The sequence below is a fragment of the Schistocerca serialis genome, chromosome 6 (genome assembly GCF_023864345.2).
Source record: "Schistocerca serialis cubense isolate TAMUIC-IGC-003099 chromosome 6, iqSchSeri2.2, whole genome shotgun sequence".
Lineage (NCBI taxonomy): Eukaryota > Metazoa > Arthropoda > Insecta > Orthoptera > Acrididae > Schistocerca > Schistocerca serialis.
The window spans coordinates 212,330,413-212,582,600 of NC_064643.1; the positions used below are offsets into that span (position 1 = coordinate 212,330,413).

General features: G+C 38.6%; 2 protein-coding genes across 3 annotated transcripts in view; one reads left to right on the forward strand and one right to left on the reverse strand.

Annotated features, from left to right (window-relative positions):
- Positions 1 to 8,253, forward strand: part of LOC126485152 (uncharacterized) — a 10,970-nt gene extending 2,717 nt beyond the window's left edge. The window contains exons 2-3 of the mRNA XM_050108820.1: positions 7,604 to 7,748; positions 7,830 to 8,253. Coding sequence (XP_049964777.1) covers positions 7,604 to 7,748; positions 7,830 to 7,966 — 282 coding nt within the window. The 3' untranslated portion in view covers positions 7,967 to 8,253. The remainder of the gene's footprint in view (positions 1 to 7,603; positions 7,749 to 7,829) is intronic.
- Positions 8,254 to 9,813: 1,560 nt separating this feature from the next.
- Positions 9,814 to 160,441, reverse strand: LOC126485150 (CWF19-like protein 1). 2 transcript variants are annotated; one of them, XM_050108817.1, is made up of 12 exons: positions 160,244 to 160,439; positions 152,679 to 152,839; positions 121,644 to 121,745; positions 92,002 to 92,222; positions 72,517 to 72,629; positions 66,742 to 66,955; positions 47,910 to 48,030; positions 47,752 to 47,819; positions 47,547 to 47,664; positions 27,936 to 28,078; positions 19,912 to 20,072; positions 9,814 to 10,026 (listed from the first exon to the last, which is right to left on the reverse strand). In XM_050108817.1, exons 1-12 carry the CDS (start codon positions 160,261 to 160,263, stop codon positions 9,888 to 9,890), a joined length of 1,581 nt encoding a protein of 526 aa, XP_049964774.1. In that variant the 5' UTR covers positions 160,264 to 160,439; the 3' UTR covers positions 9,814 to 9,887. The 2 variants fall into 2 exon arrangements, with proteins under 2 accessions (XP_049964774.1, XP_049964775.1); XM_050108818.1 differs by lacking the exon at positions 19,912 to 20,072 and having other exon boundaries at positions 160,244 to 160,441.
- Positions 160,442 to 252,188: the final 91,747 nt, after the last annotated feature.

The window sequence follows — 252,188 nt, forward strand, 5'->3', positions numbered from 1 at the left end:
TTTGATTCCTGGTGGGGTCAGGTATTTTCCCTGCCTCGAGATGACCGGGTGGTGTTGTGTTGTCTTCATCATCATCATTCATCCCCATTACAGTCGGAGGAAGGCAGTGGCAAACCACCTCCGCTAGGACCTTGCCTATTCGGCGGTGTGGATCTCTCGCATCATTCCCTACGCTCCTCGGAGTATGGGACCTCATCATCATCAAAGATGAGATCAGCACTGAAGGGGGAAATGTGATGTAAATTCACACTCTTCTAACTGTGACTGCTTGATATTTCATCAAAGATGCCATACTAATATAAATTCTAAGCCACAAAACAAATATGCTGACTATCAGCAAACAGGCACACCATTAGTAAACATTCAGAACGTTCACAAAACAAGCACAAGTTTCAGCTTAATGCTGGATTTTGGCAGTAAATAATTCAGCCATTGTTAAAAACAATGTTTGCCATCAAGGTACTCAAAACCACATGTCCAGATTGTAGGAACTGCAATTGTAAAATTTGTGCTGCACGAAGTGGCCGTGCGGTTTGATGCGCCATGTCACGGATTGTGCGCCCCCTCCCACTGAATGTTTGAGTCCTTCCTCAGGTACGGATGTGTGTTTTGTTCTTAGCGTAAATTAGTTCAAGTAGTAAGTCTAGGGGCCGATGACCTCGGCAGTTTGGTCCCATAGGAATTCATACATTTTGTAAATTTTGTGAGGGTTTAGTAATCAAGGTTAATGTGTTATTAGAAGTAAACCCCTATTCCTTAGACTAATGCTATGTTTGGTTTCTTTGTCACCATAATCATTTATATGAGAGGTTTCTTTGGCCCAGTACAATGAAAATAACCATTACTTCAAAAAACAGCTATCTGGCACAGTGTACCAGCAACTTGGTACTAGTTAGCCACAGATTTCAAAAAAGTAAATCGTTGACCAGCATATGCTGAGAACCCTCTAACACACTGAAAGTGCTGTTTGAATTCCTCTCGACTAGAAAACTGTATTTGTGAAATTATTAAAGGGGCATCATGGAATTCCTTTTTAATTGTAAAAATAAAACTAAAAATCAATTGTATAGAAGTAGGTCCAGTTGATGATGGTATAACACTGTTCAATCAGTGAAGCTTAAAATCTGAGTCATGTGGCTGGCCAGTGCATCAGTGTATTAAAAGAGTGAGGTGCTGGAGTGACTATGGCACTGGGCTCATATTCAGGAGTGGGATTCAAATTTTGCTCTGGCCTTCCAGAGTTACATTTCTATACTTTAAGACAATATTATGAAAAGCAGAGACTGCTCCACACCATACAGCAGAGATGTTAAGTCGCAGACAGGCACAATGAAAACACTACTAATCATGTAAGCTTTCGGCCAGAAGGCCTTCTTCTGAAATAGACAACATACACACACACATTCACACAAACACAGTGGTCATGTTCGTGTCAGCTGCATCTGCGTGAATGTGTGTGTGGTGTCTGTTTCAGAAGAAGGCCTTCTGGCTGAAAGCTTATGTGTTTAACAGTCTTTTTATTGTGTCTGTCTGTGACTCAGCATGTGTGCTAAATGGTGAGTAGCAATCTATCCTTCTCATAATATCATCATTATTCCGTCCTGGATTTTCCATTGTTTGAATTCTATACTTTACTTAGAAAGGTTAAGATGTCTCTGAACAGGTCACAGTGGTTTTCTTTCCCCACCCTTGCCCAGTTTGAGCTCCATCTCAGCAGGATATTGTATCCCAATCTTCCTTCCTTGGTCTGTTAATGACTGCACAATAATTTTATACTTATCTTATTGGATGTTCACGCACAGAATAGTGATTAGAGATTTAATTAAGTTCCTTTGAAAAGAACATGATGTAGAGCATCTCAGATGTACAGTTTTTTGTGCAGTCTTGGTTAGCAATAGTTTTTTCTTTTTTTAAAATAGTGGGAACTCTTTTTGTGGAGGTATTGAGAAATACTATGTAACCAGTCAGCTTTGACCAGTGATGGTTTCATACAATCATGTATTTCAACAAAGTATCGAAACCCCTTACGAATTTGGACGAGGAGGAGGAGGAGAAGGTTAGTGTTTAATGTCCAGTTGACAATGGGGCCATTAGAGATGGAGCACAAGCTCAGATTAGGAAAGGTTGTCCTTTCACGGGAACAATCCCAGCATTTGCGTGGAGTGATTTAGGGAAATCATGGAAAGCCTAAATCTGGATGGTCGGACGCAGGTTTGGACCATTGTATTCCCAAATTCGAGTCCAGTGTGACATGACTGCTATCTTGCTCGGTATTTCGGAATTTGGACATTACCTTAAAATATCAGATCAAATTGAGAAAGTAGAATATAAAGATAACTATGGAATACACAATTTATATAAAAGAGTATTGTCAAGCACATTCATTGGCTTCTCTCAATTGAAACAAACTAAGATTGTACAACCTGTCATTGGGATGTGTTATGTTTCAATTTGTTGCTGTAAATGTCAAAAATACCTAGGGGGAGGGAGCGTGGCAGCTTTGTATTTTTGACATACTTGTTGGCATCACCTTCCTACATAACCCTGACCTGGGGCAGTCCTACAGATCAGTCTGTCACAACACCTGTACAAAAGTTCATTGGTGATGTCAATAGTCAAAGCAGAAGGGGAATACACCCCTTTTGTTACTGTGTTGCAATTATAATTGCTTTTTACACTTTGAGGACGACAGGGGATTGATAGAGATGCGTGGATTTGGAATGACACCGTCAAAGACACGGTACACACAAAGAAACGATTGTATCATGAGTCTTACTGATAAAACACCAGAGCGATGGAATACGTACAGAACAGCCCAAAGAGATGCAAAACAGGCTGTAGCAGCAACCAAATCCTCACGTTATGATGATCTATATGCAAAATTTGACACGTGTGAAGGAGAGCGGGACTTATATCGACTCACTAAAGCAAGACATTGCAATTCATATGATGTTCATCAGTTCTACGGAGTCATTGATGAGACCGGTAATCTGCTAGTTGACTGGAAGAAGGCCAAAGAACGATGGTGCAGCTACTTCAAGAAGATCTCAACAGAAGGGTTCCCCCATCGACCAATATCCATTGGCCATGCTGTTGAAGGGCCCGTAAGAGAATTTGCAGTCGCAGAGGTAAAGACTGCTTTGAGCAAAATGAAGCCTGGGAAAGCCACTGGCCCAGATGTCCTTCCAGCAGTTATGGTGTTCCCATCATTGGAAGGTAGCCAAATGGACGGTTTGCACCTTAATTTGAAGAAAACAGAGTACATGACATCAGACAGACATGAAATTGGAACCATCATGATTAATGGTGAAGATCTGACTCATGTGAGTAAGTTTAAATATCTTGGTTCCACGATCACCGTTGATGGCCGACTCACTGAAGAGGTCAACACCAGAACTCAGGCAGCCTGGATGAGGTGGCGAACAACAACCGGAGTCACTTGCAACCGGAGGAGGAAAGATAATTTAAAATCAAAACTCTATCGCACTGTCATCCGACCAGTTGCCTTGTATAGTTGTGAGTGCTGGCTGACTACAGTTGAGACAGAACGCCGCCTAAGCATAATGGAAACGAAGATGCTAAGGTGGACAGCGGGCCTCACTAAGTTAGATCACGTTTCTAATGCCAGCATTAGGGAACAGTTTGGTGTTGCACTGATCCAAGACAAGATGCATGAGAGTCGTCTTCAATGGTTTGGGGATGTTTTACAGGCCGGTGAAGACTCTATTGCCAAGGCGGATTACACACTTGAAATCGTCGGCAGTAGAACCAAGGGACAACCTAAGCAATGTTGGGCTCATACAATTCATAAAGACCTTAAATGCATGAACATTCACCCAGATGCAGCCCATGATAGAGTGAAATGGAGACAACGGACCCATGTAGCGGACCCCACAGGCACGCGGGACAAACGCTGAAGGAAAAGAAGTAGTACACTTTGAGCTAATGTAGCTGTGATGACATTTGAATAAAAATAAAAAAAGGACTGTGTGATGTTCTGTACCATTTATTTTTTTTACTTTCTTGACTTTCTTTTTCAGAAGGTAGTTCTAAAACTTATTTTATATATAGAGCCTATTTTGGAGGTGTGACTGTTTTACACTCATAAAGTTAGAAGTAGACTTGAGTCACAATCAAGGTTTTGAGTAAAAACCATGATGCTTATTGTGCTTTAAAAGCCCATCTTCAAGTGCTTACCATAGTATTTTATTACTTGTACATGGCATTTCCCACTGGTCCTGCTACAGCAGTAAAGCTCAGTTTGGTGATGAAATAGTTCTGACTAAAATAAATATGTTTATTGGAAAAATCCCAAGAAAACATTTCAGTCGAAAATCCTAGTGTAATGTAAAAGCTGAAGTGTAGATCAGGGCCAGCAGCAGTAATGGCAGCATTCCTCTACTGTTTATTGGTTGGCAACATGTCAGTTTCACATACCCAATGGGATGATACCAATGAGAGGCGAGGAAATGAGCAATGAATTTCTAGGATTGAAATAGATACAGTTCAGTTATTCAGTGTTGTCACAAATATTGGACTGTGGTTTTTTTTTTTTTTCCCCAAATATGTCCTGAATTTGGTTGAGACCTGATAGCAAAGCTCTTACAGCAATAGTGAAAAATTTGTGACAAACAAGGTTATAAATTTCATTGCTGTGCATGTGCAGTGGTAAAATTTATAATTTGGTTTGTCACAAATGTTCAGCTGCTTTTATTTTCCAAATATGTCACAATTTCCAAGACTGCAATTAGGTTGGGACCCAAGAGCACTGTTTAAACTTATAATCTTTGTTGTCATGAATATGTGACACTCTTTCTATGTATGTCACACATTGCAAGGTTGTGGTGAGATTGGAATGTGACAGTTTGGTTGTGACTTGGCAAAGCCAACAAATGTGAAAGCTAAAATATCTGGTTGTGATGACACTGATCTGTAGCTTAGCCAGAGGCCTAGGTTAGGCTGGAATATGATGGTTTTACTTGCAAAAGTTAAATTTAATATTTTATTCATCCTCAGTAACCGCAGTTGTACATATCGAAATAATCAGCAATTAGTTGCATAAAAGAAATTTACTTTCTTAACTGGTTTCGGGCACTTAGTGCCCTTCTTCAGAAGGTTACACCTATCACAATACTTGCGAATGTCGTCAGAAAGATGCATACAGCAAAATGCCATGGTACTAAAAAAATACCGGAGTAATAAGATATCAGTTATTATTGCTCTTGTTTTCTTTTACCGTGGCACTTTGCTGTATGCATTTTATTGTTGACACTCACAAGTAAGGCAATAGGTATAACTTCCTGAAGGAGGACACCAAGTGCCTGAAACTGGTTAAGAAATTAAATTTCTTTTATGCAACTGGTTGCTGATTACTTTGATATAAAAATTAAATTAATAATGTTTGTTGTAACATACATTGTTTCTTCCAAATATGTGAAGAATAACAAGTTTGCAGTTGGTTGAGAACAAAAAGCAAAGCTAAAATTAAATTAATAATCTTGGTTCTAAAAATATTTGCATATTTCTTCTGAATGTGTTAAGATTTTGAAGGCTGTGATTACTGATGTGAAAATGTGACTATATTCCTTTGAAACATGTAGTCTGTCAGCTGCTCTCTAATTGGGTGCCTAGACCCAGTAGCTGACACCCTTTTTCTTTCCCATCATACCTTACAGTGAGCACTGACAACACTGTTGCATGAAACAGGTAAGTAAGCCAGATCTAGACTTTTACAGAATGTAAATAATTTAGGAGTCAGGTAACAACTCAATAATAGAGGCATTGAGTCATCGGAAAGGGGGGAGGGGGAGGTGAACGAAGAAGACTGGGATCATCTAGACCACAAACCCTCGTCTACCCTATCCTCCCTATCCTCATTCCCCCATAGCCTCAACACCTACTCTCCCATTCTCTTCACCTAGTCATCCTGCGTCCAATATGCCACCTTCCTGGATACTGACACCCACCTCTAATGTCTCAACACACACCTGTGTCCATATCAAGCTCACTATCAACAGTACCTGCATTTTGGTAGCTGCCATACCTGACACACCAAAAAGTCACCCCCATATAGTTGGGCCAGCCATGGACAATGCATTTGCAGTGATAAGAATTACGTTGCCCAATATGCTGCACTACCCCCTAAACCTAGTCTGCAGACATAATTTCTACACCATACCCTCACACACTCCTAACCCTCAGACCACCCTCAAAAATGAGCTGTGAAGGAGCACCCTCATCACAGCCCAATATCAGCATGGACAGAAACAATTCCAGGGCTAGGGCTTCAACTATCTACCATCTTGCCTGGAAATGAGGAACATCTTACTCACAATCTTTCTCACTCACTCCCAAAATTGTATTCTGCCTCCAAACCAATCTATGCAATATCCTGGTTCATCTTAATGCCACATTCACTTCCAGCCCCATGCCACATGGGTCTGTGGAAGATGCAAATGTAAGATGTGATCAATACACACACCCAGACACATTTACTCCAATCCCTCGCAGGCTTATTCTACCCCATCAGAGGATCTCTGCACAGCATTTATGTGGAAATGACCACCAACAGGCTGTTCGCCTAAATGAATTCATCACAAGTTTGTTCGGCAGTTGTGTGTCGACAGAAAAGCTCACCCATTTCCAATGGCAGCTGCTACAAGAAAGGCATTCTCACACAAAGGTTAATTTTATAATTTTGAAAAAGTATATTAGAAGGAAATTCGAGCAACTTGTTACTTCTTCCTACATGTCTGTTGTGAAATAGCCACGATGGTAAAATAAGGTAAATTAAAGCTTATACAGATGCTTACTGATGGTAATTCTTCCCAAGTATCATACACAAATGGAAGAGAAAATGGGAAATGATGCATGTTAGTAGCCTCTTTCACACAATAAAGTTGTGAATTACAGATGTATATCAGCAACAACACACCTGGTTTGTGAGATATATTTCAAGTTTGTAATACCTAAAACTTGTCAGGTTGAGTTGTAGGGAGCCAATAGTGAGGCAAGAGGAAAATTTAATTTATTAGTGTAATTGCAGCACTATGGATCTGAAGAATCACTTTAACCTCTGAAAACTAATTTTATGTTAAATCTTTTTCACACAATAGTGGTTCTCACCAGCTGAATTTTCTGTATTATGCAATTATTTATTTACACAGTGACTGTATTGCTGATAATAGTTTTGATGTGTTGATGTAGAAATGCATTAGGTTAACATTTCTTCATTAAAGGGAATTGCAATAACATAACTTGTGGCAAAAGCAAGTTTATTTTGAAAGAAGAAATAAGACCATTGGGACATGCAGATCAGAACCACAGAATAACAACCTTGGAATATTAGCACAGTATGCCATAAAAAGTAACATTTCAAAATAAGAAGCAATAGAGAATTACAATCCAACTAAAGTTCTTTTGACATAATCATTTTGTGCAGCTATTTTTTACGGTAATATTACACTAGTACTGATGATGATTTTACTTTTACCTAACAATGAAATATTCTTCAATACATGTAGACTCATGTCCAAATTGAGCATAAAGAATGCTGATATACATATCTTAAAAGGTTTACCACTGAAACAAAAAAATTTTGCAGGTATCTGGAAGTAGATGCTACTGTGTTGGTAGCAAACCAGCTTCTCCCAAGCAACCAAGTGGAACTGGAAGTAAAGTACCACCAAGTATAACATCAGTAGATGTTCCTGGTTTAAGTGCAGCAGTTTACCAAGTACCTTCAGGAGGTATACACAAAACAATAATCACAGATTTAGTATGTTCATGAAATGAAGCTTAAAAATTGAAAAGTCTCTTTTTTTTTCTAGGAGTAGGACCTGGGGCATCCAAAGACGGCGAATATAAAAATCCTGAATATTACTCATACCACAATACCTCATATTTTGAAGCTGAAATTGAAATGTTGAAATACCGTATACCTCAACCGTCAAGCCTTTCAAAATAAATGTGACACAATAATTTAGCAAATACAAAGACAACTGAGATGAAAGAGAATTGCTAGTGTCAGTTAAGTGATTTATGCTTTAATAGCTGCATGCATTCTCTCCAGTTATTTCTAAAACAAAAACTAGGTGAATACAAAATGTCTTAAGCTGTGGAGTTGCTCATTGCTGAAGATGAATGAACTTCATCTTAGATAAAACAATGAGACTACAATTATTACATAGTTTTACCTGATATGTTGTATATAAAAATAATGGAGCTTAATTGTAATAAAGTTCTGAGCTACCATTTCTTTTTGTTCTTCAAATTATTGGGCAATGTGCTTATCTGTCTACCTTTCAGTTCCTGCTAACTCTCATATATCTTTTTCTTTCTTTTTTTACATGACATTTGTTTGTTTGATTTCTCCCATTAGGAATGCTTGCTAATTGAATCTTACACAATAGCCTAAGTATATATGTGGGAACGACCACCAACAAACTGTCCATTCACATGAATGGACACAGGCAGACAGTGTTTTTTGGTAATGAGGATCACCCTGTGGCTACACATGCATTGGTGCACGGCCAGCACATCTTGGCACACTGTTACACCGTCCGGGTTATGTGGATACTTCCCACTGACACCAACCTACCAGAACTCCGGAGATGGGAACTTGCCCTTCAATATATACTCTCTGGCCTCAACCTTAGCTAATTTCAAGTTGCCGCCCCTCGTTCATCATTTGTCACTCAACATCTTTGCCTCTGTACTTCCGCCTCAACTGACATCTCTGCCCAAACTATTTGCCTTTACATATGTCTGCTTGTGTGTGTGTGTGTGTGTGTGTGTGTGTGTGTGTGTGTGTACCTGTCCCTTTTTCCCCCTAAGGTAAGTCTTTCCGCTCCCGGGATTGGAATGACTCTCCCTTAAAACCCACATCCTTTCGTCTTTCCCTTTCCTTCCCTCTTTCCTGATGAAGCAACCGTGGGTTGCGAAAGCTTGATATTTGTGTGTAGAATAATGTTGTTGTCGCAGACAGGCACAACAAACTGACTGCTAAAGAAGTGAGCTTTCGGCCAAAAGGCCTTCTTCTAAAGTGTGCGCACACCCATGCCCCCCCCCCCCCCCCGCCCCCCACACACACAAACACACACACACACACACACACACGGTTGCGTGTGAGTTGAGTTCACCTCTTTTTGTGAAAAAAGTCTATGTAGTACTTTGCTAAGATAGGTCTACATTAAATTATTAGTACAGAGTTACCACACTGACAAAAACTGAAACCATATATATATATATATATATATATATAACTGTTGCTTTGGCACTTAGCCATAGAGATTTGAGTGTAAACTCAGGTTCTTCCTAAGTAGAAATTTTGCAAGTCACTCTCAAAATAGTAACAGTGGGAAAATACAACATTTCTTGGAAAATAATAATATCTGTTGGATGTAAATAGTATGAAAATGCCAGGTGTGCCTGGCAAAATCTGGTTGGAAAACATCCGATTTACTTAAATGCAGTTTTGTGTTAAATATTCCATTCTTCTGATAGCAGCTGGATTGTGTTTCTTACTTTGCTTCTCACATAGTCCATCAGCAAATAATTTGTTTATTGTTGTATATTGCACACTAGCGTATACATAGGCTTCGAGTGATACAACATATAACAATGGAAGTTTTGTTTCATTATTGTTTAACTCCTTGTGATAATGTTAAAATATTTTGACATTAGTTAGTAAAATGGAGGATAAACTTTCACTTTTACAAGTTTTATTGGGATCATGGTATTTTTATAACAAACGGGGATATTGAGTGGTAAGTAGGCACTTCTCTTCTATACCAAATAAAGTTCATTTTGTACTTTCAGTTCTTATAAACTTAATTATTTATTCAAACAATAAAAATTTTCTTGAAATGTTCATTATAAAATTATGTTTAAACAGTAAAATCAAATGGCTGAAAAGAGGCCCTAAAAGTTTTCGTCAATTCGGTTTCTTCTTCCTTAGAAACTTTACAGTCTCTCCAATCTGCTCGATCCACCATATTCAGTACTGACTCACTGGCCAGAACATCTCTGGAACACCAAAACCAATGATTTAATACCACATGGTATGACCGCATAGTGTGAATTTATTATATATGATTGAAAAATAATAAACTGAACAAGCAATAACAGTATATAATGACTCTGCACTACAGTTATAATCAGGTGTCAATTTACGGAAAAATTCCTTAAACTATGAATAAAATCCTCCAAAAATTGTTCCTGGCTGATAAGTAGAGGATAATTTTCCCTAATCCAAAAGAAGCTTTTGGAGTTTACTCCCTTTGGAAAAAAAAGGAAACCATAGTTATGCTAATATCTACAGTGAAATGGGAGGATTGGGGGTGTCACTAAACTGGCAATGCTACAAGCAACAAAAAATATAGTCAATGACAAAAAAAACACACACACACACACACACACACACACACACACACACACACACACACACAGAGAGAGAGAGAGAGAGAGAGAGAGAGAGAGAGAGAGAGAGAGAGAGAGAATTTGAAAGTGGGCTGTTCATTTCTTTTACTGCAAGACAGGTGGCTGCACTCTTTTGGAGTCATTTGTCCACGATAAAAATTTGGTCTGGTAAAACAAAACAAGACTGATAATTTTCATGACTAGATTCATTAAATTAATACTTCCTGTAGCGTAATCTACAGCCACTGTGGAAAGGAGTGGAGTTATGAATACTAAACAAACAGTTACATGTCTGTTGATATACGTGGTGTGATCAAACAGTAATGAGGATTTTTCTTAAAGAATCTTTATTTATTCAACATCACCATTTTCCAATATGGAAGTACTTCTGTAATTCACTTTTCGTTATGGTGTTCAGCTCCTTCAGTGATTCTGTTTTTATCTCATCAATGGTCACAAAATTACATCCTCTCATGGTTCTCTTCAGCTTCAGGAATAGAAAGGAGTCATGTCGAGTGCGATGCGGTAGTGAGGCAACGTAATTGTTTTGTCTTTTGCCAAAAAATTATGAACAAGCACTGAGCTTTAAGCGGAAGCATTATCATGATGCAATTTTCACAAGTGGTTTTGCCACAATTCTGGTTGTTTTTGGTATTGGCTCTTAAGGCAATTTCCACTGGGATGATTGGGCATTGGTTTTGAAGTCGTACCCATATATCCATGTTTCGTCACCTGTTATAACCTTCTTTAGAAGTTGTAGATCGTCAACTTCATTCAGGATTCCTGAACAATGTCTACCAACATCCATCGTTTTTTGTCAAAATTCAAAAATTTTGGAACAAACTTTGCTGCTTCACTTTTCATGCCCAAAATGTGAAAAAATTGCTTGGCATGAGCACGAGATATGGTGACATTATTAGCAACCTTTCTGATAGTGATTCAGCAATTTTACAGAACCATTTTCTTTACTTCTTCCACATTGTTGTCAGTAACTGATGTGCCGGGACATCCACAGTGGTCGTCTTTTTCAACATCTTCTCAACCCTCTATGGAAACATTTATACCACTTGTAAACTCTTGTCTCACTCACAGTGGATTCGCCGACAGCCACAGAAAACACTTCAAATGCTGTGCTGTATTTTATTCCATTTTTTACGAAAAATTTAATGCAAACTCTTTAATCCATATTTTTCAGAAATAACTGTCAACAATAAACTAAATATTGAAAACAGCTGAAAATGCAAACATACATTGTGAACATGTGTACGAACAAGATAACTTTTTTTTTTTTTTTTTTTTTTTGAAAGTCAGATGTATACTTGAATGACCATATTTTCAGTTGATCTACTGTAACATATTAAGTTAATATGAAAACAAGCTTCTTTACAAAAATCAAGACGGAACAATGCCCAATTTGGATGGTGTTGTGGAACAAACTACTTTCATTGTTTTGCACTGAACAAGGTTGTATCTGCTCTTCCAATGCATCAGAATATGCTTTTTCTTCATTTGAAATTTAGTATCAGGAATCATAAACACTGACTTCAGTGTGGAGGCTGAAGTAAAAGGAAAAATAAATTGCATATGTGAACAAACGTTTTTTGCTATATGATCAATAAACAATGCGAGACAGTGGTTAATTCAGCTCGTAATGAAAGGAATGAAATTTTTTGTACATAAAAGGTAATAATAGTACAATGATTTTACCTTTACATCTAACACATACAAAGCTGAAGCCCAAACATGTAGCTACCACAATTGAAGCCATAAAGCAGGAAGGCAATTCAGTTCTTGCCACATGCCTTACTGTGCTTTGCAGAGTATAGACACAAACAAAAATAATTTTATCTTCAAAATGGTTCAAATGGCTCTGAGCACTATGGGACTTAACATCAGAGGTAATCAGTCCCCTTGAACTTGGAACTACTTAAACCTAACTAACCTAAGGACAACACACACATCCATGCCCGAGGCAGGATTCAAACCTGTGACCGTAGCAGTCGCGCACCTAGAACTGCTCGGCCACCACGGCTGTCAATTTTATCTTCCAATGTGACAGTGGTACTGAGTGTACTCCACAAATGCTGTAATTTGGTTCCTGCACAACACTCTAAAATAACAGAAGTCACTCAACACTCTTGATTGAAAAACAGTAGAAGCCTGATATACCATGGATTACACAGTTGTGTGTTCACAGTGTTCAGCTGCCACTAATCACATTAGAGCTATTTTCCAGTGACATTCAGCATTGGGCTCATTTATTGGAACAGTTCAAATCCTCTACTGATTCAGTCCAAACTTGGCAACTCTCGACAAACATCTATTTTTTAGACAAGGGTGGGGAGCCTAACAGTTCACATGTGTAACGATTTAGCAATGTGAGAGAGGCACCTGTGTGCAACTGAAATTTCACACTTTTCTCACAAATAAGCAAGTGAACAAAAAGTTTGTTGACTGACGTATCACTGACGAAACTGCACGCTTGCTAGTTGCAGATTGGAATATACTGCATTAATCACATGGGCCTTGTGATAATAGTTTTGTGAGTAGGCCGAATTCTTATGTCTGTTCTGTTACAAACACACAGATTGCAGATGTCCCTTCCTACCACAAGCATAACACCAAGCTTGTCGGGAGGGGCAGTCTTGGCATTTGTGCCATGTACAACAGCAAGGGCAAGACTTAATTCTGTTTGCCTGTGTAGCCACCTGTTTAGCGAACTGCTTAGGCGGTGTGGAAGGTTGTTTGACCGGTGTGGCTAGCATACACCGCCTGTGCAGAATGGGGTGATCACAACTAAGGGACTCAACCCAACAAATAACTGACTGCTAAAGTGTATGAGCCGACAAGGCACCGGAATCATACTGATCAAGTATTTGCACTATCTGCTGAAATGATGGATCAGATTGTTTCAAAATTTGTTCTCTGATTTTGACATCAGGCACATTGTATACAATCGCATCATGCAACATAACATCTGAATATAAAGCACCACAAGCACATTTGAATTTGTATTTCTTGGTCATACCCTGCAAATCTGTTACCCACTCACGATAAGTTTGTTCTGACCGTTTTTTGCAATTGAAAAACTGATACCTAGCTTCTACCACATTCACTTGTTGATCATAATAGTTAGTTAACAAAGCAATTACTCATTCGTATGACAGTTCACTCTGAGTGGTGTTAGGATGTAACTTCTGGATAAGTTTGAACACTGCACTTCCTACCATTATCTGCATGAGTTGTGTGGCATCTAATGCTTGGGGCTGCAGTGCCTGAGCAGGGGGCGGGGATCATGTTGGAAGACACAAATGCAACAAATAGACAAAAAGATGTACAAAGAAATGTTCTGCAATGCCCACTTCAAAACACTGATCAGCTAAAAGGAAAAGAAACTGTTAAAGCAATATGCGCCCCTGCAAAGGAAAGACAAGAGAAGATTAAGGCACCAGCTACAAATAACATTAGTAGTTTTATTTCTAGAAAACAAATTGACAATACTTAACTTTGGAGATTTACTAGTAGTAGTCACAAATGAGGGGTGACTTGCAATATAATTTAGAGCCCTTGATATGTGATTGTTCAGGCAACTTTCCATGTGTCACTGATAACTAATGTCCATGAACTGGTGCCAATCTGAGTGGCCAAGGCTAGCAGGAGTGGTGCTTAAGTTCGCTTCTTCCAGGTGTCGCTCTTGGTGCAGCGCGGTCCAATTCTGCGCACCATTAGCTGCCATTTCCTCACTGCCTTCTCTGCTCTTGCATTCCGCATCTTCGTTCCAGCACTTGTGGTTATGCCAGAACACTGTACATCCTGACTAACGGTGTACATCCTAACTGATTGAACGTAGAGGGCTGCTGTAGGTAGTACATTATTAGGTAGTCTGCAAATTTCCCCACAAGTCTTTTGCACTGTCAGGACCCCACCTATCTCTTCTAACAAGAACTCCATCTGTTTCAGGATGTACTCTCTTTGCTTATAATGGACAAGACATTTCCGTTCTCGGAACGTACTTTGCCTGCTAAGTATCGCTCACATATGTGGACAGTGACTTTACAGAGCTACAATCATGCGAGTGTGAGAACATATTTGGTCTTGATTCTTTTGATTTGTTTGGCTTTAATATTCAGGGCAATGTGCTGTCAGTGTCTGCATTCAATGCAAAGGACAGTGTAGCTAGCTTGGTAGAATAATACCCAGAACCCTTTTCTGAAGGTGTAGGTAAAGCTAACAATTTTGTTGCACATATTACATTGAAAGACAATGCTTAGCCAAAATTTTGCCGGGCCAGAACTGTTCCCATTGCATTACGAGACAAAGTTGCTGCTGAACTTAATGAACTGCAAGATAATGGGAGTAATTGCTCTCTTATCAGCTAGTCAATGGGCAAGTCCACTGTTTTTGCTCCCCAAACCTTCAGGTTGCATCCGCCTCTGTGTTACCTTTAAGTCTACAGTCAATCCACAAACTGTCATTGCTACTTAGGTGCTAGACGCTACTTTTCAAAAATTGATTTGCACAACACGTATTTTCAAACACCGCTCGATGAAGACTCTCAAAAAGTGTGTGTACTGAATACTCATTTGGGCTTGTTTAAAAATTTGCATTTGCCTTTTGACAGCACTTCCGTACCCGCCATCTTCCAACAGTATTTGGAACAGCTGACTGCACTAGTGCCAAACTGTTCAAACTATTTGGACGGTATTGTAGTAGCAGGTTGTACACCTGGCGAACATATTGCAAATTTACATGCTTTATTTCATGTTTTATCTGAGGCAAGACTAAAGTACAGACTGGACAAGTGAATTTTTTTAGACCTGAGTTGCAGTATCTTGGTCATGTCATAAACAGTGAAGGTGTACATCCTCTTCAGTCACATTTGTTTGCCATACAAGACTTGCCAGTTCCTCGCAATATCACAGAATTGCAGTCAGTTTTAGGGAAAATGAACTATTATATTCGGTTTATACCAAATGCTGCATCGCTTGCGTCACAAGAATGTCCTCTTTGTTTGGACAGATGAGTGCTAAGTAGCTTTTCAAAAACTTCAAGATGCATTGCTCAGTGATCGATGCTTAGTTCACTTTGATCCTGACAAACCAGTTGTATTGCAAGTTGATATTTCCTCCTACAGAATCGGAGCAGTGCTTCTGCACAGAATTGGCGATAAAGACAGACATATTGCTTTCACATCAAAAGTTTTGTCCAAAGCTCAGTGTAACGATTCACAAATTGAAAAAGAGGCTTTGGCTATTGTGTATGGTGTCACCAAATTTCACCACTATTTGTATAGCAGAAAATTCTACTTAGTAACAGATCACAGGCCTTTGCACTCCTTGTTTCATTGGACAAAACCAGTTCCTGTACGAACTGCTCAAAAATTGCAAAGGTGGACTTTGTTGCTGTCTCAATACCATTACGAGGTTGTGTATCATCCGACAGCTCAGCATGGTAATGTGGACACACTTCCACACCATCCGATTGGCCCTGATACAGACTTTGATGCTTCTGCTGCATATTGTTCTGAACTGCTTCAGTCTTTTCTGTTGAACTATAGGAAAATGCACAGGCCATGTACACTGATCCAGGTTTGAACACTTTGCTCAATTATATTCACACATCCTGGCCTCATTGAATCGCATAAAGAACACTGTAGTGTGTTGATACTTTGCACGTCAGCATAGCCTTGCTGTACAGAAAGGTGTAATTCTTGTTGAGAATGATAGTTTCCAATCATGTGTGTTGATCCCTAATCCTTTGCAAAAAGAAGTGTTGTAGTTACTTCACCAAGAACATTGGGGGATTGTTTGTTTGAAACAGTGCGTTGACACTGTACTTGGCAGGGTATGGACGCCGAAATAGAACAGATGTGCCACAGTGTCACGCATGTGCGGAAAATCAGTCTGCTCTGCCACAAAAGTTCTCTGCTTGGTCTTATCGCCATGGCAACGTGTGCACATAGACTTTGCGGGACCCTTTTGGAACGCTCGCTGGTTAATTGTGATTGACTCATATAACAAGTTTTCATTTGCTGGGCCATTGATCTTGATGATGTCATGTAGCACAGTTCAGGTGTTATCATTGATTTTTTGCGCAGAAGGTTTACCTGCAGTAATAGTGTCCGACAACGGGCCTCAGTCAACGTCACATGAATTTCAAACATTCTGTGAAAACAATGGCATACTGCATCTAACTAGTGCACCATTCCATCCACCATCAAATGGTGAAGCGAATGTTTAGTCAGAACATTCAAGCAGCAGATGGCCAAATTTTGCTCTGCACACAGCAGGGATCAAGCATTGCAACTGTTTCTCACCTCATATCGTTCGCACCCATGAGATGCACCATTGCTGGCACAACTGCTTCACAGCCACTGCCATAACACACTGCTCCACCCTCCTCAGCATCTGGCGCCGCATGATATTGTCTTTTGCAGGGTTTTTAGCAGCAGCAGACAGTGGGTACAAGGCAAGATCATCTGTTGACTTGGTGCTTGCATTATCTTCTTTCAGGTCCAGAAGGTTTTGCAGCGCCGCCATCAAAATCAACTTCACTTATGTCACATACACGATGGTATTTCAGTCTCTCTTCCCTCAGATTCATGGGTCAAGAGGGCAGCGTGGCCACAGCAGTCGCCAGAGGGTGTCATCACACCGCGCGACGACCTCATGAAGATGGAGCCACAAGTGGACCACGCTGTTGCTAAGCACACTGCCCAACACGACATCCTTCATTCCATATGGATCCTTCTCACCAACACCATCTTTTCTGAATTGCGCAGGGGGAACTCTCCCTACGTTCCATAACCCTGGACTCAAACCTAAACACTAGTCATTGTCCTCACCCATCCAGCCCCTTCCCTGTTCCCCTTCCAGCACTACACAGCCCTCACTCGACCAATATACCTAGTCTTTTTACTTCTCTCCTTTTCCACTACCCCCCATCCCCACCTCAGCCCTGCCCACCGTCTAACCTCCCGACTGTGTCTAGCTGCCCTACCCTCTCTCCACTTCGTCCCTGCGCATTCCCCAGCAGCACTTCTCTGTCCCTATCCTCCTCCTCCTCCTCCTTCTACTACTACTACCACCACACATGTACGTGTGTGTGTGTGTGTGTGTGTGTGTGTGTGTGTGTGTGTGTAGTATATTTTTGACAAAGGCCTTGTTGGCCAGTAGATTATTTGCGACAGTTTTTCCGTTGTGCCTATCTGCAACTCACCACCTCTGCTATATGGTGAGTAGCTACTTTCCTTTTCATCATATTGTTACATTCCATTCTGGATTTTCCATTGTTTGATTTTTGTCTAACAACAAAATGCTATGTTGTACTGTTAAAATTTGAATTGTTGGAAGTTCCTATGGGACCAAACTGCTGAGGTCATCAGTCTGTGTCCGCAACTCGTGGGCCCGCATCTCGTGGTCGTGCGGTAGCGTTCTCGCTTCCCACGCCCGGGTTCCCGGGTTCGATTCCCGGCGGGGTCAGGGATTTTCTCTGCCTCGTGATGGCTGGGTGTTGTGTGATGTCCTTAGGTTAGTTAGGTTTAAGTAGTTCTAAGTTCTAGGGGACTGATGACCATAGATGTTGAGTCCCATAGTGCTCAGAGCCATTTTGAACCATCAGTCTGTAGGCTTACACACTACTTAATTAAATGTAAACTAACTTACACTAAGGACAACACACACATCTATACCTGAGGGAGGACTGAAATCCCCATGGGGGGGGGCAGGGGAGCCGCATGAACTGTGGCAAGGCACCTCAGACCACGCGGCTATCCCGCACGGCTATGTTTTACTGTTCATCTGTCGGCTATGTTTTACTGTTCATCTGTGCTGTGACTAGAGCCAATTACCTACATACAGCCCACAATGCAACAACGAATCAATTTTTGTTGGCACTACAAAGATTTATGGTCATTCCACATACTACCTACAGCATAAAACGTCCAAAAATTTTATGCAACTGACAAAGGGATAACAGAACCACAGATGGTCATCTCTGCTGATGACCAAAAGACGTGTCCAAAAAGTACTTGGGCACTTCAGCGCAGAAAAGGAAGCCACCATCAACGTGAAGCCAATCTCCCACACTGAAGACAAAGTGTTCTCTTTCTCACTTTCCCATTAGAAACTATTATTGTAATAAATATCTATGTAATCATTTGAAATAATGAGTCACTTTCTGGTTCAAGAACTACAAATCAAGACTCTCAACATTGCCAACAGGACCTGAGCCACCTATCGTAACAGACATGATGAGAGAATTCAGATTTTATCGGAAAACAGCACAAGATTTCTGGAGCAAAGAGTATCTCATGCTATTGTGTGATTTCCAAGCCAAATTCCTAAATGGAAAAACTGGTGAAGATTCAAGTCTGAGACACTGCCCTTCACCAAGATGAAGTCCTCTTATGGGACATGTGGCAAAAGGAAAGAGATGCACAGCCATCCTTGGCATTACTGATGGAAGACCTCTCATTAGGCCAGCCCAGCTGGTTGTACCCCTAGAGATAGACCAGCATGGGGAGGATGTGGGAGATTGCCAAATGTAATCACAGATTTTTTTCTATATCTGTGCATTTATAGGTAAAGGCATTATGTAACTTCTATGTTCTGTAATTTCTGTGTAAATAAAGTTGTATGTTGATTGATGTTAAATAACTTTCTAATTGCTCCTATATGTACGGCAGAGATTTAGAAATCAAAATTTAAACTGAAAAAGATTTCCACGGGCAGATACTGACTCTGAGCATAATTTATTGATTATGAACTGTAGAATGACACTGAAGAAACTGCAAAAAGCTAGAAGATTAATGAGACACAACTTGGATAAACTGAAAGAACGAGAGGTCACTGAGAGTTTTATGGTGAACATTAGGCAGCAATAGATGGAAATAGAAATACAACAGAAAATTTTATGTACTATAGCTTTTGTGCTGATTGCATCTGAATGGCTGTGTGCATGTATAATATTTCAGTGTATTCCATGCCCCCCCCCCCCCCCCCCCCCCCCCCTTTTTCACTTCTAGTGGTTCCATGGTCTTTTATTCCAATGTGTACCATTGTTAATTGCTAGTGTCTTGTGTTTTAGTGCCCTTTTTATTAAAAAGAAAAAAGTGTTATAATTTGATTACAGTCCATCCAGCAGGAGACAAATGGTTAGCTTTGAGGGAGAAAATAGTGAAGGCTACAAAGAATCAAATAAGCAAAAAGACAAGGACTACTAGGAATCAAGAGATAACACAGCACATATTGAACTAACTAACAAAAGCATAAAATATAAAAAATGAAGTAGGCAAAAGGGGATACAGATACGTAAAAATGTGAAATTGATAGAAAGTGCAAAATGCTAAGTAGGTATGATTAGAGGCTGCAAAAGCACACATTAATATGGAAATTATAAGATGCTGCCTGTAGGAAAATACAAATAAAAGAACGTCTTTATTAATGTTAAAGTTATTTACTGTATAAACAGGATACTTTTATTCATAATTACCTTCCAAATTGCAATGGGAAGTTTTTCTTGATTCTGTGGAAAAGTTTTTCACCAGAAGGCAATTCAGCATAAAAGTATGGAGTCCCTGGAGGTGCTATCTGATCTAATTTTGCATGTTCTGGAAGTTCATCCAGTTGTATTCCTTCACCCTCGGCATAATCCTAAAAAGTAATTAAATGCAGTGTTATAGCTAAATGTCTTACACAACTATGAGGCTGACCTTTCATTCTGTATCACTTTTTGTTTATATAAAATGAACTGTCTTTGTAACATTCACGTTAGAAACTATTATTACCATAAATAACAATGTAATTATTTGAAGCAATGAGCCACATTCTGGTTCAAGAACTATAAATCAATCTGTGCATGTTGGTGTTGTTCCTTTATTATCCACTATATTTCTTAATAACATCTGAGACACAGTTCAAAACAAAAGTCACGTTAAAGTCGGAAGAAGTGGCAATAATGAAAACTACGAGTTGCAGGAATTTCATTAACATAACATACTGATCTGCCATTTCATGGTACATGATACATCTCGCCCAGGTTTCTGTCTTCATAAGAAATTGTTCCTAATTGTTTTTCTCTTTAGTATTTGAAGACGATACGTTTGACACGTGTGTGTGTGTGTGTGTGTGTGTGTGTGTGTGTGTGTTTACTGAGTATGTAAACTGATCTTTGAGTTTGATAGAGATGTTTGCTATTAACACTAAAATTTGACAGAAGGGAGGTAGGAATGGAAACTACCTGCATCTGTGATAAGATTTATGGGTTCGAAGTCCACAACTACATCCCTCTATAACTGGATGCGTATGTCAGCTCAAAAGCCACAGGTAAGCATGGGTGTAGCTCCTCCGTTAGGGCTTTGTCCAGTAAAGACCTATGGTGTTTAAACCAGTCTTTCATTTGTGGACAGGTTTAATTTTAATGTTTCCCATTTTGGAAGTTAAAGAAACATATATGGAAAAATAAATTTTCAGAGACTGATTTGTCAAAAGAAAGGACACATCATGTCTCATTTTCAAGAGACACAGTTCATAACAGGATAAAATCCAAACAGATAAATGTTGCTAATAAATCTCCAATGAAGGGAGTAATTTACACTTTGGAAGAAAGAGGCAGATAAGTGGTCGATTAAGAAGGAAAAAACTTCAGTTGCTGAGAAATAATGGATTGTGTGAAAAGGGTAGTACTCACAAGAATTCAGAAACTACGTATAACTTGAAGTATTGGAGAGGGATGAAATAAAAGCTAACTGGAGAGAGCGAACAAAAATGCAGACCAGAATGAAATTGGAAAAACTGCAACACAATGAATTTGTAGACAGAGATGAATGTTAAAAGGAGGGCTAATAAGAATGGCTGGTGTTTACTCAGACACACAAGGGATTCCCTTGCTGATTACCATCCAAAGTGTAAAGTAATAACTGGTGAATAGTATGAAAGTGTTCTGCACCAATATAAAATACATACCCACAACAGCGAAAAGAAAATAGTTTGGTGTGAAAACATCCATCTTATTAATCAGTTTGAGCATCCTAAGATTCCCATCCATTTATTATGTGGTTGGAAAATGTTACAACTATAGATGGATATATTACTGCCAGGCGAGAAACTTTTCCTCGCCCAGAATTGTGCTAAAATGCAGAAAAACAGTGGACAGAGTTGTGGTAGGTAAGAGGTATTTCCCTGTGCTCTCACAAAGTAAAGTCATTAATACTGCAATAATATATCCTTTTGTTAGTATCATACAGCTGGAATGCACACTGATGCCCATTCTAAGCCTCCTATTAAAGACTGCACTTTCTATACATGTGATTAATGGTTTACTGTATATACGTATCTGGTAGGTTAAAGATAAATTGTATCTCTCAGTCACAAACAACTTTGGTGATCATTCAGCATATTTAAAGGTTTAATAACCTGTTAAGTTACTTGTATAACCAATTGCTTATAACTGGAACAGTTCCTAATTAGCTGAAACATGTTGAAGTTAAGCCTACACAAAAGAAAGAGGGTAAAGAAATTCTGTCAAATTTACATCGAATTTCACTTTTGAAGCAAACTAAAAAATCACAGAAAAAATTATATTAAGTTGTGCCCTAGTCCACAGCTTGTGGTCTTGCGGTAGTGTTCTCACTTCCTGCGCACGGGGTCCCAGGTTCGATTCCCGACGGGGTTAGGGATTTTTCCTGCCTTGAGATGACTGGGTGTCCACTAGGACCTTGCTTAGTACAGTAGTGTGGATCTCCCGCATCGTCCCCTACACTCCTTGGAGTATGGGACCTCATCATCATCATCATCATCATCATCATCAAGTGGTGCCCTAATCATCTAACCTCAATTAATATGTATTCCCAGTCACAGTTAGAGTTACAATATTCTGATGGTATTTGCACTTACAGCAAGCCTGCCAGTGTAAGTCCCTTGAATCTGGGGAGGTAAATCAAGAATTTTGTCCAACTGTAAGAGCTTCTCTGCACACGTGCAATTCTTGGTTGTGGCTTGGCGATATCAACATACTTTCCGTGTAAGGAGCACAAAGATAAGATAATAAAAATTAGGGCTCATATAGAAGCATATAGACAGTCATTTTTCCCTCACTCTATTTTTGATTGGAACAGGAAAGGAAATGACTAGTGGTGGTACAAGACACTCTATGCCATGCACAATATGGTGGCTAGCAGAGTATGTATGTAGATGTAGATGTACACCAGTAGTATCTTGCAGCTGTGGCTACCGCACCACCTGCAGATATTGAACAGTTGCATTATTCAATAATATCTGAGATAGACATTTGCAAGAGATCTGTCAGAAAGCCTAAAAAAAGTCATAGGTGTTTCATTTATCAAACACTAAATTACAGGTCTTGTTATTTTCTGAGATTTGTCAAAACTCAGAATGTTACAGTGTCATGGAAAATACTGCAAAATAGTTCAAGTTATCTCTCACTTAAGAAGGAAAAAAGTATCATAACTTAAGCTATTAGTAGTTATTTGACTAGGAAGAATTATGTGTGCTGTTCCTGTGGCCCCATATTGCTGCCATTGTGTCTCCTTGTGTTCATCAGTGCACACACAAATGGTTCAAATGGCTCTGAGCACTATGGGACTTAACATCTGAGGTCATCAGTCCCCTAGACTTAGAACTACTTAAACCTAACTAACCTAAGGACATCACACACATCCATGCCCGAGGCAGGATTCGAACCTGCAACCGTAGCAGTCGCACGGTTCTGGACTGAAGCGCCTAGAACCGGTCGGCCACAGTGCACACACAAAATGGAAAGACAATTTGCTAGCTTTTGGAATAAATCCTTTGTCAAGCTAGAGTAAAAACACGCACACGCACGCACACACACACACACACACACACACACACACACACACACACACACACACACACACTTGTCCCTACATTGTGCCAGCTGGACACACAATGCTGGGATTGCATTTTGACAGGTGGACTAGGGGTCACGTGAAGATTGTGTTGGGTGGTGTGGGTGGAGGAACAGGGAGATGGGAGACAGGAAGAGTGGGTGAGGTGAGTAGTTAGTGGCTCAGAAGGAAGCAGCTGGTTTCCTGGTTAGGAATGTGGGAGGGAGGTGTGGCAGGGACATGCGCTAGGCAGCTGAAGCACAAGTACTGTAAGTGGTGGGGTGTGGATTACAATGAAGGACACAATGAAGACGAGGGGATGACAGAACAAACAAAGGGGAAACTGTTGGCTGGAGCATGTGAGGACAGTGGGTTAAAGGAGGTTGAGGGCAGGAGGGTTACGGAAGTGAAGGATGTGTTGCAATAATATCTCCCGCCTGTGCAGTTCAGAAATGCTGGTGGAGGAGGGAAGAAATCAGGATACACTGGGCTATGAAGCAACCATTGAAATCAAACATGTTGAGTTCTGCTGCATGTTGTGCACCTGGATGGTTAACTTTGTTCTGGAACACAGTTGGGCAGCAGTCATTCATTTTGGTAGACGGCTAGTTGATTGTCACACTGACATAAAAAAGCTGTGCAGTAATTGCAGCAGGGTTGGTACATGACATGGCTGCTTTCACAGGGACCCTGCCTCTGATGCAGTAGGATACCTCTGATGGAGTAGGATAAGCCCTTGACAGAACTGGAGTAGGAAGTGATGGGTGGATGTATTGGGCAGTTTTGCACCTGGGTCTTCCACAGGGAAGTGGTCCATCTGGCAAGGTGTTGGGTGTGGGAAAGGCATAAGAATGGACCACGATCTCGTGTAGGTTGGGTGGGTAATGAAATACCACTTTAGGAGGGTGGGAAGGATTTTGGGTAGCGTGTCCTTCATTTATAGCCAAAATGGTAGATAATCGAAGTCCTGGCGAAAGATATGTTTCAGTTGTTCCAGTCCAGGGTGACAAAATGGGCACTCATTTGTAGCTATGGTGCAGATTTGTTCATATACTCCTCCTTTGGGGGGAATGTATACAAACAAATCCATGGCTCAGCTTTGCACACTTGCATGGCATCCTCGTATGCCAACCTTTTTATCAGTCATCAAGAGGAAAACATTCCTAGCCTCCCAAAAGAACAAACCCCTTATCTAGGTCAAGTTCACTGAGACATCTTCATCATCTGGAATCATGCCTGCAAAACCTCAACACCTTCTCTCCCACCCACTTCCCCACCTCACCTGGTCCTCTTCAACCCAACGTGCCATCATCACAGATGTTGACCTCTGTCTCTCCGATGGGTCCATCCCCACATCTGTCCACATTAAACCAACTACCTGCCAACAGAATCTGATTTCTACAGCTCTAACACAAAAAATCACTCCCATACAGCCTGGCGTGTCTGCAGTCACGAGAACTCCCTTTACCGGTATACTGATGGTCTCATGAGGGCCTTCACAGACAGGCACTACGCCACAAACCTATTCCACATTCAGGTGACCATATCCTCTCACACCCCTAATCCTACAACAACCCATAAGAATCAACTACAAAGGAGCACCACCCTCATCATCCAATCTCATCCTGGACCGGAACAAGTGAAGAATATTCTTCACCACGACTTCCATTATCTACCATACAGCCCAGAAATGAAGGACACACAACCCAAGATACTTCCCACTCACCTAAAGTGATATTCCATCACCCACCCAATCTACAAAAGACCCTAGTCCATCACTATGCCGCTCCCACTCCCAACCCCTTTCCGGAGAGTCATACACCTGTGGAAGACCCAATCCACCCAACCAGCACTTCCTACTCTAGTCCGTCATATGCTCATCCTACCCCATCAAAGTCAGTGCCACCTGTAAAAGCAGCCATGTCATATTAAACAGGGACAGGAAAATTTCACAAAAATAATGAACAAAAAACAATGCATAACTTGTGGTTTTTACAAAAATAACAAGAAATTGGCAATTTTTATGAGATATCACAAAATCTGTAATTTTTTTGTATAATCTTGAAATGACAGCTCATTTCTTGCTTAGTGAGCTTTGATGTGAGGGTAAAAATAGCATTGAAATTGGAAGAAAAAGGCTAATAACAATACAGAGTTTGACAAAAAAAGCAACAATGAAACTGGCAAAAAATTAGCACTGAATTTCATCACAGTTGGCAGAACATAACATCAGAGTGCAAAACATAGCACCAAATTTAGCAAAAAACAACACTGACCTTGGCAAAAAAACACCAAAATTGGAAACAACAACACTGTACTCTCCAAAATTCCACAGAATTTTGCAGAAAAATAACACATAATTCAATAAAAAGATAACACCAAATTTGGTAAACATATAACATTGAATTTGACAAAAAAAAATTGTGGATGTGATAAAAAACACAGAATTTGACAAAAAACATAGAATTTGGCAAAAAATAACATGGATTTTGGAAAAAAGCACTGAGCTTAGCAAAAAGATGACACTGATTTTGGCAAAAAAATTACACTGAATTTGACAAAAAGCAACACAGACTTTGGCAAGAAAAGGACACCAAATCTGGCAAAAAATATAAAGCTTAAATTGGTGAAAAAATGACACCGAACTTGGCAAAAAATAACACAGAGTTTGGCTAAAAGACTGCACCAATTTTGGCAAAAAAACAACTAATATGGCAAAAAACACAGACTCTGTCAAAATATGATGACAAATGTGGCAAAAAAAGCAAGAATTTTGCAAAAGATAACACCAAATTCGTCAAAAAATAACACTGACTTTGGCAAAACAAACACAGAATTTGGCCATAAAATAAAACGATTTTTTCCTGTCCCTACATATAGCAACTCTGCTACAATCACTGCACAGCTTTTTAGAACGGCCACCACAAAACTGTTGCCAAGAACACAGTTGACCACCCAGTGGCACAACATGCAGCTGAACACATGTTCAATTTCAATGACTGCTTCAAACCTGGGCCATCTGGAGTCTTTCCACCACCAAAAACATTTCTGAATTATGCAGATGGGAGTTATGCTTGCAAGACATCCTTCCTTCCATAATCCTCCTGGCCTCAATATAAGTTAACCCACTTCCCCACACCCTCCACCTAACAATTTCCCCTTCCTATATCCTGTCACCCTCTCCCAATCCATGTCATCTTCATGGTGCGCCACACAGACACTCAAATGTGCTCTCTTGTGGTCATAGCGGGACTAATTATTGATACTGAATTACTGAAAACAGCTGACTGAGGTGGGGAGGGGGTAGGGAAGGATGCAAAGAGTGCATAAAGGGAAAGGGGCAGGTCTTTGGACAAATGACACTGCAGCCACACAACAAGACAAATGGTACGAAGGTGGTTGTGCAGCTGCAAAGTCATCTATCCAAAGACCTGACTCTTTCTCGCTGCCCCCTCTTTGCTTCCTTCTCTACCCCCTCCCCATCTCCATAAGTGTGGGTAACTGCTTTCAATAATCGAGTATCAATAATCAGTCATGCCAAGACTGCAGGACTGCATATTTGGGTTTCTGTGTGGTTCTTTTTGTACTTTTGCTAGAAAAAGAGCAACAGCTCTAAAACTAGTGTGAATCTAGTTTTCTGTTCCTGTGTTCCATGCATCGGTTTCCATGCATCGGTCTGCTACAGGTCATTATAAATGTAATAGCTACTTTCTAATCTACTACCATTCTTTGGTATAAGGAGCAGTCAAAAGAAAACAGGGAAGATAATCACTGTAACTTTTGACACATGTGTCCCCCTGTGAGGCAAGAAGGTCAATCCCTTCATGGAAAAATGTTTGTGGTTTGACTATGGAACCGTGATTATACACACACGAGCATTTTTTCGTCTGGAGCAAATCAATGGCCACAAATGCCTTCCTTCAGGACTCCAAATTCCTTCAGGACTCCAAAAATTTATAAACTGCATGGGGAGATTTGATGCCAAGGTTATTTTGACTATGCTGCAGAAGTTTTGCTGGGAAGCCCTTACATATTTTCTATACAGTCTTGGCCTCTCGCCACGCAATTTACGTATTTTTGGAGCCCGGAAGAGAGACATTCGTGGCTATTGATTTGCTATGGACAAAGATGTGCACCCCTGGATACTATCCACAGGCAACCAGAAACATTTTTCCATGCAGGCATTGAGTGTCTTGTGTCACAGTGGGATAAATGTGCTAACAGTTATGGTTTACTTTTGAAATGATAAACAGTTTACTTACTGTTTTTCCATCTGTCTTGCTTTCATTTCACTGTCCCTTATATTATACATTTTGATCAAATATTTTCTATGAATGACGGGTGTAAGGCACAATGTAGTGGGCAGGTATTTCACAACTAAGAAAATGAAAACAGATGTGAGGATCTTTCTAATATAAGAAATGAATGTTACATGCATTGAAAGGATGCGACAGTGACATTGTGGTTACTGTTTACATATTTTTACAAGCATAACAGCATACTGTGCTATAAACTCAGTGTCAGAGTGGAAATTTTGAGATATCATGAGAGTTTCAAAGCATAATCTCTAATGTCTTGGTTACTTATGAATCAACATTATGCAAATTATAAGTTTAAAAATGATTGCCATGCTTCAGGTATCACTTACCTGAAATATGTCCTTAAGCATATTAACCACACGCAAATTTACTGGCACAACTTGAACTTGCAGATGTGAAGTCTTGTAATTTCTTTCAAAGAAGACAGGAGCTTTCTGTCTTTTATTGAAATATTTCTTTATTGCTGATTTAAACATGGTAAAATTGAGGAAAATAAAACAGAAAGAAAAGCAAACAAAAACATTTTAAGTGCATTGTGCATATGCTTGCATGTGCACATGCATGCTCCTGTTCGCCTGTCCACTCACACATCGACCCACCCCCTGCCCCACATATACATATTTATAAAATTTATAATAATCATAAAGTGATATTTATCAAAAATTCTATGTATTGAATCTAATGTTCATTCACCTAGTACAACAAAGAAAAGAATTTAAAAAAACAGGACTACTGCATTTAGATCTCGGATCATGTGAGACCATTTATTATTTACTTATTTATGGATTGCTCTTTCTACATATGATATGCATGCTAGAAACTACTGGACACCATGTTTCATTAGAATTTTTTTCATCCACAGTAGATTAAGACAATTTTTGTTATTTTATGCCTAATTTTTGCATGGCCTCAAACCCTATTAACTGTTGCCCAGATTTCCATGGAGAGAAAGTTATGTAAAAGAGGAAGAAGGGTAGAGGAGAAGAGATAGATAAGACTGAAGTTGGGTGATTGGGGGAGGGAGATTAGAATGTTAATCCCTTGGCTCATAAAGCGTCCTTCACTAGTTGTGATTGTGATGCTCTCCATTGTCTAGCACTTCAGACACAGATAACATGCTGTATTTCCTATCTCTAGAGGTAGGATACATAATGTAAACACTATCACCGGAATGTTCACCAAGTGGAAAATTCTGGCATTCTTCAGCAACTCAAGATTGAGATTCCCTACACATCATCAAAGTAACATGCTATCTTAACCATGTGCCACCATTACTGGAGCATAGCTAGAGATGTCAGCTGTATTTCCTTGCACTTTCTCCTCTGTAAACAGGTGTTCTGTCCCACAGTCCTCTTTGTTATAGATCACATTTTTTTTCTCCCTGAAGATTTGAATACTTTTTCCTGGATTGTGTATCTACTAGGTAATCCAAGGAAGCGCATGCTTCTTCATTCGAAGTAATTTTGTATACATTACGATCTCATAAATTAATTTTCTCTTCATTGACTGTGATGCTTTGATTGAGGCACTGCATCACTCTGTGTTCAGCTGTTACAATTCCTTCACAAACAACTCTATTGTTGCTCCTTTTATTGAATCTACAAAGTTAATCCAGATATGGTTGGTGAATCACCATTTTAAAAGGACTTTTGGACATTTCTTGATGTTTGATAGAATACAATACATTGTTTTTCATATAGTGCGACTATCCCACAGGCATGTGTTTCGAGCTTTCATGTTAGTGATTAGTTAAACATTTATTCATTAGCTTTACTTATTTTACCTTTTGATTATCAATATTTTGCATACTTGCTTGTCTGGAACTTAATTGGGTACATTTCACAAATCTCTAACAATGCCATTCAGTTGGCACCAGAGATCAATAAAGATCCATTGCATCATTCAAAGGATTTGGGTAGGTCTCATCTTCTGAAGTATGACCATCCATACACTTATACCGAAAGTGATCACAGACATAAAAAAGAGTGATATTTTAAAAGATGCCATGCTAATCTGTAATTTTATGCTGCAACGATGCATACGCTTAAGAATTGTGAGCTTTTGAGATACAACTGATGGAAGTTGTCCTTACAGCCAGATACATTTCAAAGACCGGTTTCTCTCTTTCTCACTAAATAAAACACACAAGAACAAGCTACACATAAAATGTGAAATCTGATAAATTAGAATCGGCAGAGCAGGGAGCTGATGAGATCAAAAAGAGAATGAGGGCTAAAAAATGAGGAGATAATAAACAATAGTAACAGACGTAATGAAGAAGATGTAGCAAAGAAAGAAAAGATACAGATAGTTATCATTTATATATGTAAGAAAGAGAAAGGAAAGGGAAAATATAAATGGTAAACTATGGCAATGACGACAAGGGTGTAGGAACTCAAAAATGAAAGCAATAATGATAGTAAAGAACAAATGTTAAGGGTTTGTTGTAACAATGATGGCATGATCATTTGAGATGGAGATCATACTTGGATTGGTCGGACATGGGGCAGGAAATTGGCTGTGGAAGGAATTATACACACTTTCAACCATAATCACCAAGGAAAACTTATATCATGATGGCGTGGATGGGAATTCGAATCTTGAGCCTCCTGGATGGTTGGGGCAACAACTATAAAACTTATGTGGGGCACAAATAGAGCATTAATGGCTGCAAGGAAAACAACAAATTACATTATAATGTAGAATTTTGTAGATGAAAAAGGTAAAGACATTCATGACAGACTTAAGCAATTGAACTGTGAAAAAATTTCTACATCTTTGTTTTAAATTAACTTGGTCTAACACCAGACTCACAATCTGCTTGACTCAAAAAGCTCCCTGTTGATGAATTCTCAAATAAGAATCAAACAACAGACTTCAGATATTCAAATTATTTTGTTTCAACGTACAAATGTCTATCCCACATTGATTTCCACAAAATCTATCAATCTATGGCAACTGAGCTCACAGCACAAATGCAATTTACAATATCAAAGTCTTACAATGAAATACAAATCCAACTGAGAAAATCTGCAGTTATAGTGTGGACCTAATTCACTGAAATATCATTCAACAAAGGAAACATAAGAAAGTTTTAAAAAACTCCATTAGTCAACACTGACCAACATAATGATACAAGTAAGTCTCCATTTCTTGGCAATATCATTGAGACAATATTAATTTTTATGCGAACAATAAAAGCTAAAGGTTGGAATATCAACAATACAAAGGAAAGGTAGATTGCTACTCACCATAAAGATGACATGCCGAGTTGCAGACAGGCACAACAAAATGACAACGAAAGCTATATGTGGGTCTTTTCATTGTGCCTGTCTGTAACTTAGCACATCACCTTTATGGTGAGTAGCAGTCTATCTTTTCTTTATTTTGTTAATTTTTATAAACATTGTTGTTGCATGATAAGAAGCATGTTCTTTATGGCAGCCAACACATGTGCTCATGAATAGATGGGACTCCGTGAATACCTAACATACAATGGTATCCAGTTATGATAAATATTTGGTGGAGAGCAAACAACCCTTGCAATATGTTTACACAGTTAGTTCAACATTGTATACTGATACATGGAAATAAAACAAAAGTTGTGCCTGAAAGAATATGCATTAATGCTTGCCCGTATGAGAACTGAGTGAAACGTGTAGTAACTTCTTTAGGGAACATAAACTTACATATTTATGTGAATGTAATGACTTCAGCCAATTTTGATGTATATATTGTGCCATAGCAAAATTGTCTCAGATAAACTCTTTTGGGACTGCTATTTTGGATAGTGCAATTTTACTGCAACATATGCACAATTCACAGTCCATTGTTGATGAGGTGTCTCTAGTGATTGTCAAACTCTAACTTAGATTTTTTTATTGTTAAAAGAAATTCCTGTAACTGATATACTGTCTTATCTCTCAACTGTAGCCGATGTTCGTCAATCACAGCTGAACCCATGTAGCAAACACATCAAATTACGAAAGAGTTTTCAGGTTAATTGTTTTTGTTCACATTATATAGGTAATAAATGAACATGCAATGCAGTATGAAGAAGGAATAAAGAAAAGCATCTTTGATTTTTTTAAATCTGTAGTTACTGAAACAAAATTTACTTCTGCACATTAAGAGATATTCACATTTGCTAGTACTAGGAAAAGAAAGAACCCACAGAATAAAAATTATAAAATATATAATAAATTAGAAATCATGGTCTTTCATTTTAGTGGTGATAATATATAAATTTTAGAGTAATCAGAAGAGGAATCCTGCTTCATGAACTTGAATGAAATAAGTAATGAGTACTTTCTATGTTGAGAGCTGAAAAACACTGAATGCATTTATTGGTATGAAAAGATAATGATGCTGATGCTGCTGCTGCTGATGATGATGGGTATGATGATGATGGTGAGGTGGTGGTGGTGGTGGTGAAGAGGAGCCCTGCTTCATGAACTTGAATGAAATAAATAATGAGTATTATCTCTGTGGAGAGCTGAAAAAACACAATGAATTTATCAGTATGAAAAGAAGATGTGATGATGATGATGATGATGATGATGATGATGATGATTGCGGATGCAGGGCACTCAACATCATGGTCATTGGCACCATGATATAATGCATTAAAATCTGCCTCTCCTCCCCAGCCCAACAGTTCATGAAATTTCAGAACTTGTGTAACAGTGGCATCAGTGCTACCAGTGAGGATGGTGGGCAGATCTCCAGCCAAACCGAGAGCTGACATGATGTCAGTATATAACACAAAACACTGCAAAAATACGCTGAACCGAAAGTGGCACACCACAAACTTCACAGAGTGATGGATCCTCCTACTGGAGGATAAAACCATTTGTTAAAGGACTATGCTCTATGTGCAGTCTGATGAGTAGCACTTCCTGCTATCAGTGAGGTTGTCATGAACCCCACCATGCCTGAGTGGTCATCTTGAATTCGTTTTCCATCAACCCCAGCAATTCAGTTTCCCACTGACACATGATTTGTCGGTCAGAAATGAGATGACAGTGTGCAAGAGGATGGCACATGGACATACAACACCATCCCAAAATGCTTCTTTGTCAGCTATTTCGTTTCCTTGCATCCTGATGTGCAGTGCCCAAGTGCCCAGCAAAAGATCACCCCATTGCCACATGGTTGGAGCCACTGTAAGAAGTCATGCATGGACTGAATCAAATGGTCTACTGGACGCATTCGGTGGACTGCTAGTAGTGCACTGAGCAAGTCAGAACAGAAGAGAACTGTGGTGTCACCGCCAGACACCACACTTGCTAGGTGGTAGCCTTTAGATCGGCCGCGGTCCGTAAGTATACGTCGGACCCGCGTGTTGCCACTATCAGTGACTGCAGACCAAGCGCCGCTACACGGCAGGTCTAGAGAGACTTCCTAGCACTCACCCCAGTTGTACAACCGACTTTGCTAGCGATGGTTCACTGACAAAATACGCTCTCATTTGCCGAGACGATAGTTTAGCATAGCCTTCAGCTACGTCATTTGCTACGACCCAGCAAGGCACCATTATCAGTTACTATTGATATTGATTCATGTACCGTCAAGACCGACGTTCTTCATTAATGGATTAAAGTTAAGTATTCCACCAGCTACGTCCGTTTTTCTAAATTCTAACTTCCTTGTCCTGTTCCAGACCTCACGCCAGCCTGCGTGAGCTAAAACGCGTGCCTTTCGGCCTCCTCTAGTAACACGGTGTTGGCTCTCCTGCCAACCAAAACATTGGCGATGAGGCAATTCCACGTTCTTATCGATAATGCCCTGATTTACTTGTGTAATGGCTTCGCCACAATCTCCAGATGTACTGTCCGAATTTTATCGCTTACAGAATCAGCAGACGCAGGCCTTACTGGATGCCCTTGGACAGCTCCTCCAGGGTCAACGGGCAATGCAAAACGATGCGGCAGCCGCCGCTCCACCGCTAATGCAGCCACAACACGCTGTTGCACCAACTTTTCGACCTTTTGATGCTGCACTGGAAAGCTGGACGGAGTGGTCACGCCAATTTGGATTCCATCTCGCCGCCTACAGAATTCATGGTAACGATTCTGCATTAGATGCATATTTCAAAGAATCAGTCAATGTAGTTGCAAAAAGGTATACCTTCTTTCGTACAAAACGTACGGCAGGTCAAACTAATCGGGAGTGGGTTGCAACCTTGCAGGGCCTTACTAGGGATTGTGCTTTTGAGTGTCAATGAGGACTCCCTTATTCAGATACTATGGTACATGATGCAATTGCACAGATGTACTGTCCGAATTTTATCGCTTACAGAATCAGCAGACGCAGGCCTTACTGGATGCCCTTGGACAGCTCCTCCAGGGTCAACGGGCAATGCAAAACGATGTTCGTATAAGGGAACAGATTTTGAAACTAGTCAATCCCTCCCTTCAACAAGTGATGGACATATTGGATCAGCAGGACACACTTGACTTTGCTCAGGAATCATTTGAAACTTCACCAGCCGTGTGTCAGGTTAACCGGCCCGCCGGGCGAGCTGCATGGAGCAGTAAACAGCCCTCACGCCCGGCCGCGCCGCTGCCGCCAGGCTCTCAGCCACGCGTGCCGCGCATGCAAGTAAATGCAGTGCTAAAATCATGCCCACGGTGTGCTACTAGACATTTGCGTGAGAATTGCCCATCACGCCAGGCTATTTGCTTTTTCTGTAATAAAAAAGGACATGTTCAGAGTGTTTGCCAGGAAAAGCTCAGATCGGAAACTCACATCCATTCCAGGCCCTTTGCTTCGCGCCGAATTCGAACCAAGGATACTCAGGCTCGTGAAACTTCGCCCATGGAAATTCATGTAGTTCATTCCACTCCGCTCAGTGCCATTCTCTCTAACAGTGACTGTGTTCGTCCCACAAATAGTGTGCGTCGACATCGCCGGAAATCTCGTCAAGTCACAAGTGATTATGTACCAGTGTTAGTTCACGTTGCACGAGACAGTCGCTCTTGTCGTCAGCAGAACAATAAACTTTTTGTAGACTTGGACATTAACGGCAAAGTGATACCATTCCAGCTCGATACCGGAGCTGCAGTTTCACTGATCAATCACGACACTTACAAACTGCTGGGCACACCTCCGTTGCGTGCCGCAAATGTTACACTAACTAGCTATTCAGGTCAAAAGATCCCTGTGTTAGGACAGTGCAGCATTCTTGCAACATACAAAGGACAAACAAAACTTGTGTCATTTTACGTCCTTCGTTCTTCTTCTGCAGTGAACTTGTTTGGTTTCGATTCATTTCAGTTGTTTAACTTGTCTATAGTAAATCAGGTACTATCAGTGAACCAGACTGTGCCTTCAGACAGTGTTTCTCGTCTATGTGAAGAATTTGAAGACATTTTTGCACTGGGCCTTGGTTGCACTACGAACTATAAAGCACATTTGGAACTGAAAGTCAACACGAAACCGAAATTTTTCAGAGCACGCAATGTTCCCCACGCACTGCGTGATGAGGTCGCAAAAACATTACACAATTTGGAATCACAAGGTGTAATTGAACGTGTGCAGGCTTCTCTCTGAGCATCACCCTTAGTAATTTTGCCAAAACCTTCCGGAAAATTGAGACTTTGTGTGGACGTCAAGGCAACAGTGAATCCACAACTAGTGATTGCAACTTTTCCTTTACCCCGCCTAGAAGATCTTTTTGACAAACTGTGCCCGGGTAAATATTTTACGAAGTTGGACCTAGCAGATGCGTACTTGCAAATACCGGTGGACGAAGAATCCCAGCACGTTTTGGTGGTTAACATGCATCTTGGTTTGTATCGGTTCAAACGACCGTTATTCGGGTGTGCATCCGCCCCTGCATTGTTTCAGCAATATCTCCAAACTGTTTGTGCATCGGTCCCTACTGCAGCAAACTATCTGGACGATATTGTGATCTCCGGAAAGATGGAAGAAGAACATTTGGCCAATCTCAGAATATTATTTCAGGTCTTGCGACAAAATGGTCTTTGCTTGCGAAAGGACAAATGTGTGTTTTTTGCTCGTGACTTGCCCTACCTGGGACATGTCCTCAATGCCCAAGGCATACATCCTAGTCCCGAGCACCTCCGTGCCATACAAGACTTGCCTTCACCGCAGAATTTGAAGCAGCTACAGAGTGTGCTGGGAAAAATCAACCATTATCATAAATATGTGCCGCAAGCCTCTTCCATTTCAGTTCCGCTTCATCGCTTACGCCGTAACGGTGTTCCGTTTGTCTGGACGACGGAATGCAAACGCGCCTTTCGCCAGTTGAAATCGGCGTTGCTTTCCAATACTTGCCTTACGCCATTCGATCCCCAGAAGCCCCTTTTGTTGATGGTGGATGCATCGGATTTTGGGATCTATGCTGTGCTTGCGCACAAAGATGGATCGCACGATCGCCCTATTGCCTTTGCGTTCAAATTGCTCTCATCTGCGCAAAGAAATTATTCACAGATCGAGAAAGCAGCATTGGCTCTTGTATTTGCTGTTACAAAGTTTCATGATTTCTTGTATGGTTGTCACTTTACCATAATCACAGACCACAAACCTTTGACATCGCTTTCTCATCCGACCAAGCCTGTACCTCCACGTACAGCGCAGAAATTCATTCGCTGGTCTATTTTCCTCTCGCAGTACCACTACGATATCTTGTATCGGTCCACTGCTAAGCACGGAAAGGCCGATGCGTTGTCCCGTTTGCCTGTTGCTGAGGATAGAGCATTCGATTCCTCCGAACTTGCTTGCATGTTCATTGATGCGGCAACCAATGAAGTGGTCGAATTGTTTCCGACTGATTTTCGTCGTGTAGCTACTGCCACAGCTGCCAACCCTGTCCTTGCTACCATTATGCATTTTGTTGCTACGCAATGGCCCTTGTCAAAGTCATGGATCGGGGATCCGTTGGTTCGCCGATTTTTTGCTCACAAGGAGAGACTTTTTGTTCGATGTGGTGTTTTGCTGTTGCGTTCTGATAATGATCAGTCCAGGGTCGTGGTTCCACGTTCGTTACAGTCCTCTGTCTTACAGCTTCTCCACCAAGGACATTGGGGTATAGTAAGAATGAAACAACTTGCTCATCAGCACTGTACTTGGTTCGGAATCAATGCCGCAATTACGAATATGTGCTCTTCTTGCATGGCGTGTGCCGAACAACAATCAGCCCCACTGCGGAAATTCTTTGCATGGCCAAAAGCCACTTCCCCTTGGCAACGCTTACACATTGATTTTGCTGGTCCATTCTGGAATGCTCGATGGTTGGTTGTGGTAGATTCATTCAGTAATTTTCCTTTTGTTGTCCGGATGTCTTCCACGACGTCATCTGCCACCATCCAAGCGTTATCTGCTATCTTTTGCATTGAAGGTCTTCCACAGACTATTGTTTCTGACAATGGCCCCCAATTCATGTCCGCAGAATTTCAGTCATTCTGCACGGCCAATGGTATTCAACATGACGTCCGCGCCGTTTTCGCCACAGTCAAACAGTGCCGCTGAACGATTGGTCAGGACTTTCAAGTCACAGATGTTGAAGTTAAAAGAATCGCATTCTCGGGAGGACGCGTTATTGCTCTTTTTGTCCTCATATCGCTCTCCGCCCTGAGATGTTCGCTCGCCGGCTGAGTTGCTCCACGGTCGCCCTCATCGAACCTTGATGTCTTTGCTACATCCGCCGCATCAGGTTCCTGTTCAGCAGCACACACCTGCTTTTGCCCCAGGCGACGTTGTCTACTATCGCCACTATCGAGGTTCACGGCGTTGGCTCGAAGGGCGCATTCTTCGCTGCCTCGGATGCGCTATGTATCTGGTTTTGGGGGCCTCTGGTGAGGTGCGCCGGCATCTCAACCAGCTGCGCCTCTGTCATTGCATGGGATCTGTGGGATCTGCCGCTCGCCGTCTGCTTTCAGCGACGGTGGCGTCCGGTCTGTTACAGATGATGCCTTCCATTTTGCCCCATGCTGCCCCATGCCGACGCGCCGCCGCCGCCTGTTCTCCCGCCGGCGACGTCCGCAGTGGACACGTCGCTGCAACTGCCGGGTGCCTCCCTAGGTCACGCGCTGCCGATCGCTTCACATGACTAGTTGTCCTCCGCAATGGAACTCTTGCCCGCTCCGGACCATCTGTCGTCTTCGCCCGTCGGGTGCCCAAACCGGTTGGAGGTCGACCCTTCGGCCCCTCCTGTCTCTCTGCGGGCGCATACACCGCATGTTGGCGTGCACCCTGGGGCAGGTTTTCCGCCGTTTCCTAGCTCCCCGCGGTCCGAATGGCAGGGTGCGGGTGGCACAGCCTTGCCTGTTGTTAGGCTCCCCACCTCGTCGCATACGTCACCATGGGGTCCTCCCCACGGTGGGCGGAAGTCTTATGCCACAACCGTACGCCGATTTGCGGGGGAGGAATGTGGTGTCACCGCCAGACACCACACTTGCTAGGTGGTAGCCTTTAAATCGGCCGCAGTCCATTAGTATACGTCGGATCCGCGTGTTGCCACCATCAGTGATTGCAGACCGAGCGCCGCCACACGGCAGGTCTAGAGAGACTTCCTAGCACTCGCCCCAGTTGTACAACCGACTTTGCTAGCGATGGTTCACTGACAAAAAACGCTCTCATTTGCCGAGACGATAGTTTAGCATAGCCTTCAGGTACGTCATTTGCTACGACCTAGCAAGGCGCCATTATCAGTTACTATTGATATTGATTCATGTACCGTCACGACCGACGTTCTTCATTAATGGATTAAAGTTAAGTATTCCACTAGCTACGTCCATTTTTCTAAATTCTAATTTCCTTGTCCTGTTCTAGACCTCATGCCAGCCTGCGTGAGCTAAAACGCGTGGCTTTCGGTTTCCTCTAGTAACACGGTGTTGGCTCTCCTGCCAACCAAAACAAGAACCTTGTACTGTGATGCCTGTGAATCCACTCCTATGGTTTCATAATGCTATGTAACTCTGCATTATAATTTGTAAATTGTTCTAAACACCCAACCAGGGAAAACAGCTGAATGACCAAAGCCATTGTCTTCTGGGAGCAATCTGTATAAACAACGATAAAGCTGTGGTTCATACTTAAATTGAAAGGCTACAGAGTTGTAAAAACATAATCTGGAGTATAACTTTTCTTGTACTGTGTCAAGCTTAAAATCACTTCTGGCCTTTGAAAATGCCAAGGCAGCAATTTGATCTATCCCTGGCTGTGCATTCGGAGGTCTCATATATCCAGATCCTTGAAACCGTCAGTAGCACATGACCCAAATGGCTTGGTTGCTTGTAGCTGATTGCTGAACAGCTGCTCAAAGTTGGGTTGGACCATTGCATTGAATGCCAATGACTGATGGTATGCGAAGATTTTCAGGCCCTGTTGAGCCAGAAGGAGGTGCCACCAAATACAGAGTGGTAGTTTACCAGCCTCTGCCAGAGATTTTGAAAAGGGCAGGCCCAAAAAGCTGTATTCTATATCCAAATGCCTCGTGGTGGACAGCCTCCAGCATCTTGAGATAGGAAATATGGGCTGATCCATAAGCCACATTGCTGTAATCTAACCGTGGTCTGACAAATGCTTTATAATACTGCAGGAGGTGGTACTGCCAGTCCTCCACACTTTTCCATTAAGGCATTTCAAAATATTCAACAATTTGAAGCTCTTTGGTCACAGGTTTTTCAGGTGTGGGACAATGGTTAATTCTGATTCAATAGTACATCCAAAAAGGGCACACTGTCCTTAAAATGTAAAATATTGCCCCCATTGTGAGCTCTGGTTGGTTAAAACTTCGGCAAGCATGGTTAAAATTGGCGCACATACTTGTCGCTTCCTGGTGGCCAGCTGTAGCTGTCTGATTGTTGTCGTAACATTGGAGAAAGATTAGAAGATTGCAGAGTCATCTACAAACATGGAGCTCCTGACTACGGAGGAGACACCACTGATAGAGACTGCTAACAACGTGACACAGAGTACACTGTCTTGGGGGACCCCATTCTCCTGAACATAGCAAACAGACAAGGCATCACCAATGCGATGTAAGAAGCACTGTTCCTGGAGGGAGGTTTGGATAAGAAATGGCAGACATCTACACAGTCCTGAGTATGAAAAGAGAAAGTCGCCTCTAACCACTGTAATGTAACAACCTTGGGTTACATGTAGGAGTGCACAATACATAGTTTTTAGTGTCTTACTTGATACATTGTATTGAGCATTGCGTTATATTATGACTATATTTCACATTTATTATTTATTACCTAACATTATTTGGAACAATTGAAGATTATATGGGTACTAATGTTAAATACACCAAGCTGTTCGCAAAAATGTCAGATTTAAAAGAGTAATAACTCAATTTGAACACAGTTATCTTTTGTGTGAAGTTATGAGCTAGGAATTTTCTGAAACTATACTTGGTGTTTCCCCCCTCCCCCCCAACACTTTTTAGTAAAGTATACCATAATGTACAAAGTAACCTGTCACATGAAAAAAAATGTGACTTTAAAGTTAGAGCATATATAAATGTGAGTAATCAAAGTTATCAAGTTATTTTGTAGAAATTTACATTTTTTTGAAGTAACTTTTTAAAAATCATATTTACCAAAATTTAACATTGGAAGACTATGAATTTTACGAAACTATTGATGGAAAATTGTTCTTGTTTTCTGCTGAGTGTACTATCACACAAAATACAATTTTGTATAAGGTGTTATCCAGTGTAAATATTACAAAACATTAATTATAACAACACTGTAAGTATCATGTATTGTCAAGATAATAAATACGTGACAGCAGCTGCAACCATGAGGATGGCAAAGGGCAGTACTGTTTAGGGATAGAAGAGTTCCATGGACCACGGCCATACAACTCGAAAGAATTCTCAGCAGCTGAAATATCCGGTTGTGAAAGCCTTCATTGTATGAGCAGTACTGTTTGGTTGTGAGTGCATTCAAGTCAGTTGTCAGTCAGTGCAGTTCTGCTCAGTTGTCAGTTGGAATGAATAACTGAAGAAAATTTATCAATAGCTGTGTTGAGTCTTTCCATTTCAAAAAGTTACCCAGTGAGAATTGCAAAAGAATTCAGTATTATCCAAAATAGTAATGAAGATGGGATATCAGCAGCAATAAATAAATAAATGAATAATAATATGAACCACAATGAACATCACCCTTAAACTGTTCAAGTTAAGTACTGTTTTCTGCTTTAGAACTTCTGCAATTAGCAATATTCTTCAATTAGTTAGGAAAATGCAGTCTCTATTTAGAACTGTGCAATATGTTTTTACAATTTATTTGACAGCATTATTTTAGAGATTATTTCAAAATATAATAGTAAACTGTTGAGATATGAAATTACTTGGGAAGGTGAACTGGTGACCCAGTTGCAGTGGGAACTACATACATCCACATTCCACTTCAGAGTACACCATGATGTTACCTCACAGTTTGAGGATGCAATGTGATCACGCAACAGGATTTCAGAATCTACCCTTTGTGGGTAGCCATGAAAAGTTGGTTGTCAATGTCATTAATTTTATTTATACTGAGAATGAGAAAGGTGAGACATTGCCGGGACAGAAAAGGCAAATGAAGGTGCAAGCAAATATTGACACACAAAAGTTAGATAAGTCAATGGTATGCAGATTACAGATGAAGGCAGAGAATGCTGAGTTTTGGAGTATTGTGAACAAAAACTTCACAGCTTTTGTCGTACAGAACTGGACTTCCATACTAGCACAGAAACTCCGAGGGGGGGGGGGGAGGGGGGGGGGGGGGGAAAAAAAAGGTTATTATTATTTGTACGATTTCAGACCAATTGCTCAGGAATTAGGTTTGCATGGTACAGCACCAATAGGAAAAAAAAAACATTTTCTTGCAAAATTTTGTCAGTGGAAGAAAGATGAGTAGGTTGGTCCTCCTTAATTAATACCATAAGTTTGACATTTCTCTCTCAATTTTTTTTAAAAGTTTTTGTCCATTTTTGTATTGTAGTCTGAATTTTCCTATTATAGACATGGAGAGAAAGTGATCAAGTAACAAAACTAAACATTCACAACAATTAAATGTTGCCTGGCACTTTGTTTGACAATAATCTTCACACACTGTCACGTCATCTACATCTGCCATTCACACTTAATAAGTGCCTGGCAGTATTTTGCAACATTTACTCTCAGGGTAATGTGTATGAGTCAGTGGTTTGTCTAATACGCCAGAAGTCACATTAATTACACTTCTTCACTTTTTCATAAAAAGAAATCTAATATACACTGAGGTGACAAAAGTCATGGGACAGCAATATGCACATATACAGATGACGATATTATCGAGTACACACAGAGAAGGGCAGTGCATTGGTGGAGCTGTCATTTGTACTCAGGTGATCCATGTTAACAGGTTTCTGATGTGATTATGGCCGCATGATGCGAATTAACAAACTTTGAATATGGAATGGTAGTTGGTGTTAGGCACATGGGACATTCCATTTTGGAAATCGTTACAGAATTCAGTATTTCAAGATCCACAGTGTTGAGAGTGTGCCAAGAACACCAAATTTCAGGCATTACCTCTCACCGCATACAACGCAGTGGCTGACGGCCTGCACTTAATGACCAAGAGCAGTAGCACTTGAGTAATGTTGTCTGTACTAAGAGACAAGCAACACTGTGTGAAATAACTGCTGACATCGATGTGGAACCTACAACAAAAATATTCATTAGGACAGTGCACCAAAGTTTTGCGTTAATGGGTTATGGCAGCAGATGACCGACATGAGTGCCTTTGCTCATAGCACATCACCTGCCACACCTCTTCTCGGTCGTGACTATATTGGTTGGACCCTAGACAAATGGAAAACCATGACCTGGTCACGTGGGTCCTGATTTTAGTTAGTAAGAGTTGATGGTACGGTTTGAATGTGGCGCAGACCCCATGAACCACAGACCGAAGTTGTTAACAACTGCAAGCTGATGGTGGCTCCATAATGGTGAGGGCTATGTTTATGTGGAATGGACTGGATCCTCTGGTCCAACTGGACCGATCACTGACTAGAAAACGTTATGTTCAATTATCTGGGAGACTATTTGCAGTCATTCATGGACTTTATATTCCTAAACAATCATGGAATTTTTATGGATGACAATGCGCCATGTCACCAGGCCACAAGTGTTTGAAATTGGTCTGATGAACATTCTGGACAGTGCAAGCAAATGATTTGGGCACCCAGACTGCCCAACATGAATCCCATCGAACATTTATGGGAGGTAACCGAGATGTTGTTTCCTGCACAAAATGCCGCACTGACAACACTTTTGCAATTATGGATGGCTACTATAGAGGCAATGGCACAAATTTATGCAGTGGACTTACGACGACTTGTTGAGTCAATGCCACATTGAGTTCCTGCACTGCGCCAGGCAAGAGGTGGTCTGACATTATATTAGGAGTCCCATGACTTTTTTCTTCTGTAAGTATGTTATACCATCCACTCATAATGACTTGTTTATTCTGGCACTCTTTAAAATCAAATCCCATACAGTTTAGGTTTAGAACTGTACTATTCTATGTAATGCTGCTCACCCAGAATTACTGATTCTGTGTTTGAACCATAATCAAGGTATTTGAGTATGTTACCTTTCTTTTAAAATTATTCACTGGTCGGCACTAGTTTAGTCGCATGCCTAGGGAGCTTGATTGTTGTTGTAAGCTTCCAACAACCATCCAGCATAGCATTAACCTTATGCTGTTTGAAATCTTTGGAACATTGTTGACTGTTGGGTGTCCTTCTACCCATGTTTAAAAAGGAAGAAGGAAAACAAAATTCCTGTTAAGTAGGTCAAGTTAGAGCAATTGTTTGGTTAAGTTAATTTCTGCCTTCCTCATAAATACTAGTTGCGCAGAAAAGGGAGCAGTTCATGTTGTATTCTTTGTAGGATCAATGTGACTGACTTGACTGAAGTTACTTTTGGCAAAATAATGCATACAGAACATGATTAATTTATTACAGAGACAAGTTAAATGAGATAATCTTTTGATGCCTCTTGACTTGCTAGACTAGTTGGCTCAGAATACTATGCAAATATAACCCAAATTGTTCTAGAGGGAACACTGCTCTGAACATTGTTTGATAGTATGTTTAGTTATCTCTTGCAGCCTGAGTAATAATATTTTGCCTTTGTATTTCTTCACTGTGTGGGGACCACATATTTTTACTTGATCCCATTGGTGGAGCATGCTAAATGGAAGTATAACTTGCTAACAGTTCTGCCAAAGATAACTTATTTTGATGTACATTGCCTGCTTCAGTGGGAATTTCAATTTCAGATATTGTGTGCATACCACTTTTGGGGGGATGTTAAAGTACATTAAGATATAAGTAAACTGACTTAGTGCTCTGTGCAACAAAGAAAATTCAAGTTACATTTTCTGATACATTGTGAAGCATTTATTAATGTGGAAGAGAGATTGTTTTCTTGCAGGAATTATTTTGAATAATCCTTGTAATTTGTTAAAGCCACTATGTTACTATCACTGTGGTCCAGTTTACAAATTGAGCCTCTGGGGGTTTCTTGGAACTGAGATTAATTTTGTTAACTGTATACTTGCTTCTGTTCAGTGTAGTGTCTTTGGATTTTGACCTTAACTGTTTTCTTATGTTCATATTGGTTGCCCTCCACTGGCACTTTTCAGTTACAAATTGTGTGGTTGTTTGAATAAATTAACTACAGTTTATTAAACTGAATATTTATTGTTATTGTGATCTAGCACCTTGCCATTCCCAACACAATGCACCTCCTATCACCACACGAGGCTGGTGGACCTCCTTCCAGACTATCCACCACAGAAGAAGTTAAAGTGTCATTGAAAATCACACCTAGGACCTCACCATTACTAACCAGAAATGCTAACCACTAGACCATATGGTAAATTTGCTTTTATTGCTGTGACATTAGCTTTTACTGTTGAGCCATTAGAAGACTAGAAATGCTGTGTACCACAGCAAAAGTGTGTGATGACTACTGGAGGACAGACAGTGGGTGAAATGTGGAGACTGAAAAATGTAATAAGATAAGTTGGTATAGATTTGAACAAAGAGTCAGCATTCTCATCTGTGACTGAAACAGCTGGCAGCAAATCAACAGACACAGCTGTGTAAAATAGCAACATCAATGGGGAAGATATTTTTACAAATACTGCCAGCAAAGTACTGTGAGCACCGAAGGTGAGCCATATTATACATACTGTTTCTGTTCTTCTTCTAAATGGAAACTTCATTCAAAGGTGTGTGCAGACCTATAGCGTGTAATAGTACTCCACATGTAAGGGAAGTGGAATGTATTCTACTGCTTTCTCTGCTTCTTGGTGTAATCACATAGTACTGTCATCTGGTCACTTTGCCGATTAATACATGAACAATAATAGTAAAAACAACAAAAATAATAATTATATTACATAATTATTAGAAAGTATGACATTTAAACAAATTTTTCTATTAACTATCCCACATCTTTTATATCTGGTAAGAACTGATTTTTTTCCTTCTTGTGTTTATACCACAGAATGTAAATTTCTTTATTACTGGGAACAAGTTCATGCCACATAAAGCCCATTAGATTAATTTAGAAGAAATAAGTATACTGTATTTTACAGACTATAAGACGCTATGGACTCGAAGATGCACCGTATTTCTATGATTTTTTAAAAATAATTTTACTATTTTTATTATTAGATGGGGAATCCAGATTATAAAAGACTTCTTTGTTTATAAAATCAAACTGATCTTTAAAATCCCTGAAAAAATGTAATCTGAACTACTTTCTTCTTCTTCTTCTTCCTCCTCCTCCTCCTCCTCTTCATCATCATCGTTGTTCTCTTCATCTATAACATGGTCTTCACTGTCATTGAGAATGTTACTTATGCCACACTTTCTGAACGATTTAACAAAAATGCTTTTTCTCATTCTAGACCATGACTGTTTTATCCACTGACACACTTGTTTGGTTCTAGGTTATTTTAAAGCTCCCTTGGGTATGAATTCATGCTGGGTTTCATCCATCACCCATATGTTCCATTCCACTCTCATATACACTTTAAACAGCTTATTTATCAAGACATCAAGAGGCTGTAATTGTGAAGTCAGTTCTCCTGGAATAACAGCAAGCTCTGTATTTCCCTGTCTCACAGAATTTTTCAAATGACTACTAAACTGATCAAGCACAAGAAGAGAACTCTTCTTCAATAAAGCACCTTTCCTACTCTTCCACACTCTGTTAATCCACAATTTCATACCAGCCTCGTCCATCCAACCCTTGTCACGTACTTGACCAACAATCCCTGGCAATATTTCAGAAAGTTTTGGCATTGTTTTGCTCTTGAAAATTGTTGTGTCATCTAATGTGGGAGTCAGCACAGACACAAACAAGGAAGAAGAAAAATTGCTACGCCCACTGGCATGAATCCAAGTAGATCTGTACATAACACTTGAAGATAAATTGGACACTTTTTTTTCTAAAAATAAAAGAAACTTAACTTTCTGTGCCTCCTACATGCAAGTACTTTACTCACTATTTCTACTCAGAGAACACTGGCTAAGCAAAGTCTTCCTACTCAGTACTGATGCTCTCAAAGTCTGAAACCAAATAGGGGCCAACCAGCAATGGGTGGCTGGTTAAATCAGTGTTGACAGAGGGTGCTGAACTCTGTCTTCCTGGAGTTGTGGTACTACCCACTCTTTCCACTGGCACACATCTCAATGCCTTCTTGATGCTGTTTCGCATAGCTGCACTGTTCGGTGTGCAGTTGATGCTTTAGGACTGCACAAAAATGATCATTGGATTACATTTAGTACTGTCAGCACAACATGAACTGACAACAATACAGTGCATTTTTTCATGTCCACTTGTGTTTATAGTTGACTTTTAGCACCTTTCATGGCAACAATTCTGTTACTCGGCACGTCAAATGTCAGAGAAGTATCGTCCATATTCGCTATTTGGCTTAGTTCCATAACAGTTTTCTTTTGATGCTGAATAATAAAGCAATACAGAAAAAAATTTTCTCTTCATAATCTCGTGGCATTTTCTGAGATATTTTGGTTTTGGTTCACATGCTAAGGCCAAGACGCTTCATAAAGGTGTGTTAAGTTCCAACTGTAGCACTAGCTTACAAGCATGAATTTGAATCATTTTTGTATTAATTTCCGCACCATTTTGACAGTGTCCGTGAATCCATTTCAGTAGGTCACCACCTAGTTATGGCCATCTTGCATTCAGTCCTCTATTTGCACATTTAGTCTTCCTCATTTTTTTCAGTTCTTCTTTACTAGCCCACCAATTGTGAATGATTTTTTCTGTTGGTGGAGGGCCAAAATGCTGCTCAGCTGCTGTTTACGTGCTCTTCCGCATATGCTATTACTTTCAATTTATAGCCTGCATCATTTGAATACCTTTAATTTTTTTCCATTGCAAAACTAGCTACTAACAAAAATATTGCATTGTTACCAATAACACAAATCACTTTCAATTCAAGTTCACTGACACTGTACTCTACAATAACGCACCATAGGCTACATAGTGTTCTGGTTTTGTGATGGCAGGTTGGGAGGGAAACAGTGTTACAGAGCTTGTGAATCCTCACAACTCACGTTTTTCTCATCAGTGCACTGCTGTTGCCAGTTGAATCCAACATTGGCAGAGAGAGAGAGAGAGAGAGAGAGAGAGAGAGAGAGAGAGAGAGAGAGAGCATTGAATATATGGCCGTTTTTAAGAATGGTGGGAGTTTTAAATCAAACATTGGAAATTTTTACATTATTTCAAGTATAAGGCACAAATGAATTCTGGAAACAATTTTTGCAATAAAAAAAAGTGTGTCTTATAGGCCATAAAATACGGTATTACTAATTCAGTGAGATACGTTACACATTTATTAGAAAATTAACATTGTTCACAACAAGAGGAATGTGATGATGAAAAGGATACTTCTTAATTTCCTTTGCCACAGATTCCGGCAAGCTTGCAAGAGACTGATGATGGCCAATTGGAAGAATCAACAGGTGATCAGCAACAAGACCTCCTTTGGCCAATGCCAGATAAGCCTGAAAAGAATTAACATCAACACACTGCACTAAACTCTATTAAAACTAACTGTGTACAAACAATAACTATGGTTAGGGCTTGATTACCTCTGTGCCAATACTAATCACAAGATGTTTCTCAACTTCTGGACTGGCTAAGCAAAACCAGCAAGTACCTGTAATAACATGAGTGTGTAATCATAGAATTTATTTGTCATAGTTTCACAAACTACTGCCCTAAACTACCACCACAATTAACAACATACCTTGATCAAAGACAGGAGGTTGTTTTCGTTCTGGTCCCCCATCACTACCTCTTGACTTTCTCTTCCGGCTGCCATGATCTTCTGGCGCATCCATGTCGAAAAAGTACTGGTTTGACTTCTCCTGTGAGACAAAATCCAAATATTAAATTATGAAAAATAATTATAAATGTCATGTATAAATGCAGCTCCCTTTCTTTCCTGCTCAGTGTTTCAGATATGTACAAACATATAGACAATTTGCTTTCCACAGGGGCATACCCTTAGCAAGATTCCAATGCAACTCTACTAAATCTTTGAATTCTGATTAGTGATAACTGCAGTAATGGCATGTAATACCACTTTGTTGCTACTACCACTTCAAGAAGCACTGGGACTGCCAGTTTGAAAGTAGGAACTTCACTGGACATGAAAATTGCAGAAAAGACAAAACTCCTCCTCTAATTAAAATTAAGAAGCAATTTTCTATCACCATGGCAGACAATACTTGGTGTGACACTGTTGCAACTCTGGATTTTAAATGACAGATAGTAACTTAAATCAGACTATAAACTGACACAGTTTGTATTACTGCAGAATGCCAGACTATTCAGCAATTAGTCTGTAAAAGTCATCAATACAACTGGGTCGGGTCTGTTAGTAGGTTAATTAGTTACTCGCCTACTGTTAACACACCATGAGTATCACTATGTTGAAAGTGGTGTCAATAAGTTCCAGATTCAAAATCTCTCCAGACATTCCATGTCTACCAACTCACATCATCAGTGAATGATATTCTGTTTTTAGAACAACACACATATTCTTATATATTATAATACTTATTGATGAATTCTTCTGTGAAGCTGGAGAAGTTGCCACAAAATTATAGTAACTTGGCCCTTCTGTGCGTGGGTGGTCAAAGATTTTTATACTTAACTTAATTTTTCCTTTATGTGTCACTTCTTTCTACTCCATGCTAAAGCTGAGTAGTAAATACTACAATTCACCTACATTATATTTAAACATAAACAATTAGAACTACATTTTATTAATGTCTATTGTTTGAAGGAACACTTCATACTATTCATTACATATAATGTAAATAGATAGATAAAAAATATACTCACCAAGCAGCATCAGAAGAACACACACACACAGGAAAAGGTTAAACTTATGCAAGCTTTTGGAGCCAGTGGCTCCTTTTTCCAGGAGAAGAAGTCAAGGAGAAGGAAGAGGGGATAAGGAAGAGGACTGGAGAGGCTTAGAAAAAGTGGTACAGTTCAGAAAAGTCACCCAGAACCCCAAGTCGGGGGAGACTTACCAGACAGATGAGAAGGAAAGACTGATTGTTGGGGAGTCCATCAGACGAGATTTGAAAACTATAGAGCTTAAAAGAAGACAATGGTAATATGCAGGCCAGAGATTACTACAAAATATTGTGCATGAGTTAATAAGAGTGAACAGCTAAGTGCATTGTATTTAACAGAATTGGGAGGGCAATGGCAAAAAATAGGCAGGTCAGAAAATTTATAAAATAAGAGTGAAGAAATGAGTAGCTACTGTGAAGAAATGCTGAGATGTGAGGAATTAACATAAATTAAGGCCAGGTATGTGGCAAAAACCACGGACACACTGTAGCACTAGTTCCCACATGTGGAGTTCTGAGAAACTGGTGTCTGGGGGAAGAATCCAGATATTGCATGTGGTAAAATAGGCACCAAGGTCACGACTGTTATGTTGCAGAGTATTCTCTGCAACAGGATATTGTCTGTTTTCGATCTACACCCTCCGAATATGACTATTCACCTGACTGATAACTGTGCGGTAGTCATGCCGATGTAAAAGGCCGAACAATGTTTGCATAACAGCTGGTATATGATATGTGTTGTTTCACAGGTGGCTCTCCCTTTGATAGTACATGTTTTGCCACTTGCAGGGCTGGTAGGAGGGTGCATAGGGCAAGTCTTGCAGTGGGGTTAGTCACATGGGTAGAAGCCATGGTGTGGGGAGATGGGTGCAGAAGGAGCATAGGGTCTGACAAGAATATTGCAGAGATTGGGAGGGTGATGAAAAGCTATTCTAGGTATGGTGGGCAAAACCTCAGATAGAATGGATCTCGTTTCAGGGCATGATTTTAGTAAGTCGGACTTTTACATCGGCGTGACTTCCATCTAGCTACAGTCTGGATGAATGGGCATAGGCATCATTGGTTGCAATGCAATCTTTGGCATCACTCACACACTTGCCCTAACTTTATGGAAAAAAAACAAAACAAAAAAAAAAACACCACTTGTTATGGCCTCCACTTTGATAAGAATGTTGTATTTCACCTGCTAGATAGTTACTGGCAGCAGACACACACACATTCTCTCCCACACGCCGCCCTCCATTTTCCAGAAATAGATCACATGCTGATAAATAAGGCAATAATAGCAACAATATGATGAATGATCTCTCTTCTGATAGAGATCTGCATTTCCTATCCATCACCTTCAAACAAGCCTTTGACAGCATAAACCAGCAAGAACTATACAGAGTACTGGAAGAAGTTGGTATAATGCTAAACTAATAAGACTAACCAGAATGACAATGACAGAGACAAGAGCAAAAGTAAAGGTCCTTAGCAGAACACGTGAAAGCTTTGATTTTAATAAAGGCATGAAGCAAGGTGATAGTCTATCCACTGTCCTATTCAATATAGCCCTGAATATTTTAGTAAATAAAATCAACAAAAGAGGGAACATATTTATGAAAACTAGCCAGATATGTGCATACACTGATGACATTGCTATGGTTCAAATGGCTGTGAGCACTATGGGACTTAACTTCTGAGGTCATCAGTCCCCTAGAACTTACAACTACTTAAACCTAACTAACCTAAGGACATCACACACATCCATGCCCGAGGCAGGATTCGAACCTGTGACCGTAGCGGTCGCGCGGTTACAGACTGTAGCGCCTAGAACCGCTCGGCCACCCCGGCCAGCTGACACTGCTATAGTAGGAAGAAATATCAGTACAATCCAAGAAACATACCAGGCAATAGACACAGAAGCCTTAAAAATTGGCCTCACAGTAAATGAAAACAAAACAAAATACATGGTAATGTCACAATCTGACACCAGAAGAAGCCATAAAGACTTAAAACATCAATGGGAAATTCTTCAAAGGAGTGTCCTCTTTTATCTACTTGGGAGCCCTAATAATAAATGATAACAGTATTGGTAAAGCTATAAGGGAAAGAATACAAGTAGGAAACATGGCTTACTTTGCAAATATGCAGCTTTTCAAAAATAGCTTTGTTACAAGAAAAACAAAACTGCTAATATATAACTCACTAGTCCACTCAATAATCACATATGGATCAGAGGTATGGACATTGACAGAACATGACAAAAATGCACTAAGAAGATTTGAGCAGAAAATACTATGCAAAATCTATGATCAAATAAGGGAGGAAGAAGGTTGGAGAATACACTACAATGCCGAATTACAAGTGTTATTCCAAGGTAGGATCATAATAAAATTTGTAAAATCATGGCAAACATGATGGCTATAACACATGGAGAGAATGGCAAAGGATAGAATTCCAAACAAAATGATGAAAGGTGTGATCCATTCAGCTAGGTGAAAAGGGAGACCTAGAGACGATGTAATACTGGATCTAACCGGTATGGGAGTCCAGGGGTGGAAAAGAGCAGCAAACAAGTGAGAAATGTGAAGGAAAATCTTTGAAGAAGCTAAGGCTCACCAAGGGCTGTAGTGATACTGAAGAAGAAGAACAACATTATGTTATAAAAAATTGACTTTTTTTGTTGTTACATTCATTACATATATAACATTTTTGTAAATGATGCTCGTCATGTGTCCATCATTGGTTGCAAAGCAATCTTTGGCATGATTGCGGGCACTTGATCACACACACACACACACACACACACACACACACACGCACACACGCACGCACACTAACTTTTTGAAGAAAACACTTGTTATGGCCTCCAGTTTGATACGAATGTTGTGTTTCACCTACTGGATAGTTATTGGCAACAGGCACACACTTTGGATACCAACATTCCCCTCTTCCCCCTTCACCTTTTCCAGAAATAGATCACATGCTGATAAATAAAGCAAAAATAGCAACAATACGATGAATGATCTCCTGTGACTGTGACAGCATTGCTTGCATCATCCTCAAAAGCTACAAAGAATATGGTCCACAGAAATTGAAAATGTGCCTTTCAGACTTCACGAAACAGTTCAGAAAATTGACTTGTTTGTTTATTATCTCCAGAAGCTGTGGGCAGAAATTTCAACATGCCTCCAGATCTCTGTTAGTAACTGTTGCAAAAGTTGCATCTTTTGGGGAAAGAACTTACTATCCAGATGCAACACCTATCATACACCTCTGTCTAACACGTACATGACTTGTTGCTCTGCACATAGCCATATGGTGCACAACAATAACACAATAGAGTGCTATCAAATAGACACTCTTCAAGCCTTGGTGTAACACTGAGTTTTGACCTGCTGTTACCTACATGGCACTCACAGTCTGAAACCAATTTCTGCTTTCACCACTAAACCTTCAGAGTCAGACCCATCCACTGCTAGTTCCATCAACTGTCACACAGACCATTGATACAAGGACAACTTTTTTGTTTTTAAATGTTTATTACATGTTTCATTTTGTGCTGCGCATATTAACTGTTGTAGAGATTATGCCCTGTGATCACAATGCAAAGCGTACAAGCCAGGTACCTCGTGCAGCAACAAACATTCTGTCGTAGGAGGTCTGTTTCCTGCTACCTCATATGTTGGGCACTTGACTTGTTTCTGTGAATACAACACTTGCGAAAGCTGAAGAACTAATCAAGTTTGACTTTGCTACTTACTACTACAGTGTTACCTGGGATGCAGAACAAGTAGCTGATCAGGTGACTTATCGCTCAGCAGATTCTATTGTTCTAAACTACCTGACCAACATCATATCCCCTTCTATGCCACAACTTGTTCATTTTGTTGCTAAAGCAAATGATACCTACTTACAATGCAGTTACTGTATCTGAAAAACATTTCCACTGCATCATCATTCACTCAAAAGTTATCTATAATGATGCGGTATCTGAAAATAAACTACACTAAATTCAATCAGATCTTGATAAGATTTCAAAAGTGGCACAAAGACTAGCAACTTGCTTTAAATATTCAAAAACGTAAAATTGTGCATTTCACAAAATGAAAAGAAAATTATTCCATCACTAAAATATCAATGAGTCATAATTGGAATTGGTCAATTTGTACAATTACCGAAGTGTAACGATGTGTAGGGGTATGAAATGAAACAATCACATAAGTAAAGCAAGTGACAGATTTGGTTCTAGTGAAGAAGGAACATTTGGGTACCACCACTTATGTGTCAGTTGTGCAGTGAGCTGGGTTTACTGCTGCACCCACACACTATTTCCGTATGTAGTCTAGGAGGACGAGAATTCATAAAGTACACATTTGCTGTAAACACATTTATTCTACATGATAAAGCACATGAAAACTTGTCAAAATAAATTCTGATTACATTGTCTAGTAGCTGGTGATAACAGTAATGGTGTCACACCGTATCTTCGCTCGAACATTGTTCTGCGGGGTATACACTCCTCAGAGATGTGTGCTTTGGCCAATTGCGTGACCATAGGAGAACCTCTTCATGATTGCAGGGTGCTGTGTATTTCACGGAAGCGATGAAGCAAAAGTGCAAACAAATATAGAGCACCAAACAAACGTCTGTAAGTGTTGTTAAGCTCGACCCATGTGGTCTGCAGATAGCAACTGAAAAATGTGTGTGTATTGTATGGTGACCCAGCTCGCACTGCTGTTGCATTTTGCCTGTGCAACTCTAGGAATACAATGTACTACAACCTCCTACTTACTGCTCATTTAGGGATCACAAAGAGAAGATTAGACTAATTCCAGCACACAAAGGGTCATTTAAGCACTCATTCTTATGCACTCCATAAGTGAATGGAATGGGGAGAAACTCCAAGAACTCGAAGTACCCTTTGCCATGCCCTTCACAGTCATTTGCAGAGTATATGTGCAGACAAACATGTAGATCCTGACTAGCATGTAAGCTGTTCTGTGAAGCGAGTAAACAATTACTGCTGCTAAAGCAGACAGATACTGTTTTTAAGTGCACAACTAAACATCAGCTTCTAGTAAACCATGACCAATAATTTTGTGAACAGTTCTATCAAAAATATACACTAACAAAATGCTCGGATTTTCTCCTAAATCATTTCTATACATAAGGATTGGCAAAGGCCCTATAACACTACCTTGGGGAATGCCAGAAATCACTTCTCTTTTACTTGATGACTTTCTATCAATTACTACGAACTGTGACATCTCTAACAGGAAATCACTAATCCAGTCACATAACTGAGACAATAGTCCATAAGAACACAATTTCACTACAAGTCGCTTGTGTGGTACACTGTCAAAAGCCTTCTGGAACCCTAGTTACATAGAATCCATTTGAAAGCACTTGCCAATAACACTCACCATTTTGTGTGTGTAAAGAGCTAGCTGTGTTTCACAATGTTGACTATGTGTCAATTGATTGTTCTCATCTACGTAATTCATAATGTTTGAACACAATATATGCTCCAAAACCCTGATGCATATCGACGTTAATGATATGGGCCTGTAATTTAGTGGATTACTCCTACTACCTTTCTTGAATATTGGCGTGACTTGAGCAACTTTCCCGTCTTTGGGTGCGGATCTTTCATCAAGCGGGCAGTTGAACACGATTGCATGATTGTTAAGTATGGAACAATTGCATCAGCATACTCTGAAAGGTCTATAGTCCGGAAAGGAAGACTTGATTTTAATAAGTGATTCAAGTTGCTTCACTACCCTGGGGATATCTACTTCTAAGTTACTCATGTTAGCAGCTGTTCTTGACTCGAATTCTGGAATATTTACTCTATCTTCTTTGGTGAAGGAATTTCAGTAGGCTGTGTTAAATAATTCTGCTTTGGGAGCACTTTCATTGATAATATTTCCATTTCTATTGCAAAGAGAAGGCACTGATTGTGCCTTGCTGCTAGCAAACTTTATATATGACCAGAATCTCTTTGGATTTTGTGTCAACTTTTGAGACAAAGTTTCGTTGTGGAAACTATTAAAGCATTTCACATTTAAATCCATGTTATATCTCGATCTTAGATTGCCAATCTTCGGGATTTTGGGTTTATTTAATTTTGGCATGCTTTTTTCGTTGTTTCTGCAACATTGTTGTGACCTGTTTTGTGTACCATGTGGGATCAGCTCAGTCTTTTGTTAATTATTTCGGATAAATATCTCAACTGCTCTCGATATTATTTCTTTGAATTTAAGACACACCTGGTCTACACTTTCATTGTTAATTTGGAAGGAGCGGAGATTGCCTCTCAGGAAGCGAATTTTTATCTGCTTTTCTAAATAGGTATATTTTTCGCTTAGTTTTGGAGGATTTGGGGTGACAATATTCAATCTTGCTATGACAACCCTGTGTTTAATAATCCCAGCATTCACTTTGAAGCTCATTATTATAAGGGTGGTTTGAAAAGTTCTCGAAATGGAATAGGAAAAAAGTACATACATCACTGAAACTATTTTTATTTTTCAATGTAGTCTCCTTGTAGATTAATACACCTGGTCCAATGATGTTCCCGCGCCTTGATCCCATATGAAAAATGAGTTTCCTCCAGGCCTGCAAAACAGTTGTCTACTCCGGCTATCAATTCTTCATTTGAAGTGAATCTTCATCAACCAAGAAAAATTTTAGTGTTGGGAAGAGACGGAAGTCTGACGAAGACATATCAGGTGAATAAGGTGGGTGTGGCAACAATTCATACCTCAGTTCATGTAATTTTGCCATGGTGATGGCACCTGTGTGCGGGTGCGCATTGTCTTGATGAGAGATGACTTACTTCCTTGCTAAACCTGGCCTTTTTTCACGTATCTTTTGTTGCAATTTTTCCAGGAGGTTAGCATAGTATTCTCCAGTAATTGTTTGCCCAGTGGTGAGATAATCTACAAAAAGAATCCCCTTCATATCCTAGAACACTGATGCCATGACCTTTCCTGCCAAAGAAATTGTCTTTGCATTCTCTAGTGGAGGAGAATCAGCATGTTTCCACTGCTTTGAGTGTTGTTTTGTCTCTGGGGTATAGTAGTGCACCCAAGTTTCATCTATGATCACAAACTGATGCAAAACATCTTATTCATTTCTCCTAAAACAGGCCGAAAATTGTTTCTATATGTCCATTCTCATGCGTTTTTGATCCAGCATCAAGAGTCGTGGCACCCATCTTGCAGATAATTCTTTCATTTCCAGTTCTTCGATTCAAATGTGATACACCCTTTCACATGACATCTGGCAAGCATGAGAAATTTCATGCACTTTCAATCAGCGATCCTCCATGACCATTTTGTGCACTTTTGCAATAATTTCTGGAGTAGTGACACATCTTGGCCGACCACTGCATGGACCATCATCTAAGCTCTCCCAACCAAATTTAAATTGATTTGTCTACTTGGTTCAAATGGCTCTAAGCACTATGGGACTTAATATGTGAGGTCATCAGTACCCTAGACTTAGAACTACTTAAACCTAACTAACCTAAGGACATCACACACATCCATGCCCAAGGCAGGATTCGAACCTGTGACTGTAGCAGCAGCGCAGTTCCGGATTGAAGCGCCTAGAACCACTTGGCCACAGCGGCCGGTGTGTCCACTTGGCAAAAGTTGAATATTAAAGTGCAGAGTCCCCCAGTTTATTCTGGAAATTGGCATGAATGTCCTTTGCTTTCATACTTTTCTTTACGAAGTACTTAATCACTGCTTGGATCTCGATTTTTTCCATCTTCGCAAATCACTACACGGGAACAACAACAGAGCCATGTCATCGTCACAGCTCTCTTCCAAGAACACTGACGTGGCATGTGTTTATAGGCAAAAGTTCAATGAATATAACTTGAACAACTCATTGCGCTAGCACTGACCTCTCGTGGTGATTCTGAGAACTTTTCAAACCACCCTCGTAGCTCAGGATTATTTGTTGCAAGTTCAAGTATGTTTTCACGACCATTTACCATTTGCATGGGTTCATGAACCAAATGCTCGAAATAATTTTCAGAGAATCCACCCAGGACAATTTCAGATGATGTTTTTTGCATACCTCCATATTTAAACATGTATTTTCACCAACATATCGAGGATAAATTAAAGTTACCACCAACTATAATTGTATGAGTTGAGTATGTGTTTGAAATGAAACTCAAATTTTCTTTGAACCTTTCAGCAACTGTATCATCTGAGTTGGGAGGTCAGTAAAAGGATTCAATTATTATTTTATTTCAGTTGCCAAGAATGACCTCTGCGCATACTATCTCACAGGAACTGTCTACATCAGTTTCTCTACAAGATAAACCACTTCTAATAGCAACAAAGGTGCCACCACCCACTGTGTTTAGCCTATCCTTTCAGAATATGATTAAGTGCTTCACAAAAATTTCGGTTGAACTTATCTCCAGCTTTAGCCAGCTTTCAGGCCTATAATGATTTCATCAGTGCTTTCTATTAGTGCTTGGAGCTCCAGTACTTTCCCAACACAGCTACAACAATTTACAAATGTTATACTGATGGTTCCAGTATCTATGTTCTTCCTGTTTTCACCCTGCTCCCTTTGAGACTGAGGGCTTTTTTGCGTTCCCAGAGGCCATCTAACCTAAAAAAATGGCCAATCACTGCCACACGGCCCCTGCTATCTGTGTAGCCACCTCCTGAATGTAGTGGTCTCCTGACCTATTCAGTAGAACCTGGACCCCAACCACCCTATGGTGCAAGTCGAGGAATCTGCAGCCTACACAATCTGTGCCTCTGTTTCAGAACCTCCACTCAGCTCTGTACCAGAAGTCCAAAATCGATCCTGTCAACCATGCTGCAAATGGTGAGCTCTGCTTTCATCTCGCAAGCCAGACTGGCAGCCTTTACAACTTCTGTTACCTGCTCGAAACTAGAGAGAATCTCTTCCAATCCAAAGCAACACACATCATTGGTAGTGACGTAAGCCGCCACTCACGGTTGGCTGCACCATGAGCTCCTCAGGCATCCAGAAGAAACCGTTCCATGTCTGGAATGATTCTACTCAGTATGCACACTGAGTGCACATTGGCTTTCTTCCATTCCTTGGCAATGATGTCCCTAAGGGATCCCGTAACGCACCTAACACTGGAGCTCCCAACTACCAATAATCCAATCCTCTGTGACTGCCCAGATCTTGCAGGCAGAGACATTTCCTCTGCAACAGGACAAGCCACTAAATATGGTTGACTGGCAGTGTCAGTTACAGACAACACCTGTAACCTATTTGTCAGACTACCCAGGAAGGCCTTAGGTGTGGCCCCTCGAAAGTCTTTCTCTGCCTGCCATGCCCTAAGGTGACATCCCACTCGACCACAGGTGAGGGCTCAACCTCAGAGTAGTAACTGGGCTGGCCACCGGCGCAGACAGAAGAGCAGATTCAGACATGCTGGATGTCTGTGGGAACCCCACAAACGATCCACAACAGTGATGCACATCCACTGCAGCTTCAAGTTGTGTAACCAAATCCATCACAGCTTGGAGCTGAGAGAGAAGTGACACCAACTCGGCTCACATCCACACACAGCAATCACAGTCCCCATCCGTTATAAAGATTGTGGAAAACTACACAACACAGACAAACAAGGCCTATCGACACGCGCTAGAGAACTCTACTGTAGACAACGGAGGAAAATGCATGAACTTTGTGTAAAAATTAGATTAACATGCACAGATTCAAAAACTGAACTACCGAAGCACTCAGGTGAGATCAAATAATTCGTCCCTGATTAGGATCTTGTAAATACAACAAAATCAGTTTACTTTCCGATGCTACAAAAAATGCAAGAACTGTGTCTATTAAATATTAAATTAACATGCAAAAACTCAAGAAACTTAACTGCCAAAGCATACAGATGAAACTATACAATTTGCTCCTGGTTACGAACTCGTAAAATGTCACAAAATCGATTAGTTCCCTGTTGCTGCATCTATCTACGCTGGCTGCTGCTGCTGCCTGACTACTTTCCTTCCTAGTGAAGAACTGCCCCAAGAAATTATACAATGAAATGTTATTAAGCGTTCATCAGCCAAATGAGCAAATTATTTTACATTTTTCTCTCCAAAATCTACTTTTACCAGAGAGATGCTTCAATTCAGCCCTTGTAGATCAGTCTGGTGTGGCAGTTGAAGATAGAAAAACTAAAGCCAAAGTTTTAAATTTCACATTAAAGAAATCGTTCACACTGGAGAATCATGCAAACATGCCATCATTTGACCATTTGGCAAACTGCCATATGGACGACATAGTAATGAGCATCCTTGGAAGAGAGAGACAATAGAAAGATCTGAAAGCAAATAAATCAACAGGTCCGGATGGAATCCCAATTTGGTTTTAAAAAGAGTATTCTATGGCACTGGCGACTTAGCTAGTCTGCATTTATCACAAATCTCTCCCCCAACACAAAGTCCTGAGTGACTAGAAAAAAGCACAGGTGACTCGATTGTATAAGAAGGGTAAAAGAACGAACCCACAAAATTAAAGACCAATATCCCTCACTTTGGTTTGCTGCAGAATCCTTTAACTTTTTCTCAGTTTGAATATAATAAACTTTCTTGAGACTGAGAAGCTTATATCCATGAATCAGCATGGTTTTAGAAAGCATCGCTCATGCAAAACTTAACTTGCCCTTTTCTCATGATATACTGCAAAGTATGGATGAAAGGCAACAGGCAGATTCCACATTTTTAAATTTCCAGAAAGCATTTGACACAGTGCCCCACTGCAGGCTGTTAATGAAGGTACAAGCGTGAGGAAAAAGTTAACAGTTCTGCGAGTGGCTCGAAGACTTTTTAATAAATAGAACCCAGTATGTTGTCCTCAATGGCAAGTGTTCACCAGAGTCAAGGGTATCATCTTCTAGTGCCCGGGGAAGCATGATAGGACCACCGTTGTTCTCTGTATACATAAATGATTTGGCAGACATGGTAGGCAGCAATCTGCGGTTGTTTGCTGATGATGCTGTGTGGTATGGTAAGGTGTCGAAGTTGATTGACTGTAGGAAGATACAAGATGACTTAGACAAAATTTCTAGTTGGTGTGATGAATGACAGTTAGCTATAAATGTGGAAAAATGTAAGTTAACGTGGATGAGTAGAAAGAACAAACCTGTAACATTCGGATACAGTATTACTAGTGTCCTGATTGGCGCAGTCAAGTCATTTAAATATCTGGGCGTAACACTACAAAGTGTTAGGGAATGAGCATGTGAGAGCTGTAGTAGGGAAGGAGAATGGTTGACTTCAGTTTATTTAGAGGGTTTTAGGAAAGAGTGGTTCACCTGTAAAGGAGACCGCATATAGGATGCTGGTGCAACCTATTCTTGAGTTCTGCTCGAGTGTTTGGGATCTATACCTGGGCAGACTGATGGAAGACATCAAAGAAATTCAGAGGCAGGCTGCTATAACTGTTACTGGTAGGTAAGAACAACATGTAATTGTTACAAAGATGCTTCGGGAACTCCAATGGGAATCCCTGGATGGAAGGCGATGTTGTTTTCAAGAAGCACTATTGAGAAAATTTAAAGAACCACCATTTGAAGCTGCCTGCACATGATTCTACTGCCGCTAACATACATTGTTCCTAAGGACCAAAAAAATAAGGTACAAGAAATTAGAGCTCATTTGGAGGCATACAGATAGTTGTTTTTCCCTTGCTCTATTTGTGAGTGCAACAGAAAAGGAAACAATTAGTAGTGGTACAGGGTACCCTCTGATATACACCACACCATGGCTTGGAGAGTATCTATGTAGATGGAGATGAAAATGTAGATGTAGTCATTTAAGAAGACCAACAATTTGAAACGTTGAGTTTTTATTGCTATACCCACTCAAACATTTTGTAAACACATATATTAAAATGGTACTTTAGGCATATCTTAATAAAGATCATCATAAAGTATAAGGAATTTCTTTAATTTATGAAGATACAATTGATAGCATGAATGGTAGCAGCAATAAAAATGTTTGACTTTATTTTAGATATTTACAATAAAAGATTCTGTCTTTGGCGGCTAAAATATGTAAATGATTACTGAGATGATGGATGAAGAGAATGAGGAATACAGAAATTAAAAGTTTTACATCATACCAACACTCAGCTGATCATGGGAAGATGTGAAGTAACCAAGCTTTGTCTCTATTACCTAAGATCAATAAATGTTAGTGTCAGCAATTTACATCATGATGGCCAGATACGAATCTGAAATCATCTACAGCCAAATACAAATCCAGAGCCCAAACAGTTCAATACAATAAAACTCTGAAAAAGAGTCAGAAGTCACAAATTAAGAGCAACTGATCCAGTTTGCTTTTCTGACTGAGGCATGTTGCTTTTCTGACTGAGACATGAGGTACTATCATTGACAATAGTTAGAGCATCTTGGTAATTACCTGAATGATTGATAGTGCCATACATCTAATAAAATGAAATAATGGTAAAACGTTACTCAATTGAAAACCATGAAGGTGGCTTGACAATTTTTCAATAACAAAACTGCATCTAAACACTTCACTCTTCCTGAACAAAATTTCCAAGTATTTTCTTTTTGTAGTACTCTATTCACAAGAGATTTCATTAATGTTAGTTTTATCAAAACCTTTAGACTTTCTCCAGTATCAGCTACTATCATTAGAAACTCTTTATGTTTTCTACCATTCTACTTCTGCTGAATAATGAGACTGGATATCTTCTGTCTTCTGGGAATACGTCTTACATTTCTTCTATTATAAAGTTTCCAACTATGTCACATTATAATAGGAAAATTATAAATCCTTGTCTTACACCATGCACGTACGCACGCGCGCGCGCGCGCTGTTGTGTCAGGTGGAGTCAGTAGAGGAAGAAAGAGGCTGGAAGCACGATGGAAGGGGTTGGGAGGGTTGAGGGCAGGTAGCTAGCAGCTCAGAGGGAGACAGAAGGTGAGCAGGCTAGGAACACAGGAGGAAGTGTGGCAGGTACATGGAGCTAGGCGCGTGGCACACAGGTACTGGAGCTGGTGACATGAGGTACACGAGGAAGATAACATGGAAGTATGGACTGGGAGAGGGTGACAGGAGAGAGGAAGGGGAAACTGGTGGGTAGAGGGTGTGGATATAGCAAGTTAGCAGAAATTGGGGCTAGGATGATTGCAGGGGTGAAAGGTGTGTCGCAAGGATAACTCCCATCTATGTAGTTCAGAAAATCTGGTGCTCGGAAGGAGGATACATATGGTATGGATTGTGAAGTAGTCATTGAACTCAAGTATGCTGTGCTCAGCACTGTGTTGTGCAACTTGGTGGTCAACTCTGTTCTTGGCCACAATTTGGTGGTGGCCATCCATTCTGGTGGGCAGCTGGTTGGTGGTCACGTCCACATAGTGGACTGTGCAGTGATTGCAGCAGATCTGGTATATGACAGGGCTGCTTTGAGACTTGGATCTGCCTTCGATGGGATAGGGTAAGCCTGTGACAAGACTGGAGTATGATGTGCTGGGTGGACGAATCAGGCAGGTCTTGCACCTGGGTGTTCCACAAGGATGGACAAGGGTGATGGATATGTTTAGTGGGAACAGAATATAACTTTCAGAGGGGTGGGAAAGGTTGGATATGCCCCCATTTCTGGCCTTGATGACAGATAATCAAAGCTCTGATGAAGGATATGGTTCAGTTGTTCCATTCCAGGGTTATATTGGGTGATGAGTGGGTGCCTCCCCTACAGCTGATTCTTGAGGGTGGTGGGAGGATTGGAGTGTGTAAGGATATGGCACAGAAGATCTGTTTGTAGGCCAGGTTTGGGGGCAGTACCTACCTGTGAAGGTCTTTGTGATAACTTCAGAATACTGGGCAAGGGAATTCTCATCACTGCAGATAAACCACCCATGGGTAGCTATGCTGTATGGGAGCACCCCCCTCGTCACCACATACCATCCTGGACTGGAGCAACTGAATCATATCCTTCACCAGGGCTTTAAATAAAGATCATCACATCTGAGAATGATGGACATCCTACCCTAGACCCTTTTAACCCCTCCTAAAGTGATATTATGACACCCAACCAACCTGATCCACCCTTATGCCATTCCCAATCACAACCTCTTGCCACAAGGGTTATACTCTTGTGGAACACTCAGGTGTGAACGCTGCCCAATTCACCCACCCCAGCATATCCTATTCCAGTCTTGCTACAGCTTATCCTATACAATCAGTGTCAGGGTCACCTGTCAAAGCAAACTTTGCTCCTACACCTTCTTCACCTCCTTTAATGGATTTCGTCAGTTCTATTGAGGACACTATTAGACCTCTTTCAAAGTATTCTGCAGAGGAAATTCGATGGGAATCATGTCGTACCTTGCTGAAATGTGCACCGCAAAGGAGCAACATCTCTGCAGCGGAAAGAGCTGCACTTCGCAACCCCCGTGAAGATATTGGTACAGTCGTACTCTATGCTGATAAGGGTAATGCTATGGTCCTTCTGACATGGGAAGCATACAATGAGAAGATATATAGTCAACTAAGTGATTCTATGTACCACAAAGTCAATAAGGACCCAATGAGCCGTATATCCAGAAAACCTGCTACTCTTTTGAACAATAGTTCTTTACCTAAATACATGGATCAAGTAACAAAAAAAAAGGATGATAAAACTGAAAAACTTCAAAAAGAGTCAAGCAAGGACATTTTTAAAGTTTTAATGTTGGCAGTCATCAGCCTTTGTGGTTTTATGGAGGTATATTTCCAGCTGTTCTAACAGAACATTTGAAATCTGATATAACTGTTTTATGAACAATAATGGTGAAAATAATTACTATAAGACTTGAAGAGGTTAACACTGGTAGAGGAAGGAGTCAGACACATGGGTAAACATTTATTCAATAGCCTGCCTGAGCATATGAAATGACTTATAGACAATGTGGAGTTAAGGAACCAATTACAGAACTTTGTTTTGGGCAACTCCTTGGATTTCAATGAAACATATCTTCACTGGCACTCTTAAAATTAAATTTTTAGGTGGTGAAATGTCTGCACCACTGTAGACACATCCTGTTTCTCTCACCTCCCCACTGAAGAAACTATTATTTCTGAAAGCCAAGTACTGTCTCTTTTACTTTTATATGTGCCTGTTGGCAATACTAATGTTTACCATTCTCAAGATAACTACTATCCAGGAATTCTATCCTGTAATTTTATAGTTTTCTGGAGAGTATTTTCCTTTTGGTACAATTTTTAGATTGTTTTACAGTAAAAATCAGCACTGTACTACAACAATATTTAATAATGTTGGGCTGTACTTAAATAAAATGTACATCTTTGAAATCTTTCCTCACTCTCTGCAGGATACAGGGAATATAACTATTGTAATATAATTCATAAAAAATAAATACTGTTAAAACAACAATACTAAAAACAAAAGGGTAATGTCTATTCTTCAGTTTCCAGAACAGAAATGAATGGAATGAAGCTAAGATAAACTGAAATTAAAAAACAACTTTGATTCTAGTTTTCTTTTTCTTTTTATCTTTCATAAGCGGAAAGAGCTGCTCTTCGCAACCCCCATGAAGATATTGGTACAGTCGTACTCTATGCTGATAAGGGTAATGCTATGGTCCTTCTGACATGGGAAGCATACAATGAGAAGATATATAGTCAACTAAGTGATTCTATGTACTACAAAGTCAATAAGGACCCAATGAGCCGTATATCCAGAAAACCTGCTACTCTTTTGAACAATAGTTCTTTACCTAAAAACATTATCGAGAGGCTGAGACCACACACTGCTGTTCCACCAAGACTGTATGGGCTGCCGAAGATTCACAAGGATGGCATTCCACTATGATTGATAGTGACTAATACTGGTGCTTCTACTTATTCGATTGCAAAACATCTGACCTCCTTGCTCAAGCCGTATGTGGGTAAGTGCTGCCACCATATATGTAATTCCAAGGATTTTATCAATCATTTGAAGACTGTTAAACTGAGCAACTCGGATTTACTAGTTAGCATCAATGTGGTCACACTTTCCACCAAAGTGTCTTTATTTGACTCACTACATCTTATTGGTAACTTGCTCAGTGATGATTTGATGGCTTTGTTCGAACATACTCTCTCCTCAACTTACTTTTTATTTAATAACGAATTTTTTGAACAAACTGATGGTGTCACAATGGGGAGTCCCTTGTCCCCTGTGGTGGCCAATCTTTTTGTGGAAGGCTCTGAGGAGAAAGCTCTTGAGTCTGCCACCTTTAAGCCTATGGTCTTTTGGCTTTACGTAGGTGATACTTTCATTGTATGACCTCATGGCAGACAAGAACTGGAAAAACTCCTTTGTCATTTAAACTCTTTACATGAGAACATCAAGTTTACTATGGGGATTGAAAAATATGGGACTTTACCCTTTTAAGATGTGTTAGTCGCCATAAGAATGATGGGTCTTTGGGACATACGGTGTACAGAAAACTCAAACATTGCAGATCTATATATTCAGGTGTCCAGCTGCCATCACCCTGCACAAACCACTGGTGAGTACTTTAATTCATCAGGCGCATGTAATATCGGATGCTGATAGCCTTCACGAAGAATTAGTGCATCTGGAGAAGGTTTTTAAAGAGAATGGCTGTACTTCATATCAAATATGGAAGGCCATGCACAGTTATAATAATAAGAAGCAACGTTCTGAGGAGACTGATTACTATAAATCAACTGCGTTCCTTCCATTTGCTGGCAACGCATCTTCTAAAATAGGCAGATTGCTTAGGAAGAATAACGTCAATGTCATCTTCCATCCACCAGCAAAGATCAAAACCTTAGTTGGATCCATTAAAGATGATTGACAATTGAGGAAGGCGAGTGTTTATAAAATTCCCTGTGAGTGTGGCTTGGCATATATAGGTCAGACTACACGAACGGTCCAGGAACGCTGTGTACAACACGAAAGACATCCCCGATCTGCGGCAACCCTTAAAATCAGCAGCAGCAGAACACTGCATTTCCATGGGACGTTCAATGGAATACAATAACATCAAAATTTTAGCACCAGTTTCCAGCTTCTGGGACTCTGTAATCAAAGAATCCGTGGAAATACGTCTTGCTGACAATTTAATGAATTGTGATAACGGCTTTCAGCTGGATAAAAACTGGAATCCAATTATTAACATTAGGCGGTCACAGTGGAATCTGCAAGCTCAGTCGATACCCAGTGATTAGACTGCTTTTACTTCACCACTGAGGGCAGCACACACTACTTGGCTGCCTCGCGCATGTCACCTACTAATGCATATGCTGTAAACTGCCAGTACGTTTCGCATGTGCGGAATTCGCTATAAACACCATGACTGCATCAGGTCTCTTCAGTACTTCGTCTGCACACCTGAGGATGGCCGGAAATCTCGGGGCAAAAATATCGTGGCAGAATGTTGATGGGATCCGACTGCAAACCCGAAAATTACTGGAATAATGTAAGTGTTCAGGCATATGTGTTTGTTTTTGTGTGTATATTTTACTCTAGCTCATCAAAGGTATTCTTCCAAAAGCTAACAAAGTTTTCATTCTCCTTTGTGTGTACCTGTTGATGACTCAACGCTTATGCTATTTGATGAATGGTTTCCATAAATCCTAAATTATTTTCATTCTGCCATAGCTTTTCTTACTAGAATTATGACATAGACTACATATTTACAAAGATGCCACTTACTTCTTTATTCTGCATGATGTTTGGTAACAGCATACTTCCACTGTAAGGGCACTCAGTCTGGTCAGTTGTCTGTTGATACAACTCCATTGCTCTCATTTTTTCAATGGGATCAATACTCAGTGCATATAACCATTTCTCTTTTTGTCTGTTTCCAACTCTGGCTAAGGCAATAAATCTTGTAGTGTGTGTAATATCACCAGAAGAACTATGATTTCTGGAACAAATTTTACACTTGTACATGTCTGAGAACTACACTATGAAATACTATCAGTATAAAATCACCAAATGCCATCAACATATTTATGACACAGCCTCCTGTCAGTAAAAAAATGTGACAAACATAATAAAATGTTCATAAATCATGGGACAGAATAGCTGGCCAGTGCTTACCAACAGGAGGTAAAATGTGTAGCACAGCTGATAGACACATATAAAACTAAAGGTGACACACTTCCTAGCTTTCTGATCTAGAAGTTTCTTCCTCAGGGAGGAGAGAAGGGTAGACTGAGGATGCTTAAGGTCACTCATACCCAAGATGACAGGGATCCGCCAGTAGTAGACATGAGGGTAGGTAAAGATGCAGAGGGAGGCATCAAAGAGAGTATGAGGTCAAAGATACTACATTAGTAAGTAATGCTGGATTAGGTCTCTCTGATGTCTGTCCCTCACTTCTGCCTACCCTCATCTCCACTGTGCCTTGAAATCTTTGCCAATCTTTGACACCTGAAGAGGGTTGTGTGAACATGAAGCTGAATTTGGAACAAGAGGTCTTTTAGGTAGGTGTTGGCATCCAGTGACTTGATAGTTCATTTAAAAAAAAGATGTTCATTTCACTTGGGACCTGTGGAAGGTACATTAGCTTATTTGTTTTAGTTGTAAATATTTGTTGTGTGTTATTGTTTTTCTGACATGTTCTACATCCTGGAGGACCTCCCCACTACAGATCCATTGGAACGGAAGTAAATCTAATCTAATATAATCTGTGAGTGGCATGGTGTATTTCCAAGCTAAGAGCATTGAACACATCCAGGTCCAAGAGACAGATGGCTCCAGGAGTGTCAATGATCAAAATCCTGGCTGTGAAGGTGGTTGAACGGTACTGAACTTGGACTGTAAATTGGCCGTTGACTTAAATGATCCCACTACTGTATCTATGCAGTGGAGTGTCAAAAGGCTGAAAGGAACGGGACCCCACATGATAATAAGACTGCCAATTTGTGATTGTCACGGAGGACCCCATGTCGTCTGTCTGCAGCTCGATGGGTACATTGAGTGGGAAAGCGCAGATTGCACATCCAACCTTCAGCGCTATGTCTGGATTTAACACAACAGATGCCTTTAGTGTGCTGGTAGTGGCACTGGTGTCTATGGTGGCTTGAAACTCTGGTTGCAGGAAGGAAATTGTTGAGAGTAGTGCCTGGCCACTGAGATTTTGCCTGAGTTTTGTGAATCCGGCCTGAGCAGGGGCATGACTTGGAATGAGAGTGGTGAACTGCTCAGGTGGCAAACACTCTTGGTGGGTCCTGCAAGGTTGCTGACGATCTGAGAGACTGCTCAACAGCTCTGATAATGGGCAGACTTGTTTCTGTAGAAGGATCCTTCAATTTAAGGAGATCTGTGTGAGACCAGGGGCAGGCGAGATTCATGCAGCGAGTCAAGGAAGCCACAACGGATTGCTTACACTAAAGATCACTACACCAGAAATGGCAGTCATGAGACAAACCCAGGAGGCGGGTGATCCATCTGCAATAACACTTTCCATTAAGTTTATGACAGCTAATAAAATTAAAAAATTGGACAACAACCTGTCATAGTGCCAAGCGTGGGGTTCCATTTCACAGGTTTCATCCTGCTGGAAGCAATGGACAGTAAGTGCACTTGACAGTAGAAGAACAAATGCCAAAACATAGTCTACCTGGATTCGAGCACATGTGTGACATTGACTTGGAAAAAAATACCTTATCGTCAACTGACATGTCCACTGAAGGCAACACAGGAGAAATACTCAGGTAGAAAATAAATACGAAGTTTTTCATGACACACAAACTATCTTCTCTGACGAGAGAATAATAATAATGCCTGAACACTGCTGGCTTGAAAATGTCACAGTAAACTGAAAGTTCCACAATACAGTGTCCATACACTAATCACCACAACCAAAGTCTAGACGGGATGTGCAAAATTTAAATCCTGATAGGATGAGCAAAAGTTAAAGTCCTGAAAGGACAAGCAAAAGTTAAAGTCCTGAAGGGATGCACAAAAGTTTAAATCTAGCATATTGTCAATGAAAGACAAAGACAGATAGTACAAAGTCCAATAGCTGGTCATGGTGTTGGAGGCCACGTCTCTTTGGTGTAGAGGCCACAAATGGTGTAGGTCCGTAACTGAAAGCTCCTGGAGGTGAAAGTTGACATGGCTAGCATCATCATCATATCAGTGGCTCCAAAGTAAGATACTGATTGTGGGGAAAAATTTTGCAAATGGCACCTGGCCTAGGAAACTCACTGGGAGTCAACTGCTCAAGCATAACCCAGTTGCCAGCCTAAATAATGCCCAGGTGGCAGGATATTGCAGGTACTACTTTTGCTCATGCAGTCTGCAGAGAGGAAAAGATCTGCGGGGTCAGTGATCTCTGGTAGCACTTTGGTTACTGCCTGGTGGTCAGGTGGAGTGTGGACATCTCTTGCCCGTTGTCTGAAGAGCTGTCCCCTGTGTGGGCCGTGCCCACATAACCCTTCTGTGCTGTTGGTTGCTGGCTGAGTAAGCGCAAGGGCTCGGCACAGAATGTCACACTCATGTACAAGAATAGTAGCAGAAATGATCCAGAAAACATACCATTCCATTACTTTGGCACCCATTTGTTGTAGAATAGTACAACATACTCTGAGATCAAATGTGAGAAGGTACCTTGAACAAAATTATCTGCTCCACGCCAACCAGCATGGATTCTGGAAGCATCAGTCAGGCAACCATCAAATCGCACTTTACTCAAAGTATGGTCATATGTGGTTTCAAATGAGACTTGTGACTGGATTGAGAATTTCTTGGTAGGGAGTACACAATATTTGATCTTGGATAGAGTCATCAATAGATGTAGAATCAGTTCATATGTGCTCAAGGGAAGTGTGTTGGGATGCTTGCTGTTCTTGTTATATATTAATGACCTGGCAGTCATTGTAAACAGTAACTTCAGATTTTTGTAGATGATGCAGTTATCTACAATTAAGAACTATCTGAGAAAATCTGCGCAAATATTCACTGACAGGAAGTATGAATAATAATGCTTTTAGTCACAATTTTTTCGTGTTTTATTGAATCACATGATGCATTTTCGATCCTGTGAGTCCATCATCAGATGCAGATTATTTTAAAATACTATTTACATCTGCTCTTGAGTGAAGGTGATGCGAAATGTATGTTCCTCTTGTGAAAAGGTTAGATGTTAATTTTGAAATACATGGATCAAGTAACAAAAAAAGGATGATAAAACTGAAAAACTTCAAAAAGAGTCAAGCAAGGACATTTTTAAAGTTTTAATGTTGGCAGTCATCAGCCTTTGTGGTTTTATGGAGGTATATTTCCAGCTGTTCTAACAGAACATTTGAAATCTGATATAACTGTTTTATGAACAATAATGGTGAAAATAATTACTATAAGACTTGAAGAGGTTAACACTGGTAGAGGAAGGAGTCAGACACATGGGTAAACATTTATTCAATAGCCTGCCTGAGCATATGAAATGACTTATAGACAATGTGGAGTTAAGGAACCAATTACAGAACTTTGTTTTGGGCAACTCCTTGGATTTCAATGAAACATATCTTCACTGGCACTCTTAAAATTAAATTTTTAGGTGGTGAAATGTCTGCACCACTGTAGACACATCCTGTTCCTCTCACCTCCCCACTGAAGGAACTATTATTTCTGAAAGCCAAGTACTGTCTCTTTTACTTTTATATGTGCCTGTTGGCAATACTAATGTTTACCATTCTCAAGATAACTACTATCCAGGAATTCTATCCCGTAATTTTATAGTTTTCTGGAGAGTATTTTCCTTTTGGTACAATTTTTAGATTGTTTTACAGTAAAAATCAGCACTGTACTACAACAATATTTAATAATGTTGGGCTGTACTTAAATAAAATGTACATCTTTGAAATCTTTCCTCACTCTCTGCAGGATACAGGGAATATAACTATTGTAATATAATTCATAAAAAATAAATACTGTTAAAACAACAATACTAAAAACAAAAGGGTAATGTCTATTCTTCAGTTTCCAGAACAGAAATGAATGGAATGAAGCTAAGATAAACTGAAATTAAAAAACAACTTTGATTCTAGTTTTCTTTTTCTTTTTATCTTTCATCGGGGGAAACAAAAGACAAAGGAAACAGATATGGGATCTTCTTCCCAACAGTCATCTGCCTTATCCTTGATACGCTATTTTGCATTATATTATATTATTTGCCCTTTTAGTTTTTCCCTGCTACTGCTGCTTCTGGTGCCCAAATAACTAGTTTTTTATGCTGTACTAGATGTACCACTAATCTTTATCTTCTTCCAGCAAAATACTTTGATCCCTCCCCTGTAATTTTCTTTGGCTTGCTTCATTGCTTTTTCGATATGCTAGTTAAACAAAATTGGCAATACACTGCAGCCTTACCTCACAGCCTTACTAACTTGAACATTTCTTTCTAGAACTTTTGCTTTTATTACTTCAATCTTGTTCTAGTAGATTACTTATATTTCACCTCAGGATTCTGAATACATTATTATGCCTTATAGTGCTCCAGAACTCCTTTTGGTTCCACAAATGCTATGAAGGTATGCTTATTTGTATTTATTCTTTCCTCCATATCAAGCATTGGACCAGATTTGCTCCTGTTGCATCTTTCGTTTATTGAAGCTAGACCGATTACTCATTACCCCAATATCCCTTCAATTTTAATTTATATTCTTAAATACAATAAAAAATGCACAGCTTTATTACCTATCTGGTCATGCCTTTCTTGGTAGTGTGATGATAAATCTTTTCTGTACCTGTGAATGTAAGTTTCTGGTTTCAGGAGTCCTGAGGACCAGATCAAATAACCTGTTTTCTATAAGTCACATTGATATTTCTAAGTCTGAAAATATCTTGTCACCTCAAGCTAATTTATTTGAGCTAAGATCTTTCAATGCTCTGTCCAACGCTGACCACATTACTGGATCACCCATCAACCTTCTCCACTTTTCTCCTGCTTCTCCTTTCCATGTCCTTCTCTTCTTCTATGACACTTTGGGGCAGATCTTCTCCATTATACAGACCTCAATACACTCTTGCCACATATTTGCCCTTTATTATGCGTGTAACAGACATTTCTCACCTTCTCCATGTACATCACTTTTCTGTGCAACCATCCTCTTTCTGGATTTCTATTAATGTCCCTTCCATTTTACCTGACTCAACCAATATTATTTGGTTTATCAGCATTCCCTAAAAATTCATTTATAATGTAATTATATTTTAATTATTTTATTATGTTTCTTTTATCTTCATCCTGTTTCTTTCCACGTTCCCCTTATGGCAGAAGCTTCTAGCAACCAGAGACTCAACTGTGTATATTTGTGTTTCTGTACTTGTACTGGCAACACATAAGTAGATGCTCCTCTTCTACCACAAACACTGATAACATTCATTTCTGACCTTCATTTTGACATTTATTGTAAGTAGAATTTCAAGTTTGTGAATTCTGATTTCATTACAGAAGACAATGAGTGCAGTTACACAAACCTGTATGGTCTTCTTTCATAATATTGTTCATCAGCAGGACAGAAATGATAACGGGGCTTCAACTGTACTGCTAACCATGAAAGTAAATGTGATTCTTTGGAAATCTTCACAGTCTGTAAAAAAATCATAGTGCATCTGTATTTTAATAAGCCTTGTATTATGCAACCAGCTTACAACAAATGGTGAGGTAATTTAACGGTTACCAAATGCATTTTGTATGTAAGCTGTCAGATCCTTGTTCAGTCAAATAAGTATTAAACAGATGAGAAAGTTGGTAATTCAGTTTTTTATCCAATGACTGATTTGCTTCAACTAATTTTCAACACAATTAAATAGTGTTATTTCATTAATACTGTTATTTTACATTACAAGAATTCATTGCAAATAAGTTAATAATCACTGTACAGCTAGCGCCACATGTGAATTACAATAACATCCCATGTAACCATGAGGTGGGTTCACTGTCCCAAAAGAACACGGAACACGTGAAATGATTAAAAAAAGTTTCCTGTTTTGTTTGAAGTGTTTATCACAAGTTGTGAATTGCAATTCATAAAATCAGGAGCATGGATAGTTCTCTGTAAGCATTATCATTTTAAATGGCAATAATAATATCTAGACTAATAAGTATACTATATATTGAGAAAACTGTCACTCCTGTTCCCATGTGACTCTCTTGATTCAGGTGTTCTAATATTTTAAGTGTATCCTTGGGTAGTTTCTTCTGTAATTACACTTAGTTATGAAAAAGTGATTAATCTCTAGTGAGCTTAAGTGGATGACCAAAGAAGAAAAGAATAGCTGGGAAGAACAGGAAAGTGCAGAAGATAAACTGACAAATTGTAGATAGATGAATGATAAAATAAAGCACAAACTAAAGACAACAATGAGAGAGTATGAATTTTCCTGTGTCTTGTACATCATATGTAGTATTAAAATGTCATTTCATAAGATGAAATTGTTATACTGGGTTGGAAAAAACAAAAGGCTTGTGCACATCATATTTTATGGACTATAAGACACACTTTCTTCTTTGAAAAATTTCTTCCAAAATTCAGGAGTGTCTTATACTCGAAATTAATATAAAAATGTCCAGTGTTTGATTTAAAATTCCCATCAGTCTTAAAAATGGCCATATATTCAATGTTGCAGGAAACCTATCTCAAACCAGCAACATTGGATTCAACTGGCAGCAGCAGTGCATTGATGCAACAAATATGAGTCGTGGGGATTCACAAGCTTGCTAACATGTTTCCCTCCCGCCCTGCCATCACAAACCCAGAAAGCTATGTAGCCCACAATGCGTTATTGCAGTCTATGGTGCCAGTGAACTTGAATTGAAAGTGATTTGTGTTATTGGTAACAGTATGATATTTTTGTTAGTAGCTAGTTTTGTAATGGAAAACAATTGAAGGTATTCATATGATGCGGGCTGTAAATTGAAAGTAATAGCAAATGCAGAAGAGCATGGAAACAGCAGCTGAGTGACATTTTGGCCCTCCATCTACAGGTAAAAAACCATTCGCAAATGGCAGGCTAGTAAAGAAGAACTGAAAAAAAAATGAGAAAGACTAAATGTGCAAATAGAGGATAGAATGGAAACTAGCCAAAACCAGAAGGTGACAATTTTCAGGGATTTTAAAGGTGAGTTCAGTTTTATAAACTAAGAATTTTTTTATTCTGTATTTTCAGTCTAATAATAAAAATGGCAAACGGTTATTTTTTTAAAAAAGTTGCTTAAACATTAAGGTGCATCTTATAGCCCATTGTGTCTTATGGTTCATAAAATACAATATGTATCTGATAAAAATACCTGAGGAGTACGACAGGAAAAGTCACCTGTGAAAAAACAGTGTTGACATTACACACATCAAAAAAAGTTTAGCATCACCCCAGTTCCCAGAACTCCTGAAGATGGACCTTGACTGTGGATATTGTATTGCAGACTAAACCTGCCCAAAGATGAAAACAACCATGCATGAGCAGTGCCTATTAGACGGAAAGGGTCCGACAGCCGATCAGTTCCAGTCATTCCACCAGGAAGAAGGCACACAGCTCATGTTGTCTGTAGTTCAACCATGCCTAGATGATCAGTACCACAGTTCAATTGCGTCCGCATACTTACTTTGTGCCAGGAAGGGCTCTCAACAAGGGAACTGTCCAGGTGTTTCAGACTGAACCAGAGCAATGTTGTTCAGGCATGGAGGAGATACATAGAGACAGGAACTGTCGATGGCATGCCTTGTTCAGGCCGCTCAAGGGCTACCACCACAGTGGAGGACTGCTACCTACGGATTATGGCTCGGAGAAACACTGACGGCAATGCCACCATGTTGAATAATGATTTTCGTGCAGCCACAGGATGTTGTGTTATGACTCAAACTGAGCGCAATAGGCTGCATGATGCGTAACTTCACTCCTGACGTCCATGGCAAGGTCCATCTTTGCAACCACAACACCATGCAGTGTGGTACAGATGCGCCCAACAACACGCCGAATGGGCCGCTCAGGATTAGCATCACATTCTCTTCACCGATGAGTGGCGCATATGCCTTCAACCAGACAATCGTCGGAGACATGTTTGGAGGCAACCCAGTCAGGCTGAATGCCCTAGACACACTGTCCAGCGAGTGCAGCAAGGTGGAGGTTTCCTGCTGTTTTGGGGTGGCATTATGTGGGGTCAACGTACACCGCTGGTGGGCATGGAAGGTGCTGTAATGGCTGTACCATACGTGAATGCCATCCTCCGACCGACAGTGCAACCATATCAGCAGCATATGGGTGAGGCATTCATCTCCATGGACAAAAATTCATGCCCCCATCATGCACATCTTGTGAGTGACTTCCTTCAGGATAACGACATCACTTGACTAGAGTGGCCAGCATGTTCTCCAGACATGAATCCTATCGAACGTGCCTGGGATAGATTGAATTCTTAAATAAAGTATTTCGTCACTGCTGCAGTTCGCGAAGGTTCCACACCATTTCTTTATGAAACATCACAAATGCTGACAACATACAAGAAAATTCTTACTGCAACGATGTGACCAACCAACCTCTCTGAAGGATCTACGCCGAATTGCCATTGAGGAGTGGGGCAATCTGGACCAACAGTGCCTTGATGAACTTGTGGATAGCATGCCACGATGAATAAAGTCATGCATCAATGCAAGAGGACGTGCTACCGGGTATTAGAGGTACCGGTGTGTACAGCGATCTGGACCACCACCTCTGAGGATTTCGCTGTATGGTGGTACAACATGCAATGTGTGGTTTTTATGAGCAATAAAAAGGGCGGAAATGATGTTTATGTTGATCTCTATTCCAATTTTCTGTACAGGTTCTGGAACTCTCGGAACTGAGGTGATGCAAAACTTTTTTTGATGTGTGTATTAATCTGCATTCAAATTTAAAATTTTACTTTGTTAACAAAACCTGACATGAAAGCTTTTACAATGTTACATCAAGCATACAGTGGAGCATATTACACATTTAACCATTTTTCTGTGGTTTGAGCAGTTTGAGGAGGATATGTTTCTACTTGAAAACAAATTAGCACAGGCACTTTCACTACCAAAGTGAAATAAATCAGAATCAACGAAACTGCTGCCAGTGTACAAGAAGATAACTGGCATTGAACACACACGAAACGAAGGTCAGCAGTAGTGTGTTTGCGATTTTGCCATATCACTTGCACATGGCACAAGTCTTGTGTGATGTGTGCTACAAGTAAAAATGCTGAACGTGAGCTGGTATATCAGAGGTCTGCTGGAAGTTTTAAGGGCAATTCACACTGGCCGTGATGGTACCATCACGTCAAAGTGTATTCCCATTGTCCGTCACAAGTCAATTCATGTCAAGTGGTCTCAATTTGCATGGCTGTCCGTAACTGTTTTTTCGTGGGAATTGCGAGCTTGGCAAGATGATTTGCAACTGCTTTTACATGTGAAGTGCAGTTTACAGGTACAGTTTGTATATTACAGAAGGAAGATAGAAGTGCAAAACAACACAAAAAGAATGTAGGTCCCAAAAATTTCATTACGTGGTACAGAAGGGGAACTTCACATAGTATACAAGGAGCTCAAGAAAGAGGAATCTGCATTTAATAAATATTTTAGAAAGTTGAAGCACCTGTTGTTTCTTTTTTTTTTTTTTTTTTACATCAAACAGCAGCCAGAATTACTATAAAAAACACAGTGATATGAGATGCCATCAAATACCACAAAAATTGGTTTGTGTAAGGTTAAATTTAGGGCTGCCAGTGCAGAGCAAATTTTTATGCAACAGTCATACCTCCCAGAATACCTTTCCCTTCAAGATTTATAGGGCTCTTTTTTACATACTGTATTTGGGTTTTAATAGTTCAAGTGCCTTATTTGTATTGGGATTAGCTAGTGAAACCACTGGTGCTTGAAAATCTGTTTCACACACATTCCAGAGAGCTGCTTAACAATACATAAGTCTGTCATGAACACATATTTAAACAAACAACTCTAATACATTTTTTTATGTATATTCTTAAATAAAGTATTTTGTCACTGCTGCAGTTCCTGAAGGCTCCACACCATTTCTTTACAAAACATCAAAAATGCTGACAACACACAAAAAAATTCTCACTAATGGATCTGATTCTACCCACAGTACCTTTTTTACGTGAAGTTACGGCTGCATTGCATTGTAAAATATTGAGTAGGGTACTGGTATGTATAAAAATGAACTTAATAAATGTAGTAAGAGGGCGAGTAATTTAGTACACTCATGTCATACAATTCAGACTGCTACCTCACTGTTTCAATTAATCATTCATCATTTGTTATACAGTTATAAATTTTGACAAGAGAAATAATGAAAAAATTTATGACAAATAATGAACAACAAACAACTGATATCAACCACAAAAACCATGGTGAAATGAAAGATGGAGAGATGCACATAGCCGTGCATTGGTTGGAAATGAGCTTCGGAGTCATGTGATAAACAACGAACAGGTGATATCAGCCATCAAAACTTTCTTCCCATATACACATATGGAAGCAAAATCTAAAATTCACAACTTGGTCTGTTTGGAAGTTAATGACAGTTGCTTCTTTTGACTGCTGTCGAATGAAATGTCAACATAACAGACACTTATGCATACTGATAACCTTTCCACATTGTGATTAAGTGTTGAGGATCCTACAGAGCACATATACCAAAAATGTCCTTGATGGCATCCATCTGACTATTGCTTTCACCATGATGGTATCATCATTTCAGCAACAATGTTAGCAAACACAAGACCTACTCATATGTTAATCTCTGAGTGGTTATTAAAAATAAGCAAATGCTTATAGCTTCATGGCGCCTGCATTGTAGGAAAGGTGACTCTGAAGGTTGCATTGTGTCCATCAGCAATCTGATGTGTTCAGCAGTGTGTAAGTAGCAAGCAACTGAAATGGATGGTGTTATTGCATCTCCTGCCAGTTGTGAGCTACATTCTGTCACTTGCTCCCTCAAGCAGAAGGAGTCAATGCCATTGAGATTCATCATCGATTGTGCCGTGAGTATGGGGTTCGGATTATAAGTCATGGTGTAATGAGAACAAGGTGTGAAAAATTCAAGTGGTCGAGGAAGATACTCAGATATAACTGATGAACTTAAGCAACAAGTAGACAAAATTGTACAAGTGAGACATCAGTTCACAAATTCCGAACTTTCTGAAGACCTGTCTCAGATTTCAAGGACAGTCCTCTTTAACACTGTCACAAACAAGTTAGGTTACCATAGGTTTTGTGCAAGGTGGGTACCAAGATTTCAAACCAATGTTCAGTAAACTGAAAGAATGGGTTAGGTCTTTACATTCCTTCAGTGCTATCAAAATCAGGACTGGGGCAAGGCATGGGAGCAGAATGTGAACTCTGAAACTAAGGAACAGTCCAAACAGTGGATGCTTGCTTCTCTATCTGATGCACAAATACAGTAATCCAACTTTCACAGGATCACCATTTGTAGATTCCATGTTTATTCATATATACAAGATTTTTGGACATACTATGTGAGCATAAAATGTGCTATATGATTCAGTAACTGATTAATGGCACCAACATACACCTGCATTTTTCACTTCTGTCACCTCTGGCAATGACGAGTTTCTCCATGGTTAAGACTCTACATTAAATTGTAGTTCCCATATAAATGGCTGGATAAAACTGTGCAGAGGTTGGAGGAAGCCAATGGCACACCACCTATAACATGACTGCATCTACTAAAGCCTCTCAATATAGGCAGACTAACGTACTGTGTATAGAAAGGTGGCAAGACTCATTACTGTATAATTATATGATTGCTGACCAGTTACAAGAAACTCTTAACTGTAAAGTATTGGGTGTGCTATGGACAGACCATCATGTTGTAGCAGTTACAGACACTGCCTGGCGACATAAAGATCACTCGTTTGATCTCCACTTCTGCAATTATTTATCATTTAAGGTTTGTATTTCTGGAAGGTTCTTCGACCTGATTATTTGTGGGATATCGAAATTTCCTAGAACATTCTACAGGCTGGTGCAGTTAAAAGGAGCCTGCCTCCCCTTTGAATGTGAACACAATATTTTGACTTCGGAAATAGGGTAAACAGCTACAAAAATGGGCAGTTTTATGCAATAATTGATTGTTCGCACTCTTCTGTCAGCATTTCAGTTTATTTCATAAGTGAAGTTACATGTTTCTCTTTGTGGTCTGTAAAATTATTTTCTTGATAGAAAATAGAATTGACACAGTGGAAGCATATGTGAAAACAGGTTCGATTAAGGAAACACATGAAATTTTCAAGGTCAAGTATCCAGACAGAGGACTAGCAGAAAGAGGGCAATACTGTCTGTATTAAAATTGGCACACCTATGGATCAGTCCAAAATGTATGGCAATGAAGAATTTCTTCAGTTCACATACCAGAAGTTGTTGCAGACATTTGCTGAAGAATTATTCAGAGCCCAAAGAAGTCTTCACATAAATTGGTCCAACAGGGGCAAGTAAGTAAGAGAAGTTGCCACTGGATATTGAAAAGTCTTAATTTGAAGTTATATCATGTGACAGTCCTGCAGCAATTACGGGAGGATGACAGTCAGAAATGTGTAGATTACTGCATGTGGCTTTTGAATAACATCAATGATGGTTTGTTAGATTCTTTCCATTACATCATGACTGATGAAGCATGGTTTCATGTATCCATTCATGTGAATTCACATAACACAAGGTACTGGGCAACAAACAACCCTGACACTGTGTGTCAACAACCACTCCTTGATGAAAAAATCGGTGTAAAAGGAACATGCATCATTGGACCAATATTTTTTGACACTACCCTCAACACAGTTGCATGTACGGAAATTTTTTATACTTTTGTTTTCAACACACTGAATATGTAAGACAAGACTATTTCTTCCAGCAAAATGGGACAACGTGCCACACATCTTAGGTATCCCTGGAATGAGTCCATGTCTTCACTGAGGAACGAACTGGCAGAAAACATTTATGGTCACCACATTCGCCAGATCTAACAACACATGATTTTTATTTTCCTGTGGGGACACTTGAAGAGCAAAGTCTAGGAAAGAAATCCATATACTCTATGAAACAAATCCATGTACAGTACAGGAACTGAAGACAACATCAGCTGTGAAGTTGCCACCATCCATATCCAAACTTTACTCAGGGTGTATCTGAATATATTTAAGACATTCACAGCTGTGTATTGATGATGCAGGGGGAGGGAGGGGGGGTCACCTTCAACACCTTCCATAAATTATTTTTCACAGTACTTTTAATTGTGAATCAATGGTAAGTCCATTTCAGCTCTTCGTTTCTGCAATTTCACTGCATTTCCTTTATGCTTACATTAGCTACTTTTATCTGCATCACCCTGTATATGTATAGTAGGAGTGCACTCTGCAAAGGGGACAGTTCAGCTCCATCTGTACTTCTGTGCCTGCTGAATAAATGTGTTTTCATTATGAAGCATTACTTATTGTTGACAACCCTGCTACTGTAACTGATTATGTTCTGGATTCTTCATAATAGTATTGAGGAGTATATATCCAAAGTGGAATGATTACATAAAACTAGTTGTAGGAAAGGCAGATGTCATGATTGAGAGTCACAGAAAGAATCCTAAGAACATTTAATTCATCTATGAAAGAAGTAGTTTACAACACCCTTGTTTGGCCAGTTTCTTAGTAGAGTCTGGTACCCTTTACCAGGGAGAACTAATACAGGAGATAGAGAACATACAAAGAAGAGTCACTTCATCATGCATCAGGAGTACTGCATGACGAAAGGCAGGGAGCAAACTACGACATTTAGGGAATGCTGTGGATTTGACAGTGTCCAGATGTCACCTGGTACTCAACTGCAGAGTAGCTGTAAAGTATGTAATCAAGTAATCTGCAGCAAAGTTGTCATTTCTTCTGAACAGCTAACGACACAGCTCATAAGGTGTCACTCTCCATTGGTGACACATCAGGAGGCTATTAAGTTGAATATCTACATTTCTGTCTGTATTGCTGTAGTCAATTCTTAAGGCAGTAATATTAGGATGGGTAGGACGTGCACGGGCTGTGTGCGAACAAAGGAGGAGCTGGCTGCAGTTTGTGAACAGCTGAATTGCTTTTGGCTAAGGTCAGTTGTCTTTAGGTTGCTGCCTCGGGGCATAGAGGTAGCAGAGAAACTGACATCACTTAAGACACCCCAGGTGTCACTCATTTTGCCCACGGACTCTGTGCCAAGGCACCTCTTAGTGTACCCAATGTGGTGGATCTGCCCTCATAGCAGGATGAGAGGCATCTGGTAAAGCTTTCAAGTTGCTCGAGTGAGAGGGCCAATGTGGAGATTTTAATACCTACTCCGAACTTTTCTTTTGTTTCCTTTACTGCTTGCTCAATATACAGATTGAATAGCATCAGGGAGAGGCTACAACCCTATCTCACTCCCTTCCCAACCACTGCTTCCCTTTCATGTCCCTCAACTCTTATAGCTGCCATCTGCTTTCGGTACAAATTATAAATAGCTTTTCGCTCCCTGTATTTTACCCCTGCCACCTTCAGAATTTGAAAGAGAGTATTCCAGTCAACATTGTCAAAAGCTTTCTCTAAGTCTACAAGTCTTGTCTTGCCTGCTCACTGTGTGAGTGGACAGGTGGTCATTTCCTCAGCTGGGTCTAAGCAGGCATATGAGGGCAGGGGTTTGCCAGTTATCTGGGGCTCCAACATTAGATGCGTTCTGTAGCCCCTTAGAGAAACAGAATTCAGTGCCAGAAAGGAAGCCAATGTGCATTCAGTCTGACTGAGATGTGGAGGAGGCCTTGCCTGCAGCTATTGACACCTGTCACTTGGATTCTGAGGCCATCCTCAATTCATGCAGGCACAGATGGTGAAGGCTGCTGGCCTCACACATAGGGTGAAAGCAGCTTGAGTGGGGTCTTTGGTTTGGAGCCAAGTGGAGGGTCTCAATCAAAGGCTTGATCGGCTCTGTGGCGGTCTGGCTGCAGATTTCTTGACCTGCATTATCGGGTGGGGAATTGTAGGAATCCTGTTGATGGGTCAGGTATGCACTACAAAAAGGAAGCAGCTCCTCAGGCAGCAGAGTACTTGCGGAACGCGCAAGGGCTTTTTTAGGCTAGGCAGTAGTTTGAGGTATTCTGATGTACACTCGCCAGACAACAAGCAATTAGTGAAATCAGACTGCATTCAAAGAAATAACACTTCGAGTATCAAAATTTTATCATTAAATTGTTGAAGTATTCATAACTCCAGCCCCAGGAGTAGACAACATTCCATTAGAACTACTGACAGCCTTGGCAGAGCCAGTCCTGACAAAACTCTACCATCTGGTGAGCCAAGATGTATGAGACAGGAGAAATACCCACAGACTTAAAGAAGAATATAATAATTCCAATCCCAAAGAAAGCAGGTGTTGACAGATGTGAAAATTACCGAACTATCAGTTTAATAAGTCACAGCTGCAAAATACTAACGCGAATTCTTTACAGACGAATGGAAAAACTGGTAGAAGCCGACGTCGGGGAAGATCAGTTTGGATTCCGTAGAAGTGTTGGAACACGTGAGGCAATACTGACCCTACGACTTATCTTAGAAGAAAGATTAAGGAAAGGCAAACCTACGTTTCTAGCATTTGTAGGCATAGAGAAAGCTTTTGACAATGTTGACTGGAATACTCTCTTTCAAATTCTGAAGGTGGCAGGGGTAAAATACAGGGAACGAAAGGCTATTTACAATTTGTACACAAACCAGATGGCAGTTATAAGAGTTGAGGGACATGAAAGGGAAGCAGTGGTTGGGAAGGGAGTGAGACAGGGTTGTAGCCTCTCCCCGATGTTATTAAATCTGTATATTGAGCAAGCAGTAAAGGAAACAAAAGAAAAGTTCGGAGTAGGTATTAAAATCCATGGAGAAGAAATAAAAACTTTGAGGTTTGCCGATGACATTGTAATTCTGTCAGAGACAGCAAAGGACTTGGAAGAGCAGTTGAACAGAATGCACAGTGTCTTGAAAGGAGGGTATAAAATGAACATCAACAAAAGCAAAACGATGATAATGGAATGTAGTCGAATTAAATTGTGTGATGCTGAGGGAATTAGATTAGGAAATGAAACACTTAAAGTAGTAAAGGAGTTTTGCTATTTGGGGAGCAAAATAACTGATGATGGTCGAAGTAGAGAGGATATAAAATGTAGACTGCCTATGGCAAGGAAAGCGTTTCTGACGAAGAGGAATTTGTTAACATCGAGTATTGATTTAAGTGTCAGGAAGTCGTTTCTGAAAGTATTTACGTGGAGTGTAGCCATGTATGGAAATGAAACATGGACGATAAATAGTTTAGACAAGAAGAGAATAGAAGCTATAACTAATGAGGAGATATTGAATAGAATTGGAGAGAAGAGAAGTTTGTGGCACAACTTGACTAGAAGAAGGGATCGGTTGGTAGGACATGTTCTAAGGCATCAAGAGATCACCAATTTAGTACTGGAGGGTAGCGTGGAGGGTAAAAATCGTAGAGGGAGACCAAAAGATGAATACACTAAACAGATTCAGAAGGATGTAGGTTGCAGTAGGTACTGGGAGATGAAGAAGCTTCCACAGGATAGAGTAGCAAGGAGAGCTGCATCAAACCAGTCTCTGGAATGAAAACCACACACACACACACACACACACACACACACACACACACACACACATATTCTATCTACTTCGACCATTATCAGTTATTTTGCTCCTCAAATAGCAAAACTCATCTACTACTTTAAGTGTATCATTTCCTAACCTAATTCCCTCACAGTCACCTGATTAAATTTGACTATATTCTATTATCCTCATTTTGCTTTTGTTGATGTTCATCTTATGTCCTCCTTTCAAGACACTGCTCATACCATTCACCTGCTCTTCCAGGTCCTTTGCTGTCTCTGACAGAATTACAATGTCAACGGCAAACTTCAAACTCCAAATTTTTCTCTTGTATCCTTCACTGTTTCTTCAACCTGTCTCACTCCTATTCCCAGCCACTACTTCCCTTTCATGTCCCTCGACTCTGATAACTGCCATCTGGTTTCTGGACAAATTGTAAATAGCCTTTTGGTCCCTGTATTTAACCCCTGCCACCTTCAGAATTTGAAAGAGAGTATTACAGTCAAGATAGTCAAAAAATACCTACTTGATCATCTACTGCCTTCACTATTTCATCTCTCAAAGCTACTCATTCTTTTTCTACTTTATTTCTTTCCCCCATTCTTGTCAATTGTTCCCTAATGCTCTCTCTGAAAACCTCTATGACCTCTGGTTCTTTCAGTTTATCCAGGTCCCATCTCCTTAAAAATTCCCACATTTTTGCAGTTTCTTCAGTTTTAATCTACAGTTCATAACTAATAGATTGTGGTCAGAATCCACATCAGCCCCTGGAAATGTCTTACGATTTAAAACCTGGTTCCTAAATCCCTGTCTTACCATTATATAATTGATCTGAAACCTTCCAGTGCCTCCAGGCATCTTCCACATATACAACCTTCTCTCATGATCCTTAATCCAAGTGTTAGCTATGATTAAGTTATGCTCTGTGCAAAATTCTACCAGGCAACTTCCTCTTTCATTCCTTACTCCCATTCCATATTCACCTACTACTTTTCCTTCTCTTATTTTTCCTACTATCGAATACCAGTCCCCCATGACTATTACATTTTCATTTCCCTTCACTATCTAAATAATTTCTTTAACCTCATCATACATTTCTTCAATCTGTTCATCATCTGCAGAGCTAGTTGGAATATAAACTTGTTCTACTGTGTTAGGCATGGGCTTTTTGTCTATCTTGACTAGAATAATGCATTCACTATGCTGTTCGTAGTAGCTTAGCCGAACTACTATTTTTTTTATTCATTATTAAACCTATTCCTGCATCACCCCTATTTGATTTTGTAATTATAACCCTGTATTCACCCAACCTGAAGTATTGTTCCTCCTGCCACCAAACTTCACTAATTCCCACTATATCTAATTTTAACCTATCCATCACCCTTTTCAAATTTTCTAACCTTCCTGCCCGATTAAGGGATCTGACATTCCACACTCCAATCTGCAGAATGCCAGTTTTGTTTATGCGATTGCGGTATGTTGGGACACTCGGTCTACAGGAAGAAGACGCACACGGATGTATATCTCAATGCTTGGAGCTGCCACCATCCAGCACAACGTAACTCAGTTTTGAACACCTCGGTACAAAAAGCAAGGTCAATCTGTGTCAGCAAGAGTTTGCCGCATAAGTTAGCACATCTGTGGGAAACCTTTCATAAGAATGGCTACACCAAGACACAAATAAGACATGCCTTGCTTGCAGACAAGAGGTGAGAGGAGAAACCAGAAGACGAAGCAAAACATGTGGTGTTTCTGCCGTTTGCTGGACCACCAACAGTCAAGATCGCATGAATATTGAAGAAGCACGAAATAACGACCATCTTTCGCACACCAAAAAAATTCAAAGATATTCTTGGCTCGACCAAAGACCAGCTGGGGTTGCAGATGCCGTGCATTTACAGTATTGAGTGTGAATGTGGGATGGAATATATCGGGCAGACACAACGATGTACCTCCCAGCGCTGTACTGAACACATCAGAAACATACGACTAGGGCAGACAAACAAGTCCGCAGTAGCAGAACATAGCATTATCGAGGGACACACCTTTGAATTCAGGAAAAGGAAGAAGCTGCGCAGCGCCGATGGTTTCTGGGACTGGATCTTCAAAGAGGCAGTGGAGCTACGTCTGCACAACAATTTAGTAAACAGGGATAGTGGTTTTCAGCTCAGTGCAGCGTGGAATCCCACAATTGACAAAATACGTCAGGAACGTTCCGATCTGAAGGCAGCGGCATCTGCAGACATAACCACTGGGTCTCGATGCCGGGCCGCACCGCAGCTGCCCCCACCACTACCAACATGGTACCTCCTTCCAGAGGAATGTGACTGGCCAGCCTACAGTAGCGGACGACGACCAAGCAGCTATATAGATATGCAGAACACAGCATTCCGACACTTCGCCAGAAGATAATGGGTATGAAACTCATTGAAACTTTGCGACAAGATGACGCCACCACTCGGCTGATAACCCGTGAAGAATTCATCAGGCAGTTTTGTTTCTCCTGATAACCACGTCCTCCTGAGTAGTCCCCGTCAGGAGATCTGAATGGGGGACTATTTTACCTCTGGAATATTTTACCCAAGAGGATACCATCATCATTTAACCATACAGTAAAGCTGCATGACCTCTGGAAAAATTACAGCTGTAGTTTTCCCCTTGCTTTAAGCCGTTCGCAGTACCAGCACAACAATGCCACTTCAGTTAATGTTACAAGGCCAGATCAATCAGTCATCCAGACTGTTGCTCCTGCAACTACTGAAAAGGCTGCTGCCACTCTTCAGGAACCACACGTTTGTCTGGCTTCTTAACAGATACCCCTCCTTTGTGGTTGCACCTACGGTACGGCTATCTGTGTCACTGAGGCAAACAAGCCTCCCCACAAACGGCACGGTCCATGGTTCATGGGGGTGGTCATGGAACATATGTACAGGGCTATTACAAATGATTGAAGCGATTTAATAAATTCACTGTAGCTCCATTCATTGACATATGGTCACGACACACTACAGATACGTAGAAAAAGTTTTGTTCGGCTGAAGCCGCACTTCAGGTTTCTGCCGCCAGAGCGCTCGAGAGCGCAGTGAGACAAAATGGCGACAGGAGCCGAGAAAGCGTATATCGTGCTTGAAATGCACTCACATCAGTTAGTCATAACAGTGCAACGACACTTCAAGACGAAGTTCAACAAAGATCCACCAACTGCTAACTCCATTCGGCGATGGTATGCGCAGTTTAAAGCTTCTGGATGCCTCTGTAAGGGGAAATCAACGGGTCGGCCTGCAGTGAGCGAAGAAACGGTTGAACGCGTGCGGGCAAGTTTCACGCGTAGCCCGCGGAAGTCGGCGAATAAAGCAAGCAGGGAGCTAAACGTACCACAGCCGACGGTTTGGAAAATCTTACGGAAAAGGCTAAAGCAGAAGCCTTACCGTTTACAATTGCCACAAGCCCTGACACCCAATGACAAAGTCAAACGCTTTGAATTTTTGGCGCGGTTGCAACAGCTCATGGAAGAGGATGCATTCAGTGCAAAACTTGTTTTCAGTGATGAACTAACATTTTTTCTTAATGGTGAAGTGAACAGACACTATGTGCGAATCTGGGCGGTAGAGAATCCTCACACATTCGTGCAGCAAATTCGCAATTCACCAAAAGTTAACGTGTTTTGTGCAATCTCACAGTTTAAAGTTTACGGCCCCTTTTTCTTCTGCGAAAAAAACGTTACAGGACATGTGTATCTGGACATGCTGGAAAATTGGCTCACGCCACAACTGGAGACTGACAGCGCTGACTTCATCTTTCAACAGGATGGTGCTCCACCGCACTTCCATCATGATGTTCGGCATTTCTTAAACAGGAGATTGGAAAACCAATGGATCGGTCGTGGTGGAGATCATGATCAGCAATTCATGTCATGGCCTCCACGCTCTCCCGACTTAACCCCATGCAATTTCTTTCTCTGGGGTTATGTGAAAGATTCAGTGTTTAAACCTTCCTCTACCAGGAAACGTGCCAGAACTGCGAGCTCGCGTCAACGATGCTTTCGAATTCATTGATGGGGATATGCTGTGCCGAGTGTGGGAGGAACTTGATTATCGGTTTGATGTCTGCCGAATCACTAAAGGGGCACATACTAAACATTTGTGAATGCCTAAAAAAACTTTTTGAGTTTTTGTATGTGTGTGCAAAGCATTGTGAAAATATCTCAAATAATAAAGTTATTGTAGAGCTGTGAAATCGCTTCAATCATTTGTAATAACCCTGTATATCAAAATGACTGATTAGACACCAAAGGAGGGGGAGAGTTCATTGCAATGGACAGAAATAGGTTGAGTTTGAGTGTGACTGTGAAGTTATCTAGTTACATGTAACGGGTCTAGATAAAACCAAGTAAATTGTTGCATATTTTTACTGGCACCCAATACTGCTGTGACAGCTTTATAGTCATTCAAAGAAATTCTACGCTCAATAACACAGAAATACCCAGATCACCCCATATTAGTTGCAGGTGACTTTAACCTATGGATTCATTGCAGGGGGTACAGAGAACACAGTCTTTGGAAGTACTTTTGAGCATGTTTTCCGAAAACCGTCCTGAGCAGCTACTTTGACAGCCACATGCAGTACAAACATTTCACACTTTGTAGCTACAAACTGTTCTGGCCTTATCGATGGAATCAGTATAGAGATAGGGATTTGTGACCATGATGTCATCATAGCAACCATGGTTGCTAAAGTTCATAAATCTATCAAGAAGACTAGGAGTATATTTCAGCTAGAAAGAGCAGATAAGCAGTTGTTACTGATCCACTCATGCAGTGAATTGACATCATTTAGTTCCAAAAGGATGGACTTAGAGGAATTACAGTCAAATTTTAAATGGATTGTAAATTGAGCTCTGGAGAAATATGTGCTGCGTAAGTCAATTAAGGATGGTAAAGACCTACCTTAGTTTAATAAAGAAATTCAGAAAATGCTGAGGAAGCAAAGGCCGTTGCACTCTTGCTATGAAAGAGAACACGCAAATTACATCAGAAAAAAGTTAATAGAAACTCGAGCTTCTGTAAAAAGACTGACGTGCAAAGTAACTATAACCACCATACATTAGCAAAAGAACTTGCAGAGAACGTGAGAAAATTCTGGTCCAAATTAAAATCACTAAGCATGTCTAAGGCTTGTATGCAGTGACTTGTTGACCTGTCTGGTGTGGCAGTAGGAGATAGCAAAGGAAAGCAGAAGTTTTAAGTTTCGCATTTAGGAAATTGTTCACACAGGAGAAGACATACATACTGTTGTTCAACTATCAAACACACTCTGTATGGATAACATGGTAATAAGCACCCCTGGCGTAGAGAAACAAACGAAAGAGTTGAAACCAAATAATTTGCCAAGTTGTGATGGAATCCCAATTTGGTTTTACAAAGAGTACTGTATGATATTAGCCCCTTACTTAACCTGCATTTCTTACAAATCTTTCATCCAGTGTAAAGTCCCCAGTGACTCAAAAAAAGTGCAGGTGACTTCTGTATATAAGAAAGGTAAAAGAACAGACCCACAAAATTACAGACCAATATCCTTTACATCAAGTATCCTTTCTTTCAGGAGTGCTAACTCTGCAAGGTTTGCAGGAGAGCTTCTGTAAAGTTTGGAAGGTAGGAGACAAGATACTGGCAGAAGTAAAGCTGTGAGTACCGGGCGTGAGTCGTGCTTCGGTAGCTCAGATGGTAGAGCACTTGCCCGCGAAAGGCAAACGTCCCGAGTTCGAGTCTCGGTCGGGCACACAGTTTTAATCTGCCGGGAAGTTTCATAGCAGCGCACACTCCGCTGCAGAGTGAAAATCTCATTCCGGATCCTTTACATCGGTTTGCTACAGAATTCTTAAACACATTCTCAGTTTGAAAATAATAAATTTCCATGAGACAGAAGAGCTCCTGTTCTTGAATGAGCATGGTTCTAGAACACATCACTCCTGCGAAACTCAGCTGGCCGTTTTCTCATTTGCTATTCTCCGAACTGTAGATGAAGGGCAACAGGCTGATTCCATTGATTTCCAGAAAGTATTGGACATCGTGCCCCACTAGACACTCTAACAAAGGTATTACCATACGGAACAGGTTCCCAGTATGTGGGTGGTTTGAAGACTTCTTAAGTAACAGAACCCAGTATATTGTCCTCAATAATGAGGGTTAATCAGAGACAAGGGTATCATCAGGAGACTCCCAGGGAAGTGGGATAGAGCCATTCTTATTTTCTATGTACATAAAAGGTCTGATGGACAGGGTGAGCAGCAATCTGTAGGTGTTTGCTGATAATGCTGTGGCGTACGGGAAGGCGCTGAAGATGAGTGACTAGAGGATGATACAAAATATCTTGGATAAACTTTCTAGTTATTGTGATGAATGGTAAATAGCTCTAAATGTAGAAAAATGTAAGTTAGTGCATATGATTATGAAAGACAATACTGTAATGCTTAAATACAGCATCAGCAGTGTACTGCTTGACACACCCACATTGATTAAACATCTTAACGTAATATTCCAAAGTGATATGAAATTGAATGAATGCATAAGAATGGTAGCAGAGAAGATTATTGGTCAACTTCAATTTATTGGGAGAATTTTAGGAAAGTATGGTTCATCTGCATAGGCCCTGCAGGTAGGACACTAGTGTGATCCAATCCTCAGTACTGTTCAAGTGTTTGGAATCTGCATGAGGTCAGTTTACAGGAAGACATCAAAGCAATTCATAGGCAGGCTCCTAGATTTGTTACCGATTGGTTCAAACAATAGGCAAGTATTGTCGAGATGCTTTGGGAACTGAAATAGGAATCCCTGGAGGGAAGGTGGAGTTCTTTTCAAGGAACACTACTGAGAAAATTTAGAGAACCGGCATTTAATGCTTACTACAGAATGACCAGATCACCTCATTCATCTGATACGGAGTTTATACCTTGACCAAGAAGCCACGGTGAGAACTATGTATGGAACAACGAAATGGACAAAGATTCAGAAAGCGGTCCGGCAAGGCTGCATACTGTCACCGTACTTATTCAATCTGTATGCAGAACATGTCATGAGGAATGCGAGGCTAGATGAAGGAGAAACAGGAATTAAAATAGCTGTAATAAATGTAAACAACCTCAGGTACGCGGATGATACGATCCTGTTGGCAGAAAGTGAAGAAGAATAGAGAACACTCTTATTGAAGGAGAAAGACGAAAGTGAAAAGGCCGGTCTTATGCTGAATGTGAAGAGAATGAAAATTATGGCAACTACACCTACCAATTCATGGGATATAGCAGGAGAAACCATGGAGGTAGTGACCACATTCAGTTATCTCGGTTCCCAGATCTCTGCTGACGGCGACTGCAGATATGAAATCCGGAGACGCCTGTTGCTTGGTAGACAGGCGATGTCAAACCTTGACAAGGTTATAAGGTCCAGAGATATAACACTAGCAACAAAGATCCATATTGTGAGGGCTATGGTCTTTCCAGCTGTGATGTATGAATGTGAGACCTGGACCATTAGAAAGGCTGAACGGCGAAGAATTGACTCCTTCGAATTGTGGTGTTGGAGGAAACTTCTTAGAGTTCCATGGACTGCAAAGAGAACCAACAGATCAATATTGGAGCAAATTAAACCAGATTTCTCCCTGGAAGGTCTAATGTTAAAACAAAAGCTGACATGCTTTGGACACACAATGCGAAGGCATGCCTCGCTGGAAAAAACATTAATGCTGGGGAAGACTGAAGGAACTAGAAGAAGAGGACGTCAGAGGATGAGATGGATCGATAGCATCACAGAAGCAATGTGTTCCAACCTGGATGGTCTACGGGAGAAAGTGCAAGACAGGAAAAAGTGGCATGATTTGGTTCATGGGGTCACGAAGAGTCGGAACCGACTAAACGAATAGAGAGAGAGAGAGAGAGAGAGAGAGAGAGAGACAGAATGGTTCTATTTCTGCTGACATACATTTCACATATGGACCAAAAAAAAAAAGATAAGAGAAATTAGAGCTCTTATGGACACATGTACACATTGGTTTTTCCCTTGCTCTATTTTTGAGTGGAACAGAAAAGGAAATGACTAGGAATAGCACAGGGTACCTTCTGCCCTGTACTGTATGTTAGCTTGGAGAGTATGTATGTAGATGTTTTAATATTTGTGGATCAAACACAAAGGAAATATTTATCAATAAACTTAGAGTTGTTTTATGTAGAAATTGTAACAGCAAATATGGTCTTAGACTTGAATTATTTATTATTAGTTTTCAGTATTAAAGTGGCACATATTTATTTTTAAGCTTACCTTGTCTTGACCGAACCGAGTCACATCTTTCGGCCATGACGATGTTGCTAAAATGTCAATTCCTCTGAAACTTGGCTTTCCTCGAAGGCACACATCTCGAACTGAAGTTACATCAGCTTTTGTAAAATTATAACCTCTTGGTTTCTCATCTGTTTCTGCTTCAGTACCACCCACATAAGCTAGCTTCAGGCCTGACATTGCACTAAAGAGACCACGTCTACCTGAAAGCGATTCAGTATAGTGTTGTAATTATTATAATGGTAGGTTGTTCTGCAATAATTGTTAATTTGGGGGCGAAAAATAATTGACATAATATCAACAACATGGAAAGGATAGGTTGCTATTCATCACATGAAGGAAGCACTGAGTTGCAGACAAGAACAATGAGGAAGAATATTAGAAATATTTAAGCTTTTAGGCGAAGTTCTTCCTCAGAAGTAAATTACCACATACTGTATGAGATTATATTTTGAGGATGGACTTTGTCTGAGAGCCTTAATATTTGTAGTGTTGTTTCTCGTTTCTCATGTCCATCCTGAACATAAAGTCAGATATATAGTATGGACTATTGTTTTCCAGTTTGTAGGATAATAGAAGTATTTGCCAACAACAATAAAAATCATATTCAGAACCATTATGCAAACGCACAGTATTCTCAGTGGGTGCAAGGCTGCAGCTGCGGTACGAATACTGGAATCACCTCATAAATAAATAAACAAGCACATTATAGTCTAAACCTAGAGTACTGATGTCTTAGCAACATAAACATGGACAAAGTCTTGAATCACTCTACATCATTTCAACAGTATAGGAAAAGATAGATTGTTATTTGCTTTAAAGTAGACAGGTTAAGTTGCAGACAGGCACCATTAAAAGACATTTACATAAAGCTTTCATCAGTGAAAGAGACACGCACCATTCATACATGCAAGCAAGCACACCTCATGCACACATGACCGCCAGCTCCAGCATCTTGGGCGGGAAGGAATTCTGGACCGAGATGCTGGAGTTGGCGGTCATGTGTGCATGAGGCGTGCTTGCTTGTGTGTATGATGATGTGTGTCTCTTTCACCGATGAAGGCTGTGGCTGGAAGCTTTATGTAAGTGTCTTTTACCTGTGCCTGTCTGCATCTTAATGCATCTTCTTTACATAAGCAGCAATCTGTCTTTTCCTACATTGTTGATATTCCTACCTTGAGTTTTTATGTTATTTCACCAATTCAAGACATTGTAGCTAGTTTTCTCCTGCTCAGGCATGTGTTAAGTGCAGACCTCCGGCCAAATGTGGCTTCAAACCAATAAACATGGAATATTACTTTGTCAGGGTGTATACGCGGGGAAGGAAAAAAAATTCCCGGATTTTTCCCGCATTTCTCGGTTATAAAATACACTTTCTCCCGGGTGAAAACACATTTTTTCCATGTTAAGTGACAATATATTTTCCCTCAAAACTTATCAATCCTTTGAATGGTTATGGTTTTATACATGGGTGTAGAATTACCCAGCACTTTAGAAAGCAAAACTTAGGGAAAAGAACACGTTTTGGAAATATCTTTGATGTGCAGCAACATGTACACTGCATACATTTGTATTATGAAAGTATACATTACTGCATGTTACTTTCCAAATCATTGAAATCTAGATTGCGATGCACTTTTGTAAGCCAGTCATAGCTCATGTCACATGATCTCGCCAGCTGATGACAGCGGATATTCAGAACATTGGACACGTGACGTAGTCAGCTAACAGCAACATCACTATTATTAAGTAGCACAAACACACAAACAGGCAAAGTTAATAGTTTAAATTAATATACATAGTGTTGTTACAAGAAAAGCAAAGCTTTCACATATAAAATTGGTCTCTAAGGTTAATAAGCTGCAAGAGAAGCTAAGCTTTCGCATATAATGTTGATCTTTTTTGCGTTTGTTACACTTTAAGATATATCACACAAATGTGTCAGTAAAATTTTTAATAATGACATAAATGTCTGATCTTCAGGGTTCGAAATTCTTCTAAATGGCTCATCATCAAAGAGTTGATTTTTAAATGAGGGTCAAACGCTCCTTGATTTAAGAAATTCATGGTACATTCTCGCACATAGTTCAACTTATGTAAAAGGATATTTACATTGAAAGTAACACTTTTCAAACCACCATTCGCAATATTTTCTCAAGACCTGTTAGAAATAGGTTCATTTCAGCAGTTGCCAGAGAGCGCAGATAACAGGCGACACCGCGCTTGTGCAGCTACCATGACATAGGAAGCCCGTATGTATGTACGTGTAAAACATTAAAAGATCATACATTATGTCATAAAAGAAACAAGATATCAGAGGACACTGCAAGAGCATTGGAATTTCGTGAGCCATACTAAAATGTGCACATTTAAAGTGCATACTTAAAGAGCACATTCGTATGTCCAGATTCCCAACGAAGTAGACCTCGACCTGATATTAAGCTTTTCAGTGTGGTTTCCAGGATGTAAGTTTTTTTGGAGCATCAGTTCTGTATTATATCATGTTTGGTTCTTCATTGTGGCATAATGCCATACATGCTAGGAGATGAAAATGTGCACTTGAAATGCAGCAAACAGTTGAAACTAGCCAGTACTGTGGAATTAAACATTTAGTTTCAAATACATTGACTGTCGCTGTGGAAAAGGTTAATAAAAGTCAAATTTCTTTAGCAAACAGACAAAAATAACTTCAGTGTTGTTCAAATGTGTGTGAAAACCTAAGGGACCAAACTGCAGAGGTCATCAGTCCCTAGAATTACACACTACTTAAACTAACTTAATCTAACTTATGCTAAGAACAACACACACACCCATGTCCGAGGGAGGACTCAAATCTCTGGTGGGAGGGGCCACGCAATTAGTGACACAGCGCAACTTCAGTGTTCTGCAAGGCGATTAATGCTTGACTGTCAGAAAGGTGGAAATAAAATAAAATCTGAAACTAATAACATATTTTAGCCTTCCGTAATTATGTGAATGTATTTTAATTCACTTCATAGCTCCCGGCCACAGATATGCGTTTTGCTTTCATTTGACATGAGAGTAAAAGAAGGGGAAACAGCAAAATCACTAAATGTAAACACAGGTCACGTGGAGACTACCCACTATAACTCAGACTGCTCTGCACATCAGCCCCAGATCTACGATATTTGTGAAACGGGTCAATACTAAAAAAAAAATCAAATTTTCAAAAATATGTTCATCTTGTAGCGCACATCTTTCTGAAAAGTCTGAAACATAAAACATATGTGTTCGAGGAAATGTAAGTCATGTTATTTGGTCTAAATGTTCCAAACCAAAGTGCAGTGCCATGCCTCTTCATATAGCATTCTTCTATAGCATGTTACTGTATTTCGCTCTGTGGAACTGAAAAGTGTAGATTTTGTAATGGATGCCATCAAACCCACACAGGACAGTGGAAATTGAAATGTCCTGTACCGCCTCTCCTGCTCCTAGTTGGCCCATTTGACAGCCTGCCCCTCTTTTCGTCAAAAAAAAACTTGCAATTAATAGCGAATAGGATGATTTGTAATCGGGAGAACAAGAACTCTTCAGAAAATTTGCACTCTTTATTGTCTATTAGCTAATAACTTGCTGTTTTGTGTGACATAAAATTAAATATAGGATACATAAAACCAATAACAACAAGAGACAAGCAAGAAATTACACATTTCTTCAATCATTAGCTCCTAACATTTTTTTCTCTCTAATCTTGCTACAGCTTTACATGGCGTGCTTTCCTTTCAGTGAAAGAATCTATTACCTCATCAAAGTTCAAATTCAAAATAGTTCAAATGGCTCTGAGCACTATGTGACTTAACATCTGAGGTCATCAGTCCCCTAGAACTTAGAACTACTTAAACCTAACTAACCTAAGGGCATCACACACATCCATGCCCGAGGCAGGATTCGAATCTGCGACTGTAGCAGTCGTATGGTTCTGGACTGAAGCGCCTAGAACCGTTCGGCCACCGCAGCCGGTTCGTCAAATGTTTTGCTACATGAAAAATCGAAATGTTGTTATCTAATACTGAAAAAGCTGTTAATACAAATAATACCCAAGACTGGTGTGGTTTCTTGATATGATTACATCTATTCTGTCACTGTCTGCTAGATAAAACAAAATAGGCCTTTCTAATAATGCCAAAATTTTGTAACACACACCAAATAAACGAGACTGTTTTGGCACAAATGGTCATTTTTATAACACGACAGACAGACAGTACCAATATCAAATGCCTATAAGGACAACTACAAGCAAAAAGCTTTATGTTAGGAAATAGTTTCACATTTCATTCGTATGCACCAGTTTCTCAAGCATGAAATAGAAAAGTAGTAATACAAAATTGTTATATAAATTTGGAATTGTCTTATTTTTCCATAATTTGCGTGATGTCCCCATTTCTTCTCCTTCCTTGTTCTAAAAAACAATCTTGTCATCAAGAATTCTTTAGCTATTCCTGCCATTGTCAAAATTCGTTCGTCGATTAACTTCACAAACCCTGCCAGAATCACAGGTTTAGTTATTCCGCGATTATTCTACGGTTAGGCATTGTCACATATTCATACAATACATTTTCTGAGTTACTTTCAGAATAGAACTTAAGCGGCTGCTAGCCGGGGAGTGTACAACTAGTTCTTACTAGTACAGGATCTGGCCAAAAATTTTCTGTCAAAATTTCATTTTCATCGATACACCGAGAAGATAATACGTAATCTTTGTCACCTGTTATTGTTGTTAGTCATTTATTTCCATTTTGGTAGTCTGAATCTATGGATTTCGCTAGTAATTATAACAACGCTAAACATTTGCAAACCCAATCAACCACATAATCAGACAGCGATTGGCGTACAATTGTTCGGCTTTACTCCGCTCAGCTCGTATAGCCCCGTCCCCTTTTGTCTGCGGAAAGTTTATTTCTAGATGCAACAAGGATTCTCCTGACAGAGACATCACGTACACTATGCACGCATTCAATAATCAACTTATGATTCATTCAGAAATCAACTTAAAATGTGTTAAAAAATGTTCAAAAACCTACAGGGATGCGATCAAAATTATATGAATAATCATTAGACCAATGCGTGCTGGATGCTAGGCACTTTGTGAGACAAGTTTTATCCCTCAAGAATATGAATTTGGCGCCCCCTTTTCCCACTAGCATCTAGCTACTTGCTGCGACCGCTTGCACAGCCCAAAAGCCGCATTCCTGTAGCAAGAAGCAGGTAAATCTACTACTGAAATGCGACTCAACTGCGCATGCGCATGAGCCCACTCGTAACTGCTAAAATGAATCTAATGTAAACAGTTGTGTCTTCACACTCATCAGAGGCAATTTGTTGTTATGAAGCATTGTATAGTCTTCCTAAAGCCTTTGTCACAGTTTGCTATTAGCAGACGCTTGCATGAGCACTGTTGTGTCGCTGTTGCATATGGCACATTTCCCTTGCAATTTAAGTTATTTTAGTTTTTTTCCCTTGTTCATGTTTTATTGTTGAAGTATTATTCTGCAGGAAGCGGATACAGTAATATCCTTTGGTAGAGTATTGGTTCTTGCCAGTCAAAATTACAAAAATTTGACTGAAAACTAAAACAATGAAAAATTCCCAAAATTCTAAAAAATTCCCGGGTTTTTCCTGGTTTTCTCCCAGGTGAAAAAATTCCCAGGTTTTTCCCGGTTGTCCTGGGTCATAACTGGGTCTAACTTCCATCACAACAAAATCATAGTTGAAACAGTATTCCAACTGACAATTGGGTGCATGTGATGTATTGTAGGGATTAATAGGGTAAAAGAATAATCTTATGTCATCCATGCTGGACTGTTGTAAGAAACTGTGACTTTATGACAGTAAAAATTCAAATAAAACAATTCTCTGCATCAGTCACTCTCTTTATTTCATCCAACAAATGATGAAATAAAAAGAGTGACTGAAACATGTAATTGTTTTATTTGAACTTTAATTGTTGAAGAATAAACTTAGTACATATACAATAGTATTAGAACAAAATAAGAAAACTGTGATGAGGTTTAAGCCCTTAAGGCCGCTTCCATCACTGAAGCACAGGAGCTAAATGAATTCACATGGGATAATGTATTGTCAACAATGGGCAATCTTGTCTTCATGCCTTGAACCACTGTCACGTTAATCAGAACAATACACGAACAGAAGATACCACTGCAGGACTAGATGTAGACAAAGACAGTGAATTAGCAGAAAATCATTTGAATGAAAGTCCAAAGAAACCAGTTGGTCTGATTGCGAGTAAGAGTAACGAATCCACACTGTGTTAAAAATGGCACTGAAAACTGACAAGAAAGGTAAATGTTTCATTGTAAGAAATATTTCTGAACTTAGTGTATGGAGCATATAAGACTGCAGTAGTAAGTGAAGGGGAAGCTAACAATTTAGTTAGTTTGGCAACAAATGTAGACATTGACAGTGGAGGGAACGTCGGCAACTCTGGTAGTAATAATTTACACTACCCATGGCTCATAAATGAGTCCAGAAACAACAAATTGAAGAATAATAAGGATTAATGATACAGGGAACTGATCAATTTCCCACAAATCCAGAAAAGAAGAGTGTCGTCCATTTATTGTGTATGATGAGGTACAACACACACACACTAAGCATAACAAAAGTCTAGTATAAAATGTCCTCTGTTATCACATGCACACACCTGTTGTCAGTCACTGAGTGTTGTCTCCACTACAAACTTGTTGCGACAGAGGTTAGACAGAGGCTATACAAAGTAGTAGCTTGTGTTCATTGACTTCTTCAGCACACACTCGACAGAAGAGCTGAAGTTGATACCTGTCTGAGTGGGAGAAAACAAGCTAAAATGTCAAATTGGTAAAATAGTATAGAGCAATTCAAGACATTGTTCTTTTTTATGTTGCTAAGACAGCACTCCTTTACGTTCAAGTGATACCGTTCTTGTTTATTTAATTATGAAAATCTGAATTTGATGCAGCAGAGACTTCCAGCAGTTGTACAATTTATAAATCGGGGTGTGCTGTAGACCCTGTGTACAGAATGACATACTGTGCCATAAATGTCTTTGATACGGATATGCCCAGAGACGGTTTCACAGTGGTGTACAATGTGCAAAATGTGCCAGTCTGAACAAAATAATGAATGCAATTTGGAGGAAATTAGTCAAAAATGATTCACTGCTGAGACCCCTATATGACAATGGACAAAAATTGCATTGAATTTCTACGGTAGAAGTATATTAACTACAATACAGCATATTATAAAGTGAACATGAAACAGGCGTTACTGCCAATAAGTAGTGTAGCCTGCACATGACATGCTGCAACCCTTCCCCCAGCTTTCATTGCTTCCACCTCTTTACCACTGCAACATGGTTTGTCAGAAACACTCGCCAACATCCTGCCTGGAAACTGGTGAGTGGCCTCAATGTTGCCAGTGTATTGTATTATCGTACACCAGTACAGAGCGCGCAACCCCAGCTCACCATGGTGTCGCTGGTCTGCTCATTGGCTGCATAGTAAACATTGATCTGGCAGGCTCCAAGATATGATTAGCCCAGCAACAGTCACCACAAACCAACAGAAGAACAGCAGGTTAGACAGAGCCAGTGACTACAAATGGCAATTGTAGTGCCCTGTAACCTGTACTATAATGTTCCTGTCCCTACTTCCCAAACTGTACAGAACCCATTCCCACCAACTGTCATTTGTTAGTGCAAGTCTTAGTCACAGTTTAAGTCAAATGTGTATGTCCATCATTAATATGGCTCAGTCAAACACAATCCCAAAGGACTTGAAAAATTATATTGTGAGGGTGATTGAGGAATATTTTGTTAATCTGCTACAAATCAATCAATCAATCAATCAACCAACCAATGGTCTATATTTCCTAAAGTAAGATTTCAAGTAGCATTACACAAGTACTTTCTTTGGTGACTCATGAATCCAATTGCAAAGCCCACCTAGTGTCCACATGTGGGCAAGTGTATACCACACCAAAAGAGTGGTTCATCAGAGGTGCTTCTCTGTGCACTAGTTTTGTAGCTAAATTGCAGAGCTAGGTGCTGTTGTGGAACTTGCTGCCGTCCTTGATGAGTTTCATCCATCTGCTGTGGTCTCCAGTGAGCTCCTCCCACTTGTCACAGCCAATATTAAATGTTTTCATATCATGCTTGGCACAATCTATCAAGCATAAAGCAGGTCTTCTAGGAGGTCTCTTGGCATATGCTATCTCATTAAGCAGTGTGCATCAGGAAAGGTGGGCATGGTCCATATGATGTAAGTGTCCTAACCACCACAGGTGACGTTCCTCAGGAGTGGCGGTGCTAGTAGATTCACAGCATTCAGGACCATTTCATTTGTCACATGATTCCTCCATGTTATGCCTAGAATGTTTTGTAAACACTGCAGATAAAAGGGGTTGTGATTATGGTCTTTGACATATGACATCCAGGTCTCAGCACCATACAAGATGGTCATCAGCAAGCATGCTTGATAGATGAGCATTTCTGCGGTCACCGAAAGGTGTTTGTCATCCCATACTCTTGTGCAAAGCTTCCCAAAAGTGTCTGCTGCTTTGTCAGTTCTTGTATTTACTTCGTCATCTAGAGAAAGACCTTCTGACACTAGCAAAACGAGGTAGCAGAATTTGTCGACTACATTTGACAAGGAGCCATTTAATCTAATGGCATAATCAGAGTCTTCTTTACATTCACAGACATCGAGAAGTGTTTGCATGCAGCAGAAAATTTCCCCACAAACAACAATGGGTAGTAATCAATGGGACAGAGTTATGTTTTAGAACATATTCTAAGCTTATGCTAACAGGTAGAGTCAGAACTATGTTTGAAAATCATAAAATTCATTCAATGTGGTGGCAGAGACAAGGTTGTGGAGGGAAGAGAAATTCTACGTGTCACAAAATGATCTGTACAGATAAACATGACAGATTTGGGGAGGTTGCTATTTTATCAAAGATGGTGTGCCATTTGCTTTTAGATAATGAAAATAAACCCTGTGAAATATGTGCTATTGGAACATGAGTAAGGAACAACGAGATGTCTGTTGCTACAGCATACTGAGACCCAAGTGCTGCTAGAAGCAGACATGCTTGCCACTCTCTTTAGTGTAGGATTCCACATCCAGTAGTTATCATGGGTGATTTCAGTGGGTATAATATGGAATGAGGAAGTTTTACAATTGACAGGGAGATGCACTCCTGCTTGGTGCAGAAGATGAAAACAACTTGATAATTCTAAATGATGGCTCCCCCACTAGAACATAAAGATTATGCAAAGCTCAATCTGCAGTAGATATGGTTCTAGCATCTATTCAACTTGCCACCTTGACATATCGGAGGCTCTGCAATACTACGGAGGTTAGGATCACTTTCCAACATATCTCCAGTATGACAATGGCAAGAACCATTATCGAAATTATAGTTCACGCATTGGGAATATTAAGAGAGGTAATTAGGAAAAATATTACGAAGCGGCAGATGCAGAAATATCTTCACATATTGAATCTGGAGGAAGGTTTCAAAGTTTTATCTGCACTTTATATACTAGTTTAACAAACAGTGGAACTTGCGTGAAAACAGCTCATTGGCAGCACACAAAATTTTTAATCTGCTGATCAGGGTTCAATATCAGTTTATGGCAAAAGAATTTTTCTTTCTTTAGTTATAATCAGAAGAATTTTTAAATAAAATGAATAACCATAACTATCATAAATGAAAACATTACTGATTATTTTTATAGTTGGTGATGACTTCAATTTATCCTCGACATGTTGGCAAAAACATATGTTTACATCCACAGGTAGACATAAAACATCATCCAAAATTGTGCTAAATGCTTTCTCTGAAAATTATTTTGAGCAGTAGTTCATGAGCCCAGTTGAATAGTAAACAGTTGTGAAAACACACTTGACCTCTTAGCAACAAATAATCCTGAGCTAATAACGAGCATCAGAATGGATACAGGGATTAGTGAACACAGAGTTGTTGTAGCGAGACTAAATACTTTAGCTCCCAAATTCTCCAAAAATAAACAGAAAATATACCTATTCAAAAAAGCAGATAAAAATTCACTTGACACCTTCCTAAGTGGCAATCTCCACTCCTTCCAAATTAACAATGTAAGTGCAGATCAAATATGGGTTGAATTCAAAGAAATAGTATCAACAGCAATTGAGAGATCCCCCCTTGATACACAAAACGGATCAGAACATTGGTGCAGAGAAAAAAGCATGCCAAATTTAAATGAACGCAAAATCCTCAAGATTGGCGATCTTCTTACAGAAGTTCAAAATTAATTTGAACTTCAATGCTGATGCTTATAAGAGTTTCCACAGTCAAACTTTGTCTTGAAACCTGGCAGAAAATTCAAAGAGATTCTGGTCATATGTAAAGTATGCTAGTGACAAGACACATCAATGCTTCCTCTGCTTGATAGCAATGGAAATACTTCGATGACAGTGCTTCTAAAACAGAGTTACTAAACACAGCCTTCAGAAATTCCTTCACCAAAGAAAATGACAGAAATATTCCAGAGTTGGAATCGAGAACAGCTGCCAACACGAGTAATTTAGAAGTTGATAGCTTCGGAGTAGTGAAGCAACTTAAATCACTTAATAAAAGCACGTCTTCTGGTTCAGACTGAATACCAATTAGGTTCCTTTCAGAGTACGCTGATGCAATACCTCCATTGTCAACAATCATATACAACTGCTTTCTCAACAAAAGATCCGTACCCAAAGACTGGAAAGTTGCACAGGTCATACCAATATTCAAGAATGTCAGTAGTAGTAGTCCACTAAATTACAGGCTCATACCATTAACATTAATATGCAGCAGGATTCTGGAGCATATATTGCACTGAACACTATGAATTACTTAAAAGAGAATGGTCTATTGACACAGTCAACACAGATTTACAAAACATCGTTGTTGTGATACACAACTAGCTCTTTACTCATACGAAGTGTTGAGTGCTATTGACAAGGGATTTCAAATTGATTCCATATTTCTATATTTCCGCAAGACTTTTGACAGTTACCATACAAGCGACTTATAGTAAAATTGTGTGCTTATCGAATATTGCCTCAGTAATGTGACTGGATCCGTGATTTCTTGTCAAAGAGATCACAGTTTGTAGTAGTTGATGAAAAGTCATTGAGTAAAACAGAAGTAATATCTGGCATTCCCCAAGGCAATGTTACAGGCACTCTGTTGTTTCTTATCTGTATATATGAGTTAGGAAATAATCTGAGCACCCGCCTTAGGTCATTTGCAGGTGATGCTGTCATTTATTGTCCAATAAAGTCATCAGAAGATGAAAACAAATTGCAAAATGATTTAGAAAAGAGAAGTGTCTTGTGCAAAACCTGGCAACTGGCCCTAAATGATGAAAAGTGTGAGGTCATCCACATAGCTGGTAAAAGGAATCCGTTAAACTTCACTTGCACAATAAATAAGTCAAACCTAAAGGCTGTAAACTCGACTAAACACCTAGTAATTACAATTATGAATGACTTAAATTGAAAAGAGCACACAGAAAATGTTGCAGGGAAGGAAGGCGAACCAAAGACTGCGATTTTTTGGCAGAATGTTTAGAAGATGCAACATATCTACTAAAGAGTCCATCTACACAATGTTTGTCCATACTCTTTTGGAGTACTGCTGCATGGTGTGGGATCCTTAGCAGATAGGATTAATGGAGTACATTGCGAAAGTTCAAAGAAGGGCAGCATATTTTTAATATCAAAAAATAGGGAAGAGTATGACATGGACATGATACAGGATTTGGGGTGGACACCATTAAAACACAGGCATTTCTGGTTGCGGCGGGATCTTCTCACAAAATTTCAATCACCAACTTCCTCCTCCGAATGCAAAAATATTTTTTTGACACCAATCTACATAGGGAGAATTTGATCATCATAACAAAATAACGGAAATCAGAGCTCGCACAGAAAGATATAGGTGTTTGTTCTTTCCATCCGCTGTTCTAGAGTGGAATAATAGAGAATTATTGTGAGGGTGGTTCGATGAACCCTCTGCCAGGTATGTAAGTGTAATTCGCAGAGTATCCATGTAGATGTAGATGTAGGTGTATTTCAAACTGTTTGTTAGACCTAATGAAATGATTTAAAATTAGTATTGTATTTTAAAATGGTTAAGTAATAGTACACCCATTTTTTTAGAGGAGAGGTAAATATTAATACAGTACTATTGTCATTAAGTGTTATCAGTGCTTTTTTAAGTATTATTATATACGTTGTTCATTAAACTTTTTTAAAATGTGTTTATTCCATGGAAGAGTATAGCTGTTGATCTGTTGTTGATAGGGAAATGTTTCAGAATATCCAGGATTCCAAGGGAACTATTCAGATAATAGTACCTATAAACTACAGTACATTGCCACAGTCTACATTTTAACTGGTTGTATTGAATAAACTCAAATACACATGCTACTTCTTTCTGGCATATTGTTGAGGTTGGAGTGTTTATACCAGTAAAGATTGTTGAAGTGAATACGTCTGTCAATAAGGAAACCATGAATGCATCAGAAGTTGGAGATGAAATTACTCAAGACTCATTATAAAGTTAAAACTTGATGTTACTCTTGAGAGTTGGCATTGCTCATCACACAGGCTTGCTGACTGATAACATTTTGATAGCACCGAAATCTTCAACTTTGATTTCCCACGAAGCAATACTGATAGCTGAGGAAATTTATGCACGTACTATGGACATGCTGACTGAAAAAATATTTGTTACTGATGAAGAACTCATTGACAAAAATAAGAACTGTGTTGAGGAACCTTTCAAAGGTCTATGAGATGAATATAAACTAGAACGGGGAAAGAAAGAGGCAGAATATATCTTTCTAGATTATAGAACAAAAGCTGTAAATATTCCAAAAACTCGTCCTACACTGAATCTATGAACATCGGAAAGGGGGGAGGCGGGGGAGGGAGATAGTAAAAAAAAAAGAAGGAATGTACATCCAAATGGGAAGAAGAACTAAAAAAAAGTGGGAACCAATTTGATAAGTATGTTATCATTGATTCCTAGACACATGATTGTTTTGTGGAAGCTAGAGAATGTTATCAACAACTGACTACATGAAATTTGCAACAGTGGGCCTTGGCAACAGCAGGGCAGTCTGCAGATTTTGAATTGGAAGTCTCTGACAGATTGGTCAAGAAGTTCAAATGTAAGTGTGGGATTTGTCAGTGAAAAATGACGAAATTCATTTAAAAAATGCAACTATAATTTTGTTATGAGCACTGACCAGACAGGTAAACTATCACACATTGCTTTTAAAATTTTCACTCTATTTTTTTCACCCTCCATACATTATATTTTAATTTATCTTCTTTTCCCTTTCCTGGATGTCAGTATCAGTCTGTCTACAATAAACTCCAGTGAAAAAAGGAACGAAAACGATCTTTATACAAAGGCATGATATGAATAATGTTACATATACATACACCACACAATATTCTCCAACTATGTTTAGGAAATTACTACCCCAAGAATTTGTTTGTCTGCAAGAAGCAGCTGGTAAACACAATAATATACAAATGTTGTAATGATGTCAGAATCTGGAAAGCTAACAACAGGATTGCACATCAACTTCCTTAATGGTTGTCTGATGCCTCATGGGGAGAGAAAAGTTTCTGTTGATTACTGACACTTGGGAGTGACGAAACAAAGCCTCAATTACATGACAAGGTTTCTTGAGGTGAGGAAAAGCAATATTATGAAAAGTATAGTTGCTACTCACCTTCTAGCGGAAATACTGAGTCACAGATAGGCACAACAAACAGACTGTCAGAAAATGAACTTTCAGCCATTAAGGCCTTCATCAAAGACACAACACACATGCACGTACACACGCACGTGCAGCCAGAGACTGCGGTCATGTGTGTTTGAGTTGCATTTTTGTGTGTGTGTGTGTGTGTGTGTGTGTGTGTGTGTGTGTGTGTGTGTGCGCGCGCGCGCGCGCGCGCTATCTCCGATGAAGGCCTTGATGGCCAAACGCTCATTTTCTGACAGCCTGTCTGTTGTGCCTATCTGCCACTCAGCATCTCCGCTCACTATATAGAGAGTAGCAACTATCCTTTACTATATAGAGAGTAGCAACTATCCTTTTCATAATATTGTTACATCCCATTCTAGATTTTCCATTGTTGAAAATCTAATAAATCATATAGAAAATTGTACTTATCATATCAAAACTCACTAACATATCAGAACTAGTCAAACCTGATTCCTCTAATCACCATATGAAATCATCAGGTTCTTAATGTGATGTACACACTGAAATACTAGTGGGTGCAACAAAGAAGCAAGGTGTTTTACTACACGGTATCTTGGAGCATCAATATTACTGACAATATGCGTAAGAGGAGTTCCTTCTGTGTGGATCTTCTGAAGATCTACAAATCTACGAGGGTCAGCACAATATGGTACATGACTCTTCCTAACATCAAGTAGCAAAGAACATTTATTCAGGAGGGTGTTATACTTTCTCTATTTATACATACACAAGTGTGTGCGCACCCCCCCCCCCCCCCCCCACACACACACACACCCCTACTGTCTCCAGCCGCTGGAGTCCAACTGCGGACTGTGCCTGCATCTAATGTATGCAGTAATCTGGGGTGGGGATGGGTGTAAGGAGAAGGCATGGGGTGAGGATGGGGATAAGGAGGAAGCATGGGTCAGGGAATGGGACGGACAGTATGCTACGGGTGAGGGAAGATAATGTGTTACTTGTGAAAGTGTGCAAGAACACAAAGGGAACAGGATGGACTTCGAGAGGTATAGAGTCGTGAGACTGTGAATGGGAGGGGGGAGGGGCAGGATAGGGGACAGGGAGAGGGGAGAAGAGAAACGAACATGAAAAGCCTGTAAGAGCATTGGTGGAATGCATAGTGCTGGGGATGGAAGGAAATTGGTAAGGGCAGAACAGGGACTAGCAAAAGTTGAGGCCTCTCCAACACTACACATTCCACCAATGCACCTCCTGTCTTTTCCCCTCCTCTATGTCTCTCCCTCCATTTTCTATCCTCCACTCCTCACCTGGCACAGTCTCCAAACTCTGCACCTAACAGCCTATCCTGTCCCTAACACATCCCTGCACTCTCCCACAAGCAGCCCATTCTACTCCCTCTCTTCCCCTACCTCTACCTTGTTAGCCCACCCACTCCCCACCCCATGCCTGCTCCTTACCTTGGTGACCCACTCCAGATTACCGCACACTGCACACATCAGATGGAGGTGCAGTCCACAGTCGCACCCCAGTGTCCAGAGACAGTAGCCATATGTAATTTGTACTCTCTCTCTCTCTCTCTCTCTCTCTCTCTCTCTCTCTCTCTCTCTGTGTGTGTGTGTGTGTGTGTGTGTGTGTGTGTGTGTGTGTGTGTGTGTGTGTGTCTGTGTGTGTGTGTGTTCTACTTAAAGAAGAAGGATTTTCTTGTCTGAAAACTTAAATATTTAGCAGTCTTTTCATTGTACCTGCCTGCAACTTAATGCCTCCTCAGTGTGGTGAGTAGAATCAATCCATTTCATGTTGTTGTTATTCCATCCCGGACTTTTCACTATTTAATAACCTCCTTTAATGCTTAAGATATAACAGTTAACTTGGGACATAGCAGAATACAATAATACGTGTATGTTTCAAAAGCTTGTGTGTAGATTTCAGGAAAGTCATTCAGAACTGTGGGTCAGGGGAGAAGGAAATCAGCTTGCCAATTACAATAGTCTCTTATGCGTATGTGTTCTGCCACTGCTTGGTGTGTAGATTTTTTATCTGTCCAATTAAATAATTTTGTCAATATATGATTGTTTTCATTGTTATTTTACAAAAGTTTGGACATACACAAGTGCACATGTCAACTGATTTCAGCAAGGGACAGTGCAGTGAGATGGGTAAAGGATTGAGAAGTGAGAGGATAGCTATAACTAGCCCATGGATTTAAGTAAATATGTAACATGAAGTGCATACAACAGTATTTTCAGTGACTTATGTAGCACTATTAACTGAGTGAACATAATTTGACCAACTAAATTTTATCACTACACACACACACACACACACACACACACACACACAGACACCAGCATGTGCACATCCCTGCTTACATTGCCCCAGCACTGCGACTCGACTCAAATGGGGTAAGTTGTTGTGTTGTGCAGTGGGTGACAAAAGCACGAAAATGGGGGGGGGGGGAGGTGGGAGGGAGAAAGGGGGGGGGGAGAGAAGGGGGTCAGAGAGAGAGAGAGAGAGAGCAAAGGAACAGGATAAACACATGGCATGGTGAGCTGACCCTGAGAGTGTGACTATAGAATGAGTGAAGTGGACGGCATGGGGAAAGAGTTGGGGTGGATGTAGGATAGGGGCAAGAGAGCTGCAGGACTGAAGGATGTGTTGATGGGTCAAAACTCAAATACCCAATTCAGAGAAGTTATTATTGAAGGTGATATGGAGAAGGGGGATCGATATGGCACCAATTATAAAGCAGGCATTGAACTTTTTTTATATTATGTCTTTCAGCCTTAGGTCACACAAATGGTACCACAACTTATTGAAACTACTAAGCAAGTAGCAAGTCATCACCAGATGATTTGTTTTAAAAAAAGGGGGGATAGTAAACTACTAGGAAATTTAGTGGTATTTAAAGCAGTACATCACATTAAGTATGTAAGGCTTCACACTTATGGTTAAGTCACAGTGGACATCAATGGATGGGAATATCTCTGTAAAATGTTGGTTAGTTCATTACAAATGGAATATCAGCACAATGTCATGTTACTTATACTAGTACTGAACAACAAAAGTGAAGCTTTGAGAGACCACTTGTCTTATAAAAATCCAGAAAATACAAAACTACAGAGGTGATGAAGGAAACATTACGGAAATCACCAAAAGTACTATCAGTGACAGGGCACTTTATAAATAGTCAAAATAAAATTTGCAAAGGATGCTCTTGACAAAGACAGTATGGCGATTTTTCAAACTTCTCAGAAGTAAAAAAATAGGACAAACGTCTCCAAAGCATACTGAAACATCAACACTCACTTGTTCAAGAAACTATAGCTTATATATACAACACATCAGACAATATTCAGTAGGCAATATAAGTGCCTTTGTACTTTATCTTTTGTGTTTTGTTTTCTTTCTAATTTCCAAACTACATGAGGAAACTATATTTTCCTCTTTCAACAGAACTCACTTTTTCACTGTTAAAAAGGTTTTTTTAATTGAACTTGTTTGAGCTATTTACATTATTGTTTACACACAGTGTAGGCTTTTTCTTTTTCCAGGTACTGTAAAAACTAAATAACTTTTCATTTTATAGTGGAGATGCTGAGTCACAATAGGCGCAACAAAAAGATTCACACAATTATAGCTTTCAGCCATTAAGGCCTTTGTCAGCAGTAGACACACTCACGCAAATGCAACTCACGTGCATGTGTGTGCAAGTTGCATTTATGTGTGTCTACTGCTGACAAACGCCTTAATGGCCGAAAGCTATAATTGTGTGAATCTTTTTGTTGTGCCTGTCACAACTCACCATCTCGCTATATGGTGAGTAGCAACTTTCCTTCTCTGGTATTGTTACATTCCATTCTGGATTTTCCACTGTTTGATTAACTTTTCATTTTCAAATATTTGGCTCCTTTTGTGGAAGGATACTCACAGAAAAAATTCCTAATGCTCACACAATCTTCTCAATGAGTTATGAAAGCAACGCAAACAAAGTCCACTCCTACAACATGAGTAAGCATGGAAAAAATACATTGGTTTGTGTTGTTAGCAAATGACACCACTGTCTCCCCACCCCCTAACATCAATGTCAAAAATTTATTCTCAGTAATCTTTAATGTTGAAGTTCTGTTCCATCAAATTTTTGACAGTTTGTATGAATGTCAATGTTTGAAATGCAATCTGGAATGTTTTGACATGCTACTCTGTGACTTCCAGTGTGAAGGACTTTTAGGCATATGAATCCTGAGTTATATTCTCTGGAAGTATCACTCCATTAAATGTAAGAATAAATGTGACTGTTTTTATGAGATCACCATCTAATTCTTTTTATTCAGTTTTGCACATGAATAAACCCTTTGCACATCAATAAACCACTCTTGCGCCCATTTATCTTTCAATTCTTCTTTTGGTATCCCAACTAAATCTCTTCATGAAACAACACCCTTGCTATAGTTAACGGTGTTATGCAGCTTTGTTTTAGTGTAAACTTCTCCTGTACATTTAGCTGCTTCGATCTTGTAGCTTGCTAGGAAGTGGATTTTTCAACCAACAATGACCCATTTCACAAATGCTTTCCTGATCTTAAAGTGGCAGCATGTAGTGATTTGAGAATTTCTGTATAAATTCTAAAACCAATCAGTCTTCTACCGTCTCAAACTCACGATATTCTGGATATGAGTGTGGGATGGTAGAATCCTACCTACTGTGCATCACATGTTTGTTTGTGTGTGTGCAGGTTTATAATCAGTCGCGGGAAGAAAGTAGAGGTGGCGGACAAATAGCACCGACAAGTACCTGTCGCACAATCCATAGATGTTTTAGTGAGTGTGTAAGGAAGAACCACGAAGTTTATATGCAGCTCTGTGCTTTTTGTGTCATTGACTATTGTTATTAAAACAAGTACAGTTGAAAAAGAACTCTTAAGAACTCTTGACATAAGCTCGCTATTAGCAAGACTTATTTTTTGATTCATGGTAAGAAAAGTTATGGTATCTAAGCCAACTTTCTTTTATTTGTAACTCAATTTGTTTCTTACATTCGGCTATATGAGAGACTTACAGGAAGTTACATATTTATGTGGAAAGTGGGAGTTTTATTGTGTATGGAGGTCAAATACATCGTTAATTGACAAAAAGTAAAGTTTGTACGTCTACTTATTTCATAAGTAGAAAGAGTCTAGTAATTCCTGTAAACAGCATTATTTGACAGAGAGGAAGTCAAGAAGGTTTCCAGCAGCCAGCTAGCCAGTAAAGAAGAGTGGCTGCAAGTTCCAAGTAAGTCACTTCATAAAGAAGTGGAGGATGCTTTGGGGGAATAAAACAATATAACCAGATTCACACTCACACTATAAGTAGTTAATACATTAGAAGCAATGAGCCCCAGATCTTTCGGAATGTATAATAGTGACACTCTTTCAAAACAACACATTTTGATAGCTAGTAAGTGTTCTTTTACACATTTTTCAGGTCTGGCTGAATGAGCCACTTATTAGGTTGTGTGTAGATATCCACCAGTAGTTCACCCTTCCTTCTGGGACCCAAGAGCCAGTCTTCAAATTCTCCATCATGGTCTCACTAGTAGGTATGGAGCTAAAGGTCCATCCAGACAGAGCTCCAATCGCATGGGTAAACTTTTCACAACTGCAGTATGACAGATTCCCCAGGTTGTCCACTAATGACCGTTTTGTCTCAACAGTCATTCACCCCATCAGTGTATTGTGTAACTTGAGGCTGTAATTTTTTTTTTTAAATGTAAATTTTTGCACCAATCTCGTAATCCGAGCTGCTAAGCCAAGATCCCAACTCCCTGTGGCCAAAAATGTCGCACTGCCACACAGCACAGTGGTCACTGAAACTTGCACAGAGCTTACAGTTAACCAGTTCAGTTCAGGAATTCACCAAACCTATTCCCAGTTAATAAAGACTGACCTTGAGGTTCTTGTCATTTGGCATGACCCAGGAAGCACATGTGGACATGTGTCTTATCAAATGGAAGAGACATGGTGGATGATGAGTGTGACCAGAGAGAAAGAAATAGAAAGAGAGAGAGGTAGAGAGAGAGAGAGAGAGAGAGAGAGAGAGAGAGAGAGAATCAACAAAGGTAAAGCGGCATCCATACTGGAGGTGTTATGATTGTGAGTGACAGATTGGTATATGGCAGAGCAATACAGCACACTCATGTAACTTAACATATCCAAAAAAGGAACACTGCCTGGTAGGAGTGAGGCAGAGCTCAATCACTTAGATCATACAATTTTGCCATGGCAACGGCACAGGTGCAGGTGCACACTGTCTTGATGGAAGATGACTTTCTTCCTTGCTAAACCTGGCCTTTTCGCGTGTATCTTTTGTTGCAATTTGTCCAGTAGGTTAGCATAGTAATTGTTTGCCCAGTGGGGAGATAATATACAAACAGAATCCCCTTCGCATTCCAGAACACTGATCCATGGCCTTTCCCGCCAAAGGAATTGTCAATGCTTTCTTTGGTGGCGGAGAATCAGCATGTTTCCACTTCTTTGACTGTTGTTTTGTCTCTGGGGTATAGTAGTGCACCCAAGTTTCATCTGTGGTCACAAATTGGCGCAAAAAATCTTGTTTGTTTCTCCTAAAACAGGCAAAACATTGCTCCGATATGTCCATTCTCATGCGTTTTTGATACGAGGTGCATTCAAGTTCTAAGGCCTCCGATTTTTTTTTCTAATTAACTACTCACCCGAAATCAATGAAACTGCCGTTACTTCTCGAAGTAATCGCCCTGCAGACTTACACATTTTTCACAACGCTGACGCCATGATTCCATGGCAGCGGCGAAGGCTTCTTTAGGAGTCCGTTTTGACCACTGGAAAATCGCTGAGGCAATAGCAGCACGGGTGGTGAATGTGCGGCCACGGAGAGTGTCTTTCATTGTTGGAAAAAGCCAACAGTCACTAGGAGCTAGGTCAGGTGAGTAGGGAGCATGAGGAATCACTTCAAAGTTGTTATCACGAAGAAACTGTTGCGTAACGTTAGCTCGATGTGCAGGTGCGTTGTCTTGGTGAAACAGCACATGCGCAGCCCTTCGCGGACGTTTTTGTTGCAGTGCAGGAAGGAATTTGTTCTTCAAAACACTTTCGTAGGATGCACCTGTTACGGTAGTGCCCTTTGGAACGCAATGGGTAAGGATTACGCCCTTGCTGTCCCAGAACATGGACACCATCATTTTTTCAGCACTGGCGGTTACCCGAAATTTTTTTGGTGGCGGTGAATCTGTGTGCTTCCATTGAGCTGACTGGCGCTTTGTTTCTGGATTGAAAAATTGCATCCACGTCTCATCCATTGTCACAACCGATGAAAAGAAAGTCCCATTCATGCTGTCATTGCGCGTCAACATTGCTTGGCAACATGCCACACGGGCAGCCATATGGTCGTCCGTCAACATTCGTGGCACCCACCTGGATGACACTTTTCGCATTTTCAGGTCGTCATGCAGGATTGTGTGCACAGAACCCACGGAAATGCCAACTCTGGAGGCGATCTGTTCAACAGTCATTCGGCAATCCCCCAAAACAATTCTCTCCACTTTCTCGATCATGTCATCAGACCGGCTTGTGCGAGCCCGAGGTTGTTTCGGTTTGTTGTCACACGATGTTCTGCCTTCATTAAACTGTCGCACCCACGAACGCACTTTCGACACATCCATAACTCCATCACCACAAGTATCCTTCAACTGTCGATGAATTTCAATTGGTTTCACACCACGCAAATTCAGAAAACGAATGGTTGCACACTGTTCAAGTAAGGAAAACATCGCCATTTTAAGTATTTAAAACAGTTCTCATTCTCGCCGCTGGCGGTAAAATTCCATCTGCCGTACGGTGCTGCCATCTCTGGGATGTATTGACAATGAACGCGGCCTCATTTTAAAACAATGCGCATGTTTCTATCTCTTTCCTGTCCGGAGAAAAAAAATCGGAGGCCTTAGAACTTGAATGCACCTCGTACAGCATCAGGAGTTGCAGCACCCATCTTGCAGATAATTTTTTCATTTCCAATTCTTCAGTTAAAATGTGATATACCCTTCCATATGACATTTGGCAAGCCTGAGTAATTTCACACACTTTCAATTGGCGATCCTCCATGAACATTTTGTGCACTTTTGCAATGATTTCTGGAGTAGTGACACATCTTGGCCGACCACTGCGTGGATCATCACCTAAGCTCTACTAACCAAATTTAAATTGATTTGAGAAAGTACTGGAAACAGTAGTCCTTCAAAAACTGATTTTGGAAGCATGTGGGCAATACCTTACTTTTTATATCACCACAACTCCAATCAGAAGAACATTCAATTTGCTATGGAAATGGAGAAAGATGACTGTCTGCTTTTCCTGGACATTTTGATTAGACAGAAGGACACTGAACAATGGCTCTCTGGGAAATTCAGTTAACTATAAGCCCACTCATTCCTATTTGTATTTACAATTGCTGAGATTTCATTACCTATTGAAAACTATAATGTGCTTACAACATTTTCACAAAGAGCTCACACAATGTTGTAACTAGATATTTTGCCTAAAGAGTTAGCCCACCTAAAAGCAGTTTTAAGAGAAAATGGATATTCTACTTGGCAGATTAACGTGACACTGTCAGTTAAAGCCAAAAACCAGGAAGTGGATACAGCAGAGAGCACACTGGCAAATTCCATAATTTTTCTTCCCTTTGTCGAAAACATTTCACTCAAGATGGACAGAATCCTCTGGGAATTTCACATTTAAGTCTTTTTGCATCCACTACTTAAGACTGCAGACCTATTGGGATCAGCAGAGGATCATTTGTTATTGTGGGAAGCTGGAATTTACAAAATACCTTGTCATTGTGGTATGGCTTACATGGAACAACCACACAGCCTATGGAGGAATGCTGCAACCAGCCATTATCGCTATTTCACAATAATGTAAAACGAGTTGTCTTCCTTTGTTTTTCAATGTCCTCCATCAGTTCTACATCTACATCTACATCTACATCATTACTCTGCAATTCACATTTAAGTGCTTGGCACAGGGTTCATCGAACCACAATCATACTATCCCTCTACCATTCCACTCCCGAACAGCGCGCGGAAAAAATGAACACCTAAACCTTTCTGTTTGAGCTCTGATTTCTCTTATTTTATTTTGATGATCATTCCTACCTATGTTGGATGGATTCAACAAAATATTTTCACATTCGGAAGAGAAAGTTGGTGACTGAAATTTCGTAAATAGATCTCGCCGCAACGAAAAACGTTTTGCTTTAATGACTTCCATCCCAACTCGCGTATCATATCTGCCACACTCTCTCCCCTATTAAGTGACAATACAAAATGAGCTGCCCTTTTTTGCACCCTTTCGATGTCCTCCGTCAATCCCACCTGGTAAGGATCCCACACCGCGCAGCAATATTCTAACAGAGGACGAACGAGTGTAGTGTAAGCTGTCTTTTTAGCAGACTTGTTGCATCTTCTAAGAGTCCTGCCAATGAAACGCAACCTTTGGCTCACCTTCCCCACAATATTATCTATGTGGTCTTTCCAACTGAAGTTGTTCGTAATTTTAACACCCAGGTACTTAGTTGAATTGACAGCCTTGAGAATTGTATTATTTATCGAGTAATCGAATTACAACGGATTTCTTTTGGAACTCATGTGGATCACCTCACACTTTTCATTATTTAGCGTCAACTGCCACCTGCCACACCATACAGCAATCTTTTCTAAATCACTTTGCAACTGATAATGGTCTTCGGATGATCTTACTAGACGGTAAATTACAGCATCATCTGTGAACAACCTAAGAGAACTGCTCAGATTGTCACCCAGGTCATTTATAAGATGAGGAACAGCAGAGGTCCCAGGACGCTTCCCTGGGGAACACCTGATATCACTTCAGTTTTACTCGATGATTTGCCGTCTATTACTACAAACTGCGACCTTCCTGACAGGAAATCACGAATCCAGTCGCACAACTGAGACGATATCCCATAGGCCCGCAGCTTGATTAGAAGTCGCTTGTGAGGAACGGTGTCGAAAGCTTTCCGGAAATCTAGAAATACGGAATCAACTTGAGTTCCCCTGTCGATTGCCGCCATTACTTCGTGCGAATAAAGAGCTAGCTTCGTTGCACAAGAACGATGTTTTCTGAAACCATGCTGATTACCTATCAATAGATCGTTCCCTTCGAGGTGATTCATAATGTTTGAATACAGTATATGCTCCAAAACCCTACCGCAAACCGACATCAATGATATAGGTCTGTAGTTCGATGGATTACTCCTACTACCCTTCTTAAACACTGGTGTGACCTGTACAATTTTCCAATCTGTAGGTACAGATCTATCGGTGAGCGAGTGGTTGTATATGATTGCTAAGTAGGGAGCTATTGTATCAGCGTAATCTGAAAGGAACCTAATCGGTATTCAATCTGGATCTGAATACTTGCCCGTATCAAGCGATTTGAGTTGCTTCGCAACCCCTAAGGCATCTACTTCTAAGAAACTCACGCTAGCAGCTGTTCGTGTTTCAAATTCTGGAATATACCATTCGTCTTCCCTGGTGAAGGAATTTCGGAAAACTGCGTTCAATAACTCCGCTTTAGCAGCACAGTCGTCGGTAACAGTACCATCGGCACTGCGCAGCTAAGGTATTGACTGCGTCTTGCCGCTTGCGTACTTTACATACGACCAGAATTTCTTCAGATTTTCTACCAAATTTCGAGACAATGTTACGTTGTGGAACCTATTAAAGGCATCTTGCATTGAAGTCTGTGCCAAATTTCGCGCGTCTGTAAATTTTACCCAATCTTCGGGATTTCACGTTCTTCTGAACTTCGCATGCTTTTTCCGTTGCCTCTGCAACAGCGTTCGGACCTGTTTTGTGTACCATGGGAGATCAGTTCCATCTCTTACCAATTTATGAGGTATGAATCTCTCAATTGCTGTTGCTACTATATCTTTGAATTTCTACCTGAAAATTCTCTCTCCACCAAATATTCAATGAAGTAAACACAAGAATTTTGCTTAAATGACAGCATCATCTGCAAACATTCTAAGCTGTGAGCACTCATTGCTGTGAGCACTCATTACTTCATGTGAATAAACAGTAAGTTGTGTTTCACAAGGATGACATAGTCTGAAACCATACTGGCTGCATGGGAATTGATCATTTTCCTTGAGGTATTTCAAAATGTTCAAACACAGTATATGTTACAAAACCCTACAGCAAATCACAGTTAGTGATATAGTTCTATAATTCAGTGGATTACTTCTACTTCTTAATAAAGTGTGGAAGGCAGAAATCTTTCTCAGTCTTTGTTAACCCATCTGGGTATGACTGACAGGTGCCAGGTCAAAATATCATGGAGTGTAGTATATGATGACTAAATGCAAGCAAAATTTTTTTTTAATATTCCATTCACTGGAAAGCTTTTAAAACTCACATCTGTCACCAGAAATGTTGGTTGGATTGCTATACAAATTTATGTTCATGTTAAACCCAATGGTGCTTGTATACTTTTATCAATAAAAAGGTGTCTGATATGACACCAAACACAAGATATTGAACACTTAAGAATATGAGTCAATTTAAAATTAGGAACTATAATTTGTTAGATTTCTTGAAAACTTGCATTATATCAGTCAAAGCAATATTTGAACTCTCAAATTCAACTTTGCTAATGTCATCTCAAGAGATTTACACCATATAACTAAGTACGACCTTTAATCACAAAATATTTTAACAATAACTTAGCAAATCTATAAGTCCCAAGATGGGATAGTAATATTTTCACTGAATACCTTAATACTCATCTACTGTGTCAGCTGGTGACTATGTGCTAATGTGCACAGTACATATCACCCTAAAATCACGCCATTTCTCTTCAAATGTGAATCAGAATCACACTAAAATGAAGCCACTTCTCTTCAAATGCATGACGGTATGCACATAAAATGGACGAAAACATTTTTTGTAGCACTCTCTTCACAATGACAAGAAACCAATGTCGAGTGCTGAAATGATTGTCAGCCACACTATGCTCAACTCAGTGGAGGGATACAATTGTCGGTTTTCAACTGCGAATGCTTTGATGTGGCATCACCCCTGCCTGCACTAAGGGTGCAACATTGCTCGCAGCATCTTTGAAATTGTGTGTAAAGTATTCTGCAACATGTTGAATTCTACCGATGATCTGCTCAAGATGTCCTTTTGCAGTAGATCTTCGTAGAAGAAAATGAAAATTAAAGAGTTAGAAATACCTACACCAAATTTAAATCTAACAAGGGGGGTAGGGGTCAGGGCTCACTGACTTGGCTCAAACTATGTGAATGAAAGCAGGTAGATGCCCCTTTCAAGTTTCTAGCATATGTCACCTGAGTGGGCTGTAGAAAAAGATAAAACGCTCTCTAAAGATTTAGAAGTGCAGTATGAGGGATTTTTGAGCAACACCTGATGTATCGGTGCCAACTCGGTTTCTATTCTTCCGCGACCACCTTTTTCTTTCTTCCTTCCCCCCACCCCTCCCCCTTCTTGTAGATTAATGCACTTAGTCCAACAATGTTCCAGTACCTCAATCCCATCTCGAAAATAAGTTTCCTCCAGGCCTACAAATTACTCATCAACTCCAGCTATCAATTCTTAGTATGAAGTGAATCTTCGACCATCAAGAAAAATTTTCAGCTTTGGGAAGAAATGGAAGTCTGACAGAGCCAAATCAGGTGAATAAGGCGGGTGTGACAACAATTCATTTTGCCATGCGCACTGCCTTGATGGAAGATGACTTTCTTCATTGCTAAACCTGGCCTTTTTGTGCGTATCTTTTGTTGCAATTTGTCCAGGAGGTTAGCATAGTAATTGTTTGCCCAGTGGGGAGGTAATATACAAACAGAATCCCCTTCGCATTCCAGAACACTGATCCATGACCTTTCCCGCCAAAGGAATTGTCTATGCTTTCTTTGGTGGCGGAGAACCAGCATGTTTCCACTTCTTTGACTGTTGTTTTGTCTCTGGGGTATAATAGCGCACCCCAGTTTCATCTGTGGTCACAAATTGGCGCAAAAAATCTTGTTTGTTTCTCCTAAAAGAGGCAAAACCTTGTTCCAATATGTCCATTCTCATGTGTTTTTGATACAGCGTCAGGAGTCGCAGCACCCATCTTGCAGATAATTTTTTCATTTCCAATTCTTCAGTTAAAATGTGATATACCCTTTTATATGACATTTGGCAAGCCTGAGTAATTCCACACGGACTTTCAATCGGCGATCCTCCATGAACATTTTGTGCACTTTTGCAATGATTTCTGGAGTAGTGACACATCTTGGCCGACCACTGTGCGGATCATCATCTAAGCTCTCCCAACCAAATTTAAATTGATTTGTCCACTTGTCAACAGTTGAATATGAAGGAGCAGAGTCCCCCCAGTGTAATCTGGAAATCGGCATGAATGTCCTTTGCTTTCGTACCTTTCTTTACGAAGTACTTAAGCACTGCTCGAATTTCGATTTTTTCCATCTTCGCAAATCACTATGTGGGAACAACATCAGAGCCACATCACTGCCACAGCTCTCTTCCAAGAGGACTGACATAGCATGTGTTTACGGGCAATGAATATCACGTGAACAACCCATTGCACTAGCACTGACCTCTCATGGTGATTCCAAGAATTTTTCAAACCATTCTCATACATTCCTTGCTAAGTTAATAGTTTAACTTTAAAATTTAAATATATTTAAATAGTTCAATTTCTACAATAAAATTATATATTCAATTTAGTTATGATTATTACCCTTGTAAGTCAAAATGCTACAGGTAGGTGGTTAAAAAAAGTGAGTATACGAGGAAAATTTGTGTGGAAGTGTACAAAAAGAGCTGTGGGTGCGATCTTCACAACACACTTTTTTGCTTGCCATGTCGATCATTCAAGAACAGTAATGTTTGGGGTACAGTGGAAGCACAAAATCTAGGACATATCTTTTTTTAATGCAGAAATCATCAACATACAAACAACATACTTGAGCTTAATGCATTAGGTGAAACCAATATTGCAATAATATTAAGTCGCACCTTTCATGATGACATAGTGAAAAATAACCTCTTTATTTTTGTAATACTGCAGCAAATTGGTAAAATTTTACACAAGCTGCCACTGTTCATCTTAAACATTAATAAACTTATTGCATCAGCACATGGCTGCTTTTTTTTGTTTGAATGCAGTTATGATTGAAGACTATAGATTTTTGAAACAGCAAATATCATTAAATGATTGCTACATTAAATTTAGGGGTACTCTACACAAATGCTCATGACTGTTTATAATCACACAAATGAACTTAAACTGAACATACAGTTACTTGGAATAATATTATGAGAAGGAAAGTTGCTACTTACCATATAGCGGAGACGCTGAGTCACCACACACACACACACACACACACACACACACACACACACACACACACAACTCACAAACACATGACTGCAACCTCAGGAAATTGAAACCACACTGCGAGCAGCAACACCAGTTGCAACTGGTGTTGCTGCTCGCAGTGTGGTTTCAGATGCCTGAGATTGCATTCCTGTGTGTGTGTGTGTGTGTGTGTGTGGTGTTGACAAAGCCCAATGGCCAAAAAATTTTATTGTGACAATCTTTTTGTTGTGCGACTCAGCATCCCCGCTATATGGTGAATAGCAACTTCCCTTCTCATAAGGTTTATACAGTTACTTGTCAAATTCTCTACGTGCAACTGAAGTTTCTTCTGCGTATGTGGTCAATGAAATTCATTTTTGAAAGAATGTGGAGCTGAATGAATTTTTGTATATGAAGAAATTTAGTGCACAGTGGTTGTCTTTGACAGAACAAAATCAAATTTGGAAAACTGTAATGTAATCCAAAGATTGTATGGCATCTTTAAATGACTGTGGACAGAATGTGGTTCAACCATTATATCCTGGGGATAGAGCCACAGTCAAGAAAAGAATTTGTTTCTGTGACACACGAAGTGTCATAATGACTTAAGCAATACTAACAGAAAGTATGCAGAACAGAAACGACAGATTAGTCTGTAAAAAATGCTCTTTTATCACAGAAATACTTATGCTCACACATCAGTCATGATCTGGGCTCTGAAACAGAAGTTCTACAATCACCTCATTCCACAGGTTTGGCTCCAAGATACTTCATTCTGTTTCCTAAATTCAAAAATCTAATTCCAGGGGAAAATGTTCTGCTGAAGGTAAAGGTTATCTCAGGAGAGAGAGAAAAAATATCAATTCACCCTGATGATGATATTGGTTAAATACTTATTCTGGACATAAAATCTGAAATTCTTTGATTAAGCTAAAGTAAGCCTTTACTGGTAAGAGTAAAATTATGATTTTTTATTCGTGCTGTTACCTACGCAATGTCCACCACAAACACAGTAACTAGGTTTTTAGATCAACTGGTTCCCAATCCTGTTATCAGTGAACACAGCGATATTTCTATTACAAAGTTTGCTACATTGCGAACTACCTGATTAACAGAAAGAGTATTAAATCTACATAACCACAATGAAAAGACAGAAATAAGATGATAAGCAGTATGGAGATAGATATTAAAAATATCATCCAGAATGGAGAAAGAACATGGTTCATCTATAGAAGGAAGTGAGGTGAAATAAAATAAATGTTTCAAAGAAAGCATTAGGTGTCTGCAAATCACTGCACTTCCCTACAGAAAATAGCCAATAATTCAAGTTTCCAAAGATCCGATTTCCTCATTATTGTTAATGTTAAGTAGTGTAAAATAACATTTCTGCATTGTCACATAACACTGACGTTATTCATGAATACTTACCAATGTAGCTTACATTTGGGCACAGCTCACATCCATCTAAGTTATCATAATTACTTAGCTGATCTTCACTGGTGGGCCCCAAGATGTAAGTAGGCAAAGGAACTGAAAAAAAAGAATATTTATCACAAGGACCATAAAACCAAATTCAATGTGGTGGAAAAATGAAGACAATAAAACAACTTTCATTTTCATTGCAGGGCAAAATCATGAAAAAAGGATGACTGATTAGTGTTCTTTTATAAACAAAGTCATTAAGAGGGAGCACAAGTTTGGACCGAGCACAAATGGCAAAGAAAATTGGTTGTATTCTTTTCAGAGGTCTCATCCTGTCATTCATCTTAATCAATTTATAGATACCACAGAAAACCAACATCAGAACAGCTGGACAGGGATTTGAACCCTCTTTCTTCCAAATGTAAGTCCAGTAATAAACAATACCATTCATATTTAATATGCCGGATTACTGCAGTTTAGAGTTTAGTTAACAAAACCTATTTTTGTAAGCATCTGCTCTGATGTGATATGGAAAAGGAAAATTAGTATTAAATTAAGTGAGTAATGATTAAAGTTCTATTCTGACAACTATGTGGAGTGATTAGAATAAATACTTGAAACCTTAATTGTTATGGCTAAACCAGGCTTCAAAACAAAAATTGTTGATAAGCACATTAACATGTCTGAAAACAGTTTCAGGCTTTTGGTAAAGTACTTCTTCAGAGTTTGTTACAGGACACACAGCCAGTAGTCACAAGACATTGATAAGTAGGCACAGTCATCATACCTAAACCCAGGTTTACACCAAAGTGAATACTAGTGAATGAGCGTCAGCATACAAGCATTCAGTCAGGAATCCAGAGCACTACAAGTTGAAATTTGTCACTGTGTCCCCCTACGGATTACTTAATACCATTTTGATGAACCACAGTGAGGGGCATGAAGAATTTTCAGACTGTATTGGTAAACCCAATAATAAAATGATGAAATGAATAGGGTATCAATATGTTCAGCACACTGTAGTATGCCATATACTCAAAAGCATGACAAATCTAGGTAACTCCTGTCAGGATGGAATTTTTTTTAAAAGTGGAAGTCAAAATATGGTCACGGAATGCTGATCAAAATCTTTCAGACATTAGACAAAAAGCTGCTGGAAAAAGAAGTGAGTTTATGTAGCCTGCAGTAAGGGAAAGTTGTTGACAAACTCACATGATGAGCAAAAGTTGCAAATTTGTCAAAAGATAAACAGGACAAAATGTCGTGTGTTATTCAGTGAGCATATAGAATTACTAAGCGGTCATACATCATTTCCGGCAAAGCTTGCCTGAAATTCGACTGGGGATGAAAACCCAGTGTACTGAAAGCTATATGGTATTCTGCCCCATCTTAAACCATTAGTGGAGGAACTGATGAAACACCAAAAATAAGATGACATTTTACAGATGACTAGGAGCCCCTGTGACTACATGTGCATTTATCATAACTAAAGCCTGGTTTAGGTCAGAGTGAACACAAGTGTCAGTGAACAAGCATTCTATCTGGTGTAATTGATATGCAAGAATGACCAAGCATCATTTGGTTGTGCTTGATTCACATTTGCAGGTGCTTGGTCATGTTCTGCTTGTTATTGGTCTTTCAGTGAACCATCACAGGAATTTAACTTTCTTTCCATTTCAGCACTCACAGTACAGTGAGAATTTGTCTGTTATTTTGCTCATGAAGTACTTTTGTTGTTAAATGTGATTTGTGTAACAAATGGAGTTGTTAGAGAAATGTAATGCTGCTAACAAAAATTTAGAGATACCGTAAGTATTTGTGGTGTCCAACAAATCATCGGCACAAAATACTGGATGAAAAGAAGTATGCTCAGTACAAAATTGCCAAAGCAGTCAAAGGTGAGAAAGACAATTTTTCATTTCTTTCTTCCAACAGCTGGGGAGAAACTGGCAAGACATGTTTCAGATTCCTTTAAAAAAAATGAACAGCACAATGAAATTCCTTGAAAGTAAAGAAATACAGATATGTTCAATGCAAAAGTTACATAGTAGGGACAATCATTCTTGTGGCTTATGTTGAAGGTAGGTGTAATTACATCACAGGCCTATCATTGTTGTTATAAGTGCATGCAGATTAGATATATTAGATTGGATGTAGATGTATTAATCAAATAAATAAAAATCATTTTTCCCTCAATCACATTACCTTCCCTCCAACAAACAGTGAGAAGATTTTATATGTAGCCTATGTAACAGGTCACTTGGAATATTTTTATTACATTAATCACACTTTATTAATGTATCTTCCTTGTATGTATTTATGTATTTTGATAAAATGCTGGCGTGCTTTGCATTTATCGGTGTGCAGACATCAGTAACCATCCGAGATTGACCAACATCGGAAATGCAAAAAAATTACTAATGTAACTGTACCCAGGTTGCTAATAACTGGAGTGTAAATGCTAGTCTTTCTTCAGAGTATGTTGCTTGTCAACAATCAGTGTTCTATTTTTAGATTCCCCCCTCAGTTCCAATGAAAAGCTAGCAAAGAGCACCAACAAACATACTAATAATTTTTTGGAATAATGCTGAGGGAGGCTGGAGCTGCAGTTCAGTGATAAACGCACCACCCCAGGCAATTCATACCAACATTTTCTCCTCCTAATCAATTTTGCTCACTTCGTCAAAAGCAGTGTGCATTACACATAAAATCATTCCATCTGAATATTACGGATTTGCATCTTGGCTGTAAATAGTTTTTACTGAGAGGAAACCATAAGCCGATTATTGCAAACAACAATGGCACAAAAGTCATTGGGTTGGCATGCTATGCTTCTCTAGTGTTATCTTCTGTTTATTCCATTGTAAACACACATTCACAGGTACAAGCAAATCGTAATAAACTTTGTAGAGATGGCTGTGAATATGTGGTTGCTTACGTTCACTTCTGTTTGTTCTGGAGTAAATAAGGCTTAAGAAATGCATGGACAGAGGCAGAACATATCAGTTTTACTGTGCCTATCGATTGCTGAATTAACTCACAGTAGATGATGTATACCCATTATCAAACATCACACATCCCAAAAAATGTAAGGCAGTACAAGTATTTCACTACTATGTACTTAGGCAACAAATATCACCACACAGAAGTGGCACTGAGGATGTGCCAAAATCTTAAACATGGCTGTGATTCAGCAACTGCATAATTTTGGAGAGACTGAAAAAAAATTGGGCATCAAATCTGAATAAGATATTTTTATAAATATTGAAAGCTTGGTCAAGGGCTAAATCAACCCTTAAGTTGCAACTGGTTGGCTGATTTCTTTTCTTTTTTTTTCTTTTTTTCCCCCCCAACCTCTTTGATATGCCAAAACCTGAATTTACAGTCACCATAGGATACTATCAATATAATTTCCTACCTTTTGATTAAAAATGCCCAGATAACATTCCAATGTCTACTGGACATTGTGTTACAATGTATTGTCCACTGAGATAACATCATTGTTTTCTGTAGTTACATTGATGGCCATGTTGTAAAGCCGTGGAATCCCTATTTCAATTCAGGATCACTTGCCTTAAACTGAATCTAGAGTAACCTCACTTTGTTCTGAAAGAGGAATTCTATTTAGGTACTATCATCAGCTGGATAGGTATCAAATCCAATCCACAATTTGTGGAAACCACACACAATTTCCCAATACATAATACAGTATAAGAGTGCGATCATTTCTTGGTCTGGAAATTTGTGCCTGACTACAAAAAAATTGCAAGCACCCTCACACAATCACTGGGAAAAAAAAAAAAAAAGTATAAAATTCAAGCAGTTTGTGGACTGTGACGCTTTCGTGGGGCTGAAGGAGCTATTAACATCTAACCCCATTCATGAATATCCAGGCTATGAAAAACCTTCATGTGACATCAGTAATTCTGCAGTCAGGTCAGTGCTCTTACGTGAAGTAGTTGGAGTAGAACATCGTGTCATAAATGCATCGAATCACCTGAACAAAGCTGAAAAGAAACACTCCAAAATTATGGAGCATGGTATACAGAATAACTGACTTACACTGCTACCTGTACAGCAGTCTTTCTGAATAATTTCTGATTGTCTGGCCTTGAAATGAAGTCTTAGTCTCATAGACCCAATGAACAGTATAACATAACAAAAAGGTGTGCCTCATTGAATTCAACTTCATGGTGGAGAATAGCTATATATATGAGATAAGCGAGGAACATCCTGTTATATACTAGAGACCATTCATAGTGGTATTGGAAAGCAAGTTTACTAACACCCTGCACAACTTCAAGTAACTTCAGCAAAACACACACATCAATGTCTGTCATTTGGCATATGTGAGAAAGACAAATATGAATTTTAGAATACGATACTCTGAACACCTAAAGCACTGAAAAGTGGAAGTATATACACCACATTTTCAAATAACCTCATATAACAGCATGCCAACCTACTGCCATAAAAACATGGGTAATAATTTTTTGAGGTTATAATCTAGGCCCGTATAGATTTGCATGTGTTGTAGATGACATAGTGAATTTTAAATATACACATACGGCTGAAATGGACAAACAGCCACAGAACATGCAAAAGTAATATAAGGTAATTATTATTAAGTTTTTAAGTTGTTTAAGACTTGGGGTTTCCAATAAAAACCAGAGATTTCAAGACATATTCTAATGTTATGACGACTTAACGTGTGAGTGTGGGTTATACTGATTTATTTACCCAAATCACATTCCACTTCTTTACGAGGTGACTTACTTGGAATTTTACAGCCCCTCTTCTTTGCGGGATAGTCAGCTTCTGGAAAATCTCTTTACTTCTTCTCTGTCGAATATCACTAGATACAGGAACTTTTAAGCCTCGGATCACTACAATATCCCTCATCTTCAGCCTGCCACAAACTCATTCTTTCTTGTACTAAACTTAAAATATTCTTACAATCCATGCTTTGCATGTGGGAACGTCACATGATTTGGCCAAAGGAAACAAACTGATCTGAATTCCGCCAACTGTCATCCAGAGTCTGCATGTTCTGGCACTGAGACCGCGCACATACTGGCATACTAATTTGAAAAGGTCAGCCATCTTCAGCCGTTACTAAGTAAGTGAGCAACAATGAAATAATGTGCAGCACAAGGACACACAATGTCAGCAATTTGTGACACATCCCAATTCGCTACACATGATGAACTCCTCCACAGGAGAACTACTCATCCCGAAGAGTTTGCAGGGTGAGGTATTACATCACACACACAATGCAATCCTTACTCGAATTGGTGGATGGTACATTACTGTTTGCTATGTTGTAGATTTTTACAGGTGGAAAGACAGAAGTAAGTAAGTTAAGCACTACAAAAAACAATTAACATATTGCGCTCAGTTTGCATAACACGTGAAGTACAAAGCAACAACTTACCACAAACAGATAAACCATTCTAGACAATAAAACTAGACATTCATAGTCCCTTTGTACAGACCCTGCCCACACTAAAAATGAAAGCTAACTGACCATTCACATGATTTTAGCAAAGGTGGTTATACTGGATCAAAGAGCCAAGGCTATCACTCATTCCTTGATACCCAAACAGCTGTTGGAATCCACGATGCATGATGCTCTTGTCATGGAAAAGAATTAAAATTTCATGTCAGAAATGACTACTCAATTGTGTTGACTCACAGGAATCAAATAATTGTGAATTAACCCCTACTGAGCCAAATAAAATGGTCATACTGATCTGGTACACTGAAACAACGAGAAAATGCTCAGCCATTACATAAGTGCCCAACATAATAATTGGTGTGAACTCTTACCTTATGTAGTAGCCACACATAACTCTGAAGTGTACTGGAGCATGACTATTGCCATATGAAGTGAACTACAGCAGTTAAATGACCATGCTGTCTTAATTATCAAGAGCACCACCAGGGAAGACATTTCCTCTGTACAGTTCTCTGCCAGGAGACTGACAGCCATTTAGAGGCATCTGGCACCAACACAAACGCTCTTGAACACCAATAGGCAGCAGTAAGGAAGACAAGCAGGCTTTTGAAATACCTTCTCACACAATGGGTGACGTTAAGTAACACACTTACTTTTAAGGGTAACACAAAGGCATTCACCACGAAATTAGAGGCCAATTCTAAGGTATAAAGATACCATCACCATTTAATGAAATCTACAATTAGCCACTAGGAGCACCACTATCCCTGTGGATCGAGAGTGACCTTCTGCAGGGGCTCCACAGACACTGTGCCAGACATCCTAGGCATCCAGGGCCTAGCAGGAGAGTGAGTCTGTAATCATCATAGGAACAAGTCTTGAGCTGTGCTGTGAAGAGGTACAAATTAATTGTCTTGTTTTAGCTTCTTTGTGCCTCATTATCTAGGCTAGATTGCGGTTTTTTTGGTTTCTGATTACGTTTGAGGAAAGTTATGTGACATGCAAATCTGTTGTGCTACTCAGTAAGTGAGCACCTGAACTAGTACTGATGACAGTGCAGCCATCCACCTGCTGCTGGGCATTATTGCATAACATCTCAATGAGCTGACACTGATTACAACACTATGTATTACAATTTACTTTGTAGCCAAGGCCAAGAATACAGATTTCTATTTTTGTGTATTATATACTATTGGAACAAAAGTAAAATGTACGGGAGAACTGAGCATAGACTTAAAAATGGACACAGGAGTACAACAAGTGTCCAGCCACTTGGGTAACCCCAGCCCAGCTAGAAGCCCAACGTACTTAGTGCAGGCAGAGGCATTAGGTGATAATGATATAATTCGGCATGTAGCAACCTTGTCTGGAGTAGCCAGAGGGTTGAAACAGCAATTAAAAAAATGTAAAATGATGAGAAAAAGCTTAGGACCAAGAATATAAGATGGAATATATCACCCAAAGCTTAATTCAGAAATCTAAAGGTAAATCCCTCAAATCACAGTTACAACGCGTATGTGAAACATTCATTTCTTGGGACACACAGTAAGAAATTCAACTAGTGGAGCACACAGAGAGAATGGATCCAAACAGGCTAACACATCAGATTCACACATTCTTGAAAAATATAATTATGAGACACAGCTGGCAAAAACAAACAGAAAAATATCACCTGTTATATGGTATGTAACCGTGTGATTCTTATGTTTGCATGTATGGTGACAGTTATATTATTTTTGTCCCTGATTCACCTATTTTGTGCTTTTTAGCACTGAAGCTGACTATGTAATAGTTGAAATCTAGATCTGCTGTAGTAAAGTGATGGATTTTGCGATCGATTGCCATTTTTTTCTCCACTGTCTAAACAAAAAAAGACCATAAAGAATTGGGACTACCAAATTTACCAGACCAATAAGCAGTCAGCCAAATAACTCAAACATGGAATGTTTGTGCTAAGGGGGTCAAGTGTTGATTTTATCCCACCTCTCTCAATACCATTGGTTTGAGGTCAGGTGACTGAGATGGCCAAGTTACATTGCTACCTCAATTACTCCAGGAATCTTCGACCAGCCGATCAAAAGAGAGAGAGAGAGAGAGAGAGAGAGAGAGAGAGAGAGAGAGAGATGTAATTCTTGGGCCATTCCAACAACTGGCAGAGACGGTTGAGAACACAAGCCTTAAGCATGGAGTTTCAACGAAGCTCTCAATTTGCAGCTTTGTCCCCAGAACAGATCGTGGCCCTTTGGTTCTAGTCGAGTGGAAGGACTGAACCAGAGCTGACTGTGTGTGGGATGTACACAAGGATTTTTTAGATTAGGTGACCCTACATCCAATCCAGATAACAATAGCTGTAGGAAGCCCAGAAGTATCAGTGTAAGATCCAAAGAAATGCCTCTCATAGGTGAGAGTATTAAAATCCTAATGGTAAACTGCCAAAGCATTCAACAAAGTGCCAGAGTTTGAAGCGCTCATGAAAAAACAGTGAAGCTCCGTGCTATCAGGTACAGAAAGCTGGTTGAAACCAAAAATTAATAGCATTGAGATTTTTTGGGGAAAATTTAAGTGTATATCAAAAGGACAGCCAAATGGGAAATTGAGGTGGTGTATTTATCACAGTAAACAAGAAACTCAAAGCCATTGAGGTAGAAACTGAAGCCGCTCATGAGATTGTTGGGCAAGACTCAGTGTCAGGGGCGGGCATAAAATGATAATTGCATCCTTCTGTCAGCCACCTGGCTCATCCCCTGATGTGACCGAAAACTTAAAAAAAAAAAAAAAAAAAAAAAAAAAAAAAAAAGTTCCCCAATCATACTGGAATCATTGTTGGAGACTTTAATCATCAAACAACTAATTGGGAAAATTATAGTTTTGTTAGTGATGGGCATGATAAGACATCCTGTAAAACTTTACTAAATGCCTTCTCTGAAAACTACCTAGGACAAATAGTTAGAAAAAACACTCACAATGGAAATATATTGGATCTAATGGCAACAAATAGACCTGACCTCTTTGAGGATGTCCACATCAAAACTGGTATCAGTGACCTGATGCGGCTGTGGCAACAATGATTACCAAAGTACAAAGGACAACTAAAAAAAGCAGAAAGATACATATGCTCAGTAAACTAGATAACAAATCAGTAGTGTCATATCTCAATGAGGAACTTTAAAACTTTCAGCACAGGGCAGGAGCATGTAGAGGAACTCTGGCTCAAGTTTAAAAGAATAGTTGACCATGCACTGGATAGAAATGTACCTAGTAGAACAGTTAATAATGGGAGGGAAACACCACAGTATACAGTCACTATAAAGAAACTTCTAAAGGAACAGAGATTACTGCATAATAGGTGTAGAACAAAGTGTAGGGATACAGACAGAGAGATGCTGACTGAAATGCATTTGGCTGTCAAGAGAGCAATGTTTGATGCCTTCAGTGAGAAACAGTTGAAATCGATAAAAATGATCAAAGCTCAGGGTATGATGGAATCCCTGTCCAAGTCTAGAGTGAATTTGTTACTGAATTAGCCCCTCTTCTGTTTATAATCTAGTGTAGATTCCTTGAACAAAAAAACCATGCCTAGTTCTTGGAAAAGGGCACAAGTCACACCCGTCTACAAGAAGGGTAAAAGAAGTGATCGTTAAAACTACTGCCCAATACCATTGACACTGATTTGTTGTAGAATCTTAGAATATATTCCGAGCTCAAGCACAATCAGGTATCTTAAACAGAATCACCTCCCCAATGCCAAGCAGCACAGCTTTTGAAAACATTAATTACATGAAACTCAACTCACACTTTCTCACGTGACATACGGAAACTTTTGGATAATGACAACCAGGTACGTGCTACATTTCTTGACTTCCAAACAGCAATTCACTTAGTACCACACCTATGGTTATAGCCAAAAGTATGATCAATGGGATATCAAGTGAAATTAGTGACTGGATTGAGGACTTTTTGGTAGGGAGGAAGCAACATGTTATCTTGGATGGAGAGTCATTGTTAGATGTAAAAGTAACTTCAGGTATGCCCCAGGGAAGTGTGTTGCTGTTCATGTCATATGTTAATGACCTTGCAAACAATATTAATAGGAAAATCGGGCTTTTTGTAGATGATGCAGTTATCTAGAATGAAGTACTCTCTGAAAGAAGTTGTATAAATGTTCTGTCAGGCCTTGATAAGATTTCAAAGTGCTGCATAGATTGGCAGCTCATTTTAAATGTTCAGAAATGTAAAATTTTGCACTTGACAAAACAAAAAAATGTAGCATCCTATGACTATATTAGTCATTGTTGGAATCAGCCAACTCATACAAATACCTGAGTGTAGCACTCTGTAGGAATATGAAATGGAATGATCATATGAGTTCAGTTGTGGGTAAAGCAGGTGGTTTATTAGTAGAATACTTGGGAAGTGCAATCAACCTACAAAGGAGATCACTTACAAATCATTTGTGTAACCAGTTCTAGGATATTGCTCAAGTGTGTGGGATCTATACCAGATAGGACTAACAGAGGATATGGAACATATACAGAAAAGGGCAGCACGAACAGTCACAGATCTGTTTAATCTGTGGTAGAGTGTCACAGAGATACTGAAGGAACTGAACTGGAAGACACTTGAAGAAAGATGTTAACTATCCCAAGAAAGTCTATTAACACAATTTCAAGAACCAGCTTCAAATGATTACTTTAGAAATATCTCTCACATAGGGACTGTGAAGATAAGATTGGGCTAATTACTGCTTGCAGAGAAGCATCCCAACAATCTTTCTTCCCATACTCTTTATGTGAATAGAACAGGAAGAAAACCTAATAACTGGTACAATGGGGATGTACCCTTTGCTATGCACCTCACTGTGGTTTGCAGAGTAGATGAAGATTCTACCATCCTCACCGTCTACACATTCAGCCACAGTCACAGTTACTTTAATCACTCAGTGTCCCACTACCAAGAGTGAGCCCTGAAGTATGACCAGAACTTACAGCAACAGAGTACTGATAGCACTGCCAGCTTCCTATACTAGAAACCTACCTAGCTGTTACTAGTTGCCCAAGTTCCATGACGAGGCAGCTACATGGACTTCGTAAGTGTTGTGAAATGCCAACACCTTCAAGAGTCTTGGTCAGATTAAGATGGGAGGCAATTTATCAAAATGAAAGACCATAAGCTGGAGGCTAGTTAATGCAAACATATTCTTCCACAGTAAACTGTGTACACTGATCAGTAACCCATAGGCACAAACATAACTCGTTGAAGGGAATAGAAACTAAGTAAGATAGTCTTGTGTCTCACTTAGAGATAAAGCATGACTCCAAAATGGACACTGATAGCATTCGTCCTAGCCAGCACCAGGTACTGCTTACTATATGCTCTGAATGCTGTGTGGTGCTCATACAGAAACAGATGGGTTGATCTGGTGTCCCATATTTGCTCTTCTTAAGTCGGCCCACAGGTTCCACAAACCAGCCAGGACCGAGCTTGAACAGTGCCACACACTGTCATATGGATCTACATAACGTCCCACTTGTCTCTTCAAATGGTGAACTAATTACCAGATTGTCACTGAACCTGTATAAATATCGTAATTACTCCAACCTTTGTCTGCCTATATACGTTTATGATAGAACTGATACTGCCTCATTCACTTCATGACAATTTGGCCATCCCACTTATCAGTTTGGGAAACCATGCAATGATCCTATTTGTTGTACTATGAAAATAAAGAATTGTGTCACAGGATACAGAAGTGGTAATGTGGACTACAATCCTAATGTGAGTATACAGAACTTGAACCATTTCTCAAACTATGGCAGTCACTACTGGATCAACAATTCAAACAGCGACAGGAATTTGAACAGCAGCTCCTACAGTTTTGCTTCAACAACCATCCTAACATCCGTACATAGTGTGCCTTAATATTAAGGTTATTGATGTTTCTTCTGTTCTTGTAATATAGGTAGTTATGCTGAAATCCCCAGTAACTGGCTGTTGATATACTTTCCGGGATGTGAGGTCGTGGTCCAAGAACTTCTCTGCTCCTTACGTTTCGTCCAGGACTGCGCTGGACGAAACGTAAGGAGCAGAAAAGTTCTTGGACCACGACCTCACATCCCGGAAAGTATATCAACAGCCATGTCACCCAGTCGTGAAAGCCTTCATTCCCCAGTAACTGTTATACACAACATTCCAATGTCACATTGCTAGGTGCTGAAGCATAAACAAAGTTTATAGTTACAGAGTAATGGCAACCGTTCCAATGCCCAGCTCACGAACCCCTGGATCACAGCATCTGTTCCCTGTCAAAAGCTGAGCTCTCTCATGTGTTTGCCATTTGGCCCAACATGTGGCTTATCAGATGCCATGACTGTGGCAAGCATTATTGCTCAAGAAAGTAGTGGAGTATACATCTCTTGATATGGTGGGGCACTCTAGAAGATTGTATCAAGCAAGTATTGCTCTGAATCTAGCAGTGGCACATTCAGTGTTGGATCATGCAGAAAATTATCAATGGGTTAAATACAGCTAGCACATCATTGGTAAATATGTGTATCATGTGCAAAATGCTTAACGCTTCTTACATTATGCTTGAGCTGCCACACATTATGTGTGAAGAACCAATGAAAAAACAAACACTCCTAGCTGTATGCCAGGTTCCCACAACACATTCCAATACACATTCACACAAACAGGCACACCTCAGGCACAGATGACCACTATATCCAGCCACGGTCACAGCCAGAGAGAAAGGTCATGAGTGCCTGAGGTGTGCCTGCTTGGATGAACATATGCTTGTTTTCCTTTCTTTTCTGAAGAAAGCTTTGACCAAAAGCTAAATGTGTAAGAATCTTTTCGTTGCACCTATCTGCAACTCAATGTGTCATCTTTAAGGTGAGTAGCAATCTATCCTTTTCATAATTATAAAGGGACTGAATTAGTCTGCTCAGGCTGCAAGCAAAAGAGCCACAAAAAGACAAACTGTGCATCAGTAAAACACAACAAACACAAAGATATATAGTACACAACAAAGCAGTGCTTGTATCTCAGCCCTCGCATGCTCTCACACAAAAATCACAAAACACTTCCGTGCATGACACAAAATCATCAGTCTCAGATACGAAACACAACCCATAGTCAAACATGCATACTCTAAACCCAGGCATTGCACTGGACTATACAGAAACAGATACAAATCTATGATTCAGCAAATCAGTGTGGGGACACGTTACAAGCACAACAGAGATTTATCATATGATTCACTCATTCAGAGGGTGAATCAACCTACTTCCCACTGACTGAACAAACATACTGAATGATAAATTTCTTTCAACCACTACAGGGGAATTGTGTGTTTTGCTACTAAGAGTATACACCAGAAGGTCCGAAAGGCCAAATTTAGATAAAAATCTACAAATATTTAGTAAGGGTATATGGCTGTGTGTGCTTTGATCCAAGAAAAACTAGGAAAAACTGTTATGTTTATAGTAAACAGCTGTAAAAATCTTACAACTAAATGCCCATACAAGCATAGCAGTGAATGCAGAAATTATTAAACTTATGATGGAGCTATATGCAGGAGTGGCGGCCCTCCACGAACCTCATTCTCCGGAAGGTTGCCTGACATATTTCACACCAGACATGAGAATAACACCATGACATAGGAAACCCACAGAAGCTTTCATAATAACTAAGCCGAAAGTAACTGTGATAAAAATCCTAGTTATGCAAGCAACACCTTGCTACTGTAGAGCTAAAACATGGTTAACAAGTGACTGAAGTTCTAAAGGCACAATACTCAGAAAAATAAACCCTATGCTGACATGAAAAGGTACGTAACCTTATAATCCTGAGGAAAAATCTAATCATAAAGGCAGATATTAAAGCACATTCTGTATCCTAGCATTCTAATATAACTGACAGCAAAGGCCACAAGACAAAGACAAACACATTACTAGATAAACGAATCCTATTCACTGTGAATGAAGAGAAACAACTGGCAACATATAATGGGAGAACAAGGTTTCATAGTAATACAGACATAACTATAACAAACATGGGAAGTAAAACTAAATACAATGCTCAATGACCACTATGCAATTCACATAATCACCAGATCACAGACTGATGCATCCTGCTAGGTAAAGCACAATGGGATAAATGTAGAGAGATAATTGAACTGTTTTATCCAGTCAACTCACACGAAACATAAGTTTCAAAGTCAATGTGCTAATTGACGCTATATAAAAAGCCCAACAGCAATCAATCCCTGTGACCAATGCAACCCAGATATAAAAAACCTACGGAACAGGGAATTAACACACAATAATGAACAGGAGATAAATGTGAACTTTACCAACCAGAAATAACAATAAGAGACAGGGAAATCAGTCTATAACAATACAGGAGCAGTAAAGTAAAGAACTGGACACTTTTATTAATCATGAAGAAACAATACTGGGTCACCTACATCCAGCCACAACTGAGGACAATATCTGGGGGGGAGGGGACTTAGGGGACTTCACTTTTCCTGCCCACACTCAGCCTGACTTATAATATAATGATGCAGAAATGGAGGATGGGCTCATTCCCTCCCTCCCAACCTCATTCAGGTCTCTCTCTCTCTCTCTCTCTCTCTCTCTCTCTCTCTCTCTCTCTCTCTCTCTCTCTCACTCACACACACACACACACACACACACACACACACACACACACACACACACACAAGCCCACATCCACTAAGATAGCACAAATATGGTCATATGTTCCACAAATGTAAATTAAAACACAAGCAATGCAAGAGGAAACCAAAAACAATTACAAAGAACTATATGGCTGGCTGACCATTTACAACAAACATAGATGGCCCAGACACCCTGACAACACATCAAACTTCTCCCTAAAAAACATGAAGCAAGTCAAATATTGCACGGAAGTGATGGTACATGCATATCATTGTTAATTAAAATAGAGGGAAAATCTGTCGTTAAATTACCTGCTACCCTCATGTCTGAAAATAAAATACAGTCTACTAAAGTATGGCACACTGTGATCAGTATGCCACACAGACCACACACTGGAAAGCGCTTTTGCCAGAGCAAGAAGCCATGTATCATAGGTGTGGTATTGAGAATGTCCAGGTTCAGACTGAAATTTTCATTCTGCAGTGGAGTATGCACTGATATGAAACTTCCTGGCAGATTAAAACTGTGTGTCAGACCGAGACTCGAACTTGGGACTTTTGACTTTTGCGGGCAAGTGCTCTACTGACTGAGCATCACTCTCGACCCATCCTCATAGCTTTCCTTCCACAATAGCTCACCTCCTACCTTCCAAACTTCACAGAAGTTCTTCTACAAAACACATAAGATAGCGCTCTTGGAAGATAGTGTGGAGAAAGGGCTTAGCCACAGCCTGGGGTACATTTCGAGAATGAAATTTTCACTCTGCAGTGGACTAAAATGTCATGCACACAAAATATTCTGCAAAAGTTTATATTCCATTTCATGGTCCAAGAGACCTGCTATAGTCAAAGAGATCAGGAAAATGCTTGAATGGAACATAGCATCAGGCAAACCATACTGTAGTCCATTTCTTGCAGTGGCTGTGGAAATGTCAGATAAGTTTCAGATACAAGAGATATAGATCAGATTAATGAGACTGGAGAACATAGATGATTTAATCTAGAAGTTACATGAAGTAAAATACCTAACATGTATTGACCTCCATCTTCATATTGGCAGATTGCCCTGGCAATGAAATCGTCTAAGTATACATTGTTTCTATGTGCCAGGAGGAGTTACCAAGCATTGACTTTTGGTTTTAATGTATGCTCAGGCATATTCGTAACAGCACCTGACTGTCTCTACTGACCTGAGATCCAAGACTTGGTGGCATTGTTCATGGATGATTTGCTAACAGCAACACAACCTTGGTCACATCACACTGACATTATACAGAAGGTGTTAAAAAAATTCTTGCAAGCTAATGCACCTGCCAGCCTGCAGAAATCTAAGTTTGGACACAAGAAAATTAAATTCCTAGATCATCTAACTATATCCCATGTTATACTGCCTGATGGTGCAAAACTGATGCAATAGCCAATTTTCCTGGTTCTTGTACAAGCAAGTAACTGAACGCTTCATCAGTCTTGCAGTTGTTAAGTGGGAATGGCTTTTAAGCTTATCACAAAAAATGTGCAGTAAAATGTGCAGTGGCACTGGTCACACAATTGCTATCTGATATTTGAAAATATTAAACAAGCACTGTTTACTCCAAGATGCTATACTACCCAGACATGTCAGCTGCTTTCCGAGACCCCGATCCTGTCCAAGTGTGAAAAGGCTTATTCAACCACCGAGTTAGAAGTGCTTGCAATTGTGTCCACATTCCAAAAGTTCCATTATTACCTTGCTGGAACCCACACCAGGCACCAAGCTTTCTATTAAGTTGCAAATTATTATACACACTACTTGGTAGATGGTCTCTAGTACTCTAGAAGTGTAGCTTTGATGTTATTCATCTCAAAGGCAATGCACTAGCTGATGCTTTACCTCACCTCCTTAAAGGTATACACGAAAACTCAGACATGAATGATCAATCTTCAGATTTTAAGGTTTTACTAATTAGAGACTAAGTCTATAGGGAATATTATTTAGATTTATCCAGAAATACGCCAATGTTGCAATATGCAGATTTTTAATGAAATCATGTTACACGGCAATTGCAGCAAAACCAAAATCAAAGGCTTACTAAGCGCTATACAATAGTAACTGGAGATTTACTCTATTACTGTACTCCAGAATCTAATCATTGGTGTTTTCATCCATACAGATTATGGAAATAAATTAATTTGGTATACCCATCATGCATAGGGAAACTTTGGTATCATAAAATGTACCTAGAAAATCTGTAGTAATTGTCATTTGTTATACATGCTCAGGAAAGTGCAAAAATTACCGAAAACTTGCACTATTTGCCAAAAGACAAAAGACATGTGTTGTAAAGCCAAGTTGCACACCATACTACCTGTAAAGTCATTTCAGACATTACCAGTGGGCGACTGTGGCCCAGTCCCAACAGCATGTTCAGTTGCCAAGTACCTTGTAGCTTTTTATGATTTGTTTACACATTATACAGTACAGTATCCCATAAAAATGCTACAAGTTCACCTATATTCAGGTAGCTACTGCATGATTATATCCCTAAAGTACGAAAATCACTTGCTCTACTGCCTGATAAAGCCAAAAATTTCACTAGTTTCCATGGCAGGAATTTTCTAAAACATCAACAGATTAAGCACATACCCATATCAAAATACCACCTGGAAGCATACTGTGCTGAATGGATGTTCAGGAAGTAACTAAATTCATAAAGGCATACTGTCACATCAAGCAGATGACCTTACTCTATTATGTGAAACCGTTTGAAGAGATTATAAATAACCTTCAACACATGTCTACTAATTGTACACCGACAAAGTTAATAGTAAGGAAAAAAGAAAAGAATGTGTGGGTAAATTTACCCCATCAGATTCTATGAACACAGATTCTTGGTAAGAGAAGGTTCAAGAAGCGGGAATTACTTTGACAGACAAAGCAAATATAAGAAAAAAGTATTTTGACAAGAAATTATCTAGACCACAAAAGATTACCGATGGTGACACAGTTCTAATTATGGATCATCCCTAAACCAACACTATTACCTACAAAAAATAGGAACTGGTAACTGTTGTATACGAGTTCATTTGTGATCACAAGGATCCAAAAATTACTTTCTTATCCTGGGAGCAACAAGATAAAGGGACTCTACCCTCATCAGGATTTAAAGAAGTGTATATATCAATAGTTAGCAGCAAACATCTGTTGACACATAAAGACTGACACTGTGGTGTATACGTATTAGTGTGAACTTTAATTCAAAGTAAGAAGTAGATTTACATAGCCTCTGATTGAATACTCCAGTGGACTATGGGTATGAGTATTACATATGTGGGTATTTTAATATGTAAATGTCATAACAGCACATGTGTGTTAATGAAATAATTTCATCACAGTTTCTTCCAAACCATTTCTGTGAGGATGTACTGTGGAATATTATTTAACTTTCTTTGCATATGATAGTAGTTTATGATTTATGTAAATAGAAACAGCGGCAGTCAACTCTTACTTACTTTGCAAACGATATTAGTCAAGAGGTATAAATATGTAGTTTAGAATCTGTCAATGCTAGAGAAAGGGATATTTTTTTCCCATGGGTGTTAAAGAGATATATTACATTAACTGCAAGATACATGAACTGCACTTGCAGAAAAACTAAGTTGTGTTGTTTGTTCGTGTGGGAGATAACAATATTATCAACATGGGTTTATTGACACGTTAGGTATAGAACTCTTGTAAAAACAATTCTCACCAATATGATATGAAACTTGATTTTGAATGATCATAGTTATTCAGTTTACACTGGACTAGGTAGAGTCAATTTCCTACGAGTTCCCAAGTCTGTTTTGGCAACTTTCCCTCGTGGTTGTCAGTTTGATGTTCCACAATTTTCAGACCTAATGAATTTGGTGCAATTACTGATGGTTATCCATGGAGATAAGTAATAATATGGTGTAATCTGTCAATGCCTGAACCACTTGAAAAAAAAAAATATGTGCACATAGACAGATATCAGGCATGAGCATGATTATAATACCAGAAGCACGGGTTTTTCATTTGTTATTTGACAGTAAATGGAGATTTTATTGTTATGCTGGTTATATTTGGTACTGCTGATTCATATGTACAGAGTGAATTTGTGTGAGATGTGGCAGCAATGTGAAATGTAGTACAGTGAGGACACGATGTAAATCATACTGACTTAATTGTGCAAAGGTAACCATATTCACATTTATACAGTAACAGAGTGATTCAGTTATGGACGACCTGTTAGTTGAACAAACCAGTTAATTGTGAATATTCACTTACCCACAGCTGGTGACTTGATGGCGTGAACGTATGAATCTTGAGTATGATGTATGAGAGTTAAATCATGAACATAAAGTAGTACAATACCATGAACAACATGCAAGAAGTTCCATGGGAGTGTACTGTAACATGCTAGGCACATTGTTGAACTGAACTGACTGTCGACAAAGATCACTTCCAAGACAGTATTTTAGTACTGTGCTATTGAGAGTATTATGGCTTTTAAAATATGTCCTGTGAGACGCTGTAATCAATGCACCATAAAGATTCCCAGTTAGAATGCTTTATGAGTGTGTAAACAGTTTCTCAGAGACATGTTCAACAGACTATTGTCTGCTATTAGCAAGAAATGATATATGTATGTAATAGAATTACTATGTTTGAATCACAGACTGCTGTCTCCTGAATCCCTCTCGATTCCAGTTGCAGTTGGTAAAAAATGATTAAGGGTATTGACTTATGTTTTCTCATAGAAACAAGTGCTTTAAAACAGTTTCAGTTTCATGAGGTTCTTACTTAATTTATTGCTCATGTTTTTGTATGAATGTTGCAAGTTGACAGCTCATGGTGAAGTTACCTCATGCAATTTTCATCAAGATTTGACCAAATGCAGGAGCACATATACAAAATAACCAAACCATAGTGAAATAATATCCCACCCTGAGAGCAAAATGAATGAGCCATAATGAGAAAGATCGCAAACCCTTAAACAAATCTGTACTCCAGCACTTGATGAAACTTTGTTGTAAGTGAAAATTAATTAACTTCGTGATTGTTGTTGTTGTTGTGGTCTTCAGTCCTGAGACTGGTTTGATGCAGCTCTCCATGCTACTCTATCCTGTGCAAGCTTGTTCATCTCCCAGTACGTACTGCAGCCTACGTCCTTCTGAATCTGCTTAGTGTATTCATCTCTTGGTCTCCCTCTCGGTTTTTACCCTCCACCCTGCCCTCAAATACTAAATTGGTGATCCCTTGATGCCTCAGAACATGTCCTACCAACCGATCCCTTCTTCTAGTCAAGTTGTGCCACAAACTCCTCTTCTCCCCAATTCTATTCAGTACCTCCTCATTAGTTATGTGATCTACCCATCTAAACTTCAGCATTCTTCTGTAGCACCACATTTCGAAGGCTTCTATTCTCTTTGTGTCCAAACTATTTATCATCCATGTTTCACTTCAATACATGGCTACACTCCATACAAATACTTTCAGAAACGACTTCCTGGCACTTAAATCTATACTTGAAGTTAAGAAATTTCTCTTCTTCAGAAACGCTTTCCTTCCCATTGCCAGTCTATATTTTACATCCTCTCTACTTCGACTATCATCAGTTATTTTGCTCCCCAAATAGCAAAACTCCCTTACTACTTTAAGCGTCTCATTTCCTAATCTAATTCCCTCAGCATCACCCGACTTAATTCGACTACATTCCATTATCCTCGTTTTGCTTTTGTTGATGTTCATCTTATATCCTCCTTTTAAGACACTGTCCATACCATTCAACTGCTCTTCCAAGTCCTTTGCTGTCTCTGACAGAATTACAATGTCATCGGCGAACCTTAAAGTTTTTATTTCTTCTCCGTGGATTTTAATACCTACTCCGAATTTTTCTTTTGTTTCTTTTACTGCTTGCTCAATATACAGATTGAACAACATTGGGGAGAGGCTACAACCCTGTCTCATTCCCTTCCCAACCACTGCTTCCCTTTCATGTCCCTCGACTCTTATAACTGCCATCTGGATTCTGTACAAATTGTAAATAGCCTTTTGCTCCCTGTATTTTACACCTGCCACCTTCAGAATTTGAAAGAGAGTATTTCAGTCAACATTGTCAAAAGCTTTCTCTAAGTCTACAAATGCTAGCAACATAGGTTTGTCTTTTCTTAATCTAGCTTCTAAAATAAGTCGTAGGGTCAGTATTGCCTCACGTGTTCCCATATTTCTAAGGAATCCAAACTGATCTTCCCTGAGGTCGGCTTAACTTTGTGATATGGACTTGCTATTTATTTTTTTTTTTTTTAAGTTAGAAAATGAGTGAGAAAAAGAGATAGGGAGATAAGGAGAGAGAGAGAGACAGAGAGGAGAGAGAGAGAGAGAGAGAGAGAGAGAGAATCTGGCAAACCGAAAAAATCCCGTATGACTGGAAGATTGCTCTGATTCATCCACTACATAAAAAAGATAATAAATCAGATGTAAACAACTATAGGAGGATCTTTCTATTACCAGATGCCTACAAAATTTTATCGGGTTGTCTCTTGAATAGAACACAACAGCAATTAGAGCCCAAAGTAGCAGAATGTTAAGCAGGATTCAGACTGAACACATCTTGTCCAGAGAAAATTTTCAACCTTGAAACCATACTCAAAATGTGAGCTTTCAGACAAAAACCTGTAGTATGCACATTCGTAGATTTCAAAAAAGCATATGATTCAATAGACAGGTCCTCACTATTCCAAATTTTAGAAGAGAGGGAATTAGATCCTAAAACATGAGAAATCATAAAATAAACACTAATTGGCATGTAATCTAAAGTAAAAATTGTGGTGGAGATCTCAGAACCCTTTACATTAAAACAGGTGTGAGACAAGGTGATGGACTCTTTCCTGTTCTGCTCAAAGTAGTTCTACACAAAGTCATGGAATGATGGGAGAAAGAACTCAAGAAATGTGGGGTTTGGGAGCCAAGCTGACTGGGCATTGCCAAAAGCAACCTCTACATACCATATCTTGCATTTGCGGATGACCTGGCAATACTAACAGAGAATGAGCAGTCTGCAATCAAACAGCTGGAAATACTCAAAGGATGTGCAGAAAAAGTAGGTTTACAAATTTCTTTTGAGAAAACTGAATTCTTTTGTTCAAAAACAGAAATTGCAAGCTTGAAAACAAAATATGGTAAAATTAATAGGGTCCCATACTTTAAATACCTTGGAGAATTCATCAAACTGACATATATTGAAAAACTCTCGCAGCAACATCGCCTTCAAAAAGTTAAAAAAGACAACAACAAAAAAGTCAAGAGGGGCAAAAATTCGACACTAAGATACTCTCACAAAATCAGCAATCCTCTACGCAAGTGAAACACTAACTCTTAACAGAAAACAACAACTTGAAGACATCAAAAAAGAAGAGAGAAAGATCATCAGGAAAATTCTACGGGGAAGACATACCCAAGACGGTTATAGGCTAGAATCAATTAACAATCAATTAAAACAACAGAAATGTTTTCAAACATCAAAATTAATATTAGGGATAGGCAAATGAAATTCTCTGGTCATCTCAGCCGACTACCAGAAAACTGATTGATGAAGAGAATAATAGATTATGTAACATCACTTAAGAATTCCACACCTTGGTTAGATGAAATTCGAAAGGACCTAAATAATGCAAACATAAGACCAGCCAACATTCTAGAAAGAGACACCATCAGACACAAAGTAGACAAATGAAGTTTTATCCCAGCAACCAAAAGAAAAGCAGTAATGACCAAAGTGGTCAGATTGGCGTAAACAAGTCTTTTCGGAAAGAATGAAACTCTATTGGAAGAACAAGAAGAACTCAAAGAAGAACTGATTGAGTTATTTGCTTAATGTATTCCATTTCTGGTGAGAATTCACCAATAATAATAAAAATAATAATACAGTGCAAACAGTAATGGTCCTACCACAAACAAACAGCATGTAAAGAAGGAAAACAACTCTGATTCATTAGGCGTAGTTGACAAATCTACAGTTTGTGTAACAAACTAACAGTAACAACAACAACAATAATAATAATAATAATAATAATAATAATAATACAAGGCTATTCTACATGATGGACCCATTTTCAAAACTTCGTATTTATTCAAGTACAAATCCAAAATGAACAAGCTTTATATCAATGAAAAGAGGAAGTTTCAAAGTTTTCTTTTCATAATGTTTGATATCAATTTAATAATTTGAAATAATTTGTAATTAATTAGTTTTTAATCATTATTTAATAATTAGAAATGTGATGAATGTTATAAATGTTCAATGTGGCCACCGTTGGCTGTACAGCAAACATCGACACAACAGCCAAACTCATCCCACATGCGAAAGCAACCTGCTATTACTGTGCACATGGCAGCAGTGATCCAGTTCCGCAGATCATTCAGAGTGAGTGGTAGAGGCAGGACGTAAACAGCTTCCTTCACATAACCCCATAAGAAATAGTCGCAGGGTGTGAGATCAGGAGATCTCCATGGCTGGAACTGGATAGCCAGGTCCTCAAGTCCCCTGCGACCGATCCAGCGCTGAGGAAGGAAGTAATTCAAAAAGCCTTGTACATCACGGTGCCAATGGGGTGGAGCTCCATCCTGTTGGAAAATTAAGTCCTGGGAACCTTCCACAATTTGAGGGAACAGCTATTGTTCCAACATGTCCAGGTACGTGATTCCCATTACAGTTCTTTCTGCAAAGAAAAATGATCCATAAACCTTTGTATGGGATATGGCACAGAACACATTGGTCTTCAGTGAGTCTCTTTCATGTTGCAATGGTGAATGTGGATTTTCCAAACCCCATATGCAAAAATTGTGTCTGTTGACTTTTCCACTAAGGCGGAATGTCGCTTCATCACTAAAAATTACACACTGTACAAAAGCTTCATCCTCCATCTTTGCTAGCACATAAACACAAAATGTGAGATGCTTCTCTTTGTCATTGGTGTTGAGTGCCTGCACAAGTTGTAATCAATAGGGCTTGCACAGTAAACGCCGTCTCAGAACTTTCCATACAGTTGGTTGGGGTATCCAAGTTCTAGACTGGCTCTGTTGGTAGACTTATTGGGACTGCGCACAAAACTTTCTCAAATCCGTCCTCTAACACATGCAGTCAGCCTGTACTTTTTCCTTTGCAAACACTCCCAGTCTGTTTAAATTGCTTAAACCAACAGCTACTGCTTTTGCGAGTTGGTGGTTGAACTCCAAATTTGGTAGAAAATGCCCGCTGCATTGCAATTTGCGACTCACTTTTCGTGAATGCAGAAAACCTCGTGCTCCACAGTCGCCATCACACTCACAACTGACAGTGAAATGGAATGACGGCCCTATTGCCGTGCGAACTCTACCAACCACTTCTGAAACCATCACCGCCCGCCTGCCTGCCTGCCACCGCCAGCCAAAAACTTTGAAATTTCCTCTTTTCATTGGTATAAAGCTCGTTCATTTTGGATTTGTACTTGAATACATACAAATTTTTGAAAATGGGTCCATCATTTAGAATAACCCTTTATTGTGCAAACAGTAATGGTGCTATCACATTCTCGTAAGTCACAACAAATTCTCACCTTTGATGATGTCTCCTCAAAGACAATGATGTAATGAGTTATGTTTGCTACACAATCCTCAGTCCACTAACACACCTGGTCTAATATTTCATAAGTGCACATTTCCTTTATTGAAGAGGGCTGAGGAAATAAACTGAATGAAAAGTGTCTAGAAATTAAAAACTGTTACATCAGCTGGGCCCAACAATTTATAACATTTTGGGACTGCTGAACAAAAAGCATGAGCAGAGCATTCCCAAATCGAGGTATCACAACACTGAAAATCATGAAGTCTACACAATTTCGGAGAGGAACTGACCCACATATTTCATCTTAGTCATAGACCATGGAGTTGAAAAATGCACAAACACTTATAAGAGCGCACAAATCAAAGATTGGTACAGAGTAATAGAAAAACCTCATGAAGTGACAAATTTTTTAAATAGTATTGTGAAGAAGTTGTACACCATAATTTGCCTTCGAGACATGTAGCCTTCACAATGAATTACACAGCAGAAAGAATGATGATGATCCCCACAACAGGTCTTGAAGTCAGGAAGGCAATACAGAGATTGAAAATATAAGAGGTCAGCAGGCATAGATGAGATTTTGGTCTCTGTTCTGAAGATGCACATAGACAGCATACAAATTCCATTAACAAACATAACATATAATTATCTAATCAGTTCTTTTGTTTCTGTATTTTTCCAAGGCACAACAGGCATGCCCAAGTTGTGCCCTTACTAATTAAATGAACAAGGAGAATACAGAAAACTGCAGGCAGTTTCACTACTGTCAGCATTCTAAAAAATAACTGGATCAATCATCAAAAACAGAGTAATGAGTTACATGAATAAAAACAACCTGTTTAATGAAGAACAGTTGGGTTCCACAGTGGCAGAAGTACAATATCAGCTATTACAGAGTTCACAAAAGTGGTATTTGAAGCTCTTGACAAGGATGACTATGGCACAGGTATATTCTCAGACCTGTCCAAGACTTTTGGCATTGCTGACCATAAAATGCTACTGAATAAACAAGAAGCACAAGGTGTAAGAATAACGGCAAATAAGTGGTTCCAGTCTTACCTGGAAAGCAGGACGTAAAAGGCAGAGATTGTTCATCTGCCTGTTGATGATAAAATTTTTAGTACAAAAATTATCAGATAAGAAATATATAAATGTAGGTGTGCCTCAGGTTAGTCTATTGCATCAGAATCTGTTCTTAATATGCATGGTGTAACTACATTCCCTTTACAGAATTTGAGGACAGGTTCCTTACACCAAAACAAGAAAAAGAGTCTACCAAACATGGGCTCTAAATACATCCCTTGAGAGCTATGAGCACTAACCTTCGATACTGTGAAACATTTCTTCTGCTGCAAGCTCTTTGATTTCCAAATTTTGGAGTAGGTAGCATGGACCAAAGCAAGAAAAAAATTGACCAGTAAACTTGGGCTTTAAAATGCTTACCTGAAGAGCTATGAGCACTTCTTCAATAGAAGAGACGTGTTTCACAGTAGTGAAGATGAGCAAGTGTGCATAGCTCTTAAATTAAGCACTTTAGAGCCCTTGTCCACTGGACATTTTTTCTTGTTTTGGTGCATACTATCTCCCCTCAAAATATGAAAAGCAAAGAGCTTGCAGTAGAAGAGATGTATTTCACAGAATCAAAGATGAGCAAGTACCCACAGCTCTTAAGGCATCCATTTGAGAGCCTTTGTTTACTAGAATTTTTTTCTTGTTTTGGTGTTAAGTAACCTGTCCTCAAAAACTGTAAAGGGAATTTAGTTACACACTGTACAGCAATGACTTTCCAGAGAGCATATAACCTGATGAAAAAGCTCTCTTTGTTGATGACAGCAACATCCTAGTCACTGATAAAAGACCAGAACTCCTAATAGAGGAGGCAAATGAAATCTCAAGGCATGTTTATTATTGAACAGTATGTAATCAATTAACAGTAACTGTAAAGAAAACAAACAACAACCCATGTCTTGTGGCGACTTACTATTCATACATACATTCAATTCTTAGCTGTTAAATTCTTTCCTGGGGATCAAAGGCAAAAAACATGGACACAATTACACAATTTTTAAACTGCAGAAAGGATCATAAGAATAATAATTATAAGTAGCAGTCAGGCTCACTGCAAAGAACTATTCAAAAAACTGAATAATTTAAGGGTAAAGAAGACCACTCAAATGCCTGAGGCCCTACAGGGCATGTGTGCCTTTTGGTGTGTGTGTGTGTGTGTGTGTGTGTGTGTGTGTGTGTGTGTGTGTGTGTGTGTGTGTGTGTGCCATTCAGTTGTGTATGTCAGGGCAAACATTAGTAAGTATTTCACTAATACTTCTATACACAATCATGGGACAGGAGCCAGTTAGGACTCAACATTTAACAAGGGAAAATAAATCAAAAATTCAAAACAGCATTTTATATCAGAGAATAAAATTGTGTAATAAATTGCCCAAGAAGACAAAAAACATTACTAAAATCCACATATTTAAAAAGACAGCTAAAACATAATTTAAAAAAGCACACACTTCACAATTAAAAATTGTCTGAATGACATAGAAAAGGGGTCACCGCAAAACATAATTATGATGTAATGCTTTCACAAGCAAATATGCAGAGATCTACAGTGCACCAAAGTTAGTGTCCAGTCCCTAGCAAACTGAAATTGACGGTAACAAAGTATTAGCTGAAATGCTTAACTCTGTTTTCAAATATTCTTTTACACAGGAAAATCCATAAGCATTGCTCCTACCACTGAAATCGTTAAAACTGAACAAAGCTGCAGGGCCCAATGAAATCCTTAACAGATTATTTATTAAATCTGTGCTGAGTTAGCCTTTCTTCCAACTAAAAGTTATCACAGATCCCTAAAACAAAAAACTGTTCCCAGTAGTTCGAAGAAGTACAGGTAACACCCATCTACAAGAAAGTTAGTATTGTAGAAGTGATCTACAAAACTACCTTCTAATATCCTTGACATTGATTTGTAGTAGCATCTTAAAACATATTCTGAGCTCAAACATAATGAGGCATCTTCAACAGAATGATCTCCTCCATGCCAACCAGCATGGATTCTGAAACATACAGAAAGCTTTGGATCGAGGCACTCAAGTAGATGCAGTATTTCTTGATTTTCAAAAAGCATTTGACTCAGTACCACACCAGTGCTTGTTGCCAAAAGTTCAGGCATATGGGGTATCAAGTGAACTATGTGACTGGATTGAAGACTTCTGGGTGGGCAGGACATAGCATGTTATCTTCGATGGAGAGTCATTGTCAGATGCAGAAGTAAATCAGGGTATGTCCCAGGGAAGTGAGTTGGGACTCTTGCCGTTCATGTTGTACATTAATGACCTCGTGGACAATATTAATTGTAATTTTGGTCTTTTTGCAGATGATGCAGTTAACTATAATGAAGTACTGTTTGAAAGAAGCTGTATAAATATTCAGTCTGATCTTGACAAGATTTCAAAGCAGTGCAAAGACTGGCACCTTGTTTTAAATGTTCATAAACATAAAATTGTGCACTCCACAAAATGAAAATATGTGGTATCTTATGACTATAATATCAATGAGCCACAGCTGGAATCAGCCAACTAACACAAACACCTGAGTATAAAATTTCGTAGGGATATGAAATGGAATGATTGTGGGTAAAGCAGACGGTAGACTTCGGTTTATTGGTAGAGTACTGCGGAAGTGCAATCAGTCCACAAAGAAGATTGCTTACAAATTACTCATGTCATCCATTCGAGAATTCTGCTGAAGTGTGTGGGATCCGTGGCAAATAAGACCAACAGGGGATATTGAATGTATACAGAGAAGAGCAGCAGAAATGTTTACATGTTTGTTCAACACGTGGGAGAATGTTACAGCAATTCTGAAGAAAGTAAACTGGCAGACTCTTGAAGATAGACATAAACTCTCCTGAAAAAGTCTACTAATAAAGTCTCAAAAACATATTTTGAACGATGATTCTACAAATATACTACAACACCCTCTATATCACTCACATATTGATCGTGAGGACAAAAAAAAAAAAAAAACATACACCATCCAAACAGGCCATGAAGGCCCTACGTTACTGACCGGCCACCATGTCATCCTCAGCCCTTGGGTGTCACCAGATGCAGCAATTATGGAGGGGCATGTGGACAGCACACTGCTCTCCCGCCCATTGTCAGTTTTTGTGACCAGCACTGCTACATCTCAGTCAAGTAGCTCCTCAACTAGGCCTTACAAGGGCTGAGTGCACTCCTCTTGCCAGCAGCACTCGGCAGACCCGCATGGTGACCCATCCAAGTGCTAGCCAAGCAGTGCTTAACTACGGTGATGTGACGTAAACCAGTGTTACCACAGCAGCAAGGCCGTTGACATCATGAAGACTCCACACATGAATGGAATGGGAAAAAATGCTAATAACCGGGACAAATGGATGCACTCTCTGCCATGCACTTCACAGTGGTTCACAGATTATGGATGTATATGTAGATACCATGTGCAGTGGTGCAGTGCAAAATTATGTTTTATATTATAATATCCTTGGTGCAAATTATGTGTGATCAAAATGTCACTGTTTAATAGGAACAAACCAAATGAGGTAGTACAGCTGTTAAGACACTGTCCTCATATTCAGGAGGATTGAATTAGCTCTATCTGCCACCCCGATTTAGCTTTACCCAGATTTCCTAAATCATTTCAGGCAAACACCGGGATGGTTCCTGGAGCACGGCTACAGCCAACCACATGTCCTATCATCGTAACAACATACTTACACATTCTATTTGTACATATATATATGAACTTTTTAGACTCCTGAAGTTAATTACTGGCCAGCGTTTCTGTCCCATAATTTGTTAGTTTTCTTCATTGAAATTGCCATTTAGGTTATACAGGGTGTGTAAATAAAGTTTAAAGACTGGTCTCAGAATACAAAATTTATTGAATACTTTCTTATATCAGACTAAAATTCTTCAAACTAGGTGTCTTGAAAATGCACACACCACTCCCAACAAGATTTCCACTGCTAGTAAACTCCCTAGAATTCCTTAACCAGAATGCTGTTCAAAACCCTTGTCGAAGCCTTTTGGACCACTGCGATGCTATCAAACTGCTTCCGTTTCGGGTCTCTCTTCATCCAGGGAAACAAAAAGAAGTCACTGGGGGCGAGGTCGGGGCTATAGGGAGGCTGCGGCAGTGTTGCCACATTGAACTGGGTCAAAACTTACGTGACGGCGAAGCAGGTGTGAACGGTCCCATTGTCATGGTGGAGCACCCAGTCGTCTTTCTTCTCCAGGCGGACTCGATCCCACAAACGGAGGACTACTCGAGTATAATACCGACCATTGACAGTCTGTCCGGCAGGCACAAACTCTTTGTGTATCATTCCTTTTGTGTCAAAGGAAACAATGAGCATGCTTTTCACACATGACTTGCTCCTGCAGGCTTTCTTCATCTTTGGTGTAGCGGAGATGTGCCACTCCAAGCTTTGCCTCTTCAACTCTGGCTTGTATACGAAGACCCAGGTCTCATCACCATTGACCACTCTGTCCCAAAAATTAGGCTCAGTTTGTAAACATTGAAGTATTTCCTGCAAAACAGCCAGGCACTGCTCCCTCTGTTCACCAGAGAGCACTTTAGGAACAAGTTTTTCACACACTTTTCTCATCGTCAGATCTTCTGCCACTAGCTGAAACACAGTTTAGTGATTCAAACCCACTTCATCTGCCATCATTCTGATGCTGAGACGTCCATCACTGTTTAAAACTTGACACACTTCGGCCAGATTTTCACCAGTTTTACTCATAGAAGATCTTCCAGAGCATTCATTGTCCTCCAAGTCTTCACAGCCATCTTTGAATCTCTTGTGCCACATGAAAACCATGGCACATGACATGGCATATTCTTTATAGGCCCCTTGAATCATTTCCATACAGGTCTTGTTTAATTTTACACAACATTTTATCGAACACCACTGCTCCAAGAGACGCTGCATTTTGGCCGCTCCGATTTCTCAACGATGTTTCAAAACAAACACTCCCTGCACTCGCAATGTTTTCACTCCAGCATTTCGCCAGTGAATGCCAATGCTTGGCTCACTTAGCCAACACCCCGCCACAACCAGGCGCAGGTGATGACACCGGTCTTCACGTGCACTGTTACTCAGGAAAAAATCTGTTTTGAAACTATTTCCTCAGCATGTATATCTAAGGTACATAATTTCAGACAATATTATATATGTCTCTTTTGTTACAAAGAGGGAACTGACTGGGTTCAGCCAAGGCACTAAGGCAGAGGCCCATAAGTTCACGCTTATGTCAGGCAGATTTCACAGGCATTATTTGTGCTCAGATTCAGTGTTTGCCAATTAATGTGAAGTGAAAAACATTAGAGAACCATTAAACCTGTTTATTGGTCAGATATATCAGAAAAATTATTTTAAGAGGATATGTTAATTCTAAAGATTATCGTATGAACCATCTTCATATCTCCTTATCATCTATTGTAAAGGACTTCCATAGTACTTCAGAGCTGGGCTCAGAGTGATGGTCAAGTTCAATGGTTTCTGGTATGGCTTCATGCCTTTAGTTTTGTTTAGTGGCAATATGAAGATAGATGCCTATGGAAACATTTTGGAGAAATCATGCTTCCTAAAATGTGGCAATCATTTGGGTTTAGCCCCGCCCAAATCAGCATGATAATGGTCTTTTTCATAAATGAAGCTTCATTGCATCATGGTTTGCAGAAAACAAAATGGATTTGATGGGCAATTTGGCAAAAAATCTCTCCTTGGAGCCATCAAACACATTTTGGATGGACTAGGGCATGGGTTACATGTCCAATCAATTAACTTAAAACAGCTATTCACTGGATGCTGCTTCTATTTTACTTATACCAAAACTGTTACAAGAATCACAGTTATGAACAGTCATAATGCTTAGCAAAATTTCCTACTATTTTGAAGAACTTTGTCAAGCTAATCTACCTTTCAATGCCTGTTGTTCTGCATTGCACTTCTGCTTGTGTTTTTCTTTGTTCCCCTGTCTCTTGAGACTTATTATACTGATTCTATTCTCCAATTCTTCAAGCACTAACGATTTTGCTGCTGAGTGCCCTTAAAAGGCAACCACAATCACAATACTGTTTAGCAATAGCAGTTTTCTTTATTAGGAAAGGACAAGAGAGCACAGCTATGAAATGTCTGAAGTTCTATGATCCATTACACATACAGTAAATATTTCCACAACCTGATAAGCATTAGTAAACTAAATGTTTTAACAGTACCAACATCCATACTTAGAGACTCTGCTTACCTTTCAACATTCCTGCTTTGTATGGCTGCCATGAGTCAGCTGATTGCCCAAAAAAATTTCCAACACACAGAAGGAATTCAAAGGGTCCGTTTTTTTTATTTACATTTTCCACTCGTTTAAAGAGAGTTGTGAAATCTCCATCCACACTGCCACAAACTAAACTGTAAAAACAATTTGTATCATAGAAACACAAAAGTAACACACACACACACACACACACACACACACACACACACACACACACACACACACACAAACAAACACACCAAAACACTAGACAGTAATTTCAGACAGTTTTCTATCACAATATCAACGATTTTGTGATTACATATTTACAAAAACTTAGTTCTGAGACTTTGACAGATGAATCATTCACAGGATAGGGGGAGGAGAACTTTAACTGTATGATATTGTTTATCAACTTGTGTGTGTCTACGAGGAAAGCATGAGAAATGAAGAAATGCATTGAAATCAGTGACAGAGAAAAATTCCAAATGGGATATGATAAATTTACTATTAAAAATATACAATCCTGAAGCTCTAACTATAAGAGGAGAAGAGTGTAGTGTAACATGGCATTGTTTATCTGTGGCTATCCATGGGAGGAGGGTGAAATGAAATTAATGATACTAAAAGAGTCCAAATGAAAAACTGTTATGACATCAAAATATTCAACACGGCATCCCTCACTACAAAATCTGATTAATTAGTAAGAGTTCTGGAGTTTAGAATGAACAAATAACTACAGTATGTAGTAGGGACTAGACAGGCGAGATCAGCAGGTTAAATGGGAAGATAAAATAACAAATTAAAATGAACAATAAAGAGGAAAATTCTTGAAATTCTGAATGTTGTATCTACAGTCAAACTTAAGAAAGTGGTGATACTTAACACTGATTAACACAAACTTAACAGGAGTCTGACAAACTTGTTTACATATACATATGGTGGGTGTAAAAGCATAATTTGGAATTTCAATTTGGGCAACATACAAAGGAAGCTACACACATTAAAAAGATATGCAGATACACAACAGACAGTTGTCTGTTACATTTCTGCACTTTTTTTTTTTTTCAGATTACTTTACTTCTATCCCGTGACTACACTAAGGCATTTAAACAGAGGGAGAGTTGCAGTAATCATCACAATTGCAGTGCTCTCTCAATTACATGCTCCTCAACAGAGAGCTAAATCAAACCAGGCTGTAAATTAGGGTTCATTAGTGTCCCCTAATAAAAAAAAAAAAAAAGCACTGACAGTGCTTCAGCAACCATAGTGGCACTGCAAATAATTAAAAAAAAAAAAATGCTGTACGGTACTTGTGTATCTCAAATGTGTGTGGGCTGATCTTCGGCATATACCAAAACCAAACAATAACCAAGATAAAGACAGTCTGATCACAAGTGAATATCTCTTTGCACATCTGTGAAATCAAAATAATTTAGCAGTGCTAACTGGCATAAACCACAGCTGTTGTAACTGCCATCATGGCTGGTCTCCGTATATTGGTATAACCACTCAGTTGGAAACCAGCAGTATTCTTAAAAGTCCTGGATGCTCCTGGAGTGTTGCAACACAGGAGTTACGTGACACTTGGGGCACCTGCATGTCAATATCCCTACCCTAGCATGTATAAGTACTGGCCACCCAGCTGACAAGAGGCATTAAACTGGCGACCGCTGTGGAGCAGGTTATCGCCATGTAGCCCACAGAAGCAATGTTGTTCTACCATCTTCTGCTGGTGGAATCATCAATGTCTACCATTCTATGGGACTGCCTACTACACAGTCCAGTATCAACTCCAATGGGCCAAGGACAGCAAAATGAAAGCTGAAATTTTAAATTTAGCATTTGAGAAATCTTTCACGCGGGAGGATCGTACAAACATACCGCCGTTTGAGTCTCATACAGATTCCCATATGGAAATAGTGATAGACATCCCTGGGGTTGTGAAGCAGCTGAATGGGTTGAAAGTATATAAATTGCCAGGTCCTGATGGGATTCCAATTCGGTTTTACAGAGGTACTCTACTGCATTGCCTCCTTATTTAGCTAGCATTTATCGCGAATCTCTTGCCCAACGTAAAGTCCCGAGCGACTGGAAAAAAGCGCAGGTGACGTCTGTACATAAGAAGGGTAGAAGGACGGATCCTCAAAATTACAGACCAAAATCCTTAACATCGGTTTGTTGCAGGATTCTCGAACATATTCTCAGTTCGAATATAATGAATTTCCTTGAGGCAGAGAAGTTGCTGTCCATGCATCAGCACGGCTTTAGAAAGCATTGCTCCTGCGAAATGCAACTCGCCCTTTTTTCACATGATATCTTGCGAACCATGGATGAAGGGTATCAGATGGATGCCATATTCCTTGACTTCCGGAAAGCACTTGACTCAGTGCCCCACTGCAGACTCCTAACTAAGGTACGAGCATATGGGATTGGTTCCCAAGTATTTGAGTGGCTCGAAGACTTCTTAAGTAATAGAACCCAGTACGTTGTCCTCGATGGTGAGTGTTCATCGGAGGTGAGGGTATCATCTGGAGTGCCCCAGGGAAGTGTGGTAGGTCCGCTGTTGTTTTCTATATACATAAATGATCTTTTGGATAGGGTGGATAGCAATGTGTGGATGTTTGCTGATGATGCTGTGGTGTACGGGAAGGTGTCGTCGTTGAGTGACTGTAGGAGGATACAAGATGACTTGGACAGGATTTGTGATTGGTGTAAAGAATGGCAGCTAACTCTAAATATAGATAAATGTAAATTAATGCAGATGAATAGGAAAAAGAATCAAAGAATCCTGTAATGTTTGAATACTCCATTAGTAGTGTAGCGCTTGACACAGTCACGTCGATTAAATATTTGCGCGTAACATTGCAGAGCGATATGAAGTGGGACAAGCACGTAATGGCAGTTGTGGGGAAGGAGGATAGTCGTCTTCGGTTCATTAGTAGAATTTTGGGACGATGTGGTTCATCTGTAAAGGAGACTGCTTATAAAACACTAATACGACCTATTCTTGAGTACTGCTCGAGCATTTGGGATCCATATCAGGTCAGATTGAGGGAGGACATAGAAGCAATTCAGAGGCGAACTGCTAGATTTGTTACTGGTAGGTTTGATCATCATGCGAGTGTTACAGAAATGCTTCAGGAACTCGGGTGGGAGTCTCTAGAGGAAAGGAGGCCTTCTTTTCGCGAATTGCTACTGAGGAAATTTAGAGAACCAGCATTTGACGTTGACTGCAGTACAATTTTACTGCCACCAACTTACATTTTGCGGAAAGACCACAAAGATAAGATAAGAGAGATTAGGGCTCGTACAGAGACATATAGGCAGTCATTTTTCCCTCATTCTGTTAGGGAGTGGAACAGGGAGAGAAGATGCTAGTTGTGGTATGAGGTACCCTCCGCCAAGCACCGTATGGTGGATTGCGGAGTATGTATGTAGATGTAGGATTGAACCAAGGTCCTTACAGTCACCAACTCACTTGATGTTTACTATTGCCAGCCAGAGCCATTCAGATGTTGGGAGCCAGGGTTTGCTCCCTGGATGACACTGCCCTCTCTGCAAGGTGCCGCCAGTCAAGTAGCAATATCATACGGCCGCTGCTAGAAAGTAAGGGGCGACTGCATCACAGTGCCAGATACTCAGCATCAATTGTGCGGAGTACCTGACTAGCAAACACACACTGCTTCAAGCCACACTGCACTGCTTGGAAATACGGAAGCGTCCGATCCCGCCCGTCTGTTTTGACCCATGACGTCACAAATATGACGGAAACAAAAACAAACACACACACTTTCCACAAGAAGCCTAATGACACTAACGGGACAAGCGCGGGAAATGGAGTGTTTTGGGTGGGGGGGCAAACTAAATATAAACAAATTTAGACGCCTTGCGTAGCTACAACGTGTAAGTGAAGACAGCCATGCATGAATACCCACCCACCTCCCCAGGGGTCGTAACCCCTGCAACCCATAGAAGATGAAGATGCTTCAGTAGCTGATTAGTGTTTTTTGTCTTTTTTAAAAAAATCTCGCGGGATAGAACGAACAGATCAGAAAAGTAAATAAAATAAGATAAAACAGAACTGGAGACAGCCACACTCAGACCAAACTCCGCGCCGTCATGACGTCACACACAACACCCTTACGTCACGGGTCAAAGCCGACGCATGGGGTCGGACGCTTCTGTCGACCCTACTGCTTTACAAGCTGCAGCCAGGATACTGACAATGCATTGCCATCAGGGATCGCAGTTCAATGCCCACTCCCATCGGCTGTACAAGGGCACTGGATCTTGGTGTATAGCAAAACTAAGAGATAACTAGTTCAAATCTGAGTGCGACTAGATTTGCATCTGCTTCCAGTAAGAGACCAGAATCTGGGGTGACAGAGTGGAACCTTCAATGATGAATAGTCTTCTTCTCCTGCCCCCCCCCCCCCTCCCTACCCCCAACCACCACACAATGGGGTCAACACTACCCAGCAGTGTCAATGCCATTACAATCTACTACTGGATAATGTTCAATACCACACTGCCCCAACCTGTGCATTGTGAAATGTCTGGATATTCTTTGGCATTTTGTCTTTTATATTTCCACTAGTATTTATTCCAGACTCACATTAGCAAAGAGCACAAACAAATGCAGAGTCCGGCAGCAATCCAAAGCAGATTCCAGGAGCAGAACTAACTCCTAAGTTAGATGGGTTGTCTGTAAGGCAACCCGCATCTACATGACTACTCTATACGTGTTTAACTGTTTGGCAGGGGGTTCATAAAACCATTTTCAGGTTATTTCTTGACCATTCCACTCTTGAGTAGCACAAGTGAAAAATGACACCAAGATCATTCTCTGATTTCTCTTATCTGAGGTAGAGTCCAATACATTGTAATCACTCATTAAACCACAGATTCCAGAAGGCAATCCAAGTGAGCAGTCACTCACATCCAAAGGTTAAGCCGCAAGCAGAGTACAGGTCACAGCAATGTCAACAATGGAGTGCAAAACTTACAGAAGATGGAGCACAGTGAGAATCAAACACATTGTGCTTGTAGCTGATTCAGCCCAGTTCATGGCACCATCAGTGTGGCACAGAGATCAGCTGAAGAACAACAAAGTCTTCTCAGCTGCGTTCAGATAGTCTGGGAACTAAAATCTGATGGGAGGCATCCTTTGCATTATCTTCCACAAGCTCTGTGATCAGTTCCTTGTTTACATTAGCTGGCTGAAAACCTGCCTGTGTAGTACCCTCTTTATTGTTGTAGTCTGTCTCCAGATCTAGCTCACATGTATGTCTTCTGCTTCTGCTGGGATACAAGACTGTCCACCAAGTGTTCAATAAACTGTTGAAACTGGTTCCAAGTGGGATAAATTAGCTTCAAGCCAGCAGATACCACAGGCCAGTCCACTTGTATGATTCCTGCCTGCTGAAGGAAGGTCTTTACAGGACGTGGTGAGCTTGTGCGTTATTTTCTTGAAAGACTTAAGCACCATCATAATGTTGAAGGCAGCATTGGACAATAAGTTGTAGGATCCTGTCCTGATACTACACAGCCCTCAAATTACGCTTAATAACAACGAGAGGCAACTGACATCCATACTCAGTTACAGGTCAAAACATGTTTGTTGAGCCTACAAGACTGCATGCCAGAGAAGTGTATTGGTAGCCAGCCAATCGACACCCTTCAACGATGAACATAAGATGGCAGACAAATCCTGGACTAATCAGTGAAGACCCATTGATCTAAGTTTCACTTCTGGTGTCTCTTACAGCAAGGCACTGGAGGTTTCGTACTGTTGTTTGTAATGTACACTATCAGGCAAAATTGATTGAGAGGAGATGACTGTATACTGTTTGAATTCACACAGCCATCCCAGTTGTCTCAAGGGGAAAAAAAGGGAGGGAGGGGGACAATCACTAAGAGGCCGATCTTCAATGTTTTATGCCTCACAGTAGTAGATGAATATTCAAATGATGTCACTGTGGTACGCCAATTCGGCAGGATCTTCCTATGCTGGTAATACTTTTTGTGAAAAGTGACACGTTGCATACAGCCTAAGTTTAAAAGGATTCTTTGAGACATTTTGACAGGCTGAATAGCACACACAAATGACACTGCCATGTTCACAATTTGAGGACATAGTGCACATTACTGAAGAGTAGTGAGCATGTAGTTTTACTTTCACCTCAATTACACAGGTGACAGCCCAATCTTGCTGTTTCGAGTTTTGTGACCTGTTGGGAAATGGATAGCATGATGTCATGTCACATTGTCACTGCTATTATAGACATTTTAATTTGCCAAACATGACTTACTGAGAATCTCAATGTTGACGGAATGTCAGAAAATGGCTGAGCTGGTGTTCATATAAAGTTAATTTGTGGGAGGGTGGGGAGACTAAACTCAAAATGTTAAAATGTTTTTCAGCTACAGTTGACCTGTGTCTCACACGAAACTCATACAGTGGTGTTGTGTCACACAAGTATATAATGGAACTATTTATCAGAAATGTAAAAGACTGCTAAGAGAATGTTAAATGTTAAGAACAAAAGGAGACCAATAGAGAAGAGGAGGAAAGAGTTGTCACTGTTCTGATATTTCTTACATCCTGTTCAACATAGACAGTTGCAATTATGTGTGGGAGGGGGGGAGTTAGATCTCCATATGCTTAACCAAGAACAGCCTATACACTCTCAGTCATTTGTAATATCGTCTTAAGAAATCAACTTTGAGTGTTGATGGGTAAGGCAAGACGAAAGCACTTACTGGAAGCACAAACACACTGAAGAGGCGAAGAAACTGGTACACCTGCCTAATATCATGAAGGTGCCCTGTGACCACGCAGCAGTGCCGCAACACGACGTGGTACGGATTCAACTAATGTCTGAAGTAGTGCTGGAGGGAATTGACACCATAAATCCTACAGCGCTGTCCGTAAATCCATAGGAGTACGAGCAGGTGGAGATCTCTTCTGAACAGCATGTTGCATGGTATCCGAGATACAGTCACTAATGTTCATATTCAGGGAGATTGGTGGGCAGCAGGAGTGTTTTAACTCAGCAGAGTGTTCCTAGAGCCAGTCTGTAGCAGTTCTGGACGTGTGCGGCATCGCTGAAGGCAGCAGTAGTACACACTTTGCAACATTAAACACAAAGGTAGAGATGGAGATAGCAGCCAGTGTACCCAAACTGCAAAGTGGGCATCTACACACTTGAAGAAGCTTAAAGGCATAGAAAAACAAACCAAATTTCATTTAACCAAACTGCAATTATTTTGTCTGAGAATTCAGGGGATCTTCAACCAGACACTTCAATGGCTAGTGGTCGCCTCTGATAATGTTGTGGAAGATGCACAATATTTCAGCAAGACACATAATCATCATCTCCAGATGCTCCTGAAGATAACGAGCAGCTTCCACAACATTATCCGTTGCGTCGCCTGTGAACCAATGAAGCAGTTACCACGTCAGTAAAGTCTCAAACAGCATATCTGACACTGCAATATTTGAAGCCTGTCAGAAAGAACGAACGTTCAAATACATTACACATAAAAATACTTACATTTTTATCTTCTCAGTCATGATTCGATAACTTTAGGGTCAGTAGGCCAGTTAAAATTACTGAAATAATTCGAAACAATGTGCTTCTCTATAGAAAGACATTCTAACATCACTAGTAAGTAAGATAACGCAAACGCCCGTCTACCTTTTGGTTGACGCTAATCTGTTTACCAACAAACACAATGCCCTTAACGATATAACTATCGATAGGTAACTAAATCAATCGAGAGTTTGGGGGGGAAATCGCATAAGGCCAATCCGCTGTCACTAATTTAATTACAATTTCAAAACTGCTACAGTATTTTGATGGTCTGCACAGTCACACTGGCGAATACTGCAGCTCTAGCAATGATTATGCTTTATGCTTTATGATTTTTCAACTCTCGTATTTGTACGTGGCTGCGAGTCTTCGCTTCGTTGTCGCAAATTTTAGGTTGGCACGTAAGTTCGTAGCGTTTTTTTTTTTTTTTTTTTTTTTTTGCGTGTTGGTTTGTGGGATAAAGACCAATCTATGTTCCAGGCGTTATGGGTTTATGTATGAATTGTCATTTTTATTTGTAATTCACTGTTGCTATTTGAGTTTACAAATCGTCATTTGGAGATAGTGAGTGGAGTTGTGGACACTAGAAAGTAAAGAAACCTGAACATTTCCAGCATATTATTCTATTTGAGTTTAATAGAGGGTTGACGGCAGAGGAGGCTGCCAGAAGCATTGGCGCAATGTATAGTGATAATGACTTTGGGCAGAGCACGGAAAGAAAATGGTTTTCTCGTTTTAAGGAGGATCGTATTGACATTAATAACTCTCCGTGTTTAGGAAGACCTTCGCAGTTTGATGAATATCGTGTAAATGCATTAGTCCACAATGACACATAACAGACTCCTCGAGGTCTGGCAAAAGTGGTGACCTATGATTATTCCATCATCGTGCGACATTCGCAACTAATGGGGAAGGTTCAAAAATCGGTTGTATGTGTACCACATGTTCTAAGCCAAAATTACAAATATCGGCAGGTGATTATATCTACTTGCTCATCATAAGTGGCTCATGAACAGCACCGACCATTCCTACCTTTACCGTTACTGACGACGATAAATGGGGTTTTATGCTAACATAAGGAGAAGAAAGGAAGGCTGAGCCCAAACAAAGCAGCAGTTCCCTGTACAAAGACGGGTGTCATCTACAAAAGATAATGTTATGCATCTGGTGAAACAGTGACAATGTGGTGTACTCCAAATTGCTCCCCTGAGGTCTAACTTTCACAGCTGTCATTTATTGTCAACAACTGAGACATCTTGCAAACGCAATACAAGAAGAATGACCAGAAAGACTTTATGAAGTGGTGCTATTCGACAGTACAATTTGGTGTACATCAGGAGGTTCCTCCTCATCTAGTCTGATGACTTCGACCTATACTCTGTATTTCGTAAGGTCATTGTTGAACTCTACAGTTTGCGTTTTACACATTACACACACACATCCCCTCCAACTACCATCGTCCTAGCCCCTCTTGAGGGATAAAATGTCTGTATTTTGTTTTCTTCCATGGGTCCATCCATACAGTGTAAGAACTACATTACAGCTGCGTTACTTACTAGCCATTTTCGCTTTTCTGGAGTCTTCTGAACCGGCCCTATCATGGTGTTTTGCCTGCTGTTCTTTTTGTCAGATCTAGTTAATTCTGGCATATATTCTTGCGAAGGTGCAACCTTTGGTTCACTTCTCTGATCCCAACCTAGCGCCAGTAACATTGCCTTGTGTCTAGCCATGAGCACCTGACATGACAAATGACGTGTTTGTGGTGCGCAATGCTCCAGTTTGCTCAGAGCGCTGAGAGCTCTAACAGATGGTAGCAACCATTTTCCCAGCTGATCTTATCCCTACTTCCATTCTCCTATCCATCTGACTACATTATGCGCGTTTTTGTCATTCACTTGCCATTTGATTTTGTCACAATGCATGTAATCTATACCACCTTTTCGTTTGGAAAACGTGGTTTCGTAGAGAGATCGATGTTGACACACTGATTCTGGGAATGTGAATCAGTACCACAGATATTAGTGATGACTCGCTGCAATCTGCGACATATGGTAGAGCTCCTGAAGACCACGCCCTCCTCTCAGCATAGTGGCGCTCTTATGCTGAGGTCAGTATAGCGTCGAGCCAGCAAGATAGCTGCCACAGTTTCGAGACCTCAGCTACAGCATTCAACATCATCAAGTAGGACAGTGATCATTAAAGTTTATGATGAAATTTACTTTTCAAATGTTCTATTTTGTTCCTCCAGGAAATAGTTTGTTAATTACTTCAACAAGTGATGTTTTACTGGTGAATGACAGATGAAAATTATCCAGTAATCCTGTGGAGAAAAAATGTGTCAAAGTTAAGTAAATCGTTCATTCATTTACGTAGTAAAATGAACTAATATTTCATCTGCTGTCGTTAAAATGAGCCTTCTCCCAGGAGCAGTCAAAGAACACCCAGTTGTGGCCAGATAAAAGTAGTTTCGCCTGGTCACACATAAAAGATATTCATATTATTGTTAGAGTCTTCTACTGTGCAATGGACTGCCATATGTTTCCACAATACGATGCATAAATTGTTAAATTCAACTCATCTTGATGGCGAGATTAATTCAAGTACCACTGCCTCTCCCACCATGTATTCTTCTATTCTCTACCTTGGTGTCTCGTATTTGACTCACCCAAATCGGGCCACACACTTCAACTTGTGAAGATGAACATGTGTAGCTGTCTACTTCGAATCAGATGTTCTGGATTGGAATTAATGCATTCCTTCAAAAGAAACTTCGATACGAGCAACGCGAAGACCCTACTGACAAAAAATATATGGTTGCATGTTCATGTCCTGTTCTCTCAGAGGAAATACAGTACCATATCAAAACTTAGAACCATATTGAGTAATGTATACTGTTTAGATAATAAGACTTAGTGTCACATAGTTTTTCTACTAATACACAAATCTTGCACATGTGCACTCATATACTATTCACTATCTGCCATTGGCTATGACATGTTTCGAACCAATCGCTCTATTGCTCTTGAGCAATATCATCTCATACTTGGTTGGTTGGTTGTTTTGGTAGAAGAGACCAAACAGGTCTCACTGGATTAGGGAATGATGGGGAAGGAAGTCGGCCGTGCCCTATGAAAGGAACCATCCTGGCATTTTCCTGATGCGATTTAGGGAAATCACGGAAAACCTAAATCAGGATGGCCACATGCGGGATTGAATCATCGTCCTCCCAAATGTGTCCAGTGTCATCCCATAGTTGTTGCCCGATTTGCACACAATGTAATCTACACAAAGCTTCAGCAACTGAACCTGCTTCAATGATGAGCGATGTCCTAAACCGTAAGACCTGACTTTTCCATCATCTAACTTTACACAGCTAAACATGATACTACTTACACTTTCATCTACACTTACACGTATGTCTATATTACTGATCGCCCTGTTCCATTATAAAGTTCATAAGCTTTTTTGGGAGATCGTCCAAGAGATTCTTCTGACATTATGCTACTTTAGACTCCATTACTTTTTACTGTTATCTATGAGTCTGACAGTACCATTATTTGATCCTGTGCTTGGCTACAGCTACACCACCATTTCTAACTCTATTGCAAGATATCCAATTTATGTTAGGATTCGGGCCATCAGTACCCACCCGTTCCACTTTGCTGACAGAGCACTTTTCTCATAAGACAAAAAAACTTCAGGTGTCACATTACACCTGCATCCACATATGTGCTGACTCATATGATTCGTAAGCATTCAAGGCAACACAATGCCTCCTACTTACTCTACCCCACTCTTGAACTGACTCAGTTTTCTACCGCCATTTTACAAAAGTAGTTCAACTTGAAATATTCAGTTACTAATCGAATGCTTCACATACCACTCCAGCGTAGTGCAAACACCACCATTCCCACCGGCAACAGCCGGCCGGAGTGGTCGAGCGGTTCTAGGCGCTACAGTCTGGGACCGCGCGACCGCTATGGTCCCAGGTTCGAATCCTGCCTCGGGCATGGGTGTGTGTGATGTCCTAAGGTTAGTTAGGTTTAAGTAGTTCTAAGTTCTAGGGGACTGATGCCCTCAGAAGTTAAGTCTCATAGTGCCCAGAGCCATTTTCGAACCACTATCCACATAATAACACACAGGTAAATACACTACCGGCCATTAAAATTGCTACACCACGAAGATGACGCGCTATAGACGCGAAATTTAACCGACAGGAAGAAGATGCTATGATATGCAAATGATTAGCTTTTCAGAGCATTCTCACGAGGTTGGCGCCGTTGGCAACACCTACAAAGTGCTGACATGAGGAAAGTTTCCAACCGATTTCTCATTCACAAACAGCAGGTGACCAGCGTTGCCTGGTGAAACGTTGTTGTAATGCCTCGTATAAGGAGGAGAAATGGGTACCATCACGTTTCCACTTTGATAAAGGTCGTATTGTAGCCTATCACGATTGCGGTTTATCGTATCGCGACATTGCTGCTCGCGTTGGTCGAGATCCAATGACTGTTAGCAGAATATGGAATCGGTGGGTTCAGGAGGGTAATACGGAACGCCGTGCTGGATCCCAACGGCCTCGTGTCAATAGCAGTCGAGATGACAGACATGTTATCTGCATGGCTGTAACGGATCGTGCAGCCACGTCTTAATCCCTGAGTCAACAGATGGGGATGTATGCAAGACAACAACCATCTGCACGATCGGTTCGACGACTATTGCAGCAGCATGGACTATCAGCTCGGAGACCGTGGCTGCGGTTACCCTTTACGCTGCATTACAGACAGGAGTGCCTGCGATGGTGTACTCAACGACGAACCTGGGTGCACGAATGGCAAAACTCCATTTTTTCGGATGAATCCAGGTTCTGTTTACAGCATCATGATGGTCGCGTCAGTGTTTAGCGACATCGCGGTGAACGCACATTGGAAGCGTGTATTCGTCATCGCATGTTGCAGGTCCTGTACGGGCCTTTCTGGGTACAGAAAATTTTTGACTACTGTCCTAGCCGGCACATTCTCCAGATCTCTTACCAATTGAAAACGTCTGTTCAATAGTGGCCGAGCAACTGGTCATGGTCCCTGAATGCAAATATCATTGCCTGTCACTTGTGCAAACTGTGACTTGGAATGTTACCATCTCCACGCTTTCCCAATTGCATGTACAGTTGCTCAGAAACACCAAATATATTTTAATTGTTAGTGAAGATCGTCTGACGCATTCAGCTACGCCACTTGATACCTGTCAATCTTGCGTTCCAATTAATGCATGTGTCCTACCTCATCACTTAGTACTAACGTGAGCAGCTGTGAAATCGCACTTCTCCTAGAGGAAGCTAAAATATCTCCTTGCCCCATACTAACGTTGTGATACATAAAACCTGCTTCGTCCATGTCACTAACAGTCGACTATATTTTGTACCACAACCCACTGTAGAGACTCTACTCTGCTATAATCATGCAATTATGTCTGAAACCTATTAGGTCACTTTGGCTAATAGTGGACTCTGCCAGACCATCTGCCTATCTAGCATATGCACATAATATTAGTATCAAGTCCTTTGAATTTTAACCACTTGAAACACTCCTTGTGTTGCCACATACAGACAGCCTCCCTGTCTTGCAAAATAACACCATGATTCCTTCGTTGCAGTCTATCAGTGATTTGTTAGTTCAGGAATAAGGGCAAATTACTCTTGACCACGCAAATGCCCATATTAATGACTGGAACACTAAGGATTACCTACACAGAGTAATTACTCCTGGTGTAACGTTTGTTCCTCTAATGCTGATCATTATCTGTTTGTTATACAGGTTATACATCTGTAATGTCACTGTAGATGTTGTGAATCACAACCATATGCAATACCTGAGCAGCAGTCATCCAGTGAATATCATGGTTAAAACACGTAGTAACATGAATCATTCATGTGACTTGGAATGTTACAATCTCCACGCTTTCCCAATTGCATGTACAGTTGCTCAGAAACATCAAATATATTTTAATTGTTAGTGAAGATCGCCTGACGCAGTAACATGGTACCTTTCAGGCATGCTTCTCCTTTCTAGTTTTAAGATTTAGAAATTAATTGTTCACTGCAGTTAGTCATTTTTCTTTTAAATGAAATATTTCAATTTATATGTATTCTATGCTGGATAATTGATTTAACTACACTCCTGGAAATGGAAAAAAGAACACATTGACACCGGTGTGTCAGACCCACCATACTTGCTCCGGACACTGCGAGAGGGCTGTACAAGCAATGATCACACGCACGGCACAGCGGACACACCAGGAACCGCGGTGTTGGCCGTCGAATGGCGCTAGCTGCGCAGCATTTGTGCACCGCCGCCGTCAGTGTCAGCCAGTTTGCCGTGGCATACGGAGCTCCATCGCAATCTTTAACACTGGTAGCATGCCGCGACAGCGTGGACGTGAACCGTATGTGCAGTTGACGGACTTTGAGCGAGGGCGTATAGTGGGCATGCGGGAGGCCGGGTGAACGTACCGCCGAATTGCTCAACACGTGGGGCGTGAGGTCTCCACAGTACATCGATGTTGTCGCCAGTGGTCGGCGGAAGGTGCACGTGCCCGTCGACCTGGGACCGGACCGCAGCGACGCACGGATGCACGCCAAGACCGTAGGATCCTACGCAGTGCCGTAGGGGACCGCACCGCCACTTCCCAGCAAATTAGGGACACTGTTGCTCCTGGGGTATCGGCGAGGACCATTCGCAACCGTCTCCATGAAGCTGGGCTACGGTCCCGCACACCGTTAGGCCGTCTTCCGCTCACGCCCCAACATCGTGCAGCCCGCCTCCAGTGGTGTCGCGACAGGCGTGAATGGAGGGACGAATGGAGACGTGTCGTCTTCAGCGATGAGAGTCGCTTCTGCCTTGGTGCCAATGATGGTCGTATGCGTGTTTGGCGCCGTGCAGGTGAGCGCCACAATCAGGACTGCATACGACCGAGGCACACAGGGCCAACACCCGGCATCATGGTGTGGGGAGCGATCTCCTACACTGGCCGTACACCACTGGTGATCGTCGAGGGGACACTGAATAGTGCACGGTACATCCAAATTGTCATCGAACCCATCGTTCTACCATTCCTAGACCGGCAAGGGAACTTGCTGTTCCAACAGGACAATGCACGTCCGCATGTATCCCGTGCCACCGAACGTGCTCTAGAAGGTGTAAGTCAACTACCCTGGCCAGCAAGATCTCCGGATCTGTCCCCCATTGAGCATGCTTGGGACTGGATGAAGCGTCGTCTCACGCGGTCTGCACGTCCAGCACGAACGCTGGTCCAACTGAGGCGCCAGGTGGAAATGGCATGGCAAGCCGTTCCACAGGACTACATCCAGCATCTCTACGATCGTCTCCATGGGAGAATAGCAGCCTGCATTGCTGCGAAAGGTGGATATACACTGTACTAGTGCCGACATTGTGCATGCTCTGTTGCCTGTGGTTCTGTCAGTGTGATCATGTGATGTATCTGACCCCAGGAATGTGTCAATAAAGTTTCCCCTTCCTGGGACAATGAATTCACGGTGTTCTTATTTCAATTTCCAGGAGTGTACATACAGGGTGTTACAAAAAGGTATGGCCAAACTTTCAGGAAACATTCCTCACACACAAATAAAGAAAAGATGTTCTACATCTACATCTACATTTATACTCTGCAAGCCACCCAACGGTGTGTGGCGGAGGGCACTTTACGTGCCACTGTCATTACCTCCCTTTCCTGTTCCAGTCGCGTATGGTTCGCAGGAAGAACGACTGTCTGAAAGCCTCCGTGCGTGTTCTAATCTCTCTAATTTTACATTCGTGATCTCCTCAGGAGGTATAAGTAGGGGGAAGCAATATATTCGATACCTCATCCAGAAACGCACCCTCTCGAAACCTGGCGAACAATCTACACCGCGATGCAGAGCGCCTCTCTTGCAGAGTCTGCCACTTGAGTTTATTAAACATCTCCGTAACGCTATCACGGTTACCAAATAACCCTGTGACGAAACGCGCCGCTCTTCTTTGGATCTTCTCTATCTCCTCCGTCAAACCGATCTGGTACGGATCCCACACTGATGAGCAATACTCAAGTATAGGTCGAACGAGTGTTTTGTAAGCCACCTCCTTTGTTGATGGACTACATTTTCTAAGGACTCTCCCAATGAATCTCAACCTGGTACCCGCCTTACCAACAATTAATTTTATATGATCATTCTACTTCAAATCGTTCCGCACGCATACTCCCAGATATTTTACAGAAGTAACTGCTACCAGTGTTTGTTCCGCTATCATATAATCATACAATAAAGGATCCTTCTTTCTATGTATTCGCAATACATTACATTTGTCTATGTTAAGGGACAGTTGCCACTCCCTGCACCAAGTGCCTATCCGCTGCAGATCTTCCTGCATTTCGCTACAATTTTCTAATGCTGCAACTTCTCTGTATACTACAGCATCATCCGCGAAAAGCCGCATGGAACTTCCGACACTATCTACTAGGTCATTTATATATATTGTGAAAAGCAATGGTCCCATAACACTCCCCTGTGGCACGCCAGAGGTTAATTTAACGTCTGTAGACGTCTCTCCATTGATAACAACATGCTGTGTTCTGTTTGCTAAAAACTCTTCAATCCAGCCACACAGCTGGTCTGATATTCCGTAGGCTCTTACTTTGTTTATCAGTCGACAGTGCGGAACTGTATCAAACGCTTTCCGGAAGTCAAGAAAAATAGCATCTACCTGGGAGCCTGCATCTAATATTTTCTGGGTCTCATGAACAAATAAAGCGAGTTGTGTCTCACACGATCGCTGTTTCTGGAATCCATGTTGATTCCTACATAGTAGATTCTGGGTTTCCAAAAACGACATGATACTCGAGCAAAAAACATGTTCTAAAATTCTACAACAGATCGACGTCAGAGATATAGGTCTATAGTTTTGCGTATCTGCTCGACGACCCTTCTTGAAGACTGGGACTACCTGTGCTCTTTTCCAATCATTTGGAACCCGCCGTTCCTCTAGAGACTTGCAGTACACGGCTGTTAGAAGGGGGGCAAGTTCTTTCGCGTACTCTGTGTACAATCGAATTGGTATCCCATCAGGTCCAGTGGACTTTCCTCTATTGAGTGATTCCAGTTGCTTTTCTATTCCTTGGACACTTATTTCGATGTCAGCCACTTTTTCGTTTGTGCGAGGATTTAGAGAAGGAACTGCAGTGCGGTCTTCCTCTGTGAAACAGCTTTGGAAAAAGGTGTTTAGTATTTCAGCTTTACGCGTGTCATCCTCTGTTTCAATGCCATCATCATCCCGGAGTGTCTGGATATGCTGTTTCGAGCCACTTACTGATTTAACGTAAGACCAGAACTTCCTAGGATTTTCTGTCAAGTCGGTACATAGAATTTTACTTTCGAATTCACTGAACGCTTCACGCATAGCCCTGCTTACGCTAACTTTGACATCGATTAGCTTCTGTTTGTCTGAGAGGTTTTGGCTGCGTTTAAACTTGGAGTGAAGCTCTCTTTGCTTTCGCAGTAGTTTCCTAACTTTGTTGTTGTACCACGGTGGGGTTTTCCCGTCCCTCACAGTTTTACTCGGCATGTACCTATCTAAAACGCATTTTACGATTGCCTTGAACTTTTTCCATAAACACTCAACATGTTATGTGGACATGTGACCGGAAACGCTTAATTTCCATGTTAGAGCTCATTTTAGTTTCGTCAGTATGTACTGTACTTCCTCGATTCACCATCAGTTGGCCCAATTGAAGGAAGATAATGTTGTCTCCGGTGCTTGTGTTGATATGTGACTCATTGCTCTACAGTACTAGCATCAAGCACATCAGTACGTAGCATCAACAACTTAGTGTTCATCACGAACGTGGTTTTGCAGTCAGTGCAATGTTTACAAATGCGGAGTTGGCAGATGCCCATTTGATGTATGGATTAGAACGGGGCAACAGCCGTGGCGCGGTACGTTTGTATCGAGACATTTCCAGAACGAAGGTGTCCCGACAGGAAGACGTTCGAAGTAATTGATCGGCGTCTTAGGGAGCACGGAACATTCCAGCCTATGACTCGCGACTGGGGAAGACCTAGAACGACGAGGACACCTGCAATGGACGAGGCAATTCTTCGTGCAGTTGACGATAACGCTAATGTCAGCGTCAGAGAAGTTGCTGCTGTACAAGGTAACGTTGACCATGTCACTATGTGGAGAGTGCTACGGGAGAACCAGTTGTTTCCATACCATATACAGCATGTACAGGCACTAACAGCAGCTGATTGGCCTCCACGGGTACACTTCTGTGAATGGTTCATCCAACAATGTGTCAATCCTCATTTCAGTGCAAATGTTCTCTTTACGGATGAGGCTTCATTCCAACGTGATCAAATTGTAAATTTTCACAATCAACATGTGTGGGCTGACGAGAATCCGCACGCAATTGTGCAATCAAGTCATCAACACAGATTTTCTGTGAACGTTTGGGCAGGCATTGTTGGTGATGTCTTCATTGGGCCCCATGTTCTTCCACCTACGCTCAATGGAGCACGTTATGATGATTTCATACGGGATACTCTACCTGTACTGCTGGAACATGTGCCTTTACAAGTACGACACAACATGTGGTTCATGCACGATGGAGCACCTGTACTTTTCAGTCGAAGTGTTCGTACGCTTCTCAACAACAGATTCGGTGACCGATGGATTGGTAGAGGCGGACCAATTCCATGGCCTCCACGCTCTCCTGACCTCAACCCTCTTGACTTTCATTTACGGGGGCATTTGAAAGCTCTTGTCTACGCAACCCCGATACCAAATGTAGAGACTCTTCGTGCTCGTATTGTGGACGGCTGTGATAAAATACACCATTCTCCAGGGCTGCATCAGCGCATCAGGGATTCCATGCGACGGAGGGTGGATGCATGTATCCTCGCTAACGGAGGACATTTTGAACATTTCCTGTAACAAAGTGTTTGAAGTCACGCTGGTACGTTCTGTTGCTGTGTGTTTCCATTCCATGATTAATGTGATTTGAAGAGAAGTAGTAAAATGAGCTCTAACATGGAAAGTAAGCGTTTCCGGATACATGTCCACATAACATATTTTCTTTCTTTGTGTGTAAGGAACGTTTCCTGAAAGTTTGGCCGTACCTTTTTGTAACACCCTGTATAATGGGGATGTAATAGTATGGGAGTATGCCTCTACACTTGATCAACTCCCAACAGTGTGATGTCCCATATTAGGAGTAGGATTCCATAGGCAACTCTTAATGTTGTATACGATTTAAACGTAGAAGAAAAACGAAGGTTAGTAACCAACTCAGATTTATAAACATTTGTCGTTAAGACGTTGAGAGAAAACTACAAACTACTACCGTAAACAATTTGTGCCACAATTATCTGTAAACCCCTCTATACAGACACCTCACTGCTGGTACAGAGTAGATTATCTAAAGGATATCAAAACTTTTATTCCATTCTATTCTATGATTCTGGTAGTGTGTCTTGCTGGGCATGGGCTGGTGCAGTACCAGATGTTACTAGATTCACACCTACCCATGCTCAGTTCACATAGGTAGCATTCCCACAGCATGTTCTGCTGAGCAGGGGACACTAAAATAAATATAATAAAGGCATTGCTGACAGAGGGAAGCCTTCAGTCTGGCTGTGGCAAAACCATGATGCTGCAGAATACGTGACTTGTACCACTTAACACTAAGATTCTGAGGCGATAAATTCCAGTTGTGACAGCTAGTCATCTGGTTATGACCTTCATTTTAAGCAGATAGCCATATCCTGCCTCCATCCTGATTCAGCCATGCCTGGATATTGCCTGGATTAAAAATCCAGTGAAAATCAGCTCAGCTTGCTGGTTTTACACATTACGAAAAATGAAATCTCTGAATTATTTTCTCTAGATCTGCCTTCCACAACAAACTAAAGTTTATGAAATATTAAGTGGTTCTGAGAGTGTGTAAAATAACGCTGGAATGTCTTAACTGTCTGCAATGCACAAATTAAAGTTTTGATTATCACTGAGCTGAAAGCTGCCAGCACTAAGCAGATTTATATACAGCAATCCCCCCCAAAAGTTTATCAAAGCAATAGAGTGTATACCATGACTGCCCAGTTTTCACAAACATTTTGTACCATACATGTTTATGTACCATATTGAAACAAATGAACCATGAACCTCGCCATTGGTAAGGAGGCTTGTGTGCCTCAGCGATACAGATAGACGTACCTCAGGTGCTACCACAATAGCTACCAATCTGTTGAGAGGCCAGACAAACGTGTAGTTTCTGAAGAGGGGCAGCAGCCTTTTCAGTAGTTGTAGAGGCAACAGTCCGGAAAATTGACTGATCTGGCCTTGTAACACTAACCAAAACAGCCTTTCTGTGCTGGTGTTGCGAATGGCTGAAAGCAAGGGGAAACTACAGCCATAACTTGTCTCGAGGGCATGCAGCTTTACTGTATGGTTAAATGATGATGGCGTCCTCGTGGGTAAAATATTCTGAACATAAAATAGTCCCCTTTCGGATCTCAGGGTGTGGACTACTCATTATCAGGAGAAGGAAAACTGGCGTTCTACGGATCGGAGCATGGAATGTCAGATCCCTTAATTGGGCAGCTCGATTAGAACATTTAAAAAGGGAAATGGATAGGTTAAAGTTAGATATAGTGGGAATTAGTGAAGTTCGGTGGCAGGAGAAACAAGACTTCTGGTCAGGTGAATAAAGGGTTATAAATGCAAAATCAAATAGGGGTAATGCAGGAGTAGGTTTAATAATGAACAAAAAAATAGGAGTGCAGGTAATCTACTACAAACAGCATAGTGAACGTATTATAGTGGCCAAGATAGACACAAAGCCCACGCCTACTACAGTGGTACAAGTTTCTATGCCAACTAGCTCTGCAGATGACGAAGAAATTGAAGAAATGTATGATGAGAGAAAAGAAATTATTCAGGTAGTGAAGTGAGACGAAAATTTAATAGTCATGGGAGACTGGAATTCGAGAGTGGGAAAAGGGAGAGAAGGAAACATAGTAGGTGAATATGGATTGGGGGTAAGAAATGAAAGAGGAAGCCACCTGATAGAGTTTTGCACAGAGCATAACTTAATCATAGCTAACACTTGATTCAAGAATCGTAAAAGAAGGTTGTATACATGGAAGAATCCTGGAGATGATGAAAGGTATCAGATAGATTATATAATGGTAAGACAGAGATTTAGGAACCAGGTTTTAAATTGTAAGACATTTCCAGGGGCAGATGTGGACTCTGACCACAATCTATTGGTTATGGACTGTAGATTAAAACTGAAGAAATTGCAAAAAGGTGGAAATTTAAGGAGATGGGACCTGGATAAACTGACCAAACCAGAGGTTGTACAGAGTTTCAGGGAGAGCATAAGAGAGCAATTGACAGGAATGGGGGAAATAAATACAGTAGAAGAAGAATGGGTAGCTCTGAGGCATGAAGTAGTGAAGGCAGCAGAGGACTAAGTAGGTAAAAAGACGAGGGCTAGTAGAAATCCTTGGGTAACAGAAGAAATATTGAATTTAATTGATCAATGGAGAAAATATAAAAATGCAGTAAATGAAGCAGGTAAAAAGGAATACAAATGTCTCAAAAATAAGATCGACAGGAAGTGCAAAATGGCTAAGCAGGGATGGCTAGAGGACAAATGTAAGGATGTAGAGGCGTGTCTCACTAGGGGTAAGATAGATACTGCGTACAGGAAAATTAAAGAGACTTTTGCAGAAAAGAGAACCACTTGTATGTGTTGGAATTATATAATACATTTATATCGGATATGAGAAAGTTCCAGAACATCGTTCTAGAATAAGTTATATCGAGTATGTTCGAGAAGTATCGATTGTGGTGACAGCTATGTTTGTGTATATATGCGTGAGTGATGAGGCGCAATAGATAGTCTTCGTGTGTCTTTTGTAAAGTGAACATATGTATATTTTAATAAAGTATTTTATAAGTAAAAGTGTGAACGTGATTCAAAACATGGTAGCAGAGCGTGGTTGTTGAAAAGAAAAGTAGAAGTTAAATATTATATTGTGGCCGTCGCGTGTTATTCAGAAAGTTCGACATGGCTGATATAACTATTCCTGTATTTGATGGCGAGGACTATGGGAACTGGAAGCAGCGGATAATCATGTACCTAAAAATGAAGAAATGCCATACAGTGACTACGAGGGCAAAAGTGAGTTCAGACAACGAAACGTGGATGAAGAGGACTTGAAGGCTATCAACTATATTTATGGTGCAATCACAAATAAGCAACTAGAATTCGTGAGTAACAGAGAAAGTGCTTTCGAGATCATGAAGAAATTTGATGAATTATATTCGAAAGAGTCTACAGCCCTTCAAATATTATGCAGAAACAAGTTGGACAAATTGAGGTTAAGTGATTACAGTGATATGGGGACATTTTTCAGTGCATTTGAAAAAACTGTGAATGAGCTGAAATCTGCAGGCGCAAAAGTAACGAAAAAGGAGAAGTTAAATTATATGCTGCAAACGTTACCAGAGTCAATGAGCTATATTGGGGACATAGTGGACGTCTTGAAGGAAGAGGGCCAGACAGTTGAATACGTTAAAAGTAAGATTCAATTACTGAATGCAAAAACTGGAAATGAAGAGGTAAAATCAAATGCATTTCACACAGAAAGAAAATTGAATTCAAGAAATCAGGAGCAAGTATGTTATCGATGCGGCAAAGCAGGTCACTTCAAACGTGATTGTAACCAGGGAAGAACAAGTAACAGAGGCACATGGCATCGCGGAGTACATTTTTAAAGTAGCGACAGAGGTAATGGAAATATGCAGCGTGGAGGCTATAGCAATGTACAGCGTGGAAATTACGGCAACATGCAGCGTGGAGGTTATGGCAGCAGGCAACGTGGTCGAGGAGAGCAGCATGATTTTAGCAGCGGTCGGCATCACAGCAAGCAAGGTTACCATCAGAGTGATCATGGTATGAGTAGTTCTATAACAGAGGTTAATTCTATGATAGGTCAAAATAGAACAGTAGAGTCAAGTAACAACAATCAAATTCAAATCAATTGGTTATTAGACAGTGGCTGTACTGATCATGTTGTTAATAATGAGGAATATTTTTCTAAGAGTATAACTTTAAAACAACCTATAAATGTAAAAATTGCTGATGGAAAAATTTTGCAAGCTACTAAAGTTGGTAATGTAATTAGTAATTTTCCTGTCTATGATCAAATGGTTCCAATTAATATGCGAGATGTTTTCTTTGTAAAAGACATAGACAAAAACTTGATCAGTTATGCCAAAATTACAGATAATCACAAAATTGTATCGGTAGGGAATAATGCTAAAATTTTTGATAAAGCTAATGGATTGATTGCGATTGCATGGAAAGAGAGTCGGTTGTATAAAATGAGTAGTACTATTAATAAAGGAGAAGTTAATGTTAATGTTATGAGGAAAGACAATACTATGACAACAAAGGAAAAATGGCACCACATTTTGGGACATGTTAATTTCAATTATCTAAATACTTTATGTAAACATCAGTTGTTAGATGGGGTTCCTTCAGAACTAGAATCAGAATTTATGAAATGTAAAATCTGTATCGAAAACAAAATGCATAATGTTCCTTTTAAAAATAATAGAACCAAAGCAAAAGAAATCTTAGAAATTGTTCACACAGATCTAAATGGGCCTCACTCAACTACAGGAATGCATGGGGAAAGATATTTTCTTTCTTTCATTGATGATTACAGTAAGGTAGCTCGTGTTTACACCATAAAATCTAAAGATCAAGTATACAATTGTTTTGTAGAGTATATTAATGAAGTTGAGAATCTCACTGGGAAAACTGTTAAAAAGATAAAATGTGACAATGGGAAGGAATATTTAAATGAAAATGTCTATGAATTTGTGAGACAAAAAGGAATTGTATTGAATGCTTGTCCACCTTATGTGCATGAGCTTAATGGTACTGCTGAAAGGTACAACAGATCCATCATGGACATGTCTCGGTGTCTGCTAGCCGAAGTGCGAGTAGTCACGAGATTTTGGCCTGAAGTGGTTTGTGCAGCAGTGTACATCAAAAACAGAACTTAAGCTAACACCATTGAAAAGAAAACTCCTTATGAGATATTACTGGAGAAAAGACCTAATGTTAATCATTTGAAGTTGTATGGGAGTAGAGTTTTTGTAAGAGTACCTGAGCAACTGAGGAAGTCGAAATGGGATAGGAAAGCCGATTTGGGGGTTTTAATGGGTTATTGTGAAGTAGGCCACAGAGTGCTAATAAATAATAAGATAGTTGTTGCTCGACATGTGGACATTGTTGAAAGTGGTGTTAAATGTATTGGGTTTAAAGATTATGATTCAGTAAGTGAATATTCTAGTGATTCTGAACACGAAAGTATAGAAAATGAAACTGAACTAATAGAAAAACAGAAGGAAATTGAGAAAAATGAAAAGCTTTCTGATAATCATGAACCAGAGAAAGTACTTGAGTTGAGGAGATCATCTAGAGAAAGAAAACCAAAAATATTAAATGATTATGCTTACAGCAATTTTATTTATGTAAACTTTTGCAGTGCAAATAGTTCGGAAAGCTTTGAGGAGGCGACTAACAGCGCCGAATCAAATTATTGGCAAAAAGCGATGAATAAGGAAATTGATTGTTTGAACAAAAACAAAACATGGGAATTAATAGATAAACCAGTTGATAAAGAAGCCATTGATGTAAAGTGGGTTTCCACAAAGAAATCAGAAAGTGTTTACAAAGCAAGATTAGTTGTCAGGGGGTTTCAAAAAAAAGAAGTCGTTGAGGATATTTATTCTCCAGTAACCAATATGCAAACATTAAAGATTTTGTTGTCATACTGTTGTCAAGAAGGTTTGGTTATAGAACAAATGGACGTGGAGACTGCGTTTCTAAATTGTAAAGTTTTATCTGAAGTTTATGTAAAGCAGCCAAGAGGATATGATGATGGTACGGATAGAGTCTGTAAATTGTACAAAGCATTGTATGGTTTGCGAGAAAGCTCACGAGCTTGGTACAATTGTCTTGACGAGTTTCTAAGAAGTTTAGGTTATAAAAGGAGTAAATATGATTATTGTCTTTATGTATTGCGAGATGGAGATGTCTTGATTTATTTGATTATTTTTGTCGACGATTTGCTCATTTGCTGTGTGAGAAAAGAAAAAATTGTTAAGATTAAGAACTTATTGTCAAAACGATTTAATATGAAAGATTTAGGTGAGGTAAAAAGATATCTTGGCATCGATATTAATTATGATTGTGAAACAAGAGTTATGAGTTTGAGTCAAGAAAAATATTTTGATTCGTTAGCTGCGAAATATAAAATTGAAGATTCGATCTTGTACAAAACTCCAATGGAAGTAAATTTAAAGTTAGAACCAGCGTATGAAGATTGTAATGACGTTAGATATAGAAACTTGATAGGTGCACTCTTGTACATAAGTTCGGGTACTAGACCAGATATTAGCTATAGTGTGAATTACTTGAGCAGATTCCAAAGTTGTTACAGTAGTACTCATTTTAAATATGCTTTGAGAATTTTGAAATATTTATATTTAACTAAAGATTTGAAATTAAACTATTGTAGGAATGAAAGTTCTGAGATATTAGATTGTTTTGTGGATTCAGATGGGGCAGGTGATAGTGTGGATAGAAAGTCAACTTCTGGTTATGTAATTAGATTATTTGGTAATGTTGTATTTTGGAAGTCAAGAAAACAAGCGAGTGTTACAAAGGCTTCAACTTTCGCAGAATATGTAGCATTGTCTGAAGCTGTAAGCGAGGTGAAACTTGTACATGATATTTTAGACATTTATAATGTTAAATTTGAAAAACCTATTGTCATATATGAAGATAATTCAGGAGCATTAAATATAGCGAAGTTTGGTAATTTTACAAAGAATTCAAAATACATAGAAGTGCATTACCATTTTGTGAATGAGTATTATTTACAGGGACTCATTGATATTGTTAAAGTAGATTCAAATGAAAATGTTGCAGATATATTCACAAAGTCGTTATGTAAAGAAAAATTAATTAAAATTAGGAATATGTTAAACATTACGATATAAATGTAAGGAGGTGTGTTGGAATTATGTAATACATTTATATCGAATATGAGAAAGTTCCAGAACATCGTTGTAGAATAAGTTATATCGAGTATGTTCGAGAAGTATCGATTGTGGTGACAGCTATGTTTGTGTATATATGCGTGAGTGATGAGGCCAATAGATAGTCTTCGTGTGTCTTTTGTAAAGTGAACATATGTATATTTTAATAAAGTATTTTATAAGTAAAAATGTGAACGTGATTCAAAACAGTATGAAAATCAAGAGCTCAGATGGAAACCCAGTTCTAAGCAAAGAAGAGAAAGCAGAAAGGTGGTAGGAGTATATAAAGGGTCTATACAAGGGCGACGTACTTGAGGACAATATTGTGGAAATGGAAGAGGATGTAGATGAAGACGAAATGGGAGATATGATACTATGTGAAGAGTTTGACAGAGCACTGAAAGACCTAAGCCGAAACAAGGCCCCGGGAGTAGATAACATTCGATTAGAACCACTGATGGCCTCGGGAGAGCCAGACCTGACAAAACTCTACCGTCTGGTGAGCAAGATGTATGAGACAGGCGAAATACCCTCAGACTTCAAGAAGAATATAATAATTCCAATCCCAAAGAAAGCAGGTGTTCACAGATGTGAAAATTACCGAACAATCAATTTAATAAGTCACAGCTGGAAAATATTAACGCGAATTATTTACAGACGAATGGAAAAACTGGTAGAAGCTGACCTCAGGGAAGATCAGTTTGGATTCCGTAGAAATGTTGGAACACGTGAGGCAATACTGACCCTACCACTTATTTTAGAAAACAGATTAAGGAAAGGAAAACCTACGTTTCTAGCATTAGTAAACTTAGAGAAAGTTTTTGACGATGTTGACTGGAATACTCTCTTTAAAATTCTGAAGGTGGCAGGGGTATAATACAGGGAGCGAAAGGCTATTTACAATTTGTGCAGATACCAGATGACAGTTATAATGGTCGAGGGGCATGAAAGGGAAGCAGTGATTGGGAAGGGAGTGAGACAGGGTTGTAGCCTCTCCCTGATGTTATTCAATCTGTATATTAATCAAGCAGTAAGGGAAACAAAAGAAAAATTTGGAGTAGGTATTAAAATCCATGGAGAAGAAATAAAAACTTTGAGGTTTGCCGATGACATTGTATTCTCTCAGAGACAGCAAAGAACTTGGAAGAGCAGTTGAACGGAACGGATAGCATCTTGAAAGGAGGATATAAGATGAACATCAACGTAAGCAAAACGAGAATAATGGAATGTAGTCTAATTAAATCATGTGATGCTGCAGGAATTAGATTAGGAAATGAGATGCTTAAAGTAGTAAATGAGCTTTGCTGTTTGGGGAGCAAAATAACTGATGATGGTCGAAGTAGAGAGGATATAAAATGTAGACTGCCAATGGCAAGGACGGCGTTTCTGAAGAAGAGAAATTTATTAACATCGAGTATAGATTTAAGTATCAGGAAGTCGTATCTGAAAGTATTTGTATGGAGTGTAGCCATGTATGGAAGTGAAACATGGACGGAAAATAGTTTAGACAAGAAGAGAATAGAAGCTTTCGAAATGTGGTGCTACAGAAGAATGCTGAAGATTAGATGGGTAGATCACATAACTAATGAGGGGGTATTGAATAGAATTGGGGAGAAGAGGAGTTTGAGGCACACCTTGACTAGAAGAAGAGATCGGTTGGTAGGACATGCTCTGAGGCATCAAGGGATCACCAATTTAGTACTGGAGGCCAGGGTGGAGCGTAAAAATCGTAGAGGGAGACCATAGATGAATACACTAAGCAGACTCAGAAGGATGTAGGTTGCAGTAGGTACTGGGAGATGAAGGAGCTTGCACCGGATAGAGTAGCGTGGAGAGCTGCATCAAACCAGTTTCAGGACTGAAGACCACAACAACAACAACAACAACATAGTGGGAATTAGTGAAGTTCGGTCGCAGGAGGAAGATGACTTCTGGTCAGATGAATACAGGGTTATAAATAAAAATTCAAATAGGGATAATGCAGGAGTAGGTTTAATAATGAATAAAAAGTAGGTGTGTGTGTAAACTACTACAAACAGCATAGTGAACGCATTATTGTGGTCAAGATAGACACGAAACCTATGCCTACCACAGTAGTATAAGTTTATATGCCAACTAGCTCCGCAGATGACGAAGAAATTGATGAAATGTATGGTGAGAGAAAAGAAATTATTCAGATAGTAAAGGGAGACAAAAATTTAATAATCATGGGAGACTGGAAGTCAGTAGTAGTAAAAGGGAGAGAAGGAAACATAGTAGGTGAATATGGATTGGAGCTAAGAAATGAAAGAGGAAGCTGCCTGATAGAGTTTTGCACAGAGCATAACTTAGTCATAGCTAACACTTGGTTCAAGAATCGTAAACGAAGGTTGTATACATGGAAGAAGCCTGGAGATACTGGAAGGCCTCAGATAGATTATATAATGGTTAGACAGAGATTCAGGAACCAGGTTTTAAATTGTAAGACATTTCCAGGGGCAGATGTGGACTCTGACCACAATCTATTGGTTATTAACTGTAGATTAAAACTGAAGAAATTGCAAAAAGGTGGAAATTTAAGGAGATGGGACCTGGATAAACTGACCAAACCAGAGGTTGTACAGAGTTTCAGGGAGAGCATAAGAGAGCAATTGACAGGAATGGGGGAAATAAATACAGTAGAAGAAGAATGGGTAGCTCTGAGGGATGAAGTAGTGAAGGCAGCAGAGGACTAAGTCGGTAAAAAGACGAGGGCTAGTAGAAATCCTTGGGTAACAGAAGAGACATTGAATTTAATTAATGAAAGGAGAAAATATAAAGATGCAGTACATGAAGCAGGCAAAAAGGAATACAAATGTCTCAAAAAAGAGATCGACAGGAAGTGCAAAATGGCTAAGCAGGGATGGCTAGAGGACAAATGTAAGGATGTAGAGGCATGTCTCACTAGGGGTAAGATAGATACTGCGTACAGGAAAATTAAAGAGAGTTTTGCAGAAAAGAGAACTACTTGTACGAAAATCAAGAGCTTAGATGGAAACCCAGTTCTAAGCAAAGAAGAGAAAGCAGAAAGGTGGTAGGAGTATATAAAGGGTCTATACAAGGGCGACGTACTTGAGGACAATATTATGGAAATTGAAGAGGATGTAGATGAAGACGAAATGGGAGATATGATACTATGTGAAGAGTTTGACAGAGCACTGAAAGACCTAAGCCGAAACAAGGCCCCGGGAGTAGATAACATTCGATTAGAACCACTGATGGCCTCGGGAGAGCCAGACCTGACAAAACTCTACCGTCTGGTGAGCAAGATGTATGAGACAGGCGAAATACCCTCAGACTTCAAGAAGAATATAATAATTCCAATCCCAAAGAAAGCATGTGTTCACAGATGTGAAAATTACCGAACTATCAGTTTAATAAGCCACGGCTGCAAAATACTAACACGAATTCTTTACAGACAAATGGAAAATCTGGTAGAAGCTGACCTCAGGGAAGATCAGTTTGGATTCCGTAGAAATGTTGGAACATGTGAGGCAATACTGATCCTACCACTTATTTTAGAAAACAGATTAAGGAAAGGAAAACCTACGTTTCTAGCATTAGTAAACTTAGAGAAAGCTTTTGACAATGTTGACTGGAATACTCTCTTTAAAATTCTGATGGTGGCAGGGGTATAATACAGGGAGCGAAAGGTTATTTACAATTTGTGCAGATACCAGATGACAGTTATAAGGGTCGAGGGGCATGAAAGGGAAGCAGTGATTGGGAAGGGAGTGAGACAGGGTTGTAGCCTCTCCCTGATGTTATTCAATCTGTATATTAATCAAGCAGTAAAGGAAACAAAAGAAAAATTTGGAGTAGGTATTAAAATCCATGTAGTATAAATAAAAACTTTGAGGTGCTCCGATTACAATGTAATTCTGTCAGAGACAGCAAGGACTTGGAAGAGCAGCTGAACGGAATGGACAGTGTCTTGAAAGGAGGATATAAGATAAACATCAACAAAAGCAAAACGAGAATAATGGAATGTAGTCTAATTAAATCATGTGATGCTGCAGGAATTAGATTAGGAAACGAGATGCTTAAAGTAGTAAATGAGCTTTGCTGTTTGGGGAGCAAAATAACTGATGACGGTCGACGTAGAGAGGATATAAGATGTAGACTGCCAATGGCAAGGACGGCGTTTCTGAAGAAGAGAAATTTATTAACATCGAGTATAGATTTAAGCGTCAGGAACTCGTTTCTGAAAGTATTTGTGTGGAGTGTGGCCATGTATGGAAGTGAAACATGGATGATAAATGGTTTGGACAAGAAGAGAATAGAAGCTTTCGAAATGTGGTGCTACAGAAGAATGCTGAGGATTAGATGGGTAGACCACATAATTAATGAGGAGGTATTGAATAGAATTATGGAGAAGAGAAATTTGTGGCACACCTTGAGTAGAAGAAGGGATCGTTTGGTAGGGCATGTTCTGAGGCATCAAGGGATCACCAATTTAGTATTGGAGGGCAGTGTGGAGGGTAAAAATCGTAGAGAGAGACCAAGAGATGAATACACTAAGCAGATTCAGAAGGATGTAGGTTGCATTAGGTACTGGGAGATGAAGATGCTTGCACAGGATAGAGTAGCATGGAGAGCTGCATCAAACCAGTCTCTGAACTGAAGTCCACAACGACAACAACATTTAAACAAACAATTCTAACACATTACTTGATGTACATTTCACAAAAACCACCTTTCCTATTTTATTCCAAAAAGCTTCTTTCCAAATTGATCTTGAGTATCTGTGTGGCTCATGTCATACTGTTGAGACAGCTGCCTCACTTTTTCAATTAATCTACCACCATTCAATATAAATGCATAAATTTTGACAGACGAAATAACAAAACTAAGCAATTTATAACAAATGACAAAATTAACAAATAACAAACAACGAATAACAAAGATTTAGATCGACGGCTGGTATCAACCATGAAAAGTACAATGAATCCAACTGTGGAAGATGAGGGCATGACTGAGTATTGGGAGGAAATGAGCTTGGAGTTCATGTGACCAACAATGTACGATTATGTAAGCCATGAAAACTTTTTCCCAAGAAACTTTGACAGTGTTATGACATGATGTGACATATATGATCACCAGTGTGGATGTTGCCATTTCAAATGCATTGTGGAATGCTTCGATGTGACGTTATGGTATGTCAAAACATGTCACAGTTTATTTCCATTGGAGGCTTCTACAGTGGCCATCATGTCACTACACGGTACTGTCAACATCTCTAAGGGAACAAAGTTGTGATGGTTGATGTCATCGTCCACTGTGGATCACGTGACCCCCGAGTTCATTTCCTCCTGATACACCACCATGATCTCATCGTTCATACTTCATTTTATTGTGCTTTGATTGGTTCATATTCTTCGTGGCTGATATAAATTGTTTTTGTCTCTTTTATTCGTTCTTTATTATTTTTTATTGTTTGTTATAGATTGATAACAGTCAGTGACAGCTATGCAGGCTGAGATCATGTGACTTGAATTGACTTGACGTTATATGACATGATGGCTAGTTTGAATACACCCTGCTCTGATGCTACTGTTATGTGTCAGTGCCCTGACGTCCAGCATACAATGGCCCTTGGACTTCATAGTAACCATTTTAGTATTATAGTTTAAATTGCAATTTTGTATTAATTTCCTTGTGCTAATGTTACTGTAATCTTGACGCTGTCTCTACAGCCATGGGTGGTGATCGGCATGAAATTGGTAATAACTAGGTAATAATAATATATTTAGGCAGTGTTGCTGGGGGAACAGGCTGTTGCATGTAGTTGTCCCCGTATTGCTGAGGTGTTGCTGGTATAGTCCGCCAACAGGGAAGAATTTTTCATTCAGCCTGGCGATATCTGTCCATGTCCTTATCTCTATATTGTCAGTGACGGAACAACACTGCTTAACTGACAAAGTGTTGATTTTGCGTTTTTCAGTCAGTTGACATCTTTGATTCCGCAGCTGCTCTTACTGGCAGAATGCCGAAATTTTAATTATTTACAAAGGAAATAGAGTAATACAAGGCCGCATATGTGGTACAGAGAAAAAAAAGAGATGGAACTGTCATTGAGCTGCAAACAGTGTAATACCATAATAGCGTGTTTTTGATATGGTAAACGCAAAAGCGCTTGCAGCTACAACATATGGTTGTTGCGTACTGCCTATCTCCCAGTGTTCCTTGGTTGTAGACTCAGTTCATGGAAATGGACAGCATTTTACAAGTCTTTTCTTTTTACTGAGGAAGAAATTGTTTTTTGGCTGAAATTAGCATATGAAAGTCGAAATTCCTTCCTGAGAGTGATTGACAGCAGTAATAAAATTGTTTTGTTATTTACCTCCAATTAACAGCAATACACAAAAACAATAAAAACTTAGTAGTGCCACAACTGATTTATTCTGATGTAAATCAGATCGTCACACTTCAGTCATTCTGTGCTTTGGTTTCTGCCAAAGATTTTTATAAATCCTACTTAATTGTAAATGCAGAACGAACAACAGGTGAAAACAGTAGAAACTGTCAACTTACATGAACAGAAGGAGGATTAATTTCGTATATAGGGTTCTCAGTTGCTTTTCATACACCATCTAATGACAAAAGTAAATTTACTAGTAATTATAATTAATAATAATAATGTTATTGATATCAACATTATTGTAAATACATTAATTTGAGTTTCAGCTTTGGGCCTCTTAAGTTGATTTACAAATTTTTTATCTAGGAACTTATCTGGCTGTACTCAAGAGTGCCCAGAACGATAGAGCAGTCACAGTTGCCTCTGGAGACGACACGTTCATTACTATGCGATGGTGCTCATTTTTTACCAAAAAATTCAGACAACTTATCGAAAGATCACGAAATTGGAGGCCAAGAATTTTATGGTGACGCAAGCAGTGACAGGAAAAGGAAATCTACAGCTGCCCTGAAAATTGGAAGGAAAATGCCAATAAAATTCTGAGAATACGTGGAGAAGTGTATACTGGGTATGAGAAAACTCGAAGACGCAAAATTTCTCACAATATTTCAAGAGAGGTACCAAAATAATGTCTGACGTTACTTCGAGGATGTGTCAGAAATCCTCTGAAAGGGAGTGTAATCAATTTTCTGCTGGTGGTAGACAGACAGTATTTAAGGATACAGGGTATTTATAAATGGTGGAAATATCGGAACGTTTTTATGACTTCATTAAATTCTATAGTCTTTCCTGATTACATTGATATATACATTATAGGGTTTCAAATGAAAAATGACCTGTATCTAGAAAATTTAAAAGTTACGGACATGTATGCTGCCACGCCCTCTTTATTTTTGTTGCATAAACCTGTATTATTTCGAAAAGAGCTGGAAACAGAAAGTTTATATGTGTGATACATTGTATATGTTGGTAACAGTCTGTAAATCATTATCTTTGCTAGGATTTACTGTTGTTTCACTGAAGCAGTTTGTTCACGTGTTACTGAATGTTTATTGCCCAAGTGCTACATATATTCGTGAAAGTACATAACTTTTAGTGTGCAATAAATATGAACTATGCTATGCATCAAGAAATTCAATAATAGGAAATTCCATGTTAACCAGTTCACAAACAAAGCAAGCCACACTGTCGAAAGTAACCTATGTATCTTTGGGGGAAGAAACTCCTACATGGAACGCCCCTTGGTGATTCAGATTTTTGTGTTAACAGTGGCGCATTTTGTAGTGGATTTGTTGTTGTTGATGTGGGTATCTTATCTTCTTTGATAAAGTAAGTGGCGAAATGTAAACAATGTGATAGTTTAGGCTACCTGGAAATAACTGAACAACAAAGTAGTAGGAAGGGTTTAGTGTCAAAATTAGTTGTTCTGTGAAGATCCTGCAATAAATCTACCTCGAAAATGACTTCAAACATTGTGCATAATTCATATGATGTGAATTTGAAGTTAATGTTTGCAATGCATACAGTAGGAAAAGGAAAACAGGCTACTCAAACGTTTTGTGGTTTGATATATCTTCCTCCTCCTCCCAGTAGCTTCAGAAAGTACATAAAAATACTTTTAGGTGCCTTGACGGTTGTGTCTAAAGGATCTATGAAATGTGCAGTAGAAGAAACTGTAAATATCAGCGGAACCAGGGACATTGCTGTTGCAATTGATGGGACATAGCAACGTCGAAGGCATCGTTCCTGGAATGGTGTTTTAAGTACTACTTCTCTGGAGACTGGAAAAGATGTTGATCTTGAGTGTTTATCTAAGTACTGCCACACCTGCCATGGTAACACTGAAGGACATATTGAACATCAGTGTTCTAAGAATTATGATGGTTACAGTGGAGGTATGGAGTGTGATGAAGCTCTAAAAATATTTCTGTGGTCAGTGCCCGTTTATAACATTAGATGTATGAAGTACCTAGGCAATGGGGACTCTAAAGTTTTCAATAAAATTAATGAGTTCAATGTTTATGGTGATACCGTGGTAACAAAACTGGAGTGCTGTGGACATTTGCAAAAGTGGATGGATGCTAGACTGAGGAAGCTACAAAAAGAAATGAAACGAAAGTTGCTATCTGATTGACAATCTCTGTCCGGCTGAGGCAGATTGATGGAAACTGAAATAGATCCCCTTCAGAGTTATTATGTACTGGCCATTAGAGGAACTGCACCTCTGAATGATGTTACAGCAATGAGAAAAGCTGTATGGGTCACCTACTTTCATAAGTTGCCCACAGATGACCACCCTGTTCACGGACTTCGCCCTAAAGGAGCAGATTCTTGGTGTGCTTACTAAAAAGCAAAAGAAAGTGGTCAAATGTACCATCGTAAGCAATCTCTTCCTGAGCCTGTTATGAATTAAATAAAACCAGTTTTTAGGGACCTGAGTGACCCTGTTTTGCTTAGTAAATGTCTTCATGGGGGCACTCAGAATAAAAATGGAAGTTTCAACCATTGTGTATGGGAAAGATTACCCAAGAATGTTTTTGTAGGACTAGATACATTAAAATTTGGTGTACTACATGCAGAGAAATGTTTCAGTGAAGGAGTGATAGGAAGGTTGGAAGTCCTGAGAAATTTAGGCATAAAATGTGGCTCTAATATGGAAGATCAGTTGCTTGCATGTGACAAACAACAGGTGCATGACGCTGAGAGATTCGCTCTTCAAGTTACGAAAGAAGCCAGAACTACTAAAATTAATGCCAAGAGGAAGCTTGAAGATGAAGAAATGTTGCAGAATGAAGACTATGCTTCAGGAACGTTCTGAGATACAGTTTAATTGGACTCATATCTTCGTTCACAATTTCCAGCAAGTTGTATTTTTCAGAATTCAAATACAAATATTTCCCAAAGTTTATATAGCATTGCTCTATTTTTTTCTATAACTTCCAACAGTCCATACTTACGTAGTAGACCTGAGCTTTATTGCAGAACCAACCAAATTTTGTTAGGAAAAAAATTATAAAAATTAATATGTAAGATACGATATTTTTTATCCTTGTAGTATACATAATAGGTGGAATTAAATAGGTCTAGTACCTCAGCCATCATGTCATGCATATCTGGTAAAAATTTGGTCTCCTTCAAATGTTTAACATTGGGTTAAATGGTACCTCAATTCGAGGAATCATTTTGGAAAAAAAATTGCATGAATTTCTTTGTGATTTTTTTAATAACGGTAAGTGGGTTCAAAAATATTCAAAATACTTCTAATTTGTTTAGAAAGTGTGCTCCATTACCTGATATCTACAAAAAAATCTGTAAAACATACGTATTATAAACAGTGCCTGAATGAAATAGGTGTTGATTTGTACATAAAATTGAGCTGGAAAAGTACCCTTTATCCTTAACACATTCTGTGAAACTATCTCATGGGGTCAGAAGATTATTTGAGTAATCAGTCTTGTGGACATAATCCCAACCAAACGTCTGGGCAAAATCATTGGCAAATCCAGGATAAGGTGCATGCTGATTTATGATTTGAGAAATGAAGTGGGAAAACATATAGTATGCAAAAAGATGTTTCTCAATATTATTGAGATTGTGAAGCTGGGTACAGCGTAAGCACAATATAAATGAGGCCTGACATGGTACAGTAGGGTTACATTTTATTGGACGAATATACACCAGGTAAAAAATACATTTCTGTTCACCATGGCCGCTAAGAACGAAGTCAAGTCACAGATATTGCACTCAAAGTATGTCAGCGATACATATCACAGTGGATATTCCACACAGGTCCCCACTGTGCAGAGCATTGAAGGGAAGACGAGAGTGGGGCCGGCGACTGCGGAAATGGTAGGTACAGATGTACATGACAGGTTCATGATGAGGCTGGTATTTTCACAAGACACAAATTAGTCGTTTCTTGAAGTTATGCTGTGGACATGCGCACAGCTGTGCTGTGATTGGTAATTTCACAAGATTATTTCCGAAGTTACAGTATATGAGGTGTGAGTGTTGAACAGGTGATATAGCTGTGGCTGACATGGGAAGTGTCCAGTGTGTCCACAAGGGACACTGGTGATGCCACCAAAAAGGTGATCACGGCGTTTAGATGGCAAAGACGTCGGTATGTGGAGGCTAAGCAGGCCAGAGAGACTTTGATATGATCGAAGTGACAGCATATGTTGAGGGAGCAGAGCGTTCACATGAGCCATTAATTTACTTATGGGAGTGAACTTCAATGAGCACAGCCTGTGCAGTAGAGTTGGGGCAATAGGTAGGCATGTGCATGGGGTGCAACACCATTTTGGTGTCATGGTTGAAGTCAGCATCGACAGAGATACAACTGTAGAGTCCAGCGTTGTTGTGTTGTGCTCGAGTCTGGAAAAGATGTCGAAGTTGACAGTAATGGTTGGAGATGAACTGTGGAACTGACACTGATCGAAAAAGCGTCTTCTTGTGATCAGTTCCCCTGACATGTTCTGGATATTGTATTGCAGAACATTGTCAACCTGTGGTGGGTGTATAGTAGTCGAATGTGGAACCTGGTGAATGTAGCAGCTGAGGCTTGTGTCATCATATGGTGATCGGCAGTGGACGGTGGTTGGTCTGCATGGCAGTGAGTCAGACGGAAGAGATGTGGCGACAGTACGCTATCAGAGCCAGAGGGCAAGCATGATGGTACCTGTGATGGGGTAGCAGGGTGGCAAGGTGGGGGCACAGTGTACTAGAATGTGTGTGTGCTTGACCAATCAGTGGAGCAAGACCCATGTACTCCCACTCTCATAATCAAGATGATTATGTGTCAAGGCAGTGAGCTGCTCACACAGCAGGGCAAGGGCAGCCGTGATGTCATTATCATGTTGTGGGAGCAGAGTGTTCTTCGTACAGAGTGAATCCAATGATACACGGCAGTAAGCACAGTGTTGGTATATCACCAAGAGCTCGTCAGCTGAGGAGGCACACTGCATGAATGTGTAGATGGAATTACAGATGCCTTCTCGTGGTTTGTCTTGAATGGTTAATGTACCATGTAGGGGTGGAGTCGCCAGGGCAAAAGATCCTGGGATGCAAAGTCTGTGTCAAAGTGCAGGAGTGTCACATGTTGTATGACCAAAGAGAGATGGAATTGTCGTAAAATGTCCATCACTAGGTCTGGTTTTATGATCTCCTTAACAGAGAATGTCCATGTGAGGTGGTGAGACTCAGACAATTGTAGGGTCCAGGTCATGAATCTATGCACTACAATCGACAAGCTGACAACTTCGTGCAGCGGCAATGTCATATGTTCATCCATTGTCGATGAGCGGTCAAGTGGTAGAGAGTTGATGCCAGAACTGATATCTGCCGAAATGTGATCCATCCGAGGAGATGAAACAGGCAGTGTGATTGAAAATGCATTATCCGAAATGGGAGCACCAGAGGTGGAAGCCCTATGGAACATTCGTCAGAATCGATGTCGATGAAAAGCTCACGTTCATGAGGACAACTGGAGATCTGAAGTCCAGAGCAATCATTGTCAGTGGAGTTAGGCAAAATTCGCTGTTGTATGGAACACTGAGGCGACTAGGATATTTCTCTCGAACAGATCAACTTACCGTGAGCAATACTGAAAAGTCATAAGTATGGTGATAGTCACGCACAGTGTTGGCGAACTGCTCCCATACAGATGAAGGACATTGCTGTGTGGTGCACAGTCGTTTATTTTGTCTGTGTGATGGTCACTGCAGCGAGCGGTAGCAGTGACGTATGTTGGCTGATGCCAGAAGAAGTGGTTCTGCCTAGGTGCGGCGTAATCGGCCGTTTGTAGCCACCATGCGGGCCTCACACAGATGCTGACATTTTGTCCAGGCATGTGCGCAGTGTGCCCAGTAGCGTTCTGTGGAGGTCTGGGCGAGTTGCAGATAGCTATGTTCTGCACAAGCGTAGGCGGTCAAAGGTCGTTGCTCCAGCTAGATGCAGTGACGTCAGAATAGGGAGCTACTGGGCGAAGTCAGTCAGGTTCAGCCACTATGCGGAAGTAAGTGTGCTAAGGATGTTGTTGCAGCACATTCCATGCAGCATTGTCGTCAATTATGTGAATACCATGCTGGTATTCCAAGGAATGTTTCTTGATGTAATTGTTCATTCGTGATGTCAATCATTACAAATAAGTTATCGAAATACGTGAACCAGGCTTGAGTTTGTCCCGGATAAAATTGAGTATGTTCACAATGCGCCGCGAGTATTCGAAATCCTGGCAATTAGTGGCAGCAAAGGTGGACCAAACAAATTCTCACGTGGTTCGGAAGAGGCGGTGAATCTGAGGTACCAGAATACTGCAGTTCAGCTGTTGAATATATTTCTGCAGGGCTGGAATGCCAGTGAGGTCTCACTGTAGATCGTTTGTTGATTTCGATTGTTTGGCACTAACGGCATAAGTCGAAGCACACTATTGAAGCACATCACTTGAATTGATCATTGTAGACGATCGAAGTGTCGATTGAAAAACACTACATTGTCCAAACGTCGGCGTAGTGTACAAATTTTGGCGCATGACGGTTACACACAGATCGCATTGTCATAGTGTCATCACGAATTGTCAGGGTCACCAGTGTGAAAGTTGGGTATGGTACAGGTACTGTATAAAAGAGGTATGCCACAGTACAGTAGATTTACACTTTATTGGATGAATATATCTACATGGGTAAAACACACATAACTGTTCACCATGGACGCTAAGAACAAACTGAAGTATCTGGTAAAGTTACAGATATTGCAGTCACAGCAAGGCAGCAATGTAAATAGCAGTGGATGTCCCCATAGGATAAAAGAATAGATGGTCAGATATTGGCTGGATAATTCCAGTTAGGGGATGAGATCTGATTCAAAATCGTAACGTTCTCAAATAAATGAAAAGAAGAAAAAGGAGACAGAAACATGGACCACTTTCCAAAACTGCCATCGAATTACCGCCGGAAATCCTCTTCCAAACTTTACCTTGACCCTGTTGTACAACCCAAACAACAGCTGTATGGACTTTGCAAGGAAAAATGTATTATAGGAAAGATTCCATCATTAAGTTGGGCCACCTTTGACTTGATTTTCGAAGATGGTAACCTTAGCTTACTTTTCCCACTTGAGTGAAGACATGTGGAATCATCACATATGATGTAAAGACCAGGCAAGGGTACAAAGAGATATAGATTTGAAAGATGCACAGCAGAAGAAGCTCAGCTCAGTGGACACCATGGACTCACTGGCTGTAGAACTTGTTCTGTTTTACATGCAAGTGCAGTTTCAAATAAAATAACATTAGTTGTTCATAACTTTACAGCGCATAATTTAGAAAGTAGTGATGCAGTATATTACTGGTTCGACAAAATGCAAAGTAGATTGGTTGTATGAAGTTTTGTTTCTTGTGTTGTGAACAACTATTCAAAACAAGTAAGGAAAATGTAAAAAGAGCTGTAAAAATGAGGGTACTGTTAAGGACCTGATGGCGATACAGTGACATCCAAATGATATTATTTACTTCTAGTGCATTTTCTACGAAGTGTGGCGAGAAATACTAAGATACCTGGGAAAATTCCTTGGTAAAATTTACTTCCTGGAAGTAATAAACAAAGACTGAAAATCAAGAAAGCCAAATTGGATCATTTAACAACTGAAAGCCATTCTTCCTCAAGATTGTCATTGCTATTATGAAGACATACCTAATGAACAGACATCATCTTTAAGGTTACTGTTTCAGGACTGACAGTGCATTGTAGTTCTTCTTTGCTGCCAGGCTGACGTTTCGTACTTTTTTCTTGAATAACTATACAGACCGTGTCAGAACAATGTGAACAGTACGTATATTTGAAGTTGTTTCCGTGAAGTATGTCAATAAAAAAGTAATTAATGCCCGAAACTGGTGTTGTTGCTCGATTTTACAACAACAAAAACAATGTAAAAGAGCTAAGTCGTATAGTAGACTAACAAATACTGCATTAGTAGCATAACGTGCCATATATGCCAAGAGACTATCGCGTATCTGCCGTTTTAAGTTCTCTAAAAATATGTTCTTTGTTTCACTTTTTGAAATGAACCGCAATTTCATTGTAGTGCTACAATGCCAATTTAGCGTCTTGGTGAAACATATCAGACACTCTATATAGTTTTTTGTCTCTCCTGTAAATTTAGTGTTTTCCTACTCGTGTGGTATTGTTTCTTCACCGGCGATATGTATGTATAGCACTCGGCTAAAAATGGAAAGCGGTCACGTGATGTCTCTCACTCGCTAATTTTGAGCAACCATATGGATTCGTCATGTTTCGGTTGTTTCCACATTATAACTTGCATGTTATAACAGTATGCCGTTTTAAGACAAAGGCACAATGTAGATACATCACCCTGTGTGCTATTTATTGCAATTAATTGTCAGTTAATGAAACTTCGCTTCTAAAAGCCAAAAAAAATTTATTATGAACAGTTTTAAAGCAGTATCTGATGTTTGTTTCCTGTGGTTATGGGATTACAGATGTGCAGTTATGGAGCGGAATAAAGTAGTTTCGAAATTGGGTACATGCAAATATGTCCTTTTTTTCATCTTAGCGTCTGTGACACATTAAGGTTCTACAATATTCGATGTTATTTTTATAAAAGAGCATGCTCTATCAGTAATGAGGTCCTTCCATTTTGTAACTTCACTCTGATTAAACATCGAAAGATGTAATTGTTGCGAGTGAAACAAGCAGCAGAGACATTTATATATCTTCTTGTCACAATATCTGACCGTTTTTCCGGATAAGTCGTGACTTCCGAGGCTGTCGTTAGGGAGGAAGCTAAAGTCGTGTACACACCATCAAATGTTGCTGTTGGGAACATTGTTTCCTGATGGTTTTCTCAAACGTTTTCGACTATGTTTCTTGTCCAGTTCTGTCCATACTGACAGGAAACTTTTCTCATAGAGCATTCGCATCATCAGCAATGTTATTTGTTTGCCATAATGGGTAGTGATAGGGAAACTGTAATGATGTGTGGTACTGTACTATTGATACTAAAAGGCGAAAACATACTATAAAAGAACTAGAGGGAATAACTTACTACAGGAGCTGAAATTGAAAGACTGCTCTGGTTTCTGTAACTTTACTCAGATGTCACCTACCGAGTTTCAATTTCCGGTAAACATGGAAGCACCATTTGTTTAAAAGAAAGATACAAATTTCAGGAAAGCAATTTCAATCAACCAAAGACTTGTGTTATTCTTTGTTTCTGGGCAATGGGAGATTCATTTCAAGTTTAGCCTATTTGTTTCACATTTTGAAACAAGCCATATCTCAAACAGTATCTGAAGTTCATTGAACACTGGTGGTAGTACTGAGAGTATTACGTGGAGGTAAGCAAACGAAAAATATCGTTATATATGGATATGCTGTAATTTTTATTCTTTAGGAATATTCTCATATGTATCATCAAAAATAATTTCTTGTACTGTGTCACCAGTGTTGGATATGCTAATGAATGTGACAAGGGAATCAACACTTCTGGTTGATTCCCCTGACATATTCACACCCACTGATGACTCCAGACTTTCTAAATAACCTTCTTCTTCTTGCATTATTAGATTCATTAGCTGCATCATTACTCTTGGTCACCTCCATTGCGGAGGTTTTCGCAGGATGGTTGCAACATACTCGCCACAGGCATTGCACTTACTGGTCGTCTTATCTTGCAAGAATTATCTTTAATAATTTCATGGCAACATTATGTGCACAGCTGTCCTGCTTCCCAACCAATCGTCTCACTTTTCTAGGTGGAGTAGTCGATGTCGAAGGGTCAGCAATGACCTCTTCATCTCCAGTTCTTTCAACCAAATGTTTTTCTGCCAAAACCTGAAATCAAATTTATTTCTTTCAGATGATGACAACTCAAAACGACTGGCGTGAAACAGCAGGAGTGTTCTCACATTTACATTACTTCCTCCTTTGTGCAGAAGCAATTCATAGGCAACACATAGTTCTACAGTGCACTTTGCTAGTGGGTGCGAATTTTATAATTACAAAATAATGGTCATTCAACATTTTGGTGATTGCTGTCATTAACGCCTCGAACAACTCTTTGAATATAGATGTTGGCAGCCAGGGAAGAATTTACGGTGTTGATGTTCAAGGACACGATCATAAGTGAATTAACTGACAGAAAGGACCTGAACTTAACATAAGCTGAATGCTTACCTGGAAGGACAAAGCCCTTGTCATATGTTTCTGACAGAATTATGCAATCATACCCAGGACGACATAATGAATGTTCAAAGGAAAGAGTTTTTAATCACAGACTGTCAAGGGCCGAAAAGGTTGTTGAGAACACATTTGGCATTATGGCTTAGATTTTTCATATGTTACTGAAAAAAGGATGAACAGCCACACTTACAACTGCGTGTATCCACAATATTTTAAGACGAAATGATGAGGCAAGGAATCAATATAGCCCACGAGGGACCTTGGATTCTTACGATGTACAGACGGGTGAGGTGATCCCTGGAATATGGAGACAAAATGATACTGCACTGATTTTTACTGTGCCCCGGAATGTACAAGGAATGCTTCTAACACAAACAAAAAATTAGAGACGAGTTTGCATATTATCTTTTAAGTCCGTAAGGAAGTGTACCATCGTAAAATAACTATGGATGAGTGTTACTGTACAAAATAAAAATAAATAAAGACAAGTAAGCATAATTTTTTGACCTCTTTTTTCACAGTGTCTATTGTTTCCTTCAGGAAGTGAACATTGTCAAGGAACTTGAGCAGCCCATATCCAAACCAATTACCTGTGCACATTCAGTGGCACAGCTGTAGGGGAGGGGGGGGGGGCAGTCCGCCACCCATGAGAGGATGACATCCAAATGCAAGTGAAATTGATCTTTTTTGCTATAACTAATCAACATTATTTCTTTTGTTTGATTAACGTCATGTTCAAGACCACCAGAGTAAGTACATTAGTGACACAGATGTATAAACTGTCTGTCTACAGTGAGCTCACCTCAGTGGAGTTTACATGAAGAGGGGAAAGACTACATCTACTACAAGCCAGTGTTGGCCATGTGGGGGACAGAATCTCATTCAATAATGCCAACAATTTGTGCTGATCATCTGCTGTTGTAAAATGCCTCACAGATATAGAACAACTGTGGAAGCGAATTTTAAAATCACCAACCCTCAAATGCGGTGCTATATGGCAGCAACAACGATACAGACAGTTCATGTGCAATATTTCGTACCACTGTTATTTGAATGAATTGTAGCTAACAATAGATCGCTAGCATTGGCAGCTGTGATAGAAGGCACGAAGTACAGAGACTTCTACGGAATTGAACTTCAGCATTCAAACTTACGATTGGACAGACTGTAATGAATACACTGTCTGTTGTTTTTATTTTCAAGTTCTATGACATGGTCAGGATTACACCAAAATTGTTGTCTTTTGTTGTCTGTTTCATTTCCCACTTTTTTATCATTATGAACTGTGACTGATGTGAAGTGAATCATTGTTGTTTCAATAGGATGTTATAAAAGAGCAGAAAAGATATCTTGTAAAAACTAAAACCAAGGTAAGTGAACTGGACAACTTAATAATTTGTAATAAAATAAGTCAGTATTACATACATGATCAGCATCACTTCAGAAACTACTATATAATTCAGGATGATAAATACAGCCACAGTTGTGATCGAAAAGGAATTTGTTCATGGCTGCCCTTGGTTAGCATAAGCTTTTTCTAAAAGTTACTTGAGAAACATTTATGACATGTCTGTACATGAGCAGCATATGTCACATACAAAAATCATAAGAGAAGTGGTAATAATCACTTGTCAATTAACCATACTGTGCTCACCTGCTCACCTCATGTGCACTGACAATATCACTTCTTCTAAGGTTTATGTATCTGACTTACACTACCCATGAACAAATGTCATAAATAATCTCATGTAACTTTATAAAATGGATGGCTTATGCTAACCAAAACTGGTTGTAACGTTACTGTATTATTTTTGGTATGTAATGTTGTGCTTCATAAACATACAAAGAAAATAATATTGATTGACTGATTTTTATTTCCCAAAACAAAACATTTACAGGGATGTAAAGCTTTTATAAGCAACGTCAATAAATGTACAAACAACAATGACAATAAATACACAAATAATTAATCTATGTTAGAAATTATGCTCACTGAAATCTTCCATTGCATAAAAACAATTTTGAATTCATAAAGTTCTTACAAATATCTTAAATTTTTTCAGCTCCAGACTCTTAACTAACTCTGGTAGTTTATTAAATAGCTTTACATATGTGTGTTTGAAGCTGTCTTCTTACATCATTACAGTGTCATGTGTTATAACTACGTACATCAGAATTCAGATCAAAACTAGACAAGTTCTTTTCAATGTACAAGAGACATTGAAATATGTATATACATGGCAAGGTCATAACACTAAGTTTAATAAATAATTCTCTACAGAGAGTTCTAGGTGGTACTTTAGATATCAGTCTGACAGCTTTTTTCTGGGCTGTAAATAAGCATTTTGAGTAGCAATTATTTCCCCACAAGATTTTCCCATACGTCAAATGAAAGTGAATATAACTATAATAGACATAAAGCAAAATTTTCTCATCTACTGTCACTTGTAATTTTCTGAGCATAAATATTCCTTTAGAAATATTTGGTGTTACATAATTCACATGTGTCTGCCAGCCTAAATTATTTTGCAAAACAATGCCAAGAAACTTTACAGGAAGTGTCTCTAAGGTGATTCTATAGTTATAAGAAATGTTTAATTCCTGGTTTTATTTACGTTCATAGACAGGCTATTGGCATTACACCAGTCAGAAAGTATATCTACCTTGAGTGAGGTAGAGTTACTTATGTTATTGTTCGTAGGCACTATAACACTTAAACTGATATCATCTGCATACAAGTAACAGTTTGTAGTGTCATCTATTACATTGCTAGGTAGGTCATTAATATATATTATGAACAAGAGAGGGCCCAAGATTGACCCTTGAGGAACACCATGGTTAATGGGTAAGAAACTAGAATATTGGTTATTGAAGTAAATAGTTTGAAATCTATTACATTAGTGTGACTGAATAATTTTAACAGCAGAGACTGAGAAACCTACAGTTTTTAATTTAGGCAGCAGAGTGTTGTGGCGCACACTGTCAAACGCTTTTGATAAATCAAAAAACTTTGTACTTACAATAAATTTTTCTTCTTTTGTTCAAGAGTTACATATGTAGCTCATAACAGCATCAAATGTTGATAGATTCTTCCTAAACCCAAACTGGCTATTTGAAAGTAATTGATGAAATCTAGAAAACTGATTATTTGAATTCTAATCAGTTTCTCAATGACATTGGATAAAAGTGGTTCAAGAGAAACTGGCCTATAATTGCTAGGCAAATTATTGTCACCTATTTTCTGGACTGGGATTACTTTAACTACTTTTAATTTTTCAGGGAAGCAACTTTCATCAAAGCAGTAGTTTAGGATGTGACATAGAACCTCTGCTATATTATGACTACTAAGTTTCAATAATTTAGAGCTGATATTGTAAATATCCAGTGAATCACTTTTGCTAAGAGATAGAATGACAGAGTGCAAATCTTCTACATAAATGTGTTCAAAATAAAACACATTTTCCATAGCATTTTGGTTTTTATAGGCAATATCCAAATAGTAGCTAGGTTCATGTTTAATAACAGGTATCTGAGTAACCACACTATCTACACTGTTTACAAAATAATTATTAAAACTATCAGCACTAATTTTGGATTTAGATATAAATTCTTTGCTACCTCATGCTAGATACTCATTAATGATTTTCCACATTTCTTTTGGTTTATTAATAGCTTGTGCAACCAATTTGAAATTATATTCTAATTTAGCTTTCTTAATACTCTTTCTGTACTGATATTTGCATTCTTTATATCTTACTTTGGCATGCAGACAAGATGAATTCTTTGCTAGGTAGTAGAAATTGTTGCATTGATCTTTAAGTTTTCGTAGATCCTGTGTGTACCACTTATTTTTATTGATAGTCGATACCCTGCTCATTTTAACACATTTGTTCTTTAGTGGCAGGCCAGTGTTAACTGCCCACATGAATAATTCAAGAAAGTTGTTGAACTGGTTTTCTGCTCTGGTGTTACCATACACACAGAACCAATTAATTTCTCTGAGACATTTTAGAAAAACAGATACATTACAGTCACTAATTGTACATTGTGTCTTATAAATCACAGAAGGCTCGGTGATATTAAAAATCATTGCACCCATATTTACATGAATAATAATTCCACGATGATCAGAAAGAAGAGTTTCAATCACATTTGTATCGTATTTTGAAGAAGGAAAAGTTGTAACAATATTGTCTATACAAGTACCCACGTTTACACTACCAGGTCTGGTGATTACATTCTTCAGCATGATATTCATCCCATAGCTTTTAACTAAGCTATTTACTTCTAAGTTGTCAGATGTACTGGAGTTGAAATTAATATTAAAATCAGCCATTTGAATTACATTAACTTTCATTAAAAACAATGTGTTTAGTAAGGTGTCCAACCTTTCAAAAATTCTCTCTTATTTTCCAATACTGGATTTTTGTAAATACAGATAAAGGCTGTTCCATAAGTCACAATGTACCAGGCAGATATTTCAAAAGTTTCTTCCACAGATAAATTTGTTACACTAGGTAGTGGCTCAAAAACAAGGTGGTTCTTTATTAAAATGGCAGAGCCATATCGTTTCTTATCTTTACGGCAAAAGTAAGAGGCTACTTTAAAATCTGGACTGCCTGTCAAGTTAATGTCATCAGGGTTCATCCAATGTTCAGCTAAACCAAGGACTTCTACTTGCTTTTCCTCGATCAGAACATGCAATGCAATGCAATTTCAGTCTGTGGAAGTAAGCAGCAGAATGAGCCACCATTCTGCTGGGGTAAGTAAGTGAAATTACCCAAGTCATAGTCATCCTATGATTGAACACAGATAGCTCTCTGGAAAATACATTGACTAGGAATTAGGAAGCAGTAGTGATGCACCGTGCCAATATTTTTCTCAAAACTTGAAAATGTTAAGTAATATCTGTTTATCACTGCCTTGCTGCACATTTGTTTTCAAAAAGCAATTTAAGCAACCTTCACAGAACACACAAATAACTGAGGCATTCAAAGAATGTGACTGCACATATTTATTAGTATGGGTAGCGTACTTAACCATTCAAATTGACCATTTGTTATGAAATGTATTCCTATAAGAGCAGCAGGTAAATGTATGTTCTGGCTCACTTTTTTTCAAGCTAGCTCACTTCTTCACTCACTTTTCTTTCTACTATAGTCCAATTTTCAGGTCTAACTCACCTATTTATATTATAAAAACGCCTATATTATTAAAAATTACTTAGAAAATTAAGAAAATTGAATATTATTCTTATCACGTTCACTTATTATAAAAAAGTTGCACATAAAAAAATTAATTTAATATCTTTTGAGAAAAGGTGCACATAATAATATGAACTGAGTATATTTTGAGAAAAGCTGAACATAAGAAACTAAATAAAAGCAGTTTTTATTATTTATATGTTTCTTAAAATTTTACTGGCTCATTATTTCAGTGTATTTTACTACAAAAAGTGAACATAAAAATAAAAGGAAAACCGTTTCTTTGTTCGTTCTATTACCTCACCCCAAACTTTTCTAATTGTTTCTTCTTTAGCAGCCACAAGATTTTTATGAACATTTGCTTGTAAATCTTTCTTGAGACTAAGCTTGTTCACAGTTATACCTTCCTCACATGTTACTTTCTCAAATTTCTTTTCCTTTTTACACATATTTACTAACCCAAAACCATCGAACTGTTCGATATTTATCTTTATAAAATTCATTAACATTCTTTTTATTCAAGTAATGACCAGACTGATTTAGCTGTTTGGCATTGTCCATTTGAAGATATGATATTTGAAGGGAAACAATAAAAATTTTTGACAATTATTCACAGAGTTAATTCCATATCACGAAATTGAGGATCATTATTTTTAAGTTCCTTCATTTACTTATATCTCAATTTAATAATCTCTTTTTCAAAAAAATTGAAATTCCTAATTACTATCTATTAGGCAGTACAACTTTAAATTCATTATTGAATTTCAAATGTACTTTTTCTCAATATCTCATGGGTAAGTATTCACAACTGATAATGTTATATAATCTGTTTAAAAACCATTCTTCAACCGTATCTCAATTTGAATATTCATATGCACATACTTATTCAACAGGTCAGATTGTTTAAATGTTAAAACTATGTATTTTTGTTAATTTCATTCTTAGAGAGGGACCTACATAATTATGTCTGTTATTCAAAGCAGTCAGTAACTTAACTTCTTTAGCTCCAAGTATTATTTTATTTTCTGAGCGAGTGGTAAATCTTCATGTAAATCACAAAATTTTTTTGGATATTCTATGTCAACTTCGAAAATATATCCAATTTTAGTAGTGTCTGAAATTTTGCTATCAAATCCAGCATAATACAAATTATTTGCATGTAAATGTGTTAAATAATTCAACATCATATTTTTATCACCCCCCCAATGAACCATGGCCTTGCCATTGGTGCGGAGGCTTGCTTGCCTCAACGATACAGGTAGCCTTACCGTAGGTGAAACCACAACAAAGGGATATCTGTTGTGTAGATTAAAACTGAAGAAACTGCAAAAAGGTGGGAATTTAAGGAGATGGGACCTGGATAAACTGAAAGAACCAGAGGTTGTACAAAGTTTCAGGGAGAGCATAAGGGAACTATTGACAGGAATGGGGGAAAAAATACAGTAGAAGAAGAATGGGTAGCTCTGAGGGATGAAGTAGTGAAGGCAGCAGAGGACTAAGTCGGTAAAAAGACGAGGGCTAGTAGAAATCCTTGGGTAACAGAAGAGACATTGAATTTAATTAATGAAAGGAGAAAATATAAAGATGCAGTACATGAAGCAGGCAAAAAGGAATACAAATGTCTCAAAAAAGAGATCGACAGGAAGTGCAAAATGGCTAAGCAGGGATGGCTAGAGGACAAATGTAAGGATGTGGAGGCTTATCTCACGAGGGGGAAGGTAGATACTGCCTACAGGAAAATTAAAGAGACCTTTGGAGAAAAGAGAACCACTTGCATGAATATCAAGAGCTCAGAAGGAAATCCAGTTCTAAGCAAAGAAGGGAAAGCATAAGGTGGAAGGAGTATATAGAGGGTCTATACCGGGGCGTTTATCTTGAGGACAATATTATGGAAATGGAAGAGGAGGTAGATGAAGATGAAATGGGCGATATGATACTACGTGAAAAGTTTGATGGAGCACTGAAAGACCTAAGTCGAAACAAGGCCCCGGGAGTAGACAACATTCCATTGGAACTACTGACAGACTTGGGAGATCCAGTCCTGGCAAAACTCTACCATCTGGTAGTATGTATGAGACAGGCGAAATACCCTCAGACTTCAAGAAGAATATAATAATTCCAATCCCAAAGAAAGCAGATGTTGCCCGATGTGAAAATTACCGAACTAAGTCACAGGAGCAAAATACGCGAATTCTTTGCAGACGAATGGAAAAACTGGTAGAAGCCGACCTTGGGGAAGATCAGTTAGGATTCCGTAGAAATGTTCGAACACATGAGGCAACACTGACCCTATGACTTATCTTAGAAGAAAGATTAAGGAAAGGCAAACCTACGTTTGTAGCATTTGTAGACTTAGAGAAAGCGTTTGACAATGCTGACTGGAATACTCTCTTTCAAATTCTGAAGGTGGCAGGCGTAAAATACAGGGAGCGAAAGACTATTTACAATTTGTACAGAAACCAGATGGCAGTTATAAGAGTCGAGGGACATGAAAGGGAAGCAGTGGTTGGCAAGGGAGTGAGACAGGGTTGTAGCCTCTCCCCGATGTTATTCAATCTGTATATTGAGCAAGCAGTAAAGGAAACAAAAGATATGGCATTAAAATCCATGGAGAAGAAATAAAAACTTCGAGGTTCGCCGATGACATTGTAATTCTGTCAGAGACAGCAAATGACTTGGAAGAGCAGTTGAACAGAATGGACAGTGTTTTGAAAGGAGGGTAGAAGATGAACATCCACAAAAGCAAAACGAGGATAATGGAATGTAGTCTAATTAAATCATGTGATGCTGCAGGAATTAGATTTGGAAATGAGACACTTAAAGTAGTAAAGGAGTTTTGCTATTTAGGGAGCAAAATAACTGATGATGGTCGTAGTAGAGGGGATATAAAATGTACTGGCAATGGCAATTAAAGCGTTTCTGAAGAAGAGAAATTTGTTAACATCGAGTATAGATTTAAGTGTCAGGAAGTTGTTTCTGAAAGTATTTGAATGGAGTGTGGCCATGTATGGAAGTGAAACGTGGACGATAAATACTTTAGACAAGAAGAGAGTAGAAGCTTTCGAAATGTGGTGTTACAGAAGAATGCTGAAGATTAGATGGGTAGATCACATAACTAATGAGGAAGTATTGAATAGGATTGGGGAGAAGAGAAGTTTGTGGCACAACTTGGCCAGAAGAAGGGAACGGTTTGTAGTAGATGTTCTGAGGCATCAAGTGATCACCAATTTAGTACTGCAGGGCAGTGCGAAGGGTAAAAATTGTAGAGGGAGACGAAGAGACGAATACACTAAGCAGATTCAGAAGGATGTAGGTTGCATTAGGTACTGGGAGATGAAGATGCTTGCACAGGATAGAGTAGCATGGAGAGCTGCATCAAACCAGTCTCAGGACTGAAGACCACAACAACAACAACATTTTTATCGATATTTGTGATAAATTTATTATTTGTTTTCAAATATCTTTTACAACACTGAGATCTCCATCTCTTATTCCTTTTTCAACCATTAAAATCATAACATAATCATGTAGGCTAATTAATCTAGTGGTTGTTTAGCCATTTTCAACATTGTGTCCCAAGAAAAATCAGGTGCAGTAAAATATCAAGAAAGATCTAAATCAATCAGTTTTAAGATATAGGTCATGATATTGACCACGATCTCACATACTACATTTTTCCCAATCTTTTTTCCATGTTTAAAATCTTTATAACTTAATTCGCAGTCATTCAGTTTATTGTAAATCTCTTGTTTTGCTATAAATGTGTCTCATCAAATTTCTTCCAAGAATCCATATAATCATAAGGATAGCCATCTTTGCTGTTCACTAGTTGTATAACTCTTGTGAGAAAAATTTCTTATTTTTTGCCATTTGCTTGTATTTCAAATTTCATTTTCAAATTCTCTGTCCTCTTAACATAACTAATATGTTTGTCTTGATTGTAGGAGTTTAACTTTATGTCTTTTTTATCATTACCAAGTTCTGTCACAAACAGATGTGAATTATATCATGATAAATTATGTAAATAAATATGTACAAAACATTGATTATTTATATTGCTATTGTTATATATAGCATTTACTAATTTTCCTGTTAAATGATCATGATGGCGAACCTGTTCATTTTCTGTGAGTAAATGTATCTACATAGTACACAAACTTTAGATTTATTATGTCTTGATTGTTCTTGGGGAGTTAATTGCTCCATTTCTTAAATTTCAGAATAAATTCTTCCAATTTGTCCAACCTCTTTTTTTTACATTCAATAAATTTTTGTGTTAATTTGGTCCTCTGTAAACAACTGGATCTTTGTAATGTCAATTAATGTATTTGATGTAACAACAAAAAACAATATGTCCTTGCTTTTGATATTTCATTGTGTATGAATTTTTGGGATTTGGTAGACAGTTGTCCATTCTCAATTGTTAACTTTCAAAATCAGCATAAATAAAACATGGAACTTTTTGTGTATTTTGTTAACTTGTAATAAATGTGTATGAAGTTTCTCTGTCATTTCAAATTTCAGTTGTTTCCTAACTAAACGGCTTGATATTTATCTAATTTTTTTCACTAGGGAAATGGAGTAAACATATACCACAAATAAATTTTACTTCTTAGCATTTATTAATTCGACTCTAAACCAGCCTAGGTATTTTTTTATATAATAGCTGTGTGAATTATTTTCTATCTTGAATTACAGTGTGTTTACAAGATTCTCTTTCTTAAATTTCGTAATTTTTAATGGATTCACCTGATATTTTACATCAAACGAATACACACTGATAGATACATAAATTATAGCTTCAGTTTTTGGTATATGATCAACCAGTATAGGAAATTTTTAAAAATTTCAAGTTTTTGATCAAGATCAATACCAACTATTTTTATATATTGTTATCGTTCCTGAATTTTATCTAAAGGATATAATACAGATTTTACAGACCAGAGACCTTTAATTTTTACATGTATACATACTTTTTCACTATTTATTTTGCCTGGTAATTCAATGTAATATAGCCCTCTAAATGCAACATATCTATTAATTCACAGCTGTAAACCAATAATTCTATTTAATTTCTATCATGATCCAAGTACTTGAAATTTACCCATGCTTTATAAATTATCTTACTTACCATCCTTAAATTTATGATCCTATAGTTTTCTCTTTGGAAAAGTAATTCCAAAATATTTCTTTTTGTCTGCATTTGGAACTTACAAAAAAGTTTAGAAGTTGCTTGCAATCATTGAAGTATTTTTAGATTGATTTTAATAAATTTCAGCTTTACTGCAGTTAAAAAACGGCTAGATCCAATTGAGTTGACATCCTTTTCAAAATTAAAGTTTTTGTAATGTGTTTGGAAGTACATTATCACATAATTAATCATTAAAAGAGTTTTTGTTCCTCAAAGATGCTTATAGAAAATGAAATTTTTTTCAAAGGTTTACATTCTATAGTTTCGAAAATTTCATCATCAAAATGAAATAATTTTTCCCCAGGACTTTCACCATGTGACAACTGATGTCTATTAATAAATGTAATAAGATTGGCTTTACTTAATTTTCTATATAGTATTAAATATTTCCTTTTAATATAATGATGAAGTTGAACAATAATGAATTTCTCCATTTGAACCTCAAATTTATAGAAAATATATTTACTTGATTTGTAAAAAATTACAGTTCAAAATGCAACACTTCAGAGATATCTTATTTAATAGACATTCAAAAATTTATACTACTCTATATTACTGCCTTATTTTCATGTATGGTAAAACACATTTTTTTACATTTATTGTTATGTTTATCTACACATGAAGAATTTAAGTAAAAGCAAATTAAATTCTTTATTTCTTGACAACCATTACAGTTTTTAAATTTTGCACGGCCTTAAGGCTGCTTCAGATCTTGGTTTTCATCATTTGTTTAATAATAATATTTTCCAATGTTCTCTACTCAGAATTATGTGTAAAGTATTTTTATAGAAACATATTGAAACCTTTTACATAAACACAGGGAATTCGTCTACTGTTGTAATTTCATCCATGATGTTCATTTACACACTGTCTACACATTGTTTCAGAAATATCTTAAGTGTATTTCTGCAGAGAAAAATTATCTATCGACTTCTCATTGTTACAATTACTAAATCACTTGGTTTTGATTGCTTCTGTTTATTTAGAAAAATATATTAGATTTGTCAAAAAGTAAAATTATTTATCTTTTCTAATGTGCCAATTAATATATTTATTACCTTAAGAACTAATGTAAGTTAAATACCAAATAATCATAAATCAACTGTATCAACTCTTAACTACTTCCTTTCGAATTCTTTATATTTATGCAAAGTATCATCCTTGAAAACATTCAACAATCCATTAATGTATCTGAATGCAGAATTAAACCTTGTAATTACCCCTGGAAATTTTCTTCTTATAACTCCTTTTGATTTATATATACTATTACATTCACCTAATTCCACAAAGGAAAGTTGTGAAAAGAATAATGGTGAACTAAATATTGACTTTCGATATCCCAAAATTTGAAATGTTTGTAAATTTTTCATGTATATCACAGAGTTAACAATTAATACATCATCACCTCTTGGTCTTAGATGTATTCCATCAGTTTCATGTAAATCCTGTGGTAAAAATACTAACCAATAACTTCTTAATTCTGAATTCATATCATCACCTATCTGTACAAACTTCTTATAATTGTATTCCATTTGCAAGTGATAAGTGATCAAATTTATTAATTTTACATAGAGCTTACACGGATGCATTTAGATTAACTATCCGCGCATCTGGTTTATGTCTTGGTATAGTCACTTGTTTTTTTTTTACAATATGAGCTTTGAATTGCATCAACATCATTCTAAAACAATTTCAAATGCGAATGGTTGTAGAATGGATACATGATTGATTGATAAAAATCTCAATAATATGAACATAATGAGTGACCTATTTCGTGAGGTTAACCTTCAAATAAATTTGTTTGGTAATTTGATGTTATTTATATCAGTTTCCATATACCAAATCTCATCTTCATACATACATATTTCTGCAGGATCAGTATTCATATCAGAAAAAAGCCATCATTCAACACTTTGCCTTATCCGTCTAGATCCTGTGAACATCTATCAACAGACATTTCATGTGTATGTATTCGTCTTTTAGTTGTAATTAAGATATTGCTAATATTAACATCGTGAACATACTGAACATCCATATATATTTGTGCTATAGTCGAAATGCTGCCTCTGCTACCTCTAAATATTTTTAATGCCTTTTTAAAATTCCATTTTGTATTTTTTTATTCCATTTATACATATTTCTTCTCTAACTACCAAATGAAGTTTGTATACAAATCTAGCTCTGTTCATAAAATCTGAAGCTTCTTTGGTTAATTCAGCAGTTACCTCCAGATTGTGTGTTAGCTAAAATAACATTAATGATTCTCTTAATAAATAAACATTCACTTGAGTTATTTCAAATGTTGATGGAATATTCAAATAATCCAAGTCAAACAAAAATTTGCTGCATAATTTTTATCATCGCTAATCAGTATCTTCACAAACAACTGTAGTAGAATTAACTCCTTAATTGACACTTAAAATACTATGAGTTCTCTAAACAAAAGCATTAACAATATTTATTAATGAATCTGAAAATGTGTGTAGTATATACATACATTTTATTAAGAACAATAAAAATCATATAAAAAGATTTGTAATAAATGGAACCGATCATAGTCCTTGTCCACAACAAGCTTATGTCTAATAATAAGCAAGTGTTAATGATTATAAAAGAAAAAAATAATCTATGGTCAATATCAAAAAGTTTGGAAATACAAGAATGGCAATTAGACATTTTAATGAACCTACATGATGTTCACAAATTACGAAACTAAAAATGAGAATAGGTTAAGATTTTCAATACTGACTTTATGAAGAAGTTTAACTATCAGTTAGAAAACTTGGAGACTATAAAATAAGAACTTAACATAAAACAACAACTTCGCATAAAATAGCAACTTGGCATAAAATAACAACTTTTCAACTCCTCAGATATTTGTATATAACAACTAAATTATTGAATGAATAAAACACAGGTTTAACTCAATTGAAAGATGATAGAATTAAAGTTAGAGATGAACATATAGAAAATTGAAGATTATAAAAGGATGGAATGAAGAAATAAATACATTGTAACCATACATTGCACCTAAAACAAATGATGAAAATTTAAGAACAATGTTACTTCTCTTAAAATTATTCGATGATGATGGTGAATATAATTACTATAACATTACAACACAAATAAAACTTTAGGAATTGAGTAATATAGAATCGAAGATAGATGTTGCAATTGTGAAGAAATTTGAAAATTTAATTATATTCCTAACTCAGTTAATTTTTATCTTTAGGAATTCTTTGTTGGCCTAACTATTGTAATACCTTTAATAGTTGAACACAAGAACGACTGATTAATGAAGTAATTACGCTTGAAAAAACTAAGGTTATATTTTTTTTAATAAATTTTCTACACAATGGATATTTAATTATTTCCTTTAACAATGCATCAATTACTCTTTATGAAAAATAATTTTACCGTAACAAACTCCATGTGTAATTATATTATATGTATTCTGCATTACAAAATTAGGCAAATTATTTTGCTATTAATAAAATGGTTGATAAAAATGATTTAATGTTAGAATTACTTCAGAATTTTAAATTGAATTGATTGAATCAAATGAGGGATTTAGTGAGTTTATCTTATTGGATGTATACAAAAATCGTTATATATTTCACACGAAATTTCATTATGAAAAAGTAGTTGGAAATCTACTTCTATTGAGAAATAATTAATATGTAATTCTCATTTTATTATTTGTTATTAAGACTTATATATACCAGATTCTAGGCGTATTCCACCTCATTGTCCTTTAACAACACTTCAACACATTGGGCAAAAAGAACTATTTGCTAACCATCGCTCGATATATCCTTTTTCAGGTATATGATTACATTTCGTTATTAAAAATTGATAGTCCAGATAAATTGAACACATAGAACATTCACTAACTTCAGACCACTCCATTATTATATAAGATCTTATAAATTTCTGTGTGACAGATTCTGATTGATGTTGATATTTTACAATGTTCCCCATTTTACCGTATTCTATAGTAAAAGCTCCAGACAAGTTTTTAAGTCAAGCTGCTTCACAATCTAATTTATGTTGATATTCTCTTATAAAATCTAGAGTAAAATTTTGATATATGACTCCAATTTAATTTGTCTTCGATACTCTTATAAAATATTCACGCAATTTTTGTATCCTTGATACAGGTCCCCACCTTAGTTTATCTTGTAGTTATCCCATAAATTCTTCAGACAGTATTTGATACAATCTTGAGATAATTCTTGTCTTCTTGATACATTATACCAATGAAATACAAAATGTGCTTTTTCTTAATAAAAAGAAAAATTCTATCACTATATTTTTCATTTTTAGACAGAATTAATATAATTGAGATAATTTTAATTTTTGATACACATGATGAATCATTTGAAAGTGAGCTTGTTTAGTTGAATTCATTAATTTAATTTAATTTTCTTATTTGGAACATAATTTTATTTGTAAGGGAAATTCGTTTTTATTTACCCACCTGTGGCATGAATTATTAACCATTTAACACATAATTTAATATTTATCTTTTTTGAAATTATTGGTTTTTGAAATTATTGGTTGAAACCTTTTCAACTGTATGAACTTCTGGAAACTTTGCTTTTTGTAATTCAAACTTTCAAAATTTCTTTTTGTTTTCTTTTACAGCTCTAATTTTTTGTTGTTGGATTTGAATCAGTTTTGACTCAATTTCAAAAATCTCTGTTGGCGAATTGGCAGTATACCTTTTTTTAAATTTTGTTTTTAATATAAAATTTCTAATGTTGCCACCTTTTTTAAATTTCATTTTTTCATTAGATACAGCAGTAGTCGGTTTATTATTACTTTCAATAATTTCCATGGATTTAATTTCTGTTGCTGAAATTTTAGTGTTATTATATTCATCAACTAGTTTTTTTAACAGAATCGACCCTTTTGTAAATTTCCATGAAGACTGATTTTTGTACACATCTTTTCGTTCAGTGAGCTTTTAAATGTTTCAACAATAGATGCAATCATGGCAGTAAAAATGGAATACTGATTAATATTCCAGTTTTCAACAATTCTTGAAATTTTTTAATAAAACTCACTACCATTATCTGTTTGTAAGTTTCTTGGTTTTCCCATGTCAAATACTTTTCCAAAAAAATCAGTTACAGTCTTATCTGTTGAAACACGTATGTAACATAGCAGCGATGGCGAGGCATTGTAGCATCTGTGACCAGAGAGTTTGCGCTTGACCGCGCGAGTGTTGCGAGCGGTTCTCAGTCTGTCAGTCAGTCGTTGCGAGTCTGTAGCTCTGTTTAGTTGCAGAGCAGTACTCAGTGAGTAGTCGTCATGCAGAGCGGTCGGTCAGTAGTAGTCGTGCAGTGCAGTTCACTAGAAGTCGTCATGCAGAGCGGTCGGACAGTAGTAGCAGCCCAGTGCGGTTGTGTGATGTAGGCGGTCGGCAACACTGGTCAAGATAGTGAATGAGGTATACTGTTAATTAATATAATCATTAGATAATGTAAAAATTTATTTACTTATTGTAATTATTCTCCAACAAGTGCCCCAATAATAATTTTTAATTTCAAAAGCATTTTTTCAAAAATTTTATTTTTTATTGAACTAAAGATTTCGTTGCACTTCCCATTTCATTCCACTTCTTTTAAAGAAAATTTTCAGTAAAATTACAGAAAAAAGGAATATTATTATTAGCAATGCAGTTCCTCCAAGCCGTGCGCAAAGATAAGAGCAGAAATTTGACATCCAGTTATTCTGAGGTAAGACGTTAATTCTGATTGTTTTACACAGGGCCAAAGACCGATATTTCGGTTTAATAGAATTTTCTTATCACTGAATGGACTTTAATTTTTGGTGAAGAATTTATATTTGGGTCAGATTGCGATTCTCATTTTTATTGTCATTAAATTTAATTGCTAGGGAGGTTACGTTTGGCTCCCATTTCTATTAAGTATTGTCATTAAATTCCTCTTAAATTACGGTGGGGAGGTTACACTTGGCGACACCCAGTCCAGGATCGTATTTCGTTGAGAATCTTTTGAACAACAGTCAGATATCTGCTCTTATTTGCTTAGATATAATTAGGATTTGGCGCAACGCTTTTATTAATCTTGTGACCTTCTCTCTACAGGTCAACGGCAATTTGTTGCTTTGTTGTATTTGTGTGTTGCTTTTGCATATGTGCTTAATTGTTTTGTGAATAATTTTGACTATTGTTAAAATGCCGCGAAAGACTGAATAGTGTATCGCGAGGTATTATGAATGAAATTACCGACGCAAACAACTTTACCGATAGGACATGTGACACGCAGTGTAATGATGACAATCCTGCGTTCACTAACAATCAGTGCATTCCAACCACTAGTGATGACTTTTACCCTGATAATGAACAAACGAACTCAATTGTCTCGTCTGTTAATTTGACGACAATTGATGACACGGGACGCTCTATAGTAATGAGCGCTGCCGAGCGTAACATATCCGATTTGGAAAACTCAAGTAACGAACAGACAAATTTGTCTAATGAAAATGAACAGATCACACAAAGTAGGACAGATTTATTTAATTCCGAAACAATGACTGATAGTATACATTTGACTGACAAACCTTTTTGTAAATCTCAAAATGACCAAATGGTTACAGAAAGTGAAACAATTCCAGATACACCGTCAAACAGTACAGAGAATAGAGCAGGTAATGCTACTGAAGCTCAAATTATAGCATTTTTGCAACAAATGTTCAAACAACAAAATGAAAATTTTAGACAACTTAGGGAACAGTTCAAACAACGAAATGAAAGTGTCGACAACCATTACAAACAACTTAGCGAAACAATTAATGAAAGTTTCAAACTGACGAACGAGAAACAAGACAACCTTAACGAACGGAGCAGACAAGTTAGTGAAGAGAATACAGCTATTACCGTGCAATGCCAGGACAATAAAGAACAATTACGTGAGGATACTCAGGCTTGTGCTAATAACAGTAATGAAGAAGTTGGCACTGTTGCACAAGAATTAAGTAGCACACTTGTAGACACAACAGAATCACATAAAGACGAGATTATTTCAGTCACCAACACGTCACAGAACCCGCCAATTTGCGAACATTTGTCAGACTTACGCAGCGCGTATAATGTGAGCAATTTACAGAGACTACGAGAATTAAAATCCGAAAAGCCACGCGACTTAAAATCTGAAAAGCTATGCAACTTGAAATCCGAAATGACACAGACGAACAGATTCACTCACAAACCCGAACGTGTTTTCAAATTCAATGACGAGAACGTAGATTACGAGCAATTTTTATCCGGCAGAAAATGTAAGGAATTTAATAATGAGAGAACACAGGTACACGCTTTGAGCTGTATACGACAATTTGTTTTTATGCTTTCACCGCAATTACCTGTAATGCAAAAACTAGTTTTGAACCAGAGGCGACAATTTGCTATTGTATTTTCATCAGCATTACGTATTATGCAGAAACTTGAATTAACATGGATACAACTATTTGCTTTTGAATGTTTACCGCAATTGCCTGCAACGCAAAAGCTAAAATTTATTTGCAGTGCGTAATTGACCTCAGGGGATTCATTACGCTTTAATGAATATGTGCCGTAGCGAGCATAGGGCCCCGAGCTGTAGTAGTGCTGTTTCATCTTTAGTTTTCTGCACTGCTGCCTTCTCTTCTACTATCCTTTATATCTATCCAAACAGCTCTTTAACTATTGCTCTACGTAGTATTAAGAAACGAGTAATGAAAACCCGATGTGACTAACTTTTACCGAATGTGACAATTTTCAGTAGGCACTCCCGTAATGACAACTACCGCCGTAATTTTAATAACAGATAAAATCGTAATCATCAGTATGTGTAAAATTTTGAGCAATCGGAACCACATTTTTGTAACAATAGATGTTTTTCACCACAATAGCATGAAAGTCAACCGCTTAGCATACCTAACCAACAATGCAGTCTACAAGGTCAACCAAACTTTTAATGTTCCGCCGCGTGCACGTATAGTCCCAGCTCCAACAAATAGTAACGCATGGCAGCAAAGAAATAACCACGTACAGACAACACACTATTTCAACTCGTATCGCAATGCGCCGTATAGAAATTACTATCATGACAGACGTAAAAATAACGAGCACAATTTTCAGCGTACATTTAATAACAATCGATGTTTTCAGCAGCAACAACCTTGGCAACAACATATTATGACGAATGAAACAGACAATAGGTGTCATCCATAGCGTAACACGTCAGTAAGAAATAACAGAACAGTTCATATAGTGGATATGCCACAACATTCTCCCGTAAATAATAACACGTACGATAGATTTTAACCAGATACAGCACAGATTGCATATTACAGTAACGCAAACATTACTTTTGATACGCAGAATTTTGCTCACGAGAATGTTATTTGAAAAATGCTCTGTTGAATGCACCACTTTTGTCGCACCCAGATCTTAGTAGAAATTTTTCCATTGCCACCGACAGTTCCAACACCGCTTTAGGCGTACATATTTTCCAGGAAATTGAAGAAGATGGTTCAACAGTAATTAAAAACATCGCATTTGCAAGCCGCATTCTGTCACCTGCTGAGCGAAATTACTCCGTTACAGAACTTGAAACATTATGTGTTGTATGGGCTTTTACGAGATTTCGGCACTTTCTTTATGGCAGACATACCACCGTTTACACAGACCACAGAACGATACAATTTTTACTCTCGGCTAAATTTACTCACGACAGGTTAAGTAGATGGAAACTGTATTTACAGGAATTTAATTTTACGATTGTTCACATTCCCGGCACACAAAATGTTATAGCCGACGCACTATCGCGTTCTCTCGGCAACAATCAGCAAGACGTAGCAACCAACTTCTGCAAAGCAAATTTCAGTGTCATGTACATTCAACAAGTAGCATTTGAAAATTTTATTTCGTCGTCATTACAGGACATAGCAAAAGAGCAAAATAAAGACAACGTGTGGAAAGAAATTAAACACCTTTGGCAAGATAGGAATAATGTTACGATTAGAAACCATTACACTGTACGCAATGACGTTCTGTTTCGCCGCTCTCATCCTGACAGCAACAATTGGTTATTATGCATTCCTGACGAACTGGTTAACTAACTAATTTGGTACACTCATTTAAGTTACGCACATTACGGAGCAAGAAAATGTTTTCTTATACTGAGACAGAACTGTTATTTTACTAACATGGAAAAACGTATACGACGAGTTTTAGCGTCTTGTAAAATTTGCCAGAAAGCTAAATCAGACACCACTTCACATATTCCTCCTTTATATCCCATTATACCTGTTAAATTAAGACATATGGCCGCAGTAGATATTTTTGGTCCGATTCCGAGAACTAACAGAGGTTTTTGCTACATTTTTGTCGCTGTTGAGCTCACTTCAAAATTTGTTACTTTCACTCCGTTACGCAAAGCTACTGCTAAAACTGTTTCGAAAGCATTTGTAAAACATTTTCTATTTCATGTAGGGCATGTGATGAAAGTAATTTCTGACAATGGATCACAATTTCGTAGTAGCGTATGGACACGCATGTTACGAGCTAGAAACATTTCTCCGATCTATATATCCAAGTACCACGCTTCTTCGAACCCTTGTGAAAGATTAATGAAAGAAATTGGTAAGCTGTGCCGAATATACTGCCACAAAAGACATATTGATTGGGATACATACATACTCTCATTCCAAGATGTAATTAATTCCATACCAAATGAATCCACTATGCTATCTCCGTCTGTTATACTGAAAAATGCTGAACCACCTAACAAAATTAAAGAATTAATAACATTTCCTACATCTCGTCGATTACGACACCACGAAATAATTAACATTGCGCTGAACAACATCAAACGTGCCGCAGAGCGCCGGAGAAGACAGCAAAAACAGGTTTGTACACGCCGCGACTTTCACGTTGGACAGAAGATATTGATACGTACACACTATTTATCCAGTAAATTAAAAGGTAAGTGCAGTAAATTTGAACTTCTATACGCAGGTCCGTATCGGATTCGCAGCATCCCTCACCCCAATGTTGTACACGTCGAAACTTTGAGAACCAGAAAATCGAAAGGCAATCACCATATCTCAAACATTAAACCGTTTATTGAGTGAAACCACTGTATGATTCAACACACTATGATGTCATTTACTAATGCAATTAATTCACCTGACTAATTACTGATGATTATCGTTTTTTTTTCTTGGCAAGTGCCCGGCAAGGTAAGGTTAGCAGGTCGCTTTTCTTGTCGTTACACATCAGACCGTGCACATTTTCCACTTTTTTTGTGTATATGATTGTACTCCAGTTTTGTTTGTATGTATTGTGAAATAGTTAAGATATAACACACAACAGTCGACTTTGACATTTTTTTTTTGCCCTATGATATCTCAACATCGTGACTGTTTTACATTTTTCCTTTTGCTGCTGCATTGTGATATTCTGTGTACATTTTTGCATCTGAACACTGTCAATGTCTTTGACATATTACGTTTTCTGTCATGTTATGCTGTATGCTTAAGTATGTTACCATAAACCAGTCCTTATTTAGTGGGTATATGATTTAAATGCAGGACATTAATCTCTGTCATCATTTCAGAAAGAAATGATGCATGTAAGAAATAAATTCAACAGAAATGGGAATTTCACCTACGGGATAAACGAAAGGAGATGCAATAACTTTATGAGGAAGAGTAAATGGATCAGGATTAACAAGCATTAACAAGACTATACTGTACTCATCACAGAATAGCAGTCTTAACTAATTTTTTCTTTCAGAATACAAGGTGATTGATGCAGGCTGTCAGAGAGAACTACACATCTTAGTTTTAGTGATGAAATATGCTAGAGATAAGGAATAGTTATGTAATGAGTAATGAAGTGATTTTTTTGCAGATGATAATGAATACTGATGAATAATGATGAAGGATATGGTATTATGAATAATGAAGTTTTTCTTTACAGATGATAATAGTGAAGTTATGATGATATGGATAATGAAGTTTTCTTTACAGATGAGGATAATGTTGAAGTTATGTATTTATGTTATGTAGTTATTTAAGTATTTGTTGCAGTTTGCTTTGACAGCAGGTGTAATATTGCATAGTAGGATGACGGAAAGTTTTGGAAAGGACAGCTATGAAACACATTTTTATACACATTTCGCTACCTGTTAATTCGAAGTTCACTACTTTTCAGCATAGTGTGCGTTTCTTCTTTCAGGTCAATAATCCATTTTGTAATTTTTCCAGGAGAAGTTTTTCATGATACTTACTAAACCTGTTACTTATTATACCTGTTCTAGTACTTGCATTTTTATATTTTTTACCCATTTGTGTCTATCGTTTATAAATGTGATCACATGTACTGCCTTGTTACATAATCTTGCTACAGCTGACTCATGACGAATGACGTTACCTATCCTCATTTGCTGCAATAGGTCAAAAGCAAATAGTGTTATGTTTCAGCAATTAATTATCGATCCCAACGCAATGCATTGCTACCAAAAAAAATGTATTACCAGTCCCACATAATGTCACTAGTTTATGATAATTCTGAATAATACTGATCAACTCTGAATAGCATGTCACTTGAGTAATGACCTCTTAATGAGACTATATTCAAAATAATGCTTTGTCACTAGCTAATAACTGCCACTGTTTATTGTAATGATACTACTTATAATGCCTGTGATTATTAATGATTTGACTGTAATTAACTGATTTTTAATAATGACTTCGTAATAATCTGAATAATACTGAATGATGATTCTATTCAATACTTGCTGGCCACTGAGTGCCAATAATTAATGTCACTTGAAGAATTGTTATTAATTATGCCATTAATTAGCCCTTTTTTCCCATGTTGAGTTTTCATGTTTTGGTTAATGGCCAATGAGTGCCAATAATTTGTATCACTCAATGTATTATGTTAATGCTAGGCCAATAATTGACTCTCCTTTTCAACTAAGACTTCTGATGAACATTATTCTGTCATACTAAATATACTTTGTAACTGGCCAAGGACCGCCACTGTTTATTGTAATACGATTTCCCATGATGCCAGCTAGTGATTCTTAATAGATTGTAATGACACATAATTAATTAACTATGGTACTGTTTAATAATGCTTTGTAATTAATTAAGGCTAATAATTCTTACTATATTAGAATGACAAATGATTAATTAACGACAAATGATTAATTAACTGTAATTAGACAAATGATTAATTAACTGTAATTAGACAAATGATTAATTAACGACAAGTGATTAATTAACTGTAATTAGGAAAAGGCTAATGATTATTATTGGAATGACAAATGATTAATTAACTGTAATTAGGAGAAGGTTAATGATTCTTAATTATACTGTGACAAAAAAGAATGCGATTATTTCATAATGCTTTGTAACCAGGAAAAGAAGGCTACTGATTCTATGTAAAACAATTAATGAACATTTTTCTGTAATACTACATACTTGGTACAGAAATGTTCAATAACTAGGCTATGAATGCCACAAACTATCAATGAAGACTGTAATTGTCAATATTATGTGACTTGATGTCCTTCACCTCATAAGCTGACTACCCTAAATTACTGCAATGTCCATTTGTCCTGTTTATCCTAGTGATCATGGAGCACTATATTTGGTTTTTGCACTAATTCTACGTTGGTGTGCCTTGTAAGAGCGTGGTGTTGAAACGACATGCTGTCCACCACCGTGAGCGATGAAGACGTTATTATGGTCCCACTGTTTGGTGTACCTAATGTACTGCCAAAATGAAAACATGGAACATTACTACGACAGTTCAGTGTCTTGGCTACACTGATAAATTCTGATGGGAAAAGAACTTCAAGTTGTGTCACTTGGTGTTGTACTTCTGTGGAAAGATATGGACTTTCAAAACAGCTGTGTGCAATCTAAAGTGCTACAACCATGATGCAATCCTTCCCTTTCCTATCCTAATTCTTGTCACATAAGGAAAATAATTTTTTTTTTTGGTTAACAGCATTTATGTTCGTAGGTTATACATTTTTTTTTTTCGATTCGCTGAACTCCAGTGCGAGTACACTTATGTCACTGGTCGACATGATTTTTTTGCCATTATGTTTATTTGTTGTGAAAATGCTTAAGACATTTTTCAGTGCATGTGCACTTTGGACATGATTTTTTTGCCATTATGTTTATTTATTGCGAAAATACTAAAGACATTTTTTTTTTGGATTTGTTCTGAAGTACAGTATATGTACACTCTTGTCTTTTATATTGCATATACATTTTTTTTATATATATTTTTTTAATGATATGTTCTGAACTACAGTGCATGTGCACTTATGTTAGGTGTTAATATGTTTTCTACTGAACTTTAGTGCCTGTGCATTTTTCTCATTTTTCAATATGATTGTACTCATTCTGTATATTCAATACTTCAATGCGTATGCACTTATATCATTTGTTACTCATTGTATATACATTTCATCATTTACTGATATGTTCTCAACTGCAGTGCATGTGCACTCATGTCACTTGTCAATATAATATTTTTTGCCAGTCTGTTTATTTGTTCTGAATATGCTAAAGAATTTTTTCAGTGCCTGTGCACTTTGTTATCTGTCAAATAATTTGTATATACATTTTTCTGATTTGCTACTATGTTTTGTACTCACATTTTGTCTTTGTCTGATATATTTTGTACTTAGTGCGTGTGCACAACATTTAAATATTCTGTAAGTTGTAGAATTTTGTTAATTAAAGAAAAATTTTGCCGCGATTGCCAAGTCCAAATGACTCACCATCGCTGCCAAATTTTTGCCCCCCCAGTGGAGGGTTATGAAACACGTATGTAACATAGCAGCGATGGCGAGGCATTGTAGCATCTGTGACCAGAGAGTTTGCGCTTGACCGCGCGAGTGTTGCGAGCGGTTCTCAGTCTGTCAGTCTGTCGTTGCGAGTCTGTCAGTTTAGTCGTTGCGAGTCTGTAGCTCTGTTTAGTTGCAGAGCAGTACTCAGTGAGTAGTCGTCATGCAGAGCGGTCGGTCAGTAGTAGTCGTGCAGTGCAGTTCACTAGAAGTCGTCATGCAGAGCGGTCGGACAGTAGTAGCAGCCCAGTGCGGTTGTGTGATGTAGGCGGTCGGCAACACTGGTCAAGATAGTGAATGAGGTATACTGTTAATTAATATAATCATTAGATAATGTAAAAATTTATTTACTTATTGTAATTATTCTCCAACAAGTGCCCCAATAATAATTTTTAATTTCAAAAGCATTTTTTCAAAAATTTTATTTTTTATTGAACTAAAGATTTCGTTGCACTTCCCATTTCATTCCACTTCTTTTAAAGAAAATTTTCAGTAAAATTACAGAAAAAAGGAATATTATTATTAGCAATGCAGTTCCTCCAAGCCGTGCGCAAAGATAAGAGCAGAAATTTGACATCCAGTTATTCTGAGGTAAGACGTTAATTCTGATTGTTTTACACAGGGCCAAAGACCGATATTTCGGTTTAATAGAATTTTCTTATCACTGAATGGACTTTAATTTTTGGTGAAGAATTTATATTTGGGTCAGATTGCGATTCTCATTTTTATTGTCATTAAATTTAATTGCTAGGGAGGTTACTTTTGGCTCCCATTTCTATTAAGTATTGTCATTAAATTCCTTTTAAATATTTTGTGGGGAGGTTACATGAAACACGTATGTAACATAGCAGCGATGGCGAGGCATTGTAGCATCTGCGACCAGAGAGTTTGCGCTTGACCGCGCGAGTGTTGCGAGCGGTTCTCAGTCTGTCAGTCTGTCGTTGCGAGTCTGTCAGTTTAGTCGTTGCGAGTCTGTAGCTCTGTTTAGTTGCAGAGCAGTACTCAGTGAGTAGTCGTCATGCAGAGCGGTCGGTCAGTAGTAGTCGTGCAGTGCAGTTCACTAGAAGTCGTCATGCAGAGCGGTCGGACAGTAGTAGCAGCCCAGTGCGGTTGTGTGATGTAGGCGGTCGGCAACACTGGTCAAGATAGTGAATGAGGTATACTGTTAATTAATATAATCATTAGATAATGTAAAAATTTATTTACTTATTGTAATTATTCTCCAACAAGTGCCCCAATAATAATTTTTAATTTCAAAAGCATTTTTTCAAAAATTTTATTTTTTATTGAACTAAAGATTTCGTTGCACTTCCCATTTCATTCCACTTCTTTTAAAGAAAATTTTCAGTAAAATTACAGAAAAAAGGAATATTATTATTAGCAATGCAGTTCCTCCAAGCCGTGCGCAAAGATAAGAGCAGAAATTTGACATCCAGTTATTCTGAGGTAAGACGTTAATTCTGATTGTTTTACACAGGGCCAAAGACCGATATTTCGGTTTAATAGAATTTTCTTATCACTGAATGGACTTTAATTTTTGGTGAAGAATTTATATTTGGGTCAGATTGCGATTCTCATTTTTATTGTCATTAAATTTAATTGCTAGGGAGGTTACTTTTGGCTCCCATTTCTATTAAGTATTGTCATTAAATTCCTTTTAAATATTTTGTGGGGAGGTTACATGAAACACGTATGTAACATAGCAGCGATGGCGAGGCATTGTAGCATCTGCGACCAGAGAGTTTGCGCTTGACCGCGCGAGTGTTGCGAGCGGTTCTCAGTCTGTCAGTCTGTCGTTGCGAGTCTGTCAGTTTAGTCGTTGCGAGTCTGTAGCTCTGTTTAGTTGCAGAGCAGTACTCAGTGAGTAGTCGTCATGCAGAGCGGTCGGTCAGTAGTAGTCGTGCAGTGCAGTTCACTAGAAGTCGTCATGCAGAGCGGTCGGACAGTAGTAGCAGCCCAGTGCGGTTGTGTGATGTAGGCGGTCGGCAACACTGGTCAAGATAGTGAATGAGGTATACTGTTAATTAATATAATCATTAGATAATGTAAAAATTTATTTACTTATTGTAATTATTCTCCAACAAGTGCCCCAATAATAATTTTTAATTTCAAAAGCATTTTTTCAAAAATTTTATTTTTTATTGAACTAAAGATTTCGTTGCACTTCCCATTTCATTCCACTTCTTTTAAAGAAAATTTTCAGTAAAATTACAGAAAAAAGGAATATTATTATTAGCAATGCAGTTCCTCCAAGCCGTGCGCAAAGATAAGAGCAGAAATTTGACATCCAGTTATTCTGAGGTAAGACGTTAATTCTGATTGTTTTACACAGGGCCAAAGACCGATATTTCGGTTTAATAGAATTTTCTTATCACTGAATGGACTTTAATTTTTTTTTGAAGGATTTACATTCGAGTCAGATTGCGTATTTCACATTTTTGTTGCCATTGTCAGTACATTTCATTGTGGGCAGGTTACGCTTACAGCAATGTCCATTAGCATCCCTAATTAAATATTGTCGTGTTTCTTTCTTTCAAATTTTTGTGGGGAGGTTACACTCGGCTCCCATTTCTATTAAGTATTGTCATTAAATTCCTTTTAAATATTTTGTGGGGAGGTTACACTTGGCGACACCCAGTCCAGGATCGTATTTCGTTGAGAATCTTTTGAACAACAGTCAGATATCTGCTCTTATTTGCTTAGATATAATTAGGATTTGGCGCAACGCTTTTATTAACTTGTGACTTTCTTTCTACAGGTCAACGGCAATTCTTTGCTCTGTTGTATTTGTGTGTTATTTTTGCATTGTGCTTATTTATTTTGTGAAAAATTTTGACTATTGTAAAAATGCCGCGAAAGACTGTGAATAGTGTATCGCGAGGTATTATGAATGAAATTACCGGGTCAAACGACTTTACCGATAGGACATGTGACATGCAGTGTAATGATGACAATCCTGCGTTCACTAACAATCAATGCGTTCCAACCACTAATGATGATTTTTGTCTTAATGACGAACAAACGAACTCGGTTATGTCGTCTGTTAATTTGACGACAATTGATGATGCAGAACGCTCTATTGTAATGAGCGCTGCCCAGCTTAACACACCCGATTTGGAAAACTCAAGTAACGAACAGACAAATTTGTCTAATGAAAATGAACAGATCACACAAAGTAGGACAGATTTATTTAATTCCGAAACAATGACTGATAGTATACATTTGACTGACAAACCTTTTTGTAAATCTCAAAATGACCAAATGGTTACAGAAAGTGAAACAATTCCAGATCCACTGTTGAACAGCACAGGGAATAGAAATGCTGACCTTGAGTCGAATCCAATTATGGCTTTGTTGCGACAAATGAGTAAACAACAGAGTGAAGATTTCAAACAACTTAGCGAACAGGTCAAAAAACAGAGTGTGGATAGCAAACAAGATAACGAAAATCTCAAACAACAACTTAGTGAACAGGTCAAACAAGATAATGAAAAACTCAATCAACAGTTAAATGAAAAATTAGACGACAATTCCAGACAGCTTAGTGAACAAATAAGAGCCGTTGCCGCGCAGTGTCATGACACTAAGGAACAGTTGCGAGTGGAAATTGAGGCTTGTTCTCAAAAAAATAGCGAAGAAATTAAGTCTGTTGCGCAAGAATTAAGGGAAATGCAAACAGCCGCAACAGAAACACTCAGAGACGAAATTAGCGGAGTCGCTAAACAATGCTCTGAAAAAGCTGCACAATTACGGGACGAGTTTAAAGCAATGACGGTAGAACTTTCGCGCACAGTGGACGCAAAGATAGACGCGAAATTCGAACAGCAAAACACTCAGATTAACGAGCGCTTTAATCGGCACATACAGAACAGTGATACGCGTTTCCGCAGATTTATTCAAGATCAAAACAAAGTAAAACGACAAGTCATGGAAACAATCACTGCACAAAGACAAGAGGACAAACGTAAAATGTTTGCGAAAGCGAAGACGTATGTAGACAATAATATTACTACAGTGTCCGACAAAATTAATACCATAGAACAATTGAACGCGGAATTACGGGATGAAATTTCTGATCTTAAATTAAAAACAGATACACACACAGTAAATATTCAAACGGTGACAGACAGATTCGAACAATTAGATCTAACACAGGATTGCGATGTCATCAAAGCTGATGTTAAAAAACTGAGCGAAACTACGCGTAAGTTGCAAAAACAGATTAATGCGTCTGATTCTAAAACCGATGATCAGGTTAAAATACTGACTGAAAAATGTGATGAATTGGCCAGTCGTATTGATGTTATCGAAAATACTAATGACAATAAATCAGACGATACTGCACCGATTTCATTTAACCAAACACCTGAATTTCAAAACTTACAACAGACAATTAATGAGATCGATTCATCTAACAATACGTTACGTAGAAAACTATCAAGTTTACAACAAGAAGTAACAGAAATGAAAAACACTTCAGTTAATAACACATCACAGCAGACGACACTTCGCGAACATCCGTCAGACTCGCGCAACACGTATAATGTGAGCAATTTACAGAGACTACGCGACTTAAAATCCGAAAAGCCACGCGACTTAAAATCTGAAAAGCTATGCAACTTGAAATCCGAAATGACACAGACGAACAGATTCACACACAAACCTGAACGTGTTATCAAACTGAGTGACGAGAACGTAGATTTCGAGCAATTTGCATTTGTAAGAAAATGTAAGGAACTTAATAATGACAGCGTACAGGTACACGATTTGCACTGTATACGACAATTTGTTTTTATGCTTTCACCGCTATTACCTGTAATGCAGAAGCTAGCTTTGAACCTGATGCGACAATTTGCTATTGCATTTTCAACAGCATTGCCTGTAATGAGGAAACTTGAATTAACATGGATACAACTATTTGCTTTTGGATTTATACCGCAATTGCCTGTAACGCAAAAGCCAAAATTTATTTGCAGTGCGTAAAAGACCTCAGGGGATTCATTACGCTTTAATGAATATGTGCCGTAGCGAGCATAGGGCCCCGAGCTGTAGTAGTGCTGTTTCATCTTTAGTTTTCTGCACTGCTGCCTTCTCTTCTACTATCCTTTATATCTATCCAAACAGCTCTTTAACTATTGCTCTACGTAGTATTAAGAAACGAGTAATGAAAACCCGATGTGACTAACTTTTACCGAATGTGACACTTTTCAGTAGGCACTCCCGTAATGACAACTACCGCCGTAATTTTAATTACAGATAAAATCATAATCATCAGTATGTGTAAAATTAACAGCAAACGCATTTTTTTGGTAACAATAGACGTTTTCCACCACAATAGCATGAAAGTCAACCGCTTAACATACCTAACCAACAATGGAATACACAAGGTCAACCAGGCTTTAATGTTTCGCCGCGTGGACGTATAGCCCCAGGTCCAACAAATAATAACGCATGGCAGCAAAGAAATAACTACGTACAGACAACACACTATTTCAACTCGTATCGCAATGCGCCGTATAGAAATTACTATCATGACAGACGTAAAAAAAAAAAAAAAAAAAAAAAAAAAAAAAAAATGATGAGCACAATTTTCAGCGTACATTTAATAACAGTCGATCTTATGAGCAGCAACAACATCAGCAACAACATATTATCATGAATGAAACAGACAATAGGTGTCATCCATAGCGTAACACGTCAGTGAGAAATAACAAAGCAGTTCATATAGTGGATATGCCACAATATTCTCCCGTAAATAACGACACATACGATAGATTTTAACCAGATACAGCACAGATTGCATATTACAGTAACGCAAACATTACTTTTGACACGCAGAATTTTGCTCACGAGAATGTTATTTGAAAAATGCTCTGTTGAATGCACCACTTTTATCGCACCCAGATCTTACTAGAAATTTTTCCATTGCCACCGACAGTTCTAACACCGCTTTAGGCGTACATATTTTCCAGGAAATTGAAGAAGATGGTTCAATAGTAATTAAAAACATCGCATTTGCAAGCCGCATTTTGTCACCTGCTGAGCGAAATTATTCCGTTACAGAATTGGAAACATTATGTGTTGTATGGGCTTTTACGAGATTTAGGCACTTTCTTTATGGCAGACATACTACCGTTTACACAGAACATAGAGCGATACAATTTTTACTTTCGGCTAAATTCACTCACGACAGATTAAGTAGATGGAAACTTTATTTACAGGAATTTAATTTTACGATTGTTCACATTCCCGGCACACAAAATGTTATAGCAGACGCACTATCGCGTTCTCTCAGCAACAATCAGCAAGACGTAGCAACCAACTTCTGCAAAACAAATTTCAGTGTCATGTACGTTCAGCAAGTTGCATTTGAAAATTTTATTTCATTGTCATTACAGGACATAGCACAAGAACAAAATAAAGACAATGTATGGAAAGAAATTAAACACCTTTGGCAAGATAGGAATAATGTTACGATTAGAAACCATTACACTGTGCGCAATGACATTCTGTTTCGCCGCTCTCATCCTGACAGCAACAATTGGTTATTATGCATTCCTGACGAACTGGTCAACAAATTAATTTGGTACACTCATTTAAGCTACGCACATTACGGAGCACGAAAATGTTTTCTTATACTGAGACAGAACTGTTATTTTACTAACATGGAAAAACGTATACGACGAGTTTTAGCGTCTTGTAAAATTTGCCAGAAAGCTAAATCAGACACCACTTCACATATTCCTCCATTATATCCCATTGTACCTGTTAAATTAAGACATATGGCCGCTGTAGATATTTTTGGTCCGATTCCCAGAACTAACAGAGGTTTTTGCTACATATTTGTCGCTGTTGAGATTACTTCAAAATTTGTTACTTTCACTCCATTACGCAAAGCTACTGCCAAAACTGTTTCGAAAGCATTTGTAAAACATTTTCTATCTCATGTAGGGCATGTGATGAGAGTAATTTCTGACAATGGATCTCAATTTCGTAGTAGCGTATGGACACGCATGTTACGAGCCAGAAACATTTCTCCGATCTATATATCCAAGTACCACGCTTCTTCGAACCCCTGTGAACGAGCAATGAAAGAAATTGGTAAACTGTGCCGAATATACTGCCACACAAGACATATTGATTGGGACACACACATATTCTCATTCCAAGATGTAATTAATTCCATTCCAAATGAATCCACTATGCTATCTCCGTCTGTTATACTGAAAAATGCTGAACCACCTAACAAAATTAAAGAATTAATAACATTTCCTACATCTCGTCGATTACGACACCACGAAATAATTGACATTGCGCTGAACAACATCAAACGTGCCGCAGAGCGCCGGAGAAGACAGCAAAAACAGGTTTGTACACGCCGCGACTTTCACGTTGGACAGAAGATATTGATACGTACACACTATTTATCCAGTAAATTAAAAGGTAAGTGCAGTAAATTTGAACTTCTATACGCAGGTCCATATCGGATTCGCAGCATCCCTCACCCCAATGTTGTACACGTCGAAACTTTGAGAACCAGAAAATCGAAAGGCAATCACCATATCTCAAACATTAAACCGTTTATTGAGTGAAACCACTGTATGATTCAACACACTATGATGTCATTTACTAATGCAATTAATTCACCTGACTGATTACTGATGATTATCGTATTTTTTCTTGGCAAGTGCCCGGCAAGGTAAGGTTAGCAGGTCGCTTTTCTTGTCGTTACACATCAGACCGTGCACATTTTCCACTTTTTTGTGTATATGATTGTACTCCAGTTTTGTTTGTATGTATTGTGAAATAGTTAAGATATAACACACACCAGTCGACTTTGACATTTTTTGCCCTATGATATCTCAACATCGTGACTGTTTTACATTTTTCCTTTTGCTGCTGCATTGTAATATTATCTGTACAGTTTTGCCTCTGAACACTGTCAATGCCTTTGACATATTACGTTTTCTGTCATGTTATGCTGTATGCTTAAGTATGTTACCATAAACCAGTCATTATTTAGTGGGTATATGATTTAAATGCAGGACATTAATCTTTGTTCATCAATTTCAGAAAGGAATGATGATTCTAAGAAATAAATTTAACATAAATGGGAATTTCACCTACAGAATAAACGAAAGGAGATGCAATAACTTTATGAGGAAGAGTAAATGGATCAGGATTAACAAACATTAACAAGAATATACTATACTCATCACAGAATAGCAGTCTTAACTAATTTTTTCTTTCAGAATACAAGGTGATTGATGCAGGCTGTCAGAGAGAACTACACATCTTAGTTTTAGTGATGAAATATGCTAGAGATAAGGAATAGTTATGTAATGAGTAATGAAGTGATTTTTTGCAGATGATAATGAATACTGATAAATAATGATGAAGGATATGGTATTATGAATAATGAAGTTTTTCTTTACAGGTGATGATAATGGTGAAGTTATGATGATATGGATAATGAAGTTTTTTTCTTTACAGATGAGGATAATGTTGAAGTTATGTATTTATGCTACGTAGTTATTTAAGTATTTGTTGCAGTTTGCTTTGACAGCAGGTGTTACATTGCATAGTAGGATGACTGAAAGTTTTGGAAAGGACAGCTATGGAACACATTTTTATACACACTTCACTGCCTGTTAATTCGAAGTTCACTACTTTTCAGCATAGTGTGCGTTTCTTCTTTCAGGTCAATAATCGGTTTTTGTATTTTTTCCAGGAGAAGCTTTTCATGATACTTACTAAACCTGTTAGTTATTATACCTGTTCTAGTACTTGCATTTTTATTTTTTACCCATTTGTGTTTATCACTTATAAATGTGATCACATATACTGCCTTGTTACATAATCTTGCTACAGCTGACTCATGACGAATGACGTTACCTATCCTCATTTGCAGCAATAGGTCAAAAGCAAATAGTGTTATGCCTCACCAATTAATTATCGATCCCAACGCAATGCATTGCTAACAAAAAAAAAAAAAAAAAAATGTATTACCAATCCCAAGTAGTGATGTCAGTTTGAGAAAATTCTGAATAATACTGATTAGCTCTGAATAGTATGTCACTTGAGTAATGACCTCTTAATGAGAAAGTATACATTTAAAATAATGCTTTGTCACTAGCTAATAATTGCCACTGTTTGTTGTAATGAGACTACTTATAATGCGCATGATTATTAATGCTATGACAGTAATTAACTGATTTTTAATAATGACTTTGTAATGATCTGAATACTACTGAAGGAGAAACACTGTTTATTGTAATGGGACTACTTATAATGCCCATGATTATTAAGACTATGATTGTAATTAACTGATTTTTAATAATGACTTCGTAATAATCTGAATAATACTGAATGATGATTCTATTCAATACTTGCTGGCCACTGAGTGCCAATAATTAATGTCACTTGAAGAATTGTTATTAATTATGCCATTAATTAGCCCTTTTTTTCCCCATGTTGAGTTTTCATGTTTTGGTTAATGGCCAATGAGTGCCAATAATTTGTATCACTCAATGTATTATGTTAATGCTAGGCCAATAATTGACTCTCCTTTTCAATTAAGGCTTCTGATGAACATTATTCTGTCTTACTAAATATACTTTGTAACTGGCCAAGGACCGCCACTGTTTATTGTAATACGATTACCCATGATGCCAGCTAGTGATTCTTAATAGATTGTAATGACACATAATTAATTAACTATGGTACTGTTTAATAATGCTTTGTAATTAGGAGAAGACTAATGATTCTTACTATATTAGAATGACAAATGATTAATTAACGACAAATGATTAATTAACTGTAATTAGACAAATGATTAATTAACTGTAATTAGATAAATGATTAATTAACGACAAATGATTAATTAACTGTAATTAGGAAAAGGCTAATGATTATTGGAATGACAAATGATTAATTAACTGTAATTAGGAGAAGGTTAATGATTCTTAATTATATTCTGTAACTGAAAAGAATGCGATTATTTCATAATACTTTGTAACCAGGAAAAGAAGGCTACTGATCCTATGTAAAACAATTAATGAACATTTTTCTGTAATACTACATACTTGGTACAGAAATGTTCAATAACTGGGCTATGAATGCCACAAACTGCTAATTAAGTCTGTAATTGTCAGTATTATGTGACATAATGTCCTTCACCTCATGAGCTAACTACCCTGAATTACTGCAATGTCCATTTGTCCTGTTTATCCCACTGATCATGGAGCACTATATTTGGTTTTTGCACTAATTCTACGTTGGTGTGCCTTGTAAGAGCGTGGTGTTGACACGACATGCTGTCCACCACCGTGAGCAATGAAGACGTTACTATGGTCCCACTGTTTGGTGTACCTAATGTACTGCCAAAATGAAAACATGGAACGTTACTACGACAGTTCAGTGTCTTGGCTACACTGATAAATTCTGATGGGAAAAGAACTTCAAGTTGTGTCACTTGGTGTTGTACTTCTGTGGAAAGATATGGACTTTCAGAGCAGCTGTGTGCAATCTAAAGTGCTACAACCATGATGCAATCCTTCCCTTTCCTATCCTGATTCTTGTCACATAAAGAAAAAAATTTTTTGGTAACATCATTTATGTTCATAGGTTATACATTTTTTCGATTCCTGAACTCCAGTGCGAGTACACTTATGGCACTGGTCGACATGATGTTTGCCATTATGTTTATTTGTTGTGAAAATGCTAAAGACATTTTTCAGTGCATGTGCAGTTTGGACATGATTTTCTTGCCATTAAGTTTATTCATTGCGAAAATGCTAAAGACATTTTTTGATTTGTTCTGAAGTACAGTATATGTGCACTTTTGTCTTTTATATTGTATATACATTTTTATTTTCTGAACTACAGTGCATGTGCACTTCTGTTAGATGTTAATATGTTTTCTACTGAACTTCGGTGCCTGTACACTTTTCTCATTTTTCAATATGATTTCTACTATTATGTATATTCAATACTTTAATGCGAATGCACTTATGTCATTTGTTACTAATTGTACATACATTTCATCAATTACTGATATGTTCTCAACTGCAGTGCATGTGCACTCATGTCACTTGTCAACATAATATTTTGCCAGTCTGTTTATTTGTTCTGAATATGCTAAAAAAATTTTCTTTTTCAGTGCCTGTGCACTTTGTTATCTGTCAAATAATTTCTATATACATTTTTCTGATTTGCTACTATATTTTGTACTCACATTTTGTCTTTGTCTGATATATTTTGTACTTAGTGCGTGTGCACAACATTTAAATATTCTGTAAGTTGTAGGATTTTGTTAATTAAAGAAAAATTTTGCCGCGCTTGGCAAGTCCAAATGACTCACCATCGCTGCCAAATTTTTGCCCCCCCAGTGGAGGGTTATGAAACACGTATGTAACATAGCAGCGATGGCGAGCCATTGTAGCATCTGTGACCAGAGAGTTTGCGCTTGACCGCGCGAGTGTTGCGAGCGGTTCTCAGTCTGTCAGTCAGTCGTTGCGAGTCTGTAGCTCTGTTTAGTTGCAGAGCAGTACTCAGTGAGTAGTCGTCATGCAGAGCGGTCGGTCAGTAGTAGTCGTGCAGTGCAGTTCACTAGAAGTCGTCATGCAGAGCGGTCGGACAGTAGTAGCAGCCCAGTGCGGTTGTGTGATGTAGGCGGTCGGCAACACTGGTCAAGATAGTGAATGAGGTATACTGTTAATTAATATAATCATTAGATAATGTAAAAATTTATTTACTTATTGTAATTATTCTCCAACAAGTGCCCCAATAATAATTTTTAATTTCAAAAGCATTTTTTCAAAAATTTTATTTTTTATTGAACTAAAGATTTCGTTGCACTTCCCATTTCATTCCACTTCTTTTAAAGAAAATTTTCAGTAAAATTACAGAAAAAAGGAATATTATTATTAGCAATGCAATTCCTCCAAGCCGTGCGCAAAGATAAGAGCAGAAATTTGACATCCAGTTATTCTGAGGTAAGACGTTAATTCTGATTGTTTTACACAGGGCCAAAGACCGATATTTCGGTTTAATAGAATTTTCTTATCACTGAATGGACTTTAATTTTTGGTGAAGAATTTATATTTGGGTCAGATTGCAATTCTCATTTTTATTGTCATTAAATTTAATTGCTAGGGAGGTTACGTTTGGCTCCCATTTCTATTAAGTATTGTCATTAAATTCCTTTTAAATATTTTGTGGGGAGGTTACACTGTTTTATTTTGAACTAGAATTGCCAAAGCCAATGTTGAAAAAATATCAATAACAGTTAAAAAACATTAACATCTTTTATTTATTTTTGTTATTTCTAGAAAAATACTGGAATGAATTCTAGCTAAATCAGTTTTCCATAAATCATCACTACAGGGAGATATTATATTTCTTCTTTTTAACCTTCACGCATTAATATTTTCTTCACAAATGTTAGTTTGTAGACCAAACCCTCGAAAATTTAATAATGAATTCACTCTCTTTAGTTTTACAAACTGTACTAAGAGCTTCAATTTTAGTAGTTGCTCTTAGAGAATTATGTGTTTCCGTATATTTATTGCACTCCAAAAAGTAGATATGGTTATCTGTTCATATAAATAAAAATTTAATAAATTTTTAATTATTTCTGCAACTATAATCATTTCTTTATCTACAGGAACAATTTTAGCTCTGTTTTTTTTAATCTGACAGTTAGAAAATTTGATTTATGTAATATTTTTATTGAATGTTTAACATTAGTTACTGCATACAGATTAATATAGGCACTTCACAAAATATCGAAATCATTAAATGATAAACCTATTTCTATGTTTCTGCTGATAACAACTACATTAAGGATAAATACATACACAAAATGATGTTTTTTTTATTCATTCCCAGCCGTAAACATAATTAATTTTATTTGTGTGTCATATTCATTATTATCAAGATCACTTAACTTGTTTAAGTATGGAGTTTAATCTGTTTTTGAGAAACAAACTGAAAAACCTTTTTCTACTTCCTTTTTTGTATAGTTATTTGATAGATTAGCTATATTAAGTTGATTAAATCTTTTTATTAAAATAAATCTTATTGGTAAGGTTTTTTAATAGTTCTTTAATGACATACTTATGAAATTGTGTAAAATACTTTTGTATTCAGCTTTTTAACAAGATTTTTTAATTCTTTTATTAGATATCATCTATTCATTACAGCTTTTTATCGATTGGACCACTCACACTTTCTGTTCTTTTACCATTAAATCTAAGACAATTCTTACTAAAATCAAAATTTTCTTTCAGTTCACTACAACTTCACTGATTATACCATTGATTTTTTGTTCGGGACTGATGAACTTATATGCTAAATCCCATAGTGCTTAGAGCCATTTGAACCAATTGATTTTTGGATTTACTGATGAGTTTAGTTCAGCAACAGATTTAAAAACAATACATAAATATTATTTTTTTGCTATAAAAATTGAATGTCATCTGGTTGAATATATTGCATAAAATTTAAGTAGTTTCCAAAAATGCCAATTTATTAAACACAAATTGTCTAAAAATTTATAATAAATTGATAACAGTTTTAAAAACAAAAGACACAATGACAAAATTTTGTATTCCCCACTGTTGTAGTTTAGATTATATCTTCCCAAATAGATGCCTATTTGTTTTGGTATGTTTCCCACAAATGAATCAAAAACAAATTTGATATTTTTGATTTATAATAGCAAATCCAGTCTGTATCAACATGATAACATTATCCAAATTAATTATGCTCCATTCAAGATTTTTAAGCTTATTGATTAATTCATTGGTCATAAAATCGCCATAGAATTGTATAATTTTTATTTTTTATTAACTTACATTCCTCTAATTCTTTACCATTTTTTGTTTATCATCAACAGATTTTGGTTTACACCTCTGCCAAATAAATCATGAGGAGCTAATGCTGCAAAAAACTAATGGTAGAAATCCTCCTTCCTGTTTTCTTAATCAAGAATCTCTTTTTCTTTTTTGAAAGATGTTCATACAACTATTTTGCACTGAGTATATTTAACGTAAGAATTAAATTACCAACTCTTTTAATTTTGGCATCGGTCTGCTTCTTTTGCTTTAGTTTTGCCACTTGCTAGACCTGTATAATCAATGCTGAAGTTATTCATTTATGTAGATAAGAAATTTAAAAGGAGGATATTTTCACATAACACTGCTATAGAAAATATTTTTAGAGACCATTGTTTGACTGCTATTGACATTTTTCTAAGCGCCTACCATTTTCGTCTAGTTCATACCTAAATTTCATTTTCCATACATTATTTCTCGAAATGCAGTTGCAGCTATTTCTTTTCCTCACAAAGTGTCAGAAGCATGCATTTTTACTTTTGCAGATAATTGAAATTCTTCTTCTGATTCATGGTTTTTTTTCCAAATCTTTATTATCCCTATGAGGAATGTCATGTTTTTTAAAAGCCTTGTCTAATGGATTAATTTTTCCGCTTTAAATAATTTTCTTCTAATTTTCTTCCACAACCACAGTTGCCCAGCCCAGCCCAGAAGATGCATTTCAATTTGTGAATCAAAGTGTTAACACCTGTGCTATGGCAACTTTTTCATTTTGATAATTTTTATTTCCAGTTAATTATTCTCCATGAATTAGTTCAAATTTATTGATTAAATCTTTAACATCATCCATCGAAATATATTTGATGTGTTTTTCTAAATATTTCTTTACTGAACCATCAGCCAATTTCTTTTTGGGGCTTGTTAATTTTCTTATTTTCATCCATATCTGATTAAGTTATGAATAAGATTTGTCACCTCTACTTGTTTTAGGTTTATTAGTACTTCAATTACTATTTTGAAAAATAGCATTTGTTGATATTAATATACCTTCATAGTTATCTAAAGAACCCTCATAACATTTTTTTAACATTAATTTTAGTCAAGAGTTTATTCAATCTACTGTTTCTTTGTAATTTTTATCTTTAATTATAATTTTATCATTGTTAAATTGGACTTCAGAATCCGCAATATAATGATTATCATTTTCGAAATGCAAGCCAAAAACCTTATCATTGAGAGCACAAACATACTAGGATGTTGTTTGACCAATGTAGGGAGTTTCAGTTAAAATTTGTATTTCTTTCTCCTTTTCTTCTACCTTTCTCAGCACATCTTCAAGTTCTTTTCGCCTGTGTGGTGATGGACTTTCAGTATGTGACAGTGTTAATGGAATAGGAAGTATACCATCATAAATTTCTTTATGGTGATAAGTAACCATTTGCTTTTATATCTCTGTTTTCTTCAATAGCTTTCAGAACACTTTCACCTAAACCTTAGATTACTTGTTTTATGTGTTCGATAGCGTCGATAACATGTCAAGCATATTTTTTCTATTTTTGTATTCTGTTTAAATCTACAGCTTTCTTTCTATTTCATTTATCTTTTTTAACAACTTTTCGGTCACATTTTTCGACGTTTATTGGAGATAAAATAACATAAATATTAATTTGTAAACGGTTAACCTTTTTGATTAAAATTTATGTTTAATGTTTATTTTGTCAGAAAATCAAGAGTAATGGTTCGTTACCATTGTCTTGTTATGCAATTCTCTATTTTATATCTGAACTGACCATCTAGTTTTGTAGTCATGTCTATCACAAGAAATTCAAACTGAATGTGCCAGCATTTACTACATATTATTTTTAAAAGATTAAATTTTAAATCACCCCCAACAAACTCATGAAAAATCGTATATAAATTTGTGTTTCCTGCCTGAAAAATTTTAAAACTTTATATTGTCTCTGATAAATTGTTTTGGTATTTTTGAATAAGTTCACAAGTAAAAACAATCTTGTCTACCTCTAGTAAAATGTCTCTAACTACATCCTAATTTCCAATATTGAAATCATCAAATACCACCACCAAATTATCTAGACATTGATCTAATGGAGTAGTTTCATCATTATTTTCAATAAAAGTAGCATTTCTTTCATTATGATTATCCTCAGTTTTTTACAGTTCTATTAATTTTGAGTATTTCTGTTGATCTAAAATTTTTGAGTAAAGATACAAATGGTTTTATTGCAATTCAGCCATCCTGGTACTAGAACATATTTATCAATCACCAATATCGTTTTCCAACATCCACTTAATCCTATGATTGTATATCGAATAGAACTTGTGAAAGTTTATGATGCTTATTTTTTACTTCTTTTCTGGAATTCTTATTTTTGGTTCCCAATCTCCCAGCTCTAAATACTATAAAGAAAAATAATAAACTACATTGGGACAGAGAGACGATAGAATTACCTGTTGTAGTATAACTCAAAAAAGTTAGAAAATTTTTTCAATAAAGAAGCCAAATATTCAATTTACTGCTGTTGAAATTTTAAATATTGTTACTATTAAGAGATGTTAAGCTGTGTCTGGATATAAAATAATTTAATATTGCAACTGTAGAAGAATTTGATAACCAAATTATTGAAACTAATTAAAATAGTGTTAACAGTGATGTTTCTTAAAATTATTACATTTTAATTAATAAATATAAATTTTAATCTAGGTGATGGAATGTTCGCTAAATATACTAATCATTTTCATTGAGCAACTAATATTACTACTTGATTTGGAAGAGTAATAATTTATGTACCACATCCTTTATATATTCCAATTCGGGATAAAATTCAAGGCTTAAAAATAGCTATAACTGATGAAAATTACAATTTGATTGACTTTAATGTTGCTTGTGTAACAATTGTTTTAGAAATGACTTAATAAATTTATTTAATGAGTAATAAAAAAATTGATAATTATCAGTTCTTCTCATTCCCTGTGAATTGAAAATGTACAAACGTTTTAAATGTAGCCTGTGAGGATACAAAAATTGAAATAAATATGGGTGATGGATGACATTATCCAAAACATGAACTTTAGAATTGTTATAGCTAATCCTGATGGATCAGAATCAGACTATCTAACATATGATGCAAAATTCAGTAAAAAATTAGTAATTACGTAGCAAAACTGTCTGATATTGTAACCAGAAAGAAAGGTAACAATATTTTATCTAGAATTGAATATCCTTTCATGTTAACAACAGCTAAATTATATTTGACTGCATGTGTTGCTGATAAAATATGCATGGAAGGTAACATATTTAAAAATAAAAAATGAAGCACTTTATCCGTTAGCAATGATTGGAATATTCTTTTCAAGATTATGAAGTAATTATGTGGCAGGGAGATTTAACTGTAGTCTTTACAACGTCTTCTAGTTCCGGAGATGCCATTCTTAAATGATCTGATTACAATGATTCAGAAGTTGAAATCAAAGATACAATTTGTAAGGAACGAAAAGTTGCGATAGAACCGATGGTAATTCGTGTAGCAATTGATAAATATGAACATGAACACAACGAAAATTTTCTGAAAAATCTGAAAATTCCAGTACCTTCTTATGAACTTGAAACTGTATAAGTTTCAGGATTAAGTGATAATAAGAATTTTGAGTTTGATATCACTACTTTCTACAACTGCACAGAATTTGGAATGCCGTAATTCGTATGTATTACATTTCAAACAAAAATATAAAAGTTATCAGTTACTTGTCTCTTCATTATTCGATCATGTTTAAATAAAGAATATACCTGTTAAATGGAAGAAACGAAATTTTACTGGTGGAAACCTTCTACTTATGTTTCAAATCCAGACTTTAATAATGAAATGGGAAGGCACTGTTAATCAGAACTCAGGGAGAAAATATGATCTCAATGACAATAGATTTATTCATCCTTAACATCACATGACAGCAAAAATGACTAAACATGGGGTCTATGGTGGACAATGTGATCAGCTGGGGATGGAAACACTACAGTAACCGGTACACTAACCGCTTTATCTGACTCCATACACATTAATCTGGGTTATAGCAAAAGAACTACACCTCCATCAAGCATCTATATTCTACTATTACAAAAAACAAAAAATATGGTTCAAAACAACAGGGTGCTGAGAAACATATATTGGAGCCCTATGACGTAGCAGCGAATACCTTACCCTCCTGCTGGTCAGGACAGCACACTACGATGTGTTCGGCGACTGAAGTCATGGACAGACGCAATCTATCATTAATGGCACACGCGTGAAAAATGCAAGTACACAGTCTCGCGTTTGGTTAATTCGGAACGCAGGTACTTTGCTTTGAGCCTCTGCAACCCTGGTGGATTCCAGTGTGCAGGTGGACCCGTTTGCTCTCTGCCAAACCAATTTGACTCCATGCCATGATTATGCATGTCGAAATATGTCAAATGTTTAGACGGCCGACTAAAGACCAATAAGTACAACCATGCATCACTAGTTGTGTGTATGATGCTACAAGCAGTACCTCTGACGGTTCAGAAGGAGTCTGGCACAAGCTCCACGTGGCATACAAGCAAAGGACACAATTCTCACCGTTTAGGTAGAGCGAAGTGCCAGTACAAGTATGATCTTCTCCTTCTGTCCGCTTTCCTCCTCACCTTGGTAGCAAAAGCCCATTAACATCTTAGACTTCCCCCACCTTAGCACAAGCCAATCACGAGCTGGAGCGCTTCGTTCGAAGCTCGGAGAGTGCCCCTTGCTCTGCATACACGGATTTGACCAGTCAGAGACTTTAAAGTTATTTGGGAGAAAAGGAAAAACGATTCAGCTTCGCGGCCTCTTTCCCACGGGTTTACGCCGTGTCTTTTGCTGACAACATGACCAGGATAGAACCACACCCCTCCATAAAAAGCTTCATATCTCCCCTGTTGGATCCATTTCAAAGTTTCCAAGGAATTTCCATATACTCGTTAAAAGCCTCATGCTTTCAAAAATATGTTTTGTAACAGAGTCTGGACGTCTGGGCGCCAGTGACCCACCCCACGGAAATTTGCAAAATGCTCACATTTGTTTTGTCAGCTTCCTGCCTAACAAGGGCCCAACCTCTGCTTTATTGCCAGTCTACAATTCGCTGCAGCGGTGACTACCTGGATGCAGCTACTCCCGACCAGAGCCAACTAACATGTCTGGACAATGAGACTGCAGTACTCAGCAGTCCAGAAATGTTTCCACCCAGATCCCGCAGAACAAACAGGCTTCCCTCAGCCCATCGTAGCTGTGTTCTTTTAACGCAGTCATTTTAAGTGGCACCCTATTCCTTTGAACACAGGTAAAGGTAACTTTTATTCCTTCCCTAGAGCAAGCAAGTAAGAGAATTAACTACCGCCCACCATTTCATCATCATCCATGAAGTCAAATCGAAATAAAGATCATATTACTTAAGAACATGAAGCAGCATAACACTGAATCAGAAGTGAGAGTGCGTTGCAGTCTCTCAAGCTTACATTGCATTTCTCGATTTTAAACGAGTCATATTATTGAAAAGTGTTATAGACATAAATCTACATAATTTCGTAACGAATTATCCAATAAATGTAATCAACATGACTTGGAAAAAAATTGTACTTGTAAGTTCACAGAAAACAACTATGAAACTTTATGTGACTTTTAATGATAAAATTCCAAATGACACCCTTGCATATATAGGTATGTATGGAAAGATAAATCTTAACATTACAGAACATTAACTGAGAATTTTTTATTGCATACATGAATAAAAAATGAGAAAGAGTTAGAGAAATGTTAACTTCAAAATTAGATTTCCTTTTACACAGGAAAGATAGAAGAAATTAAAACAGAAAAAATTTAGTATGTCAAATAGAAGATGAATTTTATTCATTAATTTTTTTCTGAAGAGCGCTTTTTATAGATTATGTTACCACGTTGAATTTTTAAAATCGTATAATATGTGGCTGACAAATTGACGAATTTTGAACCTTGTACCTGCAAGTTATGCAACCCAACTTACTTCTGCGTACTGCAGGGAGCAGTTTTTAAGGTGCTATGGTTCTATCGATAAATGGGATGAGAATTCAATGATCTCTAAAAAATAAAAAAGTTGCAACAAAAATAAATTCCAGACACCCAGCCATAAAGTTTCAATCATACGTGATGAACGTTTTGTGTGTCAAATAGTAGAGCTGATCAGTCTCATGTGAACCAAACAGAACAGGAGCTGCATTTTCATGTGTTACTCTGTACATACAGTAGTTTCATCTGTGGCAGTGAAATTGGCACATACTTCTGTCATCAGATGGCACTGGTGTAGCTTGCTTTGTAATTCATATGGGTCATAACTTACATTCCACATGATTTGTTCCTTTCTAATTTTAATTTGAGTATTCTTATCCACACTTACATGTAACTTACAATTCATCTCTTTAAGTAAATACAATAAATTGAAGAAAACAATTTATTTTCATCCTCCAAATAAACTGATGGAAACAGCATTATTAGAATGTCCTTTGTCATTCACATTCCAACTATATGTACAAACCGTGATCGAATACATTTGCTCCTGGAGTGCCCAGGCCAAGAGTTGGGCTGCCATCCAAGCAAAGGGAATCACAGATCATGAAGTCGCTGCTGTCTGACCTCCGCCCCTTCAATCAGATACGACAGGACCAGATGCAAAAAGGCAGTTGCCATCAAGTCGCTGGAAATCGACCGGGCAGAGAACCTGGATTCCGTGTTGGATTTCGATAGAACCTATAGGGTGAATTGAAATAAAGAATGTAATGTCAAGTGAAAAACCTCCAAGTTTCCTTCAGATGGCGCTGAAGGTTTGGCACTTTTTGAGAATGAATTTTTTATTTACATTCATTATAATTGCCCAGTTAAATAATATTTACGTATCTGTTTCCTTAATTCGATTATTATTTTCTAGCTATTGTAGTCTTTTACAGTAAAATACATGGAACTAGTGAGCCAGTATAATTGTAAGAAATTTTAGGTATGGAGTAAAATATATAAAAAGTAACAATGGTTTTGTTAACTTTCTTACATTCATCTTTTTTCAGCAAATATTCAATTTATTTTCTTAAACAAACATTTTGTCAGAAAATATTAAATGTCTTATCTTATGTGCACCTTCTAGTCTCCCGCTGCTTCCTTGTTCCATCTATTGTCCACATCAAACAATGTCCGGCCCATGTGATTAATAAGCAATGTCTTTTATGAAGATTTGAGAGGAGGGAAGATTACAATAAACTTTTAAGTTTACTTAGCTTGTCATGTTGAGATGGTTCCAATTCTTCTTGTCTAGGGATCTGATTATTGAAGCTGAAAATCTCACATTTGTTATTCACAGTTGGTTTGAATAAATAAATTTGAATATTGTTCTTGCAGCAGTTTTTACATAAATATATTTACTCACATTTTGGTATATTATACAGTATAATGATTTTTCACATTATCAAAGCCAAAATTACATTTTTTGTACAAAAATACATCCGATCACATCAGAGGCAAGCTCATGATTCTCTCACTCTGCAGATATAACAATATTCCAAAGGTTTTACAATTTTTCTTAACAAATGTCTACTAGCTTTCGTTAAATTATTAATGTTGAATATCATTTTATCAATTAATCCAGAAATAAACGTAATAAAGAGTACAGGATTGTGTAATTAATAGTACAAATTTTAAGTGTGCATATAATTCGTACTTTCAAACCCATCTAAAAAAATAATTTTAACTGTAGATTCAGAACTAGTGCTTATCGATTATAATATCAACTAAAATATTTTATAAAATTATTTCTTTTCATAAATTTTAGCCTGAAATACGACATACAAAATACTGTATAACATACTGAGCATAAAATCATATGAAGGTTTTCAGAAAAGCAACTGAGATAATACTGACTACTCCAAAATTCGACAAATAATACTGGTATTAACAACTACTATTGAGGAAAAGTAATGCTAGAGGAGGATATCCCATTACAATCTTTTGTGAAAAAAATTACTTTTTGTAATAAGTGAACGTGATAAGAAACATTATTCATTTTTCCTTAATTTTCCAAGTAATTTGTAATAAATTAGGTGTTTTTAAGAAAAAATAAGTGAGTTAGGCCTGAAAATTGACTATGTAGTAGAAATAAGTGTAGATTCTAGGTAACTATTTTACAAGATATGAACTTCTTGACCTAGCTTGGAAAAAGGTTACCTAGAAGCTACATTTATCTTCTATTTATAATCCAGGAAATAAATTTATTTTGAATATATGAGGACAGTTATTTCAACTGAGAATTACTTCTGTTAGGTACATGTACCAATTATCCAAAAATACATACTTCAAGGTGTACATTTTCTAAAAGAAACAGTTGATTTCAGCAGAGAAAAGCAAAACAGGCTAAATCTGATGCGCTTCAGAGCATGTCTGGCACCATCTTCAAATATGTTACAAAAACTGATGACAGCCAAAGTTCATCAAGAGAAACTGATTCCCACATTGATGAAAAAATGATTCAGGTAATATCAGTTCATCTTCAGAAGAAAACAGATGCAATACAGAAATTCTGATAACCCATGAAAACAGCAAATCAGAAGAAAATACTGAAAATGACTGATAATATTGATAGCATGCCCATTACTGACAATGTTTGCATTGTGATCACGAAAAAAGGAAGGGAACATTTCTAGAAGGGGCATTTGACACTGTATCTAGGCACAGATAAAAAAACTAAAGCTGATTTGTGGTATCTTTCCAAAGAATGGTTTTTTTAGGTGACAATTAATTCTGAAAAAGAAATATGCATTCTTGGATTGTTAACTCTAATATTACTAATAACTTGTGCTGTTTATGCTGTCGTTTGTTTGCAGCCATCAGTATAACTAGTACAAGACCTATAACTAGTACAAGACCTACACTTATGATTAGATTTCAGAAGTTGTGGAAACGGATTCCTAAAGTTTCTGAACATGAAACTACAAATGAACATCTGGAAAATCATGAAAAGTGGAACCCTTGCAAATGAGCCCAAAATTGCATAAAACAATAGATGACGCAGCCCTGCAATTATTGAATACTGAATAACTGGAGTGGAACATCATTTCTCTAGATTATCAGATATAACTTTGTTTCTGACTAAATAAAACATAGCATTCTATGGAAATGATGAAGGATGAGGCTTTACAAATACAAGCAAATACTTAGAACTAATGAAACTACTGTCAAAGTATGTTGTAGTGTTGAAAGAACACATCTAGAACTTGAAACATGGTAAATTACAAAAAGTAACATCTTTGTCAAAAGAAGAACAGAATTGCAGCAGGCAAGACCACCAGTTCTGAGTGTAATGCAGTGTCGTGTAGTGTCACAAGTGCTTGAGTCTAGTTAATGCTTTAGGGATAACACTACTGAAAGGTTAAATTCGACAGATCTTGTTATCCACTGATAAGATCGTCCTTTCTGTACAATTGAATTTTGCATTTCATACATCTGATGCCCTGATAATAACACACATGGTAATTGATTGAATAGTTCTGATTCATGTCTAATTCAAAAGAATGAATTTATGAATGATTTAGCAAAGCACATAAAACCTAAGCTTATCAACAAAATTAAATCTGAAGTGTGTTTAGTAGCACAACTGACATTTCACATACTGATCAAATGTTTGAAGTGATTTGCTTTGTGAAAGCTGGTAATAGAGAAGTCTGAGTAAAAAGAAGTAGTGCCTGAATTTTTTCTTATTAAAATAAAAAAGACTTTGATCCAAGTGATGAAGTTCTTAAAAAGCTTGAAAATGATTGCTAAGATATGTGACATGTTGTCACCAGGTTATGATAATGCATCTATTATGAATGGCATACAAAGAGAAATACATGCCATTATTTAAGCAAAAAACAATAAATTATTTTTCTTGAATAGATTGGTCTTTCAACTAATTACTATGGCCAACACTCATTTGCCAAAATATATCTAGTGTAACACTTTTTGGAACAGTAGAAACCATTTTTACATTTTTTGCTTTCATTAGCTACTGAGGTGTTCTTATTAAACACAGTAAAGCACCTGTTGGAAGACTTTTGACAATTTGTTGGTTTGCTCATTATGCTGCAGTAAAAGAACTGGCCAAAAATTCTGATGGGGTTGTCACTGCAAATTACGAACTAGGTTCTGCGCAGAATGGCTGCTCTGCATAATTTAACATTTCTATACTATCTTTACTTTTGGAATGTAGTAAGAGAAGTAAAGTGTACTGAGGTTGCATTGTAAAGTAAAGGCTTGAGTCTCGATCAGTTACCTATAACAATACAAGCACTTTGCCTTCATACTGAACAAAGACGAGGTGATATTGTTGAAGAGGCAGTACGTCTTACTGGAAAAAAATCGGAGGACTACGAAGTTCCTATAAAAAGACTAATTCGTCGTAAGAATTGGCCACTGATGCAGGTCTCATACTGACAGCACAACATCAAAATGATATGTTGTAATCTCATGACTCATTCAGTATTGAACACTGAACCAGATCAATGTCCATTAACAATGTCGCCTCATTGTTCGAGGTTGTGCAGCTAAATACTCTCCTTTGGCAAACACTGAGGAGTTGAAATTAGCTGTTTCAAAATTTACTGATTTTTACGATGAAGTGTCAAAAGCAGAATGCCTCTTTCTGATTCCTAGGTTGAGAAGACTTTCAAAAGCAGAAAATGTTACAGTTTCTGGTTGGGCATGTGTAGACTTTTTGAAATTAATCATGCAATGGAATTATACAGACTCTCCTACAGGCCTTGTGTTCGCTCTATGTTATTTATGACGTTTTGCATATCAGTTGCTTCATGTGAGAGGTGCTTTACTAAATTAAAGTTATTTAGAAACTACTTACAAAATGAGAACAATGAGGTTAAATAATCTTATCATGTTAACTATAGAACATAAGGCAAAACAAAATATTAATACTGAAGATTTGCTTGCAGAGCTTGCATTTGTTAAAGATAGAAAGATATTTTAAATGTTTGGATCTCACTTTAGCAGTTAGTCTTGTGAAGAATGTGTAGTGTATACTACTGTATTATACTATATATGAATAAGGCATAATAAAAGAATACTATCATATTATGTATTGTAATTTGATAATTAATGCTAATGACTTTTATTGCATATTTAAAATCATGCTTGACATATTTCCAGTTTTTCGATTTTTAGAATTTTTATTTGTAACACTGCTGATATCCATCCCCTGTTGCCGTTTACAACTATTACACCACTGTATACAGTGTAGCTACCACTGCCTGATGACTTACTTGCCACAATCTTCCTCTTTTCTCACAAATATGCCATGACAAGGGTCCATAATTTCATTTTGACAGTCTTTGTCTCTCTGAAAAGTTGCAGCAGTTCTAGCCAGCGTGTCATGTATTTGTTACTATTTTTGTATTCCTTGTTTCTAATGTTCCACAAACATTCCTCCATCTGGTACAATGAAAAATTACAACAATTTTACAATCTACTCTCTTGTCCTCTCCATTTTTTCCCTGGAAAACTTGATAATGCTGCTATTAAACAACAGAGTACAATAGTTTCATGTGGCAATTCGCCGGTAATATTGTTTCCTTTGACCTGTGTCGACACTACTACAGATAGATTTATTCATTTATTTGTTTATTTGTCCATATGTAGAACAATATACATTGTATAGATGTCATCAAATGTTTGTACAATATTTCTCATTAAAATAAACATTCCGCTTATGGTATTTACAGTTTCAGTACTTAGTTCTACTTTTCTAATCATGTCATAAATTGTTACATAGAATGATGTTCATGAACATCAATTTACTGTCTATAGTCATTATAAATATTCATATACAGTAGTAGCTATTAATTAGTAGGAGAATTTGGTGTTAACTGAACCTTGGAATTAACTAGACCATCACATTAATTAACAATTCAAGAGAAAAAATTACGATTTTGTACCATAAAGTTGGTAGTCCTATTTGAACTTATATGGCAGCTGTGTGTTAGCTAAATTCGTAGAAATATATAAAAAAAATTGAAATCCAGTGGTAAGAGTAATTTTTTCTCACATCTAACAAATTCAACTAAAATTTTAATTGCCGATTGTAAACAATTTCATTTCCTTGAGTTAAATTAAGCTTTTATTGCTTTAGGATGTTACATGAAATATAAGGTGTGCAAAGAGCCATTTCCCACTATTTTGAATATGTTTGATAAGGTGAAAGTGAGGTTAACTGGAACAATCAAGTTTGGGATTAGGTGGACCAGTTCTGTTAATCCTAGAATGTTGCTGATGAATGAGTATAATGAATAATTCCACACAAGCACCTGCTAGTGTCCCCAGAATTATCATATAAGACATTGCAGCATTGTAGGTGTGGCATAACCTTTGTCTTTTTCTCTCTCCAAGATCTTGAATGTCTTCAGTAGTCGGTAGTATTGAGCCTATCACTTCAAACATATTTACTAACCAAGAATTTTTTGTCATCCTATGCAATGGACCGACCACTACCAACTCAGCAACAAACAGTCGATGACACACTAGCAGAAGATGTTAGCACACCTGCAGATAATAATGTGGAGAATATTGTACATCAGATAAGATCAGCAAACAGAATTAAACATCCTGTGCAAATTTGGCCATTTTCTAAGATTGACGCAAGGAAAACACCAAGAGGTCGAAAGAAATGAAAATCAACTGTCCTTACCAGTACACCAGTTAAACAGCAATCAGATGCAGCAGCAAAGGATAGAACATCAAAGCAGTTGCCAGAAAAGCATACATTCAATGACAAAAAGTCTTCAGTCAAACAGCAAATATTGGGAGAGAGCAGGAGCAACTCTCAAGATGCTGATTATGTCCAGTAAATTGATTCCTCTGGTACTGACTTGCACACAAGTAGTCACGAAAACGTTGAAACATTAATGTATTTTGTTTCTGATAAGTGATTTACTGTTGGCCTTCTAGAAATATGCGTGATTTCAACTATTTGCCAAGGGTTTTCTTAATATGATTTAAACCAATTCTGTGCCATAGCCCTTATTCCTAATGATTCTAATAGACGTAGAAAAATCTGTGGTCAACAACATCAAATGCCTTTTATAGATAAAAAAAGAAAAGAAAAGAAATGCCTATTGCACTGTCGCCCTTGTCTAGTGCTTTGAGCACAGCTTTAGTAAACTGTTCTAGCACTGAACAAGTATCTCTAGTGAGCCTGAAACTAAATTGTTCATTTCAGAGCTGATTGTGTTTATTTAAATACTTCATTAGGCTGCCTTTCATTATGGCTTCTATTGATTTGGAAATGTAAGATAACAAAGAAATTGGTCTGTAGCATCATAAATTTTCTGCATCACCATTTTTTAGTATTGGCATTACTTTTACTTGTTTCAGGTATTCAGGACAGCATTCAAATATGAGAGATTTATTAAGTATTATTGTTAATGGAGTTTGATGTTGTTCATACATTTCTTAAGGACACTGACCGGGATTTCGTCTAATTCTGTGGATTTTTTAGTGTTTAATTGGTGTATTACCTGGCCACCGTTTCATTTTTGCTGGAAACAGCATGACTGAGTGTGGTGGTTGGTTCTGTTGGCATAGAACATGGGTGTCTGGAAATTTGTCTCGCAGTTTCTTAGCAATGCTGCTGAAGTATTGGTTCACAAAGTTTGCTAGTTCCTTTGAGTTGCAGATTTAAACATTTTTGCTTTTAATATGTGTTTCCAGATTTTTTCCAAGATTTGCTGCTTTGCTGTTTGATTATTTTCCAGATTGCTTTGTTTTTGTTGCTGTTTGGAATTGTTTGCAGCTATCAATACATTTCTACAAGTTTTCTGTAATTTTTGTAAAATTTTGAAGAAGCTGGTTCAGTCTGGCTATTTGCAATGGATGTGAGATATCTTAAGGTTTCAGATGATTTTTTTATATCTCTGGTCACCTACATGTTTTTGAAGCTCCAATGAAATGCAGTGTTTTGGAAAATGGTTCCACAAATTTTAGTTTAAATATTGCCCTCAACTTATTAAACAGTTTGTTTAGATTTGTTTCTGTATACACTTCTCCCACCTTTCATGTTGTAACTGGTATGAGAACTGGCATTGGTTTGATTCTGTGAAGATCCTTTCAGATGCATTCAGTTTAGCAGATTTTTCCTCATAAATATTTGCTTTTAATACCTGACAGAGGTGATTCTGATAGGCCTGTATTTTGAACATGTAATTGACAGTGCTTTATTTCTATGTCTGTTGCTACATGGTCTGTTATTGAAGAAGATTCTTTGATCACTCTTGTTATACAGTTTGTGAGTGATGTTATGTCACAGCTACATATGATATTCAAGTATGTACTACAAAGCCTGCCCGGTTAGCCATGTGGTCTAACGCACAGCTTTCCAGGCAGGAATGTGTGCTGGTCCCTGATACAAATCCTCCCTGCAGATTAGCGTCGAGGTTCAGTGTGCTGGACAGTCTGGGGATGGTCACATGGTATGGATAAACTCCTTGACTTCCTGACACATCTAAACTCCATACACCCCATCATCAAATTCACTATGGAGACTGAAATGGAGGGTTAATTACCTTTCCTTGATGTCTTGGTCAAGAGAAGGGCTGACAGCACCCTAGGTCATGGGGTGTATCGGAAGACAATGCACACGGATCTCTATTTGCACACAGTCAGCTGCCACCACCCTTCGCATTCGGGAGGACGACGGTTCAATCCCGTCTCCAGCCATCCTGATTTAGGTTTTCCGTGATTTCCCTAAATCGTTTCAGGCAAATGCCGGGATCGTTCCTTTGCAAGGGCACGGCCGATTTCCTTCCCAATCCTTCCCTAACCCGAGCTTGCGCTCTGTCTCTAATGACCTCGTTGTCGACGGGACGTTAAACACTAACCACCACCACCACCATCACCCTTCATAGAGGAATGGGGTACTTAAAACTCTAGTACATAGGGCGTGCACTATCTCTGACGCAGAGAGTCTACCCCAGGAATTGGAACATCTGAGAACTGTATTTCGAAAAAATGGGTACTCAGAGTCGCACATTCAACGTGCTCTCTGCCCAACCACTACAGCACAACCTGTGGAGATGGATGAAATCACGAGGGAGGAGGTAGGCGCTGCGTTTATTCCATATACAGGCGCAGTCTCGGGGAAAATAGTCCGCATTTTGAAGAAACGCCGGGTCGGAACTGTGTTTTGTCCTCCGAATAAAACTCGTGGACTGGTGGGGAGCGCCAAAGATGACCTCGGTTTGAGGAAAGCCGGTATGTACCAGATTCCGTGTCAGTGTGGCAAGTCGTATATTGGTCAGACGAGGCGTACCGTCGAGGATCGATGCCGTGAACACGAGAGGTACAATCGACTGATGTATCCGAGCAAGTCGGCGGTCGCTGAACATTGTTTGTCGGAAAATCACGCTATGGTGTATGAACGCACGAGGATTCTGGTACAGCCGTCGAGATACTGGGACAGCGTTGTTAGAGAGGCCATTGAAATTCGCACCAACGACGACCTCATAAACCGTGACTGTGGCTATAATCTTAGCAAGGCTTGGGAACCAGCGATTGGGCTAATCAAGAGTAATTCGCGTATAGTTGTGACGACCACGGCGGACAGAGCCATCACACCGATGTCATCTCAGACGCCGTCGCAATCTGTTCCACCGCGCGACCATGGCGCGGGGCGCGGACGGAGTGCGCCGCGGGCGGAGGGTATTTAAATCGGCCGCCACCGCCACCGAACCCAATTCCCCCTGAGTAGCCATAGCGTGCGGATCTCCGTACCGGCACGTTCACAGGAGCTCAGTCCGTCAGTTCACCTGACGATCGCGACATGTATGATCGCCAAAATATTGTGCCCATTGGACACTGCAGACCGGCAGTACACCCGTGGATATTTTGATTAATAAAGTTTCTATTCTATTGTACTGCACATATCACTTGCAGTTGATTTCTCTTCTTCTGTCGGTGGCGTTTCTGTACTGATGTTGCTGTGACTGCAGAAGGGCTTGCAGTAGTTTCCTCTTCTTCTGTTGGTGGTGTTTCAGTCTGAGTGTTGTTGTTGAGTGCAGATGGGTGTGCAGTGACATGTTTCCTTGTTTTGAAACATTTGAAAACACGTTTCCTAACAGTATCCACATCAAATAGCTAGAAAAATGTTCTGTAACATGTTTCAAGCTCAGTGTCGACGCGTCATAGAGTACAGCTTCAATTGTTGCAGGTAAAACGAGCAGCAGCAATGATATATTCTTGCTTGTCACAATTATTTGGGTGTTAATTTTCGGATACGCCGCGATTCCCGATGGGGTAGTAAGCCATCAACCTAAGCATACAGGTAAACTGCTGTGGGTGGAACAAGGGCAATCATGTTTATACAGTGATCTATGTGAGTATGGAGATCACTGTGTTCATAGTATTGCTTTTCACCAATACTTTGTAGTTAGTTTGGAATATGTCGCGATTTTCGAGGGTCTAGTCAGGTAGGAACATAAGAACACAACTTAAATAGTGACAAATATTTACCTGCGATCGAAACAATGGTTTCGTAATTTTGTCGGTCACACACGATCGGAGAGACGTCACGTGACCATTATCAGATTTCAGCCAAGTGCCAGGCGTATGTCCGAATTTTAGTTATTCGTCGATATGCGTCCCTCTCTCAATAGGAATGGTATTGCTTCTTTTTTCTCACGCCGCCAGCCCTGCAGATCATCATTCATGTGTGTGTTGTAGAGATGGGCAGACTGAAACACGTAACTGTTTCGAAACAAATGAAACAGTACAATGTAATGTTTCGAAACAGTGAAACAGTTTGTGTTTTGTAATCTAATAAACCTACACGTTTTATCATCTTGAATGTCTACTGTATAAGTATGTCCATATAAACACAAATGAGGTGCGAAAGCGTTAATCTTGTCGCAGAAAGTATGAAACTATCACTTAGGCGTCTTGGCAGTTTCGTATTTCCTGCAGCAAATGCGCTGCTTTCGTGTCGTGCGACTTTCATACTTTTCAATTGGCTGAGAACAGCCATAGCTGAAGACAGAAGAACCACCACAAACGAAACTGGAAGTGGGAGCAAACTGCAGAAACAATGGATATGCTACTGGGATTCCCACATTCCGTTAGTATGGGTAATATACCCATCCTGCTAATTTCCATGCACACAAAGGGAATCATTGTGGATAATAGGCACAGTGACTATAGGATCACAAATAACGCCAAATAATTCGAAGAAACAACAAAATATAACGGAAAAAAATTTTGTCTTGCAAGGTGTTTCGAACCGTTACTATAAATTCACCATGCCTCCCAGCCCTTCCCGCTCACCAATACACTATCAGTGATATGTCAAACAGATTGCTTGCAATTATACCTACATCAAATTTATGTATATGTCTAATAACTGACATTCTACGCCTTTTGTTATTCAAAATGTTGTAGCCTTACTTGTGTTTCTTAATAAGATTACTGTACATGAACAGAGAAGCGTATGTTATAAAAAAGTGTAATTTAACTGAATGAGATCACACATTTATTATTTTGAATGTGAATAGTATGCATTGTTTTATTGTTTGGTTAGTGTTTATAAAGCAGATGTTACGCCATTTCGGAATAGGACAGTCAGCTAGAAACGAAGCTTTATTTTCGGATATCTTAAGCTTCATGCTATTGCTTGTCAAAAAGATTTCGACACTCTTGAAAGTTGTTGTGTTTTCAGTACCTGGGCCGAGCCCGAATCTCGTCCGTCACAGAGCGGAATAAAACATCACTGTTTCGATACAATTAGTCCGTTCCAATCACAGGTGGACTGAAACAGCCTTATTTTGAAACAACGATACAGTTTCTGTGTCTGGCTCGAGATCGAATCTGGTCCGGTTATCCGAGACAGGGGCGGAATGAAACACCACTGTTTCGAAACAGTGAACCGCAGCCGTTCCGAAACACTGAAACCACAGTCTAACATGTTAAGGCCCGTCCACACGCAACGATCTGTCTGCGCAAATGTCTGCGCACATCACATCTGCGCAGACAGATCGTTGCGTGTGGACAGAAGATTTGCACCAACCTGAAGTGTGTGCAAAACTGGAAGTTGGAGTTGGAGGTTTGAGCGAAACCTCTCAAATCTGTGGGTTCAAACCACATCTGCGCAGACAAGTTGGAGCGTGTGGACAGGAGATCGCCGCAAATCTGGCGCGAAACAGCTGTTTGCTCAGTCTAGTGTTTGTATTTGTGCGCACAGGGCTTTAAAATGGCTGATACTCATCAGTGTTCTCGAGAGTTTGTAAGTGAATTCATTGAAATATACAGAAACCACCCATGTTTGTGGAAGATTAAAAGTAAAGAATGTAGTGACCGAGGCAAAAAGACAGCAGCATACAATGCTATACTTGAAAAATTGCGGGCAGTTGACGCCTCGCAAACAGAGAAACTGTAACAAAAAACATGGTTGCGAACTGTTTACCGAAAAGAGTTATCCAAAGTTCAGAAATCTAGAAGATCTGGTGTAGGAGTAGATCAAGTATACCAGCCAACATTATGGTATTTTGATCTGCTTGGCTTTCTTAGTGATCAAGAAACGCCAAGACCAAGCAGGAGTACAATTGAAGATGAAATTGGAGTGTCAATGTGCGAGGAAACGGAACTCGAGGTAATGTAAAACAATATATTTCACATACGTTTATCAAAAGTTTATTCAAAAGAATATATTTGTGTGAAAACATAATAGAAAATTAACTACTGTTATAAAAAGAACTCATCCTTCAAGACAGCGTAAATAGCTTCACATGTGTTGGGTATTATTTCACTCAACGCTTGTTTCGATATTGCAGTTGAAAATTCCAAATCCTTGTAGCTCCTTCCTGTTGCTAGGAATCTTAATGTTACCGCCAGCCGTTCATGAGGAGAAATTGCACTTCTCATACAAGTAT

Coding starts and splice junctions, on each gene's coding strand:
- LOC126485150 (XM_050108817.1), bottom strand. CDS start 160,263: ATGACTGAGAAGATAAAAAT. Junction 66,956..72,516: donor TATGAAAGAAGACCATACAG/GTTTGTGTAACT, acceptor AATTTGTTCCAG/AAATCATAGTTCTTCTGGTG. Junction 10,027..19,911: donor TTCCCATTGCAATTTGGAAG/GTAATTATGAAT, acceptor TTGGTGTTCCAG/AGATGTTCTGGCCAGTGAGT.